General features: G+C 39.4%; 15 protein-coding genes across 34 annotated transcripts; 6 read left to right on the top strand and 9 right to left on the bottom strand.

Moving 5' to 3' along the window:
- Positions 1 to 12,169: 12,169 nt before the first annotated feature.
- rspo3 (R-spondin 3) lies at positions 12,170 to 26,818 on the top strand. 2 transcript variants are annotated; one of them, XM_067509935.1, is made up of 6 exons: positions 12,174 to 13,075; positions 17,222 to 17,416; positions 17,888 to 18,031; positions 18,254 to 18,400; positions 19,585 to 19,770; positions 25,438 to 26,818. In XM_067509935.1, the coding sequence occupies exons 1-6, from the start codon at positions 12,976 to 12,978 to the stop codon at positions 25,659 to 25,661; spliced, it is 996 nt and encodes a 331-aa protein (XP_067366036.1). In that variant the 5' UTR covers positions 12,174 to 12,975; the 3' UTR covers positions 25,662 to 26,818. The 2 variants fall into 2 exon arrangements, with proteins under 2 accessions (XP_067366037.1, XP_067366036.1); XM_067509936.1 differs by lacking the exons at positions 19,585 to 19,770; positions 25,438 to 26,818 and adding an exon at positions 19,190 to 19,578 and having other exon boundaries at positions 12,170 to 13,075.
- Positions 26,819 to 26,976: 158 nt separating this feature from the next.
- Positions 26,977 to 28,522, bottom strand: mdh2 (malate dehydrogenase 2, NAD (mitochondrial)). The gene has a single exon (XM_067509934.1). It carries the CDS (start codon positions 28,400 to 28,402, stop codon positions 27,389 to 27,391), a length of 1,014 nt encoding a protein of 337 aa, XP_067366035.1. The 5' UTR covers positions 28,403 to 28,522; the 3' UTR covers positions 26,977 to 27,388.
- Positions 28,523 to 28,529: 7 nt separating this feature from the next.
- LOC137130144 (E3 ubiquitin-protein ligase rnf146-like) lies at positions 28,530 to 32,706 on the top strand. Of its 4 annotated transcripts, none has more exons than XM_067509930.1 (3): positions 28,530 to 28,721; positions 29,324 to 29,383; positions 29,667 to 32,706. In XM_067509930.1, exon 3 carries the CDS (start codon positions 29,679 to 29,681, stop codon positions 30,837 to 30,839), a length of 1,161 nt encoding a protein of 386 aa, XP_067366031.1. In that variant the 5' UTR covers positions 28,530 to 28,721; positions 29,324 to 29,383; positions 29,667 to 29,678; the 3' UTR covers positions 30,840 to 32,706. The 4 variants fall into 4 exon arrangements, with proteins under 4 accessions (XP_067366031.1, XP_067366032.1, XP_067366033.1 ...); XM_067509931.1 differs by having other exon boundaries at positions 28,530 to 28,725; XM_067509932.1 differs by lacking the exon at positions 29,324 to 29,383.
- A 932-nt stretch (positions 32,707 to 33,638) lies between these two features.
- Positions 33,639 to 36,683, bottom strand: echdc1 (enoyl CoA hydratase domain containing 1). Of its 2 annotated transcripts, none has more exons than XM_067509939.1 (7): positions 36,626 to 36,683; positions 35,745 to 35,810; positions 35,153 to 35,328; positions 34,883 to 35,025; positions 34,700 to 34,752; positions 34,482 to 34,562; positions 33,639 to 34,400 (listed from the first exon to the last, which is right to left on the bottom strand). In XM_067509939.1, exons 2-7 carry the CDS (start codon positions 35,801 to 35,803, stop codon positions 33,983 to 33,985), a joined length of 930 nt encoding a protein of 309 aa, XP_067366040.1. In that variant the 5' UTR covers positions 35,804 to 35,810; positions 36,626 to 36,683; the 3' UTR covers positions 33,639 to 33,982. The 2 variants fall into 2 exon arrangements, with proteins under 2 accessions (XP_067366040.1, XP_067366038.1); XM_067509937.1 differs by lacking the exon at positions 36,626 to 36,683 and adding an exon at positions 36,486 to 36,619.
- A 5,345-nt stretch (positions 36,684 to 42,028) lies between these two features.
- LOC137130277 (microtubule cross-linking factor 3-like) lies at positions 42,029 to 62,715 on the bottom strand. Of its 8 annotated transcripts, none has more exons than XR_010914828.1 (17): positions 62,275 to 62,690; positions 60,442 to 61,239; positions 59,991 to 60,215; positions 59,735 to 59,893; positions 59,309 to 59,380; positions 58,719 to 59,038; positions 58,352 to 58,511; positions 57,929 to 57,998; positions 57,188 to 57,734; positions 56,928 to 57,057; positions 48,753 to 49,040; positions 46,525 to 47,079; positions 46,224 to 46,303; positions 44,181 to 46,023; positions 43,662 to 43,759; positions 43,330 to 43,365; positions 43,108 to 43,209 (listed from the first exon to the last, which is right to left on the bottom strand). XR_010914828.1 is itself a non-coding variant. In XM_067510197.1 (16 exons), exons 2-15 carry the CDS (start codon positions 61,177 to 61,179, stop codon positions 43,351 to 43,353), a joined length of 5,202 nt encoding a protein of 1,733 aa, XP_067366298.1. In that variant the 5' UTR covers positions 61,180 to 61,239; positions 62,275 to 62,688; the 3' UTR covers positions 43,070 to 43,209; positions 43,330 to 43,350. The 8 variants fall into 8 exon arrangements, 6 of the variants coding, with proteins under 6 accessions (XP_067366296.1, XP_067366293.1, XP_067366299.1 ...); XR_010914827.1 differs by having other exon boundaries at positions 43,147 to 43,248; XM_067510197.1 differs by lacking the exon at positions 43,662 to 43,759 and having other exon boundaries at positions 43,070 to 43,209; positions 62,275 to 62,688.
- Positions 62,716 to 66,145: 3,430 nt separating this feature from the next.
- elovl4a (ELOVL fatty acid elongase 4a) lies at positions 66,146 to 72,118 on the bottom strand. 3 transcript variants are annotated; one of them, XM_067510200.1, is made up of 8 exons: positions 71,856 to 72,118; positions 71,125 to 71,330; positions 70,874 to 70,956; positions 70,349 to 70,536; positions 69,973 to 70,053; positions 69,186 to 69,357; positions 68,367 to 68,494; positions 66,146 to 68,210 (listed from the first exon to the last, which is right to left on the bottom strand). In XM_067510200.1, the coding sequence occupies exons 3-8, from the start codon at positions 70,938 to 70,940 to the stop codon at positions 67,884 to 67,886; spliced, it is 963 nt and encodes a 320-aa protein (XP_067366301.1). In that variant the 5' UTR covers positions 70,941 to 70,956; positions 71,125 to 71,330; positions 71,856 to 72,118; the 3' UTR covers positions 66,146 to 67,883. The 3 variants fall into 3 exon arrangements, with proteins under 3 accessions (XP_067366301.1, XP_067366302.1, XP_067366300.1); XM_067510201.1 differs by having other exon boundaries at positions 71,149 to 71,330; XM_067510199.1 differs by lacking the exon at positions 71,125 to 71,330 and having other exon boundaries at positions 71,856 to 72,115.
- A 744-nt stretch (positions 72,119 to 72,862) lies between these two features.
- On the top strand, positions 72,863 to 77,622 carry prelid3a (PRELI domain containing 3A). 2 transcript variants are annotated; one of them, XM_067511163.1, is made up of 7 exons: positions 72,863 to 73,230; positions 73,515 to 73,683; positions 74,174 to 74,263; positions 74,374 to 74,444; positions 74,632 to 74,734; positions 74,991 to 75,065; positions 75,856 to 77,622. In XM_067511163.1, exons 1-6 carry the CDS (start codon positions 73,199 to 73,201, stop codon positions 75,048 to 75,050), a joined length of 525 nt encoding a protein of 174 aa, XP_067367264.1. In that variant the 5' UTR covers positions 72,863 to 73,198; the 3' UTR covers positions 75,051 to 75,065; positions 75,856 to 77,622. The 2 variants fall into 2 exon arrangements, with proteins under 2 accessions (XP_067367264.1, XP_067367263.1); XM_067511162.1 differs by lacking the exon at positions 74,991 to 75,065.
- Positions 77,611 to 84,863, bottom strand: fbxo32 (F-box protein 32). The gene is made up of 9 exons (XM_067511161.1): positions 84,621 to 84,863; positions 83,937 to 84,058; positions 83,524 to 83,573; positions 83,302 to 83,394; positions 80,838 to 80,931; positions 80,036 to 80,220; positions 79,715 to 79,897; positions 79,062 to 79,205; positions 77,611 to 78,910 (listed from the first exon to the last, which is right to left on the bottom strand). Exons 1-9 carry the CDS (start codon positions 84,731 to 84,733, stop codon positions 78,821 to 78,823), a joined length of 1,074 nt encoding a protein of 357 aa, XP_067367262.1. The 5' UTR covers positions 84,734 to 84,863; the 3' UTR covers positions 77,611 to 78,820.
- A 4,795-nt stretch (positions 84,864 to 89,658) lies between these two features.
- Positions 89,659 to 93,430, bottom strand: LOC137130961 (kelch-like protein 38). 2 transcript variants are annotated; one of them, XM_067511694.1, is made up of 5 exons: positions 93,102 to 93,430; positions 91,369 to 92,589; positions 91,139 to 91,280; positions 90,935 to 91,040; positions 89,659 to 90,231 (listed from the first exon to the last, which is right to left on the bottom strand). In XM_067511694.1, exons 2-5 carry the CDS (start codon positions 92,586 to 92,588, stop codon positions 89,942 to 89,944), a joined length of 1,758 nt encoding a protein of 585 aa, XP_067367795.1. In that variant the 5' UTR covers position 92,589; positions 93,102 to 93,430; the 3' UTR covers positions 89,659 to 89,941. The 2 variants fall into 2 exon arrangements, with proteins under 2 accessions (XP_067367795.1, XP_067367794.1); XM_067511693.1 differs by lacking the exon at positions 93,102 to 93,430 and adding an exon at positions 92,856 to 92,999.
- A 16,025-nt stretch (positions 93,431 to 109,455) lies between these two features.
- Positions 109,456 to 116,376, bottom strand: LOC137130282 (protein LRATD2-like). 2 transcript variants are annotated; one of them, XM_067510209.1, is made up of 2 exons: positions 116,224 to 116,376; positions 109,456 to 115,913 (listed from the first exon to the last, which is right to left on the bottom strand). In XM_067510209.1, exon 2 carries the CDS (start codon positions 115,717 to 115,719, stop codon positions 114,892 to 114,894), a length of 828 nt encoding a protein of 275 aa, XP_067366310.1. In that variant the 5' UTR covers positions 115,720 to 115,913; positions 116,224 to 116,376; the 3' UTR covers positions 109,456 to 114,891. The 2 variants fall into 2 exon arrangements, with proteins under 2 accessions (XP_067366310.1, XP_067366311.1); XM_067510210.1 differs by having other exon boundaries at positions 116,134 to 116,359.
- A 2,336-nt stretch (positions 116,377 to 118,712) lies between these two features.
- nsmce2 (NSE2 (MMS21) homolog, SMC5-SMC6 complex SUMO ligase) lies at positions 118,713 to 123,821 on the bottom strand. The gene is made up of 6 exons (XM_067510211.1): positions 123,479 to 123,821; positions 122,373 to 122,485; positions 121,998 to 122,151; positions 120,606 to 120,697; positions 120,399 to 120,505; positions 118,713 to 119,077 (listed from the first exon to the last, which is right to left on the bottom strand). The coding sequence occupies exons 1-6, from the start codon at positions 123,591 to 123,593 to the stop codon at positions 118,966 to 118,968; spliced, it is 693 nt and encodes a 230-aa protein (XP_067366312.1). The 5' UTR covers positions 123,594 to 123,821; the 3' UTR covers positions 118,713 to 118,965.
- A 125-nt stretch (positions 123,822 to 123,946) lies between these two features.
- On the bottom strand, positions 123,947 to 136,450 carry washc5 (WASH complex subunit 5). The gene is made up of 29 exons (XM_067510208.1): positions 136,302 to 136,450; positions 135,476 to 135,666; positions 134,918 to 135,063; positions 134,664 to 134,748; positions 134,399 to 134,499; positions 133,718 to 133,910; positions 133,381 to 133,533; positions 133,088 to 133,201; positions 132,610 to 132,781; positions 132,234 to 132,361; positions 131,888 to 132,017; positions 131,449 to 131,561; positions 130,665 to 130,831; positions 130,282 to 130,357; positions 129,093 to 129,203; positions 128,534 to 128,674; positions 127,869 to 127,949; positions 127,611 to 127,712; positions 127,176 to 127,355; positions 126,969 to 127,093; positions 126,653 to 126,815; positions 126,391 to 126,493; positions 126,224 to 126,303; positions 125,995 to 126,098; positions 125,562 to 125,691; positions 125,301 to 125,397; positions 124,920 to 125,073; positions 124,673 to 124,760; positions 123,947 to 124,443 (listed from the first exon to the last, which is right to left on the bottom strand). Exons 2-29 carry the CDS (start codon positions 135,659 to 135,661, stop codon positions 124,387 to 124,389), a joined length of 3,480 nt encoding a protein of 1,159 aa, XP_067366309.1. The 5' UTR covers positions 135,662 to 135,666; positions 136,302 to 136,450; the 3' UTR covers positions 123,947 to 124,386.
- A 7,053-nt stretch (positions 136,451 to 143,503) lies between these two features.
- On the top strand, positions 143,504 to 180,175 carry LOC137130530 (exostosin-1b-like). Its single transcript, XM_067510817.1, has 11 exons — positions 143,504 to 145,419; positions 167,225 to 167,318; positions 170,842 to 170,949; positions 171,449 to 171,568; positions 173,450 to 173,582; positions 174,206 to 174,324; positions 175,187 to 175,282; positions 176,671 to 176,760; positions 176,958 to 177,118; positions 177,235 to 177,406; positions 178,046 to 180,175. The coding sequence occupies exons 1-11, from the start codon at positions 144,467 to 144,469 to the stop codon at positions 178,229 to 178,231; spliced, it is 2,232 nt and encodes a 743-aa protein (XP_067366918.1). The 5' UTR covers positions 143,504 to 144,466; the 3' UTR covers positions 178,232 to 180,175.
- Positions 180,176 to 184,419: 4,244 nt separating this feature from the next.
- Positions 184,420 to 193,062, top strand: LOC137130678 (double-strand-break repair protein rad21 homolog A-like). 2 transcript variants are annotated; one of them, XM_067511136.1, is made up of 14 exons: positions 184,420 to 184,576; positions 185,849 to 186,039; positions 186,363 to 186,492; positions 186,692 to 186,791; positions 186,961 to 187,067; positions 188,854 to 189,051; positions 189,159 to 189,284; positions 189,524 to 189,649; positions 189,849 to 190,072; positions 190,548 to 190,701; positions 190,847 to 190,995; positions 191,369 to 191,548; positions 191,801 to 191,884; positions 192,091 to 193,062. In XM_067511136.1, the coding sequence occupies exons 2-14, from the start codon at positions 185,896 to 185,898 to the stop codon at positions 192,280 to 192,282; spliced, it is 1,914 nt and encodes a 637-aa protein (XP_067367237.1). In that variant the 5' UTR covers positions 184,420 to 184,576; positions 185,849 to 185,895; the 3' UTR covers positions 192,283 to 193,062. The 2 variants fall into 2 exon arrangements, with proteins under 2 accessions (XP_067367237.1, XP_067367238.1); XM_067511137.1 differs by lacking the exon at positions 184,420 to 184,576 and adding an exon at positions 184,619 to 184,765.
- Positions 193,063 to 193,497: 435 nt separating this feature from the next.
- LOC137130602 (eukaryotic translation initiation factor 3 subunit H) lies at positions 193,498 to 243,454 on the top strand. Of its 2 annotated transcripts, none has more exons than XM_067510966.1 (8): positions 193,498 to 193,653; positions 201,053 to 201,209; positions 223,219 to 223,386; positions 228,726 to 228,825; positions 231,778 to 231,927; positions 238,141 to 238,261; positions 242,585 to 242,717; positions 243,165 to 243,454. In XM_067510966.1, the coding sequence occupies exons 1-8, from the start codon at positions 193,552 to 193,554 to the stop codon at positions 243,257 to 243,259; spliced, it is 1,026 nt and encodes a 341-aa protein (XP_067367067.1). In that variant the 5' UTR covers positions 193,498 to 193,551; the 3' UTR covers positions 243,260 to 243,454. The 2 variants fall into 2 exon arrangements, with proteins under 2 accessions (XP_067367067.1, XP_067367069.1); XM_067510968.1 differs by having other exon boundaries at positions 242,532 to 242,717.
- The last annotated feature ends 44,904 nt before the right edge of the window (positions 243,455 to 288,358 follow it).

Raw genomic sequence — 288,358 nt, 5'->3', positions numbered from 1 at the left:
GTAATGTTTATGTATTTGTGATACAATCATTTCTGCGTGGTAAAATCCTTAAATTACAACAGAATCTACCAACAACAGACTGTTAAATTGTTGACAAAATCACATTGCTCATGTTATAACATACAGTATATAATCATCTGCATTTTATTAAAACTGTCAGGCTTAATTAAATTTCGGTCAAAAAAGCATTCTTCAGTGGAATCAGTCATCAGCTGTGGTCTAAGCAGCCCTAAGTGTCTATTGTTGATTACACAGGCCCGATTACACATGTTGATAGCCACACGACAGCCTCATGTTAGAACATTGTTGCACAAACTCTTTTGTGTGGTTTATATGTGCAAGCTTCATTTTAATACAGCCCCTTGGCAACTTGCATTATAAACCAAAGCCACCTTAACTGAACCTGACAAAAATCTGTCTTCATACTTTTGGATCACAGAATTAATGAAAAATGACACTGACCTGAGATGTCTAGAAACAGTGATTGTCAAGCTCAGCAAGGGGGCCATTCTACTGATTCCATGCATGCCTTCTCTGCAGGACACCACGTTTTCACACCACACCAGCAACTCTCTCCCTCTCACATGCACTAATTTAATGTGTTTTTATCCTGCCCTCTAAATGGCTGATGTTGATGAATGCATGTAAAGGATACGCTGCAGGTAGGATATGGTTACAAACTAAGCTGGGAGGGAAGGAGGTAAGGAGAAAGAGATGAAGGGATATGAGGGAGGGAGCGTTTATAGGTTATGGGGGGGTGGTCAGGATGTTTGTCTTCCAATGAGCCGTGACTCTGAGAGAAAGAGGAGGGGAGAGAGGGATGAGAGAGGCAAGGAGGGTGAGAAGAGATGACAGGAGCAAGATTATCAGAGCCACAGCACTGTAATTGTCAAGGTAGGGGGAAGTGAACAGGTGTCAATATAAACTGAATATTATGTACCTTTTTCTATGTTTGTATGCTTTCCTTGATAATACTCTTTTGCTGGTCTGTCTGCGTGGCGATATAAATAAAAAGAGAAAGCAAAGGAGAAAGTGCTTCCTTTTGTTACAGTGTGTCCCATTGCTCAGTGGGACTGTAGCGTTTGTTTATTTGTTTTTCTGGGTGGCTCATAAATTGTGTTTGCTTGTGTGTGTGCGCTAATGTGTGTGAGACAGGGGTGGGCATAGTTTTTTTAGGGCATGTACAGGGCGAAGGGAGTGTGTCTATGTAGGTGTATAAACAAAGCATGCCTTACAGAAACACACACACACCGCGCCGTGCTGAGGTGTTTATAACTCCCAAGTGTGGAGATTCCCTTTGCACCCTGAAGCAATGTCACTCTAAACAAATAACCCCCCTTCACACACACACACACACACACACACACACACAATTCACTTTCTCTTTCCAAACACCCACTTCCACAGAAGAGCACACAGGAATGCTAACTTTCAAAAGTTGATCATCAAGCCACCCTGTAGTATGTATTGGGAATATAGTGTGTAGCTTTCTGTGTGTATTCTGAACACCACAGTAACTCCTGGCTCTGTGTCATTGGTCTCACAATGCCTCTCAGTTTCTTCAGCGACAAGAACAACAGAAGCTGAGGACACACCCATTCCCAGCGTGAGCGTGTAGAGAAGCAGACTGTCTATAAGGACACATATGTTTAGGCTGCACAAAGTCATCCATAAAGAGTCTGTCCAGACCCTGGCAGACGGGGGTAGTGATGAAATTTATGTCATGACATGGACATATGGATTTGAAAAATATGAATCAAGCTCAAGCAGTACTGCATAGGTACTGCATAGCTGAACTCATGCACAGTACCTTCTGCCATAGCCTGATGTGCATCTTCCCAGAAACGGTCAACTTGATCCTTCTGCCTCAGTCGATTCAGTGGTCATACAGATAGTTTCCTTCTACATCTTCTCTTTTGTCTGCCTTGCAGTAATTTTAGTAAAAGTAACCGCTGTTCAGAATTTATTAGATCCAATTCCAACATGATCCACTCCACAGTGGGGAAGAAAACCAACCCAGCACCACTGAAACTCCTCTGCCAACTAGCACTTTGGTGGTTTAATCCAGAACAACACGGGCACAGCAAAGCACATGTAGGAATGCTCACAATGGCATTGGCTCTGCATGGATTTAATGCAGAACGAAATTCAAAGTCATGTTCTTCTTTAGTATGTAGAGAAAAAGGGTTGCTAAAGTATAGGAAGTGGCTATTTAGGAGCCAAACTATGACAAGCTACATGATGAGGCCAAATCTAACAAAGACAGTACAGTAGTTGTTTTTCCAAGAAAACTCATAACACGTGGACTTGAAGCAACAAGAAGCTATTTGTAAAAACAAATCTATTTCAGTGATGGATATCTGACCAACATCTTAAAATATGTTGTGAAGTGTCGGGGCTGTGTACTTTTAACAATAAAACATTGATTTAAAAGTCCCATTTAAAAGTGTGTGTGCATTTATTATCACTATATTTGTGTCTAAGCTAAAACAAAATGCTTTGTGTTGTTGTCACAACACCCCAGCACCCATTATCCACCATCACCATTTGGCTTTGTGTGTTTGTTTACCCAGTTGCTGATGAAAACACTACTGTGATGTGTTGCTGTGTTACAACTCCTGACATATTTACTGCACCGAGTGCTCCTCCAAGAAAGTGTACGTTCTCTATGTGTGTTCTCCTCATCACACATAGACCTGGGTACATAGCCCAGAGGCATTCAGGATCAAATTTATGAGACAATATTCTTGTTCAGAGTTGTTAAATTACTGCTGTAAATGACAGAAGAGGTGATAAACACATACAAATATAGATGTAAAAAGAAGCAGAGCGAATGAGATCCTATGAGAGGTAAAGTTTAACCCAAACCCATCAGTCTCATCCACACTGCTCTTTTTTATGCTGGATTCAGCAGCTATGTTTTTCCGTTCTCATGCAACACCTCTCTACACACCCATAAATCTCCACTATAACTACCAGCACTAAAACATCTCTGATTAAATAGCTAGAAAAGCCTGAGAGCTGCAGTCTGAAAGAGAAAGGAGCCATCATGGCCACTCTCCTCTCAGGTTTTTTACTGGGTATTCTGGGATTAGGTCTGCATTTGCAAGCAGGTTTCTTCCTCAGCTAGTGTGCTCTATAACACGTAAATTAATCCAGTTGCTGTGCAACTTATTCTATGTTGTCATCGCGCACTTTGGCACACAAGGATGTTGTGGGTGTTTGATTTATTTGCAAACACATGCCATTTCATCTCTCCTTACATTCCTCTTGTATTTCTCAGCTTTCTGTTCAGTCTCCCCCGCTATCTCTGTCTCTCTACTTGTGTCTTCGATCAAACGTGGTTAAGTTTTTGTTACTGAAAATGATTCACAGCAGTGTAAACAGTGTGGATATTAACGCAGGGAAGCTACTTTATATTACGTATGAATGTTCCCAATTGTTTAGTGTTTAAAAATTCCAGCAGTCAAATGTAAAAGTATCTCTCAACTAAAATAACACATCGCGTACAGGATTTTCTTGAGTGTTTTATCTTAACACAGAAGAGTCAGGCAGTTTGCTTTGTCATCTCAGTGACTCTTTATGTATATAGTTCCACACACATTGTTTTAAAGCTGTTTTGATGCCACAGTGAAGGCAAAGGACTATAAATTCTTCTTGGCTCAGAGCACAGATGGAGAAAAAGGTTTTATCTTCCAGAACCAAACATACACAACACGACAGCAGTAGGGAATTGAGCTGCTAGTCTCGACTTGTAAAAAATGATTATAGGCTAATAACTTTGATTTAACACCTTATAAGAAACACATGAATCAACCCATTCACTCTCAGCCACAGCTGCTGGTTGCTATTTGTTCAGCAATTTGTTTTTGTTAAATGATCATTGTTTCATGACAAAAACACTACTAACTACTATCCAGTCTTAAGAAAAGTTATAGGGTGTTGTAAATGTTAAATGGAGGAGGCGGTAAAATACGAAAGCAATGATTCACACAGCAAAACATACAGTAAGTTCATGTTTGGTTTAAACTGCGCTACTTTAATTCCTCAGAGACCGAAGGCCTAGTTGTTAACCATGACAACTGTGTGTTTTCAGAGTGAGTGTATGTTTATACAGTATATACCACTGTACAAATGATGTAATATCATATATCCATATATATATATATATATATATGATGCCCAGCGTGTGCTTCTGTTTCCTAAACCACATCCTTTATTTGGTTCCCAGTACACACATGCACAGACACCTACAGTTTTTATGTGTTTACCATTACATTGACAACTACAGCATCTTCCATAGTCCAAGCAGAATTATTTATATATTATGAAGATCTATCCAACATATCCTGTCAGTGTGTGTCTGTGTGTTTTCCATGAAAAACAATGACATGCAAAATTATTAACCAAATATGTACTTGGAGAAAAGTGGGATAAGTGCTATTTGCTGGTGTGAACCATAAGAGCCAACTCATTTTAGTCACGATCAAGGATGAAACTGCAGTTATTACTGCCAATCAAATCAACAAAGTTCAACAAACCTGCCTGTATCACTCACATCCAACCCCGGTCTTTCATTGCCTCCAAATCTGTGCTGCATTAGACTTTCCTAACAGCCAATCCCATGTTGCGTGTCTGTCTATGTTCAGAGACGTTATTGCCCTTTACCCTTGATGTGAGTTCTTCTGAGGACATTCTTTGATTTGAAAAATGTCCACTGACTAAAATCATGCTGTATGCCAAGGATGGATCCATGAACAAGTCTAATCAAATTAAATTAAACCTCATGCTTGATCCCAGACTGAGTAAAGTACACTAGGACTCATTCAGCACTAAACCAACATTAAGGACATTGTTCTCTACACGTTTACAATAAGTTGATCATCTTCCAGGACAGCTGAACCAGGTGTAATACTGTAGCAATCAAAAAGATAATTATGGAAGCAATTATTCAAGATTTTCTCACTTATGTTTTCATCAAAATACCTTAAAATTAGGACCTCTCTAGGTGAAATTGGGAACGAACAAAATAAAAAAAAAATAATGTGTCAATTTTCCACATTTTCTGAGGTTTGCCTTGCATTTGGACAGAGGTCCACTGCACAAATTCTGTGCAAGGTCATTCACAATAACACAACATTCTTCAATACAGAGTTGATAAAAACACTTCCAAATGTTGATCCCAACCAAAGCTCTTCACGTCAGTGATGGAGAACGATGGCAGAGCGAGGACATTCAGCAGAACAGAAAAAAGTGGCAAATGAGTACACAGTAAACAGTGCAGAATTTAAAAATATGTTGATGAAAACCTTTTCTTGATACATGCAAGGGCTTAATGTTAAAAATTAGTTGTGTAGAATATGTTCAGTATGTTTGATTAAAAACTATACTCAGCTGCATCCTTGTTTTACAAAATAACTATGCAATGTCTAGCATAATTAGCCTACTGTTGCTTTTATATGGAGGCCATTATCACTAGCTATAAACAGCCACTCTAGTCAGTCGACCCTCTCTTTTGGTCAGATGCAGGATCAGTCATGTTTTACTAGTTTCATGTGCCTCACATATGTTGCACATGTGTGCTTTCCAGCCACACTCTTGTTCTCTGTGGGTCAACACCGTAGGTGTGTATCACATCGACTTAAGGGATGAATAAATATCACTGCCCATGCAGACATTAATTATGGTTTGAAACACACAGACAACAAAGATTTACCTTCTAGTAATTGCTGTGGCTCATACTTCCAAATGAACCATTACTGTACTGCCAGTAATATTTATCATTGTATCATATACAGCACACAGGTCAAAAGATAATGTATATTATAGCATACTGTGTCTTTGGAAATGAAGAGCTTATTTTTGTTTTGTATTACAAATTCACACAGTTGTAATTTGCAGTAACAGTTTTATACTTACCTATAAAGTTTTGGTAACCATTCCTGTACCTAATGGAAATGCATGAGTTCAAACCATACTGAACTACTGAATCAGCTCAGCAATGCACTCACAGCCTTGGAAGTTCAGAGACACAGAACCCTCACTCATTTTAACCTCCAAGGTGTTTGTTGTTGTTTTCATTATTTTACTTTACTTTATTTTCTACATCTGCTGCAGATCACATGGATTTTGCCTGTGTGCAGAGCACATGTACTATCCCTGCTTAACACTCCCACTCTGGTCATTAGCGTGAACGAGCTTTGGCTTTAATTGTAAAAACACCAGCTCTTGAATCCCGCTGTTTCATGGGTCCGGGGTATTTTTATATGACTGGTTTTCAAACATGAAATGAATTGCTTGTGTGCAAATAATCAACACTTGGTAATTTTTAAGAGCCTCCAGCCTCTGGGAGTTGAAATTCTTTTTCTTTTGTTTCAATACTAAAACAAAGTCTAACCAAACATTAAACAGAATCAAAGCTGTGATAGATAATTGATGTTACTTTTTCATAAACATCACAGTCGGTTTTGTTTGGGTTTTTGATTTTTACAAATGTCTTATGCAATGTCTTATAGACACAACTACTGGATGAATAGTCATGAAACTTGGTACACACATTCATGTTCCCCACCAGATGAACTTCCTCACTTTCCCTCTAGCAGAATCATCAGATCAAACTTAAAAGTTGTCCGGTACTTTGGCTTATGCAAGGAATGTTACAAAGTAAGGTGTTGGTGAACTTCATACCTGCTAAATATTTTAGCGTTGTCATGTTGAGCACATTAGCAGGCTGACATTAGCATCACAGAAGTGCGTGCAGAGCATTAGACACTGAGTGTTGCTCAGAAGTCTGAATGTTGTTTGTATTAGGTGGAAGCTGCCGGGATAACTGCTCTTGGCCCAGTATGGAACAGTTAGTTTCTGTGTATCCAATTACACATACAGTTTTGTCACACTGTAAATTATACTTCCTTTGCAATAGGATCCTTGGATCAACTCAAAACACTCTGGAAATAAGCAACATACAGGATTTATCCGTCAAAAGTGTTCCAAGTGTGGTGCATTTGAGAAAGGCAAGGCATCACTCCAATGCCCTAATGTTTAGAACATCTGAGAAGCTATTTGTTGACTGTTAAAACCGCACTGTCTCAACAGTTCCTGAAATCAACAACCCAACATTAGCCACTGGTATCTCCAGCAAAACAGATGTGGCCAGCAATGAGCTTTGCTTTGAACACAGAAAACAAATGCTAAAAAATATTTCACTAGATAGATGGAAAAATGTCTGCATTAATTTGCTTTATAAAAAGACAAATTCTCTTTTCAGTGCGGTTTACTGGGGTGTTCTGCCTGGGTGAGAAACGAAGGGGTGAAATGTACTTTCACACATGTTTTAATTCAGGCTCTTTCCATTAGAACGCCTTTGATTAAGAGGAAATTGTTCACTAGAAAAATAAAGCTCAGGCCATCTGCCATCTTTCAACTTTCTATAGCAAGCAATCTTGAAGTTTCTTGAGGGCTGTTCCTGGACCATGTGTTTTGTTAAAAGTCAACAAAAATGATTTACAGTATTGGCATGATAAACTAGATTTTCCTGACAGATGCAGTTCTGCAAACTTCCCATAATGATTACAGTGTTCTGCATTGCTAGCACATACCCACACCTACTCTCACACAGGCTCTCTTTGAGGGGGGATGCCTGACACGGGTCCCTGCAGAGCTGAATGATCACAGAACAAAAGTGGAGGGCAGACAGGCCGCCTGCTATAAAGAAAGGGTAGAAAGGGGTTTATCAGGTAGAGAATGAAAAGACTCCCCATGCAGATTAATAAAATAACCCAGAGGTTCTTCTATACACACCCTGATCTGCAACCCCCCCCCACCGAAAATACCACACACACATACACACACACACACACAGGGAATACCTGGGGTCTGACCCACCTGTTGCCTGGCAACAGCTAGAGGGGAAAAAACTGGTGGTGCTCCGATGATTAAAATTTCCTGGGTAGCAGTGTTTGATCCCCAGTATGCTGTCATTGTCTATCTGGAGCTTTATAAGAAACACAACACTGGGGCAGAAAGAGAAGGAAGAGAATATATAAACTTTCTCACTCTTGTCAAGAGGTGGCTGGCTTTGCTCACTGACTTTTCTTTTTATTTTGTAGAATAAAGAAGCCCCCCTTCATCCTCCCTGGCTCAAGTGAACCTTTCCCCCCCTAACACTAGTCAATTTGACAATTCACTGGGCACTCACACTTTTAAAAGAGAGGCTAAAAAGCAGCGGAAACTGAGGCTGTACCGAGGGTCAGATACAGAAAGTGTTGATCTTTCTTAACTCTGCTGTGCTCAGTTTATTTAAAAAGTGGCTGCTGAGGGTGAGAGAGAAGTAGAAACGCTGCTTCAGGAGGAATGTGTAGTTAATGGCACGCTCATGACCAACTTAGCTGAGCGTGGATTCAGCACATTCATCTCAACATAAAGAGCACATCTATGCTAATAATCTCTGAGCTAACATGTTCATCCAGGGTACCTGTAATCTAACATGTACCAACACTGCAGAGTCCAGGCAGTGTAACGTCTAAAGGAGTAGTTGGACAGTTTGGGGGAAGTATTCACTAAATTGCACATGAAGTATCAAAAGAAGGTGAAACAGCTGGTATTTCTTTGTCTAAAAGTAAAAGCAACATACATGAATGATAATTTGTGCAGATTAACTGCACCACATTAGGCATTTACACAAATTAAAAATGTTGGTGCGTTTTACTATATAAGAATGAGTATATGCAACGTCATCAAGCAGTTTCTACTCCATTAACTGGCTAACGCAAGATCTTGACACTGTATGTTACTAACAACAAACTAATTAGTGGCTTTTGAGTTCTAGCAGATCAATGACCTCTGGACACATGCGAGCTAACTGTTTATCCATTTCCTGTTGCTAAACCAGGCTAACCAGACTCTGGCTCCAGGTTAACTATACAGACTTTGGAGTGATATCGATTTTCTCATTTGACTCTCAGCAAGAAAGTGAATAGGCAAAAGTGAATCTTTATCTCAGAGAAATCCCGTCAAGAAGGGGAATCAGCTCCTTTCGCATCACACACACACTCATTCTATCTCTCTTCTTCTTTATAAAAGAATCTGACCTGCTGTCCCTCTGTAAGGGCAGCTGACAGCTCTTGTTCAGACTGATTAACTCTCCTTAACTACCTTCTCAATCCCTCTTACAATGAAAAGATCCTCTCAATCACCCCAGCGTATACATACACAAAGGCAGCCACACACACACCTTTTAGCTCTTGCACCTGTCATATCATTGTTTATATAAATCCAATCCTTTCTGACTGTGTCTATATACGAATTTCTACAATCAATGTTCTTTTATTATATTGTATATATAGCCCATATTTAGGCACATGTGGATGCTTCTGCGTGTCTATTTTCATAACATTGGACACCCTCTGCTACACGTGTCAGTGTCTCTGTGGGGTGGCTACATGCTGAGGGAATGCACAGGATTGCCACTGGGATTTTTGCTCCTTTAATAAATAGAGCATCAGAACAGGCATATAAGACTGAGTCACTATGTTTTCACAGGCCCCTGGTAAAGCAGCGCTATGTCGCGCTGTCCTCACTGAGTCCGGCCTTGTTCATAAGCTGATGATAAGACAGTGGATCAACATTGTTACTGTTATCTGGGAATTTCATTAGTCCTAGTCATGAGCTATGGGGTGTGGGTTGGTTTGTTTGCTACTCCAATGTTGTTGAGGATTAAGGGAATGATTTTCTTCATTAGATCAAAGCAAATAGATTAGTTCAATGTCATATCAGCTGGGCATCTACTTAACTGAATATTATTCCTCGTTGTGCTGGAGATTGATGAGTGTCATTACGTTTGAACACAGAATTGCAGCTTCTTTACCTCTGACATTTGCATTAAACCTGCTGTAATCAATGTTTTCACAATAATAATGGAAAAAATGACTATGTGTCACAACTATGTGGATCAAGTGCACAACAAGAGAAAAACAACTTACATAAATGTATTAGCGTGCGCTGGCATGTAGCCGCTGTATTGAGTATTTAGACACAGAAACTGAGAGATGGTTAAAATCGGAGAAGATGATTTACAAAGCCTTCATCCTGCTTTTTAGACTGTCTAGGGAAAAATATGGAGTGAATTGAAGCTGCCATTTTGGTGCCAGACAATTTGTCGGAATATATTTAGCACAACATCCATTCAAAAAATTCGTCTTGACATGATCCAGCAAGGAAAGGATTTGGAAAACATGTAGTAATATTTGAATGTAATGTTAAGGAGGCAGGGTGGATATTCTGCATCTGCTTTAACCACTGTCTAGTTAAAGCCGACTGAAACTGATTTATTCTTTATGGAATATTTTGTATTGTGAGAGTGGAATTATTCCAAACTGCAAAGCTGATGAACCACAACAACAAACTTCTGTTTTGCAGGAGAAACCTACAATATTTGTAAGCAAGTATGATATCATACACTTGCATCTCCCCTCAGAACATGAACCTAAGGCTACAGGAGGACTAGACGTGGTATTAAAAAAAATGTGTAGCGTGCATCCACCCCTGCTTGGAAGGGTTTATGCACCTGCCCGACTTCATTTACAGGTGTCGAGTGATTCTCTCATTGGATGGTCACAGGGACTGACCAAGTGACCTTAACCTTCTGCACCCCAGTAGCACATAAACACCCACACACACAAACACACATGCACGATCCTACCCCCAAAGGATGGTGGGGCTAGTTCAGACTGGGACACAAAGACAAGCATTATTCCTCTACATCCCTTTCACCAAAGTGCTTGGATGAAGGAGAAAGTGAAGGGATATTTCATAATTCTTTGTAACATTTCATAACAATATTCTCTTCATTTTTGTAAGTTAATTAGCAACAAAGCAGTTTCTGTGTGAAACAGAATTTTCTTTGATCAGGAAATTGTTCAATTTATAAATCTGTTTAACAGTGACTTGATGTTCTGAACAGTGCATATTGTGAAAGGAGTTTGGGTTACGCAGTGTCTCCCAGTGATGGTTAAGGGGTTTAAATCAGGTTCTGTTAAATCTCACTGGTTTGATCTTCAGTTACTATGTGACAAACAGCAAAGTATTGCCATAAAGAAAGAGCCCACGCTATATTTGCATTGGTTTCCTCAGCATAGTGACTTATGGAAGACCATAAGCCACAGCAAAGTGAAGCCTTGAAGTTGTGCACATTGTTTCCCCTAAATATATCCACACTATAGTTAGATAAATGAGGTTTTGCTTTCCTTTACGCAGCTCTGCTCTGACCTTCAGCAGCCCGGTGGCAACAGCCTTTATCACGAGAAGTCCTGAACTTCCAGACTGAGGCTCTGGAGACAAATGAAAAAATTATTGATGATAGATAAGTTCTATTTTTTGTTTGATGTTTGAATATTTTTTCTATTAAATTTCTCGTTTCAGTGGCTACTGTTATGTTTCCTTTGGATTGTAATGACACAAACAAAATCACTTTTGAACTTAACACACATAAGTGTGTGTGTTATCATAAGTTAGAGTTACCGCTCAAAAAAAAAAAAACGCTCTGCCGTGACAATTTGCCTCAAGCTTTTGTGGAACTAACTCCCTCTAGAGGTAATAGGATGAGATGCTATTGATTCAGCAGATGTTCCACTTCCACTGAAGAATATTGTACCTATTAGTAAATAAAGACTATTGACTGAGAATAGAAAGTTAATGTAAGAAACTCACCAAAGCCTCTCCCATGTCTTCATCTGTTCATGTCTTCATATTTTTCACCTATACACACACTATAGGTTGGCATTGTGAATATGTCTTGGTGTCATAACCTCCTGGAAAACATACTGACTGACTGATCTGCTACTGGGATGCGTTTTACATAATCAAATACATGCGAATACAACTGGAGATTGTGGATTGTTCGCTTTTTGAATCTTTTAAAACTCCCAAATTAATACTATTAATCATTTAAACATGGAAATATGGGGTTCACTGATCACACGTAAATCAAATTGTTTCTTGTTTTACTTAAAACCTGCTGTTCATCTAAAGCAGCTCATGAAAGGAGAAGCTTACAGAACTGTATACCTCCTCTCTGACTGTATCTCTCTCTCGTTTTCTCTCTCTCTCTCTCTCTCTCTCTGTGCCTGACGCGGGGGGCTTGCCCTCTAAATAAACTTTGGAGTTTATAGGCGCAGAAAGAGACAGAGACACAGCAGAGGGCTGAAGTCATCAGCGGGCCGGCAGGAGGGGAGTGAATGGGTCCTGCACGCAAAGCAGAAAAGCTCTGAATCTGAGATTTACTTTGGTGGAGATCCCTGCAGCCGACAGCGAGCGAGAGGAGGGGAATGTTTGACTGCCAAAAGAAGCACCAAACATCCAACTCAGAATTTTGTGGTTCTGTGGTGGCTTTTCACTTTTCGCTGTGCTTCAGCTGATGCTGGTGTGAAGCAGAGACCCTCAGCGCGCCTGGCACATTAGGGTACCCACCACCGGGACGCACTGCATATCGCCACTGAGGGGAGATCTGTCAGTTGGGAGTTCTCCAAATGGATATAAAATTTTAAACTTGTTGAGAGTCATGTGAATGATAATTAATAAATAACTTCATCTTTTTGACTAAAACAAATGATTGGTTCTAGATTCCTCCTGTGCGCAACGGATGAAAAGCTAGCTTTTTGGTGTGTTTGTTTGTTTTGCGTTTTTTTGGAGGGAATGCTCATCTTCACAGCGCGGAGAACCGATCCCTGACTCAGTCTGGCGTTCTTGGCACATATGAAGACCCTATCCAGGATGTTACAGTCTAAGCGGCCCAGACATCATTGGGCCACTGTGCACTATCATCACCACATATCACCACATAGCTGGGGGTCCTGCTCCGTCTAGGAATTATCTACCCGTCAGCCTCTGCCTCCGTCTGGGGGAAGAAAACGGAATCTTATCTATCAAGCGATTGGTGAACATTGACATTGGCTTTACGAGTCTCATCCGTGGGCTACTATGCAATTACAACTGATCTCCTTTGTTTTGATCATCTTGCATTGCATGGATTACAGTGGTTGTCAGCAGCACAGCAGCTCCAGGCACCGGCAACATAAACGTGAGTAGGCTGATGTGCGACCTCCTGAACACATCCACACGCACCGCAGGCTTTTTGTAGTTTTTCTTTCAAATGTTATTTCTCAAAGCTTTATTGACTTGTTAGAACGAGAGATGAGTCAAAGTCACAGAGCCCCCCATCCTGTACTTATTTGGTCAACTAAACTCAGACTCCAACTTTACTAATAAAAACTGATAGAGTTGCAGGTCACCAAACATTGCTATACACAAGTGAAAACACTAGCGATGGAAGTCCAAGAGATGTGATTCTAACTATGATAAAATACACGTGTTTTATTTACTATGAGGTCAAATATAAAATTCCTTGCAGGTTAAAGTTCAGTGCGTTCTTTTTTAGACCATTCAAATTACAGATCACCATGTCTACTTTTCTGCAAATGCAAATACGGATTTCTGCATTTGAGCTGTTAACTGTACCTTTCTTCATTCTGTTTTCGGAATTGTTCATTTTAGAAATGTCAAACATATTTTAACTCACTGTGTTCGGCCAATGCCAGCGCACGATCCAGTCTATTAGCTAGAAGGTCCATCTATGATGCCTTCTGCATTTACTCCACCTTTATTGTGACTCGTTTGATTAATTAGTCTAATTGCCCCGATTGCCTCCTGAAGCCTGCAGTCGCCTCTGTTTGCGCTCGGACTCCTGGTTCCCGTCGCTCTCTAGCGGTCACAGTAGCAGACTTCAGGCTAGGAGTGCGGTTCCCGGGTATCAGTGCTGAGCAGTGGTAAAGTGGATATTCACATATTTAGTTTGCATTACTGGGGATGTAGCTTTCATGCTTAGCTGATTTAGACACGTTGTTAATTCTAGAAAACTGTTCCTCCTGAGGTTTGCTCGCTGATGTTAGTGGAGTTTTTTTCTCATCGCCAGTCAGAAATCAAACTCAGAATAATCGTTTTAAATCACATTTCTCTTTGTCTTATGTATTTATTTAGTAAAATCTGAGCTGACCTATAAATGAAAGTCAAACAAGACAAAGATTAATTCTGAAAAAACACAGAAGTCTGGATCATCTCCCATATATTCCCATTCATTGTCCAAAATTATGTCTTGAGCTTTACGCTTTTTCCATGACACTATGAAATAATTATCGATAAAGTTTTTTTTTATTTTTCACTCTTTCTTCATCTCATAGAGTCTCCAGATGTGCGCTGATTGTTAGAGAAGCGGGAACAGTCTATGTGTCACTTACCAGTGAATAAAAAAGACCTTAAGAGTGATGTTTTCATCCCACCCACATCTGAAATTTCTCTTTATGTCCCCTTTGTTTTTCAGTTTTTCTTCTATTTTTTCAGTATCATCACCAACATCAAAAAACAAACAAAAAAAAAAAAAATTGCAGATTCTGCAATTGACTGTGTGTTTATGGGTCCTGGGGTTAGCTTTGCTCTTGGCAGCTCTGTTCAGTGTAGTTTAGGTCAAATCTAAAGAGTGAAGCATTTTGCTGTTCAGCAGTGTAAGAACACCAGCAAAAATAGAAACAGAAAAAAAAAATAGAAATTAAGCATTTTAGACACGAGTTGATTAATCTCTCTTAAATATGCCAATGTGCTGTATGATACAGATGTTGTTGTGTCTGCTTTATACTCTATGCTGTATCTAGGCACACACATTCTCTCTTTTAAATGTTTATTTTTTCCTAAACAATATTAAAGAGCCTCTTAAGACAGTGTGAGAGACAGGGAACAGAAGGGTCTTCTGAGAATGCTCTAGCGCTTATCTCTGTCTTGTATGCCAATATGCCATTAGAAAACATCATGCTTTTTTTTTTTATTTTATTTTATTTTAACTAAATCATACTGCAGCGTAACTTAGTATGGCGGCTTAAAGCTAAAGCTTAAAGCAAGTTATTTAGTTCACTTTCTATCACGGGTTGTAGTTCACCTTCTTAAGTGCGTATTAACTGACAAGTGTTTCTAAGAAACCAAACGTCCTCCAAGGATGTAGTTATCAAACACTTCCTGTGATATGAGACAGGATGGAGGGATTAGTTGGTGATGGGGTGAATGAGTACAGACTTTGGAGGCAAAAAAGGGGGTAAGAGTGAGTTGTAAGTCAATGACCATAGAGTTAACAGGCCAAAATTACCACGTAGAGACAGAACCCAACCTCTGACCTTCCTGTCTCTGATGATGCATCCAAAAATGAACGCCTCAATACAAACAGTGGTAATTGCAGTATATACATGATACATATACCATATGAAGACAGGTAAACTTGATAGGATATCAAGTTGGATTCAGCTCCTGATTAAAGCTAAACATATACTATGCGCTTTGTAAAGGTAGGAAAACAACACATGTCACATGTTGGAATTGTAATTTTGTTTCTATTTTGTTCTCCATGAGCCATCTGTGTTTGTGTGTGCGCCGGCATGTGAATGTGTTTATTCCCATGTGACTTTGTTGGTATGTTATGCAAGATACCACTGCCCAACTGAGGTTTTGTCTGTGCAAGTGCAAAGGCAAGGCCAAATTCCTGTGTCTTAAGACTTATGTGAATCAGGGCAGCTTGGCAGGAGCACATGTGGGCAAATGGACAGCCGTTGTAAAGATTGTCAAGATATTTTAAACAAAGTATCCGTGATCTATGATAAACTGGCAGCTAAACCCTGCAGTGCAAAAGATGGCCAGCTTAAGCCATTGGCATGAAATGCCAAGGTTGGAGAGGAAAACCAATTCCTTGGGTGCTTACGAAGCTTGCCTCTGATTTGCCTGCCATATGTAGCTACTGCAACATTTTCCAAACAGTGTGCACTGTTGCATTTGCGATTTGTGGGAACACAGCACATTTGCAAAGAAACCTTTTCATTATTTTTATGTCTCTGCTGTGCCATGTAGGCTGTAAGGTGTTTGTCTCTAAGATAATTTTGCTTAGATTTAATAGCCCTGTGGTAACTTACTAATTTGACTAAAGCAAAGAGGACTGTGGTACAACAGCAGAACATTACCTGTTGACTACTGAACAACACATAAAACTGTCATGTGTCCCATATGGTTTTCAAGCCAAGCCAAGCCTTTTGTGTTGCTGCCACTAAGTGCAATAAAATACTGAAAATGATCTTATATACAAGCTTTAACAGGAAACTTTCTGCATGGACTAAATTTACTCTTTCCTCTTTGGTGCAGTTACAGTGTCTCTTATAATAATGTATATATTGGGTCTAGAAATGTTTGAATCTTTTGTCATTATATGTTGGTAGCACTCAATATGTCTATATTAATCGCTATGTTTTCAAATATGAAGCTAAAAATATGCCATCATATTTAAAATACACTTGCTGTGATTTGTGAGACATTAAAATGTCTGGCACAAAGTTGTCAGTTTACAATTAAAATGAATTAAAGTTTGCACCCTGGCTTTCATCCTTAGAACACAAAGTCTGGCAAAACAATTATTGAAAAGTAGTGAAGAATAGGGGATAAAAACCATACAGCAAACACTGCAGTACTTATGTGCATAAACACAATTGTAAACATTGGACTGTATAAATTACTGCCATTAGTTGCGCTTTCTATCACTATAACAGATGATTAGTCTTTTGTTGCCTTGTAATAAAACACTTATGCATGTAAAAAGTTGCCCTTTCCTGATATTATTAAGTAAACGTGACATGCAACGCAAATACTTACGGTAAATACTTAAAATGTTAAGATAAACATGGAATTTTGAATTGGTTCATCATTAGAAACATACAATAAGTGTGTGTTAAATCTCGTAAAATACGTTTGGCCATTTCCTTTTTATTTACTCAGCTTATTCAATGTATTCGTATTATCGTGTGTTTTTTTTTTTGACCGAAATATAATGTGCAAGGTAAACTCCAGACTAAGACATGGATGAAATGTAACATATATTATTATTATGACATTACCAAAACACATGAGAACATCCTTCAGTTCCACAAAAGTTAGGTCTCATTGTTGAAGTATAATGGTGGTATTGTAAAGCCAAATACAATGCAGAGGTGCAACTAAAAGTACACAGTTTTAATGTATACACCCAGCTTTAACATGTGGTCTTATTCCCTGTCGCTGTCTTATTTTAGGCAGAAAAATACTTAAAGGCATTTATTCAACAATATAAGACTGATATAAATAAGACGCAATGTGATCCTGTCAACAGCAATCTCTGGTGTGAGCTCGGGGTGCCAGCAGGGTGGCTGTCTGACCTGCTCTGACTACAATGGCTGCCTGTCCTGCAAGCCACGCTTCTTCATGCACTTGGAGAGGATTGGGATGAAGCAGATCGGGGTGTGCTTGACCTCCTGTCCTCCGGGCTTTTACGGCACACGCTCCCCAGACCGAAACACCTGCACAAGTAAGCCCTATGGTCCCGTGTCAAATGAACACAAGCCTGTAATTACGGTTTTAGATTCACAAGTAATGAACTGTCCTCGAATAGATGGAAATGGGTTCCTCTTTCTCATAATAAACACATGCAGAAAAGTATCACATACTTGTCTTGAGTAAAATGTGGCCCTTTTAACATAAAGCTTTACTTACACATGACAAGCAGTCACAACATGACGACAAATTTAAGACCTGCTGAGGAAATAGTGCATCATGTTTACATGCAATATCGCTAATATAAATGAAAAAATGTTGGGTTAGTATGTCTCTTTTTGGTGACATTACATTTATTCATGTATTGCTTTATTTAAAATCTAATATCACAAGCACCAGTGACCTCACACACACTGACACCCTGTATATTTAACACGCAGGACACATGATAACTTGTGCAGTTAAATAAACACTGGTGGTGGGTCTATGTTTCTCTCTCTCTCAGAGTGCAGGTTGGAGTGCGACTCCTGCTTCAACAAGAACTTCTGCACCCGCTGCCGTGCAGGATTCTACTTACACCTGGGCAAGTGCCAGGAGAACTGTCCTGATGGCCTCGTCCGCAGCGACACACAGAGGGAATGTGTTCCCAGTGAGTAGCTAGGATTCACATTTATGAAGGACAGGGATAAAACATGGGGTTTGCCATTTGTTTTATTTAGTCTACGTTATATTTATCCCAACAACAACCATGCAGAGTTTATCAATTAGGAATAATTTCTTGTTTTGGAACAAATCATAAAACCTGTTCAGTTTGCGGTCAAATACATTCAGTATTTTTGCCAGATTCATAACTGTGCTTATGTGTTCACAGGGTGCCCTGCAGAGTGTGAGTCGTGTGTGAACAGCGAGACATGTACACTCTGCCGGCCAGGGCTGTACCAACTCAGTGGGAGGTGCTACCATGTCTGTCCAGACGAGTATGAGCCCAATGGCAAACTCATGGAGTGTACACCTCAAGGTCAGTCCAATGCGAACTGTATCAGTTTTATGTAAAAGTAATGGCCCTATTTGCAATTTCCATGGTTTTCTAAATAAATCTGTCATGAAATGTGACCTAATTTTCACCAAAGTCCCAAATATCAACAAACACAATATTTCTAAGTTGATAGAATATAAATAGTTATGAACTTTAATGTATTTATTGAACACAACCAATAATCATACAAAGTGATGGTAGGAAAAGTAATGGCAACAATGTTTTAAGAACCATTGAATCAATTGGCAGCATTAATATCAAGCTCCTCCTGTAGTTGTTGTGCTACAACTCATATTCTTAGGACATCTGGTCTGAACTGCTTGCTTGAGGTAATTTCATAGCATCTATTGGGTTGAGTGCTGGGCTCTGACCGGGCCACTCCAGAAGCTGGATTTTGTGTCTCTGAAGCCATTCTTTAGTAAATTTGAATCGAGGTTTAGGCTCATTGTCCTGCTGCATCACCCAGCCTCTTCTGACCTTTGGTTTACACACAGCCACTGTGTGGCTGCCATTACAATCTTGACAAACTCAGGAAGTCATGTTCCCCTGAACAAAACCAATTTGTCCAGGTCCACAGGCTGCAAAGCAGCCCCACATCATGATACTTCACTGTAGGGATTATTCTTTATTTTTGGTGCACAGTTCTCTTTTTACACCATACATAACGCTGTGTGTTCTTCTCAAAAAATTCCTACCTTCATGTCGCCTGTCCACAAGACATTTTCCCAGAACAGTTGTGAAGTGTTACGGTTGTCTTTTTTGTCCTTTCAGCTTATACCCCTAATTTCAGGGTGGCCACGGTGGATCACTGGTCGCAGGGAGGTTTCAATATGTGGTCGGGAAGAGCAGGGCACAAACCTTTGACCCTATGGTCGTGGGCATCCGCTCTTCCAACTGAGCCACTGCCACACCCTAGAGTTCTTTTTTTGACCTCATTGAGCATTGTGTGTGATGCCTTTACAGGGATCCTGACTGGGCATCCACTTCTATCATCTTAAAAATGTTGTTGATATTTTTAAATCTAATAAAGATCAGATTATATTTCATGACCAATTTATACAGAAAACTGGGAAATTCTAAACAGTACTACTATTTTACTGTATGCACTAATGGTGAAAGAAAACAAAGAAACCTTCTCTTAACTCCATCTATTTTTCCAATATCAGTGCACTGTGAGGTGGGTGAGTGGAGCGAGTGGAGCCCCTGCTCTCGGGCAGGTAGAACCTGTGGCTTCAAGAGGGGCCAGGAGACACGCACACGGCAGGTCCTTCAGTACCCATCCCCCCTCGGTAAACCGTGCCCTGAGATCTCAGAGATCAAAGAGTGCTTGGTCAAGAGGAGAAAATGTCCAGGTAAAGAAAACATCAGCGATACTGGAGCTTCTGTTTATATTTCAAATCATGGCTTAATCATGATTCACCCCACGATCTCAACCTAAAATGTCAATGAATAGGCCAGAATTGTTAAACTGGGGTACACACCAAACTTTGTCTGATAGTTGCCACTGAACCATAACACTCACTGCCAACAATTTATTTGTGACACATGGCATGATTCCTGCTCCCTACGAATTCCAGACCTTGCTGCTTTAGCTTGTAAAATCAGAGCTGGTTGCTCTTCCGCTCTGGGCTATGTTTACTCAGAGGATTGCCGTTGTGGTTAGAGTGAGGACAGTGGGAGAACACACATGTGTGATGTTGCAATGGGTAAGTTGTGTGTTTTCCCACAAGACCTCTTTAGATTTTTAAACAGTAGAACCACTTTCTCTGCTTCTTGTAAACACGGAATATCATGATCATATCTAACGAATAGATAGGCTCTCTTGATAAAACCGGATGCTGTGGGGCATCAGTGATCATCTTGTGTTTTATGTGTGCTGCGTGAGGTGGTTGGAGGCTACGCATGCTTGTTTTTTGGCCTGGGCTCTGTAGTGTTAAATGACAGATTGCAGACAGGGTGGGAGGCTGGGATCCAGCCCCCTGAGGCCTCACACTTACAGAGCAAACAGTGTCTGTTTGTGTGTGTGTGTGTGTGTGTGTGTGTGTGTGTGTGTGTGTGTGTGTGTGTGTGTGTGTGTGTGTGTGTGTGTGTGTGTGTGTGTGTGTGTGAGCATGTGCGTGTCTTCGTGTATTTGTGCATTTGTGTGTCTGTGTATGTGTGTGATGCAGCAGAGAAGCAGTTGACTCTAGAGCAGAAACAGCTAGCCCAACATCAACATCCTCCCCCTGGGAGGCACGCGGCGACCAGGGGATCAGTATTGGTTTATCCTCACAGCTGCCAACACACATACTTATACACACACTAACTTATACACACAGACCAACACATGATCACCTAAATCCAGATACAGATACACATTCTCAAATTCAAACAAGCTCAATTTTACAGTTGGATGCTTACTTTGCCACAATAAACACACACACACAAACACACATTCACACACACAGCCATCGGCCTTGGTGGTAATTTGTGAAAAGAGTCAATTAGGTTGGCATGTTATTAAAGGTAGACTATGCCCTTTTTTACCCTGGCTCTCCCTCTCTTTCTCCCTCTCTCTCACTTCTATCTGTATCTCTTTAGTGATCTGTTCCCCATCCTCTCCCTCTCCCTCTCTCACTCTTTCTCACAAACACATCCACGCGCGCACACACACACACACACTCCCCAAACCAAAGAAAACATAGACCACCATATAAGCTCCCTGTTCGTGCTCCCAGTCAGTCAGACTGGGGCCGAGACTTTAACGGGGAGTCGACAACTCTGTTGATGTAGTCAGGGCTTGGTGAAATGAAGGGGTCATGAACAAAAAGCAAGAAAGAAAGAAAGAAAGATCACAGACCCTTTATTAAACATGAATCACCATGTTGCAGTGAATGAGAGTTAATTATCTGCCTTGGTGCATCCTCTTCTCTCTGTTTACGTTTTGCACACGCTACGGGGTCAGTGGTCCGACCTCAGAGAACCCCCGGTAATCCTCCAGCAGCCCTCAGACACTGATACATCCTCCTCCTCCTCTTCCTTCTCTTCCTTTCCTCATCTTTTGCACTTTCTTCCTTTGCTTTCTCCCCCCCCCCCCCCTCTCTGTCCTGCCTCTCCTTTTCCTGTCATTCTCCTTGCTACACTGTTTACTCCTCCACATGGGTCTGTTAAGTCTTTCCTCATCTCATTCTCTTTCACCATCCTGTTCACCCTAACTCATGACCCTTTTTTCTCAAAGGAATACTTTGACATTAGAAAACGTAGCTTGTTTTATTTATACATTTACAGCTCAATTATATACACATATACATTATATATACGTATTATATTTCTTAATGTGTTTTATATATTATATTTCTTAATGTGTACACAAATATAGAAAATATTAACCTGTTGATCAATGGGAAGTCACATGCTAAGGCAAGTTTCTCAATTCTATTAGGGGAATTTGCTTCCCACTGAACAGAGCCAGGCTAGCTTATTTTTCCCTGTTTTAAGTCTTAATGCACATGTGTAAAAGTGGTGTTCATTTTCTGACTATCAGCAAGAAACCAAGCATATTTCAGCATGCAAGTTTATTTCCCAAAATGTTACCTCTTTTAAGAGTCGTCTTAAAACTACAATATGCACTAGCACGACACTTGGAAATCCCATCTGTTCCACCCAGTCCTCCCTCTTCCTGGTCTGCTCTGCCACATCATGCTCAGCCCAGTGCTTCAGGTATTAATTGGTATTAAATAACAATAAATGAGAATGGTCAATAGTTTCCAATCAAGCAGAAATTTTTGCAGTTCTCTAATTGGTAAGGAGGGCAAGCTTTGCACAAAAAACCTTTAAAAGCATCTTTCAGGCTGGCAGTTTTTCTATTTAATCCTGAGTCAAAGGAGGCTTTAAAGGCACTTATGCACATTAACATATGATTTTTGTAGCATATTTGGATTAAAAATAAATTTTAAAAATTATTTAACATTATATACATTATATTATACATTAATGTATATAACATGTTGTAGTATTAAGCATCAAGTTCTCACTGCCTACAGTTTTACAGAGCCATTGCAAAAATCACAACTTCCAGTAGGTCCAGATTAACTTCTAAACATTGTCCTAAATTACAGTTATCATGTCAGAAAGTTGTATACATGCAAAAGTACAGCTCATTCTCACATCCTTGTGCCCAGCCATCTCAATGTAATACAGGCTAATTTGTCTTTCGATCATCCTGTTTCTTCTTTATCTCTGCAGCTAAATAGACCCTTTGCCCTCAGTAACCCCCTTTAACTCCTACACACAGAAACATATAGTTAAACGAGCTAGCATCAACCAGTCAGTGATGGGGGGGTTGTTCTACACACAAACACACACTTACCCACACACATACACACACAGCAGGCTTGTGGGACACTTGTGGGACAGCCCATAGCCTTTAATCCCAGCCTGGCTCCCGCCAAAAGCTCCCCAGACGACAGAAGGCCTGCCACGGAGGATGTGCCATCATAAAGCACATAACAAACCTCCTCTTACCCTAACAGCCCCTGTGCTCTCACATTCAATTACATTTAATCATTTTCACCATGTTCTTCTGTTAATTTGTTTACCTCTCTATAGACGGTAACTATCTCTCCCACTACTCTTTTTCCCAACGTGACTTTTCCTAGCAGTCTTGCTCACTTATTGTTCAAGACATACACTGTGTGTAGTGTTGCATTCAAGCGTGGGTTTATTCCAGGTACTCCCACCGTGACCCACAGAGGACAAGCGGTGAGAGATAATGGATGGATTAAAATTAATATAACAGTTTGACAAAAATGGCATGGAACAAAAAAATGAAATATGCACATGCATGTGATGTCGTTGATCAGCAATGCATGTTGGCACTGTGGTCAGTGGAAGTCAGTGACAGATCGATATTTTTTGGGTTGAAGTTTTTAAAAAATGCAGCCTATGGGTTTCCACACCTAAATATGTGTTGGTGGTGAATTTCTAAAATTTAGACAGAGCCAGGCTAACTGTCTCCTCCTTTATCCAGCATTATGCTAAGCTAGGTTAATTGCCTTCAAGCTTTATCTAAAAACATAGAGGACAGATATGTGAGTGGTGTTGATCTTTTTATTGATGTTGTGTGAAAGTGAAAGGAAGAAGGTTTCATTATGTCTATTTTGTAGCAATACCCTAAAAAGCACCAAAACATCACCAGCTGGAACTTTCATTTTGTGAGAATGTATTTATTGTATTTTTGTGCAGCGTCTGTGCATAAAAAGCATGATGTACAAGTCTCTAAAAACTCGACTAATTGACAATTTTCCCCAAATGCGAAATGTGAAACTTTTCTTGATCTTTTACCTTAAAATTAAGCAATTTCACTAAGAAGCCTCCACATTTACAAAATTATTGCATGATTTGCATGTGTTGGAACCAAAAGCAAACATTCACCGTCAGTTTAAAAGTGTGATGACATTAACCATTAAAACTTGGCTTTTGGGAATGTCTGTTGAAAATGCTCCAAAACCTAAAAGGTGTCTCATTTGGGCTCTGTTACACACATGTCAAGACACAGTTTACAAAAAGCCCATCGGAAACTGTTCCAACTAACCAAATGCAGGTTGGTTTGATAAACACTCTACTAATCATCTCAACACTGGCACAGATTAGGTTTCTCCTCTGGCTCGACAAAAGCACAGGGGCTACAGTATGACTAATCCACTGAACTTGTAAATAGTTATGGTGTCAGGACAGAAAAAACAATGAGAGCGAAGGGGACTTCCTGTGTTTATAGAGGATGGGGGGCAGACCCCGAATGAATCATTGCACCAGATTACTCCATCCATCCATCCATCCATCCATTCACCCAGCTATTTTCACTATCTTGGATTTTGTTTTTGGTTTATTTATTTTTTTCACTTATTTTCACTTTTTACAGCTAACGACATGGACACTGGACCTGCACAAAATGTGTTAGTATAGATGTTTATTTACAGCAAAGATGTTTATCTCTTATCCCCTTCTCCTATCATTGTTTCTAGAAAATGATTCATGGAGGCTTAGAGCTTGGTATGGATCAGGATGGTTTCTGGTCACAGCCAGAGACCTAGCTTCATTAATAAACTGACAGTGAGGGGAATCATGAGCTTTGGGGCCTAGCACAAAGGGAACAGGACAGTAACAGAGAAACATCCTTTCTCTCTGTGTGTGTCTGTGCCTACTGCCTACTTCAGCAGTTTCACAATCCCCAACCAGCCAGCCAGTTGAGCAGGCTGTGCTGGTCCATTTCGCTCACACATGAGCAGCAGCAGTACAACAACAGGAAAGGGCCTCCTCTGCTTTCACTTGCAGGTCCTGTCTCCAAGCTCCCTGGGGGTGGATCTTATCATTATCATTAATAACTGTTGCTCAGTCAGAGATAAACCTTCAGTATTCCTAAACTCTTGGCTTTGTTTATGAAATGGTGTTGCAAGAACAGATAAACTAGGGTTTATTTAAAGGTTTTCTGTTTTGGACAAAAAGCCTGCTCATCACTTAGAGGTCTGCAACAGCAATGTGGCTGCTCTATGTGATTGAAGACTGGCATCTAGTGGTGAGCAGAGAGTATTGCAAAAATCAGCATCAGGCTTTACACTGAGCACGCAACAAGTGTGGTCACGCTCATCAATTGTTGTATACTTCTAATGGGAATATGGTTATTTATTGTTTTTATATAGGATGGCTATCAGTAATTACACATTGTTATTCAGAATTTAGCAAAGTATCTGCCTCCTTTAAATTAGGTGGTTAAGCAGCTGCTGGTTTGACCAACGGTAAACTGCTAAAAGGACACAGCTAATATAAATGCAGCCACAGCAAGAACAAAGGAAATGAATTCAGAGCATTCATTAAAATATTACCCAACTATTTCATCCAGCTGTATAACCTGCTACATAATTGAAATAATTCATCTTTTTATCAAAATCCATAAAAATATTGTGACAGTACTGAGCCAATGGAAAGTTGTTTTATTTATGGCCATGTCTCACTAATATAATTCCAATGTTCTTAATTTCCAGGAGGGCTGAAGAAAAATGAGAGAAGAGAACGGAGGAATCGCAACAACCGCAAAGACAAAGAGAACCAAGAGGGTCGAAGGGAGAGGAAAAGGGAAAGGGAGCGAGAGCGAGTGAGGGACACAGGTGAACGTGAAGACTCTGATATCAGAAACAAAACAGAGCACAGGCATCGCAGAGGCCATGACATAGAACCAGTCTCTACTGATGAAGGCCTTGTACAGTAGTGCTCTAATGCCTCCCCAAGTTTCCTCCATCAAAACTTTCCCACCCTCATCCACTGTTCGCCCCCCTCAGCCCCTGTCTGCAGGGGTGTTGCTGCTACCTGTATGATTTGAATATACTGTTTATGCACAAACATGATGGGGCACATTCAGCCACACGGATTGGGTCACAGTCTGTTTTCTACCCTGTAGCCTCTACTTCATCACTTCTACCACTGTTTAAAATGTGCAGGAGACATTGCTGAGACTGCTGTTGGATCTAAAGAACCAATCGAGAAGGGTCCATGACTATGTGGAGGACTGTCAAACAGACAAACTTGGAGACAAAAACAATATGTGCTTGTTGATATGGTTATTTAATGGGACCCTGGTACATTGTGCGTCTTGGTGTGTGAATGTAGATTTTGCAACATTATGTAGAACGGTTGTTTATTATTGTTGTTTCTGCTCTTTAGATCTCTATTTTATTTGGTGCAGAATTTGTAAAGAAAGAATAAAAGTGAGTTTGCTCTCGCTATTTTGTGACATCTTCATAACTAATGACAGATATAGAAGAAACTGCATGCTGTGAATCGAATGAGTATGGCCAAAAACTGAAAACATATTAACAAGCCTTCTTTATGTCTTGGACAAAAGCTTTATTGAGTAATAAACCAAATCTAGCGATGTTCTTCTTTTTCCATGTGTAAATGGAACCGCGGCTCTCAGTAAAGCCCCTTGACTAGGAACCAAAGGCACCTGTATGTCAAATAAAACTATAAAGCGTTTGTACCTCTGTTCGTTATCCATTTTCTCATTTGACCTCTTTCAATTGAATGTGCTGAATAGCTTCTCACAGTAGGAGGAAAGTAAAACTTTAGTAACTAGAGTAAGCAGTTAATAACTGTTTGAAGGTTGCCAAGATCTCATTTTGGTGCAGCATGAAGCTGAAGAAGGCACAGACTGTATATAAGCAGCTACTGACATTTTCATTTTACCAGACATTCTTTGGCAATTTACAAGCATGCAGAACTACCAAATAAAAGAGATTTTTGGTCCGTCTCTTGCAGTTTTCCTGCAAAAATAAATTTTAAATTCTGACAAGTTCCATAAGGTAGATTAAACTTCCTGATATGCAATCCATATCTAAAACATTCAAATGCTTTGAAAGTTTGTCTGTAACCCACATTGTGGATGTGAAATCAAGGATGGTAAGCTAAATTTTAATTAGCTTGTTTAGATTTACGCAAACTGTCAAAGGTCTAAAATACTTCGGCAGTTTCATTTTTTTGTCAAGCCAAGTCATTTTTGAACAAGAGAAAGAAATTAGAAAAATAAATCAGTTTTAAAGCTAAACTGTTTATTGATGGAGTGCATACGTTGCTCACCAGTAACATGTTTGCATCAACAGGTATGACAGTATTTCCTCCTCATTCAATGTGCAGAATTCCACACTAAAATACAGACTGTACACAAATAACTTTTTAATTTGAAATTTGCAAAATATAGATAGTTCACAGTACAGTATGTACACAAATCAGTGCAAAAATTAAGCCATGTTTGAAAAGGGAATAGAACATCCAGGAAACGACCAATGTCAACATCAGGATGTCTGAATCAAGATGAGCCTACTGCTAAAACAAAAACAAAAGAAGAAACGCCATGTCAGAACTACCCAGATGCCTTTTAAGTTAAGATGGAACAAATGATCAATTATTACAGTCGTTTTCAACTGACATAATGTCCCCTATTCACTTCATGTTAGCCACAAATTCCTCGCCCTTCTTGATTGAAGCCTTCAGCTCATCCATAGCATCAGCCACCAGCTTCTCCTCAAATGCAGACAGCTTGCCCAGCCCAAGGTTCTTCTCAATCCCATTCTTCCCCAGCAGGAGAGGTGTGGAGAAGTACTTGCACTCTGTCTCCTCAGACCTGACAAAGGCACACTCCACAACACCTTCTTTTCCATTCATGGCATCCAGGACAGAGAAGGTAAAGCGGGCGCCAGCGTAAGCCATGGAGAGGGTAGCAGAGCCAGCTCCAGCCTTGGCTTTCACCACTTCTGTGCCAGCCTCCTGGATCCTGCCAGTCAGAGCAGACAGCTGGTCCGCAGGGAACTCTACTTTGGGTGTGCACTGAGAAATTAGAGGGATGATAGTTTTCCCTGCGTGACCTCCAACCACCGGTACATTGACACGAGCTGGGTCGAGGCCTTTGAGCTCGGCTACGAAGGTGTTTGCTCTCACAATATCCAGGGTTGTGACACCAAACACTCTGTTGGGGTTGTATACGCCATGCTTCTTCATGACCTCTGATGTAATAGGGATGGTGGAGTTGACGGGGTTTGCGATGACACAGATTATAGCCTCGGGGCAGTTGCGGGCGCAGGCATCGGCCAAGGTGGCTACAATTGTGGCGTTGGTGTTGAAGAGGTCATCGCGAGTCATGCCAGGTTTTCTGGGCACACCGGCAGGGATGACCACGACGTCGCAGCCCTTCAGAGCAGCACCCAGCTGGTCGGGACCCAAGTGGCCGCTTACCTGGGCCCTTGTTTCGATGTGGCTGAGGTCCGCAGCGACTCCGGGTGTGTGGGCAATATCATAGAGGGAGAGGTGACTCACCAGGGGGCTATTCTTGAGCAGCAGAGATAACGGCTGGCCTATGCCGCCCGAAGCTCCCAGCACCGCCACTTTGGCGTTGTTCTGCATAGAGGTGGAGAAGCTCCGGGCAAAGCTAACAGCAGGTCTCACAGCACGGGAAAACATTTTGTTTTTGTTACTTGTTTTCTGAGTATAGAAAAACTAGAAATATCTTCAGAAGCCTTCTCCCGTGACACGAACGTCCTCTAGCCACGAACGAACAGGAAGTCTCGTAAAGTGACATGCGTCGAAAATAAGCGTCGTGCGACGCTACGTATAACTAACGTCAATACGTACTTTTACGTCCTCGTCTTTATCTCAGCTTCTTTTTCGTAGGAAAACAAAGCCAGTAAACATTGGAAGTCGGGATATTAGCATTAGTATTCGTGCCTTTACACGAAGTGTAACGGCAGACCTGACCGGCACAGCCCAGACTAACACTGCGGTAGGTGCGGATTCGTTGTACCGTCTCCGTTGAGAAAACACTTCTCGTTGCTGTTTATATCGCCCTGCTAATATAAGCTAGCGCCATCAGATGAACTCCGTCTATTTGCTGGAGTCTGAGTAATGCCCTTAGCCTAGCCACCGTTAGCAACAACAGGTTTTATTGTTTTGATCGCGTCGTCAGTGGATATGTCTTTCTGAAACATTCCTGTTATACTTGTTTTTATTTTTGTGACAGCAAACTCTTTCGTATTGAAGCAGTTGGTATGTGTTTAGTATTGACGTAACAAGTTTGCTTAACGATATAACGTTATACTTTAAAGTGAGTTGACATGTTGACATCATTATGGCTGTTGATTATACGGTAGCAACGTGAGATGTGTTCATCGTTGATCCCATCTTAAGGCCAGCTTGGTTAATACTAACTTAGAATACTTAACCTAGCTGCCACAGCTTCTGGTATTCAGACAGTTAACACAAGAACCCTTTGTTCCATAGTTAGATAATTCGTCCTAATATGAATCGTAATAGTCGTCCAGAAACGTTTACATGGGGAATTTGGTTATTGTGCATCACAGTTCGTCTTATTTTCTCTTTTGGTAGTGACAAGTCTGAAAGGCCATTCCCTCTCCTAATGATACATCAGCATTAAGGGTACTTTCAGTAAGTATCAAATAACATAAATCAGCATTGTTCAAGGTCACAAATGTCAGATTATAGAATCAATTCTATATTTGATATTTTCAGTTCACTTAAATTGGGACTGTTTCCATTAGTAACAGTGACTTAAAAGGCACAGTCATTACAGTTGATATTTCTCAAAGTTACACTAATCTAAAAAACTTGTTTTGTTGATTCTAAGTTGGTTGGTTTAGGACTAAACACATGTTAATAATTTTATTGCGACTACTAATAACCATTATTTATAATTGTTCTCTTTCTTTAGTACTTCTTAAGGATGGCTAGTTGCGGGGAGGTAGACCACTCTGTTAGCTCCCTTCCATCCAGCAAGAAAGGCACCAGCAGTGGTGGTGGAAGTGGGAACAGTGCAGAATCATCATGCTCCGGCTCCAGTAACTCATCCCCAGCCCTGTCTGTATTGGAGTGTGCCATCTGTCTGCAGAGCTGTGTCCACCCAGTCCAACTGCCATGCCATCATGTCTTTTGTTTCCTATGTGTGAAGGGAGCATCCTGGCAGAGCAAACGCTGCGCTCTCTGCAGACAGGAAGTACCAGATGACTTTCTGGAAAGGCCCACACTCCTCTCTCCGGAGGAGCTAAAAGCATCTGCAGGAGGTCATGGTGGTGCAGCAAGTGATCACGCCTGGTATTATGAGGGCCGTAATGGTTGGTGGCAGTATGATGAGCGAACCAGCCGTGAGCTGGAGGACGCTTTCTCTAAGGGCAAGAAAACAGCTGAAATGTTGATTGCTGGCTTCTTGTATGTTGCAGACTTAGAGAACATGGTGCAGTACAGGCGCAATGAGCACGGTCGTAGGCGCAAGATGAAGAGGGACGTTTTAGATATCCCTAAGAAAGGAGTGGCAGGACTGCGTTTGGACACTGAGGGTGTTATTGGGGCCATTGGGGCTGCAGGTCGGGAAAACTCTGCTGATGGGGCTGATACCACAGTGGCAGGTGTACCACAGCAGGTTACAAGTATCTCCTCTAATGTTGCAGCCCCTCCCGCTAATGCCAGGCCTCATACATCCCTTGGAGGTCAGCCTGGCACCAGCACTAGCCCTTCCCTTGACGATGCTCTCTCCCAGTTGCAAATCAGCCCCAGGCCAACACCTTCTCATGAGCGTTCTGAGGCTGGGGAAGGAGAGGAAGAGGATGAGGAGGAGGAGGCCTCACCCTCTAGGTCGTCTGATCCTCACACTTCTGTGGACGAGTCTGGCTCTGGTGACTGGAGCGATGATGAGGAAGAAGAGGAGGAAGAAGAGGAGGGGGGAGATGGCGAGCGTGTGCAGCCTTGGGAGGATAGGCCAAGGAGGCAAAGACTGAATCCAGAGGACAGGGCCCCTCCTGGTGCAGAGTCCACGTCTCCCTCTACCTCTTCCAGTAGCAATGAGAGGTCCAGAATGCCTGATGGGCAGTGTACAGTGACTGAAGTGTGAAGTCATTACTTATACTATCACCACCAAATGGCTATTTTCCATTCCTTAATTTATTCCTGAATTTATGCTGCCGTTCACTCAGTCACAGATCGGATGTGGGTGGATTGCTTGGTACAAGAAAGATTACATTTTTTTTTTCAATAACAAACATGACCATGCTTTTTAGATGAAAAAACTATAAAGAATTGTTGCAATTGGTCCTTCATTTGCATTAACGATAATATAGATCTATTGGTAGGAGTTGTTTGTCAGACTTATTCTATAAACGCAGCTCGCAGTTTATTAGGTTCATCCTGCACATCTATTGGAGCATATAGTTTGTGCTGTATTTGTGTTGTATTGCATCTCACTAAAAAGTATTTCTATCATTAAAGTAAAGAAACATCCCTGTGTTGCCAAATTGGTTCTACAATTGCATCAACACAGTTTCAACAAAAAAAACAACATTATCACTTCATGGAAAGAGTTTATTTTAGGAGTGTTGTAGGGGACTGCGATAATTGTAGATTGGTGTACCTAATAAACTGCCTGTATAGTGTATGTTCAGTTGAAGTAATTTTTGTTTTCAGGTTCAAGCAATAGGACATGAGGTTCTCTATCCGTCACATCATGTGAGCTGTTTGCTAGATTTGACAGACTCATTATGGCATTAAGCTGACCTGTGTCCGCTCTCCTTTTTTCACCTGTGGCAGGCACTTTTTAGTCTTTTTTTTCTTTTTGCAGAAAAGTGAAAAGGTAAAATTTACTTGCCAAGTAGATGTTTTGTTTTAAATTTATGATTTATGAATTTATGACAAAGGGCGTCTAGGAGTCCCATCCAGATTTGTGACATTCAGTGAAAAAAGGCATAAGTGAGGATGTTACTCCTGGAAATGGAACTGTGTCATTACTATTATCATGAACGGCGGAATTTTCTTTTCATCTACACTTTAACTCTCTCAGCTAACATAGCACGAGAATGGGCTTCTTGGAGCTCAAGCCATCAGACTACTGTTGCAACAAATTTAATTCTTGATAACTTAAACTCGTACTACCTAAATAATGTCCTTACTTCAGATTTTACACTATCAAACATTTCCTTCGGAAACCTAACTGTTTAACCTTTGGGCGTATGGCATTTTTTAAGCAGACTGCTGCTTAAAAAAATTGTTTAGGTCATTGGTCCAGATGAAGGAAGGAACCAGAGACATATTTAAAACTTATAAGCTATGTGGGTTTTTACATTTTACAGCATAACAATGTAACTTGGAGCCTACAGCATTATCTGGCTGCCTGTGTAGGCTGTTCCTTTAATTTCAATTAACTTGCAGCTTTTCTGAAATTCTAAAATATGTGGCGATTAAGAATCCTGTTTGACATCATAGTAGAAGTGCATATCAAATTTATTTTGATCCAGCATTAAGTAATTGGCATTTTAATGTGAAATATATGTGCTTTCATTTTAAAGATCTTGGCCTTTGTAGCCTTATTTGTATTCTTACTGTCCCTAGTACAAAATTTCCAGTTGATGTGATTCTAAAGTTTTGTGATTTGAGTATGTTTGAAGAGAGAGTTATTAAAAACTACTAGTTTGCAGGATTTTGAAAAGTGATATTTTTGGTTTTCAATTGCTATTAATTTTTTTGTATTTGAGTTCTTTATGGTTGTAAATCCTCTGGAGAACAAGAACATGCCATTGCTACTGGCCATCCTGGAGAAATTTCAAGTTTGTTTTTTTTTTTCTTTTGTATTTCTTAAATGCTTAACATCATCAGCTCAGATTTAGCCTTTACATTTTAAGGAAAAATGTTTGTGTAACAGTTTTTGCTTGGCAACTTTTTTTGTTAAATGGTTTGTAATTTAAGAATAAATTGTCATTTCATCATCATGATTTTTTTGTGTGCTTTTGTCTGAATATCATTTATTTTGGCTTATTTCATTCTATGTAATTGTTAGTTTTGGTTTTACTTTTAAAATATATCAGTCTAGGTTGTTAAGCAGGACCATCAGTCGATTGTAAGAAAAATCTAATTTATTTACTATTTAATTGCACTACTATCTGTAATGATTTTTCTAGGTGTGGAAACTCAACTAACCCTGACTAAATTAAGAAGTGACGTATTTAATGTTTTTTTTTTTTTTATGTAAGAAAGAATTCAAAATAAGATTAATTGCATCCACAAAGGCTAAATGCCAAATTGCCAAAGTGCATGATGAAGGTCAGTGTAACAATAGAGGAAAGGTACAAGTAAACAATCCAAAATGTCAACAGTATGTAACACAACATCTTATCTTCTAGTGACTATATAGTGTGTACTGTATATGAGACCAGATCTTTTTTTCTCCTCAGTTACCCTGTGATGGTATTTTATCCACAGCAGCTATTAACCCTCGAGATGGGTGTCTGCCAGGAAACATAGCACAAAGTTAGGTTTAGCAGCAGCTCTCAGTCCTACAGACATTCTGATGCCTCATGCTTGTTAAACCTCATTAGTATTTCTGTACTGGGCTGTACAGTTAGGCATAATTATATTTTCAGTGGACCTGGAAGCAAGACAGTGTTTATTTGTTTGACCAATGGGGACAGAATGGATTAAGAAGATGTGGGAAGTCATCCTTTAATTGATTGATTACATTCCTACTGATCATATAAGACTATAACACCCATTGAATGTAAAAGCATATTCTCTTTTTTTAACAGATATAATGAATACTTGTAGTATCAGACTACACAGTATTATAGTAACATAATTTCCCATTTTCCAAAAAGTTATGTTCAATATGTCCTTACCTACAAAAAAGACAAATGACAAAAAATGGAACGTTTTCGGCACCAGCATTTTTATCCTCCTACACCTGTGTTGAGTAATGAGCGGTCACAATGTAGTATGGAGAGATACACAATAAGACATCAGATACATGATAATGTTCAATCTTAAATAACAGTATCAGTACTTGAGGCAATACAGATACAAATTAATTTAAATAAAAAGGTTAATTGTCCTTTTTTTTTATCAATTTCTATATTATCACACAAACATATGTCCATTTGTTAAACACGATATCCTGCAACAACTTTGACCAAGGCTAGGCCTATGAGAAATGTCTTGAGTTATCTGTACTCGTGTGCTCTAAAGATTCTTAAGAGAGAAACTTTGACTAGATCACTTGTGTTTAGACTTGCTAGCCAGGGCTTGCAGGTTAGCCGGACCACCCCACACAGTCCCAAATACATCTTTTTCAGTCCTCAGAGCATCAAGCAGAAGGAGCTCTCTCCCTGACAACACTACCTTCTTTAGAGCATGGATCACAGGGGCAGGTCCTTTTGTATAGCAACTGAGCCAGTTTTCAGCCTGTTGTATGAGAGACTCTGCACCTTGCTTGATCTGTGAGGCCTCCAGGACTCCATCTGCCAATCCAATCTGCAGGCCAAATTGATTGTCCACTTTTAATGCACCGCCAAGAAGTTTCAGTGCATTCTGGCTTCCAACAATGTGTACAAGTCGGGCAGCACCACCCCAGCCTGGAACCAGACCCATGTGTTTATGAACAAACTGGATCACACTGTCAGATGCCATTAATCTGTGTGTGAGAGAAGTAACACCTTCGTGTTAAGTTATTTGCCAAGTTAAAGTGTAAAAAAAGATGCTGAAAAATAATTACCTGAAATCACAGGCGGTGGTGAGTTCAGCACCTCCTCCTAGCGCTCTACCTTCCACCAGTGCAACAGAGACCAGAGGCAACCTGTAAGAGAACTATTCTGTCAGCATACTGTAGTGCATGTTACATAACAACTATTCCCCATCTTCACTAAGCTTAAAGTTGTTGCAGCTGCCTTTATAGACATTTAAAAGAACAGAGAAAAAACTGAGAGCTCTGACCTGAGCAGTCTTGTTAGCGCATCCTGCATGAACATACACATTTTCATTCCATCCTACAAGGCCAAAGACATCAATTTAAAATCTCAGTGTGTTAAATTCCCAAGGATGCACAGACTAATATTGGCAAAAATACAACTACACACAGGTAGAGAGATGCTTTGAAGTCCTCCTCTACTTTCCCACCTGTGGATTACATATTGCTTTGACTGCATTAAGATCCGACCCAGAACAGAAAGTTCCAGCAGCACCACAGACTATGAGGCCTTTGCCATCTGTCCAGCTCTCCAGCTGGCTCACCCTTTCCTCTAGCTCCACCATCATGCTGCCTGGATGGAAGGAAGAACTTTACTGAGCAAAGAAGTGAGGTTGGATGCGGTGTAATTTAATTGTGTTACGTATGCATTAACTGAGAACAGAACACCACATCTGCACTTAAAGTGGTAGTCACCTTACCAGAGAAGGCGTTCATGCGGGAGGGGTTGTTGATTGTCAGCACAGCGATGCCAGAGTCCTGTTTGAGCAGATCAATGGAGCCTCCAGTAAAGGCCTGCAGCTTCTCTCTAACCTCATTTTGATTAAAGCCATGAGTACTGGAGTAAACAAAGCCACTGCTCTGTCTCTGCAGCAATCTTCGAGCACAAACATTTATATAGTTTATAAAAAAATAAAACAATCGATTCACAGTTTAGCCCTGAAAGTACCTATTTAAACCAAACTTTGATTCACTGTATATAGCATTTGTTAAGAAGTAGTCTTCATGCTCAGTGAATCACGTGCGGTTATAAACTAAATGACATATCAATTCAAGTCAAACTATATGTGCATGTGTAGTCATTGTATAAAAAGAATGAATACTGTAGCTGCCTATTGAAAATCGCCTTCCACAGAAAGGTGCAGAGACTCCTCTACAGCAGTGTCAAACATAATGTTATTGAAGTTGTGTGTCTCTGATCTGTAGACATGCATTGCTTTATTTGTGATTCACATATGACTTTATATGGTGTCACCAGCATGGTGATAAGCAGAGCCAGTCTGACTCCTTTACCTAGCCCAGGTTCCACTGCTAATTGTCAGAAGCTGTCGTCTTAGTGTAACGAGAACCATCCTTCTGCTGTATAGGGATGAAGGAAACGTGGAAAAATATTAAATTTTTCAAGTTACTTCAAAATGATCAGATCATAAAGAATGACCGTGGGCACTTATACAAGAAACGTTTAAGGATGAGACTATTGTATGATTAAAGGAGAACAACTGCAGCATTTTTTAGAATAAAAAAAAAAAAAAAAAGGGACTAACACAAACTAGCATAACAGGGGACCCTAATCCTGTCATGTTGTCATTTGAGGGACCATTTTCACAACATTATTTGACATTATGATTTGTCCTAGTGATGCACCGTCTCCCCTATGTATGTTTATGTACAAACTGGACTTTACTAACTTAATAAAGAACCCTGCATAGCTCCACCCAACTTCCCCCTGATTTGAGCTATAATCAGCCAAAGAAACTTTAAAAAAAACTTCTGGGTGGGTGTTTTTGTCTTTAAGCAATACAGAAACCAAGAAAATCAACGTCATCAACGTTCATATTGACTGGTTTTATTTACAAAATAAAATAATACTTAAACACATCAGCACCATCGAAGGCTGCTAAAATCATGACATAAGGTCTGTGACACCAAGCCTTATTATCTGGTTGAATGCAGAGTAATGCAGAACCAAATAGAGCATCAAATTCTGGCAGATTTCTAGTTTGTTTTGCAATAAACCATTTATTATTTTGTTACCTGGAAACTGAATAGCACATATTTTTGCTTAGGGTCCATTTTACTTTAATAAATTAGGTGCATAGAAATATCAAGTACACCTACTACAGCTTGCTACTTCAAAAATAACGAAGCATTTACAAGGAAACGGAGGCACTAACCTTTTTAGTCGCGTGGTGTTACTCTGAAATCGGTCCCCCTGGAAACAGCAGTGCTTTGAAAAAGAAAATGTCAAAAAACGCAAGTAGTTCTTCTGCTTCTCCACGGGGGGGTGGAATCATGCTGCCAGCAATTAGGATTTGGGCTTCTTTCAAGGATACAAAAATATCGAAAACCGTGCAACTGTAATATTGAGCCATATATTTTAGTCGAATTTTACAAAACTCCCCACAATCAAACATTTGTTGTTAAACACTAATTTATCTCTGGTCCATGCACTGCACAGAGAGATCTGCTCTTTGTCACACCTCTGTAAACATGGCATACTGAGGAACCGGCTCTGCAGACATGTCCTTATTCAGTAGTATTAACGAAGGGCTTTAAGAAACATCCCCAAGTTATATTATGGTGTTAGAACAAATCCTACCATATTGTCTGTGAATTCTTGATGGTGGACGAAAATGTTGCTTGGCACCGCTGAGCTGACTGAGATTAAAGATAACATGGATGAACCTACTTCCAAGTCTTACGGTGTCAACATTTTGTTAAACAAAGTCCTGCTTGGTTTTATGTTAGGCCAAGTTAAATGGCCATAACTGTAAACTGTATCTTCAAACGTCTGTGATAAATATTTTCAGAAATATTAAACAAGGGCTTATATTAGGGAATATATTAACTGAGTTTAGAATGAGGATTGAGATTATGGCAAAATTGTCATAATTGTCTTAATTGCCACACAAAGTTTGTCAACATGGTGTACGTTTAGACAGTGAGACAGTCAGAAACAAACCAAAAATAAGACCTGATATAATAAGATGAGCAGTTAAAGAAGGTAGTTTGTGCCAACGAAAGTAGAGACACTTCCTTTCCTGTGATCTGATTTATTGCTACCAGGAACATAAATCTTTCCTCTCTAGTCACACACCCGCTTCGATTATTCACAGCCCAGGAAAAACAAATTGAGAAACTAAAATCGCCTTGCTTCACTTGGATTGCTGGGGATACCAGACATGTGCATAAAATCTACTTTGAAAGCTTTTTATAACAATTTCATTCAAAGGAAACATTAATTCCTATTAGGTGTGTTTCATATGTTTGCTTTGATTAGTAGCATTTGATCTACCCATGTATTGTGTGTATGAGTAATGGCCTAACCAGTGTGTTTTTTCCTAGATGGATTTGTTAAAGCAAATTCTTCCATGGCTGTATTTCAAACATAAAAGGTCACCTGAACTCCATCTAAGACTCTCCTTATAGTCCACACTTCTTCACTCTATTTAAAATGGGAAAAGAATTTGAAAAGGTCGGAGGCACTCTTCCCAGGCAGGCATTCCAGACACGCCAAGTCTCCTTCTTGCTCTGTATAGTACATTCCATTGGGTCAGCTAACCTGTAACTCTCTAAAATACTCTCTAACATATTCTGTGAAGCACAGCACCTGGAGGTCATTGTGTTTGAGCATAACTTATGTGTGTGAAAGGATGTGCTGTGTACACTATGTATCTGTAAACTTACTACTCTTTTATTCACTATCATTCCCAAACCATATTCCATCTGTGCCTGTCTATATTGATTTGTCTTCTGCTCAGGTCTTTAAGTTATTTTCACTGCAGTCAGCTCTGCTATTTTATGATCCATCCGGGTATCAGTGATGCAGCCACAGAATCCTGCTGATAATGGAGGTCTGTCTGAAATTACAACCTGGCTAATGGGGAAGGGAGAGGTGGAGACAGAGATACACGTTTTAGCCGCATTTGTCTATATGCAAGTACAACACTTGTTGCATGTATGTCAGCATGTGTTTCAGTGTATGGTTCTGTGTGTTCTGTGGTCTCTAAAGGGATGCATCAGGGTACTGATTGATTTGCAGCTGTCTGGGGGCTCCACGGGAAGTCGGGGAATGTGCTGCAGTTAGCATGCCTCTATACCAACACACCAAGCTAAAGAATAGGCACTCACCCACACACATATGAAAACACACACACACACACACACACACACACACACACACAGCTCAGATAAGTGCCAGTAAGTGTCTATTTCAGGGCAGCAGGAATGGCAGGTTTCAAAGGCTCTCCAGTGCCTGGAGGTTTCCTGTGAGGAGTGTGGGGAGGGCACTCGAGCAAGAAGGCAGAAAGCCAGAAGACACTGCAAGACCAATAAACATAGCAGCAGCAACTGAGATGATACTGTGACTGGTAAAGTCAAACGCAACTGTTTACTGTTGCAGTGAATCTAGACTGTGTGTCAAAATTCTGCAAAGCTATATCGAAATATCAAAAGGATCTAGCAAGTCATTTTTAGTAATGTCCTGCAGTCAAGCAACACATTTTCATCCCTGGACACACAATAAGGCTAATTATGGCCATTTTTCTGGAAACAGAAAACCAACAGCCAAACTGTAGCCTTTGACACTGGTCTTTAACCACAAGACACAAATGTTATTCGTGTTATGCTGGTCTCCAGGTTGTTTATTTAATGCTGTAAGAAGATGCAGACCACAGAGTGGACCTGCTTTAGTCTAGACACATCTAATCAGATCCTATAAAATAGCTTGCATGGCCAGTGGGTTTCATGTGTCAGAGTGAAAGTGTAATTACAGTTTATTAGCGTATCTGTAGAAACAAGCTGTGTTGTTCAGTCTGGTCAGTTTATTTATATTAAATGGCAGCTTGAAATAGAATTCAGATTTACACGAAAACTATCTTACTTTTTAACCCCGCTTTTCTGGTGACATCTGAAACCTGAGTAAAATCTGAGTAATGTGTAGTTTCTTTTATTAATTCACTGCACTCCACTTGCAAGCTTAAATACAGATACTCCAATAAAAGTTTAAAGTGTTATTGTTTTTTATGCAGGATTGGATATAAGAGTTAGCATTCTGATTATATAATGGTTCCAGCATCTGGAAACATCCAGGCCTGAGCACACGCCAGTACCAGGAAGCCACGCTCCTCTCTAAACTTGACAGAGGACATCAGGGTGAGACAGCCAACTCAGAGTATAAAAAAAATTTGTATTTTTTTTTTCACCACCACTGTAAGATTTCTGGCACCATAACACTGTTGCACCTGTTATTTCAGTCAGCCTAGGGTGCCAGGTTCCAGAGTGAAGGGTCACGTGTCTGTCTCTCTCAGTACCAAGGCTATGTGTGTGTGTGTGTGGGTTTATGTGTATGTGTTAGTGTGTGTGTGTGTGCATTTAAATTTACAACACTAATTCACTTAAACAAAATAATGCACATTAAGACAAAAGAAGAATGAAGAATGCACTAGGTGACACAAATAAGCAAAAAGACACACTCACATCACATAGTGATGAAGTATTTCTCTGCTGCTGTCACGTAGCTCTGCAGTCATTGCTCACTAAAAGAGATCACAGTGTCATCAAAGACGTCAGCCAGCAAGACTGAGGGACCCTGACATTGACTTTGTTGTGGTAATTCATCTTTGAGTTCAGCAGTAGCATAGGACTCCTCTTCATGCGGCCCCATATATACAACCCCAATTCCAAAAAAGTTGGGAAGATGTGAAACCGTAAATAAAAACTGAATAATATGCAAATCTCATCAACCCATATTTTATTCACAATATCTCATTTTGAATTTGATGGCAGCAACGCATCTCAAAAAAGTTGAAAGAGGGGCAACAAAAGGCTGGAAAAGTAACTGCCACAAATAAAAAACAAACATAGGAGCATTTGATACTATTTAAACTAATTAGGTTAATTGGCAACAGGTCATTAACATGACTGGGTATAAAAGGAGCATTTGAGAGAGGTACAGCCTCTAGAATGTAAAGATGGGCAGAGGTTCACCAATCTGTGACAAATTGCATCTAAATATTCTGTAACATTTTCAGAAAAAGTTTCCTCAACGTAAAATTGCGAAGACTTTGAAGATCCCACCGTCTACAGCTTATAATATCATCAAAAGATTCAAAGAATTATGAGGAATCTGTGCCCAAGGGACAAAGCCGAAGGTAAAAACTGGATGCGTGTGATCTTCGTGCTCTCAGGCACTGCATTAAAAACAGGCATGATGCTCTACTGGACATCACTGCATGGGATCAGGAACACCAGAATTCACTGTCTATGAACACAGTTCGCCGGCAATCCACAAATGTAAGTTAAAGCTGTATCATGCAAAGAAGAAAACCATTTGTGAACACGATCCAGAAAAGTGGCCGTGTTCTCTGGGCCAAAGCTCATTTAAAATGGTCTGAGGCAAAATGGAAAACTGTTCTGTGGTCAGATAATTGAAAATTTGAGATTTCTTTTGGAGACCATGGATGCTGTGTTCTGTGGACTAAAGAGGAGAGGGACCATCAAGCTTATTATTAGTTGACAGTTCAAAAGCCTGCATCTCTACTGGTATGGGGAGCTCCATCACTGCTGAAAAGTAAGTAGAGGTTTTAGAGCAACATACACTCCTATCAGAAAACGTCTCTTTCAGGGAAGGCCTTGCATATTTCACCAAGACAATACTAAACCACATACTGCATCCAACACAACAATCTGGCTTTGCAGGAGAAGAGTCCGGGTGCTTAACTGGCCTCCCTGCAGTCCAGACCTTTCACCCATAAAAAACATTTGGTGCATTGTAAAACAAAAGGTCCAACAACAAAAGCCCAGGACTGTTGAGCGGCTAAAATCCTGCATCAGACAAGAATGGGGCAACATTCATCTCCTAAACCTCTAGCAACTGGTCTACTCACTTCCCAGACATTTACAGACAGTTGTTACACAATGGTAAACATCACCCTGTTCCAACTTTTTGGAAATGTACTGCTGCCATAAAATTCAAAATGAGCTAATATTTTACATGAAGTGGTTCTATTGTGAATAAAATATTTGAGTGATGCTCTGAACTTACTAAAAGATTGGTACTTTTGCTGGCTAGGGATTAAAGAAGTATGCGCTGGACCATGGTGACTGCACAGTGGCGTTGTCAGCTTAGCTTTCAGTTTGAAAACTAAAAGATTAAAGTTTAAAATATACAGGTTATATCGGGAAAAGGGTCTGTCTACAAAGCTACTTAATGTCTTTTGAATGATATTCCCTATTAAAATGCTTGTCTGGTACTGTTGCTTTCATAGTCACTCTTTACCAGTGGGTTTAAGCTGCTAAGACAATTTTTATGTGTAATTGTTAAACAAACAAATCACTCAAATCTGCAAAGCCACATAGACTAAATGTTTAGCTGCTTTAGTGTCTGATGTGAAAAGAGAAGAGAATTTTTTGATGCTAATTTTTATTACACAAAAAGCACACAGCAAAGGCATCATCTTCATCATGATCTGATTCACCACTGCGACCCAAAAAAACCTACTACTCTGCATGGCAATGTTCGGATGGGTCGATTCAGAATTTGTAAAAGTAGAAAAAGTGCTTTTCAATATTTTTAATAAGCATGATCTTGTTAAGCACAGAAACAGGCCCAGGTTTGAGGTTTAACATTTTGATTAAAATCATCAGGACAGCAAGCATAAATGCCATTACAAACAATGTTTTTCATCTTTAAATCAAAAAACAAAAATGTGTATAAAGAAACCAGCCTTTGGTACAAAGTTATAAAAAAAGGAACTCGCATTTTGTCTATCTGCTGATATTAAGTTGATATTATTTTCACTTAATGATGAAAAATGTAAAGCTAGTTATGAGTGTAAAGCAAAAGGGTTTAGTCACAGGCAAGGTACAGTCAGGCATGTACTGTAGTTATTATTCAAGAAGGCAGAAAAGCAATACTGCTTATTCAGCACACAGAGAGTGGTGCTGGGGGAAATCTTTGTCCCACCATCATTGTTTCTGAAACCAACCTGATGCATATTATGTGTGTAACATATTTTGTGCAAAAAGCACACAAAACAAGTACAATTTCATATAATAAATACATAGTTTGGAATTTGATTTGGCTGAAAGTTTGTAGATCACTTGAATATGAAAATGTTGCTTTCAGGTGTAAATACTTTATACAGAATAGAAGGAGTAGTGAATGGTCTGTTTGTAAATCTGCAAGGCTACACTAGTCAAGGCTAGAATCCAGACCTGAGCATTGAATATCCATTCAGTTGGTTGGCATGAATGAACAACACATTGGACTTCATCGGAAACTTATGTTTTTAACATCTTCCAAGGCTGTGCTTAATGACAGGGTAACTGAAGCATACTGCTGAATAGCTGAAGCTCCTTCAGATGCATCACTTGCAGTTCCTGGAATCCACTAGATGTCACATACATTCTGAATATGAGTTGGTAAACTCTGACGGAGCCTGTAGGCATGGAGAAGCAATCTGGATTTGTGCAAAAGCAATTAAAAAAAAAACCACAGTACAACTTCAGCAGTTATCACTGAAGGCGTCTGGTTATTTTCAAACGAGGGAGGTGGAAATCAAACGATGACAGTCTCTTTGTCAAAGGCATGTGAGTAGGTGAATGACAAAGTGTTTCTCTGGAACGGGAAGGATTGAGGTACGACTGGGGTGGTAGAAGGAGATGAGGAATTAGAGGATGATGAAGTGGGGGAGCGGCTGGCCCATCGGGAGGGAAGACGTCGATTGGCTGGACGGGCAGGCTTCGAGAAGTTCTTCTGGATAGCAGAAGAGGAGACAGAAGACTCAGCATTCTCCTGTAGAGAAACACATGAATTAACACTTAGATTATATTGCCGTTCTGTGAACAGTCAAATTCAGACACAAAGATACTTTACATTTTGTCACGTGTTCCATCTTTAGTCTTCTTGGCCCTAGGGAAAACAACAGGTATATTTCAAACAAGAACACTGATTCATTCAGCACAGTCAAGTGTAAGGTAAACCCCATTTCTTTTGGTCAAGACAAAACCATCTTAGCCAAAATATTTTATACACCTTACCAGCACCTCACTATCATCAAAATGTATTATGGACAGTGCTCCTGGTTTGAGAATAAACCAAAATGGTGTCTCTAATTACACTCTTTTCATGAGGTTAAATAAAATTGTCTTGATAATTGCTCCCACAATTTCTTTAACATTTGCATGACTTTAAAGCAAAGTAATCACTTTCTCATTTCCGCAGTCTGCCATTTAGTCAGCCCGCTTCTTACAGATACTTCTGTAATGATAGCACAAAGGGCAGAAAAACATATCCACTATCAAGCCTAATGGAAAAACAGAGAAGATAAAAGACAATTTGGTTAGGGTGATAGACCTCCTGCTAAGTGGAACCTTTGTATGCTACACTGCCAGTGTCTTTTGTTAAAAGGCTTTAAGCAATGGAATGGCCCAGATGCCCAGATTTTAATGGAGGCTTTGGCCTGCTTCTGTGTCTTAGCACATACCAGAAATAAACAGCATTCCCGCTGGAGCTGTCCTTAGTCAAGGACAATCGCTTAGTATTTCAGAGTGAAACACAATCAAATGTGCAAGTTCATCCAGGTCCACTATTGTAATTAGATTTGAAAACATAGTTTGACTTAATTATATTTTTGTCAAAAAAAAAATCCAGAAATATTTTACATCCAAAGAATGACTGTAGTATGTAAAAGTTTAACTATCTAATGTGAATGTCACTGTACCCACCTGCACTATAAGCTCTATCCCTTTTACAGCTGTGGCACTGTGGCTGCTGAGTTGTGCATGTCTACTGTATGATTGTGAGCTGTGTGGAGTCTGTGTGTGTATCAGATGGGGAGATAAGGTCAAAGGATCCATGTCCAGCATATTCAGTTCTGTGGAGTTCCCCTCCGGCCTACCAATAAGGTTAGGACTTGAACCTGTCTTATTCTGCTGGTTCTGTTGAGCCTGGGCTGCACTCTCATAATTCTTCAGAATCCTTTCCAGAGCCCCATAGTTAGATCTGGATCCCTCTAGACGAGGGTACGCAGCCAGAGTGAGTGGCTTCCAGGGATGGTCATTCATCACTCGAGGCCCAGGTCTAAAGGACTCAGACTGAGAGGGAGGAACAGACACATGTCTTGGCTGTGCCTGATGCCCTGGCTGTGTCATCTGTCTTTGTTTGTTCTCTGCAGACAGCTGCTGGAGTGAGACACCCACTCTGGTGGGCTGAGGCTTTGCGTCATGGGGATTCTCATTTTTAGAGCTGGAAGCATTCACATACTTCCCTGGCTGGGTCTCTGCAGACAAGACAGGTTCAGAAAACAGATCCTCTGTGGCTGTTGTGTTTTGAGTTTTCCTGGGAGGACTGCTTGCTGTTTGCATTTTGTCCATAGTCTCAGAATTGTGTGCAGAGCTCTGAGAGGCTGTTGAGGTTGCATCCCTGAGTCTAACCTGTGGCTTCTCTGATGAAATGTCAAAAGTGATTTCCTGCTTTATTTTGACCTCTTGGGCTTCCGGACCACATACCATTCCCCTTGGGTGGATTTCAAGGTTGTGAAATGTGGAATCCAAGGTGGAGAGATATAATGTGACTTCAGGATGCGCACCCGTGACGGTAGTGGTGACATCAGAGCAATGTGGTAGAAATTTACTCTCCCTTGGAGGGTGCTTCTCATCTGATGCTGAAAGGACTGGTTGGCAACCCACAGAGGTGGCATCTGTTACATTAAAACTGTCTTGTTCCTCTACCCCGTGTCCCATCTCAGCTTGGAACAAAGTTCTGTTGAACTCAGCTGTTTTTTGTTCCAGCATTATATTTCTTCTGGAACCCTGAAGTTTGGGGCTGGCAGGTGGTACTTCCAGAGAGGACAAGAGCAAATCACATACAGGGGATTCTTTGTCAGCCCAAGGAATTTGTAGCTTAGGGCTTTTTAAGTTTCCAACACCATGGCTGTAATCTGAGGGCAAGTCTTTCACAGCACTTTCTATGTTGACTTCAGAGAAGCTTTTTTGTCCCATTCCATATGCAGACAACTTACTGTTAGTGAACTTGCTTGTATCACAGGACCAGCGGTTGTGGCAGCAGCCCACATTACAGTTAGAGTTGGTCGGTACTGAGCATGACACTACCATGCCATCGATGCAAACTTTTCCTTCATTTTCTTGTAGCATAGCCTCAAACTTCCTGACAATGGATGGGCTGTTGCACTTTCTGTCCACTAAAACACAGGGGCTATGGCATTTCTTTACTGTCAACATGGGAGATTCTGGGATGTGGAGTTCTGTCTCTGGATGGCTCGAAGTGCTCAGGTTCCAGGAGGAGGTGCGGGGGGGGATGGGTGGAAGAGCTGTATCAATCTCAGAAAGTACTTGTAGGTTTGTCTGTGTTTCTGGTTCGCTGGTACTCGGTCTATTGCCCTGCCAGGTGTGATCTGGTGAGAAGGTGATCCAGTTTTCCCTCTCCAAGGCCCGGAGTTCATCATAGATGTGAACAAGGTCAGCAGTAGCCTCATCTACCATCTGTGTTTCATTGTGGCCTAACAGTATTTCACTCTCCTCAGGTTGGCCCATGGATTCAGATGATTTACTGAAGACAATAAAATGTGTTTAGTCCCCATACTTTAAATAAAAGGAAGTCTATGTAATTACAATCTTTCATATAAATACTTTCATTATGTGTTTATAAATTATAAATCATTCATCAAATATACCATGAAAATTATGTACATATGAACATCAGGACTCAGTTGATGCAAGGTCCTTTAAAAGCAATGATTATTTATTTACCTCTTAACTCCACTCTTCCTTCTGATCTCATCCTGGTAGCTACAAAGCTCCTCACTTACACGGGCTATTTCCTTTAGAGCCTGAGACACAGAAAAAAAAAACAACTGAGATGTAAGGAGCCATTTTGGATACTGGGTACTGCTGAAGTAGTACAAAAAAATGGTATACAGATGACAGTACAGAAAAACTGATGTTCAATCAAAGTATTTGACTGCAGGGCAAAGATAAACAGAGTGATGAAACCCACACCAGCAGATCTCTATTGCTTATAAGTAAATAGAAAGATATACTAAAAACTTACAGCATTGAGAGCAGTGGTCTTCTTCGTCTTGTCACTGCAATATCCCAGCTCTGCCCAAAGGGGACTTTCTTTTGCACTAACATGGACACTGTTCTCATTCCCTTTAGATACAAATTTCTCTAGCATTCCATTTCCAGGAGCTCCAGGAAAAAATGCATCAAACTCAGGTGTATCCACATCTTTCTTAACACCAGTGGCTGTGGATCTCAACTGACCTCCTAGCTCAGGTTGTGAAATATTCTTCTTTGGGAACTCAGCTCCAATGTTAAATCCACAGACATTGTCAGTATGGAAACAAGTGCATTGGTGTCCATCTGTGCTACCACAAAGACCGCCACTGATATTTCTCTTGTGACCCAAGCTAGGTAAAGGTGGGTGTCTGTTTAGTTCTGAATGACTGCAGCTGCTAAGTGGCTCGAAGTGTGAGTTGTCACTGAGCAAACTTGAACCAGTGCTGCTTGAATGTATACTGAGCCTATAGATAACATCTTCATGATCCTGCCTTCCGCCGTCCAGTCCGCTCCCCTCTCGTTTGGCCCTCACTTCACAGTATAGCTAAAAACAGAAGGATGAAATAGGCATCACTACATTAATACATTTATTTTCAGCTATAATGCAAGTTTTATATTAAGCTACTGACTGTTCTTCAAACATAATTTCAAGATCGGTTGCCAAATATATAACAAAACAATAAGGTATTACTGTAGTTCTTGGATCAAAAAGATAGACATAAATCTGATAATGTGTTCAATGGGCCATAGAGCATGGGGCCAAAAATATGATTGTATTTTCAAACCTATACAGTACAATAGTACCACACTATTATGCTTCACCTTCTGCTCCTGCCTCATCACAAACTAATATGAGATGTTTTGAAGTCAGACAAGACAGCTTAGTACCAACTCTTATGAACATATTTAGACCACCAAAGATTAAAAAAACATGCAAAGAATTCTTTCAAATAAGACTGGATAAGCTCTGGCCTCCTTCCATGGAATCTCAAAATAGTAGCTTTTTCATCTTGCCTGGGCTCTCTTCCCATTACACAATGTCTAGATGGGACTTCTGCTTTTTAGCCTGCCTAATTCCTCTGCCGTTTTCCTCTCTCATTTTCTGGTCTTGAACAGACAAATGAGACCCACATGTTCTTTTCAGAGCTAATGGCTCCGTTGCCTTCGCGCACTGTCCAACTGCTTGTGTATGGCTTCTCTCATTAAAAACACCAATCTGCACTTCTGGGCAAGTTAGGTTTAAATCTACTGGTAGACTTGAGCTTTGTCACCATCTAAGCTAAACTCTCTTTCTTAACCTTTGTCCTCATCAACTTATATTAATTCACTCACTTTCATCTAACTTATATATTCATTATCAATGAATATACTGAAAGTCTAAGTAGTTAAGTGAATTATTGTTTGGTCTATAAATTTAAGAACATATTGATATTTGACTCAAATTCTACCCATGATGAAGTGAGTCTCCATAATAAAACCAAAACTCATGTAATATTTATAGAGTTTTACCTTAGTAAAAAAAAAAAAAAAAATGCTTTTCTGCACATAAAAATATTTAGACTTTACCCAAAAGTGTAATTCAATGCCCCTTAGGTGGGTGGTTAATAGTTTTTACAAAGAAGCTACAGTTCACTTCAATTTCCTTAGAAAGTGCTTAACCAGTTTGACACACAGGTCGTACCACTAGCCAGATTTAAATGTATTTTCTTTTATTTCCTTAAAATTACATTTAAATTGCCAAGGAATGAGCTTTGCTGTTTAGGTATTTTGACTCATAAAACTCATTCTATTGCATACCAGCTTCCCTGATTGCAACACTCCAGGTTATAGACTGTCTCAATCCCGACCTCTGTCTTAGTACACAGAGATTGGAGACATACTGTAGCAGAACCCTCACACTCCCATTCTACTCCTTCCTGTCTTCATATTCTGCAGCTGCAATGATCATGGACATTGTTTTGACCGTTTTGATAGGAAGCAGGATGTAACACACTGGAGGCAGCTGAGTGCATAGGAAGCCATATATCATGCACAAGGCAAACATCCTAAGAACAAGGACCAAAGAAATAGGGAGACGTTTCACGAGTTTGTAGTTATAGTTCATCTTTTCTTTATCTATAACTTTTCCTGTCCTTAATACAATTTTAACTAGAGTCTGAATCATCAAACTAGGAAAAGTGTATCCTCTCATTCAGACACACAGTCATTGCATCTCACCTCTTCTATTTTCCTCTGCATATCTTTCAGCTGAGTCTCCCACTCCCTCCTCTCCACGTCAAATCTCTCCAGCAGCTCAGCTTTCTCTCTTAACCAGTCCCTCTCACTGTGCTCCAGGCGACAACGTAAGTCCATGGTGGTCAAGTGTGTGTCTTTCAGGAGCCTCCGCTGCTCTTCCCGTTCACGACGTAGAGATGTGGTCTCACTGTGCTGTGATGGCACAGAGCCAGGGCCTGCTGCTGAATGGACCCCTCCACTGATTAACCCAGAATCCTCTTTAGCTTCCAACTGAAGAAGAAGGAAGACACAGGGAGTGCAGAGGACGAGAGAAAAGAGGCAGGGAGATGATAAATAGAAACAGTGTAAGAAGCAGCGGGTAAAAACGGTCCGTGGTGGTACATAGAGATAACAGTGGGAGAAAAAGAGTATTAGAGCCAGTTGACAAGATAAGCAAGAGTGAGAAAAATTGTCAAAAGTGGAATTAAGAGAATGAAGGAGTGGCAGGAAGAGAAGGTGGAGGAAGTGGGGGAATAATTCACCGTGGGGAGTGTGAGTGGGTTCAGAGGAGAGAAAAGAGACAGTTTCTGAGATGAAAATGTCCAATATGAACTCACAACAGGTTTATGGGCTCAGAGGTCAAGTCTCTTTTCTATGATTCCTCACTAATGCAGGACATAGTGCAGGATATGTCAGATTCAGGCACAGCAAAATATATCTGCAGAGGGCGCATCTGGTCTCTGGTACACCAGTTTTGAGAAAAACACAGAATCAAGAAAATCTCTAAGTAGAAATAAGGCAAAACTCTTTTTTCCTGGAGGCCTTGGTTGCTGAATGGCTACAGCCAGATTGGATTCAGGTTAGGAACCTTTGTTGAATGTCACATCCACTCTTTAGCTGTTTTCTATACTTCCATTCTGCCTCTTCAATCTTGCTGTTCCTTCTTCCTTTCCATGTTGGTATTAGAAGAATGCCAGTTTGCCAGTTGTATTAAGTCTAACTAGACCTTTTCATTTAAATGAGAATAATATTGAGTTTCCTTATGAAAAGCCCCTTTTAAAGTGAAATATCTGGGGCATTTCCCATGAAATATTCCCTATGTTAGGGCCAAAACTGCAAGCCTTAATAAATTGGGCAAATCTACACCTGGTTTGGATTATACTCTTAAATCAGGTATTAGAGTTCATAAAGAAAAGTTTAAAAACAGACTGGATGTTTCTGACATCAAAGACTTTGAAGTATTAGTATCTATAGATAAGGTAATTCTATTGAGAAAATGTAAATTGTCCTCTAGGAAGGACTCTGATCTAGAGAACATTCTCTTTTAAAGTATTTGCAAAAAGGGGCCGTTTTAGTACGTAGATCTGTATATTCTGTGCTAGTAAAGGAGATAGAAAGAGCCCAAAACAATGCCTGTGTATGTGCCACTGTGTGTGTGTGTGTGTGTGTCCGTATGTGTGTTTGTGTACTGTGTGTCGAAAAAAGGGAGAGAATATGTGAGTGTGTTATTTCAGTGTTCAGTCACAGACATCGACCAAAGTCTTCTTGGAAGCCACAGCCATGCTATATCTGCCTGTGCCCTGGGGTCAAGAAATTATGGTGCAGAAAAACAAGAGAACACTTTCTGTCTGCCTGTGGCTCTTTCAACCTTCTCCACAATTACAGATGGATGATGATGGGTGCTGTCCACAGTCTATTTAAACATTCAAATGTAAACAAATAGTGCATGTGCAAAAACAAAATACTTGGAGTCAAATAAAAGAGCTGAATGCTCTTTTCAGTGACAGCAAAGATTAACAAGGTTATTTAAACAAACTTGTGTTCTCTTTGAGAACAGAACTTGAAGGGGGCACAGGTTAACAGCAGCACAACCAACTCAGGAAAACCCACAGCTACCCCCCTGTCTGGAACAGGGTATATAAAGGTGACTGTGTCACCACGGTGACCCACTATAAATAGCGGACACACAGGCTACAATGTCACATTCCTTGGGGAGGTGGGAAAACTAGGTAAAGTGAGAAGGGGGAGGTAGCTTCTTAGGCAGAGTGGGTCATCTCCTAGCTGCCAGCAGCTTTCATAAATCAGTGGCATGCAGAGAAACATGGCCAGATATATCCAGCCCAAGACCTCTGCCTGAGACCTTGGATGCTTGCTGAGTATTGGGTGGTAGGAGTGCCAAAAAGGATGTGGAAACAATGTACAGTGGTTACTTTCACAGTCGTAATCTACTGTGGATCATGGCATGCAATTAAACTCTCAAGAATAGAGCAAGCATCCGACACTATATTGATGCCTAATTGGCTCCCTTAGGCTTAGAAGCTGTAATCTCTGGTACAGTAAATGGATGACATACAGTAACAGCTAAGCCAAATATTTTAAATGATATATTGATATGGATATAGACTAAAATATCTACCAAGGTTTCACAGCCAGTCAAATGGCTAAAAGAGGAATGAATGTTGATTGCTGATCAGAAACAAAACAGCCATCCATTTTCCAACCTGCTTTATCATGTAATCAAGAGTTTTGGTTCTTACTAACATTCTTACCAACATGTACCAAAGTACATGAGTGTTAATATACTTATTCTCATTCAGTTGACTACATTAAAAAGCTGTTTTTAGACATACATGCTAATTCCGTTCTGCATTCATAAGTGGGATCATTATCAACAATCAGGCTGCCCAAACAATTACCTTCTACCTCTGCAACTTCCTCTGTTTTCTTTCTGCCTGAGCTAAATATGGAGCCCACCCCTGTACTGGTGAAAACAACCTATGAATAAAATTGCACCCATTTTTCTCTTGTATTGTATAATACGTAATATAAATAAATTAAATGAAACAAAATGCAGAGACAGACTGGTGACCTGCAGCTGTGACTGGTCCAGCTCCATTGTAATTCCGTTACCCTTAACAGTATAAATTGGTTAAATAATTGGTGTTCTATTAATATGTAGCATTATTTGGATTACAAAAAGTATGACTTCTACAATCTTGTGTTTGAGTGACAGACAAATTACATGTAACCCTGCTTTCTACAACAGACAGGAAATAAAAATTTGGTTACGGACATACTGGCTCCTCACTCTCCCACGGGGGATATTTAAAATCTATAAATTAGTCTTTTGATTAGTAGGCTGTAAAGGATTTCAAAAAACTTGATTTAGCAGACTTGGTAAGCACGTTCCCAAAAGTAGAAACTGTGGCAGGATGTTGCACTGGGACAAAACAACTTTTACAATGGAGCTAGCCCTGCCCAGCATGGCTCCGCTCCAAGTCACATTGTCCCTGATGTGCCTGCACAGGCAATACAGAAAACTGTATCTCAGTGTCTATGTGTGCATGCATCCACTCAAAATTACTGCACACTTTGAAAATACACATGTGAACACACTGATTACCTTGAGCACTTACATACACAGAAAAGGACATCAAGGCATACCTCCATTAACAAACCAATCTAGATCTTCTAGTTTCTCAGTAATTGCAAAACCCTTTGTAAATTGTGACAGGTAAGTCAAATGCCTCAGACAGTGAACTTTTCAATGCACATTTTGATATACAAATCAGTCAGTGTGTGTGTATGCATGTGTGTGGCATCTTTGCATAACTCCCCTAATTAGATTAGGCCTCGTTCTCTCTCTGCCTCACTGGGCTTTACGGACAAAGCAGAACAGTAAATGTCTCAGTTTTTATAAGGCTCTCTTTCAACCACACTGTGAGTAGGCACAGAGCCCGGAGGACAACAAGAAGAGATTAACAGTAACACTGTGTCATCTACTCACACAGAGGGAATTATATTCCAGCAGTTAAAATTTTCTACAGTATGTGTATGGGATCTGTGATCTAATGAAGCTGTGTTACTGCTTTGCATTATGGTGTCATCATGTCATCAGCAGTTTTGTCCAACTGCTCTTCGGTGTCATTGCACCACCTTATTTGTCCAAATTCGTTCAGTGTTCAGTGGGTAAGTGCGGGACCAATTAGTTTTAAGTATGTGGTACAGTAGGAATCATATAGACATTACAAAATATTTTAGATACATCAAAGATAAAGTCACGCAAACAGAAATCAAATTAAGCACACTTTGGGTTTTTTTCTAAATCACTTCTTAAAATCAACAAAGTGTCATCAAGTTTAGACTTTAGGGAACAGAATAAATCCATTCTGTCATATAACCAAAAAAAATGCTAAATCCCCAAACGTCACACTGATTTAAAAAATAACACTGCGTGGTTTTTCAAGTTATCCATGCGAAGCCTGACACAGCATGGCACTGGTATGCAAACTTAACGCTTTAAGTATATTCTCCACAAAAACTCTTGACATTACCTCTTCATGGTAACAGTAGGCTAGTATTTCAGTCTCTGCACAAAAGCAGTGCAAACAATCATATACAAGAAACTCTAGCTAACTTTAAAAAAGCAATCATTGTGTGCACCATCTTAGTATGCGACCATTGATGTTTTGGGGTGACTGCACTTTACATGCACACACTCCCAGATCCAAAGTTATCACAATCATCCTATACCTACCTGTCCGATCCTGCATTTTAGCTCAGCCTTCTCCAGCTGCCAGGCACATCTGTCTCTGGTGTACTGCAGCTGTAGTTCACTCCTTCTCTCCTCCTCTCTCTTTACCTCCACCTGCACTTCCTCCAAAACAGTCTTTAAATCCAGCAGAATCCTCCTGTTCTCCCCTCCCTGTAAGTAACACAAGTGGCAACAATCTTGTCAGCCATGCAGCTTCACATTTCCAATTGTTTAACTGAACAATGATCTAAGAAGGAATTTACTATTATGATCAAATTAGATTTAAGCTGGTACATCATATTAATTGCATCCTTAATTAATATTCTGAGATTGTTACTGAGGACCTTAAAATACAACAACTTCACTGTAAACTCTGACAAGCATGTCTTTGCAGAAAACAATTTATTTCTTGAGTTTCACGGACGCAATAAACGTCCAGAAGACCATATAGCCTTTACGGGTACAGTAATACTACAGCATTATTTTCAGTTACTTGTATGTCAGCAACTTCTCTCAACAATGATTCCTTCTCGTGCATCCACTCTTCTTTGTCTTGTTCGTGCCGTTTTTTCAGTTCTTCAAATTTCTTTTTAAGCCGTGTGTGCTGGTTTTGTTGCTGGTGCTGCTGTTGTTGTAGTGGTGGTTGTTGTTGTTGTTGTTGCAGCTGCTCCTGGTGCTTGGGTTCGGGACCCGGCCATATTTGTCCCCTCAAAATCTCAGTATGTGTCCCTGCTCCACCTTCGCCTCCACCCGCTGAAGCACCGTAGAGGGGCTCGTATATCTGACTGAAGACGGTGGGCGGAGAGGAGATCCTCCTCAGTGGGCTACAGTTTTTGCCCCTGTCCCTATCTGCCCTTGCCATCCTGGAACACGGCACGAACTCCCATCCCTGAGACTGCACATATCCACCGCCAGCACCGCCCCCACCGTGCAGCCCCGACCCGTTCACAAACGCACTCCACATTTCCCGAGCGCATCAAAATGAATCATAAAAACAACTCCATTAGATAAAGTGGGGTGTTAGTGCTGGTCTATAAACTATCTCGTAAATGTCCGTGTCTACATTAATGTATTGATAAAGTCGTGCAGTTCATAATTCAAACAGTTTTTAACCAACAATAGAAGTGCCAATTATCCAAACCCGGCCAAATCCCAGGTCGGCCACACAGCAGCACCCAGGACCGCTGTGCTTATAGAGGCGACAGGACTCGACACTGTGTTCACCTCCATATCCTCAAAGAAACGATCATGCAATCATCGCGGTGCCCGGTCTACACGCTGTCCTGTTTTATTCATTCAAATATTTCCTTACTGCTCCTTGCGCTCTTTTCCTTACAAGTTTGCACCGATAATTCCAGAAAGCACCGTGTCGTGTCTTTCTCCTGCACAAAGTAGTTTGGAGGCGACAATCCGGAGCTGGCAAAAACAGTCACCCAGTCGCTCCGACGCGAATGGGACAAGTTCCCAAAAATATCCGGGAGCGCACTGATGTAAGAGCAGCCGAGTATATTTTTACCCCCTGTAACTATGAGTTTATTTTCATAAGCGCGTCTGGGAGACATCAGCGGAGGAACATCCATTAATCAACAGCTGGTTGCGCCAAATCAGCTAGTTAAGTCGCAGGATAGCACCTTGCGCCGTATCCATGGCAACAAATCCAGTTGTGCACGTTGCCGTGACCGGAAAGTCAAAAACAGCTGTATGCTAAACGTAAATAATTTCATGGGCAACAAAGTACAATTCTACAATGCAATACTGTTACAATAATAGTTATAATATTATTAAATGTTCATTTGTCCTGCACAATAAGCGGTAGGTCTTACCTTGCTCGTAAAAAGCCTAGTTTTCCCCGCAGAAGTAAGTACTCCTGATGCTTTTCTGCTATCCTAGCATGAGAAGGGGATGACTATCACGAGGGAAGGGGGGAGGGATTTCATTCTTCTTGATGTAGGCGCTGATAACAAAGAGCTAGCCACTCTGGATCTTCACTTGTCTGTTTGTGACGCCAGGCTCGTCACACCATGATACTCGCCACATGGTAAAAAAAATTAATAATAAATAAATAGCGCGATGGTTACCAACGCAAAACTTGTGTTGCGCACGTTAAACGTTCAGCTCGAAACTTTGAAGCACGTGCCGTTTCGACGAGTAGCAGACTCTTACTTCTGTTGTTCTACACGTCCTACTTGAAAATAAAAATAAAAACATGGGAGCCCACACGTCGGCCTCGGCTTGCAATGGAACACAGTGGCTCAGTTAGAAACTAAATGATGATTTTCATTAAATGGAATAAAATCCCCCTTCCGCTCTCTGCCCCTCTCTCTTTTTCCTCTTTCCACAGCTGGCCCTAATACTTGACGTAAACCATCCCACCGGTCGGATGAAAGTAATGGACCGGTTCCGCCCACGTACTGGTCTTCAGATCTGCTGGTTTTAACTGACCCACCATAAGCACATTTTGCTTTTTTATTTTCCAGAACCACTCAAAGGCATTGGTACACACTTCTGAATGCCACATGTCACAAGATCAAATGGGTAAAATGTCAGTGTTCCTATCAAATTCCCCATGGAAATCTGGATGAATGTTTACAGATTATGTCGACGCAGACATTATAGTTACCTAACAAGAACTTGGAAGACGTTTGTTTCCATATGAGACAGTGTGTGAGTGGTATTAATCTAACAATAAACACAAACTTCAGTTTTTAAAATGCATTGCCCATATGCCCCTTTAGAGTTGCTGTCATGAGAAAACCTCATAATTACAATTAAACAGAGCAAGCAATTGCTAAGTTGGCAGCATATGAGTTTATGGTTCCTGTAAAATGAAACACGAGATAAAGCTACAAGAAAAGAGTTATTTAGCAAATAGATTTTCAAATGTTTTCAACATAAAAGCTTTGCTTTTGCTGTGTATTTTTACGTCATTAATTAAACACATATAGCCACACAGGCCTTTTTGACTATAGGGACTAACTTGCAGGAATTAAATTGTTTCAAGTAGATCAGGGAATTACATAATATCACTAATGTTTATGATAAGTAAAGTAAAGTGAGACAGATTTACTCAGCCAAAGTCAGCATTCACCTACAATACTTAGAAGCACTTGTGAGGGTGTGTAGGGCCTTAAAGGACAGTTTGGACTTTCTTTTTAAAAGTTTAATATTCATACTTAAAGACTTTAAAGGCAGACTCACCTAATGCCCCACTGAGACACTTGGTCTTCAATAACTGTTGACAGCATCTGAGCAGGTGATTGGGCTTGAGTCATCCATGGAAAATGATAATGTCCTGTACCTTGAGTGACTTTATGTGACATGTTCAATGTAACAGAATCAAAATGAACGAATAAGTAAAAAAAAAAAAGAAATTATGAAAATGTAAATTATGTAATATTACTTGCTTTACAGAACAAAAAACAAGGTGAAAAGAAATACCAATTTAAAAATGGTGGCATAAGAGAGTGATGAAAATAAAACGAGAATGAGGATCAGCAAAATAATAGGCTGAAACATCTTGATGGATGGCAGTAAGGAGTGGGGAGATGGAGGCACATGAGGAGCAGGTAGAATACAGACGAATGTTAGACAACACAATAGCTGCAGCATTAAAGTAATTGATTCATGTATTTGCATTATCTTACAGAAAGTGGCTCCTCTGCCTGTTTGTCCTCTGGCTTTGGGACATCCAATCGGTCTATGAAGCTCTGCAGCTCCTTCCTGAAGGCTTTCATCTGAGCGTTAATACGATACAGCAGCTCGTGCTCTCTGATCCTGTGGAGGTAAACGTTAAGTCTAATGCAAGTTGGACAGAAAAGCTACCCCAGGGAATATTAGTCCTGTGGTCTGACCTGAAATACTGTAGCTACATAAAGGTGTGGGATTTACATTATGTCTTTATTACCTGCAGCTTTCCTCATCCTCATCCAGCCTGGCAAAAAGCTCCCCGTTGGTGACATATACGCGAGCTTCAGCGATGATAGTGCTGGTGTCAGCGATAAGCCTGTCGATGGTCCGGCCCAGCCTCTCCGCTTCAATGCGGATGTCTATCATCTGTTGCCGGTCCTTCAGGCTCCTGGATAAAAAACGGCTGTCTACAGGTGAGTAAAGGGAACGTGTTGGAGTGAGGCAGCGAATGTTCCTCACTTCATCCGAGTCACTCTCTCCTCCAATAGGGCCCTCGCGCTTGCGATGAGGCGGGAGGAGGCGAGGGGAGGAAGCTGAAGCTGACGGAGTGTCATCATCGCGTCCTCCATCGCTCTCTGCGTCACTGTCCCGTGGGCTACCTCGTATGCCCAGGTGGGAGGCCAGGTCGTAGCGTTGCATGTTGGACAGCAGTACACGGTTCTCGTATTGGAGCTGCATAACCTTTCCACTCAATTCGTTAATCTGCAGACGTGCTACTTTCAGCTCTTCCTGCAGGGCCTCCACCTTAGCAGGGTCAGCTCCTCCTGAGGTTGAAATGAGGCAGCATTGAAAAGTGGAACACGTCTGCAAATGAGACTTTAATGTGCAGCTCCTGGAGGCTTTCTGAAAACACATCTTTCATCTGATGTATCAAGCTGAAAGAGAAGAGCTATTCCTTGCTCTGCGGTGTAGATGTTTCGTCTACTGAATGACACTGAAATGTGAAAAACAAACAAACCTCCTCCATGTCTTGATCCAACTTCATGGGACCCAGCTTTGTACTTCAGTTTATTGAGTTCACTTGTCACCTAAGATAAAAGTGAAGGTATTCCCATGGGTGTTTAGTGTCGTCTATATGATTAGTTGCATGTCGTAAGTATGAAGCCTATATAACAGACAGCTTTTATAAAAGGCCTCAAAATCATTTTTGCTACTAATAACAGCTACTGATAAAGCCTCTAAAATGAGTGAAATTAAAGCAGCTTTGTGTTGTCTAGTCATATCAGAAAGCACACGTCATATATTATTTACACCTAGACAATCTGAAGCTGACTTTATTTCTATTCTCATGAAGACATTACAGTATGTACACACACAACTCATTTTGTCGTGCAATATTAACACTGTGCAGCCATCTAAACACAAACAAAACTGTCTATACCTTTTTGTTCTCTTCTTCCACATCCGCTAAATTCCTGCGAAGAAGTTCTGCCTCATCTTCCACCAGCTGGAGCTGCTGCCTCAGCTCCGACAAGGCCTCGCTTTGCTCTCGGCACTGTTGACCCCCGCTGCCAGAGCTGTCCACTCCTGCTGCCGCCAGACTAAGAGAGGAGAGGAGAGAAGCATCCATAGCTGTGAAATTAAGTTTACAGCCTCCTTTTTTGTTTTCCCCCCCTCATCCTAACTTGTGGAATTATAATGCTTTTACTTTCCACTAACTATGAAACTATAAGAACTACAATAATTTAACCAGTCACAGTTCTACAGTCTACAGTTCGGATTATTAAGAATGTGATCAATGAAAGTACCTGTCCTCTCTCATGTCATCCAACTCTGCCTTCAGCCCCCTGTTTTCCACTTCCAGCTCCACAATCTTCCTTCCCAAGATGTTTGCCTCCTCCTCCACCAAACGCAAACGGAGCTTCAGCTCTGATTCTCGGGTGGTGGGAGGCCCTCCAGCCTCACCTTTAGGAAGAGGGCTGTCTACATCACCATAGAAGGAACGATACTTCTGCAACTCTTGCTCCAGTCGGTCCTTCTCCTTGTCAATCTTTGCCATCTTTTTCCTCATCAGGATAGCTTCCTCCTTGATGAAGGCTAGCTGGCATTTCAGATCCTCGTTTTCTTCCTGTAATTTGGAGAAAGCATTTTTTTGCCCATTATTCATTTAATGTTGTATTTAGTTGGCTAGCATGCTTACAAACATTCCTGGAAACGGTTGTTCTCAGCAATTGTTGTAATAAAGCGATAACCATGATTTTCCTAAATTGTACTTTCACTCGTTACAAATTACAACCCTCAGATGCCTAGTGCTGCTTGTTGCTTCATTAACTTCATTAATAAACATCTTTCATGTAGTTTATAACTTTATGATTTAATAATATAATTGCTGACTCACCTCAAGTGGGGTTTGCAGAGTCTTTCTCTCTGCTTTCTGCCCGTCCTTACTTCCTTTTCTTTTTAGTGAGAGCTGCAGGGAAACAGTGATTACATCATTATCAGCCAATGATATCATCCACATTTATGGAACACTGCTTAATGTCAGCCTCAAGAATATGTTTGGAAAAAATAAACAGGCTTATTTATCACTTTAAACATATGGAAATAGCAATCGAAGTAAACCCTGTCTCACTTTTATTGCAAACTGAATTGAGTGTTTTTTGCTCTGTTTACGTTGTAAAGAAAGTCATATATGCATGTTCCTTCTTCCCTTCCCACCAATATTAACTAGTTATGCTACATGCAAAGGGAAATTTATAATATTTTCAACTTGGATACGCTTCGGGCAACATGCATAGCATTGCGTTAACCGCACAAGCCTCACATCCTTGGCTTTCTCCAGTTCATTCTGCAGGGCCTGCTTGGTGACCTCCACTTCTATCAGCTGCTGCCTAAGCTTCTCATTCTCCTCCTCTGTCTTGGTCCTCTTCTCTTCTACATTTTCCAGCTCATGGTGCAAGCGAACAGAAACATCCTTTGCAACCTTGGGAGATGAGGCAGCAACAGAATGAAAGTTGTAATTAATCATAAACATTATGGGAGAGTACAACAGCATAATGTGCACTCCTCCATAGACTCACCTTCAGGTCCTGCTCCAGGCTTCTGAGTAGCTCTCCGTCCACCTGTCCGCTCTCGGTGAACCGCAGCCTCTTCCTCTCAGCCTTCTTCAGTCGGTACTGGAGGATCCTACAGTTCTTATTGGCTCTCTCCAACTCTCTGCGCATGTCCTGCAGCTGGCAGGCATCCTCTTCATAGAAGGTGTCCCGCATCTCATCCATCTCTGCCCGCATCTCCTCGATTTCATTCTTGAATGAAAACACAAAATGAGAATGCGCCACCAAATAATTTGATTTTACCTGAACCCACAGAGGAAGACTGTTTTTTTACACATACAAAACAAACCCTGAGGCTATGCAGTGTGCAGTTGTATCCTGTATGCAAATACAACAGGTGCGACAATGGCGATAATGTGTCAAAGTCTTTAAGCTCATTAAGACGCCAAACTTGAAAAAATAAATGTTGCCAATTTACCTTTAAGTCTTCGTTTTCATCCTCCAGCCTCTCGATCTCCTCTTGCAGTCTCTGGTCTGGCTGTTGAGCCGGTTGTGGGCTGTCGGGCTCAGGGGACAGCTCCGGTTCTGAGGCCGGCGGAGATGCTGATTTCGCCTGCATCTTTGTTCCTTTCTTTCCCAAGCTCTTATTCAAGTGAAACTGAATCAGCTCGGACTGCAAGCATCCCTCCTTCCAGAAGCCGGGTCCGCAGCCCACCGTGCCTTTAGAGCTCTTCTTGCTGCCGCTCGTCACCGCCTCTCCTCCTCTCGGATTTCTGCTCCTCAGTTTTGGAGATTTGGATGCGCAAGGTTGGTCGGAGACAACGCGCTCTGCTCTGGAAGATGAGGAAGCTTCAGCGACAAGACGTGGGGAGTCTTCCAGTGCCTGGACGCCGCCTCTGTCGGCCGCCGCCGCCACGGGCCTGCTCAGCGTCGGGCTTTCAGCACCAGCAGCCTGGACAGCAGCCGCGCCTCTAACAGCAGGAGCGCCTCCGGCCTGCCGCTCCCTGCCTGTGGAAACGGGAGATTGACCTCGGCTGCTTCTCCCTCCCCCTCCCCCTCCTCCCTGCTTTGAAGTGATGGGCTTTGACGAGTTGCTGCCCTTCTGTGTAGATTTAGATCCACTGTCTTTCAGCCCAGCCGGAGACGACGACCGCTGCTGCTTTCGGCTGCTATTGTCTGGGTGCCGCGGAGAGTCGGCAGAGGATGGGTTCATCATGGTGTCAGAGTCTCAGCTCATCCTCAGCAAAATCCATCCCCTTCATCCGTAGGTATGCAGCTGGAAAACAGTTGTTTTTTCAGACCTAAAGACTACAACATGTTGTGCTGTAGAGCACTCAGTCTTCTACAGGTCGACGAAAAAGTTTGGAGACTGGGGAACTGGTATTTATAGAAAGCTGTGCACTAGGACGCACCTTGCATTTTAGCTGGGACTTTTTACATAAGGCCAATTAGACTAGTGTCCGTGTTGAGCGCCTGGAGACAGCTGCGTGACCACCAATGATTATGCAGACGTCCAGTCCTTGTTTGAAAAGGGTGTGTATTTGTGTGTGTGTATGTGAGAGAGAGAGATCAGCTGCAGCTCGGGTAATTAGACGATCCACGTTTGCGTCACGTGCTCTGACCAGAGGGCAATGGGCAAGAGAGAGGGAGAAAAGAGAAGGTGATATCTTTGGCCATTAAAGCGGAAGCAGCAGCCAGCCAATTAAAAGGCGCTGCTTATGAGGTGACAGAAAGCAGGTTTTGAGTGGCCTCTGATCTGATTCTCTAACCCAGCCAACAGAGACAAAGAATGAGCCTGTCGAGACAGATGAGCCACATTTAGGCTTGGAACTGAGGAAGCCGTTTCCTGTCAGCCATCATCTTACTCCTCATATCCAACCAGCCCGATGACTCAGATGGACGCAAGATGAGCCATAAAAGTACCAGAAGCAATAATCAAAACGTTTATTTTAATAATTGCAGCCTCGGTTTATGCCTTTTATTTTCTTTTGTCTCGTTGGTTTTAAAAGCGCTAAAAAAAATCGGGTGTCACACTGTTACTCGCACACAAATGCTCATTCAGTGCTCATTAAAGTAAAAAAAATATTAAATGGGTCTACAGCACAGATCACAGTAGCCTCATTTTCGTGTACATATAAAAAACTGAAAGCAGCAACAATAAATCAACCCACCTTGGAGGCCCGAGTGCAGAACATTATATTCAGACATTTGCCCTTCATACACGTTACACTTGTCACACTCTTCTAACAAGAGACTAACAACAATAGGAGGGTTATCACCGGTAAATAAGGAAGCTCCATGAATTTCTTACCTTTTCTGTGTGTTTTGTCGGATGTTGAAGGGTAGTGGTGATGGGGAAGCAGAAGGGATGCTGACTCGAGCGCCTCCCGACCACCAAGCAACCTGTTTCAATATTCATGACATTACATCATCGCTGGGAGGGCCGGGGCTGCATTCAGCAGACCGCTCTGATAGGAAAATGACTGAGACATACTCTGTCCTGCTCTTTCTCGCTCTCACGAACACACACACACACACACACACACTCATTCTTAACAGTCATTGGACCTATATGCTCGCAACTCTAATCTCAATTTATATTCTGTCATTTAAATGAACGTCAAGTATTTGGACTCGTCTGAGTACTCCTCTGGTGGACACAATTTTCCAGCCTTCATTGAACAACAGCAGTTGCTGCATATTTGTCTAGAATTAAAAATATTGGCACTTAATTCACTTATTAATTTGACAATAATGCTTGGCTGCACTGTAAATTACCTGGTTTTCACTGTTTTATTGTTACTAAAGATAATTTTTGTGTTTAGAAACAAGCCAGATTCTCCTGGGCTTCTTATAAACTCAAATCATCTTTGCTTTGATTAAATTATTTTGCAGTGAGCCAGAGACATTTGAAAAGTAATTTTGGATTTTTTAATTTTTGTCCGAAGTGTATATAGACACATTGAAGATGAGCTGAACTGGTGTTGTAACAAGCTGGTACTTGGATTGGAAGCTGGAATTTGAAGTTTTATAGCATTTTATAGCAACATTTTATCTTCCGTTGTGGCTTCAGTAGCCACAGCTCTTCACCTCTTACCTCTTTGCAATCCATTTGTTTCTGTCACTGTGAGTTTCACAACCCTATATCTTTATTCATTCAGAACGAAGGCTGCTCTTCATTGTAATCACACTTTAATTGCCACATACAATGTCTTAGGCCAAGCCAGGCAAGTGTTGGCAGGAATGGCAATCCATTTTCTCTGAAAGGGATAACAGATGTTTGGGGTCCTGGACTCCCTTTCACGGTGACACAAGACCAAGGATACACTCACCACTTCCCCCATCTATTTTGTGCTTCTGCCTGAGGTCTATTCAATCATTTACATTCATCAAAGTGACAGATGTCTGCAACATGGAGGCTCCCATGTGTTAGACAAGATTACTAATTCTGATTGTCTAAAGTAAAAAAAGGTGGTATGTGAGATAATGCTAATTAATGCTCTATGAAAACATTATTTTCCTTTTCCTAAAAAAATCTAATTTCTGTGCACTATTAAACAGTATGTTTAATAGTTTGCATACTTTATATTAATCTAGAGATTTGGGTGAGAGACATAAATGAATGAGTTCTTTCTGACGTGAACCAACTTGTTTTTTTGTTTGTTTGTCTGTTTGTTTTTAAAATACCTACACCTGTGTCTACAACGTATTGCCTCCTATCAGGAGAAATGTTGACATTTTATATGAAAATGACTTTTCCCACATTTACGAGATAGCTCACTCAAAATCAATTCCTGCCAAAAGTTCACTTATTGTTAGTTTAGTTTAGTTTAGTTTTCTTTTCTTTTTGTATGTGTCCGTCTTCTTGTTAATCTGCTGTCACACATCAGTCATCCTTCATCCCACATAGTGAGTGCAGCATTAGCTATGGAGACGAAAGTGAGAGAGAGGTGAGGAGCCTGATGAACATTCATGTCAAAATAGAAACCTCATTCATTTTACACAGCAGAATCAGTCTCTCATTCTTACTTTTGCTATTAATTACAAACAACCAGGTTCATCAAAGTAACATCAAGTGTAGACAGGGAACCCTGATAGTGTGTCTGAGATTAGACTGAAATGTTCTTCAAATGGAATTGTCCAAACTGGAGATATGCAGAAAACGGACATTATTGACACAACGCTGATAAGAGTTAAACTCAGCATCAATGGGACACTTTGGCTGAGGTAAAAGAAATAGACCTAATCTACCAGTGTGATTCATCTGTTTACATCATTTGTACTTAGAGACCTTGCTCAGAGCATTTTTTCTTTAGAGATTTATAGAGATTGTGAGGAAAAGGCTGATTTGTTTGGGTCCACCATCCTAGGGAAAGGTTGCAGATGAGGCTATGGTTTTCAGTTACTGCATTGTGAAATTATTGCTCTGGGCTGATGAATAACGCAAATGTCAGCCCTGTAATACTCCTTTGCCAGTGGAGGCCTCCTACTCATAAACTCTGTGGGGGATTACACACACATATACAGGCCCGCATGCACAACTCACCTCCTCACACACAAACACAAAAAGGCAGTATATTGCACTGTTATTTCCCACATCAACCTTAGCTGACTCAAAAGGGGGAAGGGGTGCACCGGGTGGGGGTGGGAGGAGATGCAGTATGCAGTATGAGAGGATGGTGGGGCAGACAGCTGCTGTGTACAGTTGCCATGGAAACCTTTGTCTAAACCTGTCAAAATGGGAGGAGGATTCGGCCAGGATTAACAGTGTTATAAATAAAAGTTTAAGAGATTTTTTTGTAGTGTCGACCAAATAGGTTGCTATATAGATTTGGCTTCATCACAGTTATTTTTTTTTATGTCTGTTAGACAAGGAAAACATGACAGACCTAACCCCACCCTATGTTGGTACGTAGCACCTATTGTTCTGCTAATTTTTGTGCTTCTACATTATTAGTTAAAATGACAGCATGTTTAAATTTTTTTATTTTATTACAATAGATTATATATTATAAATGTGACAGTACTGTTGCTAATTTAGCACTGGTGATGGCTTAACAAAATTGTGAGGAGAAATGCATAATACTGATAATGACTTTCAACAAAAATGGAAAGATTTTACACGATTTCTTTTCAATCTCTTGAGTAATTCCAAAATGCTCCATCTCAAGTAAAATTCCTGCATTTAAAAATATAATAAAAGTCTCATTAGAGACTTTGATTATTATTGACTCATTTAAAGTGATAACCAACGGCCAATAAACATTCCTGTGTGAAGAAAAACCTTTCAGCAAATATGTTAATTTGATATCTTAAAATGTTCTTTATATTTAGGAGAAATTATTCCATAATTACAGAAGAAGGTTCAAGGCTCAACATTTGGACAGTGTGGTGAGTAAAAACTGATGCCCATTGCCTCAGAGCCCTCTAGTGTTTAACAATTACTCTGCACATCTGTTAGCAACAACGGCTAAAGCAGTCATGTCATTAATGTAAAAGCACAGTCTTAGTCCATATGCATGAATATATATATATATATATATATATATATATATATATATATATATATATATATATATATATATATATATATATATATATATATTATACACACACACAAAAACAGATATGTTTCAGGATGCACTATAACCTTTACAGGTGAACTTAATTTGACCTTCTCTAAACTTTTGAATGCAAATGTCAAACTGTTTTTTTGCATAACATGCTGTTCTCTAAAAAGGTGATTAGCTGAAAAAAATCACAATGTGATTTATGGATCAGACATGATCTATGAATCGACCACTAAATGTTCTGGTTCAATGACAATTTCTGCTCTTCATCATGCTGTTCACATTTTGACATCATGAGACCAAGACAGGACCTAACAATTGACAAGTGTTTGAGAAACTGACAATATGTTGTGTTATACCCACCACTGTTGTTAGCTTTTGTTTCTATAAATTGTTTGAGATAAAGAAATTACTATTGCATGCTTCTACTTAAATGCCCTTTCATGATAATGATGATAATATCACTGTAGCTTGAAATTTTCAATAAATTTCAACCAAAGTCAAATATCCCTGACTTTTTGTTAGTAGTGTATATCCTTGTTAAAGAGCTATGACATTTACAACTTTATAAAATAGTAAATTAAATTAAAGGAAAGGGGCCAACAGCCAACATTTGTACAGGCATTCAGTTTAATTCACTTTGAAGACATGTTATACTTAAAAAAAAACCAACAACATTGAAGCAAGTGCACCTGTAAATGTCCAAGCTAAAAGGCTGGGAACATTCCCAAATGTGCAGTGTACAAAATATCACAACGTGGTATGTAAAACACAAAAAGAACAAATTACAAAGACAAGCACCGTCAGCTAGATGGAAGTTGATATTTACATAAAAATATAAAGAACCAATAACTAACATCAAAATGCATTGCTTGAGGGATGAGATACAGCTGGATTTGCTGATATCGAGCCAACCACTTTATTTATACTCTATATACTGTACTACAGGCAGAGCCAAGGTATTTTTCATATAGTGAAATAACATACAAAGTCACTATAGAGGTTCACCAGCTCTTTTTATATAGATATCATAACCTTTATCTTTTTAAAACCAAATTCTTTCCCCTGATGATAAATTTACATTCAAACCACCTCAGGACACAGATTAAGCCTTAAAACGACGCAAGAAGAAAACAGGCTGTTTTAAAACTGGCTGTAAGCTAGTTCCGAATGCCCCGTGACAACAAAGGAAACTCAGACCAGCACTGCGTCTTTGTTCAGCACACAAGACTAATAACAACATCAGAGGGAATATAAAAAGATAGGAGACAGGTAAACATCTGCAAAGACAAAACTCTACCAGCTTCTCTGTCAAAAGGGTGGAGATGATCATCAGATCCATCATTTCTCTGGACATCATCCATGATATTTAATAACATACAAGAAGGGCTATATAAAACAAGTTTTTGTTGTATACAGAAATAGAAAACCTAAATATAAACCTTCAATGAGCTCTAGATGATTTTTCCATCATAAACAAAAGATGGAACAATCCCTTTCCAGTCTCACAGGGTTAGTAAGCTATTTATTTTTTCTTTTTATATGTACGGCTTATCTCTGATTACTGATCTATTGATTATTGAAAGCTCAAAAGTCCACAGCTGAAAAGAAATGCGAATAGATTAGACAACTCTATCTTCACAAATAAGTGAATAAATACAGAGGTTGTCTTTAGCAGACACGAAGTGTAAATTTAAATTGCTCACATTTTACTAATAAATCGAATAAATATGAGTGCAAATATGAAATGATACTGTACACTGTCATCTGTTTTATATCTGCAAAGGTGAACAACAAAAAAGATTAGGCTCAAATATAAATGGACATATTTGTCCATGTGTTATGATTTGTATTCCTCTCTCAGTACAGCAGTGATCCCTAACAACAATGATATACTGTAATCATTTTAAGCAGAACAGGTGCACGTATAGTAGTGTTCCCAGCATGCCAACTGGGCCTGGTGAAGAGTGTTTGATGTGTCCTTTTCAGGCTTAGGTTTTTCTAGCTGAAAGTCACTCTTTTTGAACCAGATACGCATACACTATTTGGCAGCACAATGAAGAGGAGGAATACTAAGTTCTATTCTGTACCACTCACTACAGTATGTTGGGTTATTTGTGATAATGGTCCCCTTAGGCGTGATCTTTGACACATCTGACTAACATGATGATCCTCTTTCAAAGCAGGCCTGTCTCATATTTTATGAACAACTCAGATCATGGCTTCAATAATCAACACATCAGACCATAAATTCTCCATTTCCTCAAATTAAGTCTTTATGTTTTAGCACTTGCTACCTAATACCCAAAGCAAGGCCCTACCTTAGGTCTACCTGATCAATCCACTTTCTCTAGTCTCTTTTCGCTCTCCCTTTCCTCTTTCTCCTCCCAGAGTTCTCCTGGGGATTCTCCTCTTTGCTCCCCGTCACCACTGCTCCACTAACAGCCTTGCTGAGCCCGTTAAAGGTTCCGTTAGACAGTGCCCTGCCTGCTTTGGAAGAGGAGGACGAGGCATCGCGCCTGGGCTGCTGGCGGCGATACGTCTGGTAGTAGAAGTTGGCGAACAGGATGATGAAGGTGATAGCATAGCAGATGAGGGAGTAGTGCATCCAGTGAGGGAAATCACAGTTTACGTAGAGCGACAAAGCTGTGTGGCCGATGGTGAAGTGGAACTGAATCTAAAACACAAAGAGAGGAACAAAATCACATCACACCTTTTCAAGCTCTTCACAGATTTGTTATTCCTGTTAGATACTCAAAAAATGTAACCTTCCAAAATGTGCTAAGTGAACTTACATAATGGAAAAAAGCCACAGAGGGCACTAGTGTCTTACCATCTGGATGATTGTCAAATACTTCTTCCACCACAGGTACTTTTGGATCTTAGGTCCACAGGAAGCCAGGCCATAATACAGATACATCAAGACATGGACCAATGCATTCATGTGTGCTCCAAAAAATGCTGAAAATACAACAAATGAAACCGATGACTTTCAAATTATTATAACTGTAGAACTAGAACATACATCAAACAAGTGTAAAGTGTTGCTCTAAATAGGGCAATGCGAATGCAGAAATGTCAGTTTTTGAATAAAGTCTGTGCTGTAAAACTGTTTAGGTTCTCCTGCTTTTAAGCAAGAAATCTTCTTGCTTGTGTTTCAAGTTTTTATTTAGACATGTTGAGCAGTTCGGCACACCTTTCTTCTGTTTGAGCACAATAGCTACAACTTTTACAACAATTCAGCGTGTTTTGGATCTTTTGGAACTGTAATTTTTTCTAATAATTTAGTTTTTGACCATATACCTGCAGAAATACTGATATCATAACTGCTAAGATTTGGCATTTAGCTCAAAACGCTGATACAACTACCTACAGCCACACAAAGCCACTAGCATGGCTGTTATGTCTAATTCATATTTTAACCAGAAATGCAATCATTTGATTTTGCTGAGAATCATTTTCCAGCTAGACTTCCACACACCGATGACTTTGACGAGAGCTAGTGTCAGTAAATTGTGCACTTTGGATTATTTACCAAAAGTAAGTTCGATGAGCAAATTGTTGTTGCTAGTGAGAAACAACAAATAATGAAATTTACAATTGTAGAAAAGCCATAATGTTGATGTAACTTCCTGTACCATGAGCTACTCACACTGTCCTCCCGCCACCCATTTGATACCGATCCACCAGAGCGTGAACATGGTGCAGTGGTGATAGACATGCAGGAAGGTAACTTGATTGAATTTTTTCCTCAGGATGAAAAAAACTGTGTCCAAGTACTCAATGCCTTTAGAGATGAAATACCACCACAGAGCTCCAGCCACCTGTCCCAGAGAGGACACATGAAATGAGGTGAAGGGAGACGGCAGGTGCAGGCAGAGGAGGGACACAGAAACAAGTGGGAAAAGACTATTTAAAAAGCAGACAAGCACATTTGGAAATGGACTTGATTTCAGTATATCACTCACTTGCTCTTTCTTGATGAACTATTACCTATTTTCTCTTTTCTAATCTACAATCTGCAACATCTTAATTTCAGGGATACCTGAGACCAAACAATGTCTGGTTGTAACTACGTCATGGAGCAACAGAAAGGAAGGTGAAACTGATCCCTCCTTCAGCTCAGCTCACACTTTTTCTGATGAGAGCACCAGGGTCCAAATGAATGGAGCAGATTATGTTTCTAAAACAACTAAGAGCGAAGTTTTCCTGGCACACTGGTTGATAAAAATTATTTTCTTAATCATCTGGATACTGTACAGAACTATAGTGACATGAGATATATCTGTGAAATACTGTATATTGCACAAATGAAAACTAAAACAAAGTTGCATAATAGGATAATTTACATTAGATGCATTTTGCTAAATGCAAAATCATTTATTTTACATGGAAAATATGCGTGTTCATGTGCATGTTTACCATCTCCAAACACTTACCCGGATTTCATTTGGGTCATCTGCATAGTTAACCGGTTGGCAAATGTAACTGTAGCCTGCTGACCGCGTTGACACAAACAACTACAAAAACAAGAGGAAATCTCAAAGGAATCAGTGAGATAAAAATGACAAAGGCAAAGACACACAATGAGAGGTAAAAAGATACAAAGAGAAACAAAGTGCAGGCTAAAGGCTGAATACATTGTTATAAGGTTAGTATTAAAACCAAAGGGGAAAAACTTTTACTGTAATGTACTCATCTGGATGAACAGTTGCAGACAGTCACAGACTCAGTGGACTCACTTTATTTATTTATTTATTTTAATATTTGGGGAAAAGAGCAGAACTTCTAACTTATTCTCAATCAATAATCTACCTCTTTAAAGATGAAGGCGTTGAGGAGGACCATGCTAAAGTTGTAGACAATGAGGGTTTTGCGGAGCTGGAAGGGTTCTCTGTTCTTCATGTATTTTGGACCCAGCCAGAGGAACAGCAGGTACAAAGTGCTGATGGCCAATGTGGGCAAGGGGTTGTCCATCAGAGGCCATTTCTCCACGCGCTTGTCTGTAGAATGAGTATTTTTATAGTGTTATATATCTATTAGTGATAGTTATTTGGATACTTTCAGAAGGTGAATCCTAATACACCTTTCAATAAATCGTCAAGTAACAACAAGAAATGTGAAAGAAAGTTATGTTTTTTTTTGTTCCAGTTAACATAGTACAAATGAAGGAGCAATGATATTTTATGTCTTTAAACAAGATAATCAATGTCGCACAGGTCAAAGGTATCACTGTAGTGCAACTTTGACTCATCGCTCTACAAGAACCTACTGGAGCAGCATACTTTTTACTGACTCATCCTATATTGACTCACTAAATTGAAAACACAGTCTTATTACCTGCAATAGTTAGGGTCCATTTGTACAGTTCTATGGTGTCATTAATTAAATGTGTGACAATCTCCATGGGTGTGGCTACTGACCTGAAAACAAAGACAGGGGTGAAAACAGAGACCATAAAAATCACAGCTTTGAATCATCCTCCAAGGGTTCAGTCATCAACACCGTCAACCCATGCTTTCTCTTTTTTTCTTTACATTGAACATTTTTATTATTATTCATATGAATTCCCAATCAATTAAAAGACAGACCAGGAACCAGGCCCACAGGAGTACCTATAGGTGGGCTACAGGCTTCAGTGCGCACAAAGGCAGCCAACACCGGCCGGCACAGCGCATGTGTCAGCAGATTTTTGGTTTGAGCACGACCACCAGCCGACCTGGTGGTCGTTACAATGAAGGGGGAATTCCTCCTGACCCAGCTTCACTTTGTAATGGGTCATCTCCTATAGACAGTCCTATAGACACGAGAGAGTGGACAGAGAGTCCTATGAGCAGCAGAGTATGCAGTCAGAAACACCGTGTAATTTATATTCCTTAAAAAGGGGGACGCCCCCCCTCCTCTCTCTCTCTCTCTCTCTGTCTCTCTCAGCCAAAGCTGCTGCAGCATATGCCGTGGTCCTGCACGCGCTCTCCGTCTAAACGGCTCCGACAATAAACCACTCATCGGGGTTAAAATACACATTTTATGATATAGTTGATATTTCTAAAGATTAAAGGAGATTTCAATAGGATTTGAATGGTGAACGTCCATTCTGCGGCATGCAGCCAGGCCTTCAACTAGGCTGCATAAGCAGTCCTGTTATCAACAGTCTATGACTTTTTCAAAACGCATGAGTTTCATTCTTAGATCTATATAAGCAATACAATTGCTGCCCATAGACAATAAACATGGAGGCTGCGCAAAGGCAAGAGTAATCTCTTATGATCGAGACTGATCGAAACACCTACCCGGTGCGAATGTATCATGCTTACTGCCTTACCGTCTCGGTGCCTCAAAAATCCGTCAATTGTGACATTCAATGCAAGGTCATTCAGTGCGCGTTATTCCCCCTGTAATCCAATATTTAGGTTTCGTATGAATTGGTTAATTGATTTATATCCAGAGTGAAATCAACGGAGAGTTGAGTGAACGGCGATGGGATGAATTTCTCGTTAAGGGACCATACTAGCCTCCACTGCGCGTTTGATTCAATGAATTCCTCCTCTGACCCTCTCATCACCAGCGTCAACGCAGCCGGAATACACCTTACACTTCTGCTCAGAATTTCCAAATAAAAGACAGAACCACGCAATTTCTAGTGCAGAAAGCGTGATAAACTAGGGAGGAGAATTAGTTCAAAAAGCACTATTGTTAGTAGTAGTATTATCTAAGAAATTTCAGTAATTTAGTGCTACAGTTTGCATAATTTTTCTAGTGACTAAATTTTATATTTGCTTTTTTGTGAAAGGAGCATCGCTGTTTTTCCTGTTTCATTCAGGATGCCGCTGTCTCGCTTGATTCAGCTCCGTTTCTTTGGTGCCACTTGTCGGGGAGGATAGAAAGATGCTACGCGCATGCGCACAGATGGAGGCGGATGCAGCAGCCGGGCACATCAGCTTCGTCAGACGAACAAAATTAAAACAGGAAACACATCGCGTTTGCTTTCAAATTAACACTGTGAAATGTGTCGCTTAATTGGACAAAATGATGCACAAACAATCATGTGATTACGGTATGTGAGTGTGTCAATATCCATGCAAAATAGATAGAATAGAACATAGTATGTTGTGTCATATTGGATTAAATGTTTATTATAAAAAGACTTAAGGTCAACAATAATTGAATGATTAGCCCTAAATGACCTTAGCAGTAAAATGTGTAGAAAGCTGTTAATTGGGACAGTGGCCTAATATGTCGGAAGAGATTGTTTCAAACCAACTGTTTCAGGGCAAAGGCTGTCAGTCAAGCCTTTTATTTTTGAAATTCCTCACCATAATCCGATGGACCTGGATCACTCTGTCTGACTTGACACTTGGTGGATCCGTTGTTGCACCGGCTTCTCCCTTGTTGTTTTACATGAGCAGTTTGTTGTAATCTCTTCATTAAATGCATCCCGCCTCTTGTTCCTGCTCCGAGGGGATCAGCAGAGCACTTTGCGCAGTCTTTACGCGAGGCTGATGCGCTGTCTGGACTCTCTTCATTGATGGCCTGGAGCTTCCATCATAGGCCCTATTCTCTGATTATTGGAGCTAGTTCCTCATAATAAAAAATGGTCCGGTGAGGTCTACTTTCAGATCATAGAGGATTTTTCCGCTCTAAGGTCAAAGTTATTGTTATATAAATATGAAGATTTGGAGCACCGAACATGTTTTCAGGTTGGTTGCTATTTTTTTTCCCTAAGAATTGTTACTGAAGTAGAATGAACTCGTAGGCCGATGTGGCCTGGTCCTTCGTTCACTGTAGTTCCTTGTGATGTGGTCAATAAATTTGACCTGCTCTTTGTTATGGGCATAATTTAGGTTGTATATGACAGTTCGTTTATAAAATAACATTTTACAAAATCACAGTACTGTTGATTAACGTCAGACTTCAGCACCTGTGCACTTAACAGGGGAGAAAAATGCGCTACTTTTTTTTTAAATGTATGATTTGCATACAGTTACCCATGGGACACAGTGATCAAGGCCGCCATGAGAAAGTACCCCAACCCCATGAACCCCAACGTCATCGGGGTGGACGTGCTGGAGCGCAACCTGGATGCTGAGGGACGGCTGCACAGCCACAGACTTCTCAGCACAGAGTGGGGCCTGCCAGCCATTGTCCGAGCGGTCAGTCATCAACTCTCTCTCTCTCTCATTCACACACACACAAACACACACATACACAACAAGATGTATCGATAAAGGTACACACGTGGAGAAAATAGTGTTGTGGATTTCTAAATAGGCCTCAAGGAATTTCGTATCTTCGTGATTTTATTCAGTCAATGAAGTGGGTCCTTCAGTGGGTTTGATACTTTGTATGGATTATTATTATCGACCACAACAGACACCACGATGGAGGATAACAGCCCATTGGTGTTTAATGATTTATATGGATGTGATGTGTAATAAATTTAGCTTTTGAGTCAAGTTTAATCAAATCTTTGTTTACCTCTTTTACTGAGGTCAGTGGCTTTTCAATCCAGGCTTTAGCGGTCAAAGAGAAAGGCAAGAGCACAAGAGGCAGCTGTGTCATGTACATTTAGTGAGTGATATTTAGGATGATTATATCCTGCAGTTTATATTACAATGCACACTGTGACTTATGTGTTTGCAGATACTGGGGACCAACCACACACAGACGTATGTGAAGGAACATTCCATAGTCGACCCAGACGAGAAAAAGATGGAGCTGTGCTCAACGAATGTAGGCTTATTGGACAAACTGTGCCACTAAATTAAAATGTTCTACTTTGTGTCTTTGCTTCACAACATTCCTTGTAATGTCATGAAACTCAAATGTTTTTTTTCTTTCAGATTACTCTTACCAACCTTATATCTGTGGATGAGAGGCTTGTTTATAGACCACACCCTGACAACCCTGAGGTGTAAGTACTTGATTTGTGTCTTTCTAATGTTACAATCCACATAGATTAACAAAGTTATAGAAACTTGGATGAATTAGACATTGTGTCCTTGCAGCTACCTAGAGTTCTGCCATTTACTCATATCTTACCATGAACATGTTCTCTTTTTCTCTCCATGCCACTATCACCTTCCTCACCCTCCCCTCAGCACCATCTTGACACAGGAAGCCATTATTACAGTCAAGGGAGTGAGTCTGTGCAGTTACCTGGAGGGAATGATGGCCAGGAGAATGTCCGCTAATGCCAGGAAGGTAAAATAAAAACATCTTTTGCATGTAGTCTGAACATAGAATTATGTAATAAGCACAGTGCTGGTGAATTATTATCATTATTATTATTTTTGCATGTCTTCTAAAAGACATCCGCTGTCTCCATTAGTTTCTCTGTTGTTCCAGGACCATTTCTGGACATACAGTAAAAGTATTATTTCTGGTGGTGCTGAGCTGTCTGTCTCTGTCGATGCCCTCTGTATCTTCTTTAATCTTCTGTTTCTGTGTAAATCTGTAGGGATGGGATGCTATTGAGTGGATTATTCAGAACTCTGAAAGAGAACGTACCTCTCTGTGACATTAACTAACTCTGGTAACTCTTCACTTTTCCTTCCTTTGCCTTTGAGCATTACCAGATGATTATAAATATGTTCTTTTGACTCTTTCTCTCAGAGCTACAAAAACGCATTACATGTTAATGTGTATTGTCACGGTCACCACTTTACCTTAAATTTAAACACACTGGTTACTTAAAATGATGGTTGTCTATGGTAGTATATGAGAGTATATGTGATCATGCACACATTTGAAACCTCGGGACTAGACACGAGGCCAGCTGTCAGAATGGAAAAGTGAACTTGTCAGCTTACTTTCAAGTTCCAGCTGTTTATTGAGAACAGTCTGGGGCAACTATGCTGGACTCCTAGCGTATTGCATACAGCTGGTTTGGTTTCCAAGCCACTTCCATGTGGATCGTTGGCTCTGCTGTGAGATTTCCTTTTCACGCTGCTCTGCATCCCTGCTCGTGGTTTGGGGCTGTTTCCAGCTAACGTATTGTTCTGTTCATTTAATTTAGCAGAAACACACAACTGAAAATAAATAACTGAAAAATCTCCCACTGGACAAATATTAAAGAAAGTTTTGTAAAAGTTCACAGTGCCCCGATCAGTGCGTGTGAAGGTCCTTTGTTTTAAACAAGTCGTCTTTTGTGTCGTCTCTCACACCCTCATATCTGGGGAGAATTTCAAACTTTGGCTGTTGTCATGGCTCACCCCCACTTCCAAATATGACAACTGATAATCATTTAAGTAATCAGATCATAAGTGGGGCCGTGACCGTATGAGTCACATTAATACTGATGGCTAATTTGTTTGCATACGCAGGTCTGCAGTTCTACAGTGACAAATACTTTCTGGCTACACCCTTGTAAACCACAGCATCTCTGGATCCTCTGAAGTCAGTACTAAACCATTGAGAAGGTTTTGTGGACTTTCACCCCATCCCACAGAATGCACTGGAAGAACACACAAAAAGAAAAATGCTGCCAAATCTGAATGGTTATAAGAGAAGCATGTATAGGCACACGTCTACCATCCACAAAGACTTTATGAGTGTATTAGACTTTACTGTTTTGAATTTTCTATTGATACGCAATGTTTACATTGATCTCATGTCATATCTTCAGTTTAGAAAGGTGTTAGAAGGATCCACTTGGGAGACATGCCTTTTTTTTTATCAAAGTACGATGCTAATAATATGCAACAAACTTAATAACATTATTTTAACTGAAGCGATTATTCAGTAATGTCAAACACTGGTGACTCCTATAGTAGGAGTTTAAATCAGAAAGTTGTTACTGGTGCTTATTATGTGTTTCAAGAGGCACAGACTGTAGATGATATACTTACATGATGATAGTAAAAAATAAAATGAGAGTATTACAGTTTTTGATAAGATTTCCAAGAAATTGATCATCAGAGTTAGAATGGGAATGTACCATTCCCATCTTTTTCTGCCATCAAGACAACAATACACTGGCATTTTTTTTGATGTAAGACAAATGGACAGTTCAGCCTTAAACCAGCAGATTTGAGACTAGGTTAAAGATCAGGATGACACTGGTTAGTAAAAATGTACACTATGGCCTTAAATTGATGCCTGTGTGCTATTGCCTTGACAGCAGCTTATTGCCTTTGCCAGTCATACACATCATGCTTCCAAATGTTAAATGACAGTCTGCCACAGAAGCTACCTGTATGCCCATAGGAGCAGGGCAGTACTATATGCGTAATGCTGCAGTAGGAGACGCACACCATGACTTATGAAATAAATCATATCTCTTGGTAAAATGAATAATATTTGTATAAATATTATTTATTTTAATACATTATATAACAAGCCGTGATTTATTACATGGTTTATATTGTGAGTGTCATGTATTTGTTTTCTTTTTTAAATTTGCCCTTCAGCAACAATTAAAACTGTTGTTTGGGAGAATTACGTATCGAAATTCACTTTATTTTGTGAAAATTGTTCACACAGAACTCATTGTCTCACTACCCTAGCATTGTTTTACAGCGGGCCTACATAATTAGGACTAATGCCCCCCCCAAGTCCTTTTAGTATAAAGGCACTGGAGACATGAACTTGTTCCCTAGTTAATCAGTGCTTTAATGTTTCCTCTGCCAGAGTAAAATTGGCCTGAATTGAATTTTACATTTAAATTTACTTAAAATCTAAGTCAAGGAGAAAACATGAAAGCAAAGTCCTGTGTTTCCATTTCATGAGATGGAAGTGCAAGAAAGAGCAGAAGGTTGTTTATTTTTTAATTTTAATCTTTAATATCCTTTGCTGTTTTTTTGTGTCTTGGCTTACTGTTTAATCTTACTCACATATGAATAGTGATGGAAACTGAAATAGAGAAAACATCATCTGTCATATACTTTGTTGTAACTACCTGAAGTACTAAGATTTTTTTCAAAATGTCTACCTTGCAGTTCTTCGTTTTCCCAGTAGAGAGCACAAGTTTGCCATTAGCAAAAGGACTGTTTACATGTATCAGTTCCAAGTAAATAACAGTCCTACATAATCTGTGTGATAAGACATCAAATTCAAGTGTAATGATTGTACATAAACAATGCCAGAAGTAAGTTTTATTGATTTTTTAATTTACTCAACAGAATGTGTTGCATTGCATGTACACCCTTCCTCATTGAGCAGTAAAGAGGAAAGTTGGGTAAATTGCACATTTTATACCCATATTTTCCCATTCTTTTTTTAACCAAACCGATTAGTGCAGGTTGAGCCATTTGGCAGAATCTCAATAAATAAATAGGAAAACACAATCAGCTGGTGTTTAAAAAAAAAAACATGCGGGAGACTACAGGGAAACACACATTTGGGATTAGAGCCTCAAACCCTAAATACCACTATTCTCAACAGAAAAAAAGAAAAAAAAAATCAGCTTTAGGATCTTAAAACATTGCAAACAAAAAGGGTTAAACTACCTGTTTCAGCAAATGTTATAAAAAAAAAAAAAAAAGGCAAACACCACTTTTATACTGACTTTGGTTACAATCTTTGGTAATACTGCACTCAAACACAAATAAAAAAAATCAAATCCATATAAAAGTGAAAAGGAAAAAATAGAAAAGATGCTGGTGTGTTAACATAACAAAGAATCATCAATCTAATGATAAATTACCAAAGCTCTTGCTTAGATTAATTACCTCTTTGGTACTGCAGCAACTCAAAATTTATTTCTCTTCATCCCAGTGCCAAACACAGTATTATTGCAATTTTCATCTGAACATCAAACACATAGTATCCTTCCATGTAAGCAGACCTTGTAATATCACATTAAACACATCACCATATAAAGAAACACTGTTGGATAATCGTACTTCCTATGTTGACAAAACAATAGAAAAAGTGTGGAACAACAAATGCAAAATTAGGAAACACCAGTGCACACAGCTTAGGTCAAGAGGTTTCTTTACTTTGGAGTGTAATAAAAAAAAAAAATGGAACAAAGACTAAACTCTGACAGATGACTATTTCTTGTCTTTCCCTTTGCTTTTCCTTCCTTCATCCAGTCCCATTTCTTCTACATCTCTTTCCCTGTCTGTCACATTCACTCACTTTCAACTGTGTACCCTGCCAGAAGCCTGTGTACTCTCTCAAAAGAAACTCGATTGCATAAGTGTCCCACTGCCTGAAGCCCCTCCAGTCATACGTCAACTAAATATACATCCAGGAATTGATCATTCTCTTAAAACAAAAAACAATGATTGTACAAATCTATGTACAATATATACAGTTAGTTCATTTGGGTTTGGGGAAGAGAGTTCAAAAGTTGAAAAGGTTGATAAAGTCTTGAGGGGAAAGGGACATGGTGCAACTTTCTGGGTTGTTGGCTGTGCAGGGATGGTTTGTGTCCTACAGACAAACAAAAAAAGACATTAACGTTTTTCCCGTTTTATCATCCAGTGCAGTTTCACTAACGATAACATTTTAGTTTCACATCCACTTTGATCAAGTGCGAAGAGAAAGTAAAAAAGTATATACTACTACTAAAAGTATATACTACCTTCCAGAAAAGGATGTGGCAGTGTGTGCAGAAGTGCAGGGTGTCACTGTATTGCTCTCTGTGAGGATAGCAGCGGCTCAGCTTAAAGTACATCTTCTTCCACTCCAGGTGACCTTTATCTGACACCATCAAGCGCTTTCGAATCTGCAGAAGGAGAGAACAAGTTTTCAGAAATGACCCGAGGAGAGAAAAATGCACGGAAACATTTACTTTAATGTTAGCATTTTTGAGAATTTACTCTGCACAGCATCCACAATGACACAGTCAAAAGTAGAAGGATTTCAGTAGCCTTAATGGATAAGGTTTTTCCCCAAGCACAAACCAAATCCAAACCACGCTGACCTATTGGAAAGCTTCAATACTACTTTAGACAATCTCGCTTGCTTTTCAAGTGCATTTTTAGGAGCATGATACTAGTTACTGTAGTGACAGTATGCACAGTCTCTGGCCTCCCATATTTTATTTGCAAGTCTAGTTCATCAGACATGCTTTTACTTTTATTGTCTTAAGCATGGATGTCACATGAAGCAGATACATAGTTTAAAAACAGTGGGACTAAGCTGTAGTGTATGCAAACATGTGTGAGCAAGGAAACAATTATATTTATTCATCTATACATATTTTTTACAGATCATCCATTCATTTCTACATGCCTGTCTTTCTGTGAAGTGGTACTGGCAGAGTCTCTTCCACAGCAGCCGGTCTTCAGTGAGGGCCCCCAACTCGGGACACACCTGGCCCAGGCTGACCAGGTCCCTGCCATCTGACAGGCACTGCATAATGTTGAGCTGAAGGCTGGAAGGCAAGTCGGTCAGAGTCATACCCGTGGAAGAGGGCTGGAGGAAACAAGAGGTAGATAAAGTCATGAATACCATGGAAATTTGTATTTAAGCGCTTATTATATTTCCTACATTTTCCTTCAGAGCACTTATATGACTCTAGCTCCTCTTTTTGTATCCTGGCCAGATGCTCACTCTGTTGATCTGGATGTTGTCCAACTGCTGCTGCCATTGTAGGATGTTCTCCATGCGGTGCACCCAAATGTTGATGTTCCCGACCAGGACGGACTTGCCCATGTCCTGAACAAGACCACACAGGGAGACGTACAGCGTCTGCAGCAGCTCCTTGATAGGACGGACATTCTGTTGGTCATCAAGGACTGTGGGAGAAAAATCAAAGAAATGAGTAATCCCAGTTGCCATTTAAAAGTGAGGTCTAAACCCCAGAGTGTTACAGATAGATTAGATGCTACCAGGCAAACAGCCAAACAGTAAAATATTTATGGTGAATCATCAAAAAGCGCATTAAACTAAAAGTTTTGGAGTGGCTGTACTTTCCTTCTTTGACATTCATAATATTTGTTCAACAGGTTTCATAATGCCACCTAAACAACCTGTAACTCTGTTTAGCAAAGGGAACATTTAGTTTATACTACGGCTTGTAGAGGGGTCTGGTGATTGTCAGTGTGTTTCAGTGTGCCATTAAAGCACTAAATTCACTCCCAGCTTCTTTAGATGACGCCAGGGCTTATTTCCTCACCTACTGGTGCAAACAACAAAGCAGGAAGGCTTAATGTCCTCTGTTAGCATCTTATGTTGGGATAATGTCTTTATTAAAGACAAGGACAGTCTACTACTTGATTTATTTGGAACTACAACTTGTACATTCACATATATTTATTCACATTATTGTGCATATGTGTAAAAAAAAAGAACAGACTAAAATAGACATGCACAAATGACAAAGAGGCAAATTGAGAAGAGTGACACAACTTACCCTTCTGTACCACTCTTTCCAGAATATTCATGTAGTTTTTCTGCGCTACTCCACTGAGCGAGGGAAGCTTGGACTTGGCGATAAGTTCCAGGAGCTGGAGCAGAGAAAGAAAACAACAACATAAATTTCATCCCAGCAGCTGCTGAGACTCTCTGTTCCATGGCTTCATTACTTGATGCTTGTTATGCTGCATTCTTACAAAGGCACTCGCACTCCTAACAATAAATGCCGTCTAGGACAAATTTGGAGCAGTTCCATCTGGTCATTACTCTGGGCTAAAGCTGGTTCCAGTGAACATATAACAGCATTCTTGGCTTTGCTCATTCTTCTTCACAGTCTCTTTAGAGGGAAGAAGCTCCTGAAAAGGGGCTGGAACAACCCAGGCTGTCAACAACGTCAACTTCCACAAACAAACGTTTAATCATTTGACTCCTGATCCTGCTGTCATGTGAATTAGCTGAATCATTTGACACAGTGTATGCTGACTTGTGTCTATGCAAGCGTGACTGTCTGTGTGTTTTATGTGGTTGTTGCCGTTGGCTAGCAGACAAGGGTGGCATGTCTGGCATGTAACAGATTCTGTGACATCATGGAGAAACTCAGGTTGCCCATTGCTCAATTCTGACCGTAGCATGTGACCTCTGTCATCATACCAACATCAACATATTGTGAGGTATCTTCTGATAAACTGCAGTGTAGTAAGTAGGTTATGCAAGGCCTGAAAAAACAGACAGGACAAACTGTCTTCTCCATATAATCCTATACTTGTAAAAAGGGTAATGAAAAATGCAAGTTCATTACTACGAATGGCACCACCTGCAAATAAGAACTCCTCTAAATCCTAAATAAAAGGTGATGAGTGTGAGGCTCTTTGTAATACCCACCTTTGAACTAAATTGCTTCTCTCCTACATCCTCTACCTCCCTGTTCATTTTTACCAATTTTAAGCTTCTTTGCTCGCTCCTGGCTCTCCATTCCATTCCTAAAACCTAATCCCATGCCCTTCTTCTTTTAGCAGCTCATCAAGTGTCTCTCTCTTTGTAGAGCAGCCAGGCAGAACAATGTGTGTTTCCGTATCTACTTTTAGACCCCACTGTTACCTAAACTGCACTTCATGGCTTAGCATGCGACTCACACTTTTCCACAAACACATCGCCAGTATTAGGAGCACAGCACATTATTGTTATTATAAGACTGTAAAAAAAAAAAAAAAAAAAAAAAGTAAATTTTCAGGTTTCTTTCTCCGTTAAGTAACCTCCATTTATGTGCTTTGAGAAAAGTAGGGACCACTTCTTGTTTTCCTGTGACGGAACCTGATATGTGTACAGTAATTGAGACGGTGTTAAATGAAGCCACAAATGCCATCAGACACAACCAGTGAAGAGCAGTGACCTAGGACACTGTGTCCAGACCAGACGCTGGTGTTACTTAGCCATATTGTTCTTTAAGCTTAGCACACTACACTGCACTTGTTAACTGGAACCTGCACTAAAAGGTCAGTCCGTAACTCTAACAGAGACTGTAATGGCCAACATGTAGGTGATAAATTAAGAGTTCCAGCTGTGGAAATAATATGATTTTGTATTTTGCTGATATACTATAAACAACTGTAGTCTATTAGTTAGTTTGTCTCTAAAGATGGTAGTTTAAATAATGAAGAGACACAAGTTAGAAGACAACATTTTGCATGAATGAAAAAGAGAAAAAAAAAAGAGAGAACAGAACAAGGCAACACAAACGGGAGACTCTTACAAATGCCAGAGCTAAGTGTGTGTATCTTTGCGTATTGTTGCACATGTTTGGTGGGTTGTCAGGTCTGAATCACCTGACAACCAACAGATCTGGTTTCATAAATGCCTGTCGGGTGGTCGCACCTCACTGCACAAATGTCTGTCCTTGTCCTTCTACCAACCTCCCACAGTTCACATGGGAGCACATGTGGGAGAACTGGTGTAGTGGCACTGTGACGTGGAGAGGAGAAGCTCCAAAATGACAACTAAACAATTTCCTATTGATAAACCATTGTGTAATTACAGTATTGACAATGGGCGTATGCATGAAGCTAAGACCTCCTTGTGAGTGGTCATTTTTCTTTAGGCCACTTGAATATGCTATGGAGCTTGTGGGAGTTTTTATTGGTGCATCGGTTTTACCTTTCTGACACTCTGCAGAGAGCAGCAAAGATGAATTTATTTCCTGTAGTGATGTAAAACAGTTCTGGCAATCACATTACAACTAAATGTAATCTTTCTCATGTTACAGACACACTCCCTGTGTTAGTATCATCACCACTGAGAGAGCCTTGTCTGCAGAGCATTGATAAGAGCCTGGCAAAAGTATACACGCCCTCTTGACCTTAACCCCTTCTCTGCCACTAACAAAAAAAATCTATTAACAACCACAGAGGAGGCCGAACAAATAAAACAGAAGAATCTGGAAGAAAGAGAATGAGAGGAGGACTCACTCTGACGACGTAATTAAATCTCCTGGTCTCCTTGATGGCGCTGCAGAAATCTAAGCGGTTGAAGGCCTCTCCCAGTGTACAATATCCGTGGCGCTGGGAGAATTTAATTATCAGGGTATTAGATTGCGATCCTCGGCAGGAGTATAGGGTTTTCTCTGCATGTTTACATTAGCAATGACAATATGAAAAGCTGATGTGAAACAAAATGAGTTGCATCGTTACCTCCTTGGTGCTTCCTTTATGAACATAAATCCACTTCTCCCTGTGGAAATCTGTGAAAAAGCACAATGTTTATTTTTAGTGGTCTGTGCACATTAAGCAGTAAATAGGCAATGTGACAGATGCACGCACATCACAAAGAAGATACAAGTTCAAACACAGTATAGTTATTGAAAATGAAGTTTATGAAATGATGGAAAATTAATCATAAACAATATTAATAGGAAGTGTTCCTCTCATGAATGTTACATAAACATCCTCATGAGTCTCTCTTGCAAACACTTAATATATCTGGATTATAATCACGGCATATTTTTATGTGATTTATAACCCCAAGTTATAAAAAGTCTTATCCTTTGCATATTTATATTAACAAAACAAAAGTCAGATTGTGTGTTTCTTTCACTGGGACTCACAGGGGACCTTGGTGTTGTTGTTCATCAAGTCTTTTTTCCTCTTCTTGGCAGCCATGTCGTAGCTGAGAGAGAGCAGCAGGTTCTCCTTATTGAAGCACTCCTCCTGCTCAGCTTTGCAAAAACTGGAAAAGCACAAGGAGGTATATTTCATTACCGGTTTCTTTTCAACTCAGTACAAATAAAGATGTCTGAAGTTAGTTTTCTTTTGAACAATGGATGAGACTGGCATGCAAACATAAGTTTCAAATGTTACTAGCTGTCTTTGTTCTATGTGGTTTAGTGTGGCTTTAGGTCATGTAAAAGTTAAAGGCTTTTAGTTTTAATAGTGAGTGTAATCACTGTGGAAAGTGGGACAGACTCAACATAGGTTTGATAATCCACTCACTTGTTGCAGTTATTAATAGCTCACTGAGTAGAAAAGGAACATGGACTCGAAAAGAAAAACAAAAGACACACTGTGGTTTCTATAGGGTTAGGGATAGAAACAGCGAGAAGATGCGGGCCTACTGCCTGTCCCTCACCTTGCTTTTTACTTCATGATGCTGTTAAAACTTTCTGCAACCCCCCCTCCCCTCCTCCTCACACATTTTTTTCTCTAACAAAAAGCAATGGCGCATTTAAGAGTTGCGCAATTTCTACGCTCTTAGTGATGCGACATGTCTCTGGGCTTGTTTCATGACCAACCTCTCCACGGAGACATTGTTGTTTTTCTCGTCTGTTGTAGTCTTTTTCCACCCCTCTTCCGTTTTCACCCAATTCTGACCCGGTGACCTCCAGTCCTGTCCGAGGAACGGCATCCTGACCCGACAACGTAAAGTTTGATAAATCTTAAATAAATATATATATGTATGTATGTGTTTATTTATTGGGCAATGATCCCTTCTTAAAAGAACTCTCTCCTGTACGTGTTTCTGCTCTCCTGTTGTCATTGCGCAGCTCTTCTTATATATGCTCCAGCTCGGAACCCGGAAACACATGAGAGCCGCCCACTTTGGAAACTTCCCTTTAGCACGTGTCTTTGTTTATCAACTGGTGCGTTGCAAAATCTCTCGGAGAGAGGATCCGTGGTAACACATCTTTCCATGTCAGGGACAGATAGAGATAGGGGACACCAATGAAATAAGTCCTCGACGAATCCCCTTAGGAAAGCATTTTTAAAAGTTATTAGTATTTTTAGTAGAGTATTTTTAATCTATTCTACTTTTTAGTAATATTTCATTTACTGGCAGAGAAAATACGTTTTACTTCACTAGATATGCAGTATATTTAAGCTGTGGTCTGTGTGAAAGTGCATTATTCCCCAGACACACATGTCATACTGTAGCTACCACCCACTCACAACCACCGCGACTTACAAAAGAGCAACACCTACAAACTTAAAAAGAGTTGTTTGAAGTTTGTAGTTCCTTTGCATCTCTTTGTAACTGTTTCACAAACTTTGTAGTAGTTTGTGTCTTTTTGAAGTGATGGAGTTGAGTTCATTGTATTTGCTGTGTACTCAGATCTCGGATGTACTTATACTTATAGTTGTATTCTTAGATGTACTATTTATATTTGTAGTAATTTATTCAAGAAATCACAGTCACAGAAAAACAGTCACTTTATAAAAATACTGGCTAAAAATATTCAACTTCATAAAAAATATGGTACGTTTTCATAAGTTATTCTTTAAAGGGTCTAAAAGTTCTCAGTTAACCAGCTAATTAGACGTTCTCAGGTTTAAGTTGCGCAAGGCTGTGTACAATATTCTAATACCAGTAACACAGCTGTGACCTGTCCCACAGCAATACTCAAATTCAACTTGCAAATACTTAGCCTGTGCACTTTAATTAAAGTAGACAATTAGGTATTTGTACACACTTTGTACATAGTTGTACAAGCCCACTGTATAGTAAAAGGCAATTATATAAGGCTGCATAAACTCATATAATAGATAAACTAATTACTAAACTCACAGTATCTGGCACAAATCTGGGGAATACTACAAAAAACTTTCTGTTGCACTGCATATTCCCAAGAGCACAGTGGCCTCCTTAATTGTCAAATAGAAAAATTTGGCACAACCGGGATTCTTTAAACAGCTGGTTGCCCAGCCAAACTGCGCAAGTGGAAGCATGGTGGTGGCAGCATCATGCTGTGGGGGTGTTTTTCAGCAGCAAGGACTAGGAGACTGAAAATGGCTCTCCACCGACAGTCCCTATTCAAACTGACTGAGCTTAAGAGGATTTGCAAAGAACAATGGAAAGCCCCCTATGTAGGTGTGCAAACTTGTTGCGTCATACCCAAAAAGGTTTGAGGCTGTAATTGTAATGGTAAATGTAACGCTCTGAATGGCTATATACATGTCATATACAAGTTTTTTCTTTTTAATAAAATTTCAGAAATTTCTAAAATTCTGTTTTCACTTTGTTATTATGGGGTAGTGTGTAGATTGTAGATGTGAAAGCAATGAATTTAAACAATATCATCATCATAGTCATAGTTTATAATGTTTATAAACTATGACTATCATAGTTTATAATGACTAATGCTGTAATGTCCCCTGATCAAGTTGTCCTTGGATTCCTCTGGAGTATTGGATTTTGTTGTAGATTATTAGTTTGCATGATGTGTGGTGATGAGGGGTTTAAGATTTCAGATTTCTCAAAACAGTACCAACTGATTAACGAAGACTGGATGAGAATATCTTGTTTATTTTGGACTACACCATTAAAGATAATGTGTAAGTATGTTTGTTCAGGCCACGGGGTCTGCTCTTATCTCCTTAGTTTAACACATCACCTATAGACACTAATCTGTGAATCTGTGAACAAGGTCAAAGTTTATAACCTTAACCTTGTGCTTTCTCAGATGATGACCAGGGAGGTAATTTACAGAGGAAGGATTTCCATGTCTATTGTTCTTGTCAATAATCAGGGGAAGTTGTGTATTGGATTTTTTATCAGCATACAGTAAGAATGATAACAAAGCTGTAAGAAAGTGCTGTAGTCATGAAAGCACGTTTGTCTAATCAATGATGTCATGTGGCTGCGGATGTGAAGACTTTAATTTGACTTCCTGTTCAAACTGCCGCATGGGAAATACACTGTTTGTGTATTCATCTTAAAAAAAAATGCAACAGCACTGGGAGCGCATGTGTGTGTATCTGTATTTATTTGAGTTATTGAGCCTATGTTTTTGTCTGTCTGCGCAGAAGAGGAAGAAACAGGGGTGGGGGTTTCGGGGGGGCTGAGTGTGTGAGTGTATGTGGGGAGGGGGGTATCTGGGTCCTCATAATTCATGACATACTATACAAATTGCAAAACATGTAAGTAGCAGCACATGGTGCATGACAAGTGTACACTCATTCCAAGAACCAGCAGACCAGTGTATCCGAGGTTTTAATGTAACACTTCAATGTATGCAAAAGGTCAAAGAGCTCTTCATTCACTGCATGCTAAAATCTGTCAACAACACATCCCAGCAGAACATGAAAGTACATTGCGTAGAGGTATTTTCACTAAGTGTAGTGATAAGCCTTTGCAGAAGTGACACTTGCTGAAATAGTTAACTTTAACCATATAGAGCTGCAGTGTGCAAAAATGTAAACTCCATGTTTAAAAATTATTATTATTATAATGTGTGATGTTGTGACTCCCTGATGTCTCACTGAATTAAATCTATTTCTGAAGTCGGCCAAACTACCAGATGACATGGAAAGTCCCAGCAAGTGCTTGGTCAGTTGTTGACTAACAGAAGCTCTGACTAATGCTCTAAGGAGTTTTGGTTTATTAAATGACTCATAAGCAATTATAAATTAGTGATTAGTTTCATGTTAGTGCAGCTAGTAGCGCTGTAAAGTAGTGGATCCGAAGTTAGAAGATACAAATTTGCTTTGTCTTCCCCCGACCCAACCTAATCTACGTTGGTATGTTCCAGCTATCCAGGGGGATAGTTGGAAAACAATCACAGCAGGTGGTCCCTAAAGAACAGAGCTGGGAGTCACTGTATCTGAGGGCAGCACATGGTTAGCACGGGTTCTGGTTCCAACCCACTTACAGCCTTTCTGTGTGGAATTTGCATGTTCTCCCAGTGTTTCTCTGGGTTTCCTTCAGGTACTCTGGCTTCCTTCAACAACTCTATGACATGCAGTCATGCAGGGGGGCCAAAAAGTCACTCTAAATTGCCCATAGGTATGAATGATTGTCTTTATATGTGGCCCAGTGATAGACTGGCAACCTGTCCAGGGTGACAGCTGAGATTGGCTCCAGCTCACCTGTGACCCTGTACAGGATAAGTGGCGTAGATAATGATCAGATGGATGGATGGGTAGTCTCACAGAGCATCTTTATCTTTAGGCAACAGAATTTTCCTATGGGATCAATAAAGTTATTTGAATCTTGGGTAGAATGGCTGTATACTCCTAGTGCTGTTGTAACACAGTTTTCCTAATTAAAGTTGTATTTATGTCAGTATGTTTAGACACATGACATTAGAATGAGTATAAAGGTCATTGGTGAATACCCCCCTCTCTAGTTTTGTTGTGATGTTGTGACCAGACAGGACAGCTTGTCAGTCCTGCTTGACCCTCCCAAAACCTTGATCACACACACTTTGCACACAGTCACGCACATACACCTGTTGCTGTTCTTCCTGGATGAGTTTCATTACTCGCTCAGATTCTCTGTTGTGAAACCCTGCTCATCAGTTTCTCGCTCTCTCTAGTTGTCTCTCACATCTGCCAGCTTGCACAGCAAATGACAGGCCCTCGTCCGTCACATGGTGTAACTTTTGCCCTCTTGTTTGTTTCTTAAAATAACCCCTAGATCACCTATAGTTTTTCCATTCCCCCACCTTTTCTCATCCACTCCACCCACTGTTCTCCAGACTCTATTCGTTGGCAGCGGGCAACTCAAACATCTGACCCACTGACTCCTGGGTTCAAAGAAATTGACATAGACAAACATTTATTTCCTTCTGGTTTCTTTATAAATAACATCAGACACTGGTCTCTGAAAGTCATTGTTGAATGAAAAAAACAAAACAAAAATCCCTTCAAACTGTGCCCCCATTAACACTAAATTTACTACTGATAATTTTCTAGACAAACAGCAGTTATTTATTGCCATGTGCTGTCTCCAATATAAATAACTCATCAGCCAGCTTAGGCGTCTCGAGGGACCCATGGGTTTCATTACAACTGCAAACGCAAATCAATGTCAACATGTCCCTACAAGATTTCTTTGTAAAGAGATACCTTTTCTATATTATTTTTGTTCGGACTTGTGAGTCTTTGCCTTGGCAAGCAGGTTCTGTGTGTAGACAGGAGTGTGAGAGTTTCAAGAGACTTGCAGGAACCATGTGCTGCTCAGATTGCGTTAACTGTCAACTTACAAAGCCCTGTTTAGACATACTGTCCAGACAGAGATGGAGTGGCCAAGAGTGAAACTGAATTGTACTTATTTTAAATAATAATTGTTAAAATGAGAAAGGGAATAGAAAAAATTATTTTGAAAAACTTATTATTTAAAATGTAATCTTACTAAATGCAGATTGATTTATTTAGCAGGAAAAGTATGGCAAAAAAATATTGATTTAGATTTTTTGTTTTTTTTATATTGATTTTCAACAGACATTACACAACGCTGGGATTTAAACATGACAAGTGCAATTTCATGATTAAGACCAGGATAAAAAGAGCTGATTAAGAATGGCTTGTTATCAGGTGTGAATGTTTAATAAAAAACATTTAAAAATACATGGAACATTGAGAAGAACAGTTTTAGGTATTAAAGCCTATTATTTATATTTAATAATATTTTGAATACTTTACTTTAGCTTGCTTTTATGCATCAAGCACATTCAAATAAGTCTACCATTCATGAAGGCAGGGAGGGTGGTGCAATAACCATGTTTCTGCATAAAAACCTTTTGACTGACTGCTTTTGTATTGGTAAGAGACCTCAAACACATGAATGACAGATGAAAAAAAATTACAACATTAAATTGTGTCCTCTCTGTCTCAGCTATGATTTCATCCATGTCTGTGAGACACATGTCATAGTCAAGGAGCCGTGGTCAAACAGTTTATATGGCAGAGGTCCTTTAGATGTCCAACTGTCAGTCTCTGGGTCATAGCACTCAAAATTGTCAGAGTCCTCGATGACATCATGGCCATTGATGTAACGGCCTCCCGTAATGTAGAGTTTGTTATTAAGAACGGTGGCAGAGTGGTGCATCCTCCTTTCCTTCAGGTTGGCACATTTGACGAACCGGTTGGCTTTGGTGTCGTATGCGATCACTCTCCTGGTATATCCTGTAACACGGAAAGCATTAATGAGATAAATACAAGAGGGGCAGATTGTGTGGCTGTCGTAGAATATAGTGATGTAACTTTACAACCTGATTCCTCTAAAAAACAAGCTACTTTTACAAAACGGAAATGGCCAAGAGTGTTATGTGTTGTATCATTTCGACCCAAATTGATGTTGTTTGGTGTTTTTGTGAACTTTTCAAAATGTTGGTGTCCACAACTCACATTTTGCATTAAAACATCACAAAAAATATTTTACTTTACATTTTTGCATTTAGTGTGTCTGTTTCATGGGATAAAAGAAAAAAAAGAACAACAACAACAACAAAAAAAAATCTGTCTGTTTGCATCTCTTTCTATTGTATTCTCTTACTGCTACGGTTACCAGCGGCGGCTTTGTGCATGCGCGTCTCATTTCATTTGCTGTCTGGACGCCGGACACTTATGAATTTGATTGAATATACATGTAAGGTCATTCGCCAAGTGACCAATTAAATTTGACTAATCAAGTTTTCAAAATTCTGTAGGATTCATTAACCCTGTGGCCAGGTACTTGGAAAGTGGTTGCGAGCTACTGGTAGCTCGCAAGCGATGTGTTGCAGACCCCTGGTATAGACAATATAATTCTTGTATATTTGCCAAATAAATAAAGTTTACATTTCTTTTCAAAGTCGCTACATATGAAAGGTTTTATCACTGAAGCTACCTCCAATAATGTAGATTTTGTCATCCACAGTAGCAGCTGGTGCAGACACATTCTTCACCGTTCTGTTCTCTATCTTAGACCACATGTTCCTAGTGATGTGATAAACCTAGAGAAGGGGTGCAGGAGCAGAGATGACTGGAAACAGACTGAGTGAATGAATAAAGGAGAATCACAGACAGATGAGGATACGTAATTGTGTTGTACCTGTATTAATCTAACAGGGCTGTGCATGGTGTCCTCTCCTCCAAACACATAGATCCTCTGGTTAGTAGCAGCCACTGCTGGGTGCAGAACAGCTTCGGGCATTGGTGCCATGGTCTCCCACTGGTTAAACATACTGTTGTACCTGATAGTATTGAGAAATGTGTTATTATTTGTGTGTGTAATACTGTATATGTTGTCACAACAGTTTCCCAATTGAGGATAATCAATACCTCTCCACACTGTCTGTTACACGTTTGTCAGGCACCAAGCCACCCAGGACAAAGATGAAGTGAAGGTAGGTGACACTTTGGTGGCCAAAACGTGGCTCAAGCATTGGCTCTGCCGTCCTCCACTGGTTGGTCTTGAGGGAGAGTGTGTAGACAGTTGTGCTGATTTGTCTGTACTTTGTGTTTGTGGTCAGGCCTCCGATAACATACAAGACGCTATGAAGGGCGACATAGGAAGCTTTGTAAAGACGAATGGGCAGCTTGGCCAGCCACTGCCACTTCTGACTGCTGTCATCAAAGACTAGGGCCTCCCTTGATGTCTGCTCGTTGTTCTTTCTCCCTCCCACCACCACCAGCGTGTCATGGCATGTGTAACGCCTGGGCGCAATCCATAGAGGTTTGAAGTCTACTGCTGTGTTGTCGTTGCATTTTATGCTGACAGAAAACATGAGGCGTCTCACACATTCGATGAGTTCGGTGCAGAGGGTGGAGGACTGGATGAGAGGGTCATTGGCTATGAATTGGAAGAGGTAGGTTGGGTGGATGTATCGGAGACGAACCTTCTTGAAAAGGTCGCTAATGGCGCCACGCCTGGATAAAGGATCATGATGGATCCAAGCAACAAGAGTCTCAAAAACCTGTTCCTCCTCTGCACAAAGTCTGTCATCCTCCAGGTAACCCATGAGCTCTGGTAAGGAGAGCTCACACAGATCCTCAGATGCTGACACATCTGAGAAACTCTTCATGGCTATCTCCTTTGCTTTGTCTCTCAAAGTGTTACAATTCATGATCTCAGAGAGTCTTATCATGCTTAAACAGTTGTCTGGGTTCAGCTGCCCCTGAAGAAAACTTGAGCAGGCCTCAAAAAGGCGGCCATATTGCAACATGGATGCTGCCTGCATCAGAGGCAGCACGATTTCCATGCTGATACTGATGACTCCAGTGTAAACATAGTCAATGATGCCGCTGAGAATTGCTGATGTGATGCCCTTTAAGTTGATCTTCGTCTGCTGTCTCTCTATGAAGTTGTTGCAGAACATGGCTCTGAAGTATGGACTGCTGCAGACCAGCACATTACGGTGACATGGGATCTGAATGTTATCTGAACATAGTAACACATCCGTCAGGATTCTTTCCTGTCTCAGTCTGTTGAGCTGCAGGAGCAAGTTGGAGGACTGCTCTTTGTCTTTGTAGAGAAAGTCTTCGACTGCCGGTCGGTCCATGCTGAGAACAGAGACCATATTAGTATTGTCAAACTAATGGATTTTAAGGCTGTGTATTAAATCTTTTTTCTTAAATGTTATTCATCTTGTATAAACACATACATACATATACAACTGTGTATGTGTTTTTTATTCAATTTTTTATTCAATTAAATTTTATCATTGCCTACTTGGTAATTATTTGTGCGTTTGCTCTTGAATAATTAAATGAGTTCTGCTTTATCAAAACTGGAATACATTTTTGTTGTCTTAGTCTTTTCTACTTACATGAATGAAAAAAGTAGTGCCACGACTGTCATTCAGAAAACATCTGAGAACTGATTAGAATTCACACTGATTCAATATCTAAGACGTGAGAATGGTCATCAATAACTGTAAGATCACAGTACTGTGCAGATGACTATATACTTTACAAATATTCCTTAGCATGTAAGTGAAGTCTAAATCGAGCCACATTGTATGTTTGATCCATTTTCACTTCAATGCTGCTAGCGACTAAAAAGAGTCTCTTACCTGTTCTAGTATTCTAGGGGTGCCGATCTTTTCGAAGCAAGATGTCAGCAAAAAATGTTATGTCTTGTCATTTTCCTATATGTTCCTCCTGTTTGGCCTCGTGTTGATGCTGTGTGACTGTATGATCCAAAGGGGGCTGTCTCTTTGTTGGAGCGTGTTGCACACTAGCTGTTGTTATGGTCTCTTTCCACGAGGCCTCTGTGTACATTCCTACCCCAAAAATAGAGCCTCTCGTTGGCAGCAACGCTGCAGCCATGTGACATGTTAGAACACTTTCTGAGTTTCAGTCTGTCTCTACCTCTTAATCTCTGTCGTTACGTGCATCCTTCTTATATGATATTCTTTTTCTATTCCTTCCGGTTGCGACAGACCTCTCAGTTTTTCTCTATAGCTCACATTTCTGTTCACCTCAACTTCTCTATCTGTGTCTGGCACATGATTGTAGAAGTAAAAACAGCACTGATACTCGATAACACTCATTTTGCTGGCTGCTCACTCAGCCAGCTGGCTGATGAAACAGAGATATAAAAACAGGATTATGTTACTGTAGAAGCAGCATAAACACAAATACGAGGAGGTCTGGATACAAGGACAAGGAACAACCACATTTAAACTATTCTGACCACAGCCTACAAAGAAGTCACCATAAGTTTAGTGAATAGGTTTACGAAGAGACTTGATTTCACAGATTAAATTAAATTACTTCAGTTATGTGTGTGACTAACTTTTGGGTTCTTCTTACAAATGGTTTTTATTCTTTATGTTAAAAAAACTAATTTAAGTGTACATCAATAACAGATGCTAGCTTTACTGTCTTTGTGTTTGTTAAGCTTATTTCTATCTCATTTGTTTCATCCTCACTGAGCTAGATAAAGCTTATTTACTATAGTACCAGCTTTGGCTGAGTACATCCTACAAGGTGGCAATGTAATTGTTTGCCAGTTCCATAAAGCTGGAGAAGAATCAAAGCTAAATGAGTACATAAAAACAACAAAACAAAAATGCATTTAAGTTGTCTCAGACACAGATGTGACATGTTTTTTTCTTGTGCTGAGGCTTGTTTACAGAGCTTAGCAAATCAGACATAAATAGCTGCTTGAGGTACCGCAACAGCTAGAGTGCAGTTCACTGTGGATTGCACAACAGAATCACCAGCTTAGACCATAAATTACTTCTTGTTTCTAACTATCAATGTGAACAGTTTATCATTTGTTTGTGTGTGCACTACACTGCTGGAAGAACAAGCATAGAAACCTCTGAAATTCCTTAAACAAATGCATTGGGTGCATAATGTGAACAAAAGAAAAGAGAAAGTATTTTTGCAGGGTAAAAACTTAAAGGATAATATCAAAAGCTTGGGTCACAGTGTTTGCGACATCACAGAACATGGGCTGCTCTCACATAGTAAGCTGTCAAAACTAAATAGCACCATCTAGTGGGTTGGGTCATGATCCAAGAGTTTTACTGCAGTAAAAGCTCACCTTTGGCTGACAGGTGAAACACAGTATCTTTTTTTTTAATCACTCATATCTGACTTTTTAGTTTGGTCATTCGTTTATTTCAAAGCCAAATACACAATTAACTGCATAGCTGAATTGTATGGCAGTACATATTTACAGTACAGTATTGGCCCAGCCGTCAACAAAATGCCAATAAAGAATGCTAGCCCTTTTTTGAATGTACTGACATTAAAATTATCTCATCAATCTGTGTAGTCAAAGGGCAAAAGCTTAACTTGTTTGGCAGAAGACTCATTTTATAACCCCTACCCTTATATTCCAAGTTGTGATTGCATCCTTTAAAGTTAAGCACAATGTCTGCTAGCTCTGTTCCTTCACCTTGACAAAAAGGACTCATTAATGTCTGCCTTTAGGCAACAACTTATATTAAAAGTTTAGGCTCTGGCACACAGTTTGCAGCAGAGCATTTTAATGCAGTGGCATTACTGTTGCCACCCGGCACTGTGTCTTCATATCACCAAATGATTATCTTCTCATAAGCACATGGTCTAATAGAGCCTATACCCAGAGGATTTAGATCTCACTGATTAGTACTGTGTGTGTGTGTGAGAAGGGCAGACAGCTCTCCTTGGTCAAAAAACAATTTGAAGGCAACATGGACAGTGAGTTCACATGAAGTCTATTTTTTATTCTATACTTGACTTCATTTGATCACACTCTACTTATCGCAGGACTGCACGTAATATTTTTGTCATATTTATTTTGTTATGCATGGAACGCTCCCACCTAGCTTTTTTTTTTTGTCTTTTCTGACCCTAAAATGTGAGTAGTATTAGAATTACATATCTCATCCATATTCAGTCCAGATAATAATTCTCGTTTGTCTATGTTTCCTGAATTAAGGTGATTTTTTTCATTAAATCTGTAAAGTGAATTAGACACATTGCATCAGTGCTGGTCTGTGCTATTTCACAGTCCATCAGGTAAGGCCTCCTGCAGACAAATCCTATTTTTTCAGATTATAGTGTTCACCAGCTCTTCATCTTTCCCTAACCTCACATGAAAACCAAATTACTTTCCAATTTCACTCAGTATGGCACTTGTTTCTATACCTCAACTGTGATTTTCTTCCCAAATTAATTTCTTCTCTTTCTTTGATAAATCTCAGGGTCAGTTTGTCACTTTGTCCTGCCTTTTTAGATAGCTAGCTCCTGTGCATGGGGTGGCCATCCAGTTCTGTATATCCATGCATTATTTTCTGTGCTATTCTGTGCTTTCTATCTACTCTGAAACTGGCCATACAAAGAGTGTAAATACCTCAAATAAATATAGCAAAATAAATGTCAGCCATTTCAAACTATTAGGTTAATTTTACAAAAAGATATTTCACTTGCACCCCTTTCAGACTGACATTATTGTATCCACTAGGTGTCAGACCAACTTTATGCAAATTTAAATGTGGTGAAAAGCTTTGTCCGTTGTGACTTTTAAGAACCTATCAAGGCTAAATTCACAGTCAGTGAGTAAACACAACAGATGGATTAACTGATAAAAAGTGTTTCACAATTATTTTCTTTGTTTTTAGGCCAGCATGAAAGAACAGTTTCTATAAATATAAAAAGCAAAATAATGCTAGTAGTCCACTCAGATGTCTTCAATTTGTTTTTTAGTGCTGCAAACAACTCACTTTTGGTGTAAAATTTAAAAGGGGGATTTAGTCAGACACAGATAGCCAAAGCAACTGAAAAAGATGTGATCACCTGCTAACTGTATCTGATGTATTCAGCAGATTGGGTTAATAGGTATTACTCCTAAGCATCAATGGGTCTTGGGCCTGCCAGACAAGACTGAGAGCAGTAATCTAGCTTTGTTGGAGAGACATCCAAAGTGAATCAACAAAGAGAGAGGGAGGTTTGAGGAGAGGCCTACAGAGACAGAATGGGATTGTAGTTGGAAGGTATATATGTGTGTGCGTGTGTGTGTGTTTTCCTGTACATACACACATGCACAAGCTGGGATGAGGTCTTAAAGGGCTTACAGTTAGCTGCTTAAAATTCTTCTGATGTAACCAACAAATGCAGGACATGTTATTTGGAAGAAAAAAAGTGCTTTGTAGCCAAAAAAATAAATGCGGTAGTGTGTATACACATTGTGCCCTCCGCTGTAGCTCTCCCAGGGTTTCTCTCTTGTTGGTATGGTGGCCATTCAGTAACCACTACTGTGCAAATACGGCAGACACGGCTTCCCTTTATGTCTGCTCTAATAGAATCGGCTACTCTGTGTGGGTTAGCGGGTGGTGTGTGGACAGAGGTGATGTTTGTGCTTGTGTCTGTTTCATGTGTGCTATACGTTGCTACATGTGTGGGAGGAAGGTGTGTGTGTATGTGTGTGCATGTGTGTGTTTGTGTTTGTGGGTGCGTGTGTGTGTGTCTGTGTGTGCAGCAGATATTGATATTCCACTAGCAGCATAAGCTGAAGCCAATGTCTTTAAAGTGTCAGCCCTCAGCAGTCAGCCAGGTATACCTGAGGTGCCGAGGGGAGAGGGCGAGCAAAGAAAGGGAGTAAAGGGAGCAAAGGAGCAAGATAGAAATATATAGAGAATAAGACAGGCCATGAAAGAAAGCAGAAATAAAAAGGCAGATAAGATTAAGCGATAGACACATAGAGAGTAAGGCACTACAGAGAGAGAGAGAGAGGGAGGAAAAGAAAAAATATCAAGAGGGAAATGGGAGAGAGAACACTTCGGGGGGTTTTCTGGAGGTGAAAGTACTCAGATGTCTTTGAAGGCCACTATGACTGCCTTCTGCTTCTGTATTCTGACCAACAGGCAGGCAGACAGAGAAACAGATGGACACAGACAGTGGAAATGCCAGGTTTTAAAAACACAGCAAATGACTGGTTTTAAGGTGCATCACAGGTCAGCTTGTCCATGATACCTGAAAGGAATATTTCACAAAAACATGAAACGGCATGATCAGCTTTAAAAAGACCCCTGCAACATTCTAATAGGGGTTTGATTTTGCGTAAACACTGATCTCATCATACGTTTTTAGTTCTCTATAGCTCTGGGCTGGGGTTCACTGCAGGTAAATATTCTGTACAATTTCAAGCTGGTCTATGTCTAATACACCCTTTTGAAAGAGAAAAAACACATTTGGGAGCAAGAACAAATACCACACACCTCTGCAAGGATGGAAACACCTTTCTGTGAAAAGAATTTCTTTCTTGGATCATCGTTTCAGGTATGATTGTCATTTTTATAGTGCTGCTCTGAACTATATTTGTTTTGACATTGTATATTGTTAAAGTGAGGAAACCCCAACTCTGTGAGCCATTTTAGCATCTCTAAGCTCATTGTTTTGGTCTCATATATAGAAAACTGATTTGATTTTCACTTATTGGGCAATTGTTGCAGCAGGCAGCTGTTTTCAGCACAAAATCTGCAATAGCTCACTGTAATCTCTTTTCTTCACACCAAATAGCTGACAGACAAGCACCTAGTCAAGCAGTCAAAGAGGCAGAAATTTCTGCGGTGTCGGGTGCATAAATAAGCAATTGATTGTGAACGAGTTTATAAATTCAACTGCTCAGTAGCGATTATAATAAGTGTTGTTCCATCTTGTTTCTGCCCCCCCTTTGGGGCCAAACAAGTAAATACTGGTTTAACCTTTGGTCATTCTTACGAGTTACACTAAGATGAATGTTCCTCTTTTGCAAGAGCATGCTGTTCCTTGCTGTATGTTCTCACATGGAAGTTGCCCCAGTGCAGCCACAATCTGATCTGTGGCCACTAAGTTGTTTGGAGATTAAGGGCTTTACTAAAGGGATGCGGTACTTCCTGATATAGAACTTCGTGGATGTTGAACGATAAGATCATAATGCCAAGCTCTGAGTCCAGCCTACCATTTCTGATCTTACTAAGCTTCTGTTATTGTATGGAACTCCTCCTTCTCCTGCACATTTCTCATACCATCCACCTTTTACTGTGGGCTCTTCTTGGGTTCACCAAATCATCATTCTTGCACTCATGATCTCCACTCCTCTTCATCGATGCCTGCCCATCTCTTCTTGGAAACTTGTTACACTTCTCTTCTCCTCCCGCATTCCTCTCGCACTCCCTGTCCATTCCTCCCCCTCATCACCCACCCTCGCATTTCTAAACACCATCCACATTACCGGAATGTACTTCAGTGGCAGATAATGCAGCTTGCAGATAAGTGTACAGTTGTCTGAGATGCTCCACTGAAAAAGACACTGACTGATTTAAGCAATATCTACAATAGATCAAATATTCCAATGTCTGCACTGTACATCTAGTTAGCCCCAGATCTTTGTTGTTTTTCCAGGCAACTGTACCTCTTTCCTGGGTTAGCTGCAAGTTATAGCAAATGTGCTGGGTGAAGTTCAGCACCTTTCCTGTCATGCATTTGGTAACAGCACAGTAAGTTAATAACATTGCAAAAGTAACTGTTATCAGTGAAATATTAAACAACCCATATTGTGTTCAGCAATAGCCTCATTGGTTGCAGTGTTTCTTTCTGCCCTGTAAATCAGGGAAAGTTCATTTGATTGTTACAGTATTTATCCTTTAACCTGACCTTGAGAGAAAGAGCCTGCCATTGACAAAGATATGGTTTATGCAACTCATATGTTTGCACCACTGTTCAAGTCCCTTTAGCCATTAAAGCAGGGCACTTTTCAAATTCATTGAAAACAGAAAGAACATTGTTTTGATGTCTTGTTCAGCATCACCGATAAGAGGTTTATGGGTTGAGATTTCTTATACAAATGCTACTTTATTCAAAATATGTTACAAGTCTTTGCCTGAGTGTTACTGAGTGCAAATATTGCTCAAATATCTAAACTCACAGTATAGTGTATTATACTAAAGTTGCAGTATGTAGTATACAGCATTTGCTGAAGCTGCTATGAACTCATTTTTTTCTTACAGTGAACAGAGAGAAATAACGTGTTTGAAGTTCATTGGATCATAAATGCTGTTGAAGCTGTAGGCTTTGTTTTTCTATTTCAGATTGTCTGAAATTGCCCCTATGAAATAATATGCAGGTGAGGGAAACTTTTTTCAGGTTTCTTAATTGATGTATGAAGTAAAATTAATTTAAAGTTCAGTGTGTTGATTTCTAGCATATAGTGTCCTGATAGGAAGCAGAGGTGTGCTATGTGTTAACTTCTAGATTGCTGATCAAGTGTTTTTTTTCCCCCCCAGGCCACTAAATTGTGTGAAGTGGAGTAGAAGCATCAACATTTTCCCACCTAAGCCAGCGTGCTGCCTCATACCAACCCTGTCTCCTAAAAAAATATGTTTTTATCCAGATAAACTGCAAACACAAACAGTTTTTCTGGGGAATGTAAATGCAACCAGATTACATTTTCTATCAACATAATACTGTTAGAATACTGTATGTGGCCATATACCCTAAACGAGAAATTGCCACTATATTCATATTGAACATAATATCATGTTCCAAGATACCATATTTTTCTCAGCTATAATATTTGATCTTTTAGTAAATCATCCTGGTCCTTCTCTAAGCTTAACCTTTGTGCTTTTCTTGCCTGAACCTAATCACACAGTTGATTCTGATGTCTGTAGGACAACAGTCCTGTGCAATTTGCCTTTTGTTACTTCAATGATCATTCTAAGATGTTGCATCAGAACAGAATCATCCATAGATTATGTTGCATTAAAAAACGTAATTATGTTTGCAGATGAGCTGAATGGGAGAATATTTTTATGAGAAGAGGTTCCTGATAAGGTTAGCAAGGTCTTGTATGAAAGTGTAAAGTAATACACTTGTTAATGTGACTAATTTAGTCATTATAATGCATAACGCATAACATTTACTAATTAAAATACACATCAAGTCATATGTAGGTTTTTTTCAGACAGTCTATACAATATGTACTGTACACAGTTTTTACTATATTTAAGTATTCGGCAGAAGTGGTTCTACATATTCTGGTACTGTGGGGTTTTCCCTCCTGCGTGGGTGTGCACAAGTAACCTGTGAATTCTTCTTGAAAGGTAATTTGGATAATGGCCGAGGAACTCCTCCCACTTGTTACCACAAATTATGACAATTTTCCTTCTTTCAGCATAATAAAAAACCTGAGCAAAGCTGGTCCACTCTAACATTTTGCTGGTTAAATATGAACAAATGTGAGCAAAGGGGGTAAGCATTATTAAAAACGATCAGTCAGTCAGATAGCAACTCACACTCTCACCACACGGCTGCCAGCCTAAAGCTGTACTCGTCTCTGCGGAGCCCCTGATATTGAATAAAGACATGCCACACTCACAGAAAAGAGCTGGGCTTTAATATGCAGCAGCAGCAGCAGTAAAAGCCTTTCTTTCCCTTGAAGGCATTAGATTTGAGTGTGCTATATCCCATAGTAAGATGACCTGGTCTACATCGAAACAAAGTCAAGCACAGATGAAAAGAGGTCCCTTACTGGATTTGGTATTGGGCTATGTGGAAAGGCAGACTGGTATACTTTTACTTCCTCTATACATCTGTTTTCAGACACCTAATGCACATATGCCATAGAATACAGCTGAACTCCAAATGTGCGGCTTTTACTCAAAGCTTCAGCATTTTCTAAAATTTTGCAGTAGATATATGCTGCAAAACATATCTTAACATAGAGAGGTGCCTTCAAAGGCTTTTAGACTCGCTGAACAGTCTGGCAGCAGTGCAGACATATTCCCTCAATATCTAAGCAATCAGAGAAAGACAATTATTTCTGCTTGACTGGTAAGTTTGTAGCATTCTAATTTAATGTAATTTCATGAGACTAAGTCTCATGCTACTGCACACAGTTGCGTATTCCATCTTTGATGGCAAACCATCAATAAGATACCAACTAAGAAGAGTATTGGCATACAAAAAAAAAACAAACCTTAAATTTGTCATAAAACTAGTCAAATGTTTTTGAGGGTTCTAGAATTACCGCAATGAAAAATCTAATAAAATACAGAAGTAAATACCAGAGAAATCAGTTTGTGTGGCTGATCAAACAGACCAAAGCTGTGTGTTCCTCTGTTTTAAGTGTTTAGCAATGAGGTTTGACTGCAGCTATAGACTAATGACTAAAAGACTAAAGTAATATGCAGCATGCTTAGTGACATCCCACTTTAACCACTGGTTCTCAATTCCAGCCCACAGTCCGCAGAGCACTAATGATTTTCTTTATAACCACACATTTAATTGCTTTCACCTTGTGTCCAAAAACTGTCCTTCATTAAATGTTCAAATTAAAAAAACCATCAGAACCAGGACTGAAGATCACTGGCCCAAACTTGTATCCCTGTCCTTGCACCCCAGTCTCTCTCCTATCTCCCAACCTGTAATCCAGTGATCAGTTGTCCAGGCAACAGCGCTGGCTACCGTTCCGCCATGAGCGCAGTTCTGCCAGGTCAGGATCAAAGTGCCTGGAGCAGGCGATGTAAATCACCCATTGCACCCCACTGGAGATCCCCCTTGAAATCCCGAGTATAAGCCTGCCCTGGGGTTTTTCTCCCAGAGATGGTGCAACACCTCTGTGTCTTATTGGTGCTCTAGTGTCTGACATCTCTTTTGGTCACACGTAAATTCAACTAATTCCAGTGCTGATATTTGTTTGATTTAATAAAGTAAATTATGTAATTACAAGCAGGGTGTGTGAATTTGTTGCTTGTTTACAGCTGCTCAGATTAATATTTTATAAATACAAACGTTATTTCATTCCAGGACCAAGTGTCATTGCAACAATAACTGAAGTCAGTGGATTCATGCAGTGTTGCAGTGAATGAGCTTCTGTAATGATATACAGAGTGTGCAGGAGGAGTAGGCCTGTTGGAATAAGGAAGGTCCGAAAAGCCACATCGTGGAGAATAAATACATACGTGTGTATATGCTGTGACTCCACAATCACGCACATACAGTACACTGACTGCTCTCAGACACGGCAGACTCATCGTGCTCACTGTTTTGAGGAATTTTGTTTATAATCTTGTGTGCCACAGCTCCCAGGCTCTTCCATAATCTCTCCTGCAAACTTTGCGTGAACTCTGGTGCACATAATACCTTCCTTCAGGAATCAATGGCATCTGGAACAATAGTACAAAGTAAAATAGTAAAAAATCTTTTTTATTTGTTTTATTGTTGCAACAACTGCAAGAATAAATGCTCAGTATTTCAAAGTTTGTGTGTCCATGTCTGATCCTAATTCTCGAAAACCGATAGCCAACACTATGTTTGAGGTAGCAGAAAGCACATACGGTGTACTGTGCATCCTAATTTTCAGATTGCTAAGCTTTAAATACAACTAGTTACTAACCACCGAGAGAATGACTACAAAGAGATAATGATGTGATTGCATATCCTTTATTTGAAGTATAGGTTTAAATTTGAATTAAAACAACAAAGTAGTCAATCTGGTCTCTCAGTGTGCAACCAACTTTCTACTATGAAAGACTTTCAGTGGTGAACATGAGTGTTTTCCTACAGTGCGTCTTTTTTTCTTGCGTCATTTTCTTTCATTCTCCGTCGATCGGCCTCCACTCACACTCTCTGTCTGCAGTGTTCAGAGTGTTTATCCTCTGTATCTGAATCCTCGTTGACTGTGATCATAAGGACTGCTGCTTTTGGTTGTCAAACAAAAACAGATGCATGGTGCCTGATGGAAATTACGAACTCTTATCAACAAACACAGAGTACGCTTCATTCTCCAATCGGGGGTGGTTAGAGTATATTTCACTCCGACAAAGTGACAGAAAAGAAAACAAAAATATCTGTCAGGGAGTGATGGCTGAAATTACAGCCTTGCAGTTTAATGTGAAGCGGAGGCATAATTTGGCAATTTAATATTCTATGAGCTGGTGTCACAGACGAATGTCATTGAGTGATTTTATCTGTTCAAGCACAGGAAAACATTGTGACACTTTTGTATCACTTGTGTACAGAGAGAAAGAGAGAGAACATTCGGAGTTTAATGGTGTGTTTGTACAGCCTGCAAAACACACACATTAACAAAAGCCTTTAGGGCTTTTTTCTCTGTACTCTGGTAGTTCCCAGTCCCTTTGTTTGTAGATGTACTTCATGATGAGTTCAACTGCCTTTGTGTCTCCTCCCCAGCACTGGTCTTTTCAGCAGAATGTGCTATGACACCTGTATCAGGGTTAACACCCTTTGCAAACTCGCCACACACTGATTTGATTTGTGTCACTTTGTGAATGCTTTTTTTCTTCTTGCTCCTCTGTCACTGCCTACCAGACCTGCAAATACTCATCCCGACCTTGAATAGCCCAACACTCCCCGGAGATAATCCAGCAGCTTCACAGAAGAGCGGAGAAACTGTGTGGAAAAATCCGGCTGGGCGAGAGTGACTGTTGGAAAATTCTCACTGACTTCTTTTTCTTATTTATCTTTGTGACAGTGGGTCCAAAGAAGGGGATGATGGAGAGCGAGGGAGCAGAGTGGTGTGCTAGGGAGAGGCTCTGATCATGACTGGCAGTATAGAGACAACAGTGAAGAGAAGGGACACCAGGGCCAGAGACAGGAGCTGAGATGATAATGCATGTCACATCAATAAGCCAACGCCAAGAGAAGCTGGGAATGGGGTCAACTCCACATCCTGTCTCCTGGTATTGCAGCTCGGGCCTCTGACTCCAATTTTCCCTCCTATCTTTTGTTCGGTCTTTCTCTGTCTCACTGTTTTTTCAGTCTTCCTCTAACTTTGACTATTCTTCCTTCTACTTTCCGATTCTTTCTAAGCCAGACTCTTTTCACGTGTCACCCCTGTGTCTGACTGTCTCTCTTTTTCAGTCTCTCCAGACTCTTTACAATTCAATACTCTGTGCTGGACTTCAGACTGTTTCTGAGTAAACTTTTGATCTGTAATCATCTCATCAAATTCAGAATGTACAGTGTATAATCACAGAGACCATGATGTACTCAGTGTAAGATGCACTGTCCCTCTGACCCATGCCATTCAGTTCCCCTTCCAGTTGTTTCATCATTAGTTGCAAGTGATTAACATACGTTGAGTTTACATTAGCTAGTGATTTTGGGTTTAAACTCATATTGATACTTTTTTTTAACACTTTATGCTACTCTATTGTCAGGACTCCTTCTCCAGTGCTTCCCAGTATTCCCCTCTCTTTCTGTCAATCAGACCCTCTGCGGGCCTTCTCATTAAACTTTCCAGACCTGCCTCTTCAGTCCACCCACCAGATGCCCTCAAACTTTCCCTCCAGTTCCAGTCACCTGACTTTCGCAACCCACTCACACACACGTTTCCTATTTCCCAATAAGTCTTTTTTGCTTTTAAACCTGCCTTTACTGGGTTTTACCTATGTTTGTCATGTATGCATCCTCTTAATGCAGCTTTTTCTGGTACACCCAGGCCTTGCTGTTGCCTGTCAATTTACTGTATGTTTAATTCTTAATCTATGCACATTTGTGGAATAAACTGCCAAATATTTATTTATTATTAAAATTAGCTCAATTTGGGGCATCATGAATCCAGTCGGGGCTTTGTTAGAAATTTTGTCTTGGCCAATTTCATTTCTTGGTCAACACACTTTTGTCTATATATATAAAAATTAAAATAAATACATAAACACAACAATCTATAGTCTCAGGGGAACTTGTGTGTTGTATGTTTAACCATGTAAACCACAGCCTGATTCGGAATTCCCCAACTCTTATTACTACAGTGCACAAATGTCATAATCTGTACCTATAGTGTTTCTCTGCGTGTACTAATGCCAGGCAGGTGTCATTCATCTGGGTGGGCAACACCTAAGTTTCTAAAATGTCTCTGCGGCCCACTGCTTTAATGAGCACAGAGGACATTTGAAGAAAGAAAATAGCTCTAATCATTCCCCACACCCTCACCCACAGCCCTTCCCTTTCCTCTCTGCTCCTTCCAACCTCCTTCTTCTCATTAAAATAAGTCTGAGAGAACTAGCCTGCATACGGATGCACTCTTAAGCACTGTTAATTGAACTTGAGGATTGTTAATGCGCCATCATTCAAATGCTTAGTCCGAAGTGCCCCCTGAGCTGCATTTATCTCCACCTCCTCAACTGCACATCCATTCAGCTTTTGATGGAAAGGAGGGAGGCCTCTCTGGCAGATTTGTAATGTGTAGGCGCACAGGGAAAAGATACTGACTCTTAATACAACATAGGGAACAAAAGTGCCAGTGCCAGCTGAGAGTTTCATCATCAGCCAGGAGAAAAGAGGGGGCAAAGTGAGAGAGAGAGAATGGAAGTAGTGGGAAAGAGCAAGAGAGTGAAAGAAAGTTATTGGACTAGATGGGGCAGGGTGACATCAATAGCATCCCAAGCAGGGCCACAAATTAGCTGGATGCGAGGCGGCACAGCATGGGAGCCGACAGCTGGGGCCCCGCGTGCAATGCCACCAGGGGATTAGCGGGGGTTTCAGGATCTGACACAGAGGGGATGAGCGTCATGGGCAGAATAAAGAGCAACGCGGGGATTAGAAAGCTTCCCGACACTCCACCAACACTCATGAATGGTTTAAAGGGCTAAAGATATCATTAATGAATTGACAGCGAGAGAGAGAGAGAGAGACTGGAAGAAAGAGAGAGAGAGGAAAGGGCTGGGGGATTGTATTTTTGCTTTTATTCAGCGTGACCCTCCCTATGTCGCTACTCAGATTTTTAATGATCATACTTTCCACATACATACATTAAAAGACATTGAGAGACGAGCAAAAAGGGTAAAATTGTATTTTGATTGTTCAACATAAAACACTGCAAACCAGACAGAGACAGCCAGCGCTGATTGGTGTATGTTCAATTCATGGCACCCTCTGAAGATTAGGCCTGAATTATTCATCTAAAAGTCGTGGTGAAAATACCAAACATATATTTGAATATTTTTATGCTTTGGTGCGACTGGAACAAAATAGTGTTCATTGTGGTGTGCATGTGGGTGTGATGCTGGGATTCGTGTAGGTATCAAATTCTTCATTCACATGCTGGCTATGGGGTGATTTGAGGGGCCACAAGGCTGTGTCTTGTTTTATAAAAAGGAAATTGCTGAATTTTCTCTTATAAACACACGGGGCCTCCAGAAATACACAACCCTCCCAGCCTGTCTACACAAGCGCTGCTGGGATTTGGCACAGAGATAACCTTTGTTCTAGTAACTCGCAAACACAACAAAGATGAGTTCATATTCGTGGAGCTAATATGATTTAGAAAAATGCCACAAAACTGAAAGTTTACCGAATATCACTGCAATCTGTAAAATACCCCAGTGGAGTCTTTCCCATGATAAGGACATTGCTTCGAAGCCAAATGGGATATCCTGAACACGGAGGCAGGAAAAGAGAGAAATCTGCCTTTTGTTTGGAAACATGGAATTATCACCTTCCCCTCCCCCGTCTTCTCCGGAGCTCTGTGTGAAGCACTAATTAGGTCTTTATCATGAAACTACTTATCTCTGGTTTGCTGGTATGAACACAACTGAATTTGCTGAAGGGGCAGAATGCTGTTTGATGAACTTCAGTCAAACCTCAATGAAAGCACATCTGTGTCCATGGCAAGGCCTTTGCCTGCTCTCTTTGCAGTATCTCTCTCTGTGGGTACAGGATGGGTATCCTGGGAAAGAACGTGCCCATGACAGAGCGCTGTTTGTCTACTTGTGAGCATGTGACAGTGCATCAGAGACAGACACACACAGGGTCGCGGATTTTATCACATCCGAGGATGATACACAATTCTTACGTGCAGCTTTTAAGCTTATTTTCTTCCTCACAGTGTGGACTTTACTTCTTCCTCTCCGTATGCCCAGACCACTCACATCTATGTTGTTTTGGAAATGAAACATCAGATAAACAGGAGCTCCTGCATCCCACTGTGTGCAAACCCATAAAATGCTCATGCCCTACTGCGTCAGAGAAGCCACACCTTGTCCTTATGTAAAGTATCCCACCATTGTCCTTGAACATCCCCAGAGGTCTTCAGGAAGGGTGTGTGTGCTTGTTTGTGTGCGCCCCCTCTTTCTCCTGCTTCTGCACAAACAAATGTGTATAATGTGTTGTAACATGCCCGGGGGACAACAAATGTAATGCTCTCAATGTGAAGTTGTTTTAATTTTTTTGTACTTCTTATATCCTGATTGATATTACACAGAAGAGCCTTGTTGTAATTATTGTGCTCCTGTACTCCTGTAGTTGCAGCTGCACAACACATCGCAGTACTCATGATGACAGGTGCGTAGGAGAAAAAAAACAGAAGTTAATTTACAAGAAGAACTCTCATAAATGGAATGTTGCAGTACCAATAAAATAGTTCTCTGTAAATGCAATGACAAGAGCACAGGTGATTCTTAAAAAGAAGTTTTGATTCGAAAGCCGTAATAACAAGATGTCAAAACTTGAACGCAGCTTAATTGCTTCTTTTTAGTCAACACATTTAGTAAAAAATGGAATCAGGAGCTTGGTTCACAAAAGATTTCAGATTCAGACCTTAAAGTGAAGCATTAGTATAGCCTCAGAGCAAACACTCAGGAAGGCAGTGGTATACTCATTACTGCCTCCCATTTTCACATTGAGATTTTAATCATCAGCTTCACTATTTTTGATTGATGTGTGTTCGCGAGTTTGTGTGTCTATGAATTGTTTGTACACACATGTCTGTGCACATGGGGGGTTGTAATACATCTTCGTAATTAGTCTCATAATTATGAGGCAATAAACTGCAGTACACATGGGAGACTGATCCATCTCTAGGATACTGCAATTACACTGCTAAGATGTGTTCCTGTGACAAATCTCCAGAAGCAAAGTGGAATTCCTCTAGTTTAAACAACATGCAGAGCACAGGCCTTATTCGTGTATGTGTCCCTAAATGTGTGTGGGATGTATGAATAGGTTTCCATGGTTTGCCTAGCCTTTGTCTCAGAGTGGACAGACAATTCCCTGCCAAAATATCAGTATTGCTCAGACTTTATTTTAAAATTCCACTCCTGTTCCCATTTCTTTCTCTGTACATTTTTTTTACTCCATTGGCTGTCTAGACTGCAATCCCAAATCTTCAAATGCTGATGCACAACAGCTTGTCTTCGAGTTCTCATCAATCTGGTCGATGTGGTAATATCAGACGGCCACAGAGTCAAAATTGGCTTTGCCTCCATTAGCTTCAACAGTGTCTCATTATCAGCAGCCAACATCTAGCCTGCAGGCCAGACCTCTGCTACTTCATCAGCCACTAAGTTTCATATCACACTCACATGTACTGACCCCACAGGTATTCTCATGCACACACATATAGGTATATTTTCCCTGTCTCCCTTGCTCTAATACTTACATTTCTATTTCTTTGATTAAGCCAGCAGGATATTCAGCTTGCTACTGAGAACACCTGCATTCATAGCGGATACCCACAAAAAGATGAGGGGATGCTTATCAGCTGGAGATGCAGTAAGAAATAACAGCTCTTCCCACTGGTAGGCAAGAGTAGGAGTGGATGTGGTGATGAACTGTGATGCCAATGTGGCAGCGGAAACAGGTGACTTAGGTACTTTTGTGTACTGTAAATACTGGGGATGGGTGTCTAAAAAGTCCCCTATCTATTTGTACCAAACTGCTGTTTCTAACAAACTGCACACATGCACTATACTTGCAAAAGTGCACAAAGAAAAGGTTAAGTTTGCTTAAATTACATGTACAAACACATACACACACACACAGCAAAATGTCACTTGCAGAGCAATGTGCTTTTCACCATTCAGCCTCAGCGGTCACAGGCTGAATATAGACTTTATGCCTGCAAGTTAATCTCGATTCCCAGACACATGTCCTCGGTCAAACCTAGCCACATTTTATCATTAGTTCAAGAGAAGAGACAACATTAGGTTCTTTTCAAATCTTTCTTTTATTAAACCATCAGCGATCATTACTGACTTTAGTTTTAAACAAAATCATTTGAAAGTTTTAAAAGTACACATCTTCACTTTCTTGTAAGAGCTACGAAGTTAACAAAGTATGATTGTTTATTTAATCTGCAATCTACAAAACCACTTCCTTTTACGCAAATTACCTCCACGCTTAGAGTTAGGTTTACCTGATTAGATTCCAGCATGGATCCATCCCAGAATCAGTTGTTTTTTACAGTATAAATACTGTAAATACATAACTAAATACATTTAGTGTACACACGTGACAGTCCAGCTTACTGTGAAGTTTCTAGACATAGTCTGACACATAACTCCATATAAACCACAAAATATTGTTTTCACACTTTAGTATTAACCAAGGTTAAACAAACACAGTTGCTGCTGGCAGATTTTTTTTTTAACCTTCAAATAGAATAAACTTTAAATTCAATGGACAGACATCCATTGTTTTTAAATGCATATCCATCAGGGTTTATGTGTGCCATACAGGAGGGACAGCAGTTCTGTAGACCACCACCAGGCATCCAAAATCTGCAGTTCATAAGGATGAATGAGGCAATAAAAAAAATTTGATACCAAGAAAGCCTGAGTCAGGGGTATCATCATGTGTCAAATGAAACAAGAAAAGACAAGCAGGAAGGAAGCAGAAAACGTATGAGGAAAGAAGCACATTAGGATAGATTACCTAATTTTTTTTTTCTTTGAAGGGCAAAGGAAAATACACCTCTGGCCCTGTCAATTAAACCAATAGAGCATAGGAGCAGTAACATGGAATTAAAATTAAAGAACAGCAAGAATGTTGATAAGCACTAATTTGATTCCTTGGGACCTGGGAGGAAGTTTTGCAGAGACAGCCGTGAGGGTAGGCTCTATTAATTTCCAAAAAAAAACAAAGAGAGAGAGAGAGAGTGAGGGGATTATGACTATTGCTTTCAACCTGACATGTTTTCCCAACTGTGGCCCCCTGTTCTAAGGGTTTCACCTGGTTGCTAACGTTTCTTTAAGGTATATGAAATATGAACGTGTTTTCTTTACTATATACATCAAAGCTTTTAATGTAACACAAGCTACATTTTCTGGAAAGAAGTCAAATATGAAGAGACAGAGCATTCAAATATTAAAAATTATTGTGGAAAAAAACTGATAAAGAACAACATTTCTATTTAAGTAAATGAAAAAAAAAGTTTACTGGTGTATAATTAGCTTCTTTACTAACTGAAAGTGTCATTTAGTCAATTTTTTACCTCTGGTAAGCTGCACAGTTTTAGGCAGTAAAGCTGAAGATGGAAGGCCGGAAACGTAATGATTCCAAGAGATAAATGTTTATAGTTCCTGAATCAGTCTGCCATAAATAACCTAAATGGTAAACAGGTCAGAGAGCTTGAAGTTCTCAGTTACATCTCTGTTTGTCCGAGTTTGTGATTCCTTTTCCATCTCTCTAACTTCATAATTCATGTCTCCTTCTGTCTTTCTTTCTTTTTATTTCTTTGTTCATTCATCACCATCAAAAGAAACAGGGTCAGAGTACTGAAAGTTTCCTTAGGGCATTTGTTGTTTTCTTGCTCTCCTTTATGTAAACCAGACAGCCCTGGCTGACTGGACACAACAGCTCAAACTAGAATAGGGCTGATTCCATTCAGAGAGGCCTCTCATCAGCTCCTGTTGTCTGACAAATTACACTCCTCTTCTTCTAGACAGAAACGATCAAATCACAGATATTCTTCCATTGTCTTGGAAAGCTATTCTTATGTGATGTCTGCTATCGTCACCCAGTCTGACTTGCTGTTGACACCGTCATGATTTCTAGGAATTGATTGTTTCTGAGCACAACAATTCTCCAGCTTTTACCAGTGGCTCTCTTCACAGCCCACTGCTCAGTCCTGCCAAACCACATTACTCGAGGAAACTGAAAGAAACCACCAAGGAAGGAACATGGGAACACTGGATGCCTGCCTCTGTGTACATTAGTAAACTTCAATTGTTCTGGCAAAGCCAGAACTGTGTAAAACTAGGTTATAGGAATGTTGCTTTCAAAAAAAAGAGAGCGATCTTGGACTTCCATGGAACTGGGAGGGAATGGACTTTGCTATTGTGTGGCTGAAAAAACAAACGGTCATCCTGTGGCGAGACAAGAAAGACTCACAAAGCAGTGGCAGTCTGACACGAACAGTAAACACAGCCCAGTCCAAGTTGAACTGGTGGGAACCCCATGTAATCATTAGCCCAGTGCAGGTGATTGATGCTAGAAGCTTACAGGGAAAATGTGGAGCAAAAAAAGTTGTGTGTTGCTGCACTGTGAATCAATGATTGGTAACGAATGCAGAGTTGTTAATTTTAGATTTACAAGGGATTATGGAGTTTCATTATGTATGTCTGTAATTCACAGGAAATGGAACTGTCTCTCAAAGCACAAGCATTAACATGATTCAGGTGAGTGGGCAGTGGAAATGGTGTGACAGACAAAACCCCACAGCACTTTGTCTCTGTCTGTGGCAGATGAATGTATAGATGTGGAAAAAACATTCACATTTTTACAGCTACTGTATGTATGTATTAACACGAAGGAAAGTGGTTCTTGAAGAGCTTCAGCCCTTCAAAATGCCACTGCTAATCAAAGGCTGGTGTACACACTTAATAATCAGTCTTACTATCTTATCTTACAAACACACTCTCCCTCCCAACAGCCACTGATAAATCTTATTCTTTAACGGTTAAAGAGGAATCCTATTTATTAAGAAAAACTCTGAGCAGTTCATGGACATTATTTGAGCAGCAAAAGATCAAGTGGTTAAAAAAGAAAACTGGCAAGTTAATAAAACCCGAGGTGAAATTCAAATTCTAAGCAGCCAAGCACATAACCTAAAATTGTCAAATGTCCTCAAACTATCCATCTTCAAGCTACGCAGTGTTTGTTGCACACAGATAACAATCTCTCTGTGGCTTGAGGCCCCGTCTAAAATACACTGCCACTTCCTGTAGCTCTGTCAGATACAATCTCCTCATTCCTCCAAAGTTTAGACTTGGGCACGTAGGAAGTTTTTGTATTTAATGACATTTCATAAACACGGGATGCCTTTGATTTGTGCTCTGAAATGTTGCCAGTTTTGCCTAAAGGCTATGGGCTTTCCTCCAATCCTCCAAAGGAAACATCACAGACTCCATGGCCAAAAGGCTGACATGAATAAGCCAACATGTCAAACCAAAAGCTTTCCCTCATTGTGTGTGGTGGTAAATAAGGAATTTCAACAGATAACTCTTACCACCATGGTCTATGGTGAAACTGACTTCACTTCTGCATAGACAAGCTACATTAAACATGGCCTGTGGAGCTTTTGACCACATGGGGTGTTATGGAGCAATGTTTTTATGGGTGGGTCCCCGTTCTGTTTGCATCACTTGATTACTATTGTTAACAGTAAGGTGGCAGTGATGTACATAGACATGCAGCTATACATCAGACAAAGCAGTGCAGAGGTAGTAAACATGGATGTACACAACCCTGGATTTAAAGTCATTTTAAAATCCGACGTCAAGGATACAGAATGTGTTTTGGTAGTTTAGTTTAGCTGAGAGGTTAATGGCTTTTTCCTCAGCTGCTTAAATGTGTTCTTCACCAAATGCAGCTCTTCGTGCTAAAAAAAATGTGACTGATTGGCATAAATATGATCCACACACACATAGATACAATTCATATTTCATCAACGCAGACACCAGAGGACTGAAAATGCTAATAAATGTGCAAGCAGCTTTCCTATTTGCTCTCACTACTGATGATGATCCTGATTCGGGTCCAGTGGCAAAATGACTACAACATAATCTCCACGCAAACATTACGAAGGGAAAGAAAAAAAACGACAATGCAAGTCAACTGACTGGCTATGAAAGAGTCATCAGCTTCCTCTAAAATACAGAGAGGAAAATGTCTAGCAGCTCAAAACAACCTCAGAGCGTGCTGCAATTTCTATTGCAGCCTCCATATGTGAACATACCATTTCAGAGAAATTTATCTTTTGACATATTTTGAGATTTAAAATCTCTGTGGACTCTGAAGTTTGCATCTATTTCCTGTTCAACTACATCCTTAATTTTAAACCTTGTTATGTCAAACGTTTAATCTGTGATTCCACACCCCGCTGATTTATCCATATAGACTTTTCTTATTTCGTATGTCGACAGAAAACCAAATAGGAATTGGCTGAGAAAAACCTGAACCTCTTTGTGGGTGTTCACAAACAAACCTGCCACTTTGCCTAAAATGCAATGCCCATAACTCCAGGGAAAGTAAGAAAAGCCAATTTCTAGTTAAGAACACCTTTAGCCTGCAGCTAAACTATCAAATATGACTGTCTTTAATCTGCAGAGGTGTAAACAAAACAAAATGTCCAGCTGATGTTCAAGCAGTCTCAGGGAGCTCAGGGAGGTAAATGTTTGGAACAAAACTGGCAACATTAGCAGCTGTTACAGGAGGGCAGCAAATGCTTCAACGAACAAACAGACAGCAGGGATCCTCAAAGTGCAGAACTGTGGTCCCCCCGGGCCATGACCTGGGGTGCAGCTGCATGTGCAAAGCAATGCTGGTGTTTAGGGTGCAAAATTTGGTTTACAATACAACAACCTCTCCTACTTCCCCTGAGATTGATGGTTTGAAATCTTGATTATTATTGCAATAATTTCCCATAAGACATTTGAAAGGTTCGTCACTAAAAGGAGAAAAACTTTACTGTTCAAATATAGATTTATTTCCATATTCTTTTATACAAACAGCTTTTTTTCCAAAATAATAAACTGTTGAAACTGGTGAATCAAAAGGTGCAGTTATAGCTTTGAACAGTGTATACAACAGTCAAAGAGTGGGTAAAGCTGTGTGATGATCAGATATAACGCAACAGAAAGGGAATCCTCAAGGTTGACGCACAAAAAGAAAAGCTTCAGTTGTTTCTCTTCCACTCTGTATTGGTTTCCAACACCTGAGTTGTACAGGAACCAACTTTCCGTGCTACTGTCAGGCTCCTCTGTGCAAAGATTCATCGGATTAGAAAGTTAATTATAGCCAATTAAATTCTGACTTCATCCAAGGTGCAATGCAAATCTAGCTTTTTTTTTTTTTTTAAAGAAAGAGGGAGGACCTCTCATTTTTCTTACAACCGTTCTGATCCGTGCCACCAGTGCACGTGAGAAAGTGTCATCTCCGATATTAGAATTTCTCATCCCATTTTAGATGACATATTACATTTAAGGTGGATTTCCGCTCCCTGTGAAGATGCACATCTGCGTGCACTGTGGCACATGCACAGACCGGGGTCAAAGATGCACCAACACACTACCGTTTTTAAGCCCAATACTGTGCACTTTCGCTGAAGGTCAACTCCTGCCCAGATAACCACAGCATCCTAAATTAGTTGGCATATTGTTCCTCCTTGATTTCTTGTGTTGTGTTTAGGTGGTTGGCCAGTTCTTGCGACACAGCATGTTTGCCAATCTGATCGTTCCTCCGCTTTTCCATGATCACGTCCTCCAAGCTCTGAAACTCCAGAACGTGACTCTTCTTCTCTGAAAAGAGTAACTTTAACCTGTACGGCTGCTTTCCAATCCTTATCTCCCCTCCGATTTTGAACTCCCGTTTGCCAAACCGGCACCAGGCGGCAAAACACTCCGAGTTTCTCCAGTACAGCTCTCGGTCTCTCGACCCCACATGGTCCAGGGCGTTGCGCACAATCACCTCCGGCGGGAGCGCACGGTACCTGTAGAGACCGTTCACTATCCTTCCTTTTTTCCCCTGACTTACATCGGTGAGAAAGTTATTCTTTATCTCAGCACGGTGCAAATGAACCACCTGGAAGTCCCCGACGTAAACAGCCCAGTGTGGATATTGCCCCGTGGTCACAAACTCCAGCAGATCTCCCGGTCTGCACTTGTTCAGGAGACTTTCCGCAGAGTGTGTCGCCGCTCCGCAATTTCTCTCGTAGGCGCACTCATCCCGATAGTAAATGGCGCACTCCAGCTCGTCCTGGGGGTCGAATGGCTTCTCTTCGTGGGTTACGGTGTGGATTTCTGAAGGAAAGTGGCCCACATTGTCGTCCTGGTCGTCGTCGTCGTCGTCATTGGAGAAAATGTAGGAGACGCCAATCCGCGGTCCGTCGTCGTCCGGATCGAACCCATTTGGGTCCGATGTTGGCACCTCTGCGTAATTTAAGTGTGTAAATTTCTCCACCTGATTCCCCATAAACGTGACAGGTGCTTAAAGAAGGGTAAGGCTGAACACACAAACAGGATCCACCTGTTCTCGGCGCACTCACTTCACCGGGTAGGAGACGGGAGGAGGAACAACAGCGGTTCAACTAAATCCAGAGCGAGGAACACGGTCACCACTAATCCATGTCCAGCTGTATATATCCCCCAAACGAACATTGGCGGCACCTACGTGTACAGAAATGAACAATAAATTAGCTTAAAGAATGACTTTAAATTTCGAAGTCCATCTGCAAGTCAAACTATTAAGCGTGGTTTACGTTCCCAACAGGTGTGTCAGGTTTCGCCTGTTCGTTCACAGTTTCCACGGAACTATTCCAACTACTACAATTGTTAATTCTGGTGCAATGCCGGCACTATATGATATAATCCACACTTCTGCTCTCACCTTAGTCTATCGCCAAGGTTTTCGGCAACTACTCGGGATCATTTCTTCAGGTTAATCCAGTGAACTCATTGGACCAGCTGACACACTCACCTGCAGTTCTGCTCGTAGCGTTCCACGCTCTGCTGCTGTTACATCAGTAAAATTAACAGGATTTCAGACTGTGCAGGCAGCTACACTCCTTCCTAATAAGGCAGCTTGTTGTGTGGTTCACTCTGTTGTACAGACTGTTGCATGAGCCACTGTGTTTGTTGCAACGAAACTCACCCAGGATCTAGCAACTGCTGGGAGGTGTTGCTGTTTAAAGCGGCAGTACGCCTTTCTACCTCATTTACATATTCAGTCTGCAGGTTTGTGTAAACAAGCACAGGCAGCGTCTACATTTTATTTGCACAAATGGAGACATATTCAAAATATGAGACAGGCTTACAACGATTAAAAATGTATAACATGAAGCATATAAACAAGATAAGTAGAATATTATATAGTCAAATCTCTTGAAAAGTTACATATCTTTTGCAACAGATTCAAGAATAATGGAAACATGCTTCCAATCCTGATTTAATGTTAAGTTTTCTTTGTACATTCTTGGAAACAGGGAATACCAACATTTACATAATCTGCAAAATGGAAAGGTCTACATTTTTATTCAGCAAAGGTTTTCAATTGACTTTGTGGCTGTGTCACTGTAAACAGCCAGACAGAGCTCCAAACAATCTAATCCAGAATTATATAGTTCTTTCTGTGTCTTCCCAGAGAAGAAAAATCAACTTTGCTCTGGATTTGAAATTTCTACCTCTGAACTTCTTAAGCTGTAGAGACCTACACATCACTAATACCCGCTGGGAGATCAGTCAACAATGATGGTAAATGCAAAGTGTCTGCATTAAACTTGTAAATCATGCACAAACCCAGGACCCTGAAACTGAAGCATCTAAATGGAATTCATCATTATTAAATGTATGTACACATGTGGTTTTCCTACTTTGTCATGTCAAAATCTCCTTTTAAAACTGATTCAAAACAATTTAAGTGTGATCACAGGAATCATCTGCAGATTGGTTGTACAAGTACAGATTTACATCAGTGTGAATCAACTCCAAGTACTTTCTGTAAAGTGCTGGTTATACTTGCGGCCTTAAATAACTCTGCTCTAAAGGAAATGGGTTTTATTCACTTCAGTAAGGGGAGGTTATGTCAGCAGCCACAGAGAATATAGTTTCCTTGACAACTTTGTAGAAGTGTGTCAACCTAAGTAGCAGCGCAAAGGGCCAGACTCTTTTTGATAGGGGTGTCAAACTGTTGGATTTAGCTGTGGAAGAAAAACATGACACCTGGTTAAAACCAGAGTTTGGAGTGCCAGTCTTACCAGAGCCCTGCTGTTCTCATCCTTCTCTATCCAGCTTTGGCACTCCCCCGGCCTGGACTCCTGTGCCAGAGAGTGAAATGTTTACTATGTTCACTTCCAGCCAAAGGTAAAATCCTCAATGGACAAGCCAAATATTGAGGCTTACAATGTCTCAGGCAGCCACTGCACCTACTTCTTGGAACATTTGAGCAGATGAATGTGAATTCTAGATCAAACATGAGCAGAAAAAAGTGAACAGCTATGGAAAATTGAGTGCCTTTTTTTTCCCTTTTCTGCCCAGTGTGTCTGTAAATTGTTGTGAATGACGGACTGAGGATATTTACAGCTTCGTGAGAAACAGCTCAATGGCTGTGCTTGCGACACGGTGAATTCAACACTGACGCTTCACCACAAATTGAAACGATGTTGGGAAATTACCGGTGATTTCAAGTGTTGGGCAGTAAACAAGATTAGTTTTGCAGAATGGCATTTCAGAATGAAGTAGAGAAATGAGTGTATCAACGTTCGCCAGATTATTTGTTGCCACTTAATATTTTCAATGGTGAAATGCTCTTAATGCTGTTTGACGCACTATTTGAGAGGAGAGAGCATTTACAGATTCTTTAAAATGCCTGATGCAAGGTTATTAAAAGATTACCTAGTTCCATCTCAACGCAGCCTTTGTTTGTTTCTCTTAGGAACAAAGACCCTTCACAGGGAGCAAAAGTGGGGAGGAGGGCAGAGATTTAATCATGTAAGTGCATTTCTGCAGATTTAAGGAATTGGTTTCTGGCTTGTTGACAAAATCTTTTTTCATGGAAATTTCTTTGGTATCACCAGCATCCTACTTAAGTTATTTGCTATTAGAATAACCTCTTATTGACCAACTTAGGATCACAGGTCAAATGAAAAAAACTTATATATTATTATGATAAAGTACATAAAAACATACTCATTAACCTCAAGAAAGACTAAACTAAGCACTTCCTGGTTTTAAATATTCTGGAGTTCATCACAGCTCTTCTAAAAATTATTTGGCAAACCTGAAACTTTCACTCCAGAGATGAAAAGTTAATATCTTTTTTTCTGGTTTGACTGATTATATTACACCCATGTCCTAATGCAGAGGCTGCTCTCTTGTGGTTCCGTCAATTTACTGCATCATGTACATAGACAAAAACATACCATATTACCCCAATCCCCAGTTACTGACTCTGATGCTTTTAATCCAAGCAAAGTTTAAAGCTTTTATTTACATTCAACAAGAAAGGAGTGAACAAAAACTCAGAGTCTAAAATATAAATTAAACTGCACAGCAGAGTTGTCCTGAGTTACAAATCTCTAAAGAAAAAATAACCATAATAAAATAAAAAAAAATTTTTTAATCAGCCAATGCACCTTAAAAACTTCAGTACTGATCTAAACGGAAAATACTCCCAATGGCATGTATGTTTCTTGATGTACAAATATTTACCAATACAAGTTTTTTAAGTCCGGTTGCTGTTTCTCTTTTGAATCTGGATCTTTCTTCTCAGCATCTGGTCAAGAATGAGGTCTGACTCTTTGACATCTGTGTTCCCACAGCCCACCACAGGACAGCTAGAGAACAGAGAGAGAGCAATATATGTAATGAAGGCTTGAATTCACACGGAGACAGTTTACTACATTTTAAATCATTTTGATTGTGTTGCATTATTTTGCAGACATTTGTTATGATATAGCTACATAAGACAGATGTATGTCTGAAATATAAAAATATACTGTAATTGATGGGGGGGGATGGAAATAAAAACACAGATAGGTAATCCTGTATAGTATCATCTGCTCTGTGCACTATTGGACCAGATTTTAAAGTTTGTCTGGTGACAATCTGCAGTGAGTGAGGAGCCTTTGTTGTTGTGCAAACACTAGGATGCTGAGTGAGTATGCATTACAATGTGCAGCAGCAGCCGCACTATCATGCCCAGCAAAGCTCACACCTGGCCCCTCGAAGTGTGAGGTGGACGAATAACTTGTGGCTCAGGTTTGCCTTTGCTATCTTTACCTAACGAGTCCTTTTCTCTTTCTGTGAAATTCAACTCACATGTCTAATGTAATCACACTTATAAATCGAAATCATCTGCCATCTGATAATCATCTAGTACTTTGTTTTGGTTTGTCTGTTACTGTCTGAGTTGCGTCTCTTTTTTTACATTGTACACACATAAGCAACAGCTTTATATGAAATGAAAATCCCTTCTTTGTTCAGATGGTTTTCACTAGAGTTATTATTGCAAGGTCTTTGAAAAACTACAGCAAAAAGTGTCCACTGCAGTGGGGGTCACTCTAGCCAGACAACATTACTGTAGCAGCTGTTGAAGGCCTAGAAAACACAATTTTCAAATATTTTTTCTTGACCATAAAAATATAGTATTCTTCTATGTTAATAGTAAAAAAAAAAGTGTTGTATTACAGCTTTGTGCCCTTGAAGAATTGCTGAGCACTTGGTGACAGCTTCTGGACCCAAGGAATAACAGCTGTCACATTAGCAGCAGCTAATGTGAATTTAAATAAATCAAACGACTAACAAAAAGCTGTTTACTACAGGTACAACAACATCTCATCATGTGGCCATACATATAATCAAGAAAAGCCCTCTTGCTATACATTAACTGTCCATGTAAGGTGTGCACAGTGACCACAGTCAGGACAGTCAAAGCAATAAGCAGGTTTCTTTAAGAATAACATAGGATCCCACAACTGGGATTTCATCCTTGTTCCTGGGACCAGTAGCATGTAATCTGGCTCAAACATCAAAGCAGCATATTAAAGAAAATGTGAATTAAGGCTGTCTCCCGGTCGCACACCAACTTGCTAAGTGGTTTACTGCAGGAAGATCTGACTCAACTTTCTAACAGTCCTCCAAGGGATAGTGTCTTACCGGCATTTCTTTTTCTGGCCGTGTCTTGTTCTGATCAGACCCAGTATGGCTTTTTCATCATAGTGATGGTTACACTTCTTATTCTTTACTGGGTTTTCCATTTCCACCTTGAATACAAATGCACATATGTGTGTTATAAATATTATGTCTCACTGAGGCTAAAAATTGATTAGAAGCTAATAGAAAAAGAGCAGAGAGCTGGTGCACCTGTGTGAGAGGGCAGGTGAAGTTGCTTTGGCTCTGTGTAACAGCGATGTCCTCATCGAGCTCCTCTAAGTTGTCTGCTGACCCTTGGTTAGCTGAAAACACAGCATACCTATGATTTGTTTTCAACTCTCCAATCATAGTAATAATAAATGATGCATTAGATACTGTCAAGGTAGCAGGAGAATATCCAACAGGCAAGGACATGAGCTTGGATAAAACTGCAGCAAATCCATGGAATAAAGCAATGTCCTTCTTACCTCGTAAAAGATTCAGAGTAAATCCTGCATTTGTTATTTGCCACATTTACAAAATATAAACAGATATCTACATGCATTTATGGTAGCAAACATGCTATAGGCCTAAGACAGTCTTAGTTACAGACATACAAATTTCACTCAGTTACTGACATCTAACACATCCACCTAAACCAACACCCCATTTTAGAGCCATCTATAAAGCTCACAATATTTATTGTTGTTGTTTCAGTGTAGGTACAACTATCTAATACTAGAACTCAAAAGTCATCCAAAGCTGAAGGTATTACATAACTCTACATGGTTCCTTGGATAAATCACCCAGGCCATGATGCAATGAATCAACCAAAACTCAGCGTACATATTTTATTTTAAGCTTTAAAGAGAACAACATCTCTTAAAAATAACATGAAATGATAATTTTGACACTCATTCAAAGATTAACAGCTTTCAGCTTGTCCCTTCAGGGGACAACCACAGCGGAATGTGTTTCGCATGTGGATTTGGCATGAGTTTTTACCCCGGATGCACTTCCTGCCGCAACCCTTCTCATTTTATCCGGGCTCGGTACCAGCACCAAATTGGCCTTTGATGGCTGGGTGGGACCACACCTAGTGGGGTGGGATTTGAACCCGTGGCCTTCTGCATCCCAACTCTGTGCTCTACCCATTGAGCCACCAGGCACCAAATTTTGGCACTCATTCAGTAAACAATAATGATGTCTCATGGGTTAATCCTTCTCAGAATACATTTCCTCTATGTGAAGTGATATCACCTCATTTCATAATGTTTACACTTCCAATACACTTTCTCTCCTTTTTCAATGGGTAATCTAATTCACTTTTGGGACTGAATCAAAATTAAATTGACAGAGTAGCTACAAGACAGTCAAACATAATTATTCAACAGTAAACAAAAGGAGCTGTTTGTATAAAATGAAGTTAATTATTCTAAAAAGGGAACACATCCCAAGATTTCTCTCCTTTTCTCCTTATTTTTATTATTATTATTATTATTATTATTATTATTATTATTATTATTATTATTATTATATTAATATAAGCCTTTTATAAGTCCTGATTACATTACTCTGCGTTTCGAAGCACAAATTCCTCATTTTGTCCTTTTTACACCTTACCTTGGTTGAAAGAATTCTTGATGCTTTCCTTGAAGGCTGCTACTTTCTGGTGATTATGCAGTTCAGCATCAGAAAGCCTGGCTATTCTCTCTGTGAACTGCTCCCTCACTTTGGCAGACAGACCAAACATGGCCTCTGACTGCTGTGTAGCAACCTACAGACAGTGAAGTACATTAGGCTATGGCCTTGACCTTTGCAATTAAAGTCAACTTCTTTTCCCTAATGTTTAAAAGTAATCCTCTGACATTAAGACATATGTAGCATAGCAGGGGGTGAGGTCTTTTCTCACGGTAATGCAACTTGGCCCTGGCTTGCTCATTGGTATGTAGGTAAATATGTTTTCCACTTATGAGATAAAAGCCAGGTGGCTCTCACCTCAGATGTGACTTGTTGCACAACATCAACAAAGTAGTTAATTTCCCTGTCCAGCTTGGCACACTCCAGCATCATGGCTTCCAACTCTTTGATGTCAGGGTTCACCTCTATATCTATATCAGAATCAGAATAAGAAATACTTTATTAATCCCGGAGGGGAAATTGCTTTCCTCCCAGATGCTCCATGCCAGAGTAGGAAATTGTGCAATAAGAACATAACCAATAAACATAGAAAGAGAATGAGATAAAAAGGAATATAAAGTTAAAATTTAATCAGAGTATCTGATCTCAGAGGGAGGAGTTATAAAGATTGATGCAGGAAGGACTGACTTCCTGTAGTGCTCAGTAGTGCACTTTGAGTCTCGCACCTATGCATCACCAGCATGTCACGCAGAGGATGGGAACCATTCTCCATTATCCCTTGGAGCATGGACAGCAACTTTCTGCTTGACACTGCAGTTAAAAGCTAGCTATAATATTTCTATGAAAATAATTAATTTCAAATTTAGTATTGACAAAGTACAGAAAACCTTGGTAATGTACCAAAGTATTCAGAATTACCCCTATTATGTTACAGGAGTATTGCTGTTATTTCACCAACTGACATGCAAGTCATAAGGTAATAAATGTGTTAATGCCTCAACATAGAACCTCCCTGTTTAAATAAGTGAGGGCCCAAAACAAAACCACCACCTCTTCTTATAATGCACTCCAGTAAGATGGTACTTCCCACTTTAATCTCAAGACTAAACACATAGTAGAATAATCACCTTCCTGACAGTTTCAATCTAAAAACTGAGAAAGTATAACCTTGTAAAAGTAGAATTCATGGCAGGGCCACTGTATTGGATCGCATTAAAATTGCACAGGTGGTCGTGTTATCCCTGATCGGTGTTTGCTGAGTAAAAACTACAGTACTTTTCTGTAATATAGAGAACTCCGCAAGTTAAAATGTAACTTTAGTAAATGTATTTCGTCACATCTTAGAAATTGCAATGCACTTATGGAATGGATGCCACAATCAGGGACAATAAATAATGCAGACCCCAAGTTTCAAGGGTGGCAGCGATCAGCACAAGTGAATGAGACAGCTTCAGTAACGTTACCCTGCGCTTCCGCCAGGTCCATGGCCACATCGGTTACAATGTCCATTCCTGTCTGGATGTCTCCCTGGCATGACTTCAGGCTTGACAGTGTCGCGGTTATGGCGCTTAGAGACATCACGATGATAAACTTCAGGTAACTTAATCCCCCACAGAAATAAAGCCTAGCTTGCCAACGCCGCCCCACTTAGCGGTACGCTATCGTCAGTTTAGCTAGCTAACGTTAACAAATTTGACGACCTGGCCACGAGCACAGTACGAACGGAAGGCAGTTGAGTGTGTTTTATAAGTACTGCTGCGATGACAAGTAAAACATGTACCAGGTTACACAACAGGAAAACGTGCAAATTAACCGCCAAGATTGCAGCCTCATCACGACTTTGGCTATATCCTGACTTCCGGCTTGTTTTTCAAAGTAAAAGTCTACATTCAAAAGTCCCTATATCAACACAGCGGACACATCACTGCATGTTATTATCAATATTATTTATTAATGAAATAGTTACCTTTGAAAACGGAACAAAGTGATTATACACAAAGCTGGGACATTTATTGATATGAAATACTCTATTTTCCATATGTACAATTTATTAGTGCATTAAAACACAGTCTAATGGTCTAAACAATGAAATGCAAGTACTTGATTCAATAGGCTTTTTTTTCTGGAAACGTATTGAGAAGAAATTGAAGTTTAGGATGGATAAATCCCATTTAGCTGCTTCACTTTCAGGCTCCTGTTATTGTGCCGTTGGTACACTTTCATACTGAAGACTTGCTATAAGGGAGCCATCGTTAGAGTTATTAGTAACACTATGCATTCTTCCTACTATGACAAGTCCAAATGTCTCCAGGAAAAAAAAAGCCTGAAGGCAACATGATTCTCAATTCTCTGAAGTGCTTCATCCAGACCTTCACAGTATTGTTCTAAACTCATCAAATATGAAACTGGGCACATGGGCTTCAGCCACCTTGAAAAAGAAGATAAAACGAAGAGAAATACACCTTTATATTACACAGGACATGCAACAACAACGCAAGACAAAATTATCTATAGTTGTATGTTCTTTAAATCATGATGCTAAAGGATGTGTTACTGTAAAATGCCTTACATGTCACTCTATAACAATATACATGTCCCAGTATATTTTACAGATGCCTCATTTTTACAGCACTACTAGCAAGTGTAAGTTGCCATACCTTCCGTGAGAGTTTTGTGTACTTTACATAGTCTTCAAGGAACATCAAAGCTCCCACCACATCAGAGGGCATGTCTGGGATCTTCTGACTGTAATAGAGTCAAATGGATAATCATATGTGAGTTCCTAAAATCATGATGCAAACATGTGATACAAGTTTTCAGATTAAAGAAACAAAAAACAATACTTTAGTTTTTTTGTGTGTTAGTTTAGCAACTACTGCTAAGTATTTTAGTCTGGTTTGATACCTTGTGCACTGCTCCATGATGGAGCGGATGAACTGACCAATGAGAGCCAGGAACTGTTGCGTGTATCTGGAATGAAACTGCTTGAGGAGTGTGAGCAGGCCGAGCACCAGTGGAGGCCAGTCAACTGGGTCTGTAGCTTTCCTGCATGTCATTCCTGTGAAAATACAAGATGCCAGTTGTGTGATGATATATCTAGATGAAAAAAAATGCACAGTGCACACACATTCTTTGAACCTTGGCGGTGAAATGTACTGGTTTCTGAATAATAATCTATGCTGAATGTTTAGTAGCCTATCCAATTAAAAACCACATTTAAGCTCTAAGAAGTTGGAAGGATGGATGGATTTATTGAAGCAAACTTTAGAACAGAAAAAAACTCGCCTTGATTTTTGCTGTACTGAAGCTTAGGCAGTTGAGCAATGATAAATAGAAAGTTAATGATGGGGAAGTACGGTAGTCGTTTTGTGGTGATGTAGATCTGTGAGAAAGGAACAAACAGATTATAACCAAACAAAACGTAAAACAGGGATCATGTAGAGTTCAGGTGAACTTTCAGTTTCAGTTTGAGTTAGTCTTTAAATATTTAAAGTAGATTTGTCAACTCATTATATGTGGTAAACAACAGAGCCATCATTTTCAGACCTTGTTGAGTGGATTGTGAAGGCCAGCAGCCTCCAGGTAGGCAGTGATATCATACAGGAGAGTGTTGTCTTCTTTAGGGTAAGGCAGAGATGGGTCCTGGTAGTGAGCTTCAATATCTGCCAACAAAGACCTAGAGAATCCACATTCAGAGTTGGCATTTAGTAGAAGAAGAAATAGTTTGAAAAAACAACAAGGGCATTATCATAGCACCATTAACACAGTGCTAGAGATTGGTAAATAACAAATTAATTAATTGTACATTTATACACATTGTGTATCATGAGTCTAAATGTCATAAAATACAACCAACATATTGGAGAAAGATACAACACTTTAAATTATACATAAATAAAGCAATGCCTTCCACTGAACAGTAACAATAATTATGCAGCAACTGCAGCTTTATATGTACTTGTCATGAGACTAGACTGACTTGTTGAGGTTTTCCAGGGCAGCAGCCAGGTGTTTGGAGTCAAACTTGCAGGAGTAGTTCAGCTCATTTGCAATCTGCCGTCTGAGAATCTGCATCTGACCAACCTACAACAAAACACATTCATTTGGCATAACTTTACCTTATTTTGTCTTTATTGCGAACTTGTCAAGTATGAAGTCGTATCACTCTTTTCCGGTCACAAACATGAGAATAGGATGTATACCAGTACCTTCATGATGGCCTCCAAGTATGCACCCCAGATCTTCTGAGTTTTGGCCACAGCAGTGGCGTACGCTTTGTTGGCATTAGCTATTAAAGAAAATATATATAAATATAATTTTCTTAAATAATAAAAAGATCCCAGCAGGCAGTAGGCATTTTAAATGAAGAACTTACCCACAATGCCCTGGATTGGATTGACAGCACCCAACATAGCTTTGAAGACATCTATGGCAGCTTTGTCCTTCAGGATGGTCTTTTGAAGCATTGTCAGGAAGTTCTGGTGATAGAAACAGGTTAGCAAGTGTATTTAGTTTGTGCACTGAATATGCCGATTCAGAGAAGAAATTGTAATGTGTTGCTGCTGATTTTTTTAATACAAGCTTGGTGATACCTTGTTGCGAGTTACCAATCTGTTAATCTTTTGTGGGCTGGTTACCTGCAGCTCTTTGACAATCATGAAGCAGAGCAGACGGTCCAGTCCATTAAGGCCAAATGTACCCAAAGTTTTCTGGATCTCAGAGAACAGCCTGTTATTGGTCACCTCCTGGTGGCTCTTCAGGTCATACCAGGTGTTCAACTGGTCAATGTAGCTTGTTGCCCTGTATAAACGAAAAACACTTGTCATAAATCCTACAAATGCTGCCATGCTATGACCAAAGCCTGAATCTCTGTTTTCAGATTAAAGCTCAGTTGCTCTGAGAGAAAAAAAAAAGTGTATCAGCAATTGCTCTGCTTTATTTAGGAAGCCATACTTGGGATCAGTAATTCGCAGGATCTCTCTGCAGAGACGGCCAATGAAGGTGGCAGATTCATCCACAGAGGGAAACTTGGGGATGGGGATGTGGGTTGACTGATACACACTCTGCCAGTCCTGGATCTGGTCGAAGCAAGGAAAGGGCCAGTCAATCAATCAAGCCCTATTGTAAATTGTAAATGCATGCTAATGTGTTAAGTCTGACCTTAGTCCTGAGGAAGCTGTTGCATTCTTGCTCCACATTGTAGTTGATGATGCGTGACACTTCTTCCTGCCATATTTTAAGGCCATAAATGCTGACGTAGTCTTGGATGTACTCAAAAGATCTGTAAAAGCCATCCATGGTAGCCGCCATCTCCTTCAACTTAGGCATCAGCTCACTGGGCTGAGTGAGCAGAGTACAAGTTTAGTTTAGTTTCATCCGTTAATTTATCACTACTGCTATCTTTGATCTACACTGGGCAAGAGGACATGGTCATCTGCTGATTACTTTTTAAATAAAATGTAAGTTAAAAAACAAAAAATATGTATAAAATGTTTTAGTCATTTCAGGGTACACACAGCAATAGTTCACAAACGTGTGCTTAGGACCGATAATGCATTGTAAAATCTAAAAATATCCAGTGGATCGATGTCTTACCTTAGCCTTAGGGTTGAAGCTCAGCCCTTTGTGCAGAGCATATGCCACCCTCTTCACCAGCTCCTTCCTGATGCCATCCTCCAGAAGCTGCTTAGGATCCACCTTAAGCACCACAATGCGCCAGTAAAGTAATGCAGACCATGAAAACATGTTCTTGAACGTGTTAGCACCAAATCTCCGGTGGCATGTTGAAATTTTTCACAAACACAAACAATCAGACAAACAATAAAAGGTACAAAATGTCAACACATCATCTACCTTTATGATTCCAACTAGAGTAGTCTTCATCATAAGGATTCCCTCAGTGAAAATGGAGATGTCGTGTGTGAGTTTAGCCACCTGTAATTGCACGAAGCAGGAAGATGCTTAGAACTTTAAATTAAGTTAGTCCCATGTCAAATTATATGGATACACTAAACAACGAATATACCACATCAATCTGTAAAAAAAATAAAGATATAAACACCAGCCGAGGTTGAATAGCATTCACTGAAATATGCCATTCAACTTGAGTTCAAATTTTAAATTCTGGTCAAAAGTTAAAATCGTTCAAGAAATGGGCTCCATTTGAAAACATGCCTTTTCATTATCAGTCTTACAAATTCTAATTATTGCAGTTCACAAGCATGTCTGTACTGGCACAATCTGTTTCCATATCTGTCTTTCTTTTCTAATTTGTAGCTCACATCAAACACTGTGAGTGAGATTGAAAAAAAATAAAATTTCAGAAATGGCTGGTAGCATGATTGCCTCAGACTCACAAAACAGATGAGTCGACATCAAAACAGAACAACTTGAGGCCTCTCATCTAATTATCTATATTATATATAAGATCTGAAGAGTTCTTTTTCATCACTTCAATGACTTTCTGAACAACAGTCAAGGAGCCAGTGAGACTATATCAAGCTCAGCAATTGATTTACTTCATAGCGAGCCCCAAGCTGGGAGTAGTCCTTGAGCTTGTCCTTATCCAGCCGTGTGGGAACCTCCATGATGTCGTGGATCTGAAGCTTGATGATCTTGGCCAGAGATGTGAACATGCTTTCTGGAATGATCTGAAGCACCTGGAAAATACCCCAAATTAAACCCAGTAATGTTTCATGGGTTCAAGTCAGGAACAGTGTTCAAAAGCAGCTTGTTATAAATTACAAATCTTGAAATCTTGTGTATAGCTAGCAGGAATAAAATCTAAAAAGAAGTAACATGGCATGTGGCTGATGTCACCAGAAGGCGTTAACATCTTAAGATACACATCTTACAAAGTAGTTCTTTTGGGGTAAATATGCCAAACAGATGGATAAAAGAGAGTAAAAAAGTTAATCATGACTACAGCTGTTGCTGAACAATAATTTGCATTACAAAGAGCTCACGTATTAAGTGACCATGTTCATTATGAAGTGCCGCGGGTAATAACATTGTGTTACACTGCTGGGAAAACACGAGAATCCTCACAAGAATAAACCCAAAGTTAATGCACTTTACCTTCCTGACATAAGCCACCAACTCTCCAGAGTAGAACTGTGAAACGCTCAACAGGTCAGCACTGTTAGCCTGGTTGATGCGTAGCAATGGAAGATCCAGGGCAGATGCCAGCTGGTCACACACACACACACACACACACACACACACACACAGTTCATTTAACTTCTCAACTCAACAAAACTTTATTTATAGAGAACTTTAACACAACCACAGCTGACCAAAGTGCTGTACATAGATATTCAAATAATAAAACAAAACACTTTAAAACAATACTTGATACAAAACAAATTTAAAACCCCAATTCAAAAAAAGTTGGGACGTGTGTAAAATGTAAATAAAAAAGAATGCAATGAGGTGAAAATCTCCTCTTTCACTTCTTTTTATTCATAATAGAACATAAACAACATATCAGTTGTTGAAACTGAGTTATTTTACAATTTCATGGAAAATATTAGCTTATTTTGAATTTGATGTTTGCAAGACATCTAAAAAAGTTGGAACAGGGGCAACAAAAGGCTGGAAAAGTAATTGCTGCAAATCAAAAACAAATGTAGGAGCATCTTACAACTAATTAGGTTAATTGGCAACAGGTCAGTAACATGACTGGGTATAAAAGGAGCATTTCAGAGAGCGGAGCATCTCGAATGTAAAGATGGGCAGAGATTCACCAATCTGAGACAAACTGCACCAAAAAATTGTGGAACAATTTCAGAAAAATTGATAAAATCCCAACATAAAATTTTAAGCAGTTTACAGACTGTTGTTAAAAGAAAAGGGGATGCTACACAATAGTAAATAGTACACAGTTCCAACTTTTTTGAGATGTGTTGCTGCCATAGAATTCAAATGAGCTAATATTTTCCACAAAATGGTAAAACGTCTTAGTTTGAACATCTGATATGTTGTTCATGTTCAATTGTGAATAAAATATGGTTTGATGAGAAATTAAAATCATTACATTCTTTTTTGTTTATATTTTACACATCCTCTTAACTTTTTTGAATTGGGATTGTATAATAAAATAACAATAAAAACATAACAAAAAATGATAAAAAGAATACAACCGTTAATATTCTCTAAATCAAGGCAAAGTATATGAAAAAACATAAATGTTATATTTAAAATATATTAATATTAGTATGTGTTTTTACGTATGTGTGAGTATTTTTTGGGCACTTATAGTACTCACCTTTAGAAATGTAGCTCTTAGTTTTGTGACCATGGATGGGTTGACTCTGATGCTCTCCTGCATAATGAAGGTGAAGCTGCATAATAAAACATAAACCAGACAATAAGGATAAATATGACTGCACAGACATAAGAAATGCACACAGGCAAAGTAACTGCAGCCATGTGTTTCTACAGGCAATGCTTAGTGTTTTTTGATACATTTGTTTTGATGCTAATGAGGAGAATCTGCAATATGAGACACTGAAAGTACAAAAATAGCAAAACCATCTCTTTCTTGAGACATTGACCAATATTCAGATTTTGAATATATTCATGGTTACTTTACCACTGTTTTCGCTCCCAAAATATTTGCATGGCTTTTGTTTAAAAGCAAGCATGTACCTATCAGTTATCTGCCATGCGTAGGACAGGTCTCCAACTATCTGCATAGTAATGAGGACTTCTTCCTTGATATTGATGGTGCGAATCATTTGGTGCAGGAACTTCCTAGTGTCAGCCAGAAACTGGCAAACCTGCAGGTTGGACTCTAGCTGGTGAAACTCCTGGACCTGAGGAGCCAACAGAAAATCATTAGATTGACCCACATAACTGTGCAGAGATAAACAACAAGGATTACAGACACATTCTTAGCAGTGGTATCTTCGTTTTTTCTCTATTGGCCTTTGTTCATTTTTTGGCACATAAATGATAATTAGGCGCTGCTCCAGAACACTGTTCCCATGGAATAGATGATCACGTTGTTACTGGGGGCTCCAAAAATAAGCATAAGCCAATGTTTGCATTTTTTAATGAATATTATATTAGTTTTATTTCTTATTTTACCTTAGACAGTGGCAGAATAGACAGGAAAACAAGGACAATGCAATCCACTGGGCCAAAGACACATTTTAACATGTACTCCCATGTGTGTCTTTTTATATGCATTTCATAGAAGTTAACTTTGTTTGCTGCCGTTTTCATGCCCTGTTCTTGAATTCATTTAATAGACATATGCGTAACACTAATGAAAACACAATAACTATAGAATACTATTAAATACAATGATTCAAATATCATAATCAAATTGAATTTCTAGGAACAAATTACTATAGTTTACATCAGTATTATCAGCACTGTCGTAATGCTGAAATGTATATCCGGAGTGAAATGTCATTATCTTGCTCACCTCAACAAGAGCCTGTATGAGCTGGACTGTCTTCCTCCCAGCAGCTGTAGAGTCCTCATAGTTCAAAGACTCAATCTGCTTTGATATTTCTCTGAACCAGGCCTGTAGGTTTTCTGTAAAGGATAATATAGGTGTGTAGTACAAGCTGGGATAGAACATATGTAAACTGTTATCAAAGTGTGAGCTACAGTTGCAGTAACAGAAGTGTGACTGATAAAACACCTCTCTCTATATGTGGTTTTTTATGCCTAAACATTTTGCTCAAAATGGCTTCAAACTTCAAACTCATTTAAGCATTTCTGCTTCAACACTCCACATCCATAACCCATGATATTCAAACCACGAAAACCTTGCATCATTGAGGCTCTTCAATCAGTAACAGTTTTGTTTTTCTGTACGTGTAATTCTTCCTCTTATCCATCCAAACAATGTGACTCACCATTTTTCTCCACCCTGGTGAGAGGTTTGACACCCGAGAAGACTTCGGCCAGCTCAGTCATTCTCTCTGATCCCTCCTTCTTGTAGCTTTCCCATTTGATTTGCTTTTCTGACAACATCTGCTTGAACATCTGGAAGAGGGGCAACACAGATGCTCAGTCTATGAGGAAGGATTAGTCAGATGAGCTGTGTAATGAGAACATTAGATTTGTGTCCTGTCCTAATGATAGACTACCTAGCCATACGCTGTCTCACTGTGTGCTAACAGATCAGATACACCTAACAAGAAAGTAAAATGTCTGGACAACTGGCATTTTTTTCACACATGTAGTGTACAGTTTACTCACCTCTTTGAAAGTGAACTCAAACTGAGCCGTGTCCAGCAGAAGCTGAAAAAGGATCTTAGGCTTGTACTTGGAGTCGTTGAGGACTTGGTCTTTGATCTGACGCAGTCGTTTGTTGTTCAGATCATAAGCTATGACAGAAAATGAATAAACTGTAAATCCACAGCCTAAGTAACATTATCTACCCCCCAAAAAAACACTACCTCAAACTAACTTAGAAATGTTAGAAATGGACTAAAGTGAATATAAAACCTAAAATTAAGTTTTAATTCATTCCTATTCGTTGACCTTGTTGCAGTCATTTAAAGTTGATACGAAACCTTCTTGAACATGCAACATTATGGATTTAAAAAGAAAATATATATATATATAATTTCACCTGACTCTGCGGAGTGTAGCATCAGCCAGCGTATAGCAACGTTACAATCCCTCAGGCAGTTGAGCAGTTTGGGAATGTTGTCCAGGATGATCTCCTCCCTGAGGAAACCTTCCTTTAGCAGCTGCTGCACCTGAGGCCTCAGGCTCTCCATGCTTGCTGCATATCGAGTGGCCTAAAAACACAGTCACAGTGTTGTTTGGGAAACATTCATTTAAATATATATTTTGGCCAATTAATCAGTGTTGTGAGTGCAGGTGTTTGTGACAATGACTTTGTACATGTTGGTTCCTACACTTAACTCTGAGTACATGTAACATCACCTTCTTTGTTAACAAATGACCTTTTTTAGGAAACGTTTAAAAATGTCTGTGATTTGATTCACACTGGTTTACTCATGCATTCTGTGGATAGTATTATCAGTACCTCCAATACGATAGATTGATAAACTGAAGGACTGTAACTGTGACTTTGATGTTACCTGCTCTTTGATGTTAGCAGAGTCTAAGGTGTAGTTGAGAGCAGTCTTTGCAGCTTTGTATGGCTCCCAAGCCTCAACCAGGTTCACTGTGATCCCCATGTAGAAACTGATAACCTGCAGATAGATAATACAAACACTCTACTTCAGTGCAACAATATAAATGAGAAAAAACTGAATGCCACAACATTTCGTAAAGTTCTTTATCCTGCGTTCTAATCTTCTGGCATGACACTATCGGTGCAGATTAAAGATATGCTCTGTCCAGTGACCAATACTTTTAAAAAATGACTTACCCAGTTGTCTGGGAAATATTTGTCCACTATCTCCCTCATCTTGGCCTGCTGGGTGTGCAGTATGGAAGGACTGAAGAAAAGGCAGACGTACAGCATGGCAGCCTGGTTGGCAAGTGCTGTGCTACGGTGCTCTGGTAAAGGGTACGCAGACACCTTATGGACAGGAGGGAGAAAAAATTTCAAAATGACTTTAAGTCCAGTCCAGGAGATTCAACACAATCTAGACCCGTCAGATTATAACAGATATAACATCTGTAACAAAGGAATCAGAGGGGACAAATGCTGCCATTTCTGTCTCTACAAAGTTAAAGATGACGTTTGACCAATTGTTCCTCACTTGATTGTAGATGTCATCTGAGCGCAGTCTCCCTATTACCATGCTGATAAAAGTGGTGCTGATGGGAACTCTCTGAAAGTAGCTCTCTGGGTAGTTAGCCGGCCGTTTGGCTCCTGGCTGACTGGAGTAGCCTGTGCTGCGGAGGAGCTTGCAGATATCATCAAGGTTGGAGTCAGCTGACGACCTGGCTGCACTAATATAACACAATACAGTGTGTTTAAATAATCTACATTGTGGATACACACACAAAATCAATATGAGAAAAATAGCTAGTGAATCTATAATTTGTATTAATAGAATCCTCATATGTCAATTAAAGAGAAGTTCAAAATGTTAGCATTCTATTATTTAGACAACAGATTTTGATGTAAACTAATTTCTAAAAACATTGCAATAAATGTATTTTGGCAATTAAAAGATTTATATGTTGATAAATCAACCAGTAAAGAGAGAGGCAGAAGAGACAGTAAGAGAAAAAGGTAAACTGTATCTTATTATATTACTATATTATATTACTATATTATTTTAAGTGGACATGTAGACTTGTATGTGTTTAGTAAAATGAGTATACTTTCCTTTAAGCAAACTCACTGGCAAACAAGGGATGATGCTCATAAAGAATTTAAGTCAGCAAGAGAAGGTTAGTTGTTGTGTGTGGGGGTGTGTAATTCATAACCACACCTGTATCTGTAGTAGGAAACAAGCATCCTCTCTCTGACCTCTCCTTCAATTTTTTGGTCAATAACTAGCAACATGACTCCATACAGATAGAGCGCTTCACACTGTGTGGACAGACACATAACACATAATGTGAAATTCTGTGACATCCGTTAGTTTTTACACAATTTTGACAACTAGGCAAGAAAATCAATGAAAAAGACTTCATTACATTAGCTTAATTCTTTAATGCTACATAATTGAACAGATTTTCATGTGTATTACTCACTAGAAGCTGTTTTCCATCCTCATTTAAAAGCACAGTCTCCAGAGTCTGCTGAATATAAACACCCTCATGTAGGTCATCCAAATATCTGAAGAGAAGAGGAAATATCATCACACCAAATATCAACAGTATTTTTTACATTATAATAGTATCTTTATCATGAGTAGTGATTTAAAAACCAGGAGAAGAGGGATGATGATTTGATAGAACTGAAAGTTAGCAGATCCAGAGACCTAAATAATCAAGTTCGGTCTTACCTGTTAAGATCCACTATATATTTGTGGACACTCTCAAAAGCCAGATAAAACCTCGATAGAATTTCAATATTGTTTTCTCTAAACTCTTCATCTAGGTCTTGAAGATCAGGTTTTGCTTCCAGCTTACCCTCATAATACTCTGGACCCTGGAGAAGAAGCATCTTCATTAAACAATGTGGTTGTTAATGATACTCTTGACAAAAAAAGGTACCAACAATGGAAACAAGATAGTACAATTTCAATTAAAGAGCTAATCTGTTATACGTAATAGACAGTTTTTTTATGCTTACAAAAACTTATAGCAATCAATCAAACCCAATACTGGACATGCATGTATTTAAAATGTGCAGAAAAGACCTTATCCTTTACAACATATTAATTATAACTCCTTACTGTATATTTTCTAACTCAGAAAATTACCATGTTCCAGTACCTCAAGTCTACATCATTTTCATAAATGACATTTCCCTCTCAGTAATAGCAGGTTTTACATCATGTGTGAGAGTTTGGATAATGGTTTGAGGTTATATAAGGTTTTAGAGGTTCTGTTTTAGCAACCTTAAAGTAGCTGAAATCACAGATAATATCTCCGTATTTCTGCTGGTCGCTCTTGTCCTTCAGCCTGAAAACTGTCGGGATGAAATCAGAGAGGCGCAAGAGTTCAGCAATGATGGCATTTCCTCTGGAGACTATCCCGAGGATGGCCTGACCACACAGGTTATTCTCTGCCAGGAAGTCCACCATAGTGGCTGAAAAAAGAGGAGGGTGCACAAAAAAGCAGATATTCCAGATGAAAAAACACAAAGCGGGATCATGGAAACAATATTAGTATTCTATTTGGTGCTGTTTATATTTATCATTCAAGCAGAGAAACTACTTTTTAGTGTCATTGAGCAAGACTTTGAGGCTGATCCAAAACTCTGATTGAACCTGAGAGACGTCAACAGTAAGAGCACTCTTTCCCTGGGTTTGGGAAATAACCTATTACATTGGTGTTGCCTTTCCAGAAATTGATACTTTCCAGAAAGTGTAATTTTTCTCACCGGATGTACAGCGCTACAAGCATGTGATATAATAAAAGTAACACAATTTATAACGTTAAATGTCTGTTAGACGTTTCAGCCCTTAAGTCTCATTATTTCCAAGATTCCTGAGCACATAATAAAATACACTAAAATACGCGTTTGCTTTAAAGCATGCAAGCTGTTTGGTTTCTTAAATGAACAATCTGAGGACTGTAGTTAGGATTTGGCTTTGCATTACTGTTAGCTCTACCACCGCCAAGCTAACGTTAGCATATATCCTAGTAGCAAATCATCGGACTAGCCTTGATACAGCAGACGACATTACGTCAAATGACACAAACGCATCCCGATAAACTAACCTTTTTATGTATTGCTGATTAAAATAAACAGCATCAAAGTTATTCATCTGATAAAGTGACTCGCTTTTATGGATCCCCTCTTCCCTATTTACTTCCTCATGACCAAATCACATGACTCTGGGTGTATTTGATTCTTTTGATTCAGTGCGCCGGGGACGAGCGGGAACAACGTGAACAAACGACAAAAAGTAAATATACTGTCTTCAAGGTTTATCTTTGCCTCAAAATATACCTAAACTAGCCAAGTTTAAATGAGCTCTGTCCATCCATCCATTTTTTGTAGCCACGTATCATGTTCAGGTTTTCAGGATTTTGGGGGGTGTAACATTCGCTCCGTTCCATCAGTTGTATGTTTCTCTAGATGGCGACAGAGATCCACTACACCCTCAGTTCATCCAACTCCCTGCTGCTCTTCCACAGTGACTTTGACTGCAAATGATCGACCGCGCTGGGATGCACAGATTTGCAAGGATTAAGTCGTGACAATAAGTGTGCAATGAAATTAAACCAACCTACTGTAGAAACCTGTATGTAACAGCCTCTGGCGACTGGTCAACAAATACTTTGTTTAATTTGGGGGGCTCTGAAGGGTCCTTACCTGAGTCCCTTCACTACACATGAACCTATTCATTATCATCTGTAAAATTAAAATCAATTTGGTTGGAGCAATAATTAAAACAGTTTGTAAATTCTGGAGATCATCACCTCCGTGGCTAAAAAAGAGTGACAACCTGCATGACAAGTATGTGGTCAGCACGGTTGACTAAGCATAAGCGCTTATGTTTCCTTCAAATTCTGATTGAATTGGACTTTTATTGCCTATATGTCTAAAATGCTGGCAGGCCCTTCCTTAAACAGTCTGAGCCAGAGGTTACTAAGAGTCATTTGGAGAGAAGTGTTTGTTTGACCTCTCACCTCTTTGTGTGTGTAGTGATTTTTGACCTCAATCCTGTAGCAGGTAATGTCCCTGTGTGCCACAGGAGGCTGACTGCATCATGCAACACTGATGTAGTAAATCGGTTTTATTTAACTTTTATAAGGGCACTGTTGCATTGTAATTATATTTTGTATTTTAGATTTTATATGCAAAGGATTCTCTGCTGATGGGTAGCCTTCTTTACAGATTATCTTCATATTGCTTTTGCTTTATGCACTACTGCAGAGTTTGGGATTGATAGGAAAATCAGAGACAGAGGGTGTGAGAGAGGGGTTAATGCTCTGAGTGCAGTGTGTCTTATCTGACCAAGCCACTGTAGCACTATTATTTAAATGCATTTTATAGTTGGGACAATGAAGAAAGACAGAGAGGTGCAATATATATTCATAATGTGTATAATACTTATTGACCCAACAGTGCACAAACTGCACACTGTGTCCCTGTGCCTTCAGATTTATTACCCATTTACCATCACACCTAGGTCACATATCCTACTCAGTGGTGCCATCAGGGTCAGCTATAGAGGCTTTGTGGGAAGCATCATAAAAGGTTTTCACTAATGAGGGATCTCACCACACACCTTCGTTAGTAACCTTTTGGCACCTGTAGGTTTTCTCTTGTTGATATTGTGTTTTGCTTTGCACAACCTTATTTTATAATAGGTTTTATTGTAAAATAATAGATTGTTTGAGGTAATTCAAATGTACCAGGAATACAAAAGACCCAATACAATATACACTGCCCTGCTGCAGCTGTATCTCACTGAGAAATATTTTAAGCACGTGTACTGTACTTCATTTAGCCATTGACTGAAGAGTAACCATGTGACCCTTTGAGTCCATGCACATTAAGAGCATTGATGGATTGATGGTTCCTGGTGGCTACTGACTGTTGGGTCAGGTAATTATCTTTTGTCTGTGAATCTCTTGAATTGGCTGAAAAAAAATGATAGCCTCTTACTTGTGAGCTACATTATGTGCTAACAAGCTCAGAATATTAAGAGCTCTGGCTGTCATTACGCACCAGAATGACTCAAAGATTTTGAAAATGGAGCTTATTACCAGTATTTAGCAGTTTTGTGTTGAGTGCTGTGTGCACATAGCTGCTAAAGATGGTCCGGATGCACAGATTCAAGAACCTCCACCTGTGTGGGATTGTGCGTGTGTGTGTGCGCCTAGGTGTAGTCACAACTGCATGTGTCCCCTTAGGTCCCGTGTGCCCTTTATCAGTAGCAAAATGACTCTATTCAGCTTGGCTAGTGATTAAACCTTTTCATGGCGAGAACTTTCACATGCTGTGAACTGTGTGAGGTGATTAAAGGCTGCTCAATTTGTAGTCCAGTCCCACTGCTATTCTTCCTCATTGATCTTTTTCAGCCCCTTGAAGTGAGAGCTGCACACAGCGGACTCCTCTCATTGGAATACAGAAGAAGACAGGACACATACTCTCTCCTGCTCTTTCTGTCTCTCAGCTCACATGTCAAAAAATGGTTCACAGACACATATCAAATCTGATTATAGACAAAACGTAGCTGTCATGTTTGGCTTGTATTTGTTAATTTGGACTTGCTTTGATGTGTTGCGTTTGATTAGGTACCTGCATGAATGCATGCAGCACAAAATTCTATCAATCACATGTGGACAAAGTGCTGATTTAACTCAAATGTCAGAATAAATGTTGTTTGTCATATTTTTTGACCATGAAATCTATTTCATATATTTCAAGTTCAACATACTGTAGGTCTGACAAGTGAGGGCATGTTTACATGTTTAACAGGCCCAATGTTTACTGTGTTTGCTATCTTAGATTGGTGCATATAGGCACGATAGCATTTTTTAATGTCGTTGTAATACTAAATTCAGCTAATTGGGGGGGCAAGGTTTTTCTACAGACAGTTTGAAAGAAATGGAGGATATCGTATGCTACAGTGTAGAGAGTCAATATAACTAAAACTTGACCCGACTCCAAACAAAAATATCCACTTTCAATTTCCACCAAGAGTTTGCAGCTAAAACACATATTCAGCACATTCACAAACTGCAGAGAGACACAATGGGGCAGGAGAAGGGCTATTCCATTACCAGCATCGATACGTGGCAAAACACTTCCCACAAGGAGTTTCGAGGTTAACAAGTAGTTTCAGGATAAATAGCAAAGGCTGATTGTGGTAATGCTCTAATATCAGATTTGATCAACCAGCAGATGTCTTTTTATTGGAAGCCATTACTGCTGTCATACTTATTAGCATATAAATGGTTTCTAGGTCTACCGAGACCTAAAAGTTATTGCATGTGTAATTGAACCTGATCTCTGCTCTGTGATTGAGATCTCCCAACACCCACATCTAGCCATGCACACAAGGTGGTGAGCATATTGTACCCATTCACCGATACACACATGCTTTGTCTTCATTCTTGTTGTTTAAGTCTTTACTCGAATCAATATATGCAAACTGGGAAAGAAAAAGATGACAAAATTGGAATGACTTTCACAATAATATAACTTTTTGCACCATATTGTCTGAGTGTCACTAGAAGTCTGTTTAAAAAATTGGATTGTTAATAACCCATGATGAAAATGTGATTTCTCTCCACAGCTATCATGTAGATAATTTATGATTTAACTAAATAATGGATGGAAATGCAAAATATGTATCACTTTCTGCCAAAGGAAGTCTCTGCTTGTTATTGCCGAGAAAGAGCAGAACATTAGCTATTTGAAGAGCAGAGCAATTCACATTGAATTTAACCAGGGTCATGGTTGGGTGGAAGCTTTTTGTGTTTGCCATTCGAATTTATGTGAGGGAGCCTCAAAAGTTATTGCTAGAAGCAGGAGTAGACTTTCATAATTCAATAGGGGCAACCTTTATTTGTGGCCTTATCTGGCATTTTTGCAGACATTGATCATACGGCTGATTGTTGCCACAGGAGATAAAGTGAGGTAATTACATCTTTTCGAGGAACATTATGAGACCTGAGATCTTGTAGATTTAAGTGGCAAAGAATAATTTAAGCTGTCAGTCAAAAATCTTAGCCAGGGATATTTTTATGTCTATGGTCTCACTGAATCAGTGATATAGTGAATATAGTCTAAAATATGTGCAGGATGTGAAATGACTTAGAAGTTGGTATACTTTTGACCCATCCAGAGCCCAACATGAGACCTCATCTAAAGTTGTGAATTCTACTATGAATTCTAGTCGTTGTTCTTGTCTATACTGAGACCTTCACAATGTTGCTTGGAAAAGGTGTCTGAACTATTACAGCAACAAAATCTAACTGAAGTCAGGAGTCTTCTTGAGCCTGTTATACACATCAAGCATGTTCTAATGTAAAAAATACATATTTCAGGAAAATTAAAATCTCAAAGAGTTTAATGTTGTTCTATCCACAGTTACCCTGCACAGTCCAACTAAATTTCCATAACTTTCCATAAATCAAAAGGATTTGGCTCTGTGGATGTTCTCCTTAGAATTGAGCACCAAGCCACGATGACTCTAAAGGTATAATGCAGAAGTCAACTGAGCAACAGCTACAGGCTTAAATGAATCATTGGACCCAGTTAACAGCAATCAGGAAGTTCCAGTTAATTTATTTTTACTACGGCACAATGACAATAAAGACCTTCTTCTTCTCCCATTGTGTGGTGCTTCCATGCAGCATTTACAATAAGACTCATAAACAGGCGATTTCCAAATTCCTTGTTATATGCAGTTCATAGAATATGTTCATAAAAATGTCATGTTTTAACATCTGGCATTATGCAAGTAATTTAAACAATTTCATATGAGATTAGACTTTCTATCTGGAGGTAAATACAACAACTCTAAAATAAACGATCAAATGCAGGTTTACACTACTGCTTAATGGGTTTTTCTATTAGCATTTCTAGCTTGTGAAAAATGCCACCCAGTCTTTGTCCTTCTGTGTGGTTAGCTTATCAGAAAAATGAGAATATAGGTGAATATCTTAACGGGCAACTTCTTCTGGGAATACTTGTGCCATATATCTATCACATGAGTGATATCAATCCTGCCATGCAGCTCTCAGCAAGAAAGATAAAACTATTTTTGTTTCTGTTTTTATCCATATACATGACTTGTTCCCACTAGAACAAAGTGCCAGATATACATTTAAAATATCCCTCTCCAGTTGTCCCTCTAGCCAGAAATGTGTGGTGCACATCTGCATGGGTTATGGATCTACTCTGTTCATATTTCCATGTGAATTTGAGAGGGACATTTTTAAAGACAAATCTGGATTACATTAGAGTTATTAACAAACTGTGAATTAATGACCTCAAAATGTACTCAGAAGGAAATAATAAATCCCCATTTGGCTGTTTAGTTGGTTGGCTGACTGACTCACTGGCTGGCTGGGAAAACTATGCTGACCTGGGTGCATCCAAATTAGATATTGGCACTGTTGCATGTATTACGCAGTGGGAGTGCTGCTCTGGCTCAGTCACCCTGCTGCTCTAAATCTGGCCAGTGCTCAGCTCAGCAAACACAATGCAACAGCAGGCAGACAACATCTCCACATACTCATTAGGCTACAGATATGAACAGACAAAAACAAAACCCCACAGATGTTTTTTTAAATGTTTTGTTTACCCAGAATCCAGTTGTCTGCATTTTTTGTTAATTTGTCCTTTCTGTGTCATCGTGTTGGTTGACAAGGGAAGCATACAAATGAGCCCACTGGACGTGCAAACTGTAAAGTGTGCAGCTGTCACAGTTCCACATCGATAGACCACTTTAAAGAGCTTCAAAAATAATTCAGTCACATATAAACAAAGCACATGTGATCAGTTCAATGGCAAAGGCTGTGTAACATCTATCTATCCATGTCAGTCACCCACAGCCCTCTGCTCATAGATCAGTGAAAGGGATGAAAGATAGAAGACAGGGAATTAATACCATGATAGAGAGTAAGAGAGGAAAAGGCAGGAGTGGTATGAATTAGACAGAAAGAGGAGAGACAAAGACAAAGGGAGGAGGCAGAGAATGAGGAGGTGGCCATAATTTCCCACCCTGTCTTTGATCATTGGTCTATGGGGAACTGAGGAAGTGGAGAAAGCTTGTCCACACCTCCTGAGGAACGCAGCCTTACATTCCTCCTTGGTCTTTCCCTGCTGCAAAATCACTTCTAGTTTTTTAGACCAGAGCAGCTGTGAGAACACATCAGGGCTTACAACATGCCAGAAAGGACCTGGCTTATTAAGGTTGTTGTTGTTGTTCTTCTTCTTATACACTGCTTTGCCATTGTCCTACTGCTCCTCACTCATTGGTGCAGTTCCACTCAGGTCAAAGTCTGTTCTATTCTTACCTAATGTTTTCTTATATTCTATTTCTCTTTAAGCTGAAAATTTGAATTTTCTCTTGTTGCTCAACTCTTTTAACAGTGGGTCAGTGCTTTATATTCATCTTGTTCAGCTACTGAGCAGCACTGCTATGAGTCAGGGATTCAGTGTTTAGCTAGAGGCCACTGCAGCAGGATAGACGCATGCTGATGAAGTACAAGTACTCAGGTAGAATGTATGAAAAGGTCTCATAATCCAACATTTAAATCTTGCCAACTTCTTGCCTTTTAGTCTACCAACATTCCAAGACAATCTTTCAACTGCAGAATCACTTACAGAAACCCAAACCCTCTTTAAAGCATGCTCTTACCCCCCCCCCCCCCCCCCCCCAGTCTTGGTAAATGATATGCTCTGCTTATATTTGGCTTTACAATTTTACTTCTCATTCATCCATCCACACACTAATGGCAGTCATATTTAAACTTACATAAACACACACAAAAAGGCTGGGCTATAGAATCATGAATATCCCTTTGAGTTTGTCACTGTGTTTGCCACTTTCTAACCTCAAAACAACATAAAAATAATGTATATAGTATATTACAATAGTATAAGCGGGGTGTTAATTAATGCTTAACTAATTAGGCAAGTAATACTTAATATTTCTTGATCTCAGCAGCAATAGTTAGCTGTTCACAGTCAACCTTTAAGGGCTTGGAAAAAGAATGAAAATGGCTATACACTAAATCCCGTGTATATATAATTTTGCATGTTACCGTACTGTAACTGCTTCTGTTGTTTGAAAGACATATTGCAGCCTCTGTGGTAGAGACGAATGCAGAGAGATCTTTCTTTCCCTTTTCTCAGTTCTCTCTGGACGCGAAGCCCCGCCCGCCTCGGTTGTGCAGGCAGCCAATGGTAACGCACCATGCGCCGCGCAGGTACGTCACGTCGTCGTCAGGAGCCGTCGTGTTGGGACCGCCGTGCGGCTTTGCTTTGGCTCGTACTCTCCACGGCACCTCTTGTTTTTGTGTGTGTATGTGTGAGAGAGATCCACCACTTGAACACTTTACACGCCTGGAGAGATTTACTACGAAACTAGCCGCTCGATTTCGTGGAAGAGCGAGAGATAAGTAGTTGACGAATGAAAATACATGTTTTTCCGAGGGAGAACAGAGAGTGTCGGGTTGTCTTCACTTCCAAGCGCCCTTAAAGCTACTTGTGATGCCACCGCTTCGCTAACAAGCTAACCGGGAATGTTTTCAGAAACTAGCCAGTTAGCTTGTTAACTTGCTGAATCGGCTGGAGGACTTCGTTGTCTAAAGTTAGAAAACGTTTCAAATTGATACACTTTTTTATATAAACGCGTTTAGTGAAATAATGTTGGCAACGGTTCTGAGATATTTGCTGGATGTTTACGGCTCCGGCGCCCGCTCGGTAGCTAATTTCCAGTAGGGACAATAGTTAAGTGTCCAGGCAACAAGTCCGGCACTCACTGCTGCTTTACAGACTCAAGTTCACATAGGTTGTGTGCAGTGTTGTTATCAGTTACACATTGGTTCTGGTTGGTCAGAAAGGAAACATCTGCGTTAAAATGAACATTTAGGTTAAAGTAATGGTATCTTTAGTCAAAGGAAAGCAGCTTCCCACTTCAGATGCCTACATTGTAGTGGATAGGGTCACTGTGTTTCTTAGGAAAGCCTATTGACGAGGAGACCAGGTGAATGAACATTATAAATCGCCCACATGCGTTGGATCAGTTCCCGGACTTGTGAAAGGCATCTGAAGCAGAAGGTGGGAGACCTGAGCGCACAGCCCTTGCAGCCCGGGGGAAGATGGCGGAGCGTTCCCGCAGGAGGTGGTGAGACCAAAACTTGGGGACTTCTTGGATTTATCGCCAGACATCTTATCGCAGATCGTAGGACACATGCAGGCCAAAAAACGGTACTTGATCCTACTCTCCGCTGGTGCGTGTCTCATTCTGTTGTTCTGTTTTGGGGGGCTACAAGTCCCACTACCCAAACGGGGACCCAACCGGCGTGATGACCGCAGTCTCACCGGTTATCACCCTGGGGCGCGGTGGCATCGCTTCGCGGACTACCTGCAGCCTTTCAGCTCCTGGGAGCAAGCTCGCAGGGAAGATCACAATGATCACATATCTCTTAGGCAGAAGAGGGACACTAACTCAGACGTTTACACGGGAAAACGCTGCAGGATGGAATCCTGTTTTGATTTCTCCCTGTGTGAGAGAAATGGATTTAAAGTTTATGTCTACCCCCAGCAAAAAGGAGAAAAGATGTCAGAGAGCTATCAGAACATATTGACCTCTATTGAAGGGTCCAGGTTCTATACACCTGACCCACGACAGGCTTGTCTTTTTGTCCTGAGTTTGGACACTCTTGACAGAGACCAGCTCTCACCTCAGTATGTGCACAACCTGAGAGCAAAGATTCAGAGCCTTCCTCTGTGGAATGGAGGCAAAAACCACATCATCTTTAACTTATACTCCGGCACTTGGCCAGACTATACAGAAGACCTTGGTTTTGACATTGGTCTTGCCATGCTGGCCAAGGCCAGCATCAGCACAGAGAACTTTCGGCCCAGCTTTGATGTTTCTATTCCTCTTTTCTCTAAGGATCATCCTAGGACAGGTGGGGAGAGGGGCTACCTAAAACACAATATCATTCCCCCTTTTAGGAAATATATGCTTGTTTTTAAGGGGAAGAGATACTTAACTGGAATCGGCTCAGACACTAGAAATGCTTTATATCATGTTCATAACTCGGAGGATGTGGTCCTCCTTACCACCTGTAAGCATGGGAAGGACTGGCAGAAGCACAAGGATGCACGCTGTGATAAAGACAATGCTGAATATGACAAGTGAGTACTTCACAATTATTCCATGATCAAAATTTTAACAACCAGGTTAACCACCAACCTTTTTTGTCCACATGACACAGGTGCCACATAATTCTGAGGAGATATAGGTCAATTATTGTTTTTGTACTCACTCTCAGTGCCTATGGGAAGATTTGTCCATTTACTTTATTGTTATTATCTCTTTGACTTTCCTTTTCACCTGCTCCTAATTTCTGTCATTGTGCTGTTTTTTTTTAATTGCAGTTCTGTAGTTTAGCTAGCATTCATATTCAGCTCTTATTCAACTGTAACAACAAAAAGGAGGTTTTCACAGGACATGGGTCTCCTAAGATTGAGCCCTAGATTTTTTACATGGTTTCTATTACCATTGAACTCTATAAGGAACCCTCTCACTTGTTTACTAAATTGGCGGGGGTGTGATTTGGATCATGTCTCAACAACGCATGAATTACTTAGGTAAATATTTGGCAGTTTCATCAGATTATCTGTTTTATTTTTGTTGTTCAGATGTTGCTCATTTTTAAATTCCCTCTAGCTCTGTATAGCTGTATGAAGTAATGGCTATGTATTATTATGATGAAGATCCTTGAACCCGGGATGTCATATAGATACTTTGATTCTACTTTCCAAGTGTGACGAGCGTATTTCCAAACACAACATCAAGGGCTGTCAATAGTCCACTTTACACTGGTTTGATTCTCTTTCAAGTTTCACAGTGATTTTATCATCATCATGCACAAAGTTTCTATGAGTAGAAGATGCATGTTAGTTACTCTACTCCCTAGCTGAGAACTTATATAATTCTGAGTTAAAGGTAATAATGCACAGCCCTGGTCTCCTCAAAAAGGTGCTCTAGGATCCTCACCCAGTCCTACAGTTAAGCCATACTTTTTTCTACGCCCAAATCTGATGAGCAAACTGGCGTCTGTCTCCCTGCATTGGCCAGTGGGATTCATTTTGTGTCCCCCCAGACTGTGCTGTGTTGTTACTGGTGACTGTATGGCGCTGGGTGTTTGACTGTGGCTCTGTGGAAAGGATTAGTGGGGACAAAGCGCTGGTGCCAGTAAGGGGAAGCCACTCTGGCCCCTGTTTGCTCAGTCATTTCCCAGACAAACCCAACTGTATCAGCCAGGAATACCCTGGCCCCAACCCGTGTCCTTCGTGACCCCTCTGTTGTTTAGGGGCCTGCTTTGATTGACTCACATGCCAAATGTTGATTATGTTATAGTGAGTTTGGTTTAAATGGCACACCAATTCTTAGTATGTTAAAGCGTCACTTATGAAGCAGCACTGTGACATGTATTACTGTGAGAATGACAGAGATGTTTAGTTCCACTCCTTTAACTCTTAGTCTGTGTTTTAATATCACTGTCATATCATATCATTGTCTAAGGCGTTTGCTTAGCATTTATCCTCAGAGGATGCTTATGTTTTCATCTGCCTCTGTAGATAAGCATCCGTGAGGCTCATTTGCTTGGCTCAGCAGAATTACCTCCATATCACTCATAAGGCATGAGCTCCTTGCTCTCTCTGCCTCTTTCTGCCTGCTCACTGCCAAGTGCTGCTAGAGGGGGATTTCACACAGTGAGATGGGTGGTGTCAGAGGCATAACCCAAAGGAAATATTAATCCTGTTGTCATTAAGTATGGGAAGAATTTGGTATAAACAGCATTTGGATATCTAACTTGTCCTGTCCAGCTTAGCTTCATTGCATGGCTACAGAATGTTCAGTGGTTCTCAGTCAGTACACAGATTCTCACTAAGCCACACCACTATCAGTCAACAAACTTTTGCTTGGTCCTAATCAATTTCAACAAAGTCTGTGTTTTACTAAAACCACTATGGTTTCATGCACTTAAGTACTGAGAAGTGAATATTACAGTTACAGTTATTCTATCTAAGATCACGTGTCTTTTCTCATGCTGGAATGTAAGATCTTAAGGTCTGTTGTCTCTTTGATCAGATCTTAATCATAATATGGTCCACTTAACCAGAACACATCTTGGTGCATACATTGTTTAAATAAGAGGCAAAGTTAAAAGTTAATTTCTCAGCCTCACATTTTTTCGCATGTACCTGGTAGAAATACCTTGTTAGTACACTGTAGGCATGTGCTATATCATATTGTCTGTGAAATATTGTGATACTTCCTCCCCATGATATGGATCTCTGATTATCCTTAGCATTGGTGGTTCTAATATCATGGAGGACAAGGGTCATTCTGGCCAAAAAACACAGTAATTAATAAAAAAAATATAAGAGTCAAAGATTACTGTTGTTAATGGTGGAGCTGTCTTAAACCACTTTATGTGCTGACAGGTGGTTGCACCCATAATGATCAGCGTTAGTTAATTCATGATTTAAAAAAAAAATTAAATTCAGGTTTTGTTAATGTTAATTGTGCATATTATATTGGATGATCATGTATATTGTCAGCATTATGATATTGACTGTGATGCATATGTGTCCAAAACTTTTGGACATATGTGTCCAAAAGTGGTATTTTAGAGAAATATAGGAACAGAGCAATCAAGGTGAAACGCTAAAACACAGATGTGTTGTAAAATCTTGTATATTTTAAGTCTACTGAATTTATTTAAGTTTTAATGTAGTTATTTTTTGTACTTTGTCCAGGCTTATTATTTTTTTGTCACTTTGTTCTACATACTTTGTGGTGATGTGACTTGTGGGCAAAAATATTTTTCATGTTGCTATTTATATCATTACGACACTGTAAAGTATAATATAGAGAATATAGTTTTTAGCCTATAATGCTCCACTTACAGTCGGAGCATTACAGGTTGTTTCAAACCTGACTACTTAAAAGACTGACAGGATAGATTAAATAGTCTGAATTATTTTTATACATGAACTGGAATGATTGTAATTGTGCAACTTTTATGGCAGTGATGCATGAATTATTATTAATATTCTATCTTCAGAGTATTTTGATTGCTATGTAGGATAACATAAGAATGATCAAGGTGGGGTGCGTTCAATATAAATTGTGCGCAGTGTGAATAACTCTCCAGAGGATGTTAAGGCACTGAGGGTCATATTTTATACATGTTCATATATTGTTGTCAGCTTTAAAAAAAAAAATCATTCTTACGTATTTTGCTCAATTGATCCTTATTAATAAAGCGCTCATATTGCTGTAGTTACTAGTAAAGTGGATAAAGTAAAAACATTCACTAGCATTTTACTGAGTTTATCTGATAGTGCAGTTGGGTTGGGTTTTGCATATTAGGGGGTAATATCCAAATGATAAACCTGATGCCTGACAAGAAGGATTCATCAGTCCCCAAAAGCTGAATAATTTTCAGTCATAATCATACCCAGATTTACTCTATATCCCTATTCTGGCACCAAGCTGTGCACAGCTTTCCAAGGTAGTGGGGCTTGGAGGGCGTAAAGATGTGGGTGGGACAGTAGTGAAGGAAGTCAGTTGCCAAGGAGATCAATATTTGTATTTGGGTCATGATGCATCTTTCCAAATTACAGTGGCGTGTACTTTTCTGTAAACAACACACTAACTGGAATAAGCTGATTGCAGCATGTTGGAAAATATAAACTGAGCTGAGCTCCTAAAGCTGTTTGTCAGACACATAGGTTTCGACTGAGGTTAAGATATTAGGCATTTTGTAGGTGTACCACATATATGGTATCATCTCCCTTGAAGCACATTTTACTGAAAACGCTAATTTTCCACTTCCACTAACACTTCAGTACTAGTTCAAAGTCCTCTATGCAGAGTGGTGTGTTTGATTGTGTCTGAGTTTCACTGTCCTGTATTACACCCAGACAGTGCAGTCTGTATTCTAACTGGGTGGAAGTAATACCTCTGTGCCTGGCTGTGGTCCTTTGTGCAACAAATCCCTCATATCCTCTCCCACTGAAAACAAGGAAGTTGTGGAAGAGTGAATGCAGCCTCTTACCATAAATACCATGTAATGGCCGAAACATTTTTTTGTAATAGCTGAGACTTTATACTCCAAATGCCGGGGTATTATGTATATTGGGATTGTGATTTACAGTGTTTGGATGTTTGTGGGATGAAACATTTCACTACATCAGGACACCACATTGAATTGCATTCTGTCTCTCTTTTGTTAGTTGCAATTTTATTGAATTTGTTACCTGTCCAATTTTAACAGCTTAGCTAACAAACTGAAACTAAGGTAAACAAAATAAAATAATCTTACTAATAGCTTACTTGGAAAAGTCTTTCTTCTATCTCTATCTATAATATTTGAAAGTGCCCCTGACTATTTTTTTCATGTTAAAACATCAGGTTCAATATTCTGGGTATTTCTGTGATTAGCAAACATGCATATCTTTATTTTGCTTGTTTGCCTGTCATGTCCCAATTGTTTCCAGCCAGTGGGTTGAGTTAACTTTCTGCTTCCATCTTCAGCACACTCTGTCCTTCATGCATCTGCTCTCAGCCACTGTGTACAAGTCTGTAATACAGCAAACGGAGAGAAAAAAAGATACAACAGGAGGCAGGTCAGATGCATTTTTAACCTCAAACTGAAAGCCCTCTCACAGCTTGTCTCCAATTAAGAGGCCCTGCCAAGTGACAGAGTATGAGAGGGATAGAATGAGAGTTGAGGGGAAAAACAGGGAAGAGTGGGTGACAAACTGAGAGAGGAACTTGGAGGGAAAAATGGAACACAAAGAGAACAGTGAGCGTCTGGGAAGCTGAAAGACAGAGGGATTAAGTAAAAGCAAGAGAGAAGCCGAAAAGAAAAACACATGCCAGACATCCAGCAGTGAGAGGTGAGAGAAATAGCTGACTGGGTACTGATGCTGCTCTGTTAGGTGTATTTATAGACTTGCAGGATTTTAATCCTCAGTATTGGCCAAAGCCTCTAGTACAGGGCTGCCAGCCAACTTGATGTGGGCATTACAGAGATGGTCAAAAATGATAATCGCTGGAGGAGGATGGTCGATCTGAGTTCCTGCACATTAACTATTACAATGCGTCTTTCAACACATTGATTTAATGGGGTTGCACTCTCTAATAGTATGGTTACAGTGGTCTTCATTTACCAAGAGCTTCTTACTTTTTTTAATCTTAATTTGGCTTTTAGGAAAAATTCTAAGAAAGGTATATGTTGTATTAATGTTCATAAACTGAAGAAATAGTTTGCACCTGTGTTCTTACGATAATAAATTTTATTGAGCATTGAAAGCACGTTCTAGCTGTTAAACACCTTGTCAGTGCACATAAAAAAGCATGACACTTCAGGGTGAAGTGGGAGCACTAGACTTCACAGGTCAAAAAATCTGCCCTAGTTCTAAAGTAAAAGCTCTGCTGCAGGAAGGGAACAAAAAAAATGCTGTCACAAATTAAAAATTAAAAAATATAATACACGTGTAATACATGTGTTAATATGTTTATTGAATTTCTTTTTTACTTAATTTTATTTATTTATATTGTATTTTTTTAAAAACAAACACTCATAGAGTAACCAACAATCCTTTTCCATTACAAAAAGTGGTGGTTTTTACTGTGTTTAGATTCTGTTCTTACCTAGGTGCAAATGTAATATAAGAAAACACTGAATGTCCAAATCTTTACAAAAACTGCTTAAATGGGTTTTAAGAAGAAATTAATTCTAAAGAACTGTTGGTAAATGAGGCCCAGTCTTTCTTGCCAGTTTATCCTTTTTAGTTTGTTGTCAATGTTTCACTTCTGATGTCGTGAACAACCATAACACAGAGATGCTACGCAGTATTTAAAGCTGTGACTTCAGTCCATGAAATATTCCCTTTTTTTGCCAAAGTGTCTTTTGGTTTCCGTTCTTTAGAACTCTGCTCTGCCAGTAAACCATGTACAGTGGGCCGATGCTTAAAGCAGTTGAATGATACAACAGGCAGCGGTGGATGCTGGTACACCACAAAACCGCTGTGCACGGATTATATGTTTGCCTTTATTGACACAGGCCTAGAAATGATGCTTAAATGACAACATGGTGATTGCGGATTGCTCAGTGTTTTAAATAATGTTTCTGGTTTGTTCTGCTAAGATGTACAGATTGTGGAGCAAGTAAGAAACCTATAGATACGGACACAGTGAGTGTGTGCAAGAGGGATCAGCATAAACAAAAATATTATTTTACTCCCCTTTCCCTGAAGTGATGTTAGTGTCTCAGTTTGATCCTTGTTTCTCTACTGGTGTTTACTGTCACTCAGTTCCACCTTCAACTTATTGTTTTCAGTGGAGATAAGATTATCTATTTTTATACATCAATTGCAGATGGGAGGTTTGCATTTGCTATATTCATGTATCCCAATGTAATTGTTGTGGCAGTGTACCTTATGTTACTAATTTCACACCTGATTGTTAAACTAATCCAACATGATCTGACAGGCTGTTGAGTTATCCCTGTCTTGTCTCAAAGGCTTTAAACAGCTTGGATCCCACAGAGGAAAATGCTGGCACAATCAGCCACTGACAGCAATCACTGAAGATGAGCTTTACTGAATGCTGTGGTAGGGAACAAGTTTCCTACCTCTGTCTGTTGATGTTCGTCTTTTGTAACGATGACAGACGGTAGAACAGGAAATCTGTGTCAGAACTTTCCCCGCGCCTCTGTTCTACTTTCATCTTTAGCTGCAAAATATCTACCATAGTTTGTGTTTCTTCCTAGTGAAAAACTTGCGTGTGCATAGCAGTTAAATGACAGACTTTTTAATAGCAAGTAAGTAGGTTTTGTGTTTGCATTTTCTGTCCATAAGATATAACAGTTAGGTGCATAGTGCATCATCATCTTATTAATATAATAAAAGAGGACATTTATGTAGCCTATATTGGCTAAACTAGATGGATGATGCTGTTTTCTATAGAGCCTGGGAATTCCATGCAAGACTCATGTTCAAGTGATTCCTAAAAATACAGGAAAATGGATAACTGAGTGGCCAGGCTATCTTTTTGGCATTGTTGTCCTATTTAAAAGTTATTGGAAAACATAGTAATTTAAAATGACTAAAAGCAGTGCCATGAAGTTAAAGCTCACTTGAGCAAAATGACATCACTCTTTGTCTGTTCACTGCACATTGTAGTTTTTAGTAAAGAAGCGGTTATGGATAATTCCCACATATATTATACTAATTGTGTTTTTCTTTAATGTGTGTATCTAAGTGTATACATGCACATATACGCACAATGTATTCACCTTTTGTCTTGGAAGTTTCCATGTTTTCTTTTTTTCAACGACCTTGAATCATGGTCAGTTTAATTTGGCTGTTTGACAAATAATTGCAGACAATAACTGATTGCATGAGTAACTCACCTAAATCATCACTGTAGTAGCCAGTTGGTTTCAAAGGTCATACAGTGAAGTAATAGAAGACCACTGAGTGGCTATCTGAGTACAGTGAATGTGTTAAAGGATTGTAGCAGGGCTCAACATTAAAGCTTGCCCACTTGAATGGGGCAAGTAAATTACATGTCCAGGCAATTTTAATGCATCATACAGGTACACGATTAGGCAAGTGAAAAACAAATATGATGGTCTGCAATGTTTCTCAACATTAATTGTGTATTGCCGCCGCCATAATTTGCTTAAAATTGTATTTCATGTGTGTAGTGTCCACGATCTCTCATGACAGGTGAACCAGAGACCTGATCATTTTATTTTATATTTCCTGTCCTTCCACTCTTTACTCCTTCACCATAACATCTTAAAGCATTGATAATGTGGATCTGCACTACAGGCAATGCTTTCACCCTGTTTTGTCACATTAATGTGTGCTGCATGCCACTCAAATTTATACTGTGTGAATGTGGCAAATTATTTGTGTTGTTAACAGAGTGGAAAATATTCATGGAGTAGCTTCATATTTTGCTGATCGTTTTGCACTGATTGATGCTATTTGTGGTTAAAAGAGAACTTAAAGGTGCGTTGACAAACACATAGACACAGTATTTAAAGACCAAACTCAGCTGCAGCTGAAAAAGCTGTCTGAATTTTTTTCTAAAGTAGAATATTTTAATATTAAACTGGCACAGCAGTATAGCTGTGCCACAGATAATGTTAATGAGCGTTAGACAAGTTATTTTCTCGCCATCAGTAAAACGCTCTACTACAGTAAAATAATTACTAATAATAAACAGTAGAAAAGTATAGACTGCTGCACTCTGCTCTGCCCAGCTCACCCTCGCCCTGCTTTGCTATGCTTTTTTACCCTAAACCACACTTTGCTCTGCATCTTATGTAGTCCTGGTTATAAAATCACAATAAAGGACATTTACTAATTCTGTTGAAAAACAAAAAACAATGTATTTCACAAATTTTGGTGCATCTTTTATCTCAGAAGCTGCAGAATGTGAATAGTTTCCCACAGGGTTTCAGTGTACTCATATTGACTGTCATTTCATTTTTCACTTGAAAAATGTATTTATAGAGAGGGATGTTGATTGTGAACAGATTCCATTCTCACTCATTAGCGATTCCTACTGACTAATTACAAAAGCTTTTGGCCAGTGATTTGATGCTTATTATTTGTCATTTTAGTCACGTGCCTCTGGCCATGTGCTTGAGTGTTTAAATTGTCTTTCTTTCTCTCTGTTGCTGTTTATGATTCAAATTCACATATGCTTTATTTGCTAGAATGGGTTTTAGCTTTGCGCTCACTCTCTTTGGAGACTAGCTGTTCAGCACAGTAAGCAGTGTCATTTGTTTGCCATGCAGCCTTTCTACCTCTATTCCTAACATGATGATGTATTTCTTGTCCTTGGCAGCTATGTGCAGGTGATGTATTCCAGCCACAGAGTGTGGTCCATTCCAGGAAGAACTTTTATGTTGTGTCACATGGAGGCACATGTCACTATTCCCTTGATACTTGACAGATGTGATACAGTTGGCAGGGTGAAACAGTACTGCAGGTGGTGCTTTCAAACATACTTAGATTTGAGTTTGCTGAGATATGAAATAATTAAACAAAATGTAATAAAATACAAGCAGCATTTCATGGTGATGAAGGTGAATGGTGATCATGGTGAAGCATTTTTGCTTAAGTGCAGGGTGTGGAAATTTTGTGGTCCACCTAAACCCTTTAGTCTAATGGAATCTTGTGCCATATGCTGGTGTGAAAAAATGGGTTCACACCAAATTTAATAGTGCATTTATTAACAAGCAACAATAGATTTAATACTAATACTTGATTTTTTGTATGGGGGCAGCGTTCAAGAAGTCAAAAGCTGAAACTTTTTAGATCTAACTGATATAGTAGGTGTTTGTATAATCCATGAGACACATTTCCAGTCCTTTCAAATGCCTATATGTTCTTTGCTCAGCTTCAACTCGGAACGGAAAAGCAACTGATCTCCTGGATGAGCTGGTCTCCTCCCCATGATCTCTCCACTTTCTATCTCACGTACCTACATGGATCTCTGTTTTTCATGTTCAGCAGCAAAACCAAAGCAGGTTACCCCACCAGGTCTTTATTGTAGCGGTTCAGCTGACTACCGTAATTCAATAGTTTAAAAAAAGAAGAGCAAAGCAAGCAGCTAAAAAGCATCCTGTCTGATTAGGACCTTTCAACATATAAAATGGCAGTGTGACACACCTTGTGTTTTCTAAACCCAAAGTGTGTCCTGTCTGATTAGGGCCGTAAGCAGCACTATAAAACCAAGGCCATCCAAACCCTGTGGCCTTCTAATTCTTTAATTTGGTGAGGTGACCTGTGAAGCCCACCCACATGGAGTCTCAATGTCTGCTTGTGGAGGCCCTTGGTGGCTAGGGGGGGCCACACCTGGTGGCCAACTGATTCTAAAAAGCTGGGTGAAACGATTGTTATTGTCCTTGGAACTTATTAAGTTTATCACCTTGATCACATGGGACCATGTTGCGCTATGGTAATATAACCACAGTTGGCAGCTTTCAACAATTACCAGCCACTATGTTGCAGGGCTTGGTTGGGTAGTGACTTGGATCATCAGATAAAAGTGGCATACACGCACATGCGTGCGCTCACAGATAGGCTATCTCTTCCTGTCCTCTTTGGGCTCCACATTGTCTGATAAGGGCTTCAGCTGGCACTGGGAGAGAAGCTCCAGCACACATGATATGCCTCAGTATGTCAGAGGCTCACCTCTTCTGTTAAATGGAGCCTTATTCAGCCAGTTCGTTGTTGTAATACATAACAGATGAAGTAGACATTTACACTCAAAAGAATACCAAATTATGTCAATAGAAGATCAAACGGCTTTTGGCTTGTCCCTTTTGGGGGTCGCTTAGATTCTGCATGTTTTTACGTCAGATGGCCTTTCTGCCGCAGCGCTTCCATTTTATATGGGCTCGGGACCAACATCAAGGTGGCAAGGTGGCTGGGTGGGGCCACACGTGGTGGGATTTGAACCCGTGGCCTTCTGCATCCCAACCCAATGCTGTACCACAATGCAATGTGGAAATGGTGAAAATTTTATGTTTACAGAGAATCGAAGGAACCATTTTGTTTGTACAAACAGTTTTTATTCTACCAAACAGGTAATTTGCTGTGATTAAAACTGAAAAGACTTAGATTATGACTTTGTGCCTATTGGCTTGCCTTCATAGAGTTTCTCTCTCCTTGTCTCACTTGGTAAAATTTGTGACTTCCTCTTTTCAGGTCACAACCAGAGGGCAAGACAGGAAATGTTGTCTTTGATCTTTCCCGCTGTTCAAACTAATTACCTGCCTGCAGCAGCGAGCACTGCTGGCCATGGAATTAATTAACAGATATAGCTTTGTTCTGGGCCAGTGTGTCTGCAAGGATACGGAAGAATTCAGCTGCCTCAGACAGTGCTGTTATGAAACCTACATTTCTTTCTGAGATCACAACTTGTGTAACACTGAGAGACCAGGAATGATTAGCATAAGACATGAACCACAATAATTGTATTTGTCTAAAGTAAAAGTCGTATTGTCTGGTTGAGGTATCACTTGAGTCAATGAAAAATGGAAGGAATAGCTTTAGAATTAAACTCTAAAAGTAGCTTGTTTACTCATTTTCTGAAATGTGAGTTGTTACCATCTTATACAGGCCTCGACATTAAAGTGTGACTTCGTTAGTTTTCAACTTGCTTTCTATGGCTTTAGTTTAAGGTGTAAATGCCACCTTTAAACCTCCCTCTGACTTCCCCATATGAAAACATTTTTCTGCTTATAGCTGAAAAACTCCTCCAGATGACATCACCCAAAGGAATTTCTCACCATTCAGAGTTCAGGAAATGTCATCTGGGGGACATAAATATAAATGGTATTTATGTACATGTACTATTCTAACTAGTACCAAAAAAGTAAGAGTGCTAACGACTGTTAACTTTGACAACAAAACGATGATCAAATAAATCAGCAAATTGTATTAAGCAAGATGTCTTATTTTTTCCTGTTAAAATTGTCTCTTTAATAGTATGGGCTGTATTTAATTTCGATGTAATTAATGGGTGGAATAACACCCCTGTCTGACTTGTTTTCCACTCTTCATCTCTGGTTTTATCATGATATCTGATTAGTATTTATGCTTCACTATAATGCTGTAGTATTTTAACAAAAATATGGATACAACATTGAATCCTTCAGGTATTTTTAAAATTGTAATACAAAAGCTCACATCTCAAGCAACATGGATTGTTTGCATGGTGCTAACATGGTGCTAATATGTTACATGACTTTTTGAACAAGAGTTTATGTGCTTAAGTGACTGTGTGCATAAGTAAAAATTACAAGCCTTATCTGTTCACATCTCTGCCCTCCCTTTAAACTTTTTTCAAGGCTAACAGTATGAGTCATTTGGTGTTGGACTTTTAGAGGTGTGTTTAATAGTACGTGTGTTTGTGAGAGTGTGTTTTTGTTGTTTCATAGTAACAGTGTAAATCTCCTGCCCCCCGAATTCATCAAATTAGTGAGCGAGGATTTAATAGATGGTTTAAAAACTGAGGGGTGGTAGGTCATGATCTATAACAAAGCTAGCCCTCCATACTGTTGAGGGCTTTTTAACAATGACCGTAGTACAGAAATGGCAGTGCGCATAGTACATTGTAGTGGTGCACATCATCCAAGTAAAAAGTCTTTGTTTAAGCGGATTGTTATATTTACAGAGCTAGTAGTATTTTTTTCCCTCAGGAAATTAAGAATTTAAATAATTCCTAAGATGTTTGAGTGCTTTGAGAAAAAAGCATACATGCAACAAATAAACCATTCCGACTTCATATTTCTTTTTCAAGAGTGCTTCCAATTTCTTACCCAAATGTCACAAATTGTTGCAATTTTGAAAGTCCTCCGGGATAAGCAGCACTGTTTTTCCCCTTTCCCCAGCATCATTAGGACTGCCGCCACCCTGTAATCTTTCTTTCTGTCACTGAGGCAGTGGGGTTTCTCTCTTCTCTGTGGTCTCGTAATTGTGAGGTAATCATCTTTTACCTCTTGAGAACTAAAAGAGCGTGTTTACACTTCATATCTGGTAGCTCAACTTGGCATGACACTAATTTACTCAGCATTAGAATGAAGCCTCACTTCTCATTACTTCATACTAGCTTTGCACTCAGAATTTTTCTTTTATCAGTAAATTTGAGACTGGATGTCATCTGGAGGAAGGACAAACCTCTCTCCTCCTCTCTCCTTTCGATGTGTTTGGGGTGATGTTAGTCCATGTGTTATGTGTGTAGTTGCTCAAATTTTCTGATGTGCCCATCTCACGTTTTGCCTCCTCCTCAATGTAATGAAGACAAATGCAAGAAAGTGTCTTTTCTATTAATATGTGTCTTACTGTCTTAGTTTACCAAGGCTGCCTGTTTAGTTCCCTAGTGGTTTTAGTGGGGAGTCTTAAGATCTGCAGTTCTTGTTTTCACAACCTCGAACTTGAACTCAAGGAGACTGACATTTTGACTTTGTGACATTTGGTGGGGACTTTTATATAATCCATGTTGGCTTGTGCTGTGCTAGCTGCTCCACTGCTCCATCCAAACACCCTCGGCATGACCTAATATGCTGAGGCACTTGAATATTCAGTTTTTGATTTATACCAGGATGGTGTCCCTGACCTCTTGGTCTCACGCTTGTGTTTTTGCGCTCACACATACAGTCTAAATATCCACTTGGTTTCAAGCAGCCAGCATGTAAACAGACTTCCCTTACCTACTCCCTCTCTGTCCTGCTCGTTCACCTGTAACATCATCCTATGACGTGTCCTAAAAAAATTAATGCCAAATGCAGTTCCACTACTCCTTAGATAATGTCCCAAATCACATCCAAACACAAATAGAAAATGCTTCAAAACAGACTTCTCAGTCCAGGGAAGATCCTAGCCCCAGCAGTGAGGGTTTATCTAAATCCCTCTCTCAGCATATTGGATATTAGATCAGATCAGACACAGCCCAGAAGTCCATTCGATGTTGTATTGATAGCAGCTTCACTTTATAACATCCCATATTCTGAATTGAAAGCGACATTACAAAGCCTTCATCTCCCTGCCATGGCTTTTGTCACAGTTGTTTTGTCATTAAAGGGAGGAGGCTGTGAGTTGACAGGGTTTTTCACCCTGGTAAAATATATTTTATGTTTGGAAGATCTGTCCATATACTGATAAATTCACAGAACTCATATACAGACTCCATACTTTAACAGATGGGCATAGCCAATCTTCTGACTTCAGGCATTTTTTGTTGCTGATTTTTGCTTATTACATTTCCATCTGTCTCATGTATTCTGTTTCCCATTCACTACTCTCATTCCTCCACTGCCTCCCGCCCTTTCTTATGCTCCTCAGTTCCTATGCATTCATTACTCTCCCCTCTTGATTTCTCTCTGCCTCACCCTCCACCTTTTTGTCTTTCAGATCCTCTCTGCACTCCATTACTATCTGCTTTCTCCCATCCTTCTATCTCTTCCTCCATCCATCCCTTTTTGGCTTAGGTACAGACACATTCCTGAGCTGGACTTATCTCAGAGCAGTCACTCCAAAAGCACCAGCAAGGCTCTATCTCCAACAAAAGTCAGTTACTGGCTGTTTGACAGCAGCATTCCTTCAACCTCAGACAACAGGTCAACTCTAGCCAGTTTCTCACATAATCTCCTGACAAAGTTAGGAGAATTCAGCCTCGGACATTGCCTGGAGTAGCCTTTCAGACATGTAATTCACAGCGGGAGATCGCCCAATTCAAAAAAGTTTTCACGTTTTGAAAATCTGCTCGATTTCAGTTCTCCTTCAGCGACACAGAAGACATAACATGATATAAAATTTAAAATTTTGGAAGAAGTGTTTTGTTTACAGCACATCGGAGCCGTGCAACTACCAACAAAAGGTTCCATTACTCGACTACAGTGGCAGTTGAGTCATAGAAACATTCAAAGTGCCCACTCGCTTGCTTTAATCCTCGAGACGATTCAGCAGAGAGCAGCGGAGCAGGAGCTCACATGCATAATACAGACATTAAACTAGGGGTTTGAAGGATGTAGTCCGGATAATGATGGCAGCATTCCACTCAGACATTTTCATTCACACATACACCCCCTGACAAATACCTGACAAAGTAAGTATAATGTCAGAATTCCAGTGCTCAACGTCTACCTTTGTTTGCAATTTGCCGCTCTTACTGTTCATCCAGAGGCCTGTGTAACCTGTATATCCATTCATGCTTGATATCAAAGATATAAGCCTGTCATTCTAAAGCCCAAAAAGTTAATTATTGACCTATCAAAATCTCTCTGGATTCAGGTTGGTCACTAAGCAAATGCAAATGTTTTACTTAAGTAAAAGCTGCATCTATGTTTGTGTCTGTGCCTACAAACCAACATACATGACAAGATGCCATGGACTGTGTTCTAACACCTGTAATTCATTGTCAGGTTTATATTTGTCCTTGGATCAAACCAGACAGGCTACCCTTCAATTGCCAGAATCATTAGTGATCCTTGGGCGTCCATGAACCAATCACCAGATCACTGGTTGTCCTTCCTTGCAGTGCCTTTGCTAGATAATAACTACCAGATACTACAATTAACATCTGACAACTGCATCAAGGATCTTCTAAACAATAGTGTTTTATAGACACTCTAATTCATTTGTCTAGCCATCACAACTTGGCCCTGTCAGAGTTGCTCAAACCCATGCGGTTGCCCAATTTTCCTTTTTTCTATAACAAGATAATCAAACATATCCATTTAACCTCTTATGGGTCTTGTGCCTGGTTCGTGTATTGCTGAGGCCCAGGCGTATTTGGCCAGGCCTCATAATCACCCCAACTTTAGGCAGAGACAGAGAGTCAAATCATTTGACCTGAAGTGACTGATCTTACATCTTTATGCAGCCTGACTTTACAGGTCAGGCCTCACATTCCAGTGCTAATGGCTGTTCTATTAACAACAGTCATTTCATTATCTCGAAGACTCCCCTCTTCTGGTTTATGCTATATAAAGAGTACTTCAAAGCATCCTTCTTCATCAGCTTCATCAAGCTGATGGATAGCTGATTAGAGAAGTGGGCAAAGTTTCCGCGAAATCTCCTAAGCGAGTTGATGTAATTCAGCAGCTTTTGGTCCAAGAGTGTTCGTGGTGGATGTTTATAAACCTGCATGTTTTGTTCAATGTATGTTCAGCGAATATAATCTACATATAAAAGATGCATTATCACGGTTTAATTATCTGTAACTACAGAAAGTAGTTAAAAACATTAAATTAATTTAATTTCGACAAATAATACTGTTGTCCTTGAAGCTCCATTGTCATTCGCTTTAGCATTATCTCACCACCGCTGCTGGAAGCAAATTAGCCAACTTCTATGATTCAGAAAATCATGGGTGCAGGTAAAACTGTGAAGATGAACTATGCTATTAAGTAAAAGATATAATGGTATAATAATAGTGTTGGCCATTAATCTCTAATGCTGTCATCATGAAGCCAAAGGAGTATTTTAAGCTCCATAGCTTTGTGCGGTTTAGTGTTGGTGTTTAGTTTTTGCTTTTGTCTGAACAAATTGCATTGCCATGGATATTAATCCAAACACACATAAACTTAAATCAAGCATTTTGTAGAGAAAATCTTGGATTGGTGTAATAGATACCTACAACCGCAATAAAACCACTGATAAGGTTTAACATTTTCAAATTCCTTAGGGATGATTATCCGCAGTGCAATATATTCCCTATACCATGGACCAGTCAGCTATCTTGATGACTAATTATCCCCATGTAACATGAGTATGAGGTAATGTGAGGTGCTCATTAACCTCACTTTATCAGGAGCTCTCTGATCAATGTGGGCCTGTAATGAATGCTCTCATAGTGTATGTCTTGTTATTTTTACACATGCTGGTGTAATACAAGTTTCCACAAGGAAAGAGTATTTGTTTTTATTCAAGTTTATGTTTTACTGCATATAACATGCTCCCTTCTTCTGGCTGTCACTGAGTATTTTACATGTCTACCTCTGGGTGTGCACTCTTGTCAAGAGAAACAAAGCAGCTGGGTTTGGCAGTGTCTTGAACTACTGAAGATGAGTGTTGAGATCAAAATGAGGCTCTCTGTCTTTCCATTGTGAGTGACATTCTTGCCATGGGTGGTTCTGGCTGTGTAGGGGCATAGATGCAGTGAGTGGTTGTCAACTGCTGTTTTTTTTTCTTCGTTTCCTTTCCCGTCCAATGACACTCGGTTTCACTCATTCTCTTTCAGGCAGAAATTCCTCTGGTTTGAACTCATAGTCCTGGCAACGGCCAACTGCCTATCAACTTGGTTCAAGTGTGACAGAAAAGAGAGAAGCAGAAAATGAGATGCAAAGTCAGAATGGGATGGGACTGGGGTGAGAGAGTGGAATTGTGGTACAGCTGCCTTCATTTTCTTGTCTGAAGAGTTTCTTTCTTGTTAGGGATTTTCCTCATGACCAAGATGAGTGATGGCTGCACAATAACTTGTATTTAGTGTATATAAAAGGACCGTCGCTACTGTTTGCATGCAGTACATGCCATTATATGCCATGTCAATGTATAATACTATCCCACTGCACGTTACAACAGAGTGTGTCTAAGTGCTGTCACTAACAATTATTTCCAGATTTTTTGCTTTATCTTTTAAAAAAAAAAAAGTTTTGTTTCTGTTGCTTGTTTTGATAAGACATAAGACAAATTTAATAAGACAGAATGTAACAGAAACACATTTTGAAATATTGGAGAAATAGAAACAAAAGAACTCAACTAAAAACAAATTTCTCAGTTAATTGAATTATTGTTTTAGATAGAGCTGAAGTTACATTGACCTTTTGATTTTACTGTATTTACTGGATAAACAAATCTAGTCTAATACTAAGAGATGGATCCAGGATATAGGGTGGAGCGACCCGCATGAGCACTTTGACCTGTCACAGAGCAGCTGAAGCAATGCCTCCTTTGATTGCAGTTGTCCCTGTGAGTAGGTAGTTTAGAAATGTGTGTGGTCCCTTGCACAGATTATGGGAGACAAACACTTTGGCTGTTCTTCTGAGTCTCCTCAGGCACTTGACAGAGTGAGCATGCATTTCTTTTTTACACCATCCATTCTTGTTGCTAGGAGACTAGTTGATTTTTTTTTTCTCTTGACCCAGCTCTCTTCCTGTTAGGCTTATGATTCACAGAAAGAGAAAAAGAATGTTTCAGACATGAACTATAGAGAATGTCAGGAGGATCAGGTCCTGACTATGTCTGGACTTTCCCTTTCAGACATGTCACCAGAATTGGGAGATAGTCCATGAGAGATGGGTTCTCACTTGTGAAGAAATACTGTGTATTGGGCAAGGGTTTGTGTATTTGTTTGACCATTTCCAAGTTTGCTCTTACCGACAGAAGTTCATGAATTTCGTTGTCTTTTCAGTTCGCCATTGTTGTCATGTTCATATGAATGAATGAGTTCTTCACCTTCAGTTGTTTGTGTTTTCCCGGTTCGTGGCAGTAGCATTAAATGGACGCCATCAACACGCCCACTGACTTCTCTGGAGTATTACCTCCTTTATTCACAAATGAGATCCGCTGGAGATAATCCGGACTTTGCATTAAGGACCTAGCTGGGTAAAGTCCAGTTATGTCAGGGCCAACAGACTTGGGTGTTTGCGTCCACAAATAAAACCACTCCAGAGAAAGTGTGGAAAATGTCTAAATTCCAGTGCATGTCTGAAAGGGCCTATACTGTGTTCCATTCCTTCAGTATTAATACATGACATATAATTATATCCATAAATCAACGAGTGCTAAAAATGGCCTTGCCGAGTTAAAATGAAATGACGGTAATGTTTGCCTTTTTACTGCCAAGTCAGTCCCCTTATTCCTATTAAGACATAAAAAAAAGTGAGACAGATTGTAGTAACAGACTGCCTCATTGTGGAGCTGGTGTTGCAGGACGATGCTGCATTAGTGGATTTTGGCTGTATTGATGCATTTCTTCGATGGAAGGACTTGTTTGCATGTAAATAAAAATCCAGTTACAATCTAGTTTCCCCTTCTTATTTGAAAGTGTGAGCAGATTAAAGCTAACAGGAAATCAAAGTCAGTCGGTAAGTAAGTTTCTCTTGCTTTTGGTGTTGAAATATTTAGGTTTAGTCTTTCAGTAGAGACAGTTTGGAATCATCTTTTGAGACCTTACCTTTCCTTATGTTTTCATCAACACAGCATGAATGAAAATATACTGAAGAGGTTCAACCTCATTTGTACTTGTCTCACAATTCATATAGAATGGTCATTTCTAAATTATGGTATTTTCTTTTACCAAGAGCTAAACAGTCAGTAAATTTTAACAGTGTGGTTGCTCTGATTGAAAAGTTGGTCGACTTTTATGCCTTAGTGAATGTTTCTATGTCAACCATTTACAAAGCACAAGGCTCAAGATTTCCATACAGCTCTACAGCAGGTTACAGTTTGACTATGCGCATACTCCTTTTGTATTATTTTAAGCTTAAAATTGTGGTGAAAATGCATGCTAACACAAGATTTTTGTATGCTCAGGAAAGTCCTGGGTATTACAGTGCTGTCATTGCAAACAGGAGTAATAACAGAATCAATTAGCAGACTGTGTAGTTTCACATGTATTTTTGGATTTTGTTATCATAAAAGGGAGGTGTGCAAAAAAAGGCTGAAGCTCATTGAGTCAAGGGTGCTATTTTTCAGTACTGATCAATCTGCTACTGTGTGATTGCACTGCTCACCAGAAGCCATCTGCACATTGAAGCACTGCAAATATGGGACAAGGCAGGATTTACCTCTTATCATGCTGAGTTAATTGCTGACATTTCTGTGAGGTACAGGATATGACTAACTGCTAGCTACACGACATCTCTCATGTCTCTAGTTTGTTGAGCATGGCCATCTGGGACCATGTGGGAAAAGTAAAGCAGATAATGCACACACTTGACAGGAGTTAGGTTCAATACTCATCCTTAATGTCTTTACTGACATGCAGTAGCGTACTGTGAGCATCTTCCTCCCCATGGGCAGCCATCTGGAAAAGCAGAGAAAAATTGAGGTATGCAGGGAGAGGAACATCTGGTCTTCTCTGAGTTTGCAGTAAGAAGAAATGTGATACATGTGAGATTTACACTGAGCAATTTCAGATATTGGCTGATACTTTTTTGTATAGGTCTACAATACTGCAAGTTAATACTATAGCTTGTATTGATAACTGATTTTTATGTAGATAGTGTGTCATAATAAATGGTATTAAGCTTAACTGTAACAGTTTTTGTGGCTATGGATCAGCTGTGGACTCACTGTAGTGGGTCTTAATTGTATGTGTGCTCTAAAGCTGGATTATCTGGATAAATGTTACATAATCACCAAAGTAGATTGAACATTAAAGTTTATATTTTACATCGCGCTCATTTGTGGCCCTTGACTAATAGAACTTTTGGTGCTTAGTAGAAACAGTCCAGTAAGGTGAACATCAAGTATTAGACCATGCAGAGAATTGCAATATAAGAGAATATGGTGAATTTGTGTGTATGCTTATTCACCAGCAGGAAACATATCTATGACCTCTACCAAAAACCTATGCACTTAAATCTATTTAAATTAAAAACACTTCCTTTAGGCTCTTTCTTGTACTTGCATCTCATGAAATGTAAACACTTTTGTGATAGGAATTTGCTTTGATGATTTTGACTTAGATTTTTGCTGCATTGTACCTCACTTGTAAATTGCTTTGGATAAAAGCATCTGCTAAATGTAAATGTAAAAAACTTTGCGAGTCCTCTCAGGTCAGCCCAAGTCTTGTGGGCTTGGTTTTCCTTTAGGAAGCAAATGAAGCAAACATCACCCTAAAAAAGATTACTACTTATAAACCAGAGCGATCCACAGACTGTGGAGATGGTTACAGTAAGACAGACAAACCTTTATCCGTCTACTACTGCTTGTGCTTTCATCGCTTTTACCTCAAATACAACAAAAAAATCAGCGAGCCCTGCCAAACCACTAGTGAAGTAAAATTTGTCAACGCTCATGTAAACTCTCTTGCTTGGTTAGTCTCTTTGATCCAACAGCACTACACAAACAACATTTCAAGTGCTATTTTAGAGCATCATCATTATTTCATTCAGTCCAATCATGTCTATTTGCTGTCCTCTAAATGCTTTTGAGAAGTTGTTATCCAGCTGGCCTGGCATTCTGTGTCTTTGCTGACACTTGTTAGCAGATGGTTTCCAAAATCATTTGCTTGACATTTGGCAAGTTTTCATTAGCAAAAAAACAAAAATCAGCAGATCTCAGTGTGGAACATGGAAATATGTGGTAAAGATGGCATTTAATTAATAAATGAAAGATTACTGAAAAGCATTAGTAAAATAAATATGTGAGTTGGCTCAGAAATTATTTGGCATCAGTATAATCTACTGTATTTAGCTCGGTCATTGTTTTCTAAATTCCTATGTGTAAACCAATTAAGTGTAAAACTAATTGGCCGTGTTGTGTGTCTGCTGTATGTATCGATTAATTGCTTTCCTCAAATAAAGAATAAGTGTTACAGCGTAATCCTTATTTTCATTGATCAGTCTGCTTTTCTACTATCTGTCACCCGTTCCTAAACTTAGTCCATGAATGTCAAGCTGTCTTGCCTTAAAACAGGAATTTATTGTGCAAAATGTGAAACGGTCTGATTAATTTACCAAGACATCATACAGAAGGAAAATTGAAAGGATAGAAAAGGAGCCCTATACACACAATATCTGCACACAAATGTTCACTGACCTTTACATTACAAACGAGCACAGATTTGCATAAATGCTGATTTACAAATAATATGCAAGAAATAAAATTTGTACACTTTTAGTGCTATCTCATAAAACCCAGGCTAATGCAAAACACACAAATGCACACTTCAGACACACTTTCTACCTGCGCACGTGTTTTGACACTGAAGGAATTTCAAGCAGCTCCTTAATCCAAGCAAGTGCTGACTGAGGCTTAGATTGGATTGAGGTAGGAAGGAAGAAACAACGGATGTTGAGATGTGCAGGTGAGAGGGCAAGGAGTTCAAAGATGGTTGGAGAGAAGAGAAGAAAGGGGAGTCAAAATTAAAATATGGGATTTGTGCTCCCAGGTACTTTTTAAGAGGTGACTCTATTTGCTCTGTTTCCTGCAGCTGCACTGAAACTGTTTTAGAAAGCCTAGACATGTTACTTACATTTTCTAATGAGATGTCATCATAGTTGTAGGCTTTGTAGGGGCTAAAAAATAGATGTCCCAGTGCACTCATAGAATGTCAATGTTCTGGTGTGTGTTTTGGATTCCTGTTTATGAAGACAAATTATGTTAATATGTTGATCGACTTAGTTGCTGATGTTATCTTCTGTTTGCTGTCATCCTGCAGGTATGACTACAGAGAAATGCTGTACAACTCTACTTTCTGCCTGGTACCTCGAGGACGGCGGCTGGGCTCCTTTCGCTTCTTAGAGGCTTTGCAGGTCAGTGACACAAATACACATATCTCACTGTTGCTAGCCAGAGTTGTTATCAAACCTGAACCAAAGACAGTCTTATCTGCAACACTGTGAGTTTGATTCAGAGATTTGGATGTTTCTAAACCGCCAAGGCTGAATTACATAAAGTTGTGTTTAAAGTTAGTAACCCCTCTTTTAATCCTATGTGTTTGTGTGTAAAAACATAGAAGTCATCTTATTGTAGTGGGTCTTAGTATTAGTAAATACAACATAACTTTTTTCACCGTGCCATTATTTATTTATCAAAAATAAATCCAAAAAGGAAGAAAATAAAAAACATGTGCTAGGGATGCTCTTAGTGCTTTCATCAGATTTAAGACGGGAAGTTGCTGCTTATCGTCAGTCTTTGATTAATTGATCATCACCAGGTTTTCAGACCTGTATGAAAGCAGACGTTTTGTCAGTTTGCTGGTTTGAAGCTTTCAGTTGTGTGTTACCACAATGCCAAGAGAGAAAGATATAAGCAATGGTCCTTGAGAAGCCGTTGTTGCTGCACATTTATCTGGTAAGGGTTATAAAACCATTTCCAAATAATTTGGAGTTCAGCGAAATATTATTCACATGTGGAAAGCATTCAAGACCGTTCCCAGCCTTCCCAGGAGTGGACGTCCCAACACACACTTACACACACCCCATAGAAGAGTGAGCAATGCTTAGAGAAATACAAAAAACCCAACAGTTACATCTGAGACCCTACAAGCCTCACAGAGCACAAAAACACTGAACAGGTATGGTTTGTTTGGAAGGGTTCCCAGGAGAAAGCCTCCTCTGTCTAAAAAGAAAATGAAAGCATGACTGAGATTCCAAACTCCATCTGAACAAACCACAAAACTTTTGAAACAATGTGCTTTGGACAGATGAGACCAAAGTGAAATACTTTGGGCTTGATGCCCAGCACCATGTTTGGTGAAAACCAAACACAGCATTTCAGCAAAAGCACCTTATGTTCGCTGCCAAGCGTGCTGGTGGAAGGGTTACTCACTTGGACTTGTTTTGCAGCAACAGGACCTGGGCATCAAACCGTCATTGAGTCGACCATGAACTCCCCTCTGTCCCAGAACTTTTTAGAGACAAATGTGAGATCATGCAACAGGACAATGATGCAAAACACATCAGGGAAATCTACATCAGAATGGCTGAAAAATAAAAGAATAAAGGTGTTTAAATGGTGTTATACACAATTTAAATGCTGTGGTGGGACCTTAACAGAACTGTGCATAAGCAAATGTCTAAAAACCTGAATGATCTGAAGCAAGATCTGAATGGGCCACAATTCCACCACAATGATGTGAGAGACTAATAAAATCATAGAGGAAGTGATTACTTTACATTATTGCTGCTGATGGTGGATTTACAAGCTGTTGAACTGTGGGAACTACTTAGTATTGCCCACATGTTTTTGGCAACATTTTTGTTGAATAAATAATGACAGTGAAAAATGTTGCATGTTTGTCTATAGTTCCATTTGCCTTTTTTAAGTCTGTATAGCACTGCAGCATTTTTATACAAGGTCTAGCCTTGTATAACCATAGTTGTAGAAAAAATAAAAACCTCTTGTTGTTTCAGTTTCACTTAAGGATTATGTTGGTTGGTTTCCCCCCAATAGCTCTAAGAAGAGCCTTTTGTAGTAAAGGTACTAGACATATGTAAATTGTATCTTGTTTTTTTACAGTGCAGTTTATGAATAGGGAAGCAATGTAGGTGACTGATCCATCCATTTATTAAATGTGCCTGGCTTCAAAATGGCTTCATGTGGCATTATGCAGGTACATATTTGACAAGGAGAACAGTTATCTTTACATAATGTAATATGTACTGTAATTTGACGTGCATTATTACATTTTACATTACCAAAGAAAAGTTGAAAGGGAATTGTGAATTCATTTTTGCCTTGATACAACCTGTTATTTGAGAACATGTGCACATGGAAAAATATTCTTGTTTTTTATTGAATACATATGAGAAAATGGTTGGTCTCTGCATGCAGTCACATTTAAAATGTTTGAATGTGCTTCTCCTCCAGTGCAACATTGGAAAAATGTCAATATATATGTCATCAATAATCAAAAGCAAATTAAGTCATGATTTTGTTTTTCTTTAGTGTGAGTTATGTTTGTGTCAGGTGTTGTAAGCAATAGTGCTGGAGAAATCAGCAGAGAAGTAGTGCGAGAAGATAGATGTTTTTGAGGAGATTAAGAATTATGACTGTTGAGTTTTCTGTAGATGATAGGCAGTGACTGTATTGACTGGAATAGGAAGATAATTGCTCCACTAGGGATTAAGAGGAAAAGATCAGGCCAAACAAGTGGACTGGTAAACAGGTCAGCACAAGAAGAGGGAGCAGTGCAGCTGCAGTTGGGGTAGAAATTAGAGGTTTACTAGAGGGTATTGCTGAACCACAACATGAAATTATTAATGTGTCTGTCCACTCGCACTCTCGTGCAGGAGCACAAATGCTGAGGAAGGCAGGCGAATACTTGGGAGGTTGGAGGGGATTGAAGACAGCTTTCAAATTATTGAATCTGAGTTGACTGATTTGGCAGATGTGTAAAGTGCATTCCTCTAGGTATCATCCATAAGAAGGGCTAGAGTTACACGGAGATTTCTCCGTGTGTGTTTGGTAAAGATTTATGGCAAAGAGGTTTATTGTGTGTGTGTGTGTGTGTGTGTGTGTGTGTGTGTGTGTGTGTGTGTGTGTGTGTGTGTGTGTGTGTGTAACGTTGTGAGTTGGGAGAGGACCGAGCAAGATTAACTGATTGCTCTGTGACGGCAGATAGCATGGCAGCATTTCAGCAGATTGCTGTCTTTGCTAACGACACAGAGGAGATTAGACAAGTGCTGCAGCACTCTGATGCAGGAAATATTTGTGCCTGGACTTGCGTGTGCATGTGTAGTGACCAAGGCCAATCAGTGAATGGTACCCTGCTTAGCAGATTATAGGGCCAGCCACTGTAGTGCAGGATGCTGCAAATACTGTCCAACTGTTGCAAACAAAGACAGATTTTAAGTTGCAACACTGGCTGCCACATGCATTTGCATAGGAGCAAATGGGTGAACAAATTCATAAGTCATACACACCAACATGGATGCACACAATGCTTTTTCATTAATCTAACATACGCACTGTTTTAATGTTTATTTATGTTTTGATATATATCGTATTTTCTACTGAGTATAAAGATACTTTATGAGTATGCACCACCTAGTCTCTGTACGAGTTAGTCAGCAAGGTAACACAGATGGTAATGTCTGTTTGTATCTACCCTTGGAATAGAAGTATTCTAAGACTAAAGCCATATTTAGTCCCAACTGACTTCTGCAGACCACTGCTTCATTATATTTATATACAGAATTTGTTGTAGGTGTGTGTTAGCATTATTTCCATACTGTGGGAAACACAGTTTACACAGCTGAGCTCTTTTAAACAGATGATCTCATTAACCAACAGTGTGTTTTGTGTGCGTGATGTTGTGTGTTACTCCTACAGGCAGCTTGCGTGCCTGTAATGCTGAGTAATGGCTGGGAGCTTCCCTTCTCAGAGATCATCGACTGGAATACAGCCGCAGTGATTGGGGATGAAAGGCTGCTATTACAGGTTGGTACAGCTTCTAATACTACGGTAGAAGCTGAGAAACTGATCTAAAGTTGATTTATTCTAGAGTTTTGTCAACACTTGAACACTGAACTGCACACTGCGCATTGTCAATCATTTTTGGAGCATGGCATCTTTTTTAACCACAGAACTTTTTAATTGGGTCTTATTTTATACAGGGTTGGTATGAAAGCGGCAGTGTGCAGGTTTTCTTTGTTTCCTATTCCAGTCTACATTTTTGTAAGATAACTCATGCAAAGTAATAAATATGGATGTGTGTCACTGAAATCAACATTAATACATTCTGTTGTACTTAAGGACATGTTTTATGTGCCTTCCTTACACGTGTTGATAACTGCTTCAGATTTACTGTATGTAACAGCTGAGACTTACTTCCTACATCTTGCAGTTATTGTACATTGAATTTTCAGTAAATGACAGTGTGCAGTTTTTGTGGCTGAGCTAAATTAACTATGTTAACATATGTTTACTTCTGTCCCAGATCCCCTCAACAGTGCGCTCCATCCACCAGGATAAGATTCTGTCCCTGAGACAGCAGACCCAGTTCTTATGGGAGGCTTATTTCAACTCTGTGGAGAAAATAGTAGTGACCACACTGGAGGTACACACACATGTTCATTTACAAACATAGAAATTGCAGGTTTTTCATTTGTTTTTCATTTCATTCATTTGAAAAACAGAAAATCCATTAGAATAACGAAGAAGAAATTCACAATATGCTCATGTAGTCACCAATGTGTTTATCAGTATTCTTACCCTCATACCATGTAAATCGGAAATGAAAGACAGCTTTTTTTGTGTGTGGTATGAGAAAGGTAGTACTAGAAAGTGGTAATAGTTGTTGCAGATGTAATACCCACAGTAAAACCACAGAAAACCAAGAGACAAGATGTGTTTTTTTTAAATGCTGCTGTCATGTTTTTGAGGCTGGTTCTTGCTGTTGCTTGGCTATCAATCAAGTCAGTATTTTGTTCCTGTCAGAGTCCATTTATCTGTATTCTTCCTAGCGAGTACCAGACTGTCATACTGTGCTTGGACTAGAATTACAAATTAGCAAAGATGAGAGGGAGAAAAAACAGTTAAGAGACCAAAACGGGAAAGGACAGGATGTGTAAGGATGGCTGTTAGTAAGGCAGGATTATTCATGGTGTAACACAGCACCTAGACATTATTGTTTTATTTTTAATGTATTAAATAAAAAATGTACTACTTAATTTAAGTTGTACTACACTTAAACGTTATTGCCAAGTTCAGTTTACACCATTCGTTGCCACCCTTCGTGTAACAAAGGCCACATCCCATGAGGTAGGAAGTCATGGTGCTAGAATGCAGAGTTGGGATTTCTCTGTCAGCAGGGTAGAGTTACCGCCTGAGAAGCTGATCTTCGATCTGTTTACTCTCTGTGTATCTTAACCCTGTTCCAACACATGCCATAGTACAAAAGTGGTAGAGGTTTTGTCTTTAAATGTTCTCCATTAGTAAGCCACCATTCTAGACTTGTTGCTGTGAAAATGTGAAGTTGCACCTCAAGAATCTGTTTATTACAACAATATCCTTTAAGAAGTAAACAGGATGTACTCTGTTCCATAGCTCCGGTGTAACTCCAGAGAATGCTTAATATTTTATCAGGGATTCTTCTCACTGTGTAGGAGTCTTGTTAGAGCTTCAGTCGAGTGGGAAACAGCTGATACTGTGCATCTCTAAAACCTGCTAAACAATTGTCTGTGAAATAGGTATACAGCTGGTTCAAACCCACTTTGTTTGGAAAAAGCTTACTGATTTGATGTTACTATTAATGAGAGGCCGAAAATTATCTAATGAAGCAATGCCCGCCACCTAAACCAAGCCAAAGTAAAACCTTATAGTCATAAATTGTCAATAAGGGTGATACATGTCGCACCACATCAAATTAAAGCAAATTCATTATCATTATTGTTAAAGTTTGTTTTTAACTAATAGAAGAGGTAAAACAGCTACTGTTGTTGCCTTAGTTAATATGATAACATGTATGATGATTTTTTGGGACTTGATAGGAACACACATTACACATGTCAAGGAGAAAACATGTATGTGATGGTAAAAAGTCTCATTCATTTAATTTCAAATATGTTTTGTTAATATGTTAGTAGTGTTATTAATTTTGTTGTCAGGGATATTAATTAATTTAAAAAAGATTGGTGAATGATCATAACAAATCACAACCAAAAATTAGCTTTTAAGAGGAAAACTATGAAATTATATTAGAATAGTTAATGATGTAACCACTCATTTTTACTCTGTGAGATTGGATATTTTAAAGTGACACAATGTTTGACACTGCCATAATATCATTCAGATATGAATAAATGGACATGGAAGATCTTGGCATGAAGCACATTTTAGTTATGCAAGTCACACGGGAACAGTGATGTGTTAGTAGCATCTGATAGATCAGCTGACAGGAAACATATTCAGATCTTTAGCTGCTGTCCTCTTTCTGCAGATCATCCAGGACCGGGTACTGCAGCACACCTCAAGGAGCAACCTGATGTGGAACAGTCTGCCAGGAGGCCTTTTCATCCAGCCTCAGTACTCTACCTACCTGGGAGATTTCCCCTTCTTTTATGCCGAGCTGGGTAAGTTAATTATTTTGTATGCAGTATCCAAGCAACCAAATTGCATTTGATTTTCATTAGAACACAAGCTGATGTGTAGCAGCTGCTAAATACTCATAAACTGATATGTGAATCAGTGACATTAATTCAAGCTATGCAATATATCCTTATTAATTCACGCTTTGTCAGAGAAGCTCACCAATTAGACCTGCCATGTTGCCAGGTTCTGTGTGCTTTATTAATTGGCCAGATATGGAACTTGTTGACTTTGGGATTTGGTTAACTGGCACCTTTTCCTTTCCAAGCCTAATTAGACCTGTTCAGGTGCAGTGTATGTCAAGTAAACACATCTTGAGGTAAACAAGCACACATGAAGAGGTACTCAAATCTGTCATATGATGTTACTGCACACTCCTGCTCTCTGCTCAGCAGTTCTGGACTGTTTGGCTCAGAAATCATAGCAGTGAAGCATTTAATTGAAATGCCTCTAAGTCTGTACTGGGATTCTTACTTACATGCTGATTACTATCAGAATGATGTTAAGGGAAATGCAAAAAAACGAAGTTTATTCAGAAGGTCATTCATGTGCTGGAAATCTTGACAGATATAATTGCTCATTTTGTTTGCTTTGATTTTTGATCCAGGTGTCAAGCCAAACCCCAAATTTACAGCGATCATTCATGTGGTGACCCCACTGGTCTCCCAGTCTCAGCCAGTCATGAAGCTGCTTGTGGCCGTGGCCAAATCTCAGTACTGTGCTCAGGTAAATCAAACCTCAACATATAGGACAGGACATTACTTACCTCAGATTGACCTAATCCACAGTGGTTACTAGGTGATTTTCCACAGAATTTGAATATATGGACATTATTTACCCAATCATAAAATTGATGCAAAGTGTTGTAAGATTGTGGGAAGTGTGCAGAGTTGCCTCAGTGGTGTAAAAGTCCATATTTGTCTCTCATTTTAATTTCTCGTGTTTATCACTGCTTTTGGCTTCAAACTGCTTTTGAATTTGTGCCAAAGAGGAGGGGGTGGTGTCCAAATAATTTGTAAACCTCCCTGCCACAACAGATTCACACTAACACTCATGGTATGCCTTTGTACTATGTTATACTAATGCATCCTGTGTATATAAAGAAAATCTAACTATTGTACACCTAGAAAAAGAGAAAGGTATTGAACAGGTGTTCGGCTGTAAAACATCAAAACAGCAAATAATGACTGTTGTTTCTGACTAAATTCATACACGTAAAGCTGTTTAAAATACAAACCAGAACTGTGGTGGGTGTATAGTAATTAGTGTTTTAATTATAAGGTTCATTTGTTATGGTGTTAGGCAGTGGTTTTAATGTGTTAAACAAAACATTCTTTTTTCATGTGATTTTGGCTCCTTTTTTTTAATTAACACAATTTAAATTCAGTTTACCTGGATTGGAATCATGTAACTGTGAGCACTGTGACACTGAACATAGTTCTGCAGTAACATGAGGCAGTTGTTTTTTTCTACATAAATAGGGATTTAACAAAATATATATTTTTTGTGGTCTGTTTTAAAATGTTGTGCTTCTGTCTGATCATGCATACCTCCAAAAGATGACTTAGCCTAACCTTCTGTTGTGCAGGTCATAGTTCTGTGGAACTGTGACAAGCCTCTTCCTGCCAAGCATCGCTGGCCTGCCACCTTAGTCCCTGTCATTGTTTTTGAAGGGGAAAGCAAGGTAAGCCTGATCTTTTCTCATAACTCCATTTTACTGTATTCATTTCACTTTCAGCATTGGCAGCTGAGGTTGAGTTCATTTGCAGTTTTAAAATGTAAATCAGCAGGCAGCTCGCAAGTGTATCCAGCTGTATCTGACCTAGCTCTAAATACCTTAAATACCACTATTTTGCTTTTCTTTCCAGTGGTTGGTGAATGGTTTTATATTCTCAGATCAGGCATTGAATTCTGTTATGTCTCTGGTTTATTTTAATTCAAAATATTTCAGACATTAAAGCTTTTTTTTTTTTTTTTACATTAATTAAATTAAATTTGGAAAACTTTTAATACAAAACTGCTCTTTCATAGTTTAAAGCCACAATCTCTTTATCTTAACATAGATGACTAAATACAATAATAGATGGAAATGCAGTAAATGGACTGCACTTCTTTACCTTGCCAGACAAAACCCTTTACAGTTGGCCTTTCATTAACCCTTTCACACACACTCAAACACCGATGAGTCTTTAGTGTGGAGGCGGGATGAGCTGGGGGTCGAAGTACGGACCATGTCATTTGTGGGCAAACTGTTCCATTCCTTAGCCACAGGTTCCTTAACTGAAACTATGATGAGGAAGATGAGAATGCTTACATCATCCAAAATCTGCCCATCTCGTAATCCTACTGTACATTTACTAACTGTTGAAAACAGTAAAGGAGCTTTTACCAGATAAGTCAAAAATCTGTTACAGGAGGACAAAGGAGAGCTGGGGACTATAAAGCTCAGAACCCTCATGTTTTTCCACGATGTGACTAACATGCAGTATATATCGGCTTGTCAGTGATTGCAGCGCTGACATGCTTGCATTTTTTTTAACTTATGTTAGCCCAGACCCTGTGAATTAAATGTTAATGATGCTAACAAAGCTGTTGCTGTCAGGGAGAAACCCAGACATTAAATTTCAATTGAAAGTAGCATTTACATCATTGTGCTCATAGTTCTAAAATTGGAAACCACCTTATAGGCACTTGTTATACAGAGAAATTTGCATGGATGTATGCCAAAAAGCGGAGGCTGCAGAGCTCATTGGGAAGCAAAACAGACTCCTCTGCTTGTAGATTTATATCTGTGGTTTTAGCTCATTAGCAAAAAGCTGCCTTTCTGCTGTCATTGGCATTGGAAGTATTTGGCTACCTCTGCTATTAACACAGGTAGACGAAATGACTTTGTAGCACAAATAGACATTAAGGAACTGGTAGTGGTGCTTTTCAGGAAGCTGTATCTTGCATGTGCTCATATGGCCTTGTCTATGAATTGTTCTTATTGAGCTGCATGGGGAATCTGTTTATTGCCTTTAAGCAACTAGTCAAATTATGCTGGTGTATCTGTGTTTCTTCAAATGAAACCAGGTGATAAGCAGTCGCTTTCTGCCCTATGACACCATCCCCACTGATGCTGTGCTCAGTCTGGATGAAGACACCGTGCTCTCGACCACAGAGGTAAGTCTTTAAGACATCTATAACATTTATTGCAACTTGAGATCTAGAGCAAACTTTGCACAACTTCGGTAGTATATTAACTACTTGTGTATCTACATACCTTCTTGACTCAAACGAGATAAGAATATACAGAATCCTCATTCCTGACCTCCAATACTCTCTCTCTTTGTCTTGGTTTCTCTCTGATCCTGGTGCAGGTTGACTTTGCCTTCACAGTGTGGCAGAGTTTCCCAGATCGCATTGTCGGTTACCCAGCTCGCAGTCACTTCTGGGACAGCAACAAGGAGCGGTGGGGCTACACTTCCAAATGGACCAATGACTACTCCATGGTGCTGACTGGGGCTGCCATCTATCATAAGTACTAACTCTTTACTCATTTTTGTTGTATTTCTGTTTCCCTTGCGGTCAATGCTAACACAATTCAGAGCTTTTCCATTTTTTGCATCATCATTCTTTCTCGCTCGTTTCCCTTAGATATTACCACTACTTGTACACCACCTACCTTCCAGACAGTCTGAAGACTATGGTTGACCAGATGTCAAACTGCGAGGACATTCTGATGAATTTTCTGGTGTCATCTGTCTCTAAACTACCACCCATCAAAGTAACCCAGAAGAAACAGTACAAGGAGACCATGATGGTGCAGGTGGGGCAGTATATTTATGCAGTAAAACTGTAAAGGTAGAAAGGCAGAAATATTCGTATATGAATTATTCAGGCATTCAGGCAAGTAATGTTGTTATTCCAAAATCAGTATTTTACAGGTTATAAATCTATAACCTAGCTATATCATTAATAGCAATGTCTTTTTTACAAACACTGGTAGCATCCCTTTTAAATTTGTCAGCACCTATGAACTGTAAAGGCGTACGTCATGTCATAAATTACTTATCCCAACAATGCACATTGTTGAACAGACACAGACTTGTCTTTCTCCCAATGTTGTAGAGGTCAGTGGCTTTTATATGCACTATAGCACTTAAAACCTAATAATGTTCACTGTAAATGGAAAAATCAGAACATCGATCATGTCTACATTTTGTTTATGGGCTTTAATGGGGAGACACTCATGAATAATTTCAATCGCCTCTGAAAGGTAAAAGGTAGTTGATGATGGATTATTTTTAACCATATTGTTGGTCTCATTTTATTTCACTGCCTGCATCTTTCCCTCTCTGAACATTACTGTCTTTCTGCCTTCCTCATCCCCCCTCTTCTTTCATCTCCTGTTTTTTCATTCCCCATCCTCCTTGACAACCCCCACTCTACCTCTCTCCATCCGCAGAGCTCCCGGGCATCTCGCTGGGCAGATCCAGACCATTTTGCCCAGCGTCAGACCTGCATGAACAAATTTGCCAGCTGGTTTGGCACCATGCCCCTGGTCCATTCTCAGATGAGACTAGACCCAGTCTTGTTCAAAGACCAGGTTTCAATACTGCGGAAGAAGTACAGGGACATAGAGAGACTATAACCTTCCAGAGCCCTCCCGCTCTCTGGACATAACAAAAGAAAGAGCGAGGGGGCGGGCACGTAGAGAAATGCAGAAGAGCTTTTCCATGATTGCATTGATTGATCAATGGAGAAGCAAATGGGATTGGGTATGTGGGAGAGGAGGAACAGAAACTGGAACAACTGTGGAGGACAGAGCATCTGTCATCTCCTCTGTCCTTTTTACTCCTTTTGTTTCTCCTTTTGACCCTTTGCCTTTTGCGAATTGGAATAGCTGAGCACAACTAAAGGGCACCTGAGGACTGTGCAACGATGAGCTCAGGCGGTCAAAGTCATGGAGTCACACCTTGCTGCTGCTGTGTCCCAGTCCAGTCTGAGCTCCAACGCATTCAAAGAGACCGTCTGTTCTGCTCTGTACACTATGCACAGCTTCCCATTTTTACTGACAGAGAATTGTTGATAATTATGACTATGAAGAGGATAACACTATTTTGAATTGTGTTTAGTTATTTTTTTATACAGTGAACAAATGGCCAGCACTACTCTCTCTGTATTGTCTTAATTAAAACCAATAGTTGGGTAGATAAAGAGAGCAATGACAACCACTCAGCCACAAGAATTGAGTTCTGATTGTTGATCTGATATTCACAGTGCCTCAAGTTTATCTTACTGTGTTTGTATGTGGAAGTCTGCGAAGAAGACATGGTGCAGAATGAGCACACTGATCTTGCTGCTTTCTGTTTTGTTTTTGTTTTCATGGTGTAATGGAAAATGCGTTGTTATTCAACTGAACATTGTTATTATGTGCCATTCTGAACAGTCTTACACAGCCAAAACTAGCAATGTGAGGATAGATAGTCAAAATTGACCCAGGGCCATGATGTATAAATAACACTAACAGCGGTTCACAATGTAGGTGTTTTATCAACACTGGATCAGATTAAAACCCAGGAATTTGCAGGGACTATCCATAGGTACCCAAATTTTCTGTATTAGTATTAGCAGTTCCTCTTTATTTAATTCATAAAGGCTCATAAGCCAAGCTTGAATTGGTACTTAAAAATTGACACTGGCCTAAAGAACAATTGAGGATCATATGACTTGCCTTGCTTAAGGGAGGCTGAGTCAAACATTTGAATTAATTGGTTTAACACAGGCCACAGTAAAAGCCAGGGAATTGTTCTTTTTTGCATGTAGTCAGCAAGGCATATTAATGTATGGTGATTGTCTGTTTGCCATAGACCCAGTTTTATTTTGTCAAGTTACAAGTTTGGGAGTAATTAGCACAGTTAGGAGCATAAAGCCATGCTTGATGCTGTCAGAGCTGGCTTCACATCAAGTTGTTTGAAACAAATATGACCACACTAAAGAGAGTCCCACCAAGCATTTGCGATGCAGTTAAAAGGCATGGGCAGATGGATTTCCATATTAAATAATTTAATAAATCCTCATTTGTGTTACATATACACATTTAATTAGAAGCCTTTCGATTCATATTTGCAAAATGTTAATATCTGACAAAAATGTTAACTGCTATTTCTTTTATAGATTTTTCGATGGCAATGTCCTGTAAAGCTTTGGACACGTTCAAGGAGCAAAATGTAAAAGCAGGATGTTGAGGAATATGGCTCATTATTCTGTCAAATTCTGTCAAATGAATTACTTCTTGTTCAGTTTCTGTTATGTCAGTCTTCGCAACCTCTAGATGTATCTAATTGGCTGCAAACATGTACAATGACTGACAAGTGTGACTGAGACATGAAATAGGGTTTTCACAGATGGATCATTTGTCTTATTGGTGTACACAAGTTCCAGGTGTTTGGTTCAAATACCAGTCAAGCTTAGTTTTAATTAAGTTGACATGTCATATCATGTTATTTGGAATGTAAATGTAATTTAATGAATCTGAATTAAACAACGCTTTTTACGTCACTGCATCATCCATTAAAAGTATCTCTCAAAAGTATCCCTTTGAAAGAAATGTAATCACACCAGCCCTAATTAGTCCTTTGGTAGCTAAAGCTTTTCTGAGGTGGGATAGAAAACAAATCACATTTTGGTGAACTTTGTAATCACAACGTATTCTTTTATTTTTCTTTTTTATCTGATATTAGGAATGCCATGCATTCCCATGGATATTTGGGTAAATAATTATGTATTTTGTCTATTCAAGAAAGTAAGACTGTTTAAGAAGGAAAGGAAGGAACAGGAAAGAAAATGTATAGATGTGTGAGTATAGGAATAAAGGCAGAGTGCCACATGGTTTTTTTCACTTCTGAGAATGTGCGATCAGCTTGACAACAAATCAGCAATCTTAGTATTCCTGAACACATTGCTTTAAAGACAGGTGTATATGGTGATAAACCGAATCACATTTCACAAATGAACTTGGTGCAATATTAAATGTGACATATTTTCTTTCTTTTCTGCTGTTGTTGTTTCAGAGGGCAGTGTTATATACAGTATATGGATGTGCCTTCTGAAGAAATACACATTTGAGTTTCTCCCATCTGCCTTGTGCAACAAACAGGTCCCTGTTTTAATTTCATTGTAGTTGTTTTTAGTTTATCAATATCCAGCAACACTGGCTCGCTAGATGATGCAGTTCAACACTGGAGTGCTCCTAAGACTTATCACCACAACAAGTAGTGACATTCCTGCCTGTACTTTCATTTACAGGGTCTTCCTAGACTCACATTGACACACATACTGCCTTGTATTGTTATACTTGTGAGGGCTCAATAGCTGCTTCTTCATGGTGGTCACAAGTATAGTAACACATCTTATACACAAAATGCATATACACACATAGGATTTATTAGACAGGATTGTCTCGACTGAATTTCTGCCTGCTTCCTTCACTCTCTTCCGTAATTGCAGACCTAATTTTCTAGAGATTGAAATGGAAAGATAGACGAAAATCACAACTTTGTTAAAGAATTTTCTAAAAACGAAACCAAAAAAACCTAATAAATTGTTTTATACAAGCTGACTGTCTCTAAGTGCGTTTTCTTCACTTTCAAAAGGTGTAAATAAAATTAAAATTACATACTTAAGATCTACAGTCCATTGCAAAGGACACCTTGAAGTCAGTAAATCCTCTTTTTCTCCATTTTACCTTGTGGTCCCTGCATAAATAATAGCACCAATCCAGGATGATCCTATAGTGCATGAGAGCTGCCATATCAGCTGAAGCAACAGCTACTGGAGTAAACTCACTACTATGACCCCCACAAACACACAGACACCAAACTGGGCAAATTTTAAATACTGTATATGCATGTTAGAACATTTGGAACCAGTACAAAGAATAATGGGTTCCGGCTTGTCCCTCCAGGGGTCACCACAGCATAACGTGTGGGGCTGCACCTAATGGGGTGGGTTTCGAGCCAACAGCCTTCTACATCCCAATCAAGTGCTATACCACTGATCCACCAGGCCTCCTTAAATTTTTTATATTTATGTTGTTAAATTTTGAATGAAATTGCAGTTTAATAACAAATAACATTATTTTGGAAAAAAGTTGGAATAATTGTTTTAGAAACCCATTTAAATACACTAAACCCACATACATCCACTCTGTAGGGTTTGTTGACCAAAACAGGAAAAAAAGTGGAAGTAGGTAATTTTCAATAAGGGAGGCGTGAAGCTTCACAGATATTGCCAGTAGAAATTTTTACTGCATCCAGCGGGGCTATCTGAGGCCAAAAAGTTTCTTGAATGATATAATGGTATAGTAATCAGTTTATCGTGTCTTAATCCTATTGATGATGTGCATCTGTAGCGGAGATGGAACTCTGCATACGTTCAGTCAGGACTCTTTCTTGCTGATTAAATTTTGTGACTTGGGGCCACATTTACAAAATGTCCTTCCCTTTCATCTTTACATCACATTTCATTGCAGTGTGTTGACTAGTGCACTCAGCCATGACACAGAAGGAAGTTTTTTTTAAGCTGCACTGTTTTCTATAGATTTGTATCTCTGTTTGTGGTAAATTCTGTTTTGCCATGGTTGAGATGATAAGCGAAAAATAAAAAAATGAGGTTTGAAGCATTACTGATCACATTTAGCCAGGAGAAGAAAACTCCATTACTCTTTATTGATAGTGTTTCTGCATCATGAGTAACATTGTGAGGCTAAAAATGATTAAACAAATTATTATTTATACAGAATAATTATTGATTATAACCTGTAATACTCGCATATATAGTTAAAGAGATTTAGGCATGAAAGGAAAGAATAACAACAGTGAACGTTGCACAGCAGCTCATGGAAAATCAGCTACATTGAAGATGAGTAAAGAGGCTCCCTGTAGCGACATAATTAAATACATTAAGATTAGGCATATTATGCTACTATTAGCAAGGAATAATTCATTTCACTGGATTAAAGGAATCATATTCTTCAATCAGCATTTCCCTGGATAAAATTCTCTCTCTATTTTTTGTCCTTATCTCCTCTTTTCATATTTGTGTGTGAATTTAAGAATGCTCCAGTAAATCCAAACAGCTGTGGCAGTTGTCTTGATAATAATAAACTTCTGTTTTTGCCATGTAGAGATAATCAGATTATAAGGCTTTGCAATTCTTGCCTAGTACATCCATACAATAATTCATCTCAAGCACAGAAAGAATCAGAATAGAAGTGTAGTAGCTCAGGTATCTAAAAATATAAATGTCACATGATAGTAGCAGACAGCAATCAGCTATCTGAATAAAACTATTTTATTTAACAGATGGGATGGGAGTCCAAAACCACCATGAAGTGTGTCACCATGAAGACATGGCTAAGCAACACTTTGTTTAAATGTGCCATCTATTTCTGTTCTTGCTGCAAAAGGCACTGGATTCTGTACAAAAGCTGTTTGGGTTTAATATTACCATAAGTCAGTGATACAACTCATTGAAAAACTCCATTTAATTTCAATTTTACACAGTGTTAAATTCCTTATTGTATCTCTTATATTTGTTAGCTTTCAACTGCAGAATTGTATTTAGTCCTTACATCTTAGATCAATAATTTATTAAACTCACAGTGAGCCTGTTTGTGCAATGATTAAATGTGTATTCAAGCAATGATCTGACACATTTAAATCCAAATTATTTCTCTTAAAAGTAATACATTGGCAATTGCCAATGTTATCATGGTATCATTCATTATTTTATTATCAGACAACCGAAGAACCTTGTGACCTTACCTTGTGACCTTACCTCACCAGAGATAAAAATTTGCATTAGTTTAATCATGTGTGAGAACTAGGTCGGCATGTACCACTCACAAAATGGCACAAAGCCCTACTCCTGATAAATCATGAACATGCTTAACTGGCAGCAGCTATACTGCAACAGATGCTGTAGCTTATGAGACAAATCTGCTTAGTATACTGCATACCAATTTTGCAATTTGATTGTAGATGAGTCAGTCTCTCTGTCAGACATGTTCCTCATCATCTCTGTATCTAATATGCTGTTAGGAAATGTGTTTTCATTGTACAGGGATGTTTGACTCATTATGAAATAGCACAGGTATAGCCAACAATGTCAGCAGTGGCTTGATGCCAGTAGTATGCACACTGCAGCTGAGCCCCCTATAATAAATCACATTATGGAGTAATTTACAGTGTAAAGTAACTAACTATGTTTCGTTATATGACATGTCAGATTGTCTGCTATAAAAAATTTTGTATTGATAGACCACATGTTCACGTGTAACCCAGTCTTCATGCTGATCATATATGTTAACCTGTGGGCCCTGCGGTGATGATCAGGCCTACTTTGATAACCTACTGAGCTCAATGATGAGTGACACCCTTCTCTAGCTCAAACATACAGCACCCTTAAAGTGGCCCAACATTTCTTCAAGCCGTTTGGCCCTTCCCTGACACAAGCAAAGAGTAAATGCTCAGCAGCTTGACTAGTGTCAATCCCAGGTTGTAGTGCGAAGGCTATGTTGCCGTGACTGCTCCCACATGCTGGGCAGATTCATTTGGATTTTAGAATCAGTAATCCGATCCTTACCCTCATTTGTCTAGCTTTAGTGTTCCTACAAGTAGTTATCAGGTAATAATGATAAAAATACATTTTATTTGGAAGCGCGTGTATAATATGACATACTATTTTTATTGGAGTGTAATGCACGCGCCACAGCGCTCTCTATCTCCCCTGGCGCTCACAGCGGGCTATCTGTCAGCAGACTCCTCCTCCGCCATTTTTGACTGTAAACATCCTGCCGATTTTAAAAGGACAGCGGTGAGCGGGAGGAAGGCGACTGGCGCCATCTTGGCTGTTTTAATGAGTACAACAGGGGGGAATTCACTGGGAGAAATAACCTAATTATTGGAATTTCACTTTGAAGGGGCTATTGCCGGTAAGTATATTTACAGCGGAAGTGTTCGCGCGTTATTCTACATGTCTTGAGAGACAACATAAGCGTGCACGTTTGCGGTTATTTGATTCGGCCTTCACTGCATAGGGAGCTGTTAGCCGTCGGCTAAGGTAGCTAACGTTAACGATGCAGAGGGAAAGGGTAGCGTGTTAGCTGGGCGCCTTGTTTCTGGTAAGTTAGGCTGTTCGTTTTTATTGGTGTGTTGCGGTTTTGGCTGGCGACATAGAAATGCAGTCGTCTTATTTTAAGCATGTAAATTCAACATAAATAGTTCAGCTTCGTGCGCAATGCTGCTACTTTTTGCAGTGAGCTGTTAGCAATTGTAGTTCAGCTCACTTGATGGCGCCGACTATTTACTGGTGTTGACCAATTCTTTGACGCATGGAATAGGGTAACGTTACATTAGGTGCGTATAACACAACCTTTCACATTCGGCTTTTAGTTTCGTTATGCATATATGGTTGTTACGGGTAAATGTCTAATTAAAGTTAGCTAGGTTGGAGGAAAATTGCTGGATTCCGTAGGGTAGACTTGTATTTCCAGTGTTTGCCTCCCTGATTGGGAAATAGGCGGAACTTGAATGAACTCGGCGCTTGTTTTGATAAACGTTAAAATCTCCTTTTCCTAACCTAGTGCTCCACGTTTGATTTTTACTAACGATGTGTGTAACACGCCTTACCTTTTTAAAACGACAAGCTAACGTTAAGCATGACAGGCTAACTAAGTGAATGCAAGGAGTTTATAGCTATTGTTTTCGTTTCGTTATAGCGTTGTTTTAACGTTACACTGTAACTTAGAGTTAAGCTATAACAGTTACGTATAATAAAGCCTCAGATTTAAGCCCGATGGTAATTCTATCTAATGGACCATAATTCAACGTTATCAAATGAAAGAACAGGCCACATTTGGTGCTGAAACTTCATCCTTGCTCATCGTTATTACCACGCTGTTGAAAAATTTGCTAAGAAGTAAAATTTTATCCTTATTTTTCTCAAAATAATATCATATATAAATCTGGTCAGATTTTTTTATTTTATTTTTAAGACTTGTGACCACTAACGTAACATTTCCAGCAACTTCGTTAAATTCCCTCCATGTCGTGAACTGTCAGAAATATGGAGGCTAGTCAATGATGCTGAATCACACAGTCTTGTGCTGCTAATTATTGTCTTGGATTGTGACACTTGTTCTGTCTGTTCTGTTCTTATTAAAATGTCTTCTATTTGTAATGAAATGTAATCAATCGTTTCCCAGGTACACCTTACTGCAGTGTAAGTGTGTGAGCCAGGGGAACTAGGGCAATGTTTTACGCCCACTTTGTCCTCAGCAAACGTGGGCCGCTGGCCAAGATCTGGCTGGCGGCCCATTGGGACAAAAAGCTGACCAAGGCCCATGTGTTTGAGTGCAACCTTGAGAGCAGCGTAGAAAGCATCATTTCACCCAAGGTAAAGACTACAGAGCACTTTGCAGACATAGGTCTGCCTTCATTTTTACCTTACTGTTATAATAGCAGAAATATTTCAAATTAAATGGAATATAATGGCTAAAACATATCATAGCACAGTTATGCTTATTGTGTCTATACTTTGACTTTATTTATTTGACTTTAAGTTACTTTATTGTTGTGTAGTGTTACATTTTCTCTAATAAGGTTCACTTTTGTTTTTACAAGATACCAAGAAAGACATGTCTACATATACCCTGTGGATATGGCTTTTCTTTGCCACTTTGTGTTAATTTTTTTTGTGGGCATTTTCTTTCCTCCTAGGTGAAGATGGCGTTGCGAACATCAGGCCACCTACTCCTCGGAGTGGTGAGAATCTACCACAGGAAGGCCAAATACCTGCTTGCTGACTGTAATGAAGCCTTCATCAAAATCAAAATGGCTTTTAGGCCAGGTAAGGAGAAATTAATGAGGTTTTTTGTTTCTTTTTAAGAAAGCTAAAAGAATAAAGGCTCCAGTGAATTTATGTCTGTCTTTAAATAGCATGGATCTGATTTCCTAAACAACCAACAATGGTTCTTGTTTATGTGACATTAGATCTTGGAGCAGAGTTGTATGATATAATGTTGTTATAACTACTTGTATCTATTTAGGAGTTGTGGATCTACCTGAGGAAAACAGAGAGGCAGCTTACAATGCCATCACCTTACCTGAGGAGTTCCATGATTTTGACCAACCACTTCCTGATCTGGAGTAAGTTAGTAACCCCTACCATCTTTACTTAAAAGATCATGGGGTCTGTATGGTGTGGCCCCTAATGCTGTCACTAGTATTTATTTGGTTTAGTTAATGTTATTCTTGTTGTAATGGTTCTTCTTCAACCCCCATCCTCCTCCATCTTCCTCTTCCTACTCTAAAACAGTGACATTGATGTTGCCCAGCAGTTCACACTGAACCAGAGCAGAGTAGAAGAGATCACCATGAGGGAAGATGTTGGCAACCTTAGCATCCTGCAGGACAATGACTTTGGTAGGACACTACAGTGATGTCCCAACGTAGTGCATCTATAGTCATTTTATTTAACTTTATATTTCAAGAAGGCTGTCTCATAGCAGTGATTTTTAAATTTTCTGACAATATAGTATAATAGAGCTGTAAAAGACAATACGGTGCATCCAGTGCATCCAGTGCATTCACTGCACTAAACTTTTTCCACATTTTGTAATGTTACAGCCTTATTCCAAAATTGATTATTTTCCTCAAAGTTCTACAAATAGTACCCTATAATGACAACGTGAAAGACGTTTGTTTGAAAGCATTTTTTTTTTTTAATAAAAAAGGGGGCAGCTGTAGCTCAGTTGGTAAAGGCAGCCGTCCACAGACCACAGGGTGAGTGGTTCGCTCCCCGGTCCCAGCTCTATGTCGAAGTGTCTCTAGGCAAGTAACTGAACACCCCATTCCCATCCCCAGCTGTGCAGTGCCGGTCCAAGCCCGGTAGATATTGGGGAGGGTTGTGTCAGGAAAGTCTGGCGTAAAAACTGTGCCAAATCAACATGGGAACAATGATCCTCTGTGGCAACCCTGAACTCACGGGATAACCTGAAAGGATAAAAAAATTAAAAATTAATGTACATAAGTATTCATAGCCTTTGCCATGACACTCAAAACTGTGCTCTGGTGCATCCTGTTTCCACTGATCATCATTGAGGTGTTTCTGCAACTTAATTGGAGTCCACAAATTCAACTGATTGGATATGATATAAAGTCCCACAGTTAAGTGTGTGTCAGATTACAAGCGATCGAGAGAGAAGGGCCCAAGTCACAGAGGTGATCAAGAATCCAATGGCCACTCTGAAAGAGCTCCAGAGTTTCTCGGTGGAGAGAGGAGAACCTTCCAGAAGAATAACCCTCTCTGCAGCGCTCCACCAATCGGGCGTGTATGGTAGAGTGGCCAGATGGAAATCACTCCTCAGTAAAAGGCCATGACAGCCTACCTGAAGGACTCTCAGACCATGAGAAACAAAATTCTCTGGTCTGATGAAACAAAGACTTGGCATTCATGACACTTGGCCTGAATGCCAAGTGTCATGTCTGGAGGAAACCAGGCACCGCTCACCACCTGGCCAATACCATTGCTACAGTAAAGCATGGTGGTGGCAGCATCATGCTGTGGGGATGTTTTCAGCTGCAGGAACTGGAAGACTAGTCCGAATTGAGGGAAAGATGAAAGCAGCAATGTACTGAGACGTCCTTTATGAAAACCTGTTCAAGAGTATTTTGGGCCTCAGACTGGGGTGATAGTTCATCTTTCAACAGGACAACTACCTTAAGCACACAGCCAAGATAACAAATGACTGGCTACGGGACAACTCTGTGAATGTCCTTGAGTGTCTCAGCCAGAGCCCAGACTTGAACCCGATTAAGCATCTCTGCAGAGATAAGAAAATGGCTGTACATGGACACTCCCATCCAACCTGATGGAGCTTGAGATGTACTGTAGAGAAGAGTGGGAGAACTGCTCAAAAATAAGTGTGCCAAGCTTGTAGCATCATACTCAAAAATACTTGAGGCAGTAATTGGTGCTAAAGGTGTTTCCAAGAAGTATTAAGCAAAGGTGGGGAATGTACGTGTTTGTTTTTTGTTTTTTTGCAAACAGTTCAAACTAATTTCTTTCATGTTGTCATTATGGGGTATTGATTGTAGAATTTTGAGAAAAATTATGAATTTGATACATTTTGGAATAAAAATGTCACATAACAAAATGAGGAAAAAGTACTCTGTATATTATATAACAATGACATTCCATACTCTTCAGCTGACTTTGGCATGGATGACCGAGAGATGATGAGAGATGCAAGCACATTTGAGGAGGATATTATTCGTGGTGCCACCGCCTCTAACCTTTTGTTAGAGACTGAGCCTGGCCCAGCTAATCTCCCTGACAAGTCCAACCACATGGAGTATGATGACTTTGGGGATGGCTCCATGGGCAACAGTGATGGAGGAATGTTGGGTGAGCGGTTTTATTTAGCTCATACACTTAGACTGTTAAAAGTTGTTTTGTGAGACATTGATTTAAAAGAAATGTTACAAGCTAACCCTTTTTATTTTTTTTTCCAGTTGATAAGCTGCTGAGTTCTGAAGATGGAGGTGGTATCTTTGATGATCCTCCAGCTATCACAGAAAGTGTCATGATGCCTCCAGATCATGGAGACGACGAGGATGACTTTGACAATCTCCAGTCACGTAAGTGAAGCAATTTCTCAATGCAAAGGATTTTAAATGTGGGAATGCAAATTTTCTTCAATTCCCTATATCACGTCTCAATTAGTCTTTATCATTACGTTGTATCAAAGTGTGATTATGTATGGAAAACACTGCAGACGTCACATAAAAAAATCTGTTGAGCCATATGCTAACTGTGTGTGTTGTAACTACCTGCCTTGTCGACCAGAATTGCAATTTGTGCGTGTGTGTGTGTCTAGCGGGTCCAGACAGCCCAGACTCCGGTCCAGCTGAGGCGCTACCAGCAATGGTTGACCAGACAGAGCAGACCACTCTGGTTCACAATGAGGAGGAGGCCTTTGCCCTGGAGCCCATTGACATCACAGGTGAAACTATCCTCATCTTTATTTATTTTTACAGTTTCCTTTCCACCTAGATTGTCATCCATTAAGAGTGTATTGGGCTGGTGAGCAGGATTGCAAAAACTAGCACTGACAAACCATGATATCTGAGGTCCTTACACTATACTTTGTTGGACAACCATAACATGTGTTGAAATGTTGCCTTCTTTGTCAATGTTTCCAGTGAAAGAGACCAAGGCAAAGCGTAAGAGAAAGCTAATTGTGGACAGTGTGAAGGAGCTGGACAGCAAGACCATTAGAGCCCAGCTATCTGACTACTCAGACATTGTCACCACCCTGGACCTTGCCCCTCCCACTAAGAAGCTCATGATGTGGAAGGAGACTGGAGGGGTGGAGAAGCTGTTTTCTCTACCAGCTCAGCCCCTCTGGAATGCCAGGCTCCTCAAGGTAACAAATATTTGTTGTAAAAATATATATTTATTTAGGGGTTATTATAATTTTTGTGTATATACAAATAAATATGTTTTTAAACTGTCAGCTGTCTGCCTAAAATCACATAAGAAATATTACTATTTGGGGAAAAGATTGGTTGTCTGATTCTCTAGGTTGGCTCAGAATGAAGCATTTTATAAAGAATGGAGCAAGTTTAAAATGTCTTCCATTGATATTCTGTTCAGGTTGTGGGATTTAAATGATAACATTGGAGGAAGTTTTTTCAGTGTCTTTTCCTGATCTTTTAACACCCACATTACCACTCCAGAATACTGAATGGCAAACATGTTGATGCATAATTCAGCAGACTTTCCTCTTGCACCAGTTTTTTCTAACAGAACTTACAATTGTATTATACTATTACATTTTTTCCCCTTTCCATTTAATTAAAACTTTTGTTCGAGTTAAACTCTTAAATCTCTATTGTCAGATGTTCACACGGTGCCTGACACCTCTGGTACCAGATGAGCTGAGGAGGAGGAGAAAGGGTGGTGAAGCAGACAGTCTGGATGAGTTCCTTAAAGAGCTGGAGAACCCAGAGGTGCCCAGAGAGGAAGTCATGAGTCAGCACAGAGATGTTATAGGTAAGTCTTGCCCAATATTATGTATTTTACAAGTGTAAAATGTCGTTGGTTGGGGGGGGTCCTAACTCTGTTTAGAGACCCCACCAATCACTAAATAAGAATGGAATTTCATGTTTGTCTTATTTGTACACCATCTTTCCCTCAGACCAGACTATCATGGAGGAGCCTAGTATGCTGGCAGCCTCTGCAATGGAGGGTAGCAGGACAACCCTTGATGAGACAGTCATGCCTCCTCCCTCCACACCACGTGGTGTGAAACGCAAGACCCTTGACAAAGAGGGGGTTACCCTTCCTGTGAGTACTTCTCACCAACAGCTCACCAAAATTTTCTGTCAAAACAATGAAACTAAGGCTCGATAATTGTTCTTCACTTTTTGTTTAGATAAAAGTGCTGCTGAAAGGCCTTTGATGGTTTGACATAGCCTAGATCGGGGAACAAACCACTGACCCTGTGGTTCGTGTATAACTGCCTTACCGACTGAGCTACAGCTGCCCCGCTTGCAAATGCCCACGTTTTAATTAATTAATTAATTTATTATTAGGAAACAGTGTTCAATGAAGAACTTTAAAAATGAACCAACAAAAAACATAAAATAATTCACTTTATTGCACTGTGTTCTAAATTGGTTCTGACATGCATTATAGTTCCCTATTTCCCCTCTTTCAGATGGCCCCTTTGGAGCAGCAGCAGGTGGCTGACCATTCAGTCTTATCCCAGAGGTTAGACATTTCTCAGATGGATCTGCCCCCTGAGGAGAGCAGCGTTAACCTCACACAACTCGTCCCTGAGCTCGACCTTCTTGGTGACAAGGGCAAAGACAAGAAGGATGATAGCGAAGAAGAGGAGGTTAGTGGGAAACACTGCTTTCTCTGTACAACTGGAAATTTGTAGTTAGCGCTACTAATTAATAGTGGCACATTTTGTCATGTCAAAGACTGGAAGCGCTACAACAGAAAGTAAAACAGCTGAACAAAAATAATAGGGTGCAATTCCTGCTAAGCTGCTTAGCTATGTATATGAAATTCAATTCTTTAGGGACAAGCTTGTATGTCATGTTTTTATAAGAGTCTGATCATGGTGGTTGTTTGTGGTCCTCAGGAAGAGGATGGTCAGGCTGGAGACCAGGATCAAGAGGAGAAGAGATGGAACAAGAGAACTCAGCAGATGCTGCATGGTCTCCAGGTATGAAAGGCTATAAATGGGTTTTTAAAGTGTTTTATGTCAAGAAATGTTTGTTTATGTAGTGTAGATTGCATTTTTGGTTCTTTTATTTTATTTTTCTCAATCTTTCAAACATTTTTCATTGTGAACCTACAATGTCATAGATGTAAGATTTCAGTGACTTGACTCTAGCTGGACTTTGACATTATGTGCTTCTGTCCCCATAGCGCGTGATGGCCAAGACTGGTGCAGAATCTGTCAGCTTGCTTGACCTGTGCCGGAACAACAACAAGAAGCAGGCAGCTGCCAAGTTTTACAGTTTCCTGGTCCTGAAGAAGCAGCAAGCTATTGAGGTCACCCAGTCTGAGCCCTACAGTGACATCATTGCCACTGCTGGACCAAGATTCCACCTTATTTAGACATTGAAAGAACAGACAAACACTCTGCTTGCCTCATACTTTTTTAATTACTTTTTGTTTGTTTTTTTGTTTTGTTTTTTTTTCCTCCCCTTTTTATTTCTTCTGTCAACCCCTTTTTTTCTGGGAAAGGGGAGGGAGTGTGGGACATGGGTTGGAAACTTTTTAAAAAAAGGATTTTACTGTACTAAAGATGGAATCATGCAGTATTCATCTGGTTTAAAATGAGTAAGGAAAAATGTTTAACAATTATATTTATAAAGCAACATTTTTTTTTTTTCAGTAACCAATTTGTAAGCTTCACTTTTGTTTTCAAAGGTAAATTTCCATTGTCTGCTCATTCCATATTTTTTGTATCATTTCCCCTCTCACAACTGAAAAATTGCAGATTTTAGATTAAGACTCCTGTTAATTTCACATGGAATTCGTAATGAAGCTGTACATGTTCTGGAAAGGTACTGTTTATTGTTCAGAAGTGTAATCTTTCCCACATTGACATTGTTGCACTTGTTTCATGATAAACAAAGGTTGGTCTGTCATAAAATTGGTTAATCGTACCTGACATTAAATAGCAAGTTTCAGATGTGTAATTCAGGCATTTTATCATTAAGGTTTTGTTTTGTTTTTTGTACCATTTTGCATTGATGCTTATTGCCCTTTTTGCATTATGTAACTAGGTAATGTACTTGTTACAGTTAATTTCAGTATCTCACCTTTTTAGTCTTTGGGTAACTTCTAGTTGTGATACATCTGTAAAGATTTTGAAATAAAGTGTTTTAAGTACTTGCTTAGCGGATATTGTGTTCATTATTTAAAAAGGACTTTAAAAGGATCTTTATTCAGCTAGGAAGGAAATTATAAAGGAAATAAATTTGAACTGGATCAACCAATGTAAGATAAAACTTAGCTCTTTACTGGATAACAGATGGACACTAAGACCAATTAGTCACTGCAGGTTCTACTATTGCACGTCTTGCCTTTATATTAACATGTAACTTTAAGTCATATTACACACTGCAGCACAGAGACTGGGGAATTACAGCTCTGCTGCACTCTACGCAGGTAATACAGCACTTATTTTTGAAATTGGATCTTTAATAACTGATATGGTTGTACCTGCCACACAGTTATATCCCGTGACGTTCAGAATCTAGGAGGGAACAGAATGCTTTTAGTCGTTGTTTCCATACGGATAGATACATGAGCGCCTCTTTACCGGAAACGTCCCTCAGTGAACATTGTTCCCCCTTTTCCGCGTGTTGCTGTTCATAGATGGCTTCACGTAAAGATTCTGTTTCAGTAGCGGGCGCCGGCATGACTTCTACAGGCGGTACTTTGGACTCTCCCGTCAAACAGGTCCAGATTGACGGACTGGTAAGTGTCAGCCTAGTGCTGTTTAGCTACGGAATGAATGTTGGATGTTAGAAAAATCGGCATTCATTTTTTATCAGATCCTCTAGCAGGCGTGGATGCTAAGCTAAGGTGTGAGCATTGTCATGGCGGACAGAAAACGTTAATTTCAGGCACTCTTTTTGAGCTTAAAACATTGTCTTGAACGTGTCGTACTTAAACGTTACTGACAAAACAAGCTGACTTAAACGTTACTGACAAAACAAGCTGATATTGATACTATTGGCTTTTAAACGTTACAAACGTCTAACCGGACTAGCAGACAACAGACTAGCTTCTAAATTAGCCGTTGTTGAGCTTTTAATAAACCGCCGGGGCGTTTCATTTAAAAACCAGGACATTACGGTTATTTTACGGCGGCGCATTGCATTCACCAAAGAAATAAAAAATAAGACTTGCCTCGTGAAGTCTTTAAAGTTTATGTGACATTATGTAAAATTCTATGTCGAAAATGAACCACGGAAATTGTACTTTCTTTGAATCTCCAAAATAAAAGTTTGAATTAAGAATTAAATTAGGTTATACTAAACCATGATGCCATTGCCTCTCAAATAGCGGCAAATTTTAAAAGTATTCACTCTTGAGAAGAGAAACAGGAAGTGTTACGTTGCCATAGATACAGAAAGTTGCACTTTTAGCCTATATGTTTACATTTAGAAACATTAAATATGGCGAATTGGCTATTAACCATTCATTTTCGCTTTGTACCACTGGTCGTACAGATATCTCATTGATTTCCTCGCATCAATGAAATAATCTTGAAAACGTGATGATTCTCAGGCAAGTATAGCCTTCAAATTTTTGCTTAATTCTTTGATGAATGCAAATAGCCACAGTTGTCTGCATTTTAGAATTTTACGTTTCTAAATAAACAATTGCCTCAGTGAAACAAAACATTTAAATAAAATATATGATTCTTTGAGGGAGTGAAATACTGAAATACTAATTGTCACTACTACCACTATTGCTATTACTACTAATAATCACTTAGATTAAATAGTTAGTATTTCTGTGGCCATCTTTTTTTCAGAAGAGTGATTAGTAACAAGTTAATGACTAGTTGTTTCATGCTTATCCTTACAAAAAGAAACATTTGATTGAAACAAAATCCTGTCCCCTCCTCATTTTATGGATGGGTTTTATTAGGATTATGTTTTAGTTCATCAGTAGTAAATAAAAGGAGGTTTGGGGTAATTGTGTGAGGTTGCTTTTTTGCAACATTAAAATAAGTAAGGCTAGAGTAGTTTTCAAGTCAGAATTGAATTGAAATCATGTTTTTAAGTTAATTATCATGCAATAAACTTAAAACATAGAGTAATTTGAGGCTAAGTAACATATAATAATTGTAATTAATTCAATGCGCAGCAGACTGAAGACCTTCTTCCTGCCTTCATCAAAATATAGTGTTTGTCTGATCTGTTTAAAACAATATTTTACCTCTGTGGATGTAAAGCTATGATCATATTCAAGCTACCAAAATATTAGTAACTGCTGGTGAAATGAGGATAATTCCTATAATATTTCTTCAAATAATAAATGTGAGAACTGATATCAGTTATTGTTGCTATCTTTTGCAAATTAAAGCAGGTGATCTCTTTTGTTCCAAAACACGAAGTGTTGTAAAGAAGAAGAGGTGATGTAACACAGTTGTAAATATGCTCCTCCCTAACTGTTTTGAAATATGTTGCTGGCATCAAATTTAAAATATTAAAAAATGAAATTTCTCAGTTTCCACGTTTAATATGTTTTCATTGCATTTTAACTAATTTTAATTAGGCAAGTTAATATAATTCACATTTGCATTCTATAAACTTGTTTGGTACATTTAAGTTTTCACTTATAATCATATTTGTAGTTATATGAATGCTAAGGTATTTGATAATTTCAAAGGTATGTGGTATATCTCAGTAGGGGAAAAGAGTCATTTATATGCATTTGTAAGATATAATTACATTATCTATTGATAGTCATATGATAATGGGGATGCTGCTGTCTCTTGTGTACTTTTATTTAGAATAAAATTGATTGCAGGTGACATTCGTTACCCTTTGCCATTATTAATACATTGATGCTGAAATGTCACCTATGTAAATGCCTTTTTTAAGGTTAGGTTTTCTTCTTTTCTCAGCTTAAGGCACTTGGCAAATACAATGTCTATTTAGGGAAAATCTTTGCAAGAAGCCCGGTGTTAATCCAACAATGCATGTTAAGTTATTTTACGATCTTTGGTCTGTTTTGTTTGCCTTTCATAAAAATGTATTTGTCTGCTTTGGAAGATAACCACCTCATTCTCATTATTGGTGAATTTATCCATCTGTTTATGCTTGACATATTAATTTGAACTTGGTTTAATATCTCCCCAGAAGGTCTAAATTTCCCATTCAACTCACTTAAGCCAATTTAACATTTTATTAGTTTGTTTGGACTATTTCAAGGCAGTGAATGTCAATGCTTGTTTTGGCAGTTGAAAACAAAAAAGCATAATGATTTCTTTTACAGGTCAGACATAAATGGTTTCCTTTTTTCTTATCTATTTTTATTCTGCATTTTACTTTTGAATTGATTTATTATTTGAATTTCTAAACAGTAATTTTTTACAATTGATTTGTCACATAACTGAAAATTGACACTAAGAAAATCTGAATTGTGTACATTTTTACATTCTGTTCATATAATGTAGTACCCTGTATAAACAGCAGAGGACAAACTTGTCTTACTGCCATGCACTTAAATTTTTCCTCCTCCTGCCTTAAACTGGACTGGACACAAAGTAGCTCATTTGCCTGGTGTGCCTGAATGCTGTAGCAGGACTTTACATTCCCTGCTGCTGCCTTCCTTTTATCTTGCTCATTAAAGCTGCCCTACAGTGTTGGGTCCTAATTTCAAATCTAAATATTTCACCTCTGTGTGTATTATTTAGACCTCTAATGAGATTTTCTTAATTCATTTTTCTCAGCCTTATCAGCTCCACATTTAAACTGCTGCACTTAAATTAAAAACAGTTGAGAGCCATTTAGTGTGTGCAACCCAATTTGGGTTGAGACTGTTAAAGGAAAGGTGTCTATTTGTGGGAGAGTATAGTAAAACATGCTTTACCTGAATGCACTGATATGGAGCAGTTGCTCTTATGTTGCGTCATGACCCGTCTGTCATGGGTTTAGCTTGAGGGTTGCCCGCAGACTGCATAACCACTTGTGTGTAGTTAAACTGGATTGTTTCCTTGGTTTTGAAGAGGTTTCAGGGGTTGATGGTGCCAGTGCTGCACATTGATGGCTCCCATTAAGCACCCACTGAGATCACACCAATGCTTGTATGTGTGTGATGAACTTTCACACGGATCTTATTCACATACTGTGCATTGAGGGAAAGTCAGAGCACAATGTTCAGGATATTTTGGCGGTGTAGTGTAAACGTTTATGGTAACGGAAAAAGTCAAGAAATATTTCAAAATAACATTACAATATTTCTTTAAACTGCATTTTCTTAGTTGTTTCAGTGAGTAAGTAAATGAGTAAAACACTGTGGCAGAACAGTCCCTCCTTCGCACTACAGCTTTTCCTCTTGCCTCAGGTCTTTTAGCTTGGGCTCGTCAAGAAGGTGGTCATGCTCCATAATCTGACACAGATCAGCTGTAACACACGGTGACACAGATAACTTACTACCCAGTGTGAAAATAAAAGTAGCTATCTGCCCAGTACACATACTATAACTACTGTGTTGTTTACTTGGTTAAAATTAGTAACAAAAATTCAGTCTGTTATTGAATTGGAGAGACCTGCATTCATGTGAGATGTCATTAAACCCATTAAACACTCAAAACAAATATATACACTGTAAAGTGGCATTAATGAGGGTTGGCACATCTCTCAACTTTAAGTGATGTAAGATAAAAATGCTATTTTTTAAGGTTTGAAATGACATCCGTAGACTTGTGACACTTTTAAATTAATTTGTAATTGCATACGTATGTGGCCTCATTCAAACATGGTCTCATCTTAGAACGTTTAATGTGAGAATAATTGCGGGAAATGAATTTGAGTAGCAGCTAAAGAGTGGAACTTCTAATGAATTCAATCTAAGTGAGCATGTGTGTTGTTAAAACTTTGTTCCAGATTATTTCATTTCTACATTGTGGTGACACCTGCTATTGGTTGTTGTTAGGGTGACTGTCATCTGTACTTTACGCTGCAAGCTCAACTTGTCTCAATAGAATCTAATACATCTAAAAAAGATCTAATCGGGCCAACAGGCAAAAACTGCCAGATAAAGTGGCAGTCTGCAGTGATTTTCATCTATGGTTTAACCCAGCATATGACTCATGTCAAACAAAAGTGGTTTCTCCATCAAATATACACAGCTGATGTTGAACATAGAGTTTGTCTACACATCATCCGCACAAAAAGAAAACTCATTACAGGGCCGTCTCTCTTGCTGTACTTTCTCATAACTTGAGCCCCGTTGTAGCGGGAATATGAACCCTTTTGTGTGAATGAGAGAAGATTTATGAAGAGAATTAAAGGCAGCCAACGGGGGATTTGAACCGCAATTGATTTTGCACAATTCAATTTTAAGCTTGTTGATTTATAATACACTGTCCACATATCAATCTTGGGCTTCTCCACATGAGGTGAGCTCACTGGGCTAGCTGCCGGTGAGCTAGATCAATGTGTGTGTGTGTGTGTGTGTGTGTGTGTGTGTGTGTGTGTGGCAGAGAACAACAGCACTGTAGAGACGTAACGTATGTGCTTGTATGCATGTGTGTATTTGTGCGCAGGGTTTCACAAATGTGGACTTTTCCAGGCTTAGCTTACAACACCTGATGCCGTTTATCCACCACTAGAAAGCAAACACAACAAATCCACTGAAACCTCTGTACTTCCTTCTCTTCCTTTTAGAGCTGATGCCTCTTCAGTTTCCCTCTTTAACACATTTCTGTAGATTCAGGATTTTTCTTGCTCAAATGTATCTTTATTTATTTGACCTTCCTGGACTTTTTTCTCTCACCTCTTGCCTTTCTGGACACACCTATTTAAGTGTGTGATGAACAGACTGCCAACAGTTAAGATAGCACAAATACACAATGCTTGCTGCTATCTGCTCTCACTGATGGAGCAAGACTGAAAAAGCTATTTGCTGGCAGGAGCCAAAGGGTGGGCAGGGGGGCTTTGTAAAGCAGCCAGAGCTGCCGATCCTGAGGGCTTCCAGCGTAGCCTTCTTTCCCCTCTCTTCTCTCCTCAGTCTCGTTGGGTTACCCATCCGCTCTCCATGCCCTCACGTGGTCACTCCCTGCTGTCTTTTGTCATCATTACCTTTATCTTCCTGGTTTCTCTCTCACCAAATTTCATTTCTTTTGCCTCCTCCTTTCCTATCACCCTCTTTACATTGCAGTTTTCACTCTCACATTTTCTCCCTCCCTCCCCTCTCAGTCAGAAAAACCAAGGCAGGCTGGCAGGGAATGACATTGTTTTTCTCCCCACTCCACCCCATATCGTCTCTGTTCTTCTGCCCCTAGCACTTTTACTTGTTGCCTGACAGGTCCAGTGCTCTATTGAAATAAATCATTTTCCAAGACCGATTTGTGTGTGTGTGTATGCATGTGTGAGCTAGTGAGAACAGTAAAGGCTCCCTCATGGTGGTGATGGGTATTTTGTTGTGAGAATGGCCCCGGGACTCCCACCCTGCTCCTACGTACGTGTGTGTGTATTATTAATGCCTCTGGCTGTGACCTGCCCACACTGTTATCAACGTGATTTATGCTCTCCCCCTCCACACGCTGCATTCAGCTTCTTGTCCTGTTCATTTAGACACTTTCCTCATTCTCCACTTTTGCCATGGCTATTTTCTTTTCTAGCTGGTCAGGGTGTCTTATGACAGCTTGGTATATATGTGTGCGTAGAAACAAGCTAGAGCCTTTATGTGCTGTCGTTAGTGTATGTGATGCAGCATTAGAGTCTAAATCAGCTCCTCAGTTGGGTGAAGGCTGTCCTATTGGCCCATTTTTATCTGGTATAAAAATTTAAACGCATACGATGATACATACACTCCAGATGAGGCACAGCGATATAGAATATCAGTAAAGTCCAAATATACCTTCCCACTGTCCAAGGGTGGCATTCTTTTTTAAAATCTCACTAGATTGTTTTTATTCTTCATGTGCCACCTCTTCTCTCTTCAGTGTAAATAGCAACGCTGTGCTGAATACTAACTGGCCTTTTGTATTCACTGAAGATCAGTGATGCACCGGTGCCGGAGCCTGCAGGTGGTGCTTACCACTTAACTTGCCACTCAACCACAGCCAGTGATTGCTTGGGCAACAGAATTTCCTCCTTACATATTAAGAGTTTTTGGCAACATTGTGGTTTATGTAAGAGCTTGGTGACCAGTGAAGACTGCAGAATGGTGGCTGTGAGAGATTTGCATTTGCAGTTTCCAACAATGGATGCTCTATAACTAGTAAAGGCTGAGATGTGTTGTATTGAATCGCAGTAGTAACTCACTGAGACACTGTGGCATCCATATCAAAATTGTTGCTTATGTTTTGGATACTATCGGCTGATGTGTAATTGAATTTTTAAAATGTCTTAATAGACCTATTTAAAAACCTCTTTACTGACTGTGAGACAGCTGCAGGGATGTTGGGCACCAGGTAGATAATGTTTAAAAACTACAGCATTGCATTTTTAAAAGTAGAGTAGGAGTTACTTTATAATAGTTTTCTAGAGTGGAGGTGGTGAATCAGCTAAGGGTGGGCTTGACCTTGTAAGCATTAGCACCAATAAAGGCTGCACACAGGCAAATGGCAGGTGTTTCTAGAAAGAGTCAAATAGTTTCCAATGCAGTACAGCAGAATTTATGTAACTTCTGCATGTTAAGATCCATCCCAGCAGAGAACATTCACAACATCTGTGAGCTGTAGTGAGGACAGAGCTGCCACCAGATGCTGACACCAAGTTTTGTGACGTATTTGCAATAACACTTTAACAATTCAAATGGTCAGAACATATTTTCTGCACTATAACATGGTGTGCTGGGTGCTTCTGAAATAAAAATTGCAAATCTGTCCCTGCACAGAATTAGGTCAGACCAAGGAAACGGTTTTGATTATTTACAGTTGCTTTATATTTTTAATATTGTAATTTTCCACTATGTTTAGATTATATTTATTGTAAAAGAAAAATATCTTAAAACCTAAGTCAGCCCAAATCAACATGACAAGCAGAGACACATTGGATAACAAAATGTTTTGCACTCGTAAAATGCGTAAACAATGAGCAGGATAAACACATTAACCCCCCTCCCTCCCACTGGTATTCTGTTAAACTAGCTTGATATTATAGTGATTTTGCTCTTTCTGTTTTCACAGGTGGTGTTGAAGATTATCAAGCACTACCAGGAGGAGGGCCAGGGCAGCGAGGTGGTTCAGGGCGTCCTGCTGGGCCTGGTCGTTGATGACCGGCTGGAGATCACCAACTGCTTCCCCTTCCCTCAGCACACAGAGGATGATGCAGATTTCGATGAAGGTAACTTGGAGAAGGGCTCCCTTTCTGTTTATTCTATTGATCTTGTCCTGCAGCTGGAGAAATGCATACGCCCACATACACAAACTAGCATCACAGCAGAGCCTGAAATAAACGCTGGTTACGCATCAAATGGCACAAAAACATATCTTTGAGTGGATGGAGTGATGGGGTGTACTGTAATGATGCAGTAAATGTAAGAGATGATTATATTTGAATGTTTGGTGACCCAGAGGCTGTGGCATTTGCTTATTCTCAAACTTTGAAATCTACTGAAGAGTACTTTTTTATAATTTCAATTCTTCATGCTACAATAAAAAGCAAATTTGGATAAACACATATTTAATTAGGACTGAGCACTTAAATGTTGAAATGCCAAATGGTGCTGAAAATATTAGGATGAACATTAAGCTTTATGCAAAATGTGTATTGTTTTGGTTGGGAAAACTTTGTATTTAGTTGTTTGATTTGACCACGTCCTTGAGTAATGAGATGAAAAGTTAATTTCAGATGGTGGAAAAACAGAAGCATGACTAACCCCTAGACAAAACGTTTGCCAGGGGCAATAATGGTAGTAACAGTAGTCTGCTATACATCCACCGTTGAAGTTGTGTGTTAATATATGCATGGTTTTGAGGATCATTATTGTTAGGTCAATAAAATGAAGCTAAGAGCCTGGGCACAATTATACCAACAACTCACTGAATGTCTGTGTGTGTTTTCTTGGAGGTGTGTGCATAATATTTCCCCAGACATTGTGTTAAGGACAGCGCTGACCTCTAACTAAGCTAACTAGGTGTTGGGTGTCCTACACTGTCAATGGCAGGGTTGATCTGTGAGGGCAGTAGGGCAGGGATGGAATGACTCCAGCACTTAGGGTTATAGGTGGGCAGTGTGAACGTGCACAGAGTTTGATTTAGTCTGTTTCCATACGTCTGCTTTTCCTTTCCCCTCCTACCTCCCGTCAGTGTTGGTATTAAAGGATGCCATGTCCTCTGACCTCAGCCCTTTCCCTATCAGGCTTTGTTGTTACCTGCTCCTTGTTAGTGTGGCAACATCCCCTACAAGCCAGGCTGAAAGACTGGAAGGTGAGCAGATGTGAACGAAGGAAAGGGAGAAAATCCTGCCCTAACAGGCCTCCCCTGCTAACAAGCAACTGTCAAAAATTTTGCAAAAAATACAAGCACCAATGGTGACTAAAGGTCGTTAGTGTCACTCTGTGTGTGTCTGTTTTGGTGAGTATCATGGCTTGTTGTGTTACTGACTTTTGATGTGCTGGATTTTCCATCTGTCACTCCCTTTAAGTTAACAAGGTCTTCAGAGTAGACTGCCTTTATGGGAACCTTTGGAAAAATTTACAGAGCTACAACCGAATTTCACTCAGACCTTTTGATCCAGCTGCATATGGTGCCAGATGTTGGATTTTCACTAAAGAAAAAATTAAAAATCGGTAATATTTTTGCTACTGATTCATATTATGTGTGCTGTTGTTGAAATCACTCTTTAAACTAAAGCATAAATTGTGTTTAAGCTACACTTACGTCTCTATCTGTTCAATCACAGCTATTAAAAGATCATTACCTGCAGTAATATGATGACAGACAAAACGTGAAGAAATGATTTTATGCTTTTATATGTGGTCATTTTGTCCTCATACTTTGGTCATTTTGTTTTCATACATCAGTCTGAATTGCCTACCCACGCACAGTCGATCAGCAAAACCACTCTGTTCTCTGTTTCTCTCTCTCTTGTTCACCCTGTAGGCACTAATTGTTAGTGTTTCATCTGTGCTAATGTTGGAGTGGGGTCCCTCGACCTACTGTGGATATAGCAGAAGACAGAACAACAGAGTGTTGTTGAAATGTGAATTTAACAATCAAGTCTTAATGGATATCTGAGAATGCTTAGAGACACTTCTACTAAAGATCTACAGTTGAAATCTTGTGTATATCTACCCCTCTCATATAATAGTGCTACACATGTAGTGTGTTAATCAATTGTATTTAATTTGTTGTCTATAAAACTCAGGCTTAGTCGTTTCCTCTGCCTCCGGAGGTTATGTGTCAGTTGTTACTCCATTACTCTATACCATGCTACGTTTAACAGTACATGGCCTGAAGTACTGTAGGTATATAATTAGTAAGTGCACACATACATACTCTCGAGGCACAAAAGCAAATTTGGTAAAAGTTGGTACAACTGATTTTATTAGTTGTTCCAAGTCCACCGGATTGCTTGATTGTCTGCCACGTACAGTCTTCAAATCTACCCACATGCTTTCAATGATATTGAAATTGAGAGACTGGTTAAAGTTAAAGTTTTAACCATAGCTGAGATGACTTTGCTTTGTGCTTTGGGTCAGTGTCTTGTAAAAGGATCCACTGCCTCATCATTTTTGGCTTTTCTTCGCTGATCGTTGGAGTCTTTGCTTATTGGGTAATATATGATTTGGACTGAATTCATTCTTCCTTCCACTTAATGCAGATATTCAGTGCCTGATCCAGACCTACAGGTAATTACCTACAGGGTTCATTAAGGGTGATACATATGCTTTTACTGATATAATCAACATTATTTTACTATAACTTTTCTTATACACTACTAGACCATTTTTGTTACGTTCTTTAAGTCTGGAACATGTGGCTCACTGTGCTTTAAATATGATGCCGAAAAAAATCTTTATTTTACCCTTTTTTTTTTGGCATTTTAACATAAGGGTATCCAAACCATTACCAGTAGTTGTACTGTTGATTGACCGGTGTACAGTATATGACTCTCCTGTGAGTGTGTTTGCTATAACCAGGTGAGTGTGTGTGTGTGTGTGTGTGTGTGTGTGTGTACAATCCTCTTACACTGACTCATTGCCTGCTGGAGACCCCTTAGAATTACTCCTCCAATGTATTTCAAAAAGAAAAATGTCAGCTATGTAATTGTGTGTGTGTGTGTGTGTGTGTGCGCATCCATGCATGTGTCTGCCCGGGGCGAAGTGCTATTCTATTTTTCCATCAACAGGTGCCAGTGTGTAGCTGTACATGCAGGACATCCAGTAGCAGCAAACGTGACCAGTATGACTGTGGAAAAAGATAAAGAGAGTAATCGACTGCGCACAGCAGAATCAGCCTCAGATAAAAAAAAGAAAAAACCTCGGCTGAACCCCAGCCCTCCTATCTCCCATGTCCTTGCATACACTGTTCTTGTATCATTGACAAAAATGTATGGAGAGAGATGTGTAGAACTGCAGGCAGTTATTCTATAGTCATTTTGTGTGCCAGAGGCATGTTAATAATGTACTTCAACCCGCTTCTTTTGTTATGATACCAATAATAATACTAAGAAGGGCTGTTCTGTTACAGAGTGATTAAGGATGGCAGGGAATAAGAAATTTCATCAGACCATGCAAGGAAGTAATTGTGACCCTCCTTTCTTAAGACACACATGAGTGTGTTGCTAGAATTTCTTATGCACTGAGAATCAACAATTAAAGGCCAATTCATGCTTTCTATGTCCGCATTAGATGGTTCCAAACAGTAACAGTTAGCCTCATGTAAATTTCATTATATGGCCAAGTTCACAAAGATTTGTATGGACATCTACATAGAGTCTTCACATTGTGCACAGTATACATGTGCTGTTAATTTCTCATTCCTCCTTGTATTCTTGTGTAACTGTTTCACTGATTTAAAAAGTTTTCTAGAGAGAATTCGATCTGCGGCTTGCATTCACATCTGTCCAAGGACGAGCAGAACCCACAAACGGGCCTTTCAGCTCGTTGTTTCATTGTGCTCTTCCATATGTTTCACTCTTTATGGCTCTTGCCATCCTCTGCACCTTGTGAACACATAGTGTATGTTTATCTAAAATGTCACTGCACTTCAAATTTGGACAGTGTGTGGGCATTTCTTTTTTCATCCTTGCATGTTCCGCCAGACACCTGTCTATTCCTATACAGGTTTACCAAAGCTTGTTTTTCAATATTTTAAACTCTCACTAACCCGCATCATAAAAAAAACAAAAACTGTGGGCAGCTGCTCCAATTTTACATGCTTGTGCAAACAGATTGCGCAGTGGACTTTGTGCAGTGCGCAGAGTTTAAAAAATTGCATAAAAATGACTTCAGTGTAGTAAGTGACTGGATTTAAGGAATTCCAGGCAGGCTAAGGTGAAAATCTGTAAAAATTACTATAAAAAACAAGTGAAGATGAAAATAACTAGAAAACCAGACTATATACACAATTTTTACTAAGCTTTTTACAAAGCTTCTTCTAATGATGACAGTTCTATATACGCATGCGGTTTATGTTGTTTAGAACAAAATCTTCCAAACCATTATTATCAGTTGGTTAAACAACTGATGAAATGTGGCTCGGTGCAAGTCCCAAGCTTACAAAGCACAACAGGGTTTCCTGTTTGACTTATAAGGAGAGACTGTATGAAACTAACCATTTCTCAGTACCAGTTTTGAAAAGTATGCTTAATATTCAACCCGTGTTACTAGTGTTCAGCAACAGGTGGAAGTATCCTGAAGGTAGAAACAAAATTGGCCTGCTCAGTTTTTTTTCCCCTTTTCTTCACTGCCTCTCTCTCTTTCTCTTCCCTTTTTTCTCCAACTCACTGCAGGTGGGAGGGCTGCCTCTACCTTTCTCTCCTGCCATTTTCCTCCTTCTTTCTGGGTCAGAACCGACTCTGCATCCTTCCGGTTGTTGTTAAATGTTTTTTTTACCCTCCCTCTCTTCCTTTGTTCTCCCCCACATCGTCTCGACCTACCTTCCCTGTTCATAAAGCTTCCTTCCGTACCGGACACAGCCATAGAGAGATTAATGCAGCAATATACTGTTGGTGAGAGGAATTATGTTCGCATCCGTCCAGTGTCCCGTTGGGGTAATTGAGTCTTAGAAATGAAACGTTAATTTGACGAAAATGTACTTGAATAGCGAGGAGCTGGGTTTCGTTTCTTGATGAGAAAAGGTTATATAGATTGAACCCATTTTTAAGGGGATTGAACTTATGAAGTAATTGCTGTACCTTTGCTTTGAAGGACCCCCCCCCAATACAGTGAAGGTAATCATACTGGCATACAGTGATTTAAAAAAGAAAAAAGATATATTCAGTAGAAATTTGGCTTTTTAAGGTGGTGCTTGTATTATTTGTGTTTAGGAAATAAGGCTGAAATAAGTTTGAAAGTTATCCATGCTGTGTAATATGACTTAATATAAAATATGTACATACTTATATATGTCTGTGCACACACTATGTGTGGGATTTCCACTTGAAAGTCATTTTGTATACTTGCACAGCACTTCCTTCTGGCTCTACTGCTGCCCCATGCCAAACCACCAGCTCTGTGCCCAGCACAGGTGGTAGGGGTGGCCGGGCTCCCTGTCTGGGCTCAGCTCATGCTTCAGATTGGCCCAGGAATGGGAACATTTGTCACATTGGTGAAACTAACAAGTTTTAAGGGTGCTTGTTTTGCATCATGTCCTGATTCTGCAATTAGATGTGTTATTGTGTCTAGACCCCTAAGAAAACGTATGATGGTTAGCCATGGAGCATTTCATTTGGATGTTTGACATGACAAGATTGTAGCTACTCTGGTCCTAAAAAGACACTTAATTATAGAAAGCACACAAAGTTACTCTTGATGTGGAAACAACCTGTAGTCCTTAAGAAACTTGATTTTGCTGATTGGCACCTTCTTCTCAGTTTGTTATTTGTTGTTTATGTCGCTCTTGCTGCCGCTGATTGAATTACTCAGCAAACTAATTAGCCACACAACTTCAGATTGAAGTGAATATGATTGGGCTTTGAAATAGAGACAATGCCTCCTTGTAATTGAAATGTGGCTGCTGAGACTGAAGCATTAAAACAAACTAAACAATTTGAGTTTTTTGAAGCAGAGACTTTTCTGTTTTCATGGATTTTATATTCAAAAGAATTTTGGATCAGGAAAAAAAAACAACTAATGTGTTCATAACGTCAGTTTTACTATTAGCTGCACGCATTGAAGGATGTCTTTTGCTAAAGATATACCACATTCACAATGTGTTAAAATTCCTCTTAAGAAAAGCATCTGTGATACCTCCATGTGTATGTATGACTGTTCTCTTGACATGACCTCAAATGACCCTCAAAATGGCTCCATTTAAAAGCATCAAACACTCAGGGTGTTTTCACGTATGTACCCTGATTAGATCTCCTTTTAGGAATGTGTGGATGTGTGTACACTGTGTTTGATTGACAGCTCCCAGACTCATGGGTTACTTTTCTTCTTCCTTTTAGGTTGGGACAAATTACATTTTCACTATTTTTAGGATCGATTACAGATTATGGAGACACCACGTCAATAGCAAATCTTCACCCAATTTAAAACAGATTCTTAGATTTTATGTCACATGCAATGTGTAATACGTGCAAGCCTTGTTTCATGGTTGGTCTCTTCCACCTAAGCTTTCAGGATTTGTTAGTACTCCTCCTCCGCCATTTCTCTCTGTCTTTGAACAGTAGACCTTTAACGCAAGGTTGTCAAACACAGGTACAACTAATAATGTTAATCATAGCTGCAGTCCATTTCTTGGTTTTCACATCTAAGACCCTGGCTGTGGTGGTATAGTGTACTGGAACCTAAATGAAACAGAGCCATCAATCATTCATCTCCGTTCTTAGTTACACTTGTGTATTTTCTCCTATGACATCAAGTGTCATACGTACATATACATACATATATTAGTTATATAGGTTGTATCTCAAATTGTTCCCAGATATATATTTTGTGATTGTAGCCAAAAAAAATCAGTCTGCTGCACTTTGCACCAAAAAAGCCTCTGCTTGATCCAGGTGTTGCAAACTGAAGGCCCAGTTCCATGCTGAGAGTGCTACAGGAGCAGGTTATTGTGGCATAATGCTAGTAGCAAGCAACTTACTTATCACGCAATGGCAAAAAATATCAGAATTAACATGGCATAAAAATGTAAGAATACTTAACATAAAAAATACAAACAAAACAAGGATAACTGACAATTAATTATGTTGTAAAATAGTATTTTAAACTATATCTGTCTCCACAATAGCATAAATAATAAAGCATGACTTGCATAGTACCTTACAGTAAAAACTAACTTGGTTAATTTGCAATTTGTATAATTTTGGTCAGCAGATAACCTTGAATAACAAATATATAAATACCAGTATCTAATTTCCAGTCTATGCTGACCCTGTGGGGATGTTATAGGTGGGAGGCTCCAGCCAGTAACAAGAAAGAAATATGAATATTATCTTTTGTAACAGCAGTTTATGTAATAAATACCTTTTCAGCTGAAAGAAACAAGTGTGCCATCCATTCCCTGAAAAGAAAAAGCTCCACTGTATCAAACTAAAATGTGTGGCAGTATTGAATGTTAGGGAGGTAAAGCAACCCCTCCACGCTCTTGACAGACACCTGAAGCAAGGGGAATACCCATTTCTAATAATGATTCTCATATTGGGACTTGTGTTGGCTGATCTATTCAACAAAGTAAATGGTTTTGTCTTTTGAGGCAGCCCTGATGAAGCAAAAGCAAATGATTATGTTTTGTGATTTACTACTGAGTAGTAAATCATATTTACATATGGATAAATTACTACTACATCTCTGCTACTGAATTTTGGTCTGCTCTTCAAGCCAATAAAAAGCATAACTTTTCAATGGTATAGAAAACAAAAGCCGCAAAAAAAGTTTGTAAAACAATATTGGATTGTAAGAATAAACCGTCAACTCAATACAGCATACTTTGAGTTAAAAAAAGTTTGTCGCCTTTCAATGAATTGGCCAAAAATGTTTTGTAAATAAACATAATATTCAATGCCCGTTCAGCTACCGCAAATGTTCCCTAATCAAAGGTAAATTTAAAGAAAAGGTTAAGTATATAAATGTAAAGTTATAGGGAAATTATGAAAGTTTCATCATTGCAAAAGTGTGTATCCCCCTTCATAAGCTCTAAATAACTTTAGTGTCTGAAATCAGATTTGTAATCCAGATCACTTAATGCCTGATGAGTGGCACCAGGTGTGTTAAATTACAATTGCACTTAAAATTTAAAGCTCTGCCTGGAGATCTACCCACTTGCAAACAGTTTGCTACAGCAACAAAATCAATGGGATCAGGAAATCCCCTTTCAGGATACTTAAAAATAAAGTTGGTAAAACCTTCATAAAGCTAAAGAGGTGTTTAGGGAGTACCATAAGCCAGAAATGGAAGGATCACGGACACACTGGCTCTTCCCAGAAGTGGAAGACAAAGGCAAATTATTCGAAGAGGCACTGGCAAAACTTGCTAGATAAAAATTAAAAGGTAGTGAATCCTTTTAACAAGACAATGATCCAAAGCAGAAAGCAAAGTCAGCGCAGGAATGGTTTAAAAAGAATTAGGTGAATTGCTTTACCAGTCGCCATACTTTAACATAATTGAAACCCTGTGAATAGGTTTGAAAAAGGCTCTACATAGACGACAACCAAGCAATCTGGTAGACTTGGAACAGACTGGGCTAACATTACACCTGAAAGGATACAAACGCAGCTCAGAGGGTATCCAAGGAGGTTGGAGTTATAAAGGGAAAGGGACGATATACCTTAAATATTTAAAGGACATTCCACAAAGAGCAATGCACACTTTTGCAAGGATATAATTTTCACTGTTTTACTACATTTTTAAAACTACTTATTACACTGTCCATCATTAGAAATAATAAAAATGATTAAGGAACATTTGGACTAGCTTAATGTACATTAAATATTATGTTAATTACAAAAATCTTACTCTTTTTGCCATTTCAAAGTATTTGAAGTTAATTGGACAGAATAGATTTTGTGTCAATGTTGTAATGATAGTGCCCAGATCTAGAAAAAAAAATACCTTGAAGAGGGAATTCTTATTTAGCACAGTAAAAATCCCCTCAGCTCTTACCTGTGGCTGACACGAAAGCTGCAGCACCTGCTTCAGATTCTTTGGCTCTTCTCCATCCATCATTGTCTATCCAATAGTCCTTGACACCTCAACTGAATATTCAGCTTCTCTTGAGATTTTAGTGAATTGCAGTCTCCTTCCCTTCCCCTCTACCTCCTTCCCTTCATTTTCTTAGAGCCCCTGCAGCAGCTGTTTTAATTATTTATAAGATAGCTAGCTTTCGCTCTGTGATATCAAAGAAACCAAATTTGAAATGGACTCAAAGCCAGACGGAACTATACTTTGCCAGCCATTCATTTGGTGCTTGTGCACTGGTAGGGTTGTGCTGCCCCTTGCTGTAAATCTTTATTGGCAAAAGGTGTGTTTGTTTGAATTTGTTATTACTTTTGAAAATGTAATTTTATTTAAACAATATAGGGGCACCTATATGATACAGCTTGATAAATGCACTCCTGTGAGAGAGACATATATTTTATTAACTTTAGCAGTTACACTGAAAATTCGAAAAGACAACAGTGATAACAGAAATGCTAAGTTGAAATTAGGCACAACACAACAAATATAAGTTGAGGCATAATACTTCTTGTAAGTACACCTGTCATTTACAAGATATGTTTTGCTAAAGATAATTAGGAAGAGGCCATACTGAGAGAAGTATCCACTGGAGGGGATGTTTGTAAAAACAAATATAAAAAACAAAACTAAAAAATGTAAACCAAGGCAATGCAATGGAAGGAAAAACACAGACAAAACTAATTAAGGCCAATTACATCAGCATTTTCCTGCAGCAGGGTCTGCAAGGTTAGTCCTCAGTTTTGGGAGCTTTAATTGTCCTCTGTGGCAGACATTTTTACAGTGGGTTAATTGAAGTCAGGGGGATTAAAAACCCCTCTGTCATGATCTCTCTCCTGCTCGCTGTAAATACACTATTCAGTATGCAGTGAGGTGTGGGTGTGTGTTTTGAAAAAGTTGGCCCTCTCCCATTTTGATAAGGTCTTCCTTGGGGTTAGCCCTTCAATAGATCACTCTACCTGCCCCAAATGGGAAATTGATTTCCTCCGCTTTTACTTGCTCTCCCTCAGTGAGGCTAATTAGAACTCACTTGGCAGCCCAGTTTTAAGTAAAATGTATACACATTGAAGATAATATGTGCACTGTGTGGTGTTCAGATTTGGAGGGCACCTTTCCTAAGCTCTAAAAAAACCTCTCACCTCTTGTCCCCAGTCTATCACCTTTCCTCTTTCCCTGTCTTTCTGAGTTCTCTGTCCCTCTCTCTTACCGTAGTATAGATCGGAGATTGGCTGTTAACGTTGATCTGGGGCTGTATCTGCTTTTGAATGCTCACCCGGCCTTATAAATCAAGAGTGTGGGTCCCCCGGGTGCCGTCACCATCGCCATCAGTTCCACTGTTTTATTCATCTGCTCCTTTGTCTCATCACGATTCTGCCCCACATTAAATTTTGTGTGTGTCTATGTGTGGAATTTGAGAAGGGGTCAGAATGCATTACCGCAGGTTGGTGCTTATCCAGGTGGGCTGTAGGTGGGAGGGGGTTTGAAAAGTAAGGAGGAGAGAAGGATGTGACAAAGATGAGAGAAATGAAGAAAATGGCTGAAATGGCACAGAGAGGGGGGAATGGAATATATAGGGAATTTTATCAGTAAATATGAAAACAACAAAGCAAATGTGTAAGGTGAGAGGAGAAAAGGGAGAGAACAGACAACAAAAACAAATGGAGAGACAACATGGAGAGATGCTGGGGCAAAAAAAAGAGAAAGATGGCGCAAGCAAGATAAGGTAGAAGAAAACATGCAATGATGAGTAACTGGGGGAAAGAAGTGAAAGGAGTGTGGGTTTGAAACCAGTGGCCTTCAAAATAGAGGAGTGAATCAATAACCTGGGCACTGTGGTAGACTAGTTGGACACTGGTATACTGTAGTAAGGGCTGTATTCCACATCTTCAATGGCAGCAACAAATTGTGTGTCCTTTGGAATTTATATTAACAGATTTTCTAACCCAACTGCTCAGTGATTCAAATGCTTTGTGCCCATCAAACCTTAGCAGCTGTTCATCTGAAACACAGCTTCTATTGTCTAGACAGAAAATGAATATTTGTCTGACAGTATACCTTTTTAATCGGGTGTGGCCACATTGAACATATTTTTTAATGTCATACTGTATGCCTAGGCCCCTCTAGAAGTACTGTACCCTACATAGTTCTACATCTTGCTAGCGGACATGTAGTGCATTGACACAGATCAAGGAGGCTTTTTTCCTTTTTCTTCCATTCAGAAAGACAAACTAGGATATGCATACATGAGAACAAATAAACACACACACCATTACCCTTTCTACATCATCTCCCCATTTCCACTATAAAAACAAAGCCCTGTGACAAGCGGTGCTGTCAGATGTGCATATGGTGAACTAGTCAGTGTGTTATGCACACAATACTCTAACTTTGCCCCATGTGTAAGTGCATCACTGAGGATGTTTGTGGAACTGTTTTGTAGCCTGGCATGTGTGTTTCTATGTGCATGCTCGTGTAAGGCAGGCAGCTCTCTGCAGGGCTTGCTTAACTAAGATTAATTGCACCTAATCCACTGTGCCAGGTGGAACATAGACCACGGTGGGTGCGCTCACACAAACACACAAACGCACTCACAAATAGGCACACATCCCATTATAGCCTTGCTGCTGAAAATTAGCCTCGTTCCTCTCCTGACACCACAGACTAGACCACAACTCGATACCACCATTTACTTCCCAACAACTCGCACATTTATCACTGCTCCCTTTTTCCAACAAATGAACACATGGACGGACCAAATGCCATAACAGAAGGACAGGCTATCAGCGCCAGCTGACCTTGACTATGTGTAGAAAGGAAGTGTACTTCTTTCTCTTTAGAGACAAAAGAAATAATGAGTCTTAAAGCAGTGCGTTTCATAATAGTATCCAAGATGCTTTCCGTCTTCAGGAACACGTGTACTGGGAGGTACAGAGTTTCACTGAATTAGTGGAAAGGGAGGTGACAAGAAGACAGCAGGTCACTTACTGAAAAGGTAAGGATAAAAAGGATAAAAATTAGCTAAACAAAAGTAATTGTATTTTTGTATATTCATCTGTGCTATTCGGTACCCTTAAATGAAAGTCTGCATATTAGCAGGCTGAGAAATGCTGATTGCCCTCATATTTACACCTGTCAAGAGTGAAGGAGACATTAAAGACAAGTAGCAATAGAGTAAGGAATGTGCAGAAAATTGGTACTTGTTAATGTTTGCTTCATTCAAACTTAATATTTGCCATATTTTCTGCTAAAATTAATGGATTTTGTTAGCTTAAAAGTTCACCTCTTTTTTTTTTATTTTTTTTATTAAAAGGGACACATTTATATCTGTTCAAGCCCAATTATTTAAGGTCATAACTCAATCAGTTTCACCACTGACCAAACTGACACTTGAACCTGTTTCTCATATAAACTCCAGATATTATTCAGAAAAATCAGCCTCAGACATTCTCCAGAGTGAGTTTTCACACGTAAAAGATGGTGGGAAATCGCCCTCACATGTGAAAATCTGCTCGATTTCCGTGCGCGATCAGTGTGCATAGGAGCAACAACATGGTAGAAAAACTTGAGCCGTGGGAAACAGTTTATGTTTACAGCGCATGGGAGCCTTTTGTCTCATTAAGGAGAAAAAAAAGGGTTCCATACCTAAACTACAACACCAGTTGAATGATTGAAATTCTCCTTATCACCTGTCTCTCGTTTTTGACATGATGTGGAGTGGTAGTCTTCATTAACGTAATGGCTTTTTTTTTTTTATACAACCCACCTTTTTTGGTTGTACCCATTAACTCACATTAGATGCACTCAAATGACCTGTTATCTTTGTTAACGTGATTTTCTACTGTTGAGTATTTGACATTTTAAATCACAATCACGTACCCATAAATATTGTTTTATTATTTTTTTAACTGTCAGTGCTTTTAGAGTTGTTAGGTCAAAGGCTGTGTGGTAGAAGCTTAGAGATTTTAATCATTTATCTATTCCAACCATTTACCAAACAATCTTTTTTTCTCCACTATTTCAAATAATCAATTCTCAGCTTTAGAAGTTTTAGTACAAAGTTTTGTGTATGGTTATTTTTAATTTCAGCTTAAATTTATCAGCCGCAGTAGGGCTTTGTGGAAACCATGCTCCACTGCTCTATACCTGCCTTTTCAGCCTTTTCCTAAAACCATGCATGTTTGTGCTCACTGGCCACCATTCTCTGTAAACCCTAGAGATGCTTGTGAAATTGCTGGAAACAACAACCATGCTGTCACTTTTCTCACCCTTCTTTCTCATTCTGATGTTCGGTTTGAACTTCGGCAGATTGTCTTCACCTTGTCTACATGCCTAAATGTATTGAGTTGCTGCCATGCGATTGGCTGAGTAGGTTTGTGTGAGTGAACAGTTGAACAGCTGTACCTTTTTAAAACAGCTGGTGAGTGTTTGTGTCTATGCGTTTTTTTTATTTGTGCTACATAGTGAGGAACAGGAAAAGTGTTTTGCTCTCAGAATGAGGACAGTCCGTTAAGTGATGAGATTTAGCTGGTCCCCACAACTACAAATTGCTGTTACGACTAGACTTTTCCACTATCTTTATACAGAACAACCACATTAAACAATCACTGAATCTCTTGTACTCACATTTGGTTAGTTGTCAGATAATCAGATAATGGAGGTTTTGTGCACACACACAAAAACAATTTGGGTATTTATTTCTCATGCAGCACCTTGGCTTGGTAAATTCCATGTAAGGGTCAGGTGAAACTAAATGGATATTAATAAGATGTATTTATTGCACCCAAATAATTTCCCCTGTATGTCTCACTGGGGGGCTCAATTAAAGCCCTCTTCTAACAGGTTGTTTGTGCTGATGTCATATATAATATTCCTGCCAATCCTTCCAGTTATGAAAGACAAAGTTTAACCATGTTATTTTCATAACCATTGCTTTTTTTAAAAACTGAATTAACATAAACACCTTTTCTATTTAAAACTTAATTTTAACTTTATGAGGTCAACAAACTGGAACTTATATATCTTATATCTGATAACTTATATCTGATATAGCAGATTCAAACGTAAACATCCCATTAGTATAATTTATTTAGCTTATTTGTGGACTTGGTTTAACAGCAAAAAATCATATCGCCAGACCTAGTGTCACTGCTCTGCATTTTAAAGATTACATGCATCCAGTTTCAGGCTGCATGCACACACACAACTACGGAGCGAAGAGGCCAAAAGCAGACAAGAGAAATGTGCACTTTAGTTGTGTTCATGCCAAGTCCTTCCTGCAGGGTTGTGTGGAGGTGTGATCATGTTTGTATGTTTTAGAACGTAACCGCTGTGTGATGATCAGAAAACACTTAGATTTCTATGCTTTATGTATTTGTTCTCACTAACGCTGCTCTCTCTCGTCATTCACTCACTATGTCACTCCACCACTGTGCTTGCTCTCACTAAGCTGAGGAGGAAGGGACAATTAAATGGTGCATTTAATGACAGTAATGGACAAATCATACAGCCTTTAGTAAGTCAGCAAGTATGCCTCTTTGTTACGGCTGGTTCTCATTTTTCAAGTTAAAAAAAAAAAAAAGAGAGGAGTGAATGTGGGACAGGCAGTGAACTTTGGGCACAACAGTAACAAAAAAGGCTCTCAGATCCCTTCGTACCTACCCGTGAGACCTTAAAAAGGTTGTGGTGGTAAAAGCAACATCACTAGATACAAAAATATTTTTTCCTGCCATGTAAGCATGGCGGGGGGTCTCATTGGCATCGCGGGCCACCATGGTTGTACCAATGTACTCGCTGTCTAGACTTCGCGTAATAGGAACACTATTTTCTGATGCCTTCTTATCATTTAAAATTTTGGGACGAAAATGGGTATGAGTTGTGATAATTAAAAATTTTGTCTGAAAAATCCAAAAAGACTCAAGGTATCAGTTAAATGCAGATTATCCACGATCTGAGGACTATGCAGATGCCCGGTGATTTGTAACATGATGAATGGATAAAGGTGTGCATTTACTGTTATTTTCTGTTTAGGGAATCCAGGGGAGTAAAGGGGTTAAACGAGGACAAGTAAACAAGAAGGCAGCAGTGGAGCAAAAAAATGCATATCGAGCAGCTGGCCTCAAGGTCTTTAAATATTGAGATTTATTTTGTACTCTACAGCAGATGTAGTGTTTTCTTCAGTGGTATATGCAATAAAGTGAAGCCAGGGGTATTTATAGATAACTTAACATAACTATCGGTGGCTTTTAAAGAAAACTGCGGATGTTAAATAAAGGTGTAAAGACAGATGTAGACAACCACTCAGTGCTTGGAGTTTTTGCGGAGAAGTAAATGAATGGCACGAAGGAGTGCAGACTAAAAGTAGGTTGTCAGCTGCGCAGAATGAATGGGTCAACAGTGTGGACTCATTAAATTAGAGTTGGTGTGCTGAGTCCTGAGGGTAAGAAGGAAAAAATTGAGTAGCTGTGGAACTACACCCTTTTTCACTGAGCAAAACACTGATAGAATAAGGTGTCTTTCAGTTGTAATGTGCCGAAGCGTTTGTTTTCTCTTGGCTCTGAAAGTATTTCTGGAGTGACAAGATGAGCGTGTTGTGTTGTCATGGCTGAATCCCTCTGGTAGAACATGAGGATTGGTCATTTAAAGCATCCACCAAAGCCAGTTTTTTTTTTTTAAATTGCTGCTTTTGTTTTTTCTATTACTTTCAGTCAACATCTTACCCTGTACATCTTTAATTTACAGGTAAGAAAGTAGACCCCATCTATTGGGTGCTTTTTATGCTGAACACCACTGGTGTGTGTGTGTGTGTGTGTGTGTAAATAGAGTCCAGTTCAATCACAGCTTGCGTTTCTCTTTTGAAACTTAAGCTTTTAAGAGTTTTTACTGCACCACGTCTCTTTAACCATCCTTGATCAATGGTTAATCTCGAGCTCATCATTCTGCCTTTTAATGCCACTAAGAGTGGGGAAGTCTTCAACAAAATGCAGTTATTTTTGCTCAAGGTGTGATGATCTCATTTAACCTCATTTTGAACTATTCATATTTTGTGTTCACCAGCGGTAGGGATAAAGAAGGGTAAAGGAAATGTAGCTCACCAAATTTCAAACATTTGACACCATTGTACTCTATTATTCATCTGCTCAACTTTACATCAGTGGATACAAACTAGTGCATGTGTGTAAAACCGCAACAGACTTTTCAGGCAAGGCCCTGTCAGCCTGTCAAGGTGGTGATTAGAATGTGTTGTGACACACAGATACGTGCATCCTCACATTCAGAGACACACACACACGCTCACGCACATCTCCCTGCCTGCGCTGAAATGTTGTGGCCTGCAGCAGCATGCAAGGTCTGATGCAGTTCACCTCTTGTGTCATTGAGTATTAGAGTATGGACTATCTGTCTGGTTCATTGCAGAGACACACACGCACACACAGCTAGTGCCTTGTTGATTATGACTCTTAACATTACTGCCCAACGTGGAGAGTTTGGCTTCCAGCTGATGAATGCCTACACTCCACCACACATGCATACATACATACGTTCTACAGACAGACAGACAGATAGACATAAATACAACGGTCACATACACCCTGTTTAAAAAGAATGAGGAGGCCAAAACAGTAAACAAACACCTCCTCTTATACTGCACTCCATTACTCACTTTGACCTCAATAAAACATAGTACAAATATCACCTTTCCTACAGTTTCAACCTAAAAACTGAGAAACTCTAACCTTTTTAAAAGTTGAATTTATGGCAGAACCACTGTATTAGATTGCATTAAATGCACAGGTGGTCATAATCTTATGCCTGATCGACGTACGTACAGTCACACATACTGTATGTACACGCTCACTCGCTCACTCACTCACGCACTCTCCTGCTTGTGATGTACAGAATGGCAGTACACGGCATAGTTATACTTCACAGATCTCACACTTTAAAGCGTGTTTTCCACAGATTTAAGCACACACACCTGCTCACATTCAACAGATTCATAGTCTCCCGGATTTTGGACTTTTACTCAGCATCACATCTTGTTTCCTTCCTCATTTTCTCTTTTCCTTACTGAACTCATCGCTTCACACATACTCTTTTAAACACATTCATTTTGTCTGTGTTACATGTGCACACTATTCTGTTTTGTTCACGCTGTCTCATACACACAGACACGCACACACAAAATCAAGCAGCGCTAAGGGAATGGACAGACTCATTCCCTGTCTGGCCTTGGGACCCATATTGATTGATAGGAGAGGTGGCAGGGCAGCAGAAATGAGTGAGGAATAGCAAACGGTGGTGCCGTTCTCCCACCTCCATGCCTTGATGATATTGTTAAATTGGCTATTCTCTGGCTAATGCTGCCATTATGTCCACAGAATATTACCAGCTGTCTTGGTAATGCAGCAATGGGGAGCACCAAGTCTTGTTTCTGTTTTCTTTTTTTCAACAGATACTAAAGAGGGCTTGTCACACAGGGAGCTACATATTTTAGGAAGTTTTAATCTTGTTCAGGAACAGGGCCTAGGCTGGGTCTGCAGATCAAAGGAGGTCTTATAATTGTCTCATGTGAGAGGGCTCACTTGAAACAGGTCTGTGACACATGACAATTGCTAACTTAGAAAGGGAGAGCGAAAGAGCACACTTATCCATTATGTACTAGTACCTTAACCCTAACTCTGATTAACGTGAAGTGTGACATATGTCTTAGTAGTGTAAAACATTTGACTGAGCATTAGCCACCCTGGCAACAACGGCAATCTTCCATGGTCTGCGACAATTGCTCCATTGAAGAAGAGGGTGAAGTGCTTTAATTACGGTCTCTTGCACCTCAGCAATAATTAAGGGCAGAGATTATTCATGTACCACCATTTACCCCAATAGAAAAGAGACATGACTCCATATTTAAATACAGAAAATACAAAAACAACTTTTTGTGAAACTTGTATTTTCTTTAAGTCATTGTTATTGTTTTGCTCTTCATTGTCTCGGTTCTTACAGCTTATTTTTAACACAAAAGCAATACATCAGTCAGTTCACAGATCACCATAAGCAATGAATAATTGCTCAGCTCTTAAAGTAACTAGAAGTACTGCATCATGCTTGTATGCCTCTGCCAACCAGTCAGAGTACAGCTTGTACTGTATGCACCTCTCTCCAGTTGTTGGAGAGTTCTAATGGTGTTCTAATCATTTCACCCATGTGTCTAAGTAAATGTTTGATGTAATCAAATGTCCTCCATGCATACCTGACATTTTCTGCTACAGATTGACAGATATGAGATAATGGTGACCTTGAATTCAAATTCGTGTTCCGTTGGACGCTTGTGCCAATTTTGAAGAATTTTCTTCAAGGGATTGCTGAGATAGTGTTCATTAGGGATGGAGCAAAAGGATGGACCATTAAACGTTTGATTGTTACAGCTTAAGTTCTTTATTTTTGAGCCGTTTCTGTAATGTATTTTGGTGTTTGCTTTTTAATCTGCAAATAATTAAAAACAATCCACAAATAATAATACTTTAAAATTTGCTGTTTTAACATCTTTTTTAAATCACATTTTGAGCATTCTTCACATCCCCAGAGGCTTTGTTCTGTTGTTGTGCACACAAACAAATGCGCACACACACACACACTCATTTACATCAGACGATCACACAGTTTTTTCTTTTTGGGGGGGGGGGGCTTTGTTCACAAACAAGGTAGTGAAACTGACATTTACTGTTCTTTGTGCTCTTTATGTCTGGTAGACAAGTTAACCAGCCTGTTGTCTCTCACTCAGCCATCTTAATCTCACTTTAGGTATCAGGCTGCATGTTGACTGGTTGTCTGTATGTGTTGTGTCTGGTTCTTTCTAACCTGGGTACAACGTGTAGTAGTTTGTTTGGATCTCTGTCTGGCTGCATGAGTCTCTAGTGAAGCTGAATGTGATCAAGAAAGAGAAGATGTATGTCTGTCTCTTTTAGTCTGCTTTTGTTATTTATGGGTGCCTTCTATTGTTTTAGGCTTTACCACAGAATTTAATTCTCTATACACTCGGTCAAATGCGATCATTACTAAAAACAAAATTGTGCTTTCACTGTTCATCACCATCATGTTGCAGCTCTATGATTTGTTAAACATGTGTTTTAGACTTAATGAAATATAAACAAAATTTAGGGCATTGTCTGCTTTAGCTGCATGCCTATTGACATTGTGAGTGAGTAGAGGAAAAAGTCACAGTTGAAAATTTACTTATGTGTCATTTAGATAAGCATCAGACATTAAATTGGCCATTTGGTTTCATATTCAGTTTCCTTAACAAATCACAAAATTTAATTGTGAAGAGCTACGGTTTGCTGTCCTTGAAGATTCAGACTTGAATTTCTGCCAAGAAATTTTATCTCTGTGCATCCTCTGTGGGGTCTTGGTTCCTTGGTTGCTCCCAGCTACTCAATTGACCTACGAGCTCTAGAAAAATCCCGTTGAGTCCTTTTTTTAATTTCTTTGGAGCAAGCTCTGTGCTTTTGAAATTCACAGCACTTCAGAAATAATTTCATAACCTGCTTCACATCTGTGCCTTTTCACAGTTCAGTCATTGAATTCTATAGAAACTGTCATAATAAACTTAGTTGTAAAGAAGTCTCAAGTACACTGAGAAGAATTTGGAGGCACCTTTAAAAAAATAGTGGAATCTAAACTTTACCATCAGTTGAAGGAAAAAGTCTTCCTGAATGTATTGTACTGTAATTCAGAAGATTAATGTAAAAAAGAAAAAGTAGGCAGCTGTATATTATCACTTGCTTAGACATTATAACATGGTTTGCAAAAAAGGGGGGGTGGGGGTAGTCACTTTTTTAGATTTTAATTGCTAACATTTGCTCAGTTGTTTGCTGCAAAGAGTGGTGTGTTTTTAAGCAACCTCAGCTTCTTATTTTGTACTCTATGGTACCTCACTCCCTTAGCTATTGAGGCAGTCATTATGTTGTATTTTATTTATTAGTTAGAAATGCCTGTATACTTTATTTCTAATTTTATCACTTGTCTAAACATAAGCATAAGAAAAAATAAATTGCCTCTGTGTTATTATAAAATAAACTGCATTGTATTTATTAGTATACTAGTGTGTTGATTGATGCAGCTTAAATGGGAGTTGCACAGATAAGATTTAGTGCAAGCATAACCTCACACAGATCTAATTTGTTTCTGTATTTTGTGGTAATGTCTGGTGACTGGTTTAAACGTGAAGTCCTCCTTTTATAAAACCAACTGCTGTAACACTACATAGAAAGCTGTAAAGCACTGGGTAGGGAGTTTGTGATTGCACGAGGCAGCAGAGATAGCTGATTAGTGTTCCTGCATTTGTTGTCAATCCTCCAGCCTTCAGCTTTCACTTTAGAGACAAATCACTTTGTGCGTTATTACCCTGCTAATGATAGGGTGTGGGGTAGGTATTCGCATCAGTGGCGCCTAAAAAGTAAGCACCCACACTGACTGACATAAAAGTGCAGAGACAGATACAGCAGTTAGGTGGCAGGCTCCCTTCCCTCGTCATTGAGCTCTGTGTGTCTTGGAGTCTGCTGTTAGCCAGCCCCTGGGCAGAGCCACTCTCTTACAGACTAATTCTTAGTCTGTCACAAACACTCTCTCCTTTCCTCATGTTTTTTTCCTCCTACTCGATGTTTTAATTCTTACCTAGTTCTCATTCATCACTGCAGACCCACAATTACAAAGACAGTTCTACCAACTGCTACTCCTACCACCTAAATTTTCTCTATGAAATATACTACACGCATTACCCCTGTGGGTTTGCTGCTACAGTTAGGAATCACAGTTAAGACACACACAGCTCCAGACACCACCTGACACCACCTCCTTCCATGGTTTGTCACAGAATTGCTACACAGTTGGCAATCTCTCTGTTCCACCCCATATATCCTATCTTCCACAGTTCCTCTGCCTCCTTCCCATTCTGCCAGCCATCTATTCTGCTTTTGTCTGACCATGTCAATCACTAAATAAAGGACTAGATTAAATTGGTAGATTGGTACATACCGTCCATTCCTGCAGGTTGTGCTGTGAATAGGGCCCATCTGTCCGCAATCCAGGGCTCCAATCCAGATGTTAGAAATGTTATTGTCAGGAGCAATAGGTACCTCGGTGCTGGCCTACTCCTCTTCCTGCAGGACTGTAATACGGGCAGACCAGTGCAATATTTTGTGTGTGTGTTGTACAACATTGTCAGTGAATGAACAACATTTTGTGTTTGGGGAATTGGTTAAAGACTGGATAAGTTGATATATAGTATGCATTGTTTTAGACTCTACTAATCCCTTTTCTCCTCCAGCTTTCCTTTTTACCCCTTTTCTTCTGCTTTCCTCCTTTAGTTTGTTCTTGTTAACAGCCCCAGCAGGAGAAAGATGTGCTCTGCAGACTGGGGTCTGGGGGCCACAGCTGCCCAATAACACCCTGATTTATCAGTCTCCTCCAGCTAGCCTGCATAGAGATGCTGTTTTACTTGCTTGCCTCGGTTGTTAGTTACAGCCAGCGCGGCAGGTTGTTTGTATTTCTGGCTGCACGTCCTTAGGATGTCTGGCTTAATGAAATGGCTCTGCTTGTAATGTATCTAGCCTTCTCTTCAGTTGCTGAAGCCTCTCTGTATATCTATCCAGCTGTTGTCTCCCTACCAGGATATATTTACTGACAGTAGTGGGAATGAAAGGGTGACTGGTGACTAAGGCTGATGTTTGTTTTAGAAATCTCCACTGCAACTACTTGTTTTTCTGTGTCAGTGCATTTGTCCTTCATATCTGTGTTGCTCCTTTTTCACCCTTTTTATGTTTCTCACATCTTCTCCCTCCCCTCTGTTCACGTCCAGTTCCAGATGGAGACAAAATATTCACACAAAAAAAGAAGCAAAGCTGATTTTAATGAACGTCACTGTAAATTGTTATTTTTTCTCTCCTCTCTCCCCCATTTCCCTGACTTCCACACTCCTTCATTCCTACCTCTCTGTCTCTCTGCCTGTAGTCCAGTACCAGATGGAGATGATGCGTTCTCTGCGTCATGTCAATATTGACCATCTGCATGTGGGTTGGTACCAATCCACCTTCTATGGCTCCTTTGTCAGCCGAGCGCTGCTCGACTCCCAGTTCAGCTACCAGCACGCCATCGAAGAATCAGTTGTACTCATCTATGGTAAGTAGACGTACATAGAAGAGTTTGTAAACTATGTTTTGATTATGTATGTCTTTCAAGTATATTATCATTTGCGTTATCACACCCAAATCAATTAAACGTGGCATTTACAAGAAAGCTACTCAAATGTCAGTAGGTGGGACCTGTGACATCACATTAAAAAGAAAAGGATGACCCTGTGTCCATAAAACATTTAATTAACAAAGAGCAGACCAAATGGCATTTTTTTATTTCACATAATCAGCCATTGACCGATGACCACTCCCAACAGATGTCCATGCTGGTGACAGTGGTGCATGGACAAGAGACAAGCAATTGTTATGATCTACATAACAGTTCCACAAAATAATGCTGTACAGTATGTTTACGAAAAGCAAAGGCTAATTTTACCCCTAAAATATAAAAAAATAAAATCTCTGAATCTGTATACATAGTCAGGATTAATTTTACTTCCCTGGCACTAAAATTACTTTTCTAAATGGGAGTTGATAAGTCATTTGTGTTTCATATTAATTTTAGTTTAAGCCATGATTAAACAACCACAGGTCAAATTTAGTCAGTTTATTTCGTTAAGTATTCAGTTCTGCCACTGCGAGGTCTTATGTTTGGTCAAAGACTGTCAGCAATAAATCAGTCTGACTATTTTAGGGAAGGTGTTGTTGGGGTTGGAGGACTTTAATCATATAAATAACAATTTTTTTAGAGTTCAATTTATGTTTCAAGATAAATTGCACAAGTACTTTCACTCACATAAGATACATTTTAAATAAACTTGTTTATATGTATAGACAATCTGCTTTTTATGTTTTAGTTTGTACAAATGTTGTAGGGTGCATAATTTCCTGTAGAGGTATTTAGGCACCCGCTGTTGTCTAACATCACAAAGAGCTTATGCTCTCTCTGTAAATCATCAATGCTAGGTGAAAAAAGGCTTGTGTCGTGAAGCTAGAGGTCTGTCTCCAAACCTTTCAAGGCCAATAGCAGAGGAGGCTGTGACAAGTGAAAAGCAGGGAAAAAATAGGTAGGACTAACAAGGTAGCTGGTTGCCACTAACATGACACTAACAGACATCATGTGCCTGCACCTCCTCCACAGTAAAAACCTTTAAGAGCTGCCTCTAATTGCCGCGCTACAAATGCCATCCCAGATGGCACGAGCTTTCTTTCAAATGGCAACAATATTAAAACCTACATGATGGCAAATTAAAACCTGTCACTATAAAATAGTGTGCATGTACAGGTGAGAGCAAAACCTTGCATCCCCTTACTTTAAGATGCCAAAAACCTCAAAACAAAGACATTCATTTTCAAATGTAACACAAATGCCCAAGGAGTGTATAAAGAGAGGTATAATAAAATTGCGCCATTGCAAAAGTTTGCATCCATTTTTATAAAGATTCTGTCGTCCCTTTCCCTTTATAATGCCAACCTCTTTGGATACCCTCTGAGCAGCGTTTGTATCCTTTTCGGGTGTAATTTTAGTCCATTCTTCATGGCAGAATTGTTCCAAGTCTACCAGATTGCTTGGTTGTCTGCCATGTACAGCCTTCTTTAAATCTATCCACAGGTTTTCAGGGATATTTAATTTGGGAGACTAGAAAGGCCATGGTAAAACATTCACCTTATTCGTTTTAAAGTATGTCTTAGCTGAGTTTGCTTTGTGCTTTGGATCATTGTCCTATCGAAGGATCCACTGCCTCTTCACGTTTATCTTTTTGACTGATGGCAGGAGGCTTTGCTTGAAAACGTGCTGATATTGAGCTGCATTCATCCTTCTTTTCCCTTTATGCAGAGCTCAAGTGCCTGATGCTGACATACACCCTTAAAACGTTAGCGAGCCTTTACTTTGTTAGATTGTGGGAATTCCTGTTCCTCTCCCCATAGGAAGTTTTTTTCCTTCACCACACAAGCTTGTTTGAAATATGACCACTAATAATTTGGTCTTATTAGACAACATAATCTTGTTTCAAAACTCATTTGCTTTGTTCACATGCTCCTTGACAAACGCTAAACCTGTCTAGAAGTATATGCTAGCTTCCTGTGTGCTTTTCTCTCAAACACTCCAGACTTTTGCTAACTACACTTGTCTGTAGAGATGTGGACTTTACTTCCAGTTTCAGGACCCCTGCTGTTAGTTTTTGATTTTTAAGTAGCTTAAGATTAAGTTTCCACTTCTTGGATGAGTATTACTGTGTCAGTGTTTCTTCCGTTTCTCTGTCATGGTTTTCACAATTAGTACTGGTATCCCTTAATGCTTTGAAATATTTTATATTCGGCTAGTATTTTATATACCTTTTTAAGAAGGTTTACCATTTTCATTTTGAGTCATTCTCAAAGCTGATTCCATTATTTTTATTGCTCTCAGCAATTTCAGCAACATCTTAAGTCTGCCCCTTCACATCTACCCACTTCCTAATTGAAAGTGTTAATAGTCTCTTTCAATAATGAGAGGGTTTATAATATACCTATAACTATTACTTTTAAATATAAGTTTTTGTACACTCTGAGCATTCATTACTTCTGATGAAGGAACATTTGTACTAGCTAAATGTGCATTAAAGATTGTTAAGAAACATTCTTTGTTTTATTCTTTTTGCCTTTTGTTTGGTTAAAAACACAACTGTTACTCCTGTGTGTCTACATAAGTGATCATTCACTACCACAGTAACTGATCATTGAGGTCAGAGGCGTTGTATTATGGGATGTATGTCTACTTAGGTCATTTACTTCACAAATACCTTATTTGTGGGTTGTTTCCATTAGAGTACTTAATCCATGGTGTTGAAATGTGACTCGTATCACACACTACAAGCTGAAGACATATAATCAAACACAGAAATTATCTAAATACTAGTTAGAGGATATTTTTTTCCTGTATTGTACACTTCTTAATGCACTAAGTTCACCTCGTTCAGGTTTATGAACTGAAAAATAAGAGTACAGCCAGGGTGACACAAAAAGTCTCACAAGCTCACTGACCTGAAACTGCAGTCTTTTACTAAAACAGCTCAGTATTTATCCACTCACTCCATCGAGGGAGGTGGCAGCTGGAAAAGTGTCTTTTAAAAAATAATGAAAATAGCTTTGAATTTCATCAATGTTTCAGTGCCGATGCGTGTAAAGAAGCCCTCACTGGCATATTCCATCTCTAAAATCCCTCTAAGGTCGTCATGTTCTCAGATTGATCCATGGTGGACAAAGATTAATTCTAACCATCTGACATATGAACCCCCTTTGATCTAGTCTTGCCAGTCAGCTAAACACTCTGTCAGTCAGTTGGTGGATCAGCCCCTTCTCATTCTATGAGGGCTCCTGTTAATGTCAGTCAATAATGCAGCACTTAATGGATAAAAGCACCTCAAAGGAACCTACTTTGTCTGTTTAAAGTCAAAGGGAAAGAAAATAGATTTTTGTTTTGTTTTCTGTCATTATCTCATCTGTTATTTTATGCCAATGCATGAACCAATCAGGTGGCCAATTGCCAAGTTAATAGCTTCCGTCCATTGACAGCTTGGAATGAATACACTCATTATGTCAACAGTCTTCATACAGCGAGTGACCAGTTGAAGCGATTCATATTGAGAGTCACACAGCTCTTTGCAATTCTAAAGCTTTCAAGATGCAGAACCTTATTAAAGTGTACTCTTATTTGTGTCATACGGAAGTGAATATTCAGTTTGATCATCGGAGGAAGTTTCCATATTTTCCTTAGTTGGCACATGATTTTTCTTAATAAGAATAAGATCAGAGTTTCCTTCAGATGTATAACGAAAATACATCTACAGCATGGGCTGGCTTCTCTTTCACAGTTTCTTTGCTCCTGTTGGTACTAGTGCACGTACTGTGCAAAGGTGATTTTTACAGTGGACAGATCATAAGTATTGCCACATCCGTCACCCCTGACCAGCCCCAGTAAGCATGTACAGACATTTTCATTGCTAAAGAGAAATGAAGGGTTGAACATGATTTCAATTAACTGACGAAATCAATCAGATACTAGATCTGATGGAGGATCTGCCATAACCTCCCTCGTGAATCTGTCAATATCTGGTCGCCATCTGGAATTGATCCTCCATTGTTCCTTGATCCCTCTAGCATTCTATACTTACATTGTGTGCTTTGCTTAAGATTGGATTTTAGTTGGTTAGCTTTTGCTGCAGTCTTGGTGTTTGCACGCACACACACACACACACACACACACACACACACACACACACACACACACACACACACACACAAATCTTCTCTAGCGTATAATATGAAAAGGTGAGTTTTACGTCACCAGCCAGTCTCAAGGGATTTTGGCCAGCAGGAATTGTGATTGGCTGTCAGTTGTCAGTCTTATTTTGGAATGGCTATGCTGTGGGCTAATGGCTTGTCACAGTTGGCTGCTGGCGAGGGAAAAAGTCACTAAATGTTCTGGTGGACTGTAGTTTGGTAGCTGTCAGCAATTCACTTTGAGCCAATAATCTCCCCCTTTTCTTTCTCTAGCAACAAGCATAAACAGGAAGTGAAACAGGACTGGCAACCAAAATCATTCTTCAGAGTCGGCCTATATACAGTAGTTTTCTTGTTTAAAGTGTTACTTAACTTCCCAGTTTGTTTGTTTTATATATTAGAAAGCCTGCTGTGCAAATGTAATTTTACAGTGGACGGACCATTAGTACTACTGCTTCCTTCATTCCAGTCCAGGTTTGTAAGCCTGTACAGACATTCATGCTTTTTAGCCCAAAATGGATAGAATAGAATTTCAATTAACTGACAAAATCAATGAAATACCAGATCTGATGGGAAATGTGCTGTAACCTCCCTGATTGATTTTTACAATAGCTCCTTCAGCAGCCCAGTACCAGCACAGTATTCTTTTTTACTTTTTACTGAGGACTCTTGAGCTTTTCAGATCATTTAGAATTCTTTATGTGTTGTTAAGTAGTAAGTTGACCCTTTTTATATGTGTAAAATAAAAAGAAATGCATGGAGTCTAGGGCTGTACAAAAGTAAGTAAGGGTTTTTTTGAAACAGAAGCATTATCACCACTTCCACTTACGATAATGCAGATATTCACCACTTTAAATCATGGATACAAAAACCAACCCCAAAGCCTAATAGTTAGGACATGCAACTGTTTCTAGGATTACTCTTACTAGCAGGCTCCTTCTTTTGACACTGTTACATTGTGACGGCCTACAGTACCATAATTTGGCTTTGACTGTACAGTTTTACATGTTGCTATTACTTGCGTGTTCTAAAGCTTTGGTTACATTTAAATGGTTTTTATTTTCAGCTGTCATCTTTTTCTCTCGCTCTCGCTCTCTCTCTCTCTCTTTCTCATTGTTCTAGACCCTATAAAGACAGCCCAAGGTTCCCTGTCCCTCAAGGCTTACAGACTTACCCCAAAACTCATGGAGATCTGCAAAGAGAAAGATTTCACACCTGAGGGGTGAGTCACTTTTAAAGATCTTATTTGCATTTAGCTCACGTTGCTTGGAGGAAAACAGAAATTAAAATCTGCTTTTTTACTCTTTTGATTTTGCTTATTCAGTAGATGCAAATATAGGCTTGTGCATCCACAGGGGAGGCATTTAGTAGCAGTTGGGGATGGATGCTGATGCTGATGATTTATCAACTCGCCCTTGCCCGTCAAACAAAAGTAACATGTTTATGCTTTTTCTGACCCCAAGGCTTATCGTAATTGCTTTTAAATTGCAGCTAAAAATGAATGTAATGAGTGGGGCCATTTTCCAGACCGTTCAGGGTAGTCCAAGTGCACAAACTCACACATGCATAACAACACACACACACACACACACACACACACACACACACACACACACACACACACACACACACACACACACACACACACACACACACACACATGCAACCACTGACATGCACTGACAAATGCAACCATAATAGCTCAGTTCAGAAGTCCCAGCGGAACCAATATTCTGTTCATTCAGAACCATCAGATATTCATTTTTAAATCCACTAAAAGCTTACGTGTTTGCAGGGAGAAGGGACAATTTTACTGCATCATTTCATTTCTCTTTCCCATTTCCCCTGTATTTCTCCACCTGTGTCTCTCCATTGCCAGCCACTTTGCTATTGACCCAGTGTGTTTGGCCCAGAGTCAGGATCCTTCTTATTTCTGCAGCTTTTCATTAGTTCTTATGATTTATTACAGCTCCAATATTTAGCTATCAGTGTTACCAATAAGCCCATGATTGAAAGAGGGCAGGTTGGGCAGGAAAGGACAATATCACTACATTAAAACAATCTTGTTTCTTTCCTGTTATTTTCAGGATAGACTAGAAATCTGAATGCCAATAATATTTCTTTTTTTTCAATGATGCAAAACTTCAAAAGTGTTTCTTTTTTTCCTCTCCGCTACAATGTGCGGAAAAAGCACTCTCTTTCATCTCAGCGTATTTGATGTTACAGAAGCTTGCATATATTGTGCAGCTTTTTGAAAGGCAGGGAAAGATGAGTGCTGAATAGAACCTTCCCTTTGAACTGCCCTCCAGATCTGCTGGGCTATGGAAGCAGTGGTCAATAGCTTCCACTTCAGCACACAATCAGAGGCATCAAATTAGTTGGCCTGTGGAGTCAACCTTTGGCTTTGTCCAGAGAGGACCAACTTGTAAAGAGCATGGCATTAAATTCGCCAAAGTCTACTAGAGTGGAGCAATTTGTTCTACCTAGAATGTGCTGTCCTTCTGTCCTTCCATTTTCTTCTATCTATATCTATATCTATATCTATCTAGATAGATAGATAGATCTCTCTCTCTCTCTCTCTCTCTCTCTCTCTCTCTCTCTCTCTCTCTCTCTCTCTCTCTCTCTCTCTCTCTCTCTCTCTCTCTCTCTCTCTCTCTCTCTATATATATATATATATATATATATATATATATATATGTATGTATGTATGTATGTATGTATGTATGTATGTATGTATGTATGTATGTATATATATATATATATATATATATATATATATATATATATATATATATATATATATATATATATATATATATATATATATATATATATATATATATATATATATATATAGAGAGAGAGAGAGAGAGAGAGCTCGGCAGACATTTGAAAATGTCATAATTTGTAGGAATTATTTTAAAGCAATGCAGATGGATAATTGTGTCAATATGTATAGGAAACACTGTTTATTTCTTCAGAGATTTTCCATATAGATGTCTGTTGTCCATGCAGATTTCCTTGTCCTCCCCACTCACGCCCTGAGGCAGGACTGTACTTTTCAGTTGCCTCAGTCTCTCCTTAAAGTTTGCCTGAGGTGACGCTATACATGGAAAATATTTATCAAAATAACTGTAGGAGAATCAAACAACGGTCTAGACCCATGTTTATAACACAGAGAATCTGTTTCAAGCATAGTGCACATGGCAGATTATTGCAGCAAGTGTATTGATCCCATAACAAACACAGCACATCTAACAAGCCAACATCAGACCTGTACACACATTAGTTTGTAGCTCATGCATTGTGCACAAATGGCAGGCTGAAGCAGGGCGGTGAGTCAATGATATTGGATTTATGTGAGACATTAAGCAAAGTTTGAAGTTCCATTTTGTGTTAAAAGGCCCATGTCAGAGAAAGAAAGAAAGAGACGCAGCTTCTAGTTCCTAAGAAGAGGTGGTCAAAAATCTGTTGTTTAAAGCTGCTGAGTCTGACATTGTTCAAAATAGTCAATATGGACATCTCATCTCAGCATTTAGAGCTATTAAAATGTAAAACTCATAACAACTTTTGCTTTCATACGGTTGAACCTCAATATACTGTCAAGAGAAACACACCTAAAGTAGTAATGGTGGAAAACTTTATTTACTACTTGCACTATAATACTACAAAATTATATTATCCGTCAAAAAACTGTTTTAATGTGTTGAGCTGTGGTAAAAGTGTACTGTGGTACGTTTCTGTTTACTTTTTAAAATAACTGGATCCAAGACCAGGTTTTATTTTTTTCTTGGCATGATGTATGTATTTTAGAGGCTAGTTTTAACTGATTCACCTTCATGTTTATGTGTTGTGTCATGCATACAGTTTGTTTACATAAACAGACAAGCTGTCCCCTTAAATATCCTTGCTATCTTAGATGGAAAATGGTGATAATGGTTCTTTTGGTTTCAGTATAAAAGTGTCTATTTGTTTGCATCAGTGAAACAACAGCATTATCTTCAGTATCTCTGAATATGTGTCATAGAAATCATTCCTGTTCTTAATGCCACAAGCATTGCAGTTCTCAATATATGTTCACATATCTGTATACCCACTGTCAAGGCAAATTATCTTTTAACCTTTCTTTTCCTGCCTTTGTCTCTCCTGTAATGTCCTGTCCCGCACTCTCCAGCTTGAAGAAGGCTAACATTGGTTTTGAGCATATGTTTGAGGAGGTGCCAATTGTCATCAAGAACTCCCACCTCATCAACGTCCTCATGTGGGAGCTGGAGGACAAGTCCACAGTTGCCGACAAGCACGAACTGCTCAGCCTCTCAAGCAGGTCAGATGTGAGCGCATGTACCCATTTACCAAGTGGGCCTAAGGCCAGACACCTTTGTTGTAAAAATGACTGAATGCAAGTTGTGGATTAACTATTTCAAATTGAACAGGTTTTCCTCCAGGGACCAACATTTACAAGATGTATCTGCATGCTCTTGTGGGGAATTTTGTGGGTTTATCAACATCCGTCCTCGATAAAAATCCCCGACCTTCAATCCTGCTGTAAATTTTCTAATCTACCGCTGACACTGCTGGGAGCATGTACATGATTTAACACATTTCCCTGCCTTAGATATTCAAAAGCTCCTGTGAAGAACATGCAAATCAATAGCGTTGTAATATTATATCAAAAGACACCTAAGATGATAAATGTTGAAAGCTTTCGGTGGTTTTGATTTAGAATTAGAAATTGTAACTACTGTTTCATGCTGTGTCATCACATTACATCTTTAGGTTTTCTAAAACCACCACATCACGGTGTTTTGTCAGCAAAGAGCAAGATCCCAAAAATGACACAGGTTCATCAGCAGAGCTCAGACTTTGTCACCAGCATGTGTAAAACAATTATACAGTCAGTACCAGCAAACAGATATTGATGAAAATTACATCACCCTAAACCATTGAACACTAAGCAAAGCGTAAACTCTATTAAATTATTTTGCGCATGCTAATCAGAGTACTGTGCATACATATCTGCAGAAGAATGCAGTCAGTTCTCACAAGCGTCTTACACGCTTTGAAGGCATGTCATGGTATCTTTTTATACCTGGAGGCTGCTTTCACAGACATGAGTTAAAGCTACTTCTAAATTAAAATTGATTTGACATTAGGGAACTCATGGGCATTAATCTCTGTCTTCTGCATTGTTCCAAAGTGTATCAGACTGGAGGAAAAAAGAAGAAGTCTATTGACGTATTCTGTCTAGTTTTTACCCACCATACATGTTTTAGTGCAGTTTTCAAACGTTTATTAAGACGACTGGTTTAATCTTTTCTTATTTTACCAAAAATTAAACATCCACAAAAGGAATTCATCTTGGTAACAGCTAAAGCTCATGTTTGTGTATCATTGTCTTTAATAACATACTTAAGAGCAAATGAGAGCTGAATTATTACACTAGATGACAAATGTCTTTATTACAATGAGTTAGTTGGTTCAGTTCACTCTAATTCAAACTCCACTTTTTTCTCTCTGGAAAATAAATGATCATAGACATTATTCTGTGCTTACCCTTATTTGTTAGTTTGCCAAACTATATATATTCCAGAAATTCTTAAAAATTTACAATTTCAGCATCTGACTCACATTGGTTTCACAAAAACACCCATGAAAAAATGGTTCGATTTGGTGACCCGTAATGTCGTACCCATGGAGAAATGAAAGTGCTTATACATATTTTAATCATTTGCACGACTACTTATGTGATTTAATGCACTTGCTGGTGTGCCTTTGTGTTGGTATTGGTTATTTGATATATCCAGTTCAAAACTCAAACCACAGTAAATGCCACCTCTAAATGTCAATGCATATTTATTCAGAAAGGTCTCCAAAACAGGACCTGCCATCTCACTTTGTCTTCTACAACTAATGAGCACAATATGAACAAATATCCGCTCACCATATCCACAGCCTGGCTCTGCAAGTCTTGCATTTAGATCTCAGAGGCTCTCACCATCATTCTCCGGAGAATTTATCAGTAATCATTTATGGAGATAAACCACTGCAAGTTGAGTCACAGCTGTGAAGCTGCTAATCAAAAAGCTTCCCAGGGGCAGGTGTGAGAAATTAGCACAATAGCGACGAAGTGCTGATTTACACACTGTTAGCTCACAAAGCACGCTGTGCTTACTTATATACTGCAGCGCAGCACATCAGGAGTTGTTTTGATTCACCTCATCTGCGTCCTGTAACACAAGGAAGCTTTGAATTAAATGGAGACTTCTTAGTTTTGAGTTCTGTAGAATGCATCTGTGTGGCCAATCAAGCTTGGGCAAAGCACAGTCATTTGTTACAAATTGTCAAATATACTGAAGGAGACTACCCTCTTTTTCTTGCATATTATTCCATTTTCGAAATGACTTATTGGATGCCGAAACATAGCTTTTGATGTGACCTGAAATGGGGCGGAAGCAGCCCACCCCTCCCCATAGGCTTCCCAGCATGGCTGCCAATGTGATCCCTGGCAAGATGAAATTGTTTCCTGAAGTTGTCAGATTGCTGCGCAGTTCTGTCCTTGTATTGGATGGTAACGTCCATCTTTCTACATCATCTTCTGACAGCCCCACCCTTTTTCCCTCATTTCCACCCCTTCAAAAAGTAAACGATAATGGGTTTTATTTAATGTTTTTTCCTTTTGTCTCATTTTCCAATCTGCAGCCCCATTTGTCATTGTCATCTACCTCTAAGGCTGAGCAAATGCAGTTTCACTCCAGCAAACAGGGTTGTTCTTACCACAGATGATGATGTTGATCGTAGTGATGGATTGTACGAATGTATATTCATTTATGTCGCCTTTTCTCTCGATCAGCCTTGAAAGGCCTCTTTGTTAGCAATGTTGCAAATTAGCCTATATGTGAGGTCATAAAGCTTTTCATGTGTGATTCCACACAGTCTTCATCCGTTTTAGGTTTACCACTGGAGTAGCTCACATAGTTCCTTATAAATCACAGGTTAAGCTTTATATTTGTTCTGCAGAGCAAATTAGCTCTGGTCAGTCCATTACCTACTGTCTGATTAGTGTAATAGGCTTTCTGTGTGGAAATGTTGCACTCTGGAAGACGTGTAAAAATAGCTTTTTGCTTTACAGCAATGAGTATTTCAATAAGGGGAAAGGGAGAGGCACTGAGTTCAGAAAAAAGGAGGACAAGGGCTGTAAGATTTTGTTATGGACTACTGTTATAGAAGGAATGAGCCACGTGATATAGGTAAGGAGAACTAACTGGAGATGGGGTCACAAAGGAGGTGGTGACACAAATGCTCTTGTAAATTAAATACCCTTAAATAACTCTTGACAGAAAAAAATGATTCAGTGACATGAACCTGTAGAGATGTTTTCAACAGCTAATACTAGTTTTCTCTTTTATTATTTTGTTACGTAAAAAATGGGCAAAAAGAAAGTAGAGAGAGATTTATATGTGAAATGAATGGACTGTGGTGTATAGGTTTTGGAATTTTTGTCAAATCAACAAGGAATCTTTCTGAAAATACTAATTTCAGGATAGATCTCAGGTACACTGCAGGTTGAATTTAGGCTATTTCATCTCCTTTTGAAAACATTTTTCTGCTACTGAGGCAAAGCAGCAATCCATATTGTGCCCCATTGCGTCAGTTAAAAAGGCTCCATCAGACTAAAACACTCATTGTTAGAATGGAAGTGACTTCCTTGGCAGCTTTGCTAAACAACTCCCCTCTGAACCTTCAGTTTACTGAATGTCAGGCAATCTTTGCTTGCACATCAAAACCGTTTTAGAGTTTGTCCTCTATTGTCCTGCTTGAATATGGCATAGGCCTGAGCACACTGACAGTACCCCGGCAGCCATTAAACCTGACCTTAAAACTAGATCTGAGATGAGAGGAAATCTCTTCATAAGCTTTTCTTTCTAATTCAGGATTGATTGGAAGGCTCACTGCCACATCTGAATAATTGAACCCTTTTGGGTTTATGCCCAGACTCTGTGTGTGAATGTGTGTGCAATTTTTCCAATGCTGTGTAACTAGTAGCATGATTTTTTTTGTGATGAAAGGTGATTTTATATGCACTTATGAGCAGTATTAACACTAAACATCAGAGCAGATTTTAGTCAGAAGCATGTGTTTCAAAGCTCAGGAAAAATAATTATCAGTGGACTGTGTGTGCGTGTCTATTTTTAAAAGAGAATACTCATTTAAAGAAGTGTGCTCAATTTAATTTTGATAGATCAAAGTGATGTAATGGCTATGGGAGGTGTTTTTAATATTACTGTTCATCAAACAAGTGCTGTAAATGTACTCAAAATAATCACAAAACAGGATAAACTGCAGATAACCAAAAAATAAAATAGTAGAGTCTAATACACTGACTGACACTTATTTTCGCCGTACTAAACTAAATGCTTTCCTTCCCATATGTTATAAATGCACACCACACAGATCAGCAACCATATTGCTTGATGAAATAGTTTAAAAGGGGATTCTTTCAGCAGGAATCAATTTTGACACAGTTGGAGAGACACAGTTGGAAAGTGTTATGGCAAGATTTGGTCCTGGGCCATCAGTTTTCATGTTTACATCTCTACACTGCACCAGCGAGTTGCAGTCTGATCACACAACAGTCCTCACTGGCAAATACTATTCTGGAAGTGATCCAGGCTGTCCAACCTATAGAAATCGCAGTTAACAAGATGATTTCAAAATTCAGGGGATTTTGTGATGTTTGGACTCTGTCACTTTGGTGCATGAAATCAAGTCAAATATTATTTATATAGCCCAGTTTCAAAATCAAATATTAGCCTCAGTGGGGTTCACAATCATACATCAACATTAAACAAATATATTATCTGTCTTTAGAACCTTGGAGCATGAATGCAAAGGATTGACTACAAAAAATGGCACAAGTTGATGTTTCTCAGTGGTAGCAAATGTTAGTAATCCTCCACATTTGTATACTGTAAGAAAGGTAGTCTCTAGAAAAAGAGGTAGCACCTGTAGAGAATATTGGGATTTTATTTCTTTCTTTCATTTAAGACATTTGAAAGAAATTCAAAGTGAGTACATTTTTACAGCTTTCAACAAAAGACAAAGAGTAGGAGGAGCCCAGGGGAAAGAGACAAAAATATTGATTCATAAAATTGTTAATTGAAATTTCTTAGGAGAGATGAAACTAAATTCAACCAAAACACTCCATATATCGACAGATACAGTGAAAGACGCCCACAAAACAGTTAAATCAACGCAAGTATTCACAAAGCAAAAAACCTACATAGGGCCTGCAGTCCTTGTGGCTACAGTTGTCATTTAAATAAACAGATAAAATCTGTTTTCCCAGAGTACATGCTACATTATGTAATAACTCAACACTAAAAGGACATAATATGATTGCACCGAGGGAATGTGCAAGTAGTCTTAAAGTAGAGCAGTGCAGCTTTGTCAAGGTTGAACTTAAAGCAGTGGTGAGATAAATTGGGGCACATGTTACAAGGATGAAGAGCAATGTTGGTTGAGTGTTGTCAAATTTGCAGTGTTGGAAATTGAGCCACATGGTGCTACAGCTGAGGAGGGGTCCTGAGGGCTGAGTATTGTCAAAGTCTGGGAGAGAAGTTTCATGTCAGATGTCAGGATTCAAAAGAGCAATGTGTCTGGTAGGGGTGAACTCAGAGATGAGATCAGAATAGATGGCTAGCTGACTGTTGAAAATTTTTCACTTCGAGAAGGTCTTAGGGGAGACCTTTAAACTTGAAATCTTTTTCCATTTACAGTTGTTGGGAAAGAGCACAAGGTTTAGTGTCAAGGGAGAGACAAAGATATCACTTTAATAAACATCCTGAGGTTGAAGTGGGAGAGTAAAAAACGTGAGTCCAGGACCCCACTGACACCTGGTTTTCACATCTGATCTGTATTTAAAATCTGCTAGAATTGTGGTTTTAATATGCATATTGGTTAGGCAGAGCTGGCAAACTTACTCAGAAAGAGTGTGCTGGCTTCCAAGTGAAGCAAAGTGAAGTGATATTGCTCTCTAGGCTACACTAAACTTTCATTTCCACCGCAACTGGTTGGTTGTAGCGATTTTCCAGATTTTATTAAGATAGAAGAAAGACAAAAGGGGACCTTTCAACTTGTTGGGTGGACGTTTTTCATGAGATGATCAAACTCCACAATATGAGCCAAACCATTTCTAGATATGACACTGCTTATCAGATGGCCTTCTGACTGCAATACATTCTGCATCACCTTATGTCTTCAACATATTCAAATCACATGTTGGGAACAAGGAGCCTGGGTTCTTGGTTCAAAGATCAATGATTCACAGATCACATGCATTTTTGCAGGATGTGCTGCATAAAGCATTTTAGACCCAATCTTGCTCAGATGGTCAAGCATATGCTTTGGAATGTAACATACTGCCAAGGACGGCTGTTTCACTGTGTGAATGATGGACATGTTTGGTAAAACTTCAATATGAATGCAGCTATTGTGTTTTCAAAAACATGTACATGACATTTTGACATTTTTCTTCCAGCAACCACTTGGAGAAGAGCCTTCAGCTTCTGATGGACAGAGTGGATGACATGAGCCAAGAGATTGTCAAATATAACACCTACAGCCGCAACCTTAGTAAGCAACAGCAGCAGAAGCACCAGGTATCTCTCACACACAAACTCGCTCACACACCGGCTTTCATGAACCGATGCACACCCACTACCTACAGACACAATGAGCAAGCCGCAAAAGCAGCAGCATAAACATCAGCTTACCAGCAAGCCTTTAAGAGGAACAGGCAAACACACACACACACCCAAGCGGATTCAAATACATGCACCCACAGCCACAAACTCAGCTGGAAAACAGCAGGTATATTTCTCTCAGACATGGACACAACCAATTGCAGCTATAATGGCAGTCGGCAAGCAGCAGCCCACCAGGTAGCAAAAAAAACACGCACAAACACACATACAAAGAAATATGGTCCACCAGACTTCCACATTAGAGTGCAATCACCCAATGAAGGCCCACAGTAATTAAAACGGTAAAACCCTTATTATTAAAGTCCTACTTTTATATCTGTGCCACCTCTGTTTACATTGATACACATCAATATTCCATAGAGCTCTGTACCATAAGAAGCAACTGAGACAGATATTAGGCTGACCTTTCACCTGCTTAGTTAGTAATTTAAAAAAAAACATGCAGACTTGAAAAAGACTGCCAGGAATCTCAGATAAAGGGCTTTTATAACAGTAGCTGCATTAATTTTAAAGTGTAAATTATTGGGAAAGCAAATCTTCACCACCATCATAAAAACCAGTTATATCAAGCAAAGACACTGGTTTAAAAGCCATTTCTATGGTTTTAGGTGGACAATAATTAGATAAGAATGACTAATGGTAACCTTGAAAATATCTGTCAGTGTCCCTCACCCCACTGCAGCTGCTGGCACGCACCCAGCGCAGATCAGCATCACTTCAATTTGAGAATAGCTTCTCCTCCATCTGCTAAATTATTATTATTTTTTTTCCAGTCAAGATATTGGCCATTTTCATCACCACAAGGAGCACTTCTGTGATAGAGGGACTAATTTATCTTCATGTCAAGAAGAGTAGGTTCAGAAGACTAAATACCTCGAGTCATGCTCAGACAGTCTTCGTGCCATTAGTGTCTGGGGACAGTTGACACATATGGACACAAAGCTGGTATTAATAAATGGAGTCTGTTGAGTGAGTGAAAATACAGTTTGTATTCTTTTCTGTACCTGTAAAATGCACCACAAACTTAAACAGCAACAGTACTTTGTAAAACTCGTATATTCCATGTGCAAGGACCGAAGAGAGTCCACCAACAAGCACAGGCTCAGGCCTAAAGCATCAAAAAGACTAGAACAGAATATGTACACACACACACACACACACACACACAAACACACAAAGAGACAGCAAAGTACCATCTGCAAGCAGACTCGGTCAGATGCATCATACACATCCGGCAACTCATGCAAACGTTAAGGATCACACACTAACAAACACGGACACACTCAAGCACTACTCAGAAAAATGGATGCAAAGAGGCACAAGGTGACTCACTGATGCGTGTGCACAATCTCACACCTTCGTTCAGACATTATTCTGTCATTATTCTCTATAAATGGAAATGAGGAAATGTCTGATGTATTAATGTTGATCCAGGCTGAGTCATCATGATCTCAGCTGACGGCAGATAAAACCGCAGCCAGGTTCACACACATTAAGTGGACTTAAACATGCATCTGTGGCCACAGGTAGTTTGCTGTTATTCACACAAGGCATTTACAGCCTGGGCCACGAACAAACACACACCTACGTAACCACACATTCCCAGGCCACTCACCCACACTGTAGCCATTACAATTCGTCATCTTCCCCTTCTGACCTACCGATCATCACAGCCCCCGAGCCTTACACGTGATACACACACACACGTATATACACACACACACACACATCATCACACAGAGAGCCTTTTTAATGGTGTCTACTCTTTTCATGTTTCACTTTTCATTCTCTACAATGAACAAACAGTACAAACACAGAAAAAGAAAGTGAGCCTCTTTTACACCATTCAGACATCTACAGTGGTTGCCTCGTGTAATTTTGTGCTATTGACCCTGCTGTTTGCTGGACAAATGGAACCATATTAATCACCATAGAAGGTTGAAAAAGGTCCTGCTGAGAGAGCTCAGTTTGTCATATATAGCTTTCTGAATCTGGTAAATGGCTGTTTTGCAGGTGCAGTCTGTGGCAAAGTTTCTCTTTGTAGCAGAAAATTGAAGTCTGTTTATTTTATTTTATTTTATTTATTTTTTTGCTTTTGCTTTTCTGCCCTAGCCAAAGAAACAGCCATGCTTTGCATTAGATTATGTGTGTATTTTGTTGTAGATGCTGAATGAATACATAGCCACTTAGAAGCAATGGCCAGTGTGCCACACTTTGGGGCAGATCCAAAATGAACCAGCAGAAAATCTACCTGAACCATAAATCCTTTATAAATAAATCTGTGACCTAATCTGAAGAGGACTCTAGGATAGAGCATAAGAGCCCCATCACCAGCAGGATATCCAACCAGGCACCAAGCGGACCAAAAAAAACAATCAGTAGTAATGTGCTGAGAATAAATGTAAAGTATTAGAGTTGAATTCCCATAATGATTTGGTAGCTTCAAAGACTAATATATAATATAAATCTTGTTTTTTACTGCAAACATTTTGTAGCCAACAGGATGATGGAAGATAATATTTTATAACAAGTCTAATATCTGTAAATTCCAAGCGTAATTGCTTTACTCTCACAAAATCCTTGCTACACATTTCCTAAAATAACTGTTTTGTTTTTCTCATGGCTAATATGATGCACCACGTGATCAGCGCTGATGGTGAGCATGCTGTGATCCATTCAGATCTACTCCAACATTAAAAATATTGACACACAAGCCCAACATTTGTGGCAGTATAACCAGAGCTGACCTAATTATACCAAGCATGATTATGACCCAGTACGACTGTTGTCCCAGCCCCGGTGTCTCAGAACAGAGTGGATTCGTGAACACCTCAAACATAGATGCCAAAAGTGGAATTTTTAACAATACTACATACTCCAACTACAGCCAAAAACAGCCCAACACGAGTCGCCTCTCCCAGCACGAAGCGTGGTGGTTCCAGCAGCATGCTGTGGAGGTGCTTCTCTTCAGCAGACTAAGTAAGACTCACAAAGGTAGAGTTTAATGTAAATACAGCAAAATATCTTGCCGCAGTCTGTAAGAGAACTGTGATGTGGGACAGAGTTATTTTCCACCAAGACAACCAACTCGGAAATAAAGCCGAAGCTACACAGGAGTCCAGGCCTCAATTCAATTCAGACTTGAAAACCACGGTTCCCTCACAGTCCCAATGCAACTTGACAGAACCCGAGCAGTTTGCAAAGAAAAACTGGGGAAAATGTCAGCGAAAGGTGCCTCTACTTAAAGTTGATGTGAGGGATGATTTCTTATATTTGTGCTTGTTTTTATATTAATTATACTTTTTATACTTCATTTTTAGCAGTTGTGTTATATATGAATTGTTGAGCACTAGCAGTGTTAAACTGGTGTTGCTTGTTTTTAAAGTTTGCAGTTGCACATTAGAGTTTTGTTTATGCTCAGTCATGCTCTGACGCAGTGGCAGGAATGAAACTGGATGTAGGAGTAACAAATCATTTGAACAAATTGTTATTTATTTTATTTGTTGTTTATCTTAGCAGGTTTTGTCAGCTTCTGTCACTTTTACAGATGCATTGTGGGATGTTTGGTTGAAAGCACTCAACTTGCTCCCACGTCGTTTTTCCCTCCTGCAACCTCCCCTTCCACTGGTCTGTGTCAGTCTCCCCTCCATCTTGCCAAATTAACAAGGCTTTTAGGATCTCCAGAGACCTGGCACCACAGTGATTTACTGACTGTCAGCCCTCTACAAATCACTCCATCCCTGTCAGCACTTATAACTTTACTTTTTCTCTGTCTCCCCCATCTCTTCTTTCATCACTGCTTCTGTACTACTCACTTCCTTCCTGTTACTGTTTCCATTCCCTGTCTGTCTCCTTCTCCTTTGTACTATCCACTTTCACTCTGCTCTCTACATCTCTGTGTTTTTACCTTTCCTGGTACCTGGCTTCTTCCTGTCCCCGACTTTTTTCTCCATGCCCTTCGCTTACTTTCTTCACTCCCACTCCTCACCATCCTGTCATCATTGTTTCACCTTTTCTTTTCTCATCAAATTCTCATCCTGTCTTTTCACGCCCCCATCTCCCATGTGTTCCTCTTCTCCTTTTGTGTTCACTTTCTCCTTTACTATCTCTTCCCTTTTCATATTGATTTCACTCAGTGCTGCTGTCCTGTGTTTTTTTTTTTCAGCCCCCCTGTCCCTCCACTAATGCCCATCCCTTTCTCTGTGTCCCTCCCATCAGTACCTTCAGCGGCGGCAGCAGGAAAACGTCCAACGGCAAAGCAGAGGGGAGCCCCCGCTGCCTGAGGAGGACATTACCAAAATGTTCAAGCCCCCCCAGGCTCCACCACGCATGGATACACTTCTTATTGCAGGTGCGTATACACAGACACACAACCTCCATGCATAAATAGCACTCGCCATCACTACCACTAAGGACCCCTCCCTCAACCCTTTTCAAATTTCATCAGCCGCCTCTGCTCCCCTCACAGGAGCTCAGGTTGTGTTTTGTAATTATCTCTGCCATTATCCGGAAATTACATTAATTTAAAGTTTATTGACTCAATCTCCAACTCAACCGCCCCTTTCCCTGCTGGTTCATGCTGTTCAGTTCTCCTCCACCTTCTGACAACATTCTGATCCTTCCGTTTACTCTGTTCCTCACTAATGTGATGTTTTGTTCTTCTCCTGTCCCCCCCTTCCGCCTCTGCTTGTTTGTGTGCAATTCTGTGTACAAATGCACAATATGCATATATGCATGTGTGCTTCTGTGGGTGTGTTTGTGTGGGGGCACATGGATTCTTGTGGCTACTCTCCAACAGGGCAAATTAACAACTACTGCCAGAACGTGAAGGAATTCACTTCACAGAACCTGGGGAAGCTGTTCATGGCAGAGGCCCTCCAAGGCCAAAACTAGAGACAACGGGAAAATATTCAGCAAGAGATGGCAATAGAGTGCAAACCACCCCAGCAGTAACTGGAGGAGCGTAACTACGCTGCTGTTCATTTCCTAAGAATTTATTCATTGTTTTTATGCCTAACCCTATATTGAATACACAACTATCTTTGAAGATCACTTGATTTTGATTTAAATAAACACGTTGCATCTCTACATCCTCTCTGGCTCCTTGTATGTTTTCACAGTTGAACTGTTTTCTGCTTTTGATTCTAATTTCAGCATATTGTACTGTAGGCTTGGGCATTGTGTCATGTTTTGCTGTAATAAAATGAGTTGGCTTTGTGCAGAATATAAATATGCTAAAATGGATCCTCCACATAATACAAAATAATTACACACTACAATGGTACTTATACATAATTTTATTGCTACATGCTTTTCGTCCTGCAGTTCAAACACCAGGCAGGTGGAACCAATTATTAGTGGATTTGCTGAAGTGTTGGTTTGCATGGTGGGAACAATGATTTCCTTGTAAACAAAACTGCCACAGAAGTATCAGTGAAAGCATTAAATTTCAGCTACATGATTTGGCCCCTGTCGTCTCACTGCACTAAGTAGACTTTTGATTGTCTTTCTTTTCCTGATGTGAAATTACATGACACACCAGTATCTGTCTTTTTTCCACACAGTTAGCAATTAGCTTAGGTTTATTTTGGGTTTTTTTGTTTGAATTTGGCCTCAAACAAAGGTGTGTGTGTGTGTGGAGTTGAAACATTGGAAGAAGGAACTGCAGGTGTGCCAAATGACAGATTGGGAGGAACTGTTATCTGTATGGGGTGGTATTCCTTATTTAGATAACATTTTAGAGAAACTACCAGCATAGAAACCTGTTAAGTGTTTGTAGCGTTTATTCATAATAAAATACACAGGAAGGTAGATTGGAAATGGATCAAAGCCATATTGCTGTCAATGAATGCGATTCATAGTTGAAACATTACAATTCACTCCTATTATTAGTATTTCAATAAAGTTCTTGACCGTCACCTTAATTGGAATGTAAAAATAGTCTTCTGACTTTTTTTTTTTTTTTTCGCTGGTTTATTAGCGAAAGAAAAAACAGTCTGAGCTATTCAGTTACATTAAACATGGATCAAAGTTATTTAGAGAAATTATAAAAGAAACCAATCAAATTAAACTTACCTAAGCACATCATAAATTAAAACTGCCTTCAAGAAATTGCTATTCATCTTTTTTCTTCATCCCATCTCCTGTCAAAACCTGAGTTCTTCATAGTTATGTACTGTAGCTTGATTACATTGATTAATTTCACTTTGATATATGTCATATTCCAAGGATATATCACTCTACATCCATTTTGTTTCCTTGGGACTCCTGGCAACAGATATTAACTCATAAATACGGTAAATCTCAGTCTGCAGCCTGTGTGGGGGCAAAGCCATGTTTTGAGGTAGTGGTTACAGTTGCAAATCTAAGACCATGAATTTGAACAGGTATATTGGTTACCAGCAAACAACCTAGTAACTAGACTGTGAACCTGCTAACGTGCTAATTGACATTGAACACAAATTATTGCTGAGGCTAATGGCAGTGTCATTAGGTTTGGTTACAAACCAAAGTATTGGACAAATTCCAATTTTCTGGTTTATGTTTGATACATTTTTTTGTCTAATTTATTCTATGTGTTGCCGTCTAACTGGTCCCGTTAACACATCGTAGTAGGAGAACATAACGATTCCAGGGGAGAAACTCAGTCCTGTGTCATTCTATTCATGCATTTGGTTATTGTTCACCAAAACATTAGTTGTAAGCAGTTTTAGTCATTGCTCTCTGCTGTGAGTTTCCCGTATCTTGAATTAACCCTCACAGTTATATAAGCTCATTTGAGCAGCTTGTCACCAGTGACCTCTGCACCCATCAACAGGAGGCTGAAGAGCAGCTCTTCTTGCTTTGTTTCATAAAGAAGCTGCCTGACTGTGGTTAATTCTATAATAATTATTCTGCATCACTATCTTGCCGCATTTTTCCCTGTTCTTCCTCAACCTGTGGTTAAACTGCATTGTGTATTTCAGGGACTGATGTTATTTAACTTGTCATCAGCATCGCCTAGTCGAGTAATAATGCGTGGTGCTCCTGCTTGTCATCAGCACAGTGTCATTAACAATAATTACAAGTCAACCAACATGATAAACGTTCATTGGAACCGCAACGCTCGAGCCGGAAATGATTTCTTCCCCAAATCACAACATTTCCCTGACATGCTGACAGGATGGGAAATGTTAATTCATCACATAGGGCTCAGCTGATGCTCAGCTGATATTTATTAATTAACGTATCTGCTACTTTGACAGGCGCACCTGTGCTTGGGATGGATGTGTGGTATGATGATGGATTACCTAAGTGGTGTCTTCTGGTTAAGGTGAATCTGTGTTGTTTGTGATTCTGAACCACGCACTCACAACATAGGGTGCTGTTTGTTGTCCTTGAGGGCTGACTGAGGCACAACCTACCGTGTCCCTAATTCTGCAATGTGTAGGGAATTACAAAGCATAAAATGTCCTCAACAGACGCTCGAGCTTTGTGTGAAGTGGCTGAGGCACTGCTCGCCCCTGCAGAGTGCAAACACGCTGACAGAGGTTCAGCATGTATTTAAAGTGACAATGTTTTGATTGGAGTGGAAAGCAGTTTGGACTGAATCATGGAGTCACGGCAGGGCTCAAGGGCAATAGACTGGAGGCGCATGGGAGTCAAACTCGTCACTTTACTCCGCAGTCATACTGTATAAATCACAACATTAACTGTTAACTGTCAATTTGAGCGGAGCTAAACATGATGGATTGTTTATCTTTCTGTGAATTTAATCAGGAAACGCATGGTGTCGTGGAAATTAAATGAGGTGATTTCTGGAATTAAACTTCAAATAAAGTTATTTCTTATAGCTCAGTAACAAATGGGTTTTAAATGCAAATATAAAGACAAAAACAAACTGATTGACTGGTTGAGCCCAATATAACAGAATGTAATTATATAAATACACTCGTGAACAAATGGCATTAATACACAAGTTGATATCTGTGTCAATCGCTAACAGGCAAGTTTAAAACTTAAAGTTTAGTTCCTTAGAGATAGTTTCACACAACTGTCACACACTAAATCTGTGTTAAGGCTTTCAGCTTCATCTCATGGTCTTTATTTCTGCATTGACTTGGTTGTCTTGCCAGTGAAGGTGAGTTTAGCTTGAAATGTCTTAAAGCACAGATGACTCAGATTTTAGGTGAGCAAGAGAAATGTGAAAACAGCCGTACTGGTGTTGAACTAGCGACATTGTTATTCTGCACAGTGATGTTCAAACTTCCAACTGAAGTAGAGGAGGAGGCTTTAAAATACTGTCTTTCTGAATAGAGTTAACATAGTGTTAAGTAATTATTAACTTATTGTATTCTATTAATAAATGTTTTGGACCACAAACATTGTGCCATCTTGAGTGTGTGCTGTTAAAATGCAACAGGGAGATTGTGCTAAAACACGCTTGTATTCTCTCATATGTCCACACATTTCACCTTTTGTTCCCACCGGGACTAATAATATGGATCTAGAAGTGCAGGACACCTTTTCTTCAACGTGCTACTTGTTTTGAAATGTTAAAGTGTTTGGGTAGAAAGAGGCGCACAGAAACCCACAGCAGCAGATGCACTTGCGATTTTCTCTCCCACACTATCCTGCTCAGTTGACTGTGAAACTACTGTGAGTCGGTGAAAATGAATATGACATCCTCAAATTCGAGGCATAATTTTTTTCACCCACGAACGCCTGTCTGAGTCTGTGGCCTGCTGACGCAATCCTTACAATTAAACTTTCCACCGCTTCCTGCAAAGTGATTTCTTTTGCTTTCACAGTTATTTTTTAAAACATTGTGATGTCACCTTTTGCTTCAGCATTTGCAAAAAATTACCCCAAACTACATGTTTGATCTGAGCATGGGAACCGAATGAGCACTTTAACAGTATAAACAGCCAAGCATTTTGTAAGCTGCAATAGGAGGAAATACTTAATTAGGATTATGGGATTTGTCTGTGCACCTACAGATTCCTGTGAAGAAGGCAGAGAGATGTGCAATGGATAGAGGTTTGGTCTCATTTAATCAATGAGTGCGGCCTCCACGGCCCTGACCCCAGCAGTAATTTATTACCGCTCAAACACAAACACAAGCTCTTTCACCGTGCTTGCCGTCGCCCTGTCATTGGTGATAGAGAGAATCAGCTGGCTGAATATAATGAAACCAGTTATTTCCCTGTCAACTCTGAATACTTTTTCCTATTTTTTGCTCTCTCTCTCGCTCTCTCTGTCTCTCTCTCTCTCGCTGTCCCTCGCTTTCTCTTTTCTGCCACAGACATTGCCATGGCAACTGTGAATTCTGTACGGAGTAGCTGTTGAGGATGTAAAGTAGTTCCCGTGGAAAAATAATCTTGCAAATCCCCAAAACAAGAGCAGATAGGAAGGCACATGCAGTTGTAGGAAGTGGTATGGTTAGAGAATTTAGCCTTTATGGGATTATTCACTCACAAGTTTAACTCAACCATCATTTGAATACATTTGTTCACATAAAAAAGTCTCTACCTACCATTGAAGCAGCTCTATATTTGCCTTCTCTCTCTCTTTTTCTTCATGGTCAATAGATCTGCACTGTGATTGGCAACTGTATAGACTGAGCACTGTGTTCTAGTTGCAATTCGTCTCTGCCTGCCACCCAATTCGATGCCTGTCAAACGGCAGTGGCACAAATCCCACAGGCCATTATGAGGCTGGTTTAATCCCCACAACAGCAGCAGCAAAAGCCTTTCAAGAAGGGTTTCGGAGCATGATACCCTGTCTGTCACATGCATCCGTGGGCTTCAGGCAAGGCTACAGTGCATTGTTGTGATCCCACTCCATCACTAATGTCTTGTCTTATCCTCAAGCCACTAAGACAAATGTACTGGATGTCCTCCTCGTGAAGATCAATCACATGTTGCGTGTAATCTTCTTTTGGGCTTGTCTCGCTGCTTTTAAAACTCAGATTTGGCCTTGGCTGTTGCAAATAGTGATGTTTTTCTTGATGTCTTGATTTTGCAGGTTGATATGAATAAAAAAAACAAGCCTTTCGCTCTAGTCTATTACTTGTTTGTGATCCAGTGGACGACATAATCTAAATATAAACTACATTTTACCTCTTTAAAACTCATCTGGACATTTTCTGGCCCATGCCCAAGTTGTCATAAAAAAAACAGTTAGATATTTTGGGAAAAACTTTCTCGTGTCTGTTTGGTGAATATTTGCCAGAAGGCAGTCATCTAATTTTAGCAGAAAGCCTAAACACAGGTGGAGCCTTACTCTCTTATAACTTCAAAAATATACCTGTCAGCACCGCTGAAGCTCGCTAATTAACACATCCTTGTATACCAGCAGTGTAGTCCAACAAAATGACATTTTATGACCTTTAGACGCACTGGCTGGTAGGTGCATTAACAGTCTTTATGTAATGCAAAGTTAAGATAAACTGACTGCTGGTTTTAGCCCCCACACATATAGTACGAGTAAGCAACAAAGTGTATTTCCTGAAATGTTGACCACTTTATTGAAGCTATTCAACAGTAACTCAAATGACTGCAAGCGAGAATGTTTTTTAGCCCTTCTTTATTTAGTGGTAGCCTAGCATATGTCTTTTACAGCAACACTCAGTTTTTATAGGTCAATGTGCGGACACTTCAACAAAAAACAAAAGGTAAAAAGAGACACAACTTTTCTTCTCATCAGCATTGTTTCCACAGTCAGCTGGCAGGTGTTTCCAGCAGAAAAGCTGTAAAGCTATACCTAGAAAGTTTGCAATTACCTGCTAAACATGTGCCTTTGATAGCTAAATGTTTAACTCCGAAGTTGGTGGACACAAAAGCAGAGCAAAAAAGAGTGAATGCTGGACTGTAGCTAATCCTGCTCTGTGTCTGCAGGGTGTGTCATTGTTAAACCTTGAATTTCAGACTCTGTTTTTGTTTTGTTTTTTTCGACGTATTATCATTTTCCTTCAAATGAGAAGACCGAACCAGTAATGTATTATAATTCATGATCAGTTTCCCTCAGTCCTGGAGGTGCCAGGTTGCCCCTGGTACAGTGATGGATGGGATGCCTGTGACCTATAATAGACAGACTCACAATTAAAGCATGTGTTATCTCCCAGCTGTGAATCTCACAGATAGATGCTGATAGTCCCCTCCCCTTTGATATTGAATCATGCACTCCACGTCTTGGCCCAGCTTGTGTTCTTAGAAAGACTGATATGCATCTGAATATTTCTCTCTGGCCGGTAAACATTAACATTCAGTCCACTTGTTTGTTTACTCCTCACTCCGCATTGAAGGTTGTCTTTTCTCACAGATATTCTCAAGAATATCACCAGTAGGACTAATGTATCAAAAATCCCTTTTCTTTAGAATTGTTCATTATGATGTTGGGGATGCTTAGGGTTTTGGTTTGTTACCTTTGTGGGCCTCCTCTTTATTTTTTGTTTTGATCAAATCTGTTGTGTACAAATGTCATATTTTAAAACTAAAGTCATTTACATACCTGCTCTTGGTTTTATATAAATCCTTAACCATTACTTGCCATTTGTTCTAGTCTCAGCACTTGTTAGGCCTCAACATGATTTTCAGCATCCATATTGTGTTCGCCCTGCACCAAATTTTGTTTGGCCACCTACTGTAAGTGTACTTTCCCTGAGCTATAGGTCCATATTTAACAGAACTATTTAGATTGACTGTGGTGCATTCTGAGATTTTAGTCAAACAAATGCAAATGCTATACTGTTATTTTCAATAGTAAGATTGAGTCATGGATTTATGGGAAAACTAATTCAACATCTGCACATACAAAATGTGAACTCAACATATGTTAAATTGAATTAAACATATAATTTTATTAGCACATTTAATAGAGTGAAAATAAAATCTAATTATCATCTAGGTCTTGATGGTACTAGTTCAATTAAATATAAAATTCAATAATGTTATTAATGATATATATACCTGGAGTTTAGGTTGATATGCAGATATCTTAAATTATAGTTCTGTTTGGTCATAAATACGCTGTAGATATCTGGAATGTGAAAACTGCCATGAAGTATGGATATCCAAAATCAATAGACTGATTGTTCAAATGTAATTTCGTACATTAAAAAAGTTGTGATTAGTCAAAAAAGAAATCATAATTAGTCAGAATGCCATTTGTACTACTCACTTTGTAATTTTGACAGCTGAAATCTAATTATAGATACTCACTTAAGCTTTTTTATAAAAACGGCCTGCATGACTATTTTTACAAGAGATCCTTAATGTCCATAGATGCATTTAAAGGAAATATGACTAACTTTGGATATTTGCTGTTTAATTTTGACTATTACTATATTGTTTCAGATATCCCAAAACATAATAAAAAAATTTACATAATCAATCAATCAAGCAATCAATCAAGCAATCAATCATTAATTGTTCCATTCTAATAAATTAGTAAATTTTTTCTGGGTAAATTTTTTCTGGGCAAAATGTTGCTACAAATATTTTTAACTTGAATTTTAACTAGTAAAAAATGTAATTACAAATTTGACTAGACGTACAGTAAAGACAGTGCCGATATCTTTATTGTGTAGCTGCCGTCTAGTTAGTAAATGATAAAACAGCTTCTCATAGCTGAGGAAACTATCAGTGATGATACTTCAATCAAAAGAATAATAAGACTACTCCATTAATGTAACAATCATTTGGAGAATACCATATGATCCTATGAGCTACCATGATGTACTGCACTTCTGTAGTGCACAGAGCTCTCTGAAAGTCACTGTAATGGATGTATGGGTGTATTCTAGGCTAAGCACTGAGCACTGTTTAATTATGTACATACTGTGAAAATTTAATCAATGCTCCCCCTCTCATTCTTGATTCCTTCTTGTTTCTCCCTCAACTTATGATCTATTTTCAACTCATCGAACTGAGATAGAGTTTACCATACAAGCTGCAACTCTCTATCACTGTCACCCTGGAAGTAATTTTTCTGATCTCTTCTCTGTCGGAGGCAAAAATAACTGCACAGTAGCTTTTAGCAGTGTGGGAGCACGAGCCTTGAAGAAATTAAATTTGTGCTCACTGAACTGTTTCTAAATACATGTTTCATACTAGCGCAAACTGTCATCAACTGTCATAAAATCATGGAGCAGCTTACCACTGACCTTTTACCACCACGAACAACCAAAATATAACAAATGTATACAATAATTACAGACTCATTCTTTTAGATTTTGCTGCAGTTTTCACCCTCAGCTTTGTTTTTTCTTTGGAAGCAGATTTTTGACTTTAACAAATGTTGATTTCTAAGCCCTGACTCTTGTCATTTGGTGACCGTTTACATTGTTTGAGGGAAGCAGCAAGCCCACTGACATTCAATCACATTATTTTGGCACAGTGATTTGCTGCTTCCACCTGTGACCTGAACCACACATAACAAAGTGCACGACGAGCGCCGTGTAAATCAAACCACCAGGACACATATACGCATATGCCTAACTGAAGAGCACAGTGAGACCAGGACCAGTTATAGAGATGATTGCATGCACATTCGTTAACAAACCAGGCAGTGGTGGACACGTAGGACTCCACTATAACCCCTTCTGCCATGTTTTAATTCAGTTTTTTCCAAGCCACCTGGGTGATGGGGTGATGCTGCACCACTTGGATGCAACCGACAGCTGTTATTGCAGGGGAGTGATAGAGGGAAAGCTTATAGCAGCCATATCGGGCCTTTGTAAGGGCATGATGGCCTGCAGGTAAGTGATTTAGAGGAAATCGGGTTGATGCTCTCCAAACCCTCTGCCAGAGAGGCACGAGCCAAGGCCAAACTGTTGTAAATTTTCTTAAAGTGTCAGCATTTTCCACATCACTTACCTTCGGCTCGGTTGGAATAAATTCACACACAATTTTCAGAGGTGGAATTGGTCATTTCTTGTGCATCTTTTCACTCCAGGACATCTAAAAAATGTCTGAGAGTGCTGTTTGTAGGCTTGTCTCACTGTATTTGGCCTGGCACCTAGTCTATATACTGAGTAAAAAGAAATTTCAGAATTTTTCACTCAGTTTGGAAGGGATTGGTTATGCTGCACAGAGTTGATTTGACATGGTCTGTGGACAATAACAGAGCATATCTGACGCATTTAAGCTCACTGCAACAGGACACCTAAACTAGGTGTATTTGGTACCACTGTACACTTGAAGTGTAAAACAGCCACATACAAGTCATATCCTCCATAACCTATTAGCACAATTTACCTTGGAGCATGTGTACTATTATTCACATCCCATGCTATAATATGGGATCATTGAAATGACAGATTATGACCTTGTATAAACTCACACAAAGATAACTAGTACAGTGACTGATGAAGTCTGTTAAAAGCTAGGTTATTATATTTTAAAATGAACTGTCAAAGAAACTCCTTAAAGAAAGGTGTCAGGAAATGGACTCTACGTTAATATGATGGAAATATTATCAGTCTTTCATTGAAAAAATGTTCTTTGTACTGCACATGTAACTGAAGTTCAAGCTAAATGGAATTATGCAAGACAGCTTAGATTTTCAAATATTAGATATCCACCGAATGACAGCTATAGAGTTTAATAGCTTATCATAGAATAATATTTTTTAAAATGCCTCAAATGTGACACTTTCCATTGACAACAAGGACTTGTGCCATGTCTCATTATTTCAGATATGAAAATGGACATGATTTTATTTCTACTGAAACAGACCACAAAAGGATTGTTGGCGGCGAGAAGTTGTGAGGTGGGGTGAGAATTAGGTGCTCTGTGGGCTGTCAGAGCACATCAAATTTTGACACGTGTCCTTCACCAGCTAACTCTGCACCAACACCGGCCTTGACATGAAGGCCAGTGATCTCAGACAATGAATCACTCTTAACATAAACAACAAGAGAAAAGATGACATCTTAGTCTTAATGTTTGCTGAGAAGACTGAATGCCCGCAGCGTTTGTACAGAGACAAAATGTTCTGACAAAGCTCCGGTGTTCCTAAAATGAACTTTTTACTCTACCCTCTCAAGTTTAGTAACTAAACTTGGTGGTGCATTCAGTGTCTCAGCAGTTGGCTTCTTCGAATGAGCTGATAATGGTCATCACTCATGTAAAGGTTATGCAATTTGTAGTTAATGGGCTATAAGATGAAATAAATGTGGTAGTCAGTCAGCTGATTGATTGCCTCATACTTATAAGTTAAAAGTAATGTTGTACTTTCATACTGCTTTGATTGTTGTAAATGTAAATTTCGTAACACTTTCTTTCTTACTCACCACCCGATGCAGCTTCAGGCACCTGCTATGGTTGGTACTGTTTTATATGATTAGCAGATGTAGTTCGGTCAATTTTCCCACTCTCTTCCACAGTCTACTTGCTGATTTATGGATTTTCGCTGCTTTGACGGCATCATGCTATCTGACATCTGGCTGTGAGATTCAGCTGTCATCTGGCAGTGGTAGGTTATGATTTGTTTTTCCTTAGGTTAGCTGCTTGCCAGCAGTCAACACAAAAAACCCCATCTTGAGCCAAGCAGCTTAAAGGCCCCTTTATTGTACGGTAGAGAATTTGATGGCGTAGGTGCAGGTGAAAACCCATAGTGTTTATTGACTGATATGAGTGATACTGATCTGAGAGCAGTTATTTCCTCTCCACCAAGCTGTCATTTGGCTGGCTGAGTGGATCCAGCCCAGGCTTTAGCCTATTCTTTTACTGCCAGCCTGCTGGGTGATTAGTGCCATGGAAGCCTGTGGTCGGCAGCTCGCTGGTGTTGCCTGATAAAGGGGTCAGGCTCAGCCACACACCTACTGCCAACCCTGCCACCTAGTAGTTTGTTTCCTGTCTGCCTGCTTGCCGTGAACAACACCTGGTTGCTGTCCCAGCACGCTACCTCTTTCACAACCAGATCCCCTTTTGTCACTGCTCCCCATTGCAAAGCGTCTCTGCACTGGAGCTCCGAAATCTGCTGATTAATCTTTGTCAACATCAGAGCCAAAACCAACAGTGCAGTCTGCCTGTAGTGAGTCCCGTCATTGACTGCAAAGGGATTGGAGACCACAGAGAAGAGGCAGAGAGTTAGTTAATTGGATATTATATTGAACAGAAGTAGTTTAGAGCTGAAGGAGAAAATAACTTTTGTTGGTAACGGTGCAATTGCGGCAGCATGGGGAGATAAAATGGATGTGATTCTTCCATCAAAGTGCAGGTTTATTGTGTCTAGGATAGTCTTCTAAAAAGGATTGAGATTGGAAAAAGAGATGAGGGTTTCATCGTTGCACAAGATGATTTACTACCCTGATATAGTTTCTAATCAGCTTTCACTGGTGTTTGAGGAGCATTTTAACATCAAATCTTTAAACAAATCTACGTGAAGTGATCTTCGCAGGCAGATGTAGCTTTAAAAAATCCCAGTAAAAATTGGTTTGCTGCCTTCAAAACTCAGTTTCATGAACTCATTAAGAAGCATAAGAGGACAGAATATATTGGACATCTAAAAAAAGTCTAAAAAATGTCAATGCATTACCTTCATGTTTTCAAATCAAGAAACAAATGCCAAATTTTAAAGACAGATATTTAAAAAGTCATGATTTATAAACTGGGACGCAAATTACTTCTGGCTCCTTGTTTAATTTATAAGAGCCCCAACACAGTGGACTTAAAACTATTAAGATCAAAATCCTGTTACCATCCTGAAGGCAACAGCTTAATACTCAGCTAGCTCATTATGAAATGCATGGGAACTTCAACACAGCCAACAGAGGAAACATTTAGAAAATGAACAATTATAGGATCCACAGAGAATGGGCACAAGACATAGCAAAATCCTGCGTTCTGAAACCTTAAAGGCTCCTGGAGGGTCAGCAGTAGCATGTAGTAATCTGTTAGTCCTCACATCATCGTCGCCACAACCTTGCAGACACGCTATGAATTTCATTACATGCTTCTTACCTTTGATGTGACAGTGACAGTTGCCGTTAGTTTTCTTTAGGCATCACTCCCAAACTTGGAAATTCATCACGCTGCAGGCCCATTTACCAAAAGGAAAATATTACTTTCAGTCAGAATCCAGTCAGGTGTAACTCTTTTCAGAATTCATTTTATTGTTTCATTTGAAGTTCGCACACACACACAAACATCCAACCTCAGCTCCGTTAGTTTGACTTTTCAAAATGCATCACTAAGCACTATCTGAGACTGCCTCCTGGTTGTTGTTAATTGATGCTGCAGTCTCCCACGGTCGCTCAGAAATCAGATTCATACATACACTTAATCAGTATTGTCTAACATGTTACTAACCTCAAAAGTTCTCACGAGGGTCTAAAGTCATCAAATTATGTGTGTCATGTGCAGGTCATGGTTTGCAAAGGGAAGTAGAATTCCATAAGTTTTTTTTAACAACCTATTGAAATACATTACTTTATGATTAAGTTCTGCATCAGACGTAGTTAAAGACTGAAAATTTTAATTTAACTTGAATATCAGATTTAAACTTTCAGTGCTGGAAGCATTGTTTTACGTCCCTATACTCCCCAAATGTGCATAATTCTATATGAACTTATGATGTATGAATAGTCAACACTTTGCACAGTACTAAATCAACAGCTGGGCCTCATTTGTCATTCCACAGCTGTACTAATTTTGCTGCTGTGAATTTCGTTCTTTTTTTCCACAAAGGATTGTTAGATCAGGAACAGTATGTAGAAAGATGTGACTGGCACTGTTTACACATGGTTTGTGCTGCTCCATCATGAGGCTACAGTGTTACACCCGCCCTCCTCTCCAATCAGATATTATTCCATTTGAGCTTTTACTAGCCAACATAAAACTGGAGTATCCAGGTGATTACTTTGAATTATGATGGTGGTGACGCTAAACATTGGTGTGCCCCCCTAAAGTGGAGTGCCAAATGATAGAAAGCATTTACAGAACAGTAAACAAGGGGTATACCTCAGCTGGCATCACACGAAGCAAGTCCAAGACAACCTTTATTTAGTCCTTGCGTGCACAGTTTACTCAGAACATCTATCAGCTATCTAAGGGACATCTAGAATTAGCTTTCAATGGCAGACAGACTGAAACGACCTTTTTTGGCTGCATTATTCTGTGCTTAACTCCCTCAAATGATACATTAAATACTATGATCCACACGTAATAGACCTTATGCCACTGGCAAGAATTCACTCAAGCAACAGAGACTGTATGCCCCTGATAAAAAGCATACAAAAAGAAAGACAATTAGGACGTGAAAAAGAAATTACCAGCCTCATTGATGGGCCTGAATAGAGTCCCAGAGGAAGAAGAGGTAAAATGTAACGCTCCAACAAAAGGACATTAACACAGATACCTTCATTACTTTGAGTTTAATGACCCCCACCCCACCACCCCACCCTGCACACACAGTCCATCCACACAACCCAGGGAAAATTTTCTGCGTTTTAGTGTAGTATACTCTTCAGATTTTCCTTTGCTTCAGACAGACATTATCCCTTTCCTTTGATTTTCAATACAGTGGCCAAAAAATTAGAAACACATAATTATGTAGCTCATCTGTGTGTACAGTAACTGCAAGGTGTATCTGTTGTGTAGCTAAAATAAGGGGTGTTAGCTTGTGAATAGACAGCATAAAGCGCCACATATATGACACTCTCTGTTTGCACACTTATTTGCCTTTCATTCGACAGGGCAACAAATGTTTCCTAACAACCAGTATACACATACTTAAGTTGTTACCAGCAACTCAAGACATCTCTTGAGTTTTAATTTATGAAATCATTCATTTAAAGCCAGCAGTAGTAGCAATAGCTACTAAAAATGCAGGAAGAAGTTGTTAGATGTGAACGTCTGGTGCAACTCCATCCCAGACTTAGTTACAATAGAGCCCAAGCAATAAATATACAAAGCCTTAAGCCAAAGGTAAAGTGGAATCCCAATAACCCCCCTATGATTATTCTTAAATCACAACTTCTTTATTCTTTAATAAAGCACTGGTATCCAAGTATAAGTCCATAATTTGCTTTTGTTGCCTTGGCCCTTCAATATTGAAACAACAGAGTTTACTTTCTGCAAACACACTGACTACCATATTGATCACCTTGGAGGCAAATATTAGAGACAAAAAGCAAAGTTTCTCATTACGGTGCTGGTTCATTGAATGTAATTACCATGGACACTCGAAAAATTATGCAGCAATTAAGCCAAGTCGAATAATGCGAGTCCAATTATCACAGTCCATGGTTAGGTATCCATGTAGAGATACAGTGAAAATGATTACACTGCTCTATCTGTTCTTAACATTGGTCACGTTCAGAACAAGCCCTGTCGGCAAGTAATTAATGAATGAGTGAGTTTAATGAGCAGAGGTGAGCACTTTAAATGTGCTCATGTCTTCACTTACTAATGATGTAGGAGTTCATTTCAATAATAAAGAGTTGTATTTTCTTAAAGCATGCTTCAGTTAAGAAGGAGGAGATTTAAAATCTCAATAGACGGCTAGGATGGGATAGTGTTCTAGACAATCAAATATTTGAACTGGTTATATTATTATATTAATATTTGATCAGTACAAGTAGAAGTGAGTGATGCTTGGGTGGAAAGGCAGCAAGGACTTTTATTATTTCACTTCTAACAGTTTATTCACTGTCACTGAAATCCAAGAGCATATATGACAGAAGGTAAAAACTGCTTTTCATTTCTTGATAAATCATACCTTATTATACTTACAGGGAAAATATATTAAGTCGTTGTATTTTTCAGAGTATCCAGCCTTTAACAAGATAACTAGTCTAATTTATGGGAGTTTATCGGAGGATAATTTCAAAGCTCAGCCTTTTCTTTTTTTCTGTAGTCATAAACTAGCCAGCAAATCACGCGGCAGTGAGTCTGTGTCATAATCCTCTTGTACTAACCTTTTTCTCTCTTGCAGAGTCAGCCAAAGCTCAAAATCTCCAGTGATAACCTGTTATAGCTTCGATCAGTGCTGCTGAGCTCCTTACACAATGATTCGTTGATAATGCTTTGAAATTTTAGTGACACGCAGAAAAGGGATTTTTTTGTGTCCTTGGGGGCATGTTTGTTGTTGTCAATAAAAGATTCTCTTCTGGTGTTTATTTTTGCAACATCACGCGTAGACATGGTAATACCACGGTTAAAAAATTGGAGTCAATTTTCACACTCCTTCTTGTCTCTCCTGGGCAAGTTCAAATACTTCCCTTATAAGCTACTTGGAGACTGGGTTCATCTTTATTTTAGGTTTGACTCTAATGATAAAGGGAGGATGTGGAGAGAGAGAGAGCAAGGTAGAGGACTGGAGTGCCCTCGTGGTCCCAGACACAGATGGACAAGATGAGAAGGGAACACAAGCACAGCTGAGGCCTTGCAGCTTAGAGTATTATAAGACCAGGAATCAGTGAGCCCTGGCTCTACACTGATGACACTGGCTTTACTGCTACTCAGTCATTCACCGCTCTCACCAGGAACCCTGGGGACGTGACTCTGGGAGCACAGTTGCATCAAGATTAAAGGCACTTTCCCCCTCTAAGATCAGAAGTGTGCTAGGCCATGGCAAAAGTGTCTCCAGTGGAATTATGATGGTACAATTTGATAAATACACAAACGCCCAAAGCCATTAGCAACAGGGAAGTGAAATTCAACTTGAAGCATATCAAAATGATCTGCATGAGTTTATCAAGTATGCCTTCAATGATCAGAAATCTTTTGGATGGATTTTGGTGGATAATATCCAAAGTTTGGTCAAACTTATAGTTATCAACTGACATTTCGCTGATCCAAATTTCCTAATCATCAGAGCTTTTCACAAAGAGCGTCGTTTATGACAGATGGATTGGTTTGACCTATAGTGACTGCCATCAAATCCCTTAAGGCTTGTGCATGAAAATCATGTTTGTCAGACCCTCAGGCAGGGATGACGAATTCAAACTTTTAATGGGAGAAACAAGAATAAAGAAAGAATCTAGTCAGGTGTGAACTGTCATTTGTCCAACTCTGTTTATTATTTGCTGTGTTAGAGGAGTGTATACAATAAATACCTAGAATGGAAAATGTGAAACTTGTCAAAAGTTACCTCTGTTGGTTCACACACTCAGCTGCAAGATGAATCACAAAGTATACTCTGCCTGAATTCTACCAAGTACAGAAAGACTAGTAATCTTCCAGCAGGGCTTCAGTGGGAAGGAAACACAATCGCATCCTCCACTTCTGATCCAGTTTGTGAAGGGAGAAGAATGAGAACAGAGAATGAACACATCACTTCAACTTTAACCTCAACAATGGGAAGAAGTAAACAAAATAAGTGGAGAAGCAACTTGACAACAGTGAAATTCTTAACAAGTCCACTCTTGTGGGTTTATGTGAGCATTTGTTCATGCAATGCTAATGGCAGGTGACTAGGAAAGAGACTTTGCAGAAAAATATGAGGTTGAAAGAAAATTATTGTTATTTGAGGAATAGTCTGCACTATTTGAACACGCAGCGCAACGGAATATTTTTAGATCCACAACAGCCCACCAAATAAACAACAATCAGAAATCGTGCATTGATGGAAAGAGTAGTTCACGACTGCTCTCCAGCTTCATCTCATCAGCTTCCTCTTCTCTACTTTCAGGTAGGCAGCTCTGAACAAAGTAACAGACCCGAGCTGGTTTCCAAGGCAACAGTGAAGAGGCCCCACTTGGATCCAATGGCTAATTTTCACACCTGAACCCTCACCAAGACTGCAGGACAATGTATATTTCAACATGCTTTATGCCGACTTGCCAGGAGCAAGCTGCAGCCACAAAGGTGACCAAAACCTAGAGGCTGAAATACCAGAACAACACAGTACCACCTCATTAGTAGTATCACATCGATACAGATGCTGGCTTGTTCTTTCTTTGGCTTAGTCATCACTGCCATCTCGCTGTGTGTTATGTCATCCTGTTCCGTCTTCCCCTTTGTCACCCTAACCCTCAGTGACTGTTTTTGGGTCCCTCCCTACCTGCTTTTCCTTCTTTCTCTCCATCTCCCATTGCGACCTCTGATTCAAACTGTCCTCAGGTGGTTCTTTTCATCCCTGTCAGTCTGACACAATATCAAGCCTGAGTATCCCTCTATGTATAATTAGTATCCTGTCCTGAAGAAAAAGAGGAGTTAACTGACACCAGCTGTTTTAAAGTTTGCCATACTTACGTTGAAGGTGTAACTGATTTAATTTTAACAAATGTTTGCCTAAATGCTCCAGTTTGCTTTAACTTTGTACTCTCACGAGTCCAGGCAATTTAATGTTGGTTTAGTGTGTTTAAGGGGACATGATTCATTTTGAAAGTAAACAAAGACAGTCTGCTCCATTGCCAGCTACATGGGTGTAGTTTGATCAGATTTGATTGACAGTGGTCTGCACCACGCTTGGATTCATGGGGCCCCATCATTTATGACAAAAAGCTGAGCGACAAAACAGGTTTCCAGGGTGCTTCATTTTTAACCAAAAGTTTTAAACATGTTAAAAAGAACTTTGCCGAGAGTTTTTGTTTAATTTTCCTCAGGTTCAGCCCCTGTCCTCCTGGGCCAGTAGACAAACAGTCTAATGGAATCGCAGACGTTGTAATTTGTGTGCATCCTAATGACTGTTGCCCCGAGGTGTTTGCACAGTTTCCCAGCAAGGCCTGTGAAGGTCAGCATGGCATCACAGCAGATGTTAAAGACAGACTCAATTGCTTGGACAGTTGACAGTTTACACACACATGCACAAAAGCGCACGCTCATGCACACAGGCACGTGCACAAGCATGCACACACACACAGACACAAAGCAAATCGCACACATACAACATGTCTGTTCAGAAACAGATGACACATCTGCTTCAGGACACACTTCCTGCATACAGAGTCATAAGTAGTGTGTGGGTTTATCTATGCTATGTTTCCCATATTACTCTTCTTTCATCGTATTGACAGTTTGCACATCAGTGGGGTTATTTTCCTCAGGCAAATGAAATGCTTTTTCTGCAACAGAAAGTATTTAAAAGATGTTTTTTTCCCCTCTTTGACCTATTGGAAACAAGCTTTTAACAGAGTGAAGAATATTGGTTGTCTTGTTGGCTGTTAGTGGCATTGTTGAGATGCTGTAAATTGGCTTTTATCACCCTGAATAGAGAGAATCAGTCAAAGTAATATAATAGATAAATCACTCCCCCCCACATGTGTATGTTTAAACACATTCATCTATAGATGTTGAAAATGAAAGAGTTCACTGAATGTTCTCTTCAGAACAAGGACGCCAACACTGTATTCCTTAGTGCATTCTGCTCATAGATCAGAACGCCTTTCTTGCCAATTCTCCGTCATGATCAATACCACGGTGGTTTAAAATCAGCCATTACTCATTGCTGGACGTGTCTTAATCAAGAAGGACATCTGAGAATTTGCCACTGAAGTGCACAGTTCAAAACTAATATCATATGATTTTTTAAAAAATATATATCAGGATATATTCAACCAGGCTAATTTAGATTAAGGAAATAAAGACCAACTTAGGAACAGAGAGGCCGAAGGCACAGATGGGAAAATTAACATAGACATAATGATGAAACTTCTCTAGTTTAATTAACCCTGGCATAATCTTCTTATTCTGCATGCACTCCATGTCCTTTGGATCAAAAAAGACACACTCATGCCTTTATCGTCATTAAATTTCAACCCCAAATCTGTTTTGTACAAAGACAATCTGTTATTCATTAACAAACCCGTTGAGTTTGTAAACCTATTTCAACAATTTTCAATGCAACAGACACTACATTACTTATGTAAAAACACATTTTTTTTAAAGGCAGCATAGCCATAACATTTTTGGCCTGTCTGTCTGAAAGGTAACGAAAGACCTAATAACTGCAATCATACAAATGTTGCACTTTTATGTAAAAACTACCAAAAATGTCAGTGATTCACTTTGAGTAAGACTAAAATGTCATGTCAAGAAGAGACATTTAGATTTTTTTTTAATACCATTTTCTAATATTTGTAGTCCCAAAGTCTACATCAGAGTTTGGGATAAAGTAAAGAAAAAAAAAGAGAAAATGGTAAAACATTCAAAATAATTCATATCAGGCAGGAGCAGTTCAGAATAATGGTTTTGCATTTCTGCATTAACAAAAGGCTTTCTGCAAATAAAAGTAGTCGAAATAAAAGTTAAAGTCCCTGTTCTACCTACTCTACATACTCTAGTACTTGCCTTGGTTAAGTTTGTTGTCGATTCTGAAAGCAGGTTCTGCTGAGCCTGCAGATGCTCTACAAGTAGCTGCTTGCTGTGAAGAGTTTTCACTGATGAATTGTACAATCAACTGGCTTTCATGTTAAACACCGTTTTAACCACAGTGAGATTAGAATTCTTCTCACCACCCTTCAATTATTCATTGAATCTGGTTGGACCTGAAAGTCACTAAGCATGACAAAAGGGCTATTTTGAACATTTTGTGAAATTTACCCCACCTGTTAAAATAGGCCTTTTTTATTCCGTGTTTTATTCCGTGAAAGGTTCTTTATAACAAAATTGTATTACATTAAATGATGCTGGTGCAGCTTCCTCATGAACCCAGAACTATGGTCTACAGAAAGAGATATTAGAAGCACTTTTAGGCCTTGGGAATGAATGTAGGAATTCTTACACTGCACACAGTGAAGAAGAAAGAAAATATGTTGTCAACTGAATGTCAGATTGTACAGTAGACGTAGAATGTACAAGATCCTCACTACAGACATGTACAAGCAGGTCTGTGATTCTTTTTAACTATAGCTTTAAGTCAATACATAAATAAAATATATATTTTCAGTGATTCTCTTTGAAAAGTGCTTTGCTTCCATAGGGGAGGTTTAAAACCAGCATAAGCTTCACTTCTCTCTCTTTTCACATGCTCCAGCACCAAAACACTTGTCAATTTGAAATCATAATCAATAGAATGCCATAAAAAATTGAAAACTACAAGCTTTTCTTCAAACTTTTCTGTTCTGCTCTGCATTAAGTGTTTTTTTTTGTTTTTTTTTCAAACAATATAGAAATACTGTGATTCAGCGCAACTAAAACATGTGAAATCAGGTGGCCTTTGTATGCATTGTAATTCAGGATGAATCACAGATAGTTCCACCTCTGCCTTGAATGGTTTCAAAGCAAAGCACAGCACAGCTTTGTAAAATCTGACAATACACAGGCAAATGTTGACCAGGGGGTCTTGCTCAGAATAGCTTGCTTTCTTCTAATGTGCACTGTGCTTTCACACAGAAATTCGGTAACAGATGTCGCACAATGGCTGCTTTTAAAAGCACTGTTTGTTAGTTGTGAACCCACACAGAATAAACCATTGGGGAAAGGTGTGTACATGATACAGGGTGCTGATCAGACATGGTTGTGTACCAGGTGCGTTTACTTATGCAGGGATTGTAATTGCAATGGGTTTTGGAGACAGGGTAGAGAATACAGCAATCTAAGCAGGTGAATTGGCAGCTTTGCTACGGCTGTGCTGAGCAGACTGCTAAATAAGGTTTTCTGTTGTCCAGAGAAGAACCGGGACTGTGGCAAGGGGAGAGAGACGGGAAAACCGATACAGAGGAGGATCAAGGGCAACGCAGACAGGGAAAGAATGAGTGAGAAAGATAGAGAGACAGGGGGGTGGGGAGAGAGAGAAACTGTGGACAGATAGACAACGTGCATGGAGCAGTGAGGACAATGGAGGGTAAGGGAGGGAGAGAGTGTGAGACGAGCACCTTAGAAAATCAAGCAGCCAGTCTATTCCCCAGAGAGGCTGTGAGGCTGGCTGTGGCTGACTGATCCAGTGCTGTGCTGCACTGTGTGAAAGGGGCCAATAACAGGCTGAGTAATGGGATTGTGCCACTGCAGATTGTGTGTGAACAGGTTGGGTCCTTGGGTGTTCCCGCATGTCAGGTTAGCACTGGCCTGAATAAGAGTGGACTGAACAAGAGCCAAGGCTGCCTGTTGTGCTCAACATCTATAGGCTCACCATTTTAGTTTTAAAGGATAAGATCGGGGATATTCTGTTTTTTTTTTTCTTTTTCTTTTTCTTACTGTTGGCAAATCCGATGAAAGGACCAAAAGCAACAATGGACCAATCCTACGAACAAGAATTACAGGTGAAGCCAAAGCCTTGTATAGCTTATTCCTCTGCGCCATAGAGCTCCATTGTGGTTGAAAATGTCTTTATAACACATCTGTGTTTTTGAAGTTGTTCAGCCTATAACCATGGGCACTGCAGTTTAGTAAAAGTATATATGACTACAGCTGCAAATAGTCCTCAACAAATACACTCCCACTACATCTATACTAAAACTGCAGTTTTATAATAACAAATAAAGGTTTAGAAGAATGTAATGTAATTTATTAAAAACAATAAAAATGCACACATGCATAGCCTAATCGTAAATTGCATTGTAAAATTGTTTAATTGTTTTACTGTTAATTTGTTGCGTGATGTCCTCCACTAGTGACAAGCTAACATCTGACTGCATTTTTGTTGTTGTGCCAGTTTCATAGGATCATGCTAAATGAGATGGGAGTTCTAATTTCCATCCATTTAAAATGACCACTTTTAAAAGGGCTCCATAGTACTACATAAATGTCGCTATTAGCATTTACACCCAGTTACCAGCTTATTAGATGTACTCAACTATATCTAATGCTGCTGTAATGGTACAGCAGCCCACAGTAAGGCCTGCCGTAATGAAAGGCTGTATTGACATGTTCAGATCTGATTTGAGAAGGATAGTGTTTTTAAAGGGCAAAGTACATATGCAGATATTATTTTCCCACAGGGAAAGATCATATGATCTATTGCTCTTCACTGCCCCTGTATTCAGTGGTACGCAAAACTTTGTGTCCCCTTTTCTTTTATGAAAAGGCAAAAAGAGTACAAGTAAGAATTTTTATCAACATCATATTTAATATACAATCAGGTAGTACAAATGTTCCATCATCATCAAAAGTAACAAAAATTGTGAAGGAGCATGTAAAAAAAAGATGGATTAGTTAATGAAAACTATATTAATGAACAAGTTTGCATTCCTCTTGATAAATAGTAACAAATGAACTAATTTAACTAACTAACTAACTAACTAACTAACTAATAGAAATTAAATATTTTTTGATTAAGGAACATTTGTTGTAGCTATGTGTGCATTAAATAATATTATGTTCATAAGAAACAATTTTCTGTTTTACACTTTTTGCCATTTCAGTATAAATGAATGGAAACTTTTAAACTCAATTGCAAATATTATTACTAATTAGCTTTAACTAAACTGAACTAAACTAAAAATTGTTATTGTTGACTGTATTTGTTGTACACTAATATGTCAAGCACACTATGATATAAGTGACTGTGCTTGTCATGTAAATCTCTGTGGTGTAGTTTGCCAACAAGCAGTTACTTTTACTGGTTGTTTCTTTGATTTTAGCTGTTTTAGACATGTTTGATTTACTTACATCATTCTGTTGTAATTTTGACAGATCGGGACTCATTTATTACACAACACAACTGTTCCTCAGGTGGTTTGGTACCATAATCCTGCAAAATATCTCATATCCATCACTATACTCCACATACAGCAGCAGTATCTACTCTTACTTGCACTTTTTATGTAAATCATGATATTATTTATACTTCTGATTAAATGCAAGCTGCATTTCACTGGCTTATGCACAATAGCATTTAGGTTGAATGCTATTCAACCTAAATGAATTGATTCTAATCCAATCTTATAATTATATAGTGTGCACTGCGAGTTTCCTCTATTCTGCATTAGAGAAGACAGCAAAATAGTGTGAACTGTTAAAGGTAAGCTGGACATTTGTGTTTTGTTTGGCCACACATAATGTGAAAAGTCAAAATCGATATTCAGTCCCCATGTAACTGTGCTTTAAATGGTTATGTAGAGGATATTAAAATCTCAGGTCTGTTATTTGTGTCTCTGTATGTCACTCTGTCCTAAACGATAAGATCATCTTCTGGAGTGAGTCAATGGGCTCCATATTGATGTGTGGTTTAGTTACTGTAGTTCACACAATGTCAGTCTGAATTAGAGCCTCCACTGCTCAACACCCCCACCCCTGCTTTGAAGCCCTCTTGCACCACATCCTGCCGGTGGTTTAGCTCACATTTAGCACGTCCCATTGCATTAGTCTCACTCTGTCCCTCACCTTGTGGCTCGGCTCGAGCCACAGCAGCCCAGCCATTTCCATTTTCTAGTTGCTTCTTTGACATTTCTCCATCACATCAGACGCTCACGCTCGTGTGTGGGCATGTGTGCAAACGCATGAGTGTGTGTCAAAGTGCAGGAGTTAATTGTGCTGATGTAATTTAGCTATGCATACAACTGTGATGAGGGAATTCATTTAGTAGCTAAAGGTGTTTCTAATGGTTGGCTCAAAGTACAGATGAAGATGACAGTGAACAAACGGCCTAACAAGATAAATATGTTGCCAAATGTATAGCTGTGCGCTATTTCTACACCAACACAAAATGCATTCACAGGTCCACATGATGAGTCAGAGGCAATACAAAATAAGGTTGTTTTTTTTAATTTAAGTGTTTTGATTTCAGATTATTCAAATTAACTTCCCACTTGCTGCACACGTTAAAAGAGGAATAGAATTCATTGGCGAGCAACCAAAGCCATAACTGCTACTCAGGGGCAGATTTAGTGATTTTGGGGCCCAAGGCAAATCCAGATAGGCCCCCCAGAAAGCCCGTTCTCCACTCTGACCAATATTCTACTTGATACTGCTAATTGAGGTTGCTACTGACATCTGTACTTTATTATATTTCTTATTGTCCAGCCCTTCTTTTCTTTCTGGTGATACAGCTCTACTTCGCTCTTATGTCTTCCTCGCACTATTCACAGCCCTTCAGTTGGTCAATGTTACCAAATGACAATAAATAAGAGCGCTACAAAACGTACTCCTCAAGCAAAAATAGTTCTTCTCGGACTGGTCAGAAAGACATACCTCACTGAAAAAAATTGTGATTTTAATTCTCCGCTTTATTGCCTGTGTAGTTCAATGAGTCTATGTCACAGGAGGCATTGACAGCTCTTTACCACATTGAACTAGCTATGTAGAATATTTCCACACACACACAAAAAAAGTAGAATACTGCAGGTTTAACTTTATGCATGTATGCAGTGGGATCCAAAACTGAAGACAGATACTAATACGAATGCAAATATTTATTTTGCATTTTTTTAATTTAAAAGACCCTTTCAGAGGAAACTAAAACCAGTGTCATATTAACTTAACAACTTTTGCTGGTGTCTAAATGAATAGCAGTTAGACCAAAGGAAAGACGCACACTGCAATAAATTTTTACCTCACACACTTGACTATAATGACCAGAGTTGTATCAGGCAGGACTAACAGTGAAATGAACCAATTCTTAATAGGAAAACAACACATCAGACTGTACAAAATGTGAACACCAGTCACTGCTGTTACAGGTACCAGACCTATTTATGATTGACAGCTACCAAACCATTCTGAGATTGTCATAACGTTAGACAGGGCTTGATATTCAATGATCTTTGATAAGAGAGTCTGAAAAACGTTTACTGCAACCAGTGATAAACATAATCACTCAGTCTGACAGTGATGTCTTACCTTAAACTTCTTTGTCTGTGAAGAACATTCAGAGTATTAAACTCAAGGCAGATAATTTTCACATTATGCTGTGATTCACTTTCCAGAATATTAAAACTCACTGGGTTAGAAAAGTTGTTGTGCACTGTGGTAAAACTATTTCATTATTTCCTCCATGTTTTCCCTGGTCCATGTTGGCTTTTGTTTTAGTGTCCTGGTCCATTTAACATCCCGATGGTCAAAATTTGGCATGAATAAACTAAGATTATTTTGGCTCTTCCATTTCCAGTAATGTAATCTGAGATTTGTACAAACTCACTGGAAAAACTTTGATGTGCTGGTCATTTAGGTGCCTGTCCCACTGCTAGGCAAGCTGCAATGCTAACAAAACATTTCCTTTTGCAGCTCTTTTCAGATTAAAAGAATTTCAAAACAGTGTGAGACTTATATTGTGAAGCAGAAGGTGTATCGGTTTTACTCAGCGCAGGGGAAATTGTTACAAAAACAGACACAGTGAAGCTGTTTTAGTTTATGGAAAACTACTTTGTGGCTGGGCAGCAGGAGGTCTGATCTCGCTCAGCCGCATGTTCTCAGCCCACAGCATCATATAATGACATTTCCCAAGGTGTCAAAAATGTATGCATTTTATGTCACTCTTTGGTATCACTATTGGATGCACCAGGAGCACCATTATATGATTCCACAGGAATGATGGTTCCTGCTTTTCAGATCTCTTGTAAAACGTTATACAGTCAAAAAATGTAATACCTCTACACAGCGAAAAGGTTTTACTGACTTGACCTATAGCCTTGTGTGTCTTAACCACGGAGAAGGTGAACCTTTAGTGCCAACATGTAAAGCCAAAAGACTGGACTTGGGAATGAGAAGGAACTCAGTAGTCAGTAGCATTTTTAAACTTATGTAAATATTCCATTTGCCTGTAATGTGGGGTGTGGTATGTCTAGGTTGGTGAAATATTAGGTGCTTTAAATTATGTACATTTTCTCAGTATTTGCAAAATAGTTTATGTATTTCTAAGAATAAGATTTTGTTGTATACGGTTTAAGTTTGTTTCTGTTGCTACTGGTGGTAAAGTTGATCTATTTACAAAAAAATACTCTCTGGTTCTTTCTGCTGGTAGATTTAGTACAACTTCTTTAAAAAACCTCCAATGTTGCAAGAAAATCCTGCTACTGACATTGCCCTACATTTAATTAGGCAGAAGTCCTACATCTGACAGCATCTGACAGCACTAAAGGGACTACAGATGATAGGGCGCTCCCCAGGTGGCCGAAAACTCCCCCAGGACCCAACGCTCACTGAGGACCATTAGCCCAGTCTTTGTTTATGTCCCGCACCGATGCTGCTAGTTGGGACCCCGTCTCTGGGTTTATTGACATTTTGACAAGTTGAATCATTGCCAGCTTAGTGGCAATTGGCTGGACAACTTAGCCAATCAGTGCACAAAAAGTGAATATTAACAATGCCAATATGACTTTTACTGTTGTCACAACTTCTTGTCAGACATACTCAATTAGTAGTAGATATAAACTATCTGTAGGTGGCCAGAGTAATGTGAATATGGTAGGCTACATCTGCGGCCCCATGCAGGGCTGTGCTTTTCCGTCTCCTTTCACGCAAGCATGAAACGTGCAGTGCTACATAATCAGCCTTTGTTCATGCTGATAAAGCAGTTGGTCTACATTGGTACTAGTTCTATGACACCTTGGAGAATTCTGGCTCTAAGGGTTTATTCATATCTTGCACAGTATGGTATTGTACCTTGCTAAGGTACTGAGGAATGGAGGCGAACTAGTGGAACAGAGAGTTTAACTGTTTGAGACTGATTTCACCATGACATCAGGCTTTTTGTTTGTTGTAAATGTGTTTTTATCCCCCCCCCCCCCCCCCCCCATTTATTTTTTTTGTTTGCATTTAATGTCAGAGTCATTAGTCCAGTTGAGAGGTTGCTTTCTCTGCACTTAACATTTCATTCTGTCACAGTGTGTGTACTTTGTGCGTGGAAAAGTGGGAAAGCTGTGCCAGATGAGATTTAACTGAAATTTTGCTGAATACAGACGAAAGAGACACACATTAAGTTAAAGTCTTTTAATGCTACATGTGAGTTACTGTGAAGAACCCATGAAATTGGACCTTCCTGAAAAACACTTTCTCCCTGGGCAATGTTGTGTCGTCAGCTGGAATTTCATGCTGCACTTGTAGGCATGGCTAAACCAAAAAAGCACGCACAAAATTTTGAACAAGACTGTTTTTGCCCATGTCCTTGTACATTAACCTGCTTTTCTGTCTATAGTAATAAATGATAATATGAGACTAACCTCTACATGTATGGTAATCTTTACTCCAACATTTAATTTTAAAAGCAAATACAGTATCATTATTCAAGAGTATTGACGCCCTGATGCTGGAGCTTAATTTCGATATATGTCAGTATACTGTGCTTTGATTATATGGAAAAAAACAAAATGCAGAGATTCACTTATAATATTCTTACAAATTAGTCAATTATTATTGTATGCAAGTATCACTCATATTAAGGAACCAATAAAAAATTATCACCTGCTCAGCACAGCTGACCAGCAAGTCCCCAAAGTCATTTGTCCCTATCCTCTCACACAACAACAACAAAAGAGACATCACTTGAAATTGCCTCACTACTTACTGTTTGTGAGTAGGCATCTCTTGACACTGCACTATACCAGCATGCTAAACTTTCCTCATCATGACAAATATTATAAACACCAGGTTATGATTGTGGAACCATCACTTTAGATTGGAAAAAAATAAAAAAATGATTAGAGTTAGATAGAAACACTGTGGTTAGGGCGGAGAAAATAAGTGCTTCCTTAAATTTAGCAGTCTGTTAGCAGTCTCAAGCTTACAATAATATACACATTCTTAACAGTGTTGAACAGTCATGGTTAAAACAAGTTTCACAATGCAGTGGAAGGTCTGTGTATTTGGTGACCCAACCCTCCTCCATAAATGGACTGTTAGGCTTTAAATTCTACATACCCTCACTGTCTTCTTTAGTTATGCCATTTTACTACGACCACTAGAGCCAATCTGCAATGAAATATGCTGTTTACTTTCATACTGGGAACTGAACCAGGGACACGCAGAGACAAAGAGTATCTAATTGATACCTCTGCCACTGTGGCTTCATTTCTTTCCCTTTTTTGTCTCTAGCCTTTATGGAAGTGCGAGTAACTGCTGTAACTCGCTGGAGTGCTGCTTTGATTAGAATAACACTTGCAATCAGAATCAAGGCTGGAAAATTGATACATGTTGGTATATAGTAAAATGACACGAATGCATATTTGAGAATTGAGACATCAATTCTCAAACTACAGAGGACGGCTACTGTAGGACAGGAAGTATGAATCCAGCAGATGGAGTCAATGGTAATTAGGCTGGTACGTGGATACATTTCATTATGCCCAGAGAAAGATGTGGCTAAGCCCTGTGTTCCCCACTAATCCTTTTACTGTGCTGCCCATTATGATTCATCCCCTATCCACTATAGTGAAAGTCATCACTTTTCTCAAGAGTCAGCGGTCCAGACGAACCAGGTGCCTCAGGCTTACTGACACCAGCCCTGTCTCTGGTGAATGAAGTCACCTCTGAACAGACCCAGGGTTTCCTCTTTTCGGTTCAATAGGACTGGAGGGAGCACCGTTTAGTTCCCCTTGTTTAAAGATAAGATAAGGCTAACGACTGTAATAGCTCTTCAGGGAAATAGATACTCAGGATAATAGAGATCCACGTTCCTATCAGTCCAGGTATATTGGACAGAGCAGAGGTTTTAGCTGGTGAAAAAAGCTCTGCATTGCATTACAAGTCACACTAATGACTGGGGTACTGTCAGCTGTCGTCCAATATAGTGGGGGAAACACTGTGTCTCTCCTCACCTCTTTTAATTTTTGTTCCTTACAGACATTTGTCACTCATTTACATTTTGCTCATTCATGGAATGAGAAGTGATTTCAAAGACAGATGATGAAACTTTTGAGTGATTTTGAGGCACTGTGAGTGTTTTTTTTCTCCCTCCTTTTTTCCAGACCCAAACTTCTCTCGTCTTTTTGTTCTTTCTCTTCATGAATTTTTTATGAGGAACAAGGTTCATTCAGCGAAAACATAATCAAGAGTTTTGTGCAGAAATTCTCAGGGACACAAATAAAAACTTTAGGCAAAAGCATAATGCCAAAGGGAGCATATGGCAACATGCCCCCTGGGTGAGATTCTACTTTTTAAAAGGTAATTTGTTTTAGGTGACATTTTACTGAAGAGCAGATTACCTTGTCGTGTTTTTGACTGTTGATAAAAATCTATCTTTTAAGTTGTATCAAATAACAGCATCACCACTCACACCCTGCTTGTTAATGTTATTCTAAAGGGCACACACACACACACACACACACACACACACACACACACACACACACACAATATGCAGTCAGGATGATAAATTCCACACCAGAAACAGCATGGAAAATGTTCGTTTTTTTTTTTTACAGCTATTCCTATTATAGCAATTTGAGTTTTCCCCTCAATTACAAAATGCACAAATCATCAGTAATCTAAGGTCAGTTACAATAATCCATCCTATTGTGTCACATCTGTAAATAGCAGAAGTTCACCAAAGGATTGAGCATTAGAGAGAAATAAAATGATTTGATATTAGGTCTTTTCTGCTGTGTGTGTTTTTTTAAATGATTGGACATCTTTAAAAAAAAAGGTAAGCTGTGGGCAGAAGCAATTGTTCCTCCTCCCTCCTGCCCAGACATTTTACTTTGTAGTCTAAGCCTGTGTGGCCCCCTGAAGCTTCAGTGTGCCACCAACCAATTTTAATTTTGGTACCAAGATAATTCGTTTTCAGTCTGTACCACCACAGACCATTGTTGCACTCTGACTCTGACGTTTGGAAAGGCAAAGAATATGTGTTTTTTATTTTGTATTCACTTTATGTTACAGCGAATGTGAGTATGAAAGGTTGTCTGTCTGTGTATGTCTCCCTGTGTTGGCGCTGAGATAGACTGGTGACCTGTCCAAGGTTTACCAAACCTCTAGCCCTATGACAGCTGGGATAGGCTGCAGTCTCCCCACGACCTAAACAGCATAAGCGGTTAGACATAATAGAGGGATGGATGCATGGATGTCACAGCTCCAACCACGTACCTATCTATCTACATGTACAGAACAGCACGTCAAAAACATACAGAGCAGTTTGACTGTGAAAGGTAAAATATCTGTTTCTGCTCTCTTAGCTTGCCATCTCCCTGTCACACCATAATCTCTGGAGAATTGTTTTGTTATTCCTTGAATTTTGATTTCATACCGGTTGACCTCAAAAAAACATCCCAAAGCCTTCGTTCATCTTTTACACCTTCTGCTACTGTATCTCTGTGTCTGGCTCTTTTAAGTTGTTGTTATTAGCTTTGCATGATGCCTAAAATGTAGGATTTGTTCACATTTAAGGGGGCTGTTGAAAAGAAGTAGCCCTTCAGTGTCTTGCAGCAGAAGCAACAAGTTATATCGTGAGACATACTCTGTGTGCCATTCGTCATGAATAGGTTTAGTAGATCCACCCGTCCATCTTGATCTCATGAGGGCACACTGAGATTTGTGTGGTCGCTGCTTTTCCACCTTTTGTTTCTGCACAAATTCGAAAGCCACTCTCAACAGAAGCTTGGCCAATTGAAAGGAGCAGAAGTGCCGTTACTCTGCTCCGTTGTATAAACACTGAGACTGGAGCACATTAAACTCAATTTCCATTTTTAAATATTTCATTCAATTTTTGCATAATATAAAAGGTCACAATTCTGGTCCACATTGTAATAATACTTAGATGGAAGTGTTAAGCATGTGTATGCGTGTGTGAATGATTATGCATGCTTACGTGTGTGCATGTGTGTTTGTTTCAACAACAAAGCATGTGGGCTGCTGTTTTTGCAAACTGCATATTCACACTGCTCACTGTAGATTAAATGTCAGTGCTCTGTGTTGCTCTCTATCTGGCATTTTGTATCTGCAATTAATATGTTGGCATACAGTATGATGTCATTGTAAAATGTCCTAAATCTCTGCTATGCCATGAAACTATGCATGTTGCACCCACATTCTCTTGAAGAAGTAACCTAGCTCACAGCTGTACAGAAACATGTTAACTCTGGCACTATTTAGTATTACACCAACAGGGGACACTGCAATTCAAGCTTGGGTTGGAAAATAAGACCATGAACTCAGGGCTGAGCACAATTTCAAGACGAGTAGGCAGCAAGATAAAGGCCAAGTTATGGAAGTGTAGTCCATGACTTGTAATTATGAGTTGCTGTCTCTTTTCCCCTCCAAATCAATAAGCCTGGTAACTCCTTGAACCTTTTAATTCAGTTTTTTTTTTAATACCTTCAGCCATTGTAGGAACAACATTTTGCATTGTTCACAGTGAGCACATATGTTTACTGTGTAATATTTTAACCACGCTAAGGTCAAATAAAAGGTGCAATGCAAAGGTCAATAATAATCATTTTCCTTTCCTCTTTGCTCCAATAGTGAATGGTCATCTTCAACATGCTGTATAGTGTTGATTCCCTTTGTGAAAATGAATATACTATGCCATAAAAAGGTTAGGATATTTTTCAATTACTCTGTTATCACCCTGAAATGATGAATGACTTGTTGCTTGTCGTCATATAGCAGTGATTGTTCAGCTGACTGCACCTCATCGATTTTTATTTATTAACATAAAAATATCTTTCCTACATTAACATTTACAACCCCTCTCCAGTCTGACCATACGCATTTAGAAGTCAAATTCAACTAAATTATAGCTTCAGTGATCATAAATGTCACTTCTAGCTGCCTCTCTAACAAAACATTTCTGGACTAGTTTCATTTCACCTGTGCCACTTACTTTTATTTGCTGAATCATGTCATATTTTTCATTATTTTCACATTTAATTTTAGTATTGTTATTTTTTAAATATTATTATTATTATTGTTGTTGTTGTTATTTCAGCTAAGGTTGCTCCCCATTGCCAAGCCTCACTGTTATTTGACTGGTCGCCAGTGGCAACAAGACCTATTTGAATCTTACTGCCACCTCAGGTACTATCTAAAAATACTACATTTTGAAAGCAACTGGGTTTTGTGTCATGTCTCACCACAGCTACTCAGAGTAGCTTGGTGAAATCTCAAATGTAATGACTAACATTCCTTTGGAGCAGCAGCTAATCACTTTTAACTAATGTGGAGCAATGCAGAATAAAAGCATTTATTGCTTTACCATTATAATGATCTCCTTCCTATAATGTACGGGACATTACTGAACCTCGGAGCACTATTCCCTTCAACCTCACACGGAATTGTAAAATGAAGACACCACAACCTTGGGTGCACAGACATTTGTCCCATAAAATGCTTGATAAAAGCTATAAGTGATACTGGCTTGGACTTATTGCATATGCACGGCCAGTAATGGTGAATTTACTTGGCCCACAAGGGAGTGATGCTCCCCGTCTGTGTAATGCTTTGATCATCACAAGACACCAGCAGCACTGGGCATGTTCTCTACCCTATTCTCACCCCATGCCACAAGAATATATTAGCATATTTTTCTGTGAAAGAGCTGTCACCTGTAATCACATGGTTTTAGATCAACATTGTCTTTAAATACATTGGTTTTTATTTGTTTTCATGGAAATATTAGATTAAGATTTGTCAGCTAGTGTCGTTGGTCTCACTGCTGTAGTAGCTTGCTGTCATCAGACCAGCACACAGGCGCTTAGTGAATAATAAGAAAGATTTTGTGCCATTTGGCAGACTTTTTGTTACTTTTCATAAAACTTCTTGTAGCGGAGTACTGGGCTGTAATTTACATGTGAAAGGTTGCATAGTCGTGCCCTTAAACTCATACTTACTAAATGACATCCGTGAAAGGGGCACAGGCATTGGCAGGAGATGTGATTCTCAATAACTCACACACTGTAGTATGAATACATCTATCCCACTGCTGATTATACTTAGAAATATGTGAATTTGAAGCATAAAATCTTCCTCTGAATGCACTGCCTTAAGTAATGTCAAGTTTGATAGGCTTTGTTTTGAGTGTAGAGGTGTTAGGTCGAACGCAATGACCAGGCATTAACTTAATATTCCTCAGGCTTTGTTTATATCAGGTCTGGTCTTGTTATAATGTTTGAGACATTTTTGAGTTCTGAAAATTTTATAAATGTTGCCCACGTTGTGGGTGCAGCACACAGCAGTCAAGAGTTTCTTGAATCACGTTACTAATGAGTCCTTTTGCAGGAGAAAATATGATCAAATGTCAACAACATCAGTCATGAAATGTAGCCTTAAACACTTGAAGGATATTGACCTGGTGGCATTTTCATACATGCTGGTCTGTGATGATCAGTCAGCTTTTAAGGGATTTTATCACATCCTCACAAGATGCTTCTGTGCATATGTCAGCTATATATTATATTTAACAGTGTTTCTCATCTCTACCACTCAGGCAGAATAATTTGATGCTCAGATGCCCCGACATTGTTTGCAAGCCAATATTTCAAACACTTTAAGTGAGAGCAGTCAATAGCAAATTGGACATATTCTGGGTTTAATCAAATGCTAGTTCAGTGGTGACAATACCCCTGCTGTGAGACCATCATGCTCGCCCTGAGGAGACCACGAAAATATTCATTGCCACACAGCTCACAATGTCTGCACTTGAGGACATTGCTGAATCATGCAATAATGGTTTGGATGAGGAAAGTCGATAACTGCCTCATACTTGGAGGTGTGGAGTGATGGCTAAGGTCACACCTGTAATCATGTGGGTGCAGCACAGTCCATTGACACAATGATGAGACTCCACAGACAGTCAGGCAGGATTGAGATAGGGGCTGATTGCTCCTTATTGGAAGATAGAGTTGGGCTGTCATGAATGGTGCTGTCACACAGATGGAGCTATGCACCACTAGTCACATGTTTGCTCAAGTCAACTCAAGTGTTTGGTGGGTCAGATACTGGTGTGGAGGTTAACTGTATACAGTTAACCTCCACACCAGTTTATGTTTGTTCCATCTGATTTAAAGTCGACTCAAATATATATATATATATATATATATATATATATATATATACACACACACACACACACACACACACATATTCCACTTGAAATATATATATATATATATATATATATATATATATATATATATATATATATATATATAGTCACTGTCCTAAGTGTTCAGCGCAGGTGCCACTTGTAGCTTCACCTTCCACATTTTTTCTAACTCTTTTTTCAGCTATTACTATTTGTTAAGCCTCTTGAACTCTTTCTTTGTTATTTTGTTATCACTTGGGATTGCTACATCTATCACTACGGCCTTCCATTATGGGTTTCTCCATCTGTATGTAGAAGTCCCACAGGATCTTAGCTCTGGGTGGGTGGGGGTGGGGGGGGGGGGGGGGGGGGGGTCAGCCCTATGCAGAAAAGCAGCAGGGACAGGGCATCTCTGCACTTGCTGTTCAAATGTGCAAATATGCAAATTATGTCTTGTGCCTGCTCCTCTGCGAAAATAAAGATTCAGAAAGAGGATATACTAATTGTAATGCGCCAAGGAGCTTCTGTCTCAAAAGACTGTTACACATCGGTGTGGGCATCTGTACCACCAGTACCATGGATTTATTACACAGTAAACCACCACTGCTTTAAATTCTCAGTCTTATGCATTAAATGACTGAGATGATCAATTGTTGACTTGTATAAACACAGAGGAACAAATAGTGTTTGTAAATAAAAAGAAAGATTAAGTCCATCACTCAAGCAGGGATTCAAAATGTGTATTTGATCATAAATTTGGATTTCATGGTAATAGGACCATTTGACACAAAACACCTAAAAAAACAATGTTTTAATGTCAGAATATATCTCTCATCTCATATTTTATTCTCCTGATCATTTTAATTTACTCTGTGCCTAGAAAACCGCGTGTAAGCTTGGTCTCAAACATGCCAAAGGTGCACACTTTTTCCCCCACATGTTGTGTTTAATCATATCATATCATATATTTGCATGTTTTCTGTGCATACACATTGTTCATACATTTAGACCCAAGTTTCTCGAATATTTAATAGAGGGTAAACACTTTAATAGCTTCAGCCAGCTGTCAAAGTGGTGGTTAGTCTTGCTGGAAATAATAAGTGTTCAGCTTTTATGCAGTTAATATGCAAAGAGTAGAAAACACCACACATCACCTTCAGAAAAGCTTTATTGCATGCAGCTTTGCACTGATGGCTACATGCTATCTTTACACATTTAATGAAACACATTTAATAACTCTTTGAATAACATTAGGTCAGGGATGTTTTAGTGTAATGTAATGCCAAGCTGAGAATAAATGTTGCCACCGTGGCTGTGCTACTAATGACATATCACATGCACCTTCCATATATAAGAAGGTGACAGAAATTAGCAGTGAGTTGTGTGTGAGCATGTACCTGCTCTGCGGCAGTCGCTCCTTTAGATGATTCATTAGATGGCACCCAGGTTTTCACAATGCTTCTCTGTCTACTTCACTCCAATTATTCTTAACAAGTGCTCACTCAGAGGTCATCATGATGCCACACCGCCCACCCCCCTCTCTCAAGAGCCATGGCAGAATGGTGGATTATTGTTTGAACCTCTTCCTGCAACTTTGTCCTTCCATTTTCCTCACGTTTGCACTGATTACAAAAGGCTCACATTAATAATAATATATCCAAGGTCCATTCCTCCACAGTTTTATTGTGTTTGCTCCTGTAAAACTGCAACAATCACATACCCGTTAGATTTCAGTCTACTAAACCCTAAAGCAGCACTTACAGCTGAGAAAAAAAAGGGCGTTTGAATGCCAAATTCATCTAGTGTTTGGCTTCTTCAGTTGGGCTGTGGAGGCAGAGAGTAGGCTACTGAAATTCAGAATCTCACTACAATGTAAATGAGAGCTATTATAGCAATGAAAAGACATTTGGCTGCATTATTCTAATTAGATTGTCACATGAGTTCCATAATGTATTTTTTGAATTGCAAATTATTTGTTTTTGCATATGAAGTATAGCCAGTATTACCAAGTCAGTGGGAATATTATTGTTTACATTTTCTCTTGGGCTGCAGACAGTGCAAGCTTCATTAATTCAGAACTTCAGTATATTTGTCTTAGTACAACAACAGCCACAATACGAAAGAGGGGGACTCATCATAATATCGTTAGTTAAATGTGACTCAGTAATGGTGGACTGGTTTAACTTATTAGCTTGTTAGTGTGTATTTGTGTGTGTGTGCTGCTGCCACAGTTGAAACATCAAAGTCCCACAGCTACCGCCATGCAGGTGACAACAATTGCAGGCATGATGTGTTTTGTTATACTAGCTTGCTATGTGAGCACTGGCAGGGAAACATAATAACAGATTGCCAGAAGCATGTTAGCTCTCACAGTGAGCTTTCTCCAAATCACTGCAGCAGTTATTGTAGAAATGACTCGTATATGCCTACTAAAATCAAATCCATAAGTAAATCATTGCAGCTGTTAGATTAACTCACAACAATCAAATGTTATTTATTTTTAAATGGACACCAATTTATTACACAGTTGTATCAATATGTTTGACAGTTTATTCCTGCAAAACAACAATGGGAATTGCTTAAATGTGCATCAAGTACAACTTTATTGTTTGTCATTTCTCCTTATGTGGTTCTGCTTGGCCGCTAATCTGCTGTCCTATGGTTCAATTTGTTTTTGTCTTGGTGTTGTTACTTCAGTGTTTTGTGTTGTGCAAATATTATTTGTATAGTTTGTCAATCCATCCATCCATTACCTGTTCAGGGTCATGGGAGCCAGAGCCTATCTCAGTCTTCATAGGGTGACAGACCGGGTACACGATGAACAGGTCTCCAGTCTATCTCTGAGACACTTACAGGCAATTTGGAGTCATCAATGAACCTAACATGCATGTGTTTAGACTGTGGGAGGGAACCACAGTAGCGGCAGGGAACCCACACAAGCACAGGGAGAACACCTCCATGAACGTGAACGTGAACGTGAATGATCTGTGGATGCCCTAACACTGCCCGGGTTGTCAGTTATGTTCTCTGGCCCACCTTTTAACAGGCCAGGAGATTCTGCTGGAACTTGGCTCCTCCTGGTTCTCAGTTGACTTTCCTGTGGATAACATACTGCCCGGGGTGAAAAGGCCAGTCAGACAAAAGAAAAAAAAAAAAAAAAAACAGGGGAGGAGAGGTGAAATCTATAACAGCCTGAGGAAAAGATATGCTAGACCACTGCTTCCATCCATCATCTTTAGCAATTTAAGATCTTTGAACAATACAGTGGATGAAATTCAAGTCTACACAAGACATCTCTTTGAATTCTGTGAAGCTTCAATACTTTGTTTCATCAAGACCTGGCTTCAACCAGACATGCCCGCTTCCCTCTTTGATATTGATGGATTTACCTTTGTACGTGCTGACAGAAACTCCAACTCACTGACCTGTAGAGGAGGTGGACTTTGTGGATAAACAATCTTTGGTGCCATCAGTTAATTGTAAGAGGTGGGATGCCAATGTGGAGCTGCTCCGCATGACTTTGAGGATGTTTATTTACCATGGGACTTGGGATGGATGCATCTCTCTCCGTGTTGTGTATGTGATGCCACGGGGCAGATCAGCACTAGGAGAGCAGACCTCCCGTGTCAACGTCTGATCATAATGTGGTGTATTTATTTCCCATTTAATAAACAAGCTTAAGAACAGAAAACCAGAAGAAAAAATGCTTAGGATAATATATCCGTATTAGGTTATGGTCACAGGAGAGTAGGAAAAAGCTAAAAGCATGTTTTGATTTGACTGAGTAGGACATTTAAGGATGAAATTGCAACTGTGATTTGATTAGTGACTATATTCATTTTTGTGTGCAATTGATCATTATTAATAGAAAGTTATTTTATTTGTCCAAATAATAAATCAAAAGTGAAATTAGGGACAACATTAATATCGGTAAAATGCATTCGTAAACAAAGACCTAAATATAAACGAGCAGAAAGGGACTTGAGGAGAAAACTCAAGAAGGCCAAACAAGCCCTGGATTACAATGAAAACGATGGCAGGAAGGTCGTCCACTAACCACATGATTTTGTATTTACAAAATATTCAAACTGTCTTTTCTGCAGTTTGATGCTCGTCAGAGATAGAGTTGTCATTTCTGATGATGAAATCAGGAAGGTCTTCCAGTTCACCAACTTAGGGAAGAAACTTTTTGCCACAGAATTGGCTCTTGTCTGGCAGCCTGTTTTTCAATGTTCTGTTGATAATCATATTATTCCATTAGCCTGGAAGACAGCTCATGTTAAACCTCTTCCAAGACAACAATGTCCTTAGGAATATAAGGATTATCGACCCACAGCACTTACTTCTTTAATTATGAAGTCACTGGGGAAAATAAATGTTTAATATCTCAAAAGCAATGCACAATACAGAACAAGATGCTGTTCAGATTGCTTATAAACAAGGTCCTAGAAAAGATGATGCAGTCATTACACATGTGCATTTCACTTTAAAACATCTTGACAAGTCTAAAACAAACACTCACTGGCCACTTTATTAGGTGCATCGTGCTGGTAATGGGTTGGACCCCCTTTGCCTTCAGAACTGCCTTAATCCTTAGTGGCATACCTTCAACGAGGTGCTGGAAATGTTCCTTAGACATTTTGGTCCATGTTGACACGATATCAATACACAGTTGCTGCAGTGATGGAAATCTCTCCATCCATCACATCTCAGTAGTGCTATATTGGATTGAGATCTGGTGACTGTGCGGGCCATTTCAGTAGAGATAACTCATTGTTCTGGAAACCAGTTTGAGATGATTTTAACTTTGTGCATTATTCTAGTGGAAGCAGTCTTCGGAAGATAGGTGGGTATAAATGGATGAATAGGGTCTCTATCACAGCATGACACCATATCCATCGTGAAGTGTTGATACAAAACAGGATGAATCCATGCTTTGAGCTCTTGTGCACTGTAGCCTCAGTTTCCTGTGCTTAGCTAAAAGGAGTGACAGCCGGTGTGGTTTTCTGCTGCTATAGCCCATCTGATTTAAGCTTTCACATGTTGTGCATTCAGAGATGTTCTTCTGCATACACGTACCTCGGTTGTAATGAGCGGTTATTTGTTGCCTTTCTATTGGCTCATACCAGTCTGGCCATTCTCCTCTGACCTCTGGCATCAACAAGGCAGTTTTGTCCAGAGACCCGACTCTCACTGGATAGTTTCTCTTTTCTCTATAAACCCTAGAGATGGGTGTTGGTGAAAATCCAAGTGGATGATCAGTTTCTGAAATACTTCTGAAATAATGGCACCAACAAAGTCACTTACATCACATTGTTTCCCCATTCTGAGAGATGTCTACATTCCCAAATACACCGAGCTGTTGATCTGTGATTGGCTGATTAGCAGCAGTTAAACAGAGCTATTTCTCTGGACTTTTCATCTGCATTTATTACAATACAGCCTGATTTGGTCTTGTACGTATAAAATGATTCACTCACTGTTCCATCCAAACCTTACTGTTACAATTCATTTCAGATAGAAACAGAAAGTAAAAGTATTACCTGTATTACCAACTAAATTCTCATGAAAAACTCTGTTGACTTCCCCTTATTATCTCTCTTGACTGACAGTCATGAGCACAGTTTACACTGGAGGGAAATTGATTGGTTGATTAATGGGTGTGATGTACACTAAATTCTCTTAACAAGCACACACACACACGCACACATGGACACACGCACACACACAAACAGAAACTACATAAAACAAAGAACAAAAAAAAAAAGGAAGGAAATCAGTTTTGGCCTCCTTTTGTCCACTAGTTCAAGTGAAAATCCATTATGTAATCCATTATTAAGTGTCTTACTACAAATATCTAGGAGTTATGATTGATGGCACCCTTTCCTGGACTTTCCTGTGAAGATATTAGCAAGAAGATGCAAGAGCACATCTGGTTCCTCTGTAAACTCTGTAAGCTTTTGGAGCCAGTACTGACATTATCTGTCATTCAGAGTGTCATGTTGTACTGTACTGTATTGCTTAGTTTAATCATGTTTCTGTGAAACCTACTTCTAAACTACATATTCAAATCTGTAACTGTTCAAAGATAACAGGCCGACCCCTAGAAATGTCTTCCAAGCAGCCTCTTGTCACTCTTTTCATCTCCTAAATGGAGAATATTAACTTTTGACGTCTAACAGGCATTTTAGAGTCTCTCAGTTCAAACAGAACAGGCTGCATAAGTTGTTTGTGCATTATCTATACTGTTGCTTAATCAACATCCGGGCAGGGCCAGAGTATATGAGAGGTGCAGCTGATGTGCTGCACGTGCATGTGATCATTGTTAAAGGGAATGTGTAGTGTTTGTTATTTTGATGGTGTTATCCTGTGATGCATTTTGAAATTTCTATGAAAACTGATGAAAGAATCTACATGCAGTCATGTTCAGTGTTTGTTCAGTGCCTATGTAAATCTTATATCCATTGTGTTAAACTATGCTGAGCTATAGGTATGCTGGATTTAGCTCCCTGGGACTAACAAGCATATTCGAGGTACTGTTGTCTCAGTTGGAAGACATCCTCTTTTGATCTGAGCAATAATCTGTCTCCTGGAGTCTGGGAGCTATTTACAGAGGAGATTTATTTCACAGATTCTCTGTGTACAATGAAGCATCTGCTTCTTCCAGCTCAGGTAGAGAAGAGCTGTTTCAGACTGCAGCTCACTGAATATGTGCTAGTTCCCCTCAAACACAAAGAGGAAAAAAATCTATTAATATTCCACTGAGTGTCCTCTACAGTATATGTCGGTAGATGTGTGTAATGCTTCTTTCAGTGAGTTGAAGTGGGAGGAAAATGCCCATTTAAGAGCATATCCCTCCTACCTTCTTGTCAGGGCAGCAGTACCACAGGAGGAAACTTTTGTCCATTTTCTCTGAACAGTGGACACAACTGTGTTTTTTTCTGCTCCACTGTGACTACAAATAAAATAAAGAGCCTATGAGAAGAATTTTCCATTGGATTTGTCTTTGTTTTTATCTCCTCACTCAAAAGTGAATTACACCAGCCCTGAGCTGGGTCTGGCAGGCCTTGAGAGATTCCCAGGCAGGAACATCAGAGGTCAAGGCGTGACAGCAGTGCCATAAGCATGATTTGAAATTCTGCTGGTGCTTCTTCTCCCACAGGCTTGCTTTCCGTTTCTCACTTTCTGTCCTATCTCTCTCTCATTTTCCTTTTTTCTCTCATCCACATTCCGTTTCTGCCCGTCTGTCTCTCACTCTTACTTTCATTTCTGTTAACACCTTGTTCAGTTTTTCCTCTCCCCCTTCTTCTCAGTTCTCTGTACACTGGTGTAGGAGTCAGTAACATCACAGAAGATTGTCAAAAACTAAGTTGTATCTAAGGGCTCTTGTGTACAGATAAGCAGATATGACTACACATCAAACAACACAACATGGGTTTTCTGCCACATATGACACCAGATATTTTTGATTTACATTCAGAGAAATGAGTGTCATTATTGTCACAGTTGAGAGGCATAATCATAATAATAACTAATTCTGTATATTTAGCTAAGAGGGTTTTATGTTGTTTACAGTAGCTTTTGGTATCTGGGCCACAGTCAGGATAGGAAAACCTCCAGTTTGGTGCAAATAGTTTGCATCTATCTATTTTGAGATGGCAAAAAGAAGAAAACTGACACTTTAATTGTGATAATAGTTAATGCTAAGTGAGTACATATATTATCAAGAATTATTAAAGTTACTTTTAATTAATTTATCAAGGACTATGCAAACTTTTGCACTGATGTAAATATTATTTTACTAGAACTTTTACTATATATTTTGTACTCGTTGTTTGATGATGGAAGATCATTTGCATTCGCGCATGCATTCATTCATGCCATTTCCAAAACTCTACATAGAAACTGTGACTTGTTTTAATTGCATCTTGGTAAAACCACTGAATCTTACTAAACTGCCACATGCTTTCTATATCACTATTCTTGAAAAGCTGTAATTAATTAATGCAAATTTTTTACACAACAACATAAATAAACTAATATAATTAACGAGAACATACTTGGTGTGTGCTGGTCTTGGGGATTGTTTATTGTTTGCATTTAGGCTTGAATCTACTGTATGATACCTTTTCTGAGATCTTTGGCAGGTAGCACATTAGCAAGCCAGGAAAAGTGCTGCTGTTCGTCAAATTATACCTGTATAGCGCATCAGTGGGCGCATGGACAATATCAAGTGGGCATGCCCTACTTTTAGGACTTTCAGGTCTCCATCAAAGATTGAAACCGGAAAATGTTTTTCTGATGCTCTTAACAGGCCATCATATGTATTCAAATGTCTTGTTTAATCTTTAAAAAGTATCCTCTACTTCAATCAGCCACAACATTAACATGATTTTACTTTTGAGCTGATTGGTGTATACTGAAAAGTGTCATTTCAAAATTGTGTTGTGAAGTCAGTAGCTGAGTGTTAGCTGTACTTCTAGCAGACTTTTCTATTTGTACAATACATTGTTCAATATTTATTATAAATCCAGTGAAGCAAGAAGAGTAAAATACAGTTTTATAAGTAGTTTTGATGTATTATATTATTTTGTTAGTTATAAAAATATGAATTTGAATTTGAAAATAAATATCTGTAGCTCAAACTAAAGTATGTGAAAGTAGATATAAATAAAGGTCAAATATCTGAGGTCAAATAAAATCTAGATGAAGTTGGATGAAGTGAATACATGACAGGTACCTGTAAGCACTGCAGAAAGTGTACAAAAACTGAAAAAACGTACTCAGTGCACGTGTTGGTTGAGCAGCTGTAACTGTAGTAAATTCAGCTGCTATGTTTGCTATGCACCTTGTGTGTTTCCCGTGTATATTGTGGAGATTCAAAGTGCCCACACAGGTGTCAGTGTAGCAAAAAATGAAACCCTTCTTTGGCTACCCACCTGGCAACACAAGTTGTGTTCATTAGTGATTTGGGATTTTTGTGTCTGCATGGTTCTCGCATGTCCTTGGCACCTTACAATCACTGATTTTAGTTTTTAAAATCCACATATTAACATTCTCTTTCTTAGTGTTAAAATACTGTTTTTATATCTATGCAACAACTGCTACCTTTTCATTGGCAATTTTACTACATTATACAGTGTCATGCCACAGCCTGCCTAATAAGAGTACAATAAACGTCAGACTCTGCTGTGAATTATATGAGGTACTTGGCAGGAGAAGACCTCTGTGTGTGTGTGTGCCTTTGTAATGCTAATGAAAATTATGATGTGCTCTTCAGGCCACCCAGAACCTCATGTGTGAAGAAAATAGTATTTTTGTACACCTGGCAGAATACTAGAAGCCACATGTATGGACCAGGGTCTCAGTACAGCGTCTCATCCGTACATGTAAGACAACTGCTCTGTATATTTTATCTTAGTATGTTAGATCAGCATGCCTGATATTAATGCATGTACTTTGTGTAGCAAACTACCTTTTTGTTTTTAAAAATTGTTTTTGTATGGTGGCTAAACTAAAATTGAGAAGCCACATGTGGCCCATCTTTCAAAAGTCTTTGTAAATGCTACTGTTACAGTTTGCCGAATAATGCATGTTACCGTGCAAACCCATTACAATGTGCAGCATGGTAACAACAATGACTATATGCTCACAGATCCTCATTCATTTAGTTAAATGCAGGAAAAACCAGTTTAAACTCTTCAAGCTCCAGGAGAAGTACAGTTAAGATGCCTGGCACACAGTGATACTAAATGTAAATCTTGTGATTTTTGGAATTTGCCATCTGTGCAAACTCTCTAACACGTACAGTACTTTCTGAACATTTTGATAACAACAAAAACAAAGCAGAACTGTCTTTTGGTCTTCGTCCTTGGGTAGTAATTTCTTCACTTGTGTTAGAATGAATGAATTGTAAATGGAATAATAAGGGGGCCTTTGCTGGTAAACATTTAACATATACATCTGGCAGTGGCCACATTAATATTCTCTGAAGTGGTTTATTAATGACAGCACCAAAGGTGCAGATAACCAGAGTAATCTGGCCAAGGTGTTAATAAAAGCCATGTGATATTAGTGTTGTTCCATGCATGCAGCCAAAAAAAGTGTTAAATGTCCCCTATTCAAATATTTATGCACTTAACATCCTGCAAGAGAAAGTACTGCTTACAAAAAGTGAACGCAGTAAGTAGGAAGGTTGCCACCAAACACACTTAAATTGTCTTTGTCACATCAAGTATATTGTTATTGTTTCCATATCAAAGTTTCATTAGGAAACAGATAAAGAAATCAACAGCAGAATATGAAAATAGGAGCTGGAGCTCTGAATCACAACAAGGACAAAACCTCTCTAGAAAGAAAAGAAGGAATCTAAAAACTGAAAGAATGGCCTCCCTGTGGGCAAGACTGGCGTGTGAAGAATTGGCAAAGATTAAATATTTATTACAATCTGCAGTAGAAACAAAACACACAGAGTAACCTTAACAGCAACACTCCCCCTAAAGCCAGCTAAACCAAGGTCAGTGTTAGAATGACCATGATGAAAACAAAAAAAGCAGAATATTCAACTTCAAACCTGTAAATTGATTTTTTTGTTTCTGTTGCCTTTCTGTACAAATTGAGGATCAAGAAGGACGTGCATACATTTAAATATGTAAACTTAATTAGGTAAACTGAAACCTTTTCGGCATTATATCCAAAATAAACCAATGGTGGCACCGTAATAGTCATAAATCACACACTCTTAGTTTGGCCACATGTCCCACTACAATGTTCACAAAGAGGAGTATTATAAAGACATTTGCTCACCAGAATAATAATACCACATGGGTCATTATTGATCCGACCAAAGTTCGACCAAAAAAAATCTCAGTATGAGATCCATTAAATGAAAAATGAACACCAGAAGTCAGCTCTCTACTAACATGAGAACACAAGCAGTTACAGTAAAGCAAAGTTATTGACTGGGAGTGAGAGGACAGCTGGAGCAAGATAAAGGAGGCTGTTAACGTCCGGTGCCAGAGACCATCATTGAACAGAGACAGAGGTTATGATCCTGCCGCCTACACAACTACCTGTTATCATGCCGTTCTTAGTTTGGTCATGCTAGAATGGATTGTCAGGCTCTAAAAGCATGTGCCCCTGAAGGCTGTGGGGAACAATAATGTGGTTGATTTTAACTTGCACCTATATATTTTTTAGACCATCTAGCTGCAGCCAGCAGGGTGAAGGCTATAA

This window comes from Channa argus, chromosome 7 (assembly GCF_033026475.1).
Source record: "Channa argus isolate prfri chromosome 7, Channa argus male v1.0, whole genome shotgun sequence".
Taxonomy (NCBI): Eukaryota; Metazoa; Chordata; class Actinopteri; order Anabantiformes; family Channidae; genus Channa; species Channa argus.
Note: the sequence above shows the minus strand (reverse complement) of the source record. Positions and strands in the feature narration are given on the sequence as shown.

Bases quoted from the DNA above. Each gene is read 5' to 3' on its own strand.
- echdc1 (XM_067509937.1), bottom strand. From the start codon at position 36,505: ATGTGCTATTCAGTTTCCAG. The intron at 35,329-35,744 runs GTAAAGGAGTCA...TTGTGCTCGAAG, and splicing joins AGCAGTGGAACCTGGGCTAG to ATTGCTGCAGAGACAGAGCA. The intron at 35,026-35,152 runs GTAAGGTGACTA...CCTTCCATCCAG, and splicing joins CCGCATGAACGCCTTCTCTG to GCAGCATGATGGTGGAGCTA.
- mdh2 (XM_067509934.1), bottom strand. From the start codon at position 28,402: ATGTTTTCCCGTGCTGTGAGACCTGCTGTTAGCTTTGCCCGGAGCTTC.
- LOC137130282 (XM_067510209.1), bottom strand. From the start codon at position 115,719: ATGGGGAATCAGGTGGAGAAATTTACACACTTAAATTACGCAGAGGTG.
- prelid3a (XM_067511162.1), top strand. From the start codon at position 73,199: ATGAAGATTTGGAGCACCGAACATGTTTTCAG. The intron at 73,684-74,173 runs GTCAGTCATCAA...ATGTGTTTGCAG, and splicing joins TGCCAGCCATTGTCCGAGCG to ATACTGGGGACCAACCACAC. The intron at 74,445-74,631 runs GTAAGTACTTGA...CCCTCCCCTCAG, and splicing joins CACCCTGACAACCCTGAGGT to CACCATCTTGACACAGGAAG.
- nsmce2 (XM_067510211.1), bottom strand. From the start codon at position 123,593: ATGTCTCTAAGCGCCATAACCGCGACACTGTCAAGCCTGAAGTCATGC. The intron at 122,486-123,478 runs GTAACGTTACTG...ATTCTGATATAG, and splicing joins GGACCTGGCGGAAGCGCAGG to ATATAGAGGTGAACCCTGAC. The intron at 120,506-120,605 runs GTGCACCAGCTC...TTTGTATTCAAG, and splicing joins TCACCTGCCCTCTCACACAG to GTGGAAATGGAAAACCCAGT.
- LOC137130530 (XM_067510817.1), top strand. From the start codon at position 144,467: ATGCAGGCCAAAAAACGGTACTTGATCCTACTCTCCGCTGGTGCGTGT. The intron at 175,283-176,670 runs GTAAGCCTGATC...AAATGAAACCAG, and splicing joins TTTTTGAAGGGGAAAGCAAG to GTGATAAGCAGTCGCTTTCT. The intron at 177,119-177,234 runs GTACTAACTCTT...CGTTTCCCTTAG, and splicing joins GGGGCTGCCATCTATCATAA to ATATTACCACTACTTGTACA.
- elovl4a (XM_067510200.1), bottom strand. From the start codon at position 70,940: ATGGAGATTGTCACACATTTAATTAATGACACCATAGAACTGTACAAA. The intron at 69,358-69,972 runs GTAAGTGTTTGG...TCTCTGGGACAG, and splicing joins ATGACCCAAATGAAATCCGG to GTGGCTGGAGCTCTGTGGTG. The intron at 68,495-69,185 runs GTGAGTAGCTCA...TTGTATTTTCAG, and splicing joins ATGGGTGGCGGGAGGACAGT to CATTTTTTGGAGCACACATG.
- fbxo32 (XM_067511161.1), bottom strand. From the start codon at position 84,733: ATGCCGTTCCTCGGACAGGACTGGAGGTCACCGGGTCAGAATTGGGTG. The intron at 83,395-83,523 runs GTAACGATGCAA...AAATTCTCCCAG, and splicing joins ATAAAGGAAGCACCAAGGAG to CGCCACGGATATTGTACACT. The intron at 80,221-80,837 runs GTAAGTTGTGTC...TTTCTCCCACAG, and splicing joins GGAAAGAGTGGTACAGAAGG to TCCTTGATGACCAACAGAAT.
- LOC137130277 (XM_067510195.1), bottom strand. From the start codon at position 61,179: ATGATGAACCCATCCTCTGCCGACTCTCCGCGGCACCCAGACAATAGC. The intron at 59,039-59,308 runs GTGAGTCAGCAA...TCCAAATTACAG, and splicing joins CTCTGCAAACCCCACTTGAG to GAAGAAAACGAGGATCTGAA. The intron at 49,041-56,927 runs GTAAGATAATGC...CTTCTTCTTCAG, and splicing joins AGGCAGAGGAGCCACTTTCT to TTGGAAGCTAAAGAGGATTC.
- LOC137130961 (XM_067511693.1), bottom strand. From the start codon at position 92,887: ATGACAGTCGTGGCACTACTTTTTTCATTCAT. The intron at 92,590-92,855 runs GTAAGTAGAAAA...CTCTGTTCTCAG, and splicing joins GCACTACTTTTTTCATTCAT to CATGGACCGACCGGCAGTCG. The intron at 91,041-91,138 runs GTACAACACAAT...CCCCTTCTCTAG, and splicing joins GCCCTGTTAGATTAATACAG to GTTTATCACATCACTAGGAA.
- LOC137130602 (XM_067510966.1), top strand. From the start codon at position 193,552: ATGGCTTCACGTAAAGATTCTGTTTCAGTAGCGGGCGCCGGCATGACT. The intron at 201,210-223,218 runs GTAACTTGGAGA...CTCTGCCTGTAG, and splicing joins TGATGCAGATTTCGATGAAG to TCCAGTACCAGATGGAGATG. The intron at 242,718-243,164 runs GTGCGTATACAC...ACTCTCCAACAG, and splicing joins GGATACACTTCTTATTGCAG to GGCAAATTAACAACTACTGC.
- LOC137130678 (XM_067511136.1), top strand. From the start codon at position 185,896: ATGTTTTACGCCCACTTTGTCCTCAGCAAACGTGGGCCGCTGGCCAAG. The intron at 186,040-186,362 runs GTAAAGACTACA...CTTTCCTCCTAG, and splicing joins AAAGCATCATTTCACCCAAG to GTGAAGATGGCGTTGCGAAC. The intron at 191,885-192,090 runs GTATGAAAGGCT...CTGTCCCCATAG, and splicing joins AGATGCTGCATGGTCTCCAG to CGCGTGATGGCCAAGACTGG.
- rspo3 (XM_067509935.1), top strand. From the start codon at position 12,976: ATGCAATTACAACTGATCTCCTTTGTTTTGATCATCTTGCATTGCATG. The intron at 13,076-17,221 runs GTGAGTAGGCTG...TCCTGTCAACAG, and splicing joins CAGGCACCGGCAACATAAAC to CAATCTCTGGTGTGAGCTCG. The intron at 18,401-19,584 runs GTCAGTCCAATG...TTCCAATATCAG, and splicing joins CATGGAGTGTACACCTCAAG to TGCACTGTGAGGTGGGTGAG.
- washc5 (XM_067510208.1), bottom strand. From the start codon at position 135,661: ATGGTGGACTTCCTGGCAGAGAATAACCTGTGTGGTCAGGCCATCCTC. The intron at 133,911-134,398 runs GTGTGGTTATGA...GTGTTATATTAG, and splicing joins GTTTCCTACTACAGATACAG to TGCAGCCAGGTCGTCAGCTG. The intron at 127,094-127,175 runs GTCAGACTTAAC...TGCTTCGACCAG, and splicing joins ACAGCTTCCTCAGGACTAAG to ATCCAGGACTGGCAGAGTGT.
- LOC137130144 (XM_067509932.1), top strand. From the start codon at position 29,679: ATGGCTAGTTGCGGGGAGGTAGACCACTCTGTTAGCTCCCTTCCATCC.